The 288,358-nt window shown below is 40.0% G+C and overlaps 1 protein-coding gene across 1 annotated transcript; it reads right to left on the minus strand.

Annotated features, from left to right (window-relative positions):
* Positions 1-63,823: 63,823 nt before the first annotated feature.
* On the minus strand, positions 63,824-236,069 carry NLGN3 (neuroligin 3). The gene is made up of 5 exons (XM_053699085.1): positions 235,670-236,069; positions 74,165-74,314; positions 67,225-67,410; positions 65,145-65,934; positions 63,824-64,755 (listed from the first exon to the last, which is right to left on the minus strand). The coding sequence occupies exons 1-5, from the start codon at positions 235,773-235,775 to the stop codon at positions 63,909-63,911; spliced, it is 2,079 nt and encodes a 692-aa protein (XP_053555060.1). The 5' UTR covers positions 235,776-236,069; the 3' UTR covers positions 63,824-63,908.
* Between the last annotated feature and the right edge of the window lie 52,289 nt (positions 236,070-288,358).

Here is a 288,358-nt window from a genome sequence, read left to right on the forward strand (position 1 = left end):
CATGATTCAGAGACCATTCCCCTGGGTGAACAGACTGGCGACTGAGAAAGTCTGTCTCCGAATTGTTCACACCCGGAATGTGGATGTCAGAAATCCTGCAATGATGATGTTCGGGCTAACTTATGATGTATGACACTTTCCTCATTGCTAAGGAACTGCGAGTTCCTCCTTGATTGACATACGCCACTGCTGTGACATTGTCTGTGATCTCAGAAAAGATTAATGTCTGAGGTCGGGCCAACTCTGGAGAGCCCTGAAGATTGCATGGAGTTCCAGAATATTTATTGGTAACCTCGCCTCTTGAGGAGACCAAATTCCCTGTGCTCTCCAAGGTTCCCAGACTTCCCCCTAAAATAACAGGCTGGCATCTGTGGAGACTACTACCGATTTTGGCAGAAGAAATAAAGCTCCCTGAACCAAGGATTGGCTAGTCTGCCACCAAGTCAGAAACTGCCGTGTCCTGTGATCTAACAGAATCCTCTGAGACAGATTCACGTGGTCCCCATTCCATTGATACAGCATATAAAACTGGAGAACCCGAAGATGAAATCTGCAAAATGGAACTGCATCTGACCACCATGAGATCCACAACTTTCACGCACTGAGCAACAGAAGTAAAAGGATTCATCTGCAGAAGGGCACAAGCCTGTTGCAGCTTCAGTCTGCTGTGGTCTGTCAAAGACAAATGAATAGTCACAGAATCTATTATGAACCCCAGAAAAGACACATAATTCTAAGGAGTATATGAGCTTTTCAGAAAAATTATTTTTCAACCATGACTCTGAAGCAAGTGAAGTACCATCTGAGTGTGAGACAAAGCCAAATGAAAACAGGGATCCTGAACTAAAATGTTGTCCAAGTAAGGAACTATAGACAATACTTGAGCTCAAGCTATGAACACAGGTCTACCAATACTTTTCTAAACACTTTGAAAGCTGTAGTCAGACCGAAATGGTGGGCGATAAAACTGATGATGCTTGTCTAGAAAAGCAAATCTCAGGAACTGGACATGATCCCTGTGAATAGGATATGAAAATAAGTTTCCTTTATGTCTATGGTATACATAAACTGACCCTCAAGCACTAAAGGAAGTAAAATGCTAATTGTCTTCATCTTGAAATGAGGAACTTTCAGGTATTTGTTCAACATTTTGAGATCAAAAATAGGCAAAAAGGACCTTTTTTCTTTAGTACTATAAATATATTTTAATAAAACCTCTGGTTTCATTCAGGAGTTGGAACTGGAGCAACCACTCCCGTTAATTCCCACTAGCCAATAAAGCTTGGGCCTTAGGAGCTGGGATAGACTTCTTAGACTGTTTGCTTTTGGAAAAAGAAGAGTTGGCCTTGCAGGAAGATTTGGAGTAGCTAGAACTCTAGGCAGAGGGGAAAACTTTATGAGCCTTAGATTGCTGGAAAAAATAAAAACACCCTGCAGATCTAAGCTTATCCTTAGATTTCTTATTCTGCATCAGAAAATCTGCCTTACCCCCAGTGACTGTGGCAATAATAGCATCCAGTCCAGAATCAAACAGAGATTTACCCTTAGGATCCTTAGAAGAGGAACTGTCCTCTAAAAAAATAGTAATATGCCTGGCCAAAGTTAAAATATCTGCTTCAACCTTAGGAACAATTTCCCAAATCTCTGTATTAACAGAAAGGAGGGGAAACATAGATTTAAACTTGGTAGATGGCACAAAAGGAATACCTGGCTTGCCCCATCGTTTGCCAATTTGTATGTAGCATGGTGGGAACTCTCCTATATATACAGCTCAGCGAATCCATGGTGTGAAGACATTGTTTTTTATTCACGATATATAGATGACTTGCTTTTTATAGTCAAAAAAACATTAGACGACTCTTTACACCATGAATTCATGAATTATCTAAACGACAATCATATGGGAATTAAATTTATGGGCACTTTTAGTAGAACTGAAGTAAATTTATTAGCTTTAACCTTACAAACACACAATAACCAAATATGTACAAAAACATATAGAAAACCCACCGCGGGGAACACTATTCTGCATGCCAGGTCACAACATCCTAAGCACTTGGTTCAGGCCATACCAAAAGGACAGTTTATTAGACTAAGGAGAAATAACAAATCAGATGAAGTCTATGACCAACAGGACACTAAGCTTGAAAATAGACTCATCAACAGAGGCTATAATAAAAACAATCTATACAAAATGTCACCAATTAGTGAAAAGATTTGACACCAATACAACAAGTAGACAATACAAAGATTCAAATACCAGTGATTTCACTGATTCAATCGTTTTTACAACTGAGTACACTATGCAATACAATCAAATTGTAAAAATACTCAAAAAACATATGCATCTCTTGTTAGGAGATTTTAAAACCAATTGTCAGAAATTGTAAATTTGTTCCAAAAACCCTCAGAACTTTAGCAGTGCCTATCTCCCAGTTTGGTAAATAATAAAATTCCTTCAATTGAATCCACATGGCTAAAACACAAGGGCAACTTTAGATGTGGCAGTAAAAACTGTAACACCTGTACCATGGTCTTGAGAGGCGACTCTTTTAAATCAAGTATCACAAATCAAATATTTGAAATTCAGTTTTATGCCAATTGTGGTACCCAGTGGGTGGTGTACATGCTAACCTGCAATTTTTGTAACAGCCAATACATAGGACAAACTTCCAGAGAACTAAGAAAAAGAGTCGGTGAACATGTTAAAGATGTCCAAAATTTTGTAAAAGAATCAGCTATAGCAAGCCATTTCAATGGCATACATTTCACTAATAAAGCAAATATATCAGTTCAAGCTATAGATTTAGCTAGAGTCCCTTTAAGAAGTGGCAACAAAAATAAAATCCTTGATAAGAAGGAATTATTTTGGATTTTAAAATGAAAAACTAGAATACCCCTAGGTATGAATAGGGAGTGTAACATCAGTTATTTTATAGATAATGAATGCCTGTTAGGAATTGTATCTCACATGTCATATTCTCATATAATGTCCTGCATTTGGTTTATTGTGTCCCTAATATGCCCTACAGCCATGTATTAGACTATCAAAATTAACAATGGTGTCTTGGTTCTAAGTATGAATTTTACAAATAGTATTTACTATATCAAGACAAGGTGTTTATTTCCAATGTTAGGCCTATGTTGTTTAGTAATTAGTTCTTCTCCATGCCAAATATGAGAAAATACAATTTGGTGTTGCTTAATTTATTATACAGCACACCATAAAAATAGCCAAAGTATTTAATATTTAAAATGTAAACCAATTATTTGCTTTTTTCATCTATAAATATTTGTGCAACAAGTGTATGGTTTCACCCCAGCACTGTGATTATAATTCTGCTTTACCGTTTGTTTTTATCACCCATATTGGTATGTGTTTTAATCTCAGTTGGAGTAGCAAGAGTTAATCAGTTTGTACTTTTAGTATAAATTGCCCATCTCTGCTACACCTCACTAGTCTATGATTAAGCGCCACTAGGGGGCGCGCAATGCATAAGACTGGCCTTGTATGCATGTCTGCCCTCTGTTTGGGAACACGCTATGTTTTCTATGTGTCATAATAAAGGTATGGTTTAATCTTTTTTTTACTAACTGAGTAGTGCCTGCTTTTTTCTCTCTTTTTGGACTACACACAGCTTGATCCGCCGTTTACTACGGCACTCCAGGTATTGGTAGTAGCAGAGTTTATTCATAGTTTGGAGATCGATTTCTCCTTTTGCACTGACCGGTAGTCAGTCCGTGTTCTGGATACCCCTCTCGCTTGCTTGCACAAAAGGAATACCTGGCTTCTGCCATTCCTTACAAATAAGTTCAGAAACTGAATCAGGCACAGGAAAAAAGGAAGACTGTCTGTTTGGGAGCTGCCTTAAAAAAAATAAGATCAATCCTCCTAAAATGTTGCTTGAATGTAGCAGGACAATCATCTATCTCTAAAGCAATTAAAACTCATCGCAATTGTCACGTCCGTGCCCAGGATTGAACCTGGGTCCTCAGCCTGTTGCTCTGTCTCTGTGCCACTGGAGGGTTCTGGCCCAGGTAAAGAATGTATTTGTGTTGCTACCTGCACTGGCTAGCTCACTGGCTCCACCTGCTTGCCAGCTGCAGGTAGTTTCTCGATCAGCAGTGCTATTTAAAGCAGCCTCACAGACAACTTCCTGCCCTGATGTGGTTTACACTCTGTTTGTGTCTGTATTCAAGATATTCTGGTGTATCTTCTAGCTCCTGTACCCGACTTGTCTTCTGACCTCTCTTTTGGATGTCCCCTGTGTTTAGAAGGATTTTCTAGTAAACTGAACTTGGCTTGTATTCCGACTACTCTTCCGGATACTCCTTATGTTTGGTGACTGATTGGACTGCTTTCTGGTATCTGACTCTCTGCTTGTCTTTAGGCTATTCTCTTGTTATCTGCTAGTCTCTTTTACCAGTGTATACAGTATTCTGTACTCTGGTGTCCTGTTCATGTACCAAAGTCCAGCAGAGGGCATCTGTCAAGCACTGGTATCTTGTTTCATTACCCTAGCCCTGCAGAGGGCACCAGCCAGCCACTGGTATTCTGTTCCAGTACCCTAGCCCTGCAGAGGGCATCTGTAAAGCACTGGTATATTGCTTCAAAGGATGCCATCCAAGCACCGGTATTCTGTTCTAGTACCCTAGCCCAGCAGAGCGCGTCTGTCAAGCACCGGTATACTACTTCCGTAACCCAAGCCCTACAGATGTCGTCTACCAAGCACTGGTATCATTTTCCAGTCTCGGCCTTCAAGTGGGAACTCCTGTCTTTGGCCCACGAGACGGCATACTAGTCCTTGGCCCTAAAGTCGGTACTCCTTTTTCCTGGCCCTAGAGTGGGAACTACTTCTGACTCCAGCTCTGGTGGGGGCGTTATTACTGCCTAATCCTGTTTCCTGTACAATAAAACCTGCATTGTCTGGTCGTTATTGCAACCATGCCTAAAAGGGGTAGTACTGTAAAGAAACTCATACAACTGGCCCCTTTTAGTGCTCATGATGGTACTTAATCTTACACCTCTACAAATGAGCTCCAAACCCCTGAACCTGCTCTGCAGAGCGTGACAGCCATAAAGTATGAATATGCTCAGCAGGGTTCTGAGAATTAGGACCTAATGATCAAAGGTCCTCCTGCTTGGAGAAAAATTGTAGTGCAGACTTCACGGGGGGCTGAACTCACTGAATGATGAAGAGAAAAAAAAGGCCAGAACTCTCTAGCATTTTGATATCTCTCTCATTTTTGTATGTGAAGGAGATAAAAGCCCAGTGCAATACAGCCCTGAATGAAATGAGTTTTGTTACACTTACACTTTGTGCATTGCATTTTATATTAATTTACACTTAAGATCAGGGTCATTTCAGTATTATTATTAAATTCAAGTTTTATAATTTAGATTTAGCAGTGTGCTTACAAATTCTGATTATGTTTTGAAAGTTTCTGTGTTACTTTAACAAATTAGGATCATACGTTGTATATTTTTGTGTATTGTTTACAACTTTTATTGCACTTCATATTGTCTATATTGTAAAATAAAACACAGCTTCAGAAAGTTGGAGGAATAGGGGTGTTCCCTGAGCTGAACAGGGGTGTTTCCAGGGTATATCTGAAGTTCTATCATACATTTTGTAAAATGCTATAAGCATTTTAAACAAACTGAAATCACTAATTTATTTTGCCTGCTGTATGCAGGTGAAGTTAGCTTAAAATTCACAATACACTTATCAGCCCCAGGTGTTTTCCAGTTACATTCTACTCCCCTGTGAAATTCAGTATCCCAGAGAGCTCCACTACTTTCTAACTGCTAGATTACGAGTTCTGCGTTAGCCTTAAAAAGCAGCGTTAAGGGGTCCTAACGCTGCTTTTTAACGTCCGCTGGTATTGCGAGTATGGCAGGTACAGGTGTACCGCTCACTTTTCTTCCGTGACTTTTGGCTACCGCAAATCCCCTTACGTCAATTGCGTATCCTATCTTTTTAATGGGATTTGCCTAACGCTGGTATTACAAGTCTTGGAAGAAGTGAGCGGTACAGCCTCTACCTCCAAGACTCCTACCGCATTTAAAAGTCAGTAGTTAAGAGTTTTATGGGCTAACGCGCTTAACTAAAGTGCTACAAAGTACACTAACACCCATAAACTACCTATGAACCCCTAAACCGAGGCCCCCCACATCGCAAACACTATAATAAAATTATTTAACCCCTAATCTGCTGCCCCTAACATCGCCGACACCTACATTATATTTATTAATTGTATATACAGTATATACGTCTATTTGGGTGAAGGAGTTAAAAGACAGATTTTGCTATACTTTTCCAAGGGGCTTTCCCTGCATTTCTGTATATGAAGAATAGACAAGTCCAGTGCAATATAACTTGACATGACAGTTTTGCTGCATTTACATTTTGTTTTGTATTTTATATTACGTTACACTTCAGATTAAGTTTTTATACATTTAAACTTTGCACTTCCTATTTTGTATTTTATTTTGTATACAGCAGTGTATTTAAGATTTGGATTTTACAAATTCTGATTAGGCTTTGACAGTTGCTGTGTAACTTTAACAAATTAGGCTCATACTTTGAATTGTATATGAATGTGTATATTTTACAAATTACATTGCACTTTGTATTTCTTCTTTAAAAAGTAAAACTGAAATACTGACAGCTTTAGTTTCCCAGAGAGCTTCATTATTTCTATAGGCCCAATAAAAAAATATTCTCGGGGGGCGGAGCTAACCGCCATTCAGGACAGTCGCATGTCTGTGGAGCTCTGCTAAGAAGTACACAAAATACTGTGACATTTGCCCCTAAAACGGACTTAATTCACTTTTGCTGACTAAAATTTGTGCTCCTGCATAAAAGTGACCTCTCAGAGACTCCACAGCGGTGTTTTAGCAGCACCTCTCACTTACTCTTGGGCCTCGCAACTTGTGACGGAGATCTACCATACACAGCACCCGCTATTCCACACCCAAGCTTTTGTACTCCGGAGGGTCGGGGCTCCGCTCCGAGGACCAGATACCCGAGGGCACACACTTTGGCCGACAATAACTTACCTCAGTTCTCAGAAGCCTGAGACCGAATTGCCGTGGAACCTGCTCCGGACGTGCAGGGAGTACGCCTCGCATATCCTCCTATCAAGCAGGCCAGCCACACACCACTGCTGCACCGGAGGGTCGGGGCTCCGCTCCGGTACAGCCGCATCACCCAAACTGCCAGACCGAGACCTGTGTGAGGCCCTGCTCGTAATTGCGCCAGTGCGCCCACGTGGCCCTTAGCCTCTCCGGACCTGCTAAAGATAAAGACCAGCACGGAAGCCTTGCAGAGCTTGTCTCTATTGTGTCAGAGGGCCGTCAGGAAGCCCACACCAAGCCCGGCTACCTCTATACCTGCCGCTCTGTCTGGGAACATCGCCTACAGCCCTACAAGGCGCGAACGGCCGCCATCTTGCCTCATTGGCCTACCGGTCTCACAGTACCTCACAGCCTCCGCATGATAACCCAGGAGGCCGCATCCCTGTGCTACCTTAGGTGAGACCCCTTACTTCTTACACACTGCCCTCCCTCAGCCTCCCCCACCTCTACAACTCTCCTTCATACACTGCAGGGGGTCACTAGAACTACAATCCGGATCTGCCCCATCAGATTAACCTCTTAGGCTCCGGATCCCTGTTTATGCCATTTGGGGGTGAAAAACACTGAGTAACTGCGACCAGTAGCCTTTTCTGAGAAGCATAGAGGTCCCCCTTTCCTACCAGGGCTGTCTCTGGGAGACACACAGTGGTATCAATCTGCCCGGGAACTGGGATATACCCTTCCCTATACAAACTGACTCCCTAAGGTGCCCCAGGCACTAGAATTTTTTCCTCAGCCCCTCGGCAAGTTTATGTTCAGGCCTACATAAATACTCATCTAAACCAAGGGACACCAATTCATTTTGGCCGCTATCAACTAACTAACCCAAGATTTACAATCTCAAAATATATGTAAGCATAAGCAGACCGCAGATTGAAGTCAGAACTGCTCAGTTTATCATACTTCTGGGCCTAACCTTTATTGTTCTGGTGCTAACTGCTTATACCCCTCATGAACACTGGGAACAAAAAAGGATTAATAAGAACTCTACCAGCATACCCCATATATAAGACATTAAAGCACTCTGAGGATTCTATCTCATAGGGAGTTATTCTATCAGGAGCTATATCGGATTGGTATTTACCGTATATTTAGATAGTCTGCCTATCTGACCCTGCTGCCATTGTTTGTTTGTTTCTCAGCAGATACTTTTAAACAACATATCCTCAGTGAGACTTCAGTATCCATCCTGCTGTAACAACCTGTCCCACTATTGTGCAAAACTACTGCTGCTGCGCCAGCCTGTGTGCCTTTGGGCTTTTAGCTCAAAGTGGAGTGTTATTCTATTTAACTGTCTGTTTAACCACTACTATTTCCTATAGGTCCTACCTACAGCAGTAAACCTGCTATCTGCAATTTACAGGTTAGAAATTTTACTATCTGATTTTATTTGTCTCTGCATAAAACGTTGTGCTGCCACTGTACTGTTATTAGTTGATTAGATTTATAACCACTGACTTAGACACACTGATACAGGGGGGGCAGGGGATAGGGTCTGTTTCTTCTGGCTCCCCTATCGCACCTCACCCGCTCCGATCCAGCTTGTCTGGATTGGTCATTTCCCATACCCCTCTCCCTTCCTTTTGGTCGTATCCCACTCCCTGAGGTGCGTGGGGGGATCCTGGGGCCTTCCCCCTCCCCCCCCCTCTTCATCCCCTCTGGGAGGCTACTGAACTAATCTATTCTAAACAGCTGGCTTAGACAGCAACTGTCATGTATTAAGTGTAAATAACTCCTATGGGTTGTACCTGGCCCCGCTCTCTCTATCTCACCTATGTATTACAGTATTGAAACACTAATCCTTAGTGATTGTAACTCTTCCTAGTCAGTTCCTATGTGTTAGCAACTTTTCTCTCAGGTCCCACAGTGGTCAAGGTGGTCTATCATTCAAATCAACAACTGCCCCCCAAAGAAACACTAGCCATGCCTCACGCATCTAAAAGAAACCCTAGAACTCCCGCTGCACTCAAGAACACGGTGCTCGACCATTTCTCTCAACCCCATAAAGACTCTCTCCCTTTGCGGAAGGAAGTGAGTGACCCAGAATCACAAGAAGAGGACTCCCAGTCAAGCTCCCACTCTGGAGCCCACTTAAATCACTACATTACAGAGAGCACACTACAAAAGATGCTAGCAGCCCAAACCAAATCCATCACAGCTGAAATTCAGAGGAGCTCAGCTGAACTCAGGAAGGATATCGGGGAGATGGGTGACAGGATCGACACCTTAGAGAGACAACATGATGACCTAGCCACAGACAATTCCAACATCCTCGCGTACGCTGAAAACCTTGCAGAACAGATCTCCCAACTCGAATTAAAGCTGGCAGATGTAGAAGATAGGGCCAGAAGAAATAATATACGATTCAGAGGTATACCCGAGTCAGTCCTGCCGGGGAACCTACAGGAGTTTCTCATGGGCCTCTTCACTGCTTTGCTTGGCCCCCTGGAGGGTGATAGTCACAACATGGAGCGAGCACACAGGGCCCTGAGGCCGAGATCAATGTCTTCTGACAAACCGAGAGATGTGGTGGTCAGCTTTCATAACTTCAAATTCAAAGATCGCTTGATGCAGGCATCTTATAGCAAACCCAGCCTACCCGATGACTTCAAAGATATTCAACTCCTTCCTGATCTCTCATCGCATACGCTACAACAGCGCAAATTGTATGCTCCTATCACTACACAACTTAGGAAGGCCAACATTAAATATAGATGGGGATTCCCCACTAAATTAATAGTGACAAAGGACAATCAATCTCATGTTGTCTCCTCTCCTTCGTTAGGCAGTGCACTTCTAGCTAACTGGGGACTACAACCTGCGGCTGAACCTCAGACAGCTACCCAATCCAAGCTTCGTGTCTCAGCCCCAATTTGGTCTGTTAAAGAGCAGAGACCCAAACGCCAAAAACCTAATCCACCTGACCACATCCCGAGGCCTCAAGCCTCACCTACCTGATACCCCACTGGACTCATGCTCATATGCTAATCAGTTTTTGCTAACACTTATTATCTATATACAAATGTTTGTGTTAACTTGTTCAGAACAATGCGGGTTGGCTGGCCTCTGGTTAGGCCGCCAGATTTGAAATTGACCAGCGCCCACATGGAAAACTTCCATGCATGTTGTGGCGGTCTGGGCAGATGACTAGCCTCCCTGCATTCTCTTAGAGAGCGGGGCTATACGTTTAATAGCCCATTCTGTTGATTTGGTTTAGCTCCCCCCCCAGACTTTGGAACCCACGCTTGGGTCCCACTTAGGTGGACTACTTCCACCAGTCCCCTTTCTTTTACCTTCCCTTTCATACTCCTTATCTCCTTTACCGATTCCCCCATCTACCCTATCTTTACGAGTTTAGAGTGCACAAATGACACCCCTCAGGTTTCTGACACTGAATGTTAGGGGTCTAAACACTTTTGGTAAACGCAGTTTGCTTGTTAGGACACTAAAATTTCATAAGGCGGATGTAGCCTTTCTTCAGGAAACACACCTTTTAGGAGATGTCTCCCCCGGCCCGTCATTTCGGGATTATCCCATAGTAAAAACAGCCTCTTACTCTAAGAAAGCCAGAGGTGTCGCTATCCTCATTAACAAAAGAGTGGCCTTCGAACCGATTTATGAATTCAGAGATCCACAAGCAAGATTCCTTATCCTGATATGCAACCTTGACCATGTCACTTACACCTTAGTATCTGTATATTTACCTAATACCCTCCAGCCCAGATATCTGAAGAAAATCTTGCATAAAGTTGACCTAGTGAGACAGGGCAGAGTGATAGTGGCGGGTGACCTGAACATGGTGTGGGATGGCGGCCTTGACAGACAAACAAAACCATCTAAAAAAAGTCCCTCTTGCCCAGAGACCGTTAGTCGCAGATTCCGAGAGCTCATGTCACAATTTAATTTTTTTGATGTTTGGAGATCTCTGCATCCTCTGGACAGAGATTATACTCACTATTCTATACCCCACTCCACACACTCTAGATTAGATTACATGTTTTGTCACCCATACTCCTTAGACATTATTTTTCGCACAATGATCTGTGCGTGCCCATGGTCAGACCATGACATGGTTTTAATGGACATAGAGTCACAGAACACCATTAGGTCCAGACCCAACTGGAGACTACCCCACACCCTTCTTTCCGACATCCCCCTTAGAGAGGAGCTTAGGAAAGAGATAAACTTCACCCTGCGAACTAACGACACGCCCGGAATCCGGGAAGATACTCTGTGGGGAGCCTTTAAGGCCACAACTAGAGGCTTCTTTATTCAAAAACAAGCCCATTTGAGGAAACAGGCAGGCCTTTCTATGTCTCAAGCCCATCGTAAACTTAGGGATCTTGAATCCCAAAGTCATACAGCAGATAACATACAAATCATGGAGGAGATCAGAAATGTAAGGAGACATATATGCAAGCTAGAATATACCAAAACCCAAAATAATTTGCTCAAACTGAAACAGCTTTTCTACACTAAAGGTAATAAAGCTGACACAATCTTAGCGAATAAATTAAGACACCGCACTAGCAACTCTCGCATTCATGAAATTAAACAAGACGCTCAATCCTACAAACTTCCATCACAGATAGGCCAGCAGTTTAACAAGTATTACTCAACACTATATAACATCCAAAAGGATACCTCATTCCACCCAGCCCCATCAGAGGCTATAGGCCCTTTCCTGTGCTCCCTAGGATTACCTACACTAGATGAAGCTTCCGTTGATAGCTTAGATGGCCCGGTCACGTCCCAAGAGATTAAATTCGTTATTAAAAATCTGAAGTCCCTGAAAGCCCCTGGACCAGACGGCTTTACCGCAATATTTTATAAAACATACCTCCGGGAGGTTGTCCCCGTCCTGACCAGATTCTTCAACCTGGCTAGAGACGAAGGACAATTTAAAAAAGAGTTCCTAGAGGCCTCCATCACCACAATTCTCAAGCCCAACAAAGACCCAACACTCTGCACTAGCTATAGGCCCATATCTTTGATTAATACCGATGTTAAAATATATGCAAAAATCTTCACGAATAGACTCGCAAGACTCCTCCCCTCACTTATTAACCCTGACCAGGTTGGCTTCATCCCTGGAAGAGAAGGTCCCGACAATACGAGAAGGCTCCTTAATATTCTTCTAGAAGCCAAAAGACTCAACAAACCAATTGCAGTGCTTTCTCTCGATGCTGAGAAAGCATTTGACCGGGTCAGATGGGACTTCCTGTGGGAAGTTCTAAAGATCTTTCGCTTCCCGACCTCCATCATTCAAGCAATACAAGCTTTGTACTCGGCCCCTACGGCCTCAGTTAAGGGCCTAGGATTCCATTCCTCCTCTTTTCCTATTTCAAATGGCACCCGGCAGGGTTGCCCCCTATCGCCCATCCTGTTTGCACTGGCCATTGAACCGCTCGCTGCTGCCATTAGAACTGACAAAGAGATATCTGGAGTTATCTTGCACGGAACGGTCCACAAAGTGGCTCTGTTCGCAGATGACACCACCATACTCTCCGCAAACCCCCTCAGTGAGATTCCTAAACTTTTATCTACACTAGAAGCATTCAGTAGCCTGTCCTTTTATAGGCTAAATCAATCCAAAACCGAACTTTACACTCAGGGTTTCCCGGAATCTGTCACTAATTCACTACGAGACACATACAAATTTGTTATCAACAATACGTATGTCTCCCACTTAGGAGTTAAACTCTCCAACTCCATCCCCAACCTCATCTTAAATAATTATAAGCCCCTTTTAACCGAATTACACACTCTGTCCAATCAATGGAATTTCCGTTCCATATCTTGGCTAGGTCGGATAACAGCCCTTAAAATGAGCTTTCTTCCAAAATGAACATACATCATGCGCTGCCTCCCTATTAGAGTACCTAGAGCCCTGCTCACTCAGTTTCAGGGCGCCTGTACCAAGTATATATGGCAAAACAAACCCCCACTGGTGGCCCACAGACTCCTGCAATACCCCAGAATGCATGGAGGAGTGGCCTCCCCGTCCATACTCAGATACTATGAGGCCGCCATGCTCACACACATTACCCAATGGGGTATAAAAGATTCTGATAGCAAATGGAGGTCAATTGAACAGGCTTCCCTACCCTTCGACCTTACCCTGAGGGACCTGATCTGGACCCCTCCACATTGCCGAAAAACCTTAGGCATAGAGAATCAGGTGGTCCGAGAATGCCTAGCCTCTTGGGAACTCCTGAGACATTATTCCCAGGTGGCCCCCCACCACATCCCCTATTACTTCATTAACTGGCCTATTATCTGGTCTCCCAGACTCCCATCCCTCAACATGGCTGAGACTTGGTGTTGCGAAGGTGGCTGACCTATGGTCCTCATCTTCCCGAGATTCGTTTATATCCTTTGCCCACATTGGCGGTTCAGCACCCCCCCCCCGCGCTATATGCGTTTCGAATATATAAGAGTCCTCAGCTTTCTGACTAGCTGGGGCTTTAAATCATCTTTCTCTAGACCACTAACCATCTGGGAAGCCAGATGGCAACAGGGATTGAGACTGGGTAAGCCACTATCTTTCCACTATTCCATTATGGAGGGCGCATCCCCTACAGACAAAGCTACTCATGTCACTAAATGGGAACAGAAACTCGAGTTCTGTGCCCCCACCAAAGAGTGGCACCGTACATTACTCCTCACAAACAAAACTCTCCACTGTGTCACTATGCATGAGAACTATATCAAACTCCTCACACAGTGGTACTTTGTGCCTGCTAGACTAGCCACAATTTTCCCTGGTGCATCTCCTGTCTGTTGGAGAGAGTGCGGTAGAGTAGGAGACATGACACACATTTGGTGGACTTGCTCCAAATTGAGGCCCATTTGGAATAAGTGTTTCTCAACTCTTAGGACTATGGGCATCTCCCTTCCCAATACACCAGAAGTCGCCTTACTCCACATAGGTACCTGCAAACTCCCTAGACACTATGCTTCCTTGAGCATATATTTATTTTCAGCTATCAAACTCAATATAGCTAAAGCTTGGAAAAGAGCTAGCCCCCCATCCTGGTCTGACATCACCCAAACCATGGCCTACATCTACGCCATGGAAAAACCTATCTATTATTCCAAGGGTAAAGTTGACTTTTTCGAACTGATTTGGGCAGAATGGAAAGATAGATTTGACACGACTTGGCTCCCTAGCTTTAAGACTTAGCCTATTATACCCTCACTCAATAATGTCGGTACAACATCCCACACCTATCTAGGTGTATTTGGTGACCATGACAGGTCTGTTCCCTTGGCCTTAGACCCTATCCTTCCCCCTCCCCCTCCCCTCTCTCATGGATGACTCCCCCCCCTCCACCCCCTCTCTCCTCTTTTAAGGATGATCCCCCCCCTTCCCCTCCACCCCCCCCTTCTTTCTCTCTCTTCTTTTTTCCTTCTCCCATTCTCCCTTTCTTCAGTTACTTCTGACATAAGTGAACAATTGTGTAATACCCTTACTTTAGATACTGAGGTTACAGATGTTTAGTTGATCTATTAATGTATATACTGTGTTTTCTTATGTATCCATTTCTTTTGTCATTATTACTGAAATAGTACGCTTCGGTCGTACTAATGTTGTACCTCTTTATCTCATATGAAAAATCTAATAAAAATTACTTTAAAAAAAAATAAATAAATAAATATTCTCTAGCTTGGAGAGAAATTATAGTACAGACTTCACAGGGACTGAACTTACTGAATTCTAGTGAACCTGGAAGTCCCAGAGAGATGAGTTATGCCTTTCTTACGCCTAGAGTACAAGTTTTGTTGGTAAAAACTTGCGGGGCTAACGAGCCTTTTTTTTCCCAGCGCTTACTTTAAACAACGCTGGTATTACAAGTTTTCGGAATGGCTGCGTTAGCCTCAGAAAAGTGAGTGTTGAGCAAATTTAGCTCCACTTCTACCTGTAACGGTTACGGTAGCGGTAAGCTGGCAAAACATGCTCATGCACGATTTCCCCATAGGAATTGGGCTGAGCTGGCAGAAAAAAAAACAACCTAACACCTGCAAAAAAACAGCGTTCAGCTCCTAACGCAGCCCCATTGTTTCCTATGGGGAACCCCTAATCTGCTGCCCCTAACATCGCCGGCACCCATATTATATTTATTAACCCCTAATCCTCCGCCCCAACGTCGCCGCCACCTACCTACACTTATTAACCCCTAATCTGCCGACCAGACATCGCCGCCACTATAATAAATGTATTAACCCCTAAACCGCCGCACTCCCGCCTTGCAAACAATTGCATTAACCCCTAATTTGCCCTCCCTAACATCGCCACCACCTACCTACAATTATTAACCCCTAATCTGCCGCCCCCAACGTCGCCGCTACTATAATAAAGTTATTAACCCCTAAACCTAAGTCTAACCCTAACTCTAACACCCCCCTAAGTTAAATCTATTTTTAATACATTTAAATAAAATTTCTAAAATTAAATAAATTAATCCTATTTAAAACTAAATACTTACCTATAAAATAAACCCTGATATAGCTACAATATAACTCATAGTTACATGGTAGCTAGCTTAGGATTTATATTTATTTTACAGGCAACTTTGTATTTATTTTAACTAAGTACAATAGCTATTAAATAGTTAATAACTATTTAATAGCTACCTAGTTAAAATAATTACAAAATTACCTGTAAAATAAATCCTAACCTAAGTTACAAATTCACCTAACACTACACTATCAACAAATTAATTAAATAAATTAACTACAATTATCTAACATAAAATACAATTAAATAAACTAAACTATATTACAAAAACAAACAAAAACTAAATTACAAAAAATAAAAAAATATTACAAGAATTTTAAACTAATTACACCTAATCTAAGCCCCCTAATAAAATAAAAAAGCCCCCCAAAATAATAAAATTCCCTATCCTAAACTAAATTACAAAGTAATCGGCTCTTTTACCAGCCCTTAAAAGGGCTTTTTGCGGGGCATTGCATCAAAGTAAACAGCTCTTTTACCTGTAAAAAAACAAATACAATACCCCCCCAACATTACAACCCACCACCCACACACCCCTACTCTAAAACCCGAAATTAAGGTAAGAAAAATCTGATTGGTTGATTTAATCAGCCAATCGGATTAAAGTTCAATCCGATTGGCTGATTGGATGAGCCAATAGAATTGACCTCGCATTCTATTGGCTCATCCAATCAGCCAATCGGATTGAACTTCAATCCGATTGGCTGATTAAATCAACCAGTCAGACTTTTCCTACCTTAATTCCGATTGGCTGATAGAATCAGCCAATCAGAATTTGAGGGACGCCATCTTGGATGATGTCATTTAAAGGAACCTTCATTCTGCGTTAGGACATCGGAAGAAGATGGCTCCGCATCGGCTGGATAGAAGATGGCTCCGCTCCGCTCTGGAAGGATGAAGATAGAAGATGCCGCCTAGATGAAGATGTCTGCCGGTCCGGATGTCCTCTTCTGCCCGGATAGGATGAAGACTTCTGCCGGTCCGGATGTCCTCTTCTGGCCAATCAGTGCCCACGGCTCAAGGTAGGGTGATCTTCAATGGGGTAGAGTTAGGTTTTTTTTAAGGGGGGATCAGGTGGGTTTTAGAGTAGGGGTGTGTGGGTTGTAATGTTGGGGGGGTATTGTATTTGTTTTTTTTACAGGTAAAAGAGCAGATTACTTTGGGGCAATGCCCCACAAAAAGCCCTTTTAAGGGATAGTAAAAGAGCTGATTACTTGTAATTTAGTTTAGGGTAGGGAATTTTATTATTTTGGGGGGCTTTTTTATTTTATTAGGGGGCTTAGATTAGGTGCAATTAGTTTAAAATTATTGTAATTTTTTTTATTTTTTGTAATTTAGTGTTTTTTTTTGTAATATAGTTTAGTTTATTTAATTGTATTTTATTTTAGATAATTGTAGTTAATTTATTTAATTAATTTATTGATAGTGTAGTGTTAGGTGTATTTGTAACTTAGGTTAGGATTTATTTTACAGGTAATTTTGTAATTATTTTAACTAGGTAGCTATTAAATAGTTATTAACTATTTAATAGCTATTGTACCTAGTTAAATTAAATACAAAGTTGCCTGTAAAATAAATATAAATCCTAAAATAGCTACCATGTAACTATTAGTTATATTGTAGCTATATTAGGGTTTATTTTATAGGTAATTATTTAGTTTTAAATAGGATTAATTTATTTAATTATAGTCATTTTATTTAGATGTATTTAAAATAGATTTAACTTAGGGGGGTGTTAGGGTTAGACTTAGGTTTAGGGGTTAATAACTTTATTATAGTAGCGGCGACGTTGGGGGCGGCAGATTAGGGGTTAATAATTGTAGGTAGGTGACGGCGATGTTAGGGAGGGCAGATTAGGGGTTAATACAATTTATTATAGTGTTTGTGAGGCGGGAGTGCGGCGGTTTAGGGGTTAATACATTTATTATAGTGGCGGCGATGTCCGGTCGGCAGATTAGGGGTTAATAAGTGTAGGTAGGTGGCGGCTACGTTGGGGGTGGAAGATTAGGGGTTAATAAATATAATATAGGTGTCGGCGATGTTAGGGGCAGCAGATTAGGGGTTCATAGGGATAATGTAGGTGGCGGCGGTGTCCGGAGCGGCAGATTAGGGGTTAATAGTATAATGCAGGTGGCGATGATGTTAGGGGCAGCAGATTAGAGGTTAATAAGTGTAAGGTTAGGGGTGTTTAGACTCGGGGTTCATGTTAGGGTGTTAGGTGTAGACTTAGAAAGTGTTTCCCCATAGGAAACAATGGGGTTGCGTTAGGAGCTGAACGCTGCTTTTTTGCAGGTGTTAGTTTTTTTTTTCCAGCCAGCTCAGCCCAATTGTTTCCTATGGGGAAATCGTGCACAAGCACGTTTTGCCAGCTTACCGCTACCATAATCGTTACTGGTAGAACTGGAGCTAATTTTGCTCAACGCTCACTTTTCTGAGGCTAACGCAGCCATTCAGAAAACTTGTAATACCAGCGTTGTTTAAAGTAAGCGCTGGAAAAAAAAGGTTTGTTAGCCCCGCAAGTTTTTACCAACAAAACTTGTACTCTAGGCGTAAGAAAGGCATAACTCATCTCTCTGGGACTTCCAGGTTCACTAGAATTCAGTAAGTTCAGTCCCTGTGAAGTCTGTACTATAATTTCTCTCCAAGCTAGAGAATATTTTTTTATTGGGCCAATAGAAATAATGAAGCTCTCTGGGAAACTAAAGCTGTCAGTATTTAAGTTTTACTTTTTAAAGAAGAAATACAAAGTGCAATGTAATTTGTAAAATATACACATTCATATACAATTCAAAGTATGAGCCTAATTTGTTAAAGTTACACAGCTACTGTCAAAGCCTAATTAGAATTTATAAAATCCAAATCTTAAATACACTGCTGTATACAAAATAAAATACAAAATAGGAAGTGCAAAGTTTAAATGTATAAAAACTTAATCTGAAGTGTAACGTAATATAAAATACAAAACAAAATGTAAATGCAGCAGAACTGTTATGTCATGCTATATTGCACTGGACTTGTCTATCCTTCATATACAGAAATGCAGGGAAAGCCCCTTGGAAAAGTATAGCAAAATCTGTCTTTTAACTCCTTCACCCAAATAGACGTATATACTGTATATATATAAATATGTTGTGAGGTACTTTGCCTATCGTACTGCACAACTTATATATAAGTCTGAGCTTCAGTAAGCTCCAGCAGTCTCGGGTGTTAAGTTCCAGCCAAGAGCTGGAGTTCCAGAGCTCCAGGCATCTTCATGCATATGGAACCGGAGTACGATTGGTGCTCAGGTTCCATATGAGGGCAGATGCCAGATCGTTACACACAGTGACATGTCACTTTGTGTAACGATCATCTGCTGGTGCCAGTGGGAGGGAATCTGGGAAGGAGTTGGTTGGTCAGCAGCAGAGGGGAGAGGGAAGGCCCTACGCTACAGAAAATAAAAATAAAGGGACACGGAGGAATGGGGTAGCTACACTACAGAAAAAGGGGGGTAGGGGATCCCTAACTGAGGATTGCGGAAGAAAGGGAGATGGGGGGACCACTACACTACAGGCTGCCAGTACCTAAGATGGTGGATAAAAGTTAGGGGGAGGGTTAGAGAGCTGTTTGGGAGGGATAATGGAGGTTGGAGGGTAAGGGGGATCCCACATTGCAGCAAATAAAAAAAATGTCTTAAGTCTTCATACTGGAAGACTGTCTGCTTTACCTAAAATAGTGGTGACCAGTGGGGGTTAGGGAGGGAAGAGAGCTGTTTAGGAGGGATCAGGAGGTGGGAAGTATCCGATGGGGGGGGCAATCTCTACACTAACGCTAAAATTAACTTTACAAGCTGCCTAATTAACCCCTTCACTGTCAGGAATAATAGAAGTGTGGTGCGCAGCTACAATTAGCGGCCTTCTAATTACCAAAAAGCAATGGCAAAGCCAAATATGTCTGCTATTTCGGAACAAAGGGGATCCCAGAGAAGCTTTTACAGCCATGATTGCACAAGCAGTATGTAAATAACATTTTTCTTTTAATTTGATCGCATTTGTTCAGTTAAATGGGCACAGATCAATACTTTGGGTTGTCTACTTAAACATATATATATATTGTTTTGACAGGTAAATAAAAAAGGCTCTATTTCTGTTGAAATGGACTGATAAAAAAAATCCAAAAAATTCTCTGGTATTTTCTCTCTAAAAGTCTCGGGAGTGAAGGGGTTAAGAACTTCACTAGGGATCTTGCAATGCTGGAGAACCATTTGGCTGATTGGATCAGCCAATAGGATTGAACTTCAATCCTATTGGCTGATTGGATCAGCCAATAGGATTTTTTTCAACCTTAATTCCGATTGGCTGATAGAATTCTACCAGCCAATCGGAATTGAAGGGACACCATCTTGGATGACGTCATTTAAAGGAACCTTCATTCAGTGTTAGCCGTCGGATGAAGAGGATGCTCTGCGTCGGATGTCTTGAAGATGTACCCGCTCTGCGTCGGATGGATGAAGATAGAAGATGCCGTATGGATGAAGACTTCTGACCGTCTGGAGGACCACTTCGCCCGGCTTGAATGAAGACTTCTCCCGGTAAGGTGATCTTCAAGGGGTTAGTGTTAGGTTTTTTAAGGGGGTATTGGGTGGGTTTTAGGGTTGGTTGTGTGGGTGGTGGGTTTTAATGTTGGGGGGGATTTGTAATTTTTTTTACAGGTAAAAGTGCTGATTGCTTTGGGGCAATGCCCCGCAAAAGGCCCTTTTAAGGGCTATTTGTAATTTAGTGTAGGGTAGAGCTTTTTTTTATTTTGGGGGGCTTTTTTTGTTAGGGGGATTAGATTAGGTGTAATTAGTTTAAAAATATTGTAATGTGGGGCGTTGTCTTCATTATAATATTCAGCCGTAGTAGAGATTTGATTATTTGAGTCTAAATCCTAGTAAACCATTCTAGGAGAATAACTGTATTTGCTCCCTAACACTATAAATTAAGCCTCATACACGGCACAATTCAATCACGCCGCATCTACGATCTCATGTTACTTGCTCTTGAATTAATTTATATGCAGGTATCTGCTAAAAAGATGGAATTTTTCTGCGGTGACGATGCGCTGCAATTAAATCTGTATCCCAGTGCTATAACCATATTCTATTAACTACTAGCAACTTTATTAGGACACTTACAATAGGAGAGTGATTTAACACTTTCTATAACACCTAACGTTGCAACATAAATAACTTTGGTAGTATGCTCTTGTATTTCCATCCAGACTGGTCAACGAATTAAGGGGTGAATTAAAATCTCAAGAGTATTACAATTACGGTAGTACAATAGTAAAGATTGTACCTTCCATTTAATACCGATCCGCAAAGTTAAAAACATAATTGTTTTGAGTGGATTATCTTTCTAAATACAGTGAACTAACTCAATTACCAGCAGGCATATATAAGTCTGTCTGATGAACGTTACTTACATATGTATTTAGTTCAGTTTTATCACCTTATTCATAAGCAACACTATTTAATAATATAGTGACTTTTAGGTTGGATCGATGAAGTATCACACATAGATACCGTAAATTCATTGATAACTTATCACGTAATATCTCTTGCTACCCTTTTATATTAATTTGTAATTTACCCCTGCGCTAAGCTATATCTACTTGGTGTACCAGTAGCATTATTCACGGGAGTCACAATCCTCCATCTCCTAGATTTACAAGTGAACTAATATTGATTAATATATATGCTATATGCTCTGTTAGCTAACATATCTCAACAATCTGACTTACTGTATAACCCTTAGCTTTGATCTTGCACATTAGGGAATTACAATAGATATACAGCTACCCACTCACGCTTTCATTCATAACTGTACCACATTTGAAAAGTGAGTTATCACTTTCATGATAAACCTTGCAGTTAATTGGGGATATCCTTGCAGAGTGACATTAACTTTAAATGACATTATAAATTATACAGCTGCCATATCATATTATTATACTACAGTCGATACTTAAGTGTGTTTTTAAATGTCTTTCCTATTTTAACGTTTGACCCCAATAAAAGTAAATTTTTAATTACATTTAATTTTTCCTTTTTCCCAATCCATCCTTGGATTATTCAAGTGACTATTATCTGCGATATTTGTTTCGCAAATTGGATCAGGGAGTGCTTTTTGTGTGTATGCTTTCTTCTTCTCGTATAATAAGTTTCTGCCCATACACATAGCACCCACACCTAGCCTTATATAGTGGGCTTAATCTAGATTATAATTCTGGTCCTCTACATTTAGGTAGTGCCATTGGTATCTTTTCTCTCGCATAGTTTAGGGTTTATTTTATAGGTAAGTATTTAGTAAGTATGTAGATGTCGGCGATGTTGGGGGTGGCAGATTAGGGGTTAATAAATGTAGGTAGGTGTTGCGATGTTAGGGAACGGCAGATTAGGGGTTAATAATATTTAACTAATGTTTGCGAGGCGGGAGTGCGGCGGTTTAGGGGTTAATATATTTATTATAGTGGTGGCGATGTCCAGTACAGCAGATTAGGGGTTAAACATTTTCTTTTAGTGTTTGCAATGCGGGAGGGCTTCGGTTTAGGTGTTAATAGGTAGTTTATAAGTGTTAATGTACTTTTTAGCACTTTAGTTAAGAGTTTTATGCTACGGCTTTGTAGTGTAAAACTCTTAACTACTGACTTTAAAATGCGGTACCAGTCTTGACAGGAGAGGGTCTACCGCTCACTTTTTGGCAGACTCGTAATACCGGCGCTATGCAAGTCCCATTGAAAAAAAGAGGATACGCAATTACGTAAGTGGATTTGCGGTATTGTCAAGTCTGGCCAAAAAAGTGAGCGGTTACACCTGTACCTGCAAGACTCGTAATACCAGCAGGCGTTAAAAAGCAGCGTTAGGACCGGCCAACGCTGCTTTTTAAGACTAACGCAAAACTCGTAATCTAGGTGTTTATTTGAAAAAGAAGGCATCTAGGCTTCTTTTTTGGTTCAGTACTTTGGACAGCACTTTTTATTGGTGGATGAATTTATTCACCAATCAGCAAGAACAACCCAGGTTTTTCACCAAAAATGGGCCGGCATCTAAACGTACATTATTGCATTTCAAATAAAGATACCAAGAGAATGAAGAAAATTTGATAATAGGAGTAAATTAGAAAATTGCTTAAAATGTCTATCTGAATCATGAAAGAAAAAAATTTGGGTTCAGTGTCCCTTTAAACTCTGATGATCAGAGTGCCTTACCACTTCCACCGGTCCCAAGAGGCTTCCTACACACTAAGAAGGTTCCAGCAACACAGGAACATGAAAGGATGAAATCACTGACAAGATGTGCTAAAACAGTTAACCCTTAGTGCACCTGCACTACCTGTGAGTGCTAAAGTTAAAAAAAACAAAACGTGAAGGCAACAAGAAGGTATTTAGCGCAGGTGAAGAAAAACTGTGTATAGCTATACTGTGCAGAAGTAACTTATCATCACTCTAAGCAGATAGCACTAAATTTAAAGTTTTTTTTTTTTTTTTTTTTATAAAAAAAAAAAAGCTTTATTGGTTGAATGTGCTCATGAATACATAAACAAAAAACATTAGGTCATACAGCCATTTCAAAAACAATTAGTATCGCCAAGTCTGTTGTAAATTTAAAGTTTTTAATAAGTGCCCAAAAGTGCTCTATACTGCTAGTAAAAGGTGTATGGTGTATCCAGACTATGTGAAGCATGTTCATACTAATAATTTATTTCATGTTCCAGCGTAGATGCTGGACAGGATGCTACCTAAAGGGATATGAAAACCATTTTTTTTTTCTTTCATGATTCTGATAGAGCATTCCATTTTAAGCAACTTTCTAATTTACTCCTATTATCAATTTTTCTTCATTCTCTTGGTATCTTTATTTTAAAAACAGGAATGTAAGCTTAGGAGCCAGACCATTTTCGGTTCAGCACCTGGGAAGCCCTTGCTGATTGGTGGCTAAATTTAGCATTTCTAATATTGGACAAATGCTCTCCAAATCTGGTACAAAGTGCTCTGGTGAACATGTCAACATACTTCAAATTACAAGTAAATTCCAAACAAAACATTATATTCTTTATTCTGGATGTGGAAAAAGTCAAAATATACGTTTTACCTTTAGGATATATATCCATAAAACCCCCATTTTTAATAAAACCATAAGTGACAGATGAACTACAAGGATATGTTCCCCTCAAACCATCAACACGTGGTATAGATAATTTTGTTTTCTACTGAAGTGACTACTCACCAACTCCTCATGTAATTTTGATGATCAACATTAACTGATCTGAATCCTTTTTCCAAGGGCTTTAGCCAAAGTCTCATCCATCTTCAAAATATGGCTGTTTATTAAGAGTTTCAAATATGTTTGTGTTGCTTGTTAAAAGTGCTTATAAATCGGACACAATGGGGCATATTTATCAAGGTCTGGCGGACCTGATACCACACTGCGGAACAGGTCTGCCAGGCCTCGCTGAATACGGCTAGCAATCCGCTCGCCGTATTCAGCATTGCACCAGCAGCTCACAAGAGCTACTGGTGCAACGCCGCCCCCTGCAGACTTGTGGCCAATAGGCTGCCAGCAGGGGGGTGTCAATCAACCCGATCGTACTCAATCGGGTTGATTTCTGGCGGTCTGTCCACCTGCTCAGAGCAGGTGGACAGGTTATGGGGCAGCGATCTTTGTGACCGCTGCTTCATAGCTTGTGTTTCTGGCGAGTCTGAAGACTCGCCAGAAACACGGCCCTTCAAGCTCCGTACGGAGCTTGATAAATATGGGCCATTGTGTGTTAACATGCTACAAAAAGAAAATGTACGTCAGCTCCAAGCTCACCAGCTCAAAGAACCTGGTGATGACGTTATTCACCGATAGTATGTTCTCACAGGCACGGTCCAAGTCGCAAAGGCAGTGAACTAAACTGCAGCATCACAGTGTAAAATGAAGATATTGGCTGCACATCAGGGGATATTTAATAATAAAAAGTGTTATTGAAACATACTAAAAAAGGAAATTTATGCTTACCTGATAAATTAATTTCTTCTATGATACGACGAGTCCAAGGATTCATCCTTTACTTGTGGGATATTATCCTCCTGCTAACAGGAAGTGGCAAAGAGCACCACAGCAGAGCTGTCTATATAGCTCCTCCCTTGACTCCACCCCCCAGTCATTCGACCGAAGGTATATGAAGAAAAAGGAGAAACTAAAAGGTGCAGAGGTGACTGAAGTTTTAAACCAAAAAATATAATCTGTCTTAAATTGACAGGGCGGGCCGTGGACTTGTCGTATCATAGAAGAAATCAATTTATCAGGTAAGCATAAATTTCCTTTTCTTCTATAAGATACGCAGAGTCCACGGATTCATCCTTTACTTGTGGGATACAATACCAAAGCTACAGGACACGGATGAACAGGAGGGACAAGACAGATACCTAAACAGAAGGCACCACTGCTTGAAGAACTTTTCTCCCAAAAATAGCCTCCAAAGAAGCAAAAGAAGCAAATTTGGAAAATTTGGAAAAGGTATGAAGGGAAGACCAAGTCAGAGCCTTACAAATCTGTTCAACAGAAGCATCGTTTTTAAAAGCCCATGTGGAAGTCACCGCTCTAGTGGAATGCGCTGTAATTCTTTCAGGAGGCTGCTGTCCAGCAGTCTCGTATGCCAAACGGATGATGCTTTTCAGCCAAAAAGAAAGAGAGCTAGCCGTAGCTTTTTGATCTCTACGTTTACCAGAATAGACAACAGAGAAGATGTTTGACGGAAGTCCTTGGTGGCTTGCAAGTAAAACTTCAAGGCACGAACCACGTCCAAATTATGTAACAGACGCTCCTTCTTAGAAGAAGGGTTAGGACACAGAGAAGGAACAACAATTTCCTGATTAATATTCTTATTTGAAACAACCTTAGGAAGGAATCCAGGTTTAGTACGCAAAACCACCTTATCAGAATGGAATATAAGATAACGCGAGTCGCATTGTAACGCAGATAGCTCAGAAACTCTTCAAGCAGAAGAGATAGCTACTAAAAACAGAACTTTTGAAGATAGAAGTTTAATATCTATGGAATGCATTGGTTCAAACGGAACCCCTTGAAGAACATTTAAAACTAAATTCAAACTCCATGGCGGAGCAACAGGTTTAAACACAGGCTTAATTCTAATCAAAGCCTGACAAAACGACTGAATATCTGGGACAACTGCCAGACGCTTGTGTAGTAAGATTGACAAAGCAGAAATCTGTCCCTTTAAGGAACTAGCTGATAACCCCTTCTCCAATCCTTCTTGGAGAAAGGACAAAATCTTAGGAATCCTGATCTTACTCCATGAGTAGCCTTTGGATTCGCACCAATAAAGATATTTATGCCATATCTTATGATAAATTTTCCTAGTGACAGGCTTTCGAGCCTGAATCAAGGTATCAATGACCGACTCAGAGAATCCCCGCTTAGATAAAATCAAGTGTTCAATCTCCAGGCAGTCAGCCGTAGAGAAACTAGATTTGGATGTTGGAACGGACCCTGAATGAGAAGGTCCTGTCTCAGTGGCAGTTTCCATGGTGGTAGAGATGGCTTTTTTTCATTTCCACCAGATCTGCATACCAAGTCCTGCGTGGCCACACAAAGGCACTATCAAGATTACTGAAGCCCTCTCCTGTTTGATTCTGGCAATCAGACGAGGTAGGAGAGGAAATGGAGGAAACACATAAGCCAGGTTGAACGACCACGGTACTGCTAGAGCATCTATCAGTACTGCTTGAGGATCCCTTGATCTGGACCCGTAACAAGGAAGTTTGGCATTTTTTTTGTTTTTTTGTTTTCAAATGCTTTATTAAGAATTTTCCAAGGTATACATAGATAAAACAGAAGGAAAACGTTCAAATCAACATCTTTTGTTACAAGAAAAGATAAAAATAAAGCTTTGTTACAATCATACGTTTACATTTGCAATAGTTATTTACGCGCTAGTATAGCTCGAGATCAGTAATTATGAGTGGATTAGGTCTGGAGCACCAATCTGTCAATGCCTGAGAGTAGGGGATGGCTAGAAGTAGAATGGCACTAGCGCCCTATTTTCTGTTGTGAGCTGACCCTGCTATACATGTTTATTACGTAGGATGAGCATATGGGTATCTGGGGTGTAGTTCTCGTTGTGTAGTCTAAAAGTGTGTAGGAGGGGTACGGAAGGGGAGGGGGTAGATTTCTATGGGCTGTTTACATATTCTTCCCATAAGAAGGTTATATTTTGGAATTCTTCTGCTCGTTTGGTGCAGATATAGTGGTATTTCTCTAGCTGGAGGTAGTGGGTGACTTTGGTTTTCCATACGGCTAGGGGTGGTAGATCTATTTTTTTCCAGTTGAGTGGGATGAGATTTTTTCCAGGATTTATCATGACAGTGAGGAGTGCTTGTTTTAATTTGCAGGGGATTTTAGGAAATTTGTTGAAAAGAAAGACCCAAGGTGTGAGTGGGAGAGGGGTGCCTAGAGCTTTTTCAATTTCTGGTTTGAGAGAGCCCCAGAAAGAGGTTACTTTCGGGCATGTCCACCATATATGTGCGAAAGTTGCTATTTCCCCGCATTCCCTCCAGCATGTGGTTGTTGTGCCGGGAAATAAGTGGTGCAATCTAACAGGTGTGTAGTACCATCGGCTCAATAGTTTGATGTTCATCTCTAGGGTCGAGATGGACGAGGAAGCTTTCGTGATCTGTTGATAAATTATGGCCCATTCAGATGGGTCTAGGGTAGTTTCTAAATCTGTCTCCCATCTAGCTACATATGTGGGGGGTGTCAGGTGAGCTACCTGTGATAGTATTCTGTATGTTAATGATATTCCCTTTTGTGGGTGGGGATAGAAGCATATTGCCTCAAATTGAGAAAGGGGCCTTTGTAGCTGGGATTTGAAGGGGTGTGTGGTTAGGTAGTGTTTCAGTTGTATATAGGTGTATCAGTTTTGGAAGTGTGTACCCAGGGTGTCGCAAATTACCTGTTGTGGTTGGATCCCTCTGTCTTTATATAAAAGGTGGTGCGGGATTGAGCTTTGTAAAGGGGGAGTGAGTTGGGTTGCGGCCACTATATTTATTTTGGACGAGAATGGTGTATTTTTGCTGACTGGTGTCAAGGGAGAGCATGGAGTGGAGATTTTGGGGTGTTTCTGGAGTATTTTGTCCCATTGCTTAAAGGTTTCATGTAGTAATCTGGGAGTTGTGCATAGTAGTGTCCGCTGGGCTTTGGGGATCCAGCAGTTCCCACATAGATAATGTGTGTCCGAAAGTATCTGTTCTAATTGAATCCATTCTTTGTTCGCGCTGTGTTTGCACCAGTCGACGACTCGTGTAAGGAAGGTTGCCTGTCTGTATCGCATTAGATTTGGGGCTCCTATCCCTCCCAGTTCCCTTGGGCGATATAGAGTGGAAGTGTCAATACGGGGTCTTTTGTGTGACCAAATAAAACAATTGATTTGTTTTTGCAGGGAGAATAGGAGATGTTCTGGGATAGGGACTGGGAGACTTTGTAGGAAGTATAATATTTTTGGCGGGATTATCATTTTTACTGCATTGATCTTCCCTAGCCAGGAAAGAGGTTTGTGGCTCCACGCCCTAAGAGTGGTTTGGATTGTCGAATTAAGAGTTTTATAGTTTAAGGATATTATGGTTTCCAGGGATGGTGGGATGTGAACTCCTAGGTAATTGATTGCCTTTGGTTGTATATGGAAATGGTAACGTTGTTCTGTGTTGTTTATTACCTCTGGGTGTGCGTGAATAGCTAATAATTCGGACTTTGTGTTGTTTATTTTGAAGTTGGAATATACACCATATGTGTGCAATGTTTCTATCAAAGGGGGTAGCGACGTCTCGATATCTGTTAACGTTAAGAAGATATCGTCTGCATATAAGGTTATTTTGTATGTTTCGGGTCCAATTTCTATTCCGTGAATGTCAGTATTGTGTCTAACATGTATGGCCAACACCTCCATCGCCAATATAAATAGGAGAGGTGAGAGCGGGCAGCCTTGTCTGGTACCATTATTGATTTTAAAAGGAGGTGAAATAGAGTCATTTAATTTAATTTTGGCCTGTGGGTTGTTGTAAAGGGTGAATATTTTGCCGACAATTTCCTGGGGAAAGCCAAATGTGTACAGGGTTTATTTTAGAAAAGACCAGTCAAGCCTGTCAAAGGCTTTTTCTGCGTCCATGGCAAGGAATATTGACAGGATTTTTTGGGTGGAAGTGTATTCCATAAGGTCTAATATTTTGGTGGTGTTATCTCTGGCTTCTCTGGAAGGTGTAAAGCCTGCTTGATTAGTGTGTAGGATAGATGGTAAGATTAGATTTATCCTTGTGGCTATGATTTTTGCAAAGAGCTTTATATCAAAATTTAGGAGGGAAATGGGGCGGAAATTTGCAGGTTTATCTGGGGTTTTTCCTGGTTTCGGGATTACTACTACTAGGGCTTCTAGCATGGAGGGAGGAAAGGGATTATTGTCAGCCACTTCATTGAACATTGTGGTGAGGTGGGGTATTAGTGTAGGTTAGAAGGTCTTATAGTATTTGGCTGTAAAGCCATCCGGCCCGGGGCTCTTCCTGATTTTCAGGGATTTAATGGCTAATTGGACTTCCCGTGAGGATATTGGCTGGTTAATTTGATTCTTTTGGTCGTTTGTCAATTCCGGTGTTGGGTATTTTGTAATGTAATCTAAGAGTGTGGTAGGGTAGTCCGTGGTGGAAGTATCTTTTTGTAGGTTATATAGTGAGGTGTAGTATTCGTGAAAGGCCTGGAGGATCTCTGGGGTAGATTGGTATGGGTTCCCTTTTGGGTTTTGTAGCTCGTGAATGTGCGACTTGAACCTTTTTTTCTTCAGTGGTCTGGCTAGTAGTTTGCCTGCTCTATTGTTCTTGAAATGGAACATGCTGTTGGTTTTTCTGCGCTGTGATTGGTATTCCAAATCTAAAAAGTTATCTAGTTCGTCTCTAGTTGTTTGGATTTCGGTTAGAATCTCAGCGTTTGCCGGAGATTTCTTATGTGCGTGTTCAACTTGTGCGTACTTTGTTGTGAGTGCATGGTATCTTTTGCGGTGAGTCTGTGTATAATGGGCTCTGATTTTGATGAATTCTCCCCGAATTAAACATTTGTGTGCCTCCCAAATTGCAAAATTGTTATCAATTGAGTGGGAATTAATGGCGAAGTATTCCTCGATAGTTTTAGTGAGTTTAGGGATTAGGTCCGGATATTCCAGAAGGCTATCGTCTAGTTTCCACTGGTAAGGGGTGAGGGGAGTGTTGGGCCAAGTAAATTTAAGTTGGATTGATGAGTGGTCTGACCAAAAGGTGGGGATAATGTTGCATCTGGTTATGTGGGAGAGGCCATTCTGGTTAGTGAAGATGTAGTCCAATCTGCTGTAGGACTTGTTGGGGTGGGAGAAGGTGTAATCCCTTCTCTCTCTGTGCATGAACCTCCAAGTGTCATAAAGGGTCATATCTTTCATTCCCTGCCAGATGGCTCTGGACAGTTTCTTGGGGATTTGAATGTTTGTGTTGGTGCTATCTATAGTGGGCTGTATAGGTACATTGAAGTCGCCTGATAGAAATATTGGGCCCTTGGATAGGTCTAGAATCCTTGTGAACATAGTGCGAAAAAAGGGAAGCTGTTGAGTATTTGGAGCATATATATTGATGAGAGTTATAGGTCTCCCGTACAGGAGGCCCATCAGACCTAGGAAACGGCCCTCTTGATCTGCAACTTTTTTGATAATAGTGAAGGGGGTGGATTTGTGTATTAGAATGCTCACTCCATTTTTTTTTGTAGGACCTGTACTGTGGAAATGTGTGGTAAAGTGCTTTCCGAAATACTTAGGTATGTGTTGTGCCTTAAAGTGTGTCTCTTGAAGGAAAAGAATATCTATGTGTCTCTTTGTTAAATCGGATAAAGCTTTGGATCTCTTTATTGGTGAGTTAAACCCTTTTACATTCTGGGTCAGGAGGGTCAGTTGAGGGGCTGGGCTACTTGTTGGGGTTTGCATTGCACTGCTGTGGGTGCTTGTGATGTGTTTGAGTGATGAGGCATAGATTGGTGCTGGACTCGAAAGTGATCTGTATGATTGTAGTTATTGTAACTAGCGGTGAGGATGTAAAGAGGTACATATGAGTTTCGTAACAATGAAACATTTCTGTCTGAGAACAGAGCATAGCAAACATATTACACATAATGAACAAAATAAACAAACATTCGGCTCTCTGCCTAATATAGGTTGTCTTTGAGAGCATTCATAAAGGGGTGAACTGTTGGCTAATCCTAGAGGATGTACCCTTGATTATCCATTCCATGGTTTGTAATGACATAATAGATTTTATAGATTTTGAAGCCCAGGGTGCTTATTGGCTTCTTTGTTTAGCGAGGCCTGAAGATATTGAAACATGGTTTAATCATATAAGTCAGGAAGTAATTTCCTCTTTGTATGAGGCATGTGCCTTTAAGCGCTGGTAGATGCTCTCTGAGTTTATGGTTCAGGGGTTTTCTATTCTAGCTGTGAGATTACGTTGTGGGGTCTGTAAGTTCTATGGATGCGGTAAATGGGGGTAGTGATGAGGTGAGGTCTGTACATCCTCTCAGTAAGTGCAGCGTAGGTTTGCACTTACAGATAACGAACACTAGTGGGTTGGGGCTATCCGCATCTACAGATTATGTAGGTCAAGGGTTAGTTCACCGTTAGCCTGTAAGGGCGACTGGTGGCAAAATGTAGGGTAATCTGATAACAACAACAACACTGATAAACATGGGTGCTATTAAAGAACAATATATAACGACAATCAACATAAAGCAAGCATAAAGGTAATCACTGTATACTTATCTCAACTTCAGTCCATATAGTGAGACGTTTAAAAGTTCAGTGGGTTGAGTCTCTATAGGTATCATGGCCCTGTTTTGGGGTAGGTAGTAATACTGTGTGGGCATGAGGGGACTGTGGCTGGGAGTAGTTTTTACTCTGTCTGCCTGAGGCAATCCTCTCTGGTGTGGGCGAGTCCCTGTTGTCTCTGGATGTTGAGGGTCCCGACTTGTTCCGTGTAGTAGTGTCATCGAGTGGAAGGTCTATCCCCAATTGTTTACAAAAAGAGTCCGATTCTTCTGGGGATCGACATGTCAGTCTGGTGTTGTTTCTCAGTACCCAGACCTGCGTGGGGAAGCCCCATCTATATGGAATTTTTTTGTTGCGAAGGAGGGTGGTCAATGGACTAAACTCTTTTCTTCTCTGTAGTGTTTGTGAGGCCAGGTCTTGGTAGAACTGGAGAACATTGCCACGGAATCTAATTGGTTGTAGCTTCCTGGATTGGTTTAAGAGCATCTCCTTTTCTAGGAAGTTTTTAAAGCGGATTATGATGTCTCTTGGAGGTGCAGTGTCCGGGGGCTTAGGTCTGAGGGATCTGTGAGCTCGCACCCACTGAATTTCCGTGGTGCAGGCAGACTCCTTTATCTGTTGAAAGAGGGACTGTAGATAGACCGGATAGTCACGTGGGAGGACACTCTCAGGAACACCTCTAATCCGTATATTTTTTCTGCGACTCCTGTTCTCCAGGTCTTCAAGTTTCTCTTGGAGTAAGGTGATTGTTTCTTGATGAGAGGTTACTTGATCAGTGAGGGACTGGACATCTTCCTTCATCTCATCTTGATTAGTTTCAAGGGCGTCTACCTGGAGACCGATAGTATGGATGTCTTGTTTCATACCCGCTAGCTCTTCACGAATACACATGCGGACAATGTCTGCAATGTCTTGCTTAGAGGGTAGGCCTTGAAGAATTAGGGAGGTGGGGTTAGTGCCTTCATCTTGTGATGTGGGTATGTTTGGGGTCTGTTGGTCTGTGGAGAGTCTTTTGTCCCTTGTTTCAGATGCCTCAGTTGTTTGCATATAAGAGATGGTAGCTGTTTTTAATGCAGATGTTTTCAGGGGTTTATCGTGTTTTAGCCTTCTCGATGCCATGATGGTGGACTGAGTAGAGGAAAGGATGTAGAAGATTTCTTGAGGTCAGGCCCTGTTGTACTGCTTCTGGAAGATGATCAGTGTTAGTTCAGATTTGAATGTCTGAAATTGCCTATCCTAGGTTTTCTTTATTTGAGAAGATAGTAAAGGCAAGGTGAAAGGCTCAGCTAGTATGGTTACTTTAATCCTTCTTGTTTTGTGGCTATCAATCTGTATGTCTGACCATGCAGATGGTATCTTTCTGTTGTAACAGCAATATTTCAGGTGTACTCTTGAGTATATAGGGGTGGATTGTTTGGTTTCAAAACAGAATAGGCCTCTTCCTTTGTTACATTTAAGTCTTGCTGAGTGATCAGAAATTGGTCTTAGCTGCTTGTTTCTAACTGTCAGGGCTTAGCAGCTTCATTATGGTTCAATTATGAGTGAGTAACTTGCAGTACTATTCATGTGTCGCCGCTGTTCAGTGTATTTCTGCTATGGGAGCGCCTCTGACCAGTGTGGCGCAATTCAATGCAGAAGTTGTTATGGCGGCCAGCACGCTTCTTTGAGGATGCCCCCCCTCCCGCTGTTGCTCGAGCTCTGTGGTCTGCTGCTAGGAACGATGTTCTAACTATTAGTCTCACTGAGTAAGTGACCGGGGGGTTAGTGTACAGGCTGGGGCAGCGATAAGGGTAATTGTGTGGAATATGTGGTGCGTACCTTTAGCCGTTGATGTGTTGCAGCGGTGATGGCGGAAGCGGCGCTTCTGAGGGAGTGTTTGGCCCCGGTATGGTGGTTGGTCTGCAGTTTACCAGTACCGTCCGGTATAGTCTGATGTCAGGGGACCACTTGTCGCGCTCTGCTGAGAGGTCGGTACACTTCGGTCTATGGCGGAAGGAGATCCGCTCAGTTATAGTGCCTGGTGAGATGTAGCAGCTGGTTTGCGCTTCAATTTTTGCCTGTATTTTCAAATTTCGATGATGTCCATCAGCTCTGTTTCTTCATCGATCTTAGTGGGCACTGCTAAGTTAGTTTGGGCATATATGTGATGGAATAAATGAAGTTTTGTGGATAGCCAGCACGGAGCTCCGAATTTACGCTGCACTCATAGCAGCAGCCAGGAAGTTTGGCATTCTGACGAGATGCCATCAGATCCAATTCTGGTGTGCCCCATTGATGAATCAATTGTGCAAACACCTCCGGATGGAGCTCCCACTCCCCCGGATGAAAAGTCTGACGACTTAGAAAATTCGCTTCCCAGTTCTCCACTCCTGGGATATAGATTGCTGATAGATGGCAAGAGTGAGTCTCTGCCCATCAAATTATTTTGGAAACCTCCATCATCGCTAGAGAACTCTTTGTTCCCCCTTGATGATTGATATATGCTACAGTCGTGATAATGTCCAACTGGAATCTTATGAATTTGGCCGAAGCCAGCTGAGGCCACGCCTGAAGCGCGTTGAATATCGCACTCAGTTCTAGAATATTTATTGGAAGCAGGGCCTCCTCCTGAGTCCACACACCCTGAGCCTTCATGGAATTCCAGACTGCACCCCAGCCCAAGAGGCTGGCGTCTGCCGTCACTATGACCCATGCTGGCCTGCGGAAACACATTCCCTGGGACAGATGATCCTGTGACAACCACCAAAGAAGAGAGTCTCTGGTCTCTAGATCCAGATATATCCGCAGAGATAAATCCGCATAATCCCCATTCCACTGTCTGAGCATGCACAGTTGCAGTGGTCTGAGATGCAAGTGAGCAAACGGAACTAGTTCCATTGCCGCTACCATTAGTCCAATTACCTCCATACACTGAGCCACTGACGGCAGAGGAGTGGAATGAAGTGCTCGGAAAGCAGTTAAGATCTTTGATTTTCTGACTTCCGTCAGAAAAATTTTCATGTCTACCGAGTCTATCAGAGTTCCTAGGAATGGAACTCTTGTTAGAGGAACAAGTGATCTCTTTTTTATGTTCACCTTCACCCATGAGATATTAGAAAAGCCAACACGATGTCTGTGTGATATTTGGCTAGATGGTAAGTTGACGCCTGAATGAAAATATTGTGCAGATAGGACGCCACTGCTATGCCCCGCGGCCTTAGAACCGCCAGAAGGGACCCTAGAACCTTTGTGAAAATTCTGGGAGCTGTGGCCAACTCGAAAGGAAGGGCCACAAACCGGTAATGTTTGTCCAGGAAGGCGAACCTGAGAAACTGGTGATGATCTTTGTGGATAGGAATGTGAAGATACGCATCCTTCAAATCCACGGTGGTCATATATTGACCCTCCTGGATCATTGGTAAAATTGTCCGAATGGTCTCCATCTTGAAGGATGGGACTCTGAGAAATTTGTTTAGAGTTTTGAGAGCTAAAATCGGTCTGAAGGTTCCCTCTTTTTTGGGAACCACAAACAGATTGGAGTAAAACCCCTGCCCCTGTTCTACTTTTGGAACTGGGCAGATTACACCCATGGTATATAGGTCTTCTACACAGCGTAAGAACGCCTCTCTTTTTGTCTGGTTTACAGACAAACGTGAAAGATGAAATCTACCCCTTGGGAGAGAATCTTTGAATTCTAGACGATACCCCTGGGTCACGATTTCTAAAGCCCGGGAATCCTGAACGTCTCTTGCCCAAGCCTGAGCGAAGAGAGAAAGTCTGCCTCCTACTAGATCCGGTCCTGGATCGGGGGCTGCCCCTTCATGCTGTCTTGGTAGCGGGTTTTTTGTCCTGTTTACCTTTATTCCAGGTCTGGTTAGGTCTCCAGACTGACTTAGATTGAGCAAAATTCCCCTCCTGCTTTGTGGCAGAGGAGGAAGTAGAGGGTCCACCTTTAAAGTTTCGAAAGGAACGAAAATTATTTTGTTTGGCCCTCATTTTATTCTTATGGTCCTGAGGAAGGGCATGGCCTTTACCTCCAGTAATGTCGGAAATGATCTCCTTCAGTTCAGGCCTGAATAGGGTCTTACCTTTGAAAGGAATAGCTAACAGCTTAGATTTTGATGACACATCAGCAGACCAGGATTTAAGCCATAACACTCTATGCGCTAAAATGGCAAAACCTGCATTTTTTGCAGCTAATTTAGCCATTTTAAAAGCGGCATCTGTAAAAGAAGAATTAGCTAGCTTGAGAGCCTTAATTCTATCCAAAATATCATCTAATCGGGTCTCAACCTTAAGAGACTCCTCTAGAGCCTCAAACCAAAAAGCAGCTGCAGTAGTTAGAGAAACAATGCACGCTATAGGTTGTAGAAGAAAACCCTGATGAATAAACAATTTCTTTAGAAGACCCTCTAATTTTTTATCCATAGGATCTTTGAAAGCACAACTGTCCTCAATAAGTATAGTTGTACACTTAGCCAGGGTAGAAATAGCTCCCTCCACCTTAGGGACCGTCTGCCACGAATCCCGAATGGTGTCAGATATGGGAAACATTTTCTTAAAAGTAGGAGGGGGAGAGAACGGAATGCCTGGTCTATCCCATTCCTTATTAACAATGTCCGAAATCCTCTTAGGGACTGGAAAAACATTAGTGTAAGTAGGGACCTCTAGATATCTATCCATTTTACACAATTTCTCTGGTGGTATTACAATAGGGTCATAATCATCCAGAGTCGCTAAAACCTCCCTGAGTAACAAGCGGAGGTGTTCAAGCTTAAACTTAAAGGCCGTCATATCTGAGTCTGTTTGAGGGAACATCTTTCCTGAATCAGAAAGCTCTCCCTCAGACAGCAATTCCCCCACGCCTAAATCAGAACACTGTAAGGGTACATCGGAGATGGCAAATAAAGCATCAGAGGGCTCAGCATTTACTCTAATACCGGACCTACTGCGCTTACCCTGTAAACCAGGCAGTTTAGATAATACCTCTGTAAGGGTAGTAGACATAACTCCAGCCATATCTTGCAGGGTGAAAGAATTAGACGCACTAGAAGGACTTGGCGTCGCTTGGGCGGGCGTTAAAGGTTGTGACACTTGGGGAGAAGTAGATGGCATAACCTGATTCTCTTCTGACTGAGAATCATCCTGAGACATACTTTTATCAGCTAAAATATGTTCTTTGCAATGTAAGGCCCTTTCAGTACATGAGGGACACATTTTAAGTGGGGGTTCCACAATGGCTTCTAAACACATGGAACATTGGCTTTCCTGAATGTCAGACATGTTAAACAGGCTGGTAATGACCACAAACAGACTTGAAAACACTTTATTTTGTGAAAAAATAACAATCTGAAAAAACGGTACTGCGCCTTTAAGAGAAAAAAAGCATACAATTTTTCCAAAACTGCTTGAAAACGATAAAATTATTACAATTTTATGATAAATGCATCCCAACTTGTCAGCTAAGTTTGCCCCACAAGGAAAGGAATACTTAACCCTTAAGACCAAAACATGTTGTGCTAAAAAACGTTAAATTCAAAGAAAAACACCCCCTGCACCTCGCCACAGCCCTGCTGTGGTGCCTACCTACCCTCAGGGGTCTGCAAAATCGGATTAACCCTTCTATTAGGCCCAAACTGTCTCTGAAAGGTCCACCGGAGTTGGAGCTTGCTGCTTGTCTGGGAAAAACAACTGCGCAACTGAGGCGCGAAAATAGGCCCCGCCCATCTCACTCGATGTCTCACAGCCTACAATAACCGCACCAGAGCGTTCTAAAACCTAGCCATGTGGGTTCATATACGCATTTAGTGAAGCCATGTGTACCCTCCATTCATAAAGTAAAGTAAAATCGTTTGTCATAAAAAACGTTATCTTTAACTCCCAACATATAAACGTTTGCCCACAAACATCATATCATCAGTGTCAACCATTTTTTTTTATAGCCCAATATACAGGTCCAGTAATACCCCTCTCTATGCATTAGGATTACTGCTTATCCTTTCCCTCATGTGGATACTGTCAGCCAATTCTGAAATAACACAGTCTCTCCATAAAAAAATGACTGAACATACCTCAATGCTTGTAGCATGAAAATCGTTTCTCACACTGAAGTTTCTTAAGTACTCCTCAGCCATTCTGTGGGAACTACTCTGGATCTTAGTAACAACTGCTAAGATCATCAGTCTCCAGGCAGAAGTATTCATCCATCTGCTGCCTGGGAAAAAATAGCACTCACCGGTACCATTTAAAATAAAAAAGTCTTGCTTGAAGAAAATAAAAACTAACATTTTATCACCTCTTTCACTTTACTCTTCCTATTACTTAGAGTAGGCAAAGAGAATGACTGGGGGTGGAGTCAAGGGAGGAGCTATATAGACAGCTCTGCTGTGGTGCTCTTTGCCACTTCCTGTTAGCAGGAGGATAATATCCCACAAGTAAAGGATGAATCCGTGGACTCGTCGTATCTTATAGAAGAAATATGAACAGGCATGGAGCACTGTAAGACTGATGCATTTGGCACCCCCTAGTTAAGCTTAATCTATGGGGGATATTTATCAAGCCGTTAACCGCAAATATGGCAGAATTCTGCAGCGTAATTGTGGCAAGCTTGATCCGACCTAGTTATTAAAGCCTACAGATCGCCAAAAGTTGAGATTTGTGACGTAACATACAATCCGCCGGTCTCAATCCAACGCAGATCACTGCTTACGTCATTACAGATGTTCCGAATACTCATTCAGCTCTATTTGACAACTTTTCCAAGTTATCAAATTTCTAACAGGTAGGCTTGCGTCTTTTCCGACCCAGCGTACCTGGTTTTCAATCCGCCACCCTAAAGGCCGCGGATGCCATAGAAATCAATGGAAGTCTGAAAGCACCGAAAGCTTATGTTCGATGCTGCCAGATAACCCATTGATTTATATGTTGAAAACAAGTTCTGTTTACACCTAACACATACCCCGAGTCTAAACACCCCTAATCTGTCGCCCCCGACATCGCTGCCACCTACATTATGTTATTAACCCTATCCCGCCACTCCAGGACCCCGCCGTCACCTACATACAGCTATTAACCCCTATCCCGCTGCTCCTGGACCCCGCCGCAACTTTAATAAAGTTATTAACCCCTATCCCTCCGCTCCCAGACCCTGCCGCCACTAAATAAAGTTATTAACCCCTTTCCCGGCGCTCCTGGACCCCGCCACCACCTAAAGAAACATATTAACCCCTAAACCTCTGGCCTCCCACATCATTACCATTAACTAAACCTATTAACCCCTAAACCGCCAGCCCCCCACATCGCCATAAACTAAATTAAGCTATTAACCACAAAACCTAACAACCCGCTAAGTTTAAATTAAAATTACAACATTTCTATCTTCAAATAAATTAAAACTTACCTGAAGAATTAAAATAAACTATTTTTAAACTATTAACCTACCCTAACTATTATACTACAATTACATTAAATTAAACTAGCAATTAAATTAACTAAATTACATATAAAAAACCCTAACCCTACTCAAATTATTTAAATCTACTATTAAAAAATTACTAAATTACAAAAAAAATAAACGCTGTTACAAAAAAATAAAAAACAATAAATTACGAAAAAAAACCCCACATTATCAAAAATAAAAAAGAATTACACCTAATCTAATAGCCCTATCAAAATAAAAAAGCCCTCCCAAAAAAAAAACAAAAAAACTAGCCTACAATAAACTACCAATGGCCCTTAAAAATGGCCTTTTGTGGGGCATTGCCCCCCAAAAATCAGCTCTTTTACCTTTAAAAAAAAATACAAACACCCCCCAACAGTAAAATCCAACACCCACCCAACCAACCCCCCCAAATAAAAACCTTATCTAAAATAACCTAAGCTCCCCTTTGCCCTGAAAAGGGCATTTGTATGGGCATTGCCCAGACCCTACTCTAAAAATAAAACCCACCCAAAAAACCCTTAAATAAACCTAACACTAAGCCCTAACGATCCACTTACAGTTATTGAAGTCCCGCTTGAGGGATCCATCCAGCCGGCAAGAAGTCTTCATCCGGACGGCCTCTTCCATCTTCATCCAGCCGGCGAAGTCTTGATCCATGCGGCCTCTTCTATCTTCATCCATCCGGCGCGCTCTTCAATACGGTCTCCGCCGTAAATTGGATCTTCAATGCAAGTGACGTCATCCAAGATGGCGTCCCTTGCATTCCTATTGGCTGAAAGGTTCCAATCAGCCAATAGGATTAGAGCTGCTAAAATCCTATTGGCTGTTCCAATCAGCCAATAGGATTTCAGCAGCTCTCATCCTATTAGCTGTTCCAATCAGCCAATAGGATGAGAGAAGCTCAAATCCTATTGGCTGATTGGAACAGCCAATAGGATGAGAGCTGCTCAAATCCTATTGACTGATTGGAACAGCCAATAGGATTTTAGCAGCTCTAATCCTATTGGGTGATTGCAACCTTTCAGCCAATAGGAATGCAAGGGACGCCATCTTGGATGACGTCACTTGCATTGAAGATCCAATTTACGGCGGAGACCGTATTGAAGAGCACGCCGGATGTAATTTAGTTAATTTAATTGCTAGTTTAATGTAATTGTAGTATAATAGTTCGGGTAGGTTAATTGTTTCAAAATAGTTATTTTAATTCTACAGGTAAGATTTAATTTATTTGAAGATAGGGATGTTATAATTTCAATGTAAACTTAGCGGGTTGTTAGGTTTAGGGGTTAATTTAGTTTATGGCGATGTGGGGGTTGGCGGTTTACGGGTTAATAGGTTTAGTTAATAGTAGTGATGTGGGAGGCCAGAGGTTTAGGGGTTAATAACTTTATTTAGTTGCGGCGAGGTCCGGGAGCGGCGGGGCATAGGGATTAATAACTTTATTTAGTTGTGACGGGGTCCGGGAGCAGCGGGATAGGAGTTAAAAACTTTATATAGGTTGTGGTGGGGTCCGGGAGTGGTGGAATATGGGTTAAAAACTTTATATAGGTTGCGGCAGGGTCCGGGAGTGGCGGGAATAGGGGTTAAATATTTTAGTGACAGGGTATAAATAAAGTTGGTAAAAAGCCGAATAGACGCGAGATTGATGACTGCTAATTAACAACAGTCCGATGCTCATCGCCCCATACTTGGTGCACATCTTTTTGCCGGCTTTTTTTATAATTATGGAGATCGTATTCAGGTCCACGGCCGCGATGTTAGGCGAGCGTATTGGTGCCATCAAATGCAACACAGTTGATGGCTTGATAAATATCCCCCATAGACTCTATGATTAAGCTCCACTAGGGGCGCGTGAAATGCGTCAGTCTTTCAGTGCTACATGCCTGTTCATATTTTTTGTATGTTTCAATAAAACTTTGTTTTTAATCATCCAGTGATGTGCAGTCGATATCTTTATTTTACACTGTGTTAACATTGTGCCTTTGTGTAGTAGTCATTAAATAATTTCTGGTGGTATGTAGTGCTCTTTGAAAAGCTTTCCTAATAATTTTTCATTGATAACCACAATTTTTTTAACCGTTCTCTTGCCTGGCCCTTATCTTCTATTATCATAACAGTTTTTTCTAAATTCTCAAAAATTCCCCCGTGGGTATTGATATTTTACTACAGAAATTATGAGCATTCTAATTAGTTGCAGTATTTTTTTGGTATAAGTCAGTCTGAATAGTACCCTGAAAAACATAATTTATGTAAGAACTTACCTGATAAATTAATTTCTTTCATATTAGCAACAGTCCATGAGCTAGTGACGTATGGGATATATATTCCTACCAGGAGGGGCAAAGTTTCCCAAACCTCAAAATGCCTATAAATACACCCCTCACCACACCCACAAATCAGTTTAACGTATAGCCAAGAAGTGGGGTGATAAGAAAAAAGTGCGAAAGCATAAAAAATAAGGAATTGGAATAATTGTGCTTTATACAAAAAATCATAACCACCACAAAAAAAGGGTGGGCCTCATGGACTCTAGCTAATATGAAAGAAATGAATTTATCAGGTAAGTTCTTACATAAATTATGTTTTCTTTCATGTAATTAGCAAGAGTCCATGAGCTAGTGACGTATGGGATAATGACTACCCAAGATGTGGATCTTCCACGCAAGTCACTAGAGAGGGAGGGATAAAATAAAGACAGCCAATTCCGCTGAAAAAAATCCACACCCAAAACAAAGTTTAAATCTTATAATGAAAAAACTGAAATTATAAGCAGAAGAATCAAACTGAAACAGCTGCCTGAAGTACTTTTCTACCAAAAAGTGCTTCAGAAGAAGAAAACACATCAAAATGGTAGAATTTAGTAAAAGTATGCAAGAAGACCAAGTGGCTGCTTTGCAAATCTGATCAACTGAAGTTTCATTCCTAAACGCCCAGGAAGTAGAAACTGACCTAGTAGAATGAGCTATAATCCTTTGAGGCAGAGTTTTACCCGACTCGACATAAGCATGATGAATCAAATATTTTAACCAAGATGCCAAAGAAATGGCAGAAGCCTTCTGACCTTTCCTAGAACCGGAAAATATAACAAATAGACTAGAAGTCTTTCGGAAATCCTTAGTAGCTTCAACATAATATTTCAAAGCTCTAACTACATCCAAAGAATGCAACGACTTTTCCTTAGAATTCTTAGGATTAGGACACAATGAAGGAACCACAATTTCTCTACTAATGTTGTTAGAATTCACAACCTTAGGAAAAATTTAAAAGAAGTTCGCAACACCGCCTTATCCTGATGAAAAATCAGAAAAGGAGACTCACAAGAAAGAGCAGATAATTCAGAAACTCTTCTAGCAGAAGAGATGGCCAAAAGAAACAAAACTTTCCAAGAAAGTAATTTAATGTCCAGCGAATGCATAGGTTCAAACGGAGGAGCTTGAAGAGCCCCCAGAACTAAATTTAAACTCCAAGGAGGAGAGATTGACTTAATGACAGGTTTTATACAAACCAAAACTTGTACAAAACAATGAATATCAGGAAGACTAGCAATCTTTCTGTGAAAAAGAACAGAAAGAGCAGAGATTTGTCCTTTCAAGGAACTTGCAGACAAACCTTTATCCAAACCATCCTGAAGAAACTGTAAAATTCTAGGAATTCTAAAAGAATGCCAAGAAAAATGATCAGAAAAACACCAAGAAATGTAAATCTTCCAGACTCGATAATATATCTTCCTAGATACAGATTTACGAGCCTGTAACATAGTATTAATCACAGAGTCAGAGAAACCTCTATGACTGAGAATCAAGCGTTCAATCTCCATACCTTCAAATTTAAGGATTTGAGATCCTGATGGAAAAAAGGACCTTGCGATAGAAGGTGTGGTCTTAACGGAAGAGTCCACGGTTGGCAAGTGGCCATCCGGACAAGATCCGCATACCAAAACCTGTGAGGCCATGCTGGAGCCACCAGCAGAACAAACGAGCACTCCTTTAGAATCTTGGAAATCACTCTTGGAAGAAGAACTAGAGGCGGAAAGATATAGGCAGGATGATACTTCCAAGGAAGTGACAATGCATCCACTGCCTCCGCTTGAGGATCCCTGGATCTGGACAGATACCTGGGAAGCTTCTTGTTTAGATGAGAAGCCATCAGATCTATTTCTGGAAGTCCCCACATTTGAACAATCTGAAGAGACCATTCGCCCGGATGTAACGTTTGGCGACTGAGATAATCCGCTTCCCAATTGTTTATACCTGGGATATGAACCGCAGAAATTAGACAGGAGCTGGATTCCGCCCATACCAGTATTCGAGATACTTCTTTCATAGCCAGAGGACTGTGAGTCCCTCCTTGATGATTGACATATGCCACGGTTGTGACATTGTCCGTCTGAAAACAAATGAACGACTCTCTCTTTAGAAGAGGCCATGACTGAAGAGCTCTGAAAATTGCACGGAGTTCCAAAATGTTGATTGGTAATCTCACCTCCTGAGATTCCCAAACCCCTTGTGCTGTCAGAGACCCCCAAACGGCTCCCCAACCTGTCAGACTTGCATCTGTTGAAATCACAGTCCAGGTCGGAAGAACAAAAGAAGCCCCCTGAACTAAACGATGGTGGTCTGTCCACCACGTCAGAGATTGTCGTACAATCGGTTTTAAAGATATTAATTGAGATATCTTTGTATAATCCCTGCACCACTGGTTCAGCATACAGAGCTGAAGAGGTCGCATTTGAAAACGAGCAAAGGGGATCGCGTCCGATGCAGCAGTCATAAGACCTAGAATTTCCATGCATAAGGCTACCGAAGGGAATGATTGAGACTGAAGGTTTCGACAAGCTGAAACCAATTTTAGACGTCTCTTGTCTGTCAGAGACAGAGTCATGGACACTGAATCTATCTGGAAACCTAAAAAGGTTACCCTTGTCTGAGGAATCAATGAACTTTTTGGTAAATTGATCCTCCAACCATGTTCTCGAAGAAACAATACAAGTCGATTCGTATGAGGTTCTGCTAAATGTGAAGACTAAGCAAGTACCAAGATATCGTCCAAATAAGGAAATACCACTCTGATTATAGAGAGAAGGGCACCGAGAACCTTTGTAAAAATCCTTGGAGCTGTTGCTAGGCCAAACGGCAGAGCCACAAACTGGTAATGCTTGTCTAGGAAAGAGAATCTCAGAAACTGATAGTGATCTGGATGAATCGGAATATTCAGATATGCATCCTGTAAATCTATTGTGGACATATAATGCCCTTGCTGAACAAAAGGCAGAATAGTCCTTATAGTTACCATCTTGAATGTTGGTATCCTTACATAATGATTCAAGATTTTAAATCCAGAACTGGTCTGAAGGAATTCTCCTTCTTTGGTACAATGAAAAGATTTGAGTAAAACCCCAGCCCGTTCCAGAACTGGAACTGGCATAATTACTCCAGCCAACTCTAGATCTGAAACACATTTCAGAAATGCTTGAGCCTTCACTGGATTTACTGGGACACAGGAAAGAAAAAATCTTCTTGCAGGAGGCCTTATCTTGAAGCCTATTCTGTACCCTTGTGAAACAATGTTCTGAATCCAAAGATTGTGAATCGAATTGATCCAAATTTCTTTGAAAAATCGTAATCTGCCCCCTACCAGCTGAGCTGGAATGAGGGCCGCACCTTCATGTTGACTTGGGAGCTGGCTTTGGCTTTCTAAAAGGCTTGGATTTATTCCAGACTGGAGATGGTTTCCAAACTGATACTGCTCCTGTAGGGGAAGGATCAGGCTTTTGTTCCTTATTGTGACGAAAGGAACGAAAACGATTAGTAGACCTAAATTTACCTTTAGATTTTTTATCCTGTGGTAAAAAAGTTCCTTTCCCTCCAGTAACAGTTGAAATAATAGAATCCAACTGTGAACCAAATAATTTATTACCCTGGAAAGAAAGGGAAAGCAAAGTTGACTTAGAAGACATATCAGCATTCCAAGTTTTAAGCCATAAAGCTCTTCTAGCTAAAATAGCTAGAGACATATACCTGACATCAACCCTGATGATATCAAAGATGGCATCACAAATAAAATAATTAGCATGTTGAAGAAGATTAACAATGATATGAGAATTATGATCTGATACTTGTTGCGCTAAAGCTTCCAACCAAAAAGTTGAAGCTGCAGCAACATCCGCTAAAGATATAGCAGGTCTAAGAAGATTACCTGAACATAAGTAAGCTTTTCTTAGAAAGGATTCAATTTTCCTATCTAAAGGATCCTTAAAGGAAGTACTATCTGCCGTAGGAATAGTAGTACGTTTAGCAAGAGTAGAGATAGCCTCATCAACCTTAGGGATTTTGTCCCAAAACTCTAATCTGTCAGATGGCACAGGATATAATTGCTTAAAACATTTAGAAGGAGTGAATGAATTACCCAAATTATTCAATTCCCTGGAAATTACTTCAGAAATAGCATCAGGGACAGGAAAAACTTCTGGAATAACTACAGGAGATTTAAAAACCTTATTTAAACGTTTAGATTTAGTATCAAGAGGACCAGATTCCTCTATCTCTAATGCAATTAAGACTTCTTTAAGTAAGGAACGAATAAATTCCATTTTGAATAAATATGAAGATTTATCAGCATCAACCTCTGAAACTGAATCTTCTGAACCAGAGGAAACATTATCAGAATCAGAATGATGATGTTCATTTAAAAATTCATCTGAAAAATGAGAAGATTTAAAAGACCTTTTCCGTTTACAGAAGGAGGAATAACAGACATAGCCTTCTTAATGGATTTAGAAACAAAATCTCTTATGTTAACAGGAACACTGAGTATTAGATGTTGATGGAACAGCAACAGGTAATGTAACATTACTAAAGGAAATATTATCTGCATTAACAAGTTTGTCATCACATTCATTACAAACAACAGCTGGAGGAACAGATACCACAAGTTTACAGCAAATACACTTAACTTTGGTAGATCCAACATCAGGCTGCGATTTTCCAGAAGTATCTTCTGATTCAGGGTCAATCTGAGACATCTTGCAATATGTAATAGAAAAAACAACATATAAAGCAAAATTGATCAAATTCCTTAAATGACAGTTTCAGGAATGGGAAAAAATGCCAGTGAACAAGTTTCTAGCAACCAGAAGCAAATAAACAATGAGACTTAAATAATGTGGAGACAATAATGACTCCCATATTTTTTAGCGCCAAAAAAGACGCCCACATTATTTGGCGCCTAAATGCTTTTAGCGCCAAAAATGATGCCACATCCGGTAACGCCGACACTTTTGGCGCAAAAACGTCAAAAAATGACGCAACTTCCGGTGACAAGAACGACGCTGGAAATAACAAATAATTTTTTGTGCCAAAAAAGTCTGCGCCAAGAATGACGCAATAAAATTAAGCATTTTCAGCCCCCGCGAGCCTAACAGCCCACAGGGAAAAAAGTCAAATTTTAAGGTAAGAAAAAAATTGATTATTCAAATGCATTCTCCCAAATAATGAAACTGACTTTCTAAAATAAGGAATGTTGAACATCCTGAATCAAGGCAAATAAATATTTAAACACAATTATTTAGAACTTTATATAAAAGTGCCCAACCAAAGCTTAGAGTGTCACAAAAATAAGACTTACTTACCCCAGGACACTCATCTACATGTAGTAGAAAGCCAAACCAGTACTGAAACGAGAATCAGTAGAGGTAATGGTATATAAGAGTATATCGTCGATCTGAAAAGGGAGGTAAGAGATGAATCTCTACGACCGATAACAGAGAACCTATGAAATAGACCCCGTAGAAGGAGATCATTGAATTCAAATAGGCAATACTCTCTTCACATCCCTCTGACATTCACTGCACGCTGAGAGGAAAACCGGGCTCCAACCTGCTGCGGAACGCATATCAACGTAGAATCTAGCACAAACTTACTTCACCACCTCCACAGGAGGCAAAGTTTGTAAAACTGATTTGTGGGTGTGGTGAGGGGTGTATTTATAGACATTTTGAGGTTTGGGAAACTTTGCCCCTCCTGGTAGGAATGTATATCCCATACGTCAGTAGCTCATGGACTCTTGCTAATTACATGAAAGAAAAGGAAATTTATGCTTACCTGATAAATGGATTTCTTTTACGATATGATGAGTCCACGGATTTCATCCTTACTTGTGGGATTACGCCTCCTGGTCAGCAGGAAGTGGCAAAGAGCACCACAGCAGAGCTGTATATATAGCTCCTCCACTCCCTCCCACTCCAGTCATTCGACCGAAGTTTGGAAGAGAAAGGAAAAGCTAAGGTGTAGAGGTGACTGAAGTTTAACCAAAATAAAAACCTGTCTGAAAAATTGAGACGGCGGGCCGTGGATTCGTCATATCGTAAAAGAAATAAATTTATCAGGTAAGCATACATTTCCTTTTCTTTTACAAGATATGACGAGTCCACGGATTTCATCCTTACTTGTGGGATACAATACCAAAGCTACAGGACACGGATGAAAGGGAGGGACAAGACAGGAACCTAAATGGAAGGCACCACTGCTTGAAGAACCTTTCTCCCAAAAACAGCCTCTGACGAGGCAAAGGTAACGAATTTGTAAAATTTTGAAAAAGTAGGAGGAGACGAAGTTGCAGCCTTGCAAATCTGTTCAACAGAAGCATCGTTCTTAAATGCCCATGAGGAAGCCACAGCCCTAGTAGAATGAGCCGTAATTCTTTCAGGAGGCTGCTGTCTAGCAGTCTCAAATGCAAGACGGATGATACTTTTCAGCCAAAAAGAGAGGTAGCCGTAGCTATCTGGCCCCTACGCTTTCCAGAAAAAAACGACAAATAATGAAGATGATTGATGGAAATCCTTAGTCGCCTGCAAGTAAAACTTTAGGGCACGAACCACGTCCAAGTTATGTAACAACCACTCCTTCTTACAAGGATTAGGACACAAAGAAGGAACAACAATTTCCTGTTTAATATTCTTATTAGAAACAACCTTAGGAAGAAAACCAGGTTTGGTACGCAACACCACCTTATCAGAATGTAAAATAAGATAAGGAGAATCACATTGTAAAGCTGAAAGCTCAGAAACTCTGCGAGCAGAAGAAATAGCAACCAAAAATAAAACTTTCCAAGATAACAACTTAATATCTATGGAATGCATAGGTTCAAACGAAACCCCTTGAAGAACATTAAGAACTAAATTCAAACTCCAAGGAGGAGCAATTGGTCTAAACACAGGACTGATTGTAGTTAGAGCCTGACAAAAATATTGAACATCTGACAGACGTTTGTGTAACAGAATAGACAAAGCAGAAATCTGTCCCTTTAAGGAACTTGCTGACAACCCTTTCTCCAATCCTTCTTGGAGAAAAGCTAAAATCCTGGGAATCCTAACCCTACTCCATGAGTAGCCCTTGGATTCGCACCAACAAAGATATTTATGCCATATCTTATGGTAAATCTTTCTAGTAACAGGCTTTTCGTGGCAGAGAGGACATGTCGACCAGATCCGCATACCAAGTCTTGCGCGGCCATGCAGGAGCGAATAGAATTACTAAAGCCCTCTCCTGTTTGATCCGAGCAATTACCCGGGGAAGGAGAGCAAACGGCAGAAACACATAAGCTAGGCTGAACGACCAAGGCACTGCCAAGGCGTCTATCAATTTGGCCTGAGGATCCCTTGATCTGGATCCGTATCTTGGGAGCTTGGCATTCTGACGATATGCCATCAGATCCAATTCCGGTCTGCCCCACCTGAGAATCAGAGCGGCATAGACCTCCGGATGAAGTTCCCATTCCCCCAGATGAAACGTATGTCTGCTCAAAAAGTCTGCATCCCAGTTGTCCACTCCTGGGATGTATATTGCTGACAGATAACAAGAGTGAGCCTCCGTCCACCGAATTATCTTGGAAACCTCTGTCATCGCTAAGGAACTCCTTGTTCCTTCCTGATGATTGATGTAAGCCACAGTCGTGATGTTTTCCGACTGGAACCAGATGAATTTGGCCGAAGCCAACTGAGGCCAAGCCTGAAGCGCATTGAATATTGCTCTTAATTCCAGAATATTGATTGGAAGTAGAGACTCCGACCGAGTCCACACACCCTGAGCCTTCAGGGAATTCCAGACTGCACCCCAACCTAGTAGACTGGCGTCCGTTGTCACTATCACCCATGAGGGTCTGCGGAAGCACGTCCCTTGGGACAGATGATCCTGCGACAACCACCAAAGAAGAGAGTCTCGTTTCCTGATCCAGCTCTATCTGAGGAGACAAATTTGCATAATCTACATTCCACTGTCTGAGCATGCTCAGTTGTAGAGGTCTGAGATGAAAATGAGCAAATGGAATGATGTCCATTGCCGCCACCATCAATCCAATTACCTCCATGCACTGAGCCACTGATGGCCGAGGATTGGACTGAAGGGCTTGGCATGTATTCAGAATCTTTAGCATTGTGACCTCCGTCAAGAAGATTTTCATAGATACAGAATCTATTAGAGTTCCCAGGAAAGGAACCCTTGTCTGTGGAGTTAGTGAACTCTTATCTAGATTCACCTTCCACCCGTGAGTCCTTAGAAAGGACAGAACCATGTCGGTATGAGACTTCGTCAGTTGATAAGACAACGCCTGGATCAGAATATCGTCCAGATACGGTGCCACTGCAATGCCCCGCGGTCTGAGAACCGCCAGCAGAGACCCCAGAACCTTTGTGAAGATCCTGGGTGCCATGGCCAACCCGAAGGGCAGAGCCACGACCTGAAAATGTTTGTCCAGAAAGGCAAATCTTAGAAACTGGTGATGATCTTTGTGGATAGGAATGTGAAGGTATGCATCCTTTAAATCCACGGTAGTCATATATTGACCCTCCTGGATCAATGGAAGAATTGTCCGAATAGTTTCCATCTTGAAGGATGGGACTCTGAGAAACTTGTTTAGACTCTTGAGATCTAAAATGGGTCAGAACATTCCCTCTTTTATGGGAACCACGAAAAGATTTGAGTAAAACCCCTGCCCCTGTCCCAGAATTGGAACGGGACAAATCACTCCCATAGTGGAGAGGTCTTTTACACAGCGTAAGAACGCCTCTCTTTTTATCTGGTCTACAGACAATCATGAAAGAAGGAACCTTCCACTTGGTAAGGAATTTTTTAACTCCAGCTGATACCCTTGAGGCACGATTTCCAGTGTCCAAGGATCCTGAACGTCTCTTATCCAAGCCTGGACAAAGAGAGAAAGTCTGCCGCCTACTAGATCCGGTCCCAGATCGGGGGTCGCCCCTTCATGATGTCTTGGGAGCAGCAGCGGGCTTCTTGGGTTGTTTACCCTTGTTCCAAGCCTGGTTAGGTCTCCAGACGGACTTGGCTTGTGCAAAATTCCCTTCCTGTTTAGCGGCAGAGTGGACTCCCTTGAAATTTCTAAAGGAACGAAAATTACTCTGTCTACCACTCTGCTTAGAATTCTTATCCTGAGGTAGGAGATGACCCTTACCTCCCGTAATGTCAGAAATGATCTCTTTCAAGTCAGGCCCGAATAGGGTTTTACCCTTGAAAGGAATAGCCAAAAGCTTGGATTTAGAGGACACATCCGCAGACCAAGATTTTAACCATAAGGCTCTGTGTGCTAAAATGGAAAATCCGGCATTTTTAGCTGCCAATTTGGCGATCTGGAAAGCGGCATCTGTAACAAAAGAATTTGCCAGCTTAAGGGCCTTAATTATATCCAATATTTCCTCTAAAGAAGTCTCAGTCTTAAGAGATTCTTCTAAGGCATCAAACCAGAATGCGGCTGCAGTTGTAACCGGGACAATGAAGGCCGTCGGTTGTAATAGAAACCCTTGATGAATAAATAGCTTTTTTAGAAGACCCTCCAATTTTTTGTCCATAGGGTCTTTGAAAGCACAACTGTCCTCAATAGGAATAGTTGTATGCTTAGCCAGGGTAGATATAGCTCCTTCCACCTTAGGGACCGTCTGCCAAGAATCCTGAATGGCGTCAGCTATAGGGTACATTTTCTTAAAGGTAGGGGATGGTGAAAACGGAAAACCCAGTCTTTCCCATTCCCATGTAATAATATCAGAGATTCTCTTAGGAACCGGAAAAACATCAGAATAAGAAGGAACTTCTAAGTATTTGTCCATCTTACACAATTTCTCTGGTGGCACCACAATAGAGTCACAATCCTTCAGAGTCAGCAAAACCTCCCGCAACAACAGACGGAGGTGTTCAAGCTTAAATCTGAAGTACATTACGTCCAAATCTGTCTGGGGTAATGCACTACCTGAATCAGACAATTCCCCTCCAGACAGAAGATCGCCAACAAGGGTCAGAAGTTGCCTGGACCACCTGGTCTGCTCTTCTACTACTTTTGCCTTGTAACACTGGCAACCTAGACAAAACTTCTGTAAAAGTAGATGACATAACTGCCGCCATATCCTGCAGAGTAAATGAGGTGGACACAGTTGATGGCGCCTGAGCAGGTGTTAAAGGCTGTGACGCTTGGGGAGAAATTTGTGGCATATCCTGAGTCTCATCAAGCTGAGAAGCATCCTTAGAGTTATTTGCATTAAAGAAAATTTGTTCTTTAAATTGTAAAGTCCTCTCAGTACAGGAGGGACAAATTGTAAGAGGGGGTTCCACATTGGCAGCTAAGCACATAGAACAAGTCTGTTCCAATAATTCAGTCATGATAAAAAGAAACAAGCAAAAATTGGTTGTGTCAGATATAAGAATATAACAAAAAATACTGTGTCTTTAAATTTGCAAAAACGGTAATGTACCTTTAAATTTTAAAATGAAATGAATTTGTACTGCAATTGGAAACTATATAGTTTTTAACTGCAAAAAAGGTAACAAGCAAGCAATAAGCAGTTGCTATACCCAATATATATGATCTTAGGTTAATATAGTCTCCTTTATAATACAACTAGATTAACTAAATTTAACCCCTGCACCAAGCCACAGCTCTGCTGTGGCGCCTACCTCACACCAACCAGATGCCTCAAGTAACCACTACCTAAGTCTGCTTGCTGATCCAGCTCTTTTAAGCTAAACCAAGCAAACCTAGGAAGCATCCGGAGCCCTCCGTGTACAGGATCAGAATAACAAGTGCGCATAAAGCGCGCAAATGTAGCCCCACCCTTCGTGGGCGGTATACATACATAAAAAGGCGCCGTAAGAAGAAAATCAGTGTCGGGTAAACCCGATCTCCACAGTTTACTCGTATAAGCCATATGATCCCCATTAAGCTATGCCGTATATAAATAAAGGATTAACAACCCTCTTTTACATCTCCAGCGTCAGCCTGCATATGTAAACACCACTGTTACAGTCATCGTTCTCAAAACCCTGTCAGTGCAAACGGGTCACATACACCAACCCACTGACTTTACACACCCACTGTTTTTACACAGATCTTGTTATAAGGGAAAACAGGTAGGGAATTAACAGATTTTGTTATAAGGGAAAAAAGGTAGGGAATTAACACATAGTTTACCAGTTAGTTACCCCACTTAAACTGCAGCAGCTAAGGTCCAGTCTGTTCTGAGCCATGCGTTCCCCAGAAAACAAAAACACTGTACATACCGTAGTGCTGATCTGTACCTGTCCCCCACGATAAGAGGACTCTTTACATCACCTCCTGTAGATCCGTGGGGACAAGTAGGGCCTTATGTGTCATCGTATAAGACCATCAGCAGGGCAACACCAGCATGGGGAGTGAGTGATAATGTAGAACAAAAACTCCTCAGTTCCCATTGCTGAAACATCTGATGCTCCACCCTGAGAAAAATCACTGGCACCTTTTAAAAATAATAAACACTTGATTGAAGAATCTTTAACTAACACCTCACTTTACCTCTTCCTATCACTAACACAGGCAAAGAGAATGACTGGGGTGGGAGGGAGGGGAGGAGCTATATATACAGCTCTGCTGTGGTGCTCTTTGCCACTTCCTGCTGACGAGGAGGCGTAATCCCACAAGTAAGGATGAAATCCGTGGACTCGTCATATCTTGTAAAAGAAACCACTATGAATCTTAATATTCAAAAAACATAATTTATGTAAGAACTTACCTGATAAATTCATTTCTTTCATATTAGCAAGAGCCCATGAGCTAGTGACGTATGGGATATACATTCCTACCAGGAAGGGCAAAGTTTCCCAAACCTCAAAATGCCTATAAATACACCCCTCACCACACCCACAAATCAGTTTAACGAATAGCCAAGAAGTGGGGTGATAAGAAAAAAGTGCGAAAGCATAAAAAATAAGGAATTGGAATAATTGTGCTTTATACAAAAAAATCATAACCACCACAAAAAAGGGGTGGGCCTCATGGACTCTTGCTAATATGAAAGAAATGAATTTATCAGGTAAGTTCTTACATAAATTATGTTTTCTTTCATGTAATTAGCAAGAGTCCATGAGCTAGTGACGTATGGGATAATGACTACCCAAGATGTGGATCTTTCCACGCAAGAGTCACTAGAGAGGGAGGGATAAAATAAAGACAGCCAATTCCGCTGAAAAATAATCCACACCCAAAATAAAGTTTAAATGAAAAAAACTGAAAATATAAGCAGAAGATTCAAACTGAAACAGCTGCCTGAAGTACTTTTCTACCAAAAACAGCTTCAGAAGAAGAAAACACATCAAAATGGTAGAATTTAGTAAAAGTATGCAAAGAAGACCAAGTTGCTGCTTTGAAAATCTGATCAACCGAAGCTTCATTCCTAAACGCCCAGGAAGTAGAAACTGACCTAGTAGAATGAGCTGTAATCCTTTGAGGCGGAGTTTTACCCGACTCGACATAAGCATGATGAATTAAAGATTTCAACCAAGATGCCAAAGAAATGGCAGAGGCCTTCTGACCTTTCCTAGAACCGGAAAAGATAACAAATAGACTAGAAGTCTTTCGGAAATTCTTAGTAGCTTCAACATAATATTTCAAAGCTCTAACTACATCCAAAGAATGCAATGATCTCTCCTTAGAATTCTTAGGATTAGGACACAATGAAGGAACCACAATTTCTCTACTAATGTTGTTAGAATTCACAACCTTAGGTAAAATTTAAAAGAAGTTCGCAACACCGCCTTATCCTGATGAAAAATCAGAAAAGGAGACTCACAAGAAAGAGCAGATAATTCAGAAACTCGTCTGGCAGAAGAGATGGCCAAAAGGAACAAAACTTTCCAAGAAAGTAATTTGATGTCCAACGAATGCATAGGTTCAAACGGAGGAGCTTGAAGAGCCCCCAGAACCAAATTCAAACTCCAAGGAGGAGAAATTGACTTAATGACAGGTTTTATACGAACCAAAGCTTGTACAAAACAATGAATATCAGGAAGATTAGCAATCTTTCTGTGAAAAAGAACAGAAAGAGCAGAGATTTGTCCTTTCAAGGAACTTGCAGACAAACCTTTATCCAAACCATCCTGAAGAAACTGTAAAATTCTCGGAATTCTAAAAGAATGCCAGGAAAAATGATGAGAAAGACACCAAGAAATATAAGTCTTCCAGACTCTATAATATATCTCCCTAGATACAGATTTACGAGCCTGTAACATAGTATTAATCACAGAGTCAGAGAAACCTCTTTGACTAAGAATCAAGCGTTCAATCTCCATACCTTTAAATTTAAGGATTTGAGATCCTGATGGAAAAAAAGGACCTTGCTACAAAAGGTCTGGTCTTAACGGAAGAGTCCACGGTTGGCAAGAGGCCATCCGGACAAGATCCGCATACCAAAACCTGTGAGGCCATGCTGGAGCTACCAGCAGAACAAACGAGCATTCCTTCAGAATCTTGGAGATTACTCTTGGAAGAAGAACTAGAGGCGGAAAGATATAGGCAGGATGATACTTCCAAGGAAGTGACAATGCATCCACTGCTTCCGCTTGAGGATCCCTGGATCTGGACAGATACCTGGGAAGTTTCTTGTTTAGATGAGAGGCCATCAGATCTATTTCTGGAAGTCCCCACATTTGAACAATCTGAAGAAATACCTCTGGGTGAAGAGACCATTCGCCCGGATGTAACGTTTGGCGGCTGAGATAATCCGCTTCCCAATTGTCTATACCTGGGATATGAACCGCAGAAACTAGACAGGAGCTGGATTCCGCCCATACCAGAATTCGAGATACTTCCTTCATAGCCAGAGGACTGTGAGTCCCTCCTTGATGATCGATGTATGCCACAGTTGTGACATTGTCTGTCTGAAAACAAATGAACGATTCTCTCTTTAGAAGAGGCCATGACTGAAGAGCTCTGAAAATTGCACGGAGATCCAAAATATTGATCGGTAATCTCACCTCCTGAGATTCCCAAACCCCTTGTGCTGTCAGAGACCCCCAAACAGCTCCCCAACCTGTCAGACTTGCATCTGTTGAAATTACAGTCCAGGTCGGAAGAACAAAAGAAGCCCCCTGAACTAAACGATGGTGATCTGTCCACCACATCAGAGAGTGTCGTACAATCGGTGTTAAAGATATTAATTGAGATATCTTTGTGTAATCCCTGCACTACTGGTTCAGCATACAGAGCTGAAGAGGTCACATGTGAAAACGAGCAAAGGGGATCGCATCCGATGCTGCAGTCATAAGACCTAGAATTTCCATGCATAAAGCTACCGAAGGGAATGATTGTGACTGAAGGTTTCGACAAGCTGATATCAATTTTAGACGTCTCTTGTCCATTAGTGACAGAGTCATGGACACTGAATCTATCTGGAAACCTAAAAAGGTTACCCTTGTCTGAGGAATCAATGAACTTTTTGGTAAATTGATCCTCCAACCATGATCTTGAAGAAACAACACAAGACGATTCGTATGAGATTCTGCTAAATGTGAAGACTGAGCAAGTACCAAGATATCGTCCAAATAAGGAAAAACCACAATACCCTGTTCTCTGATTACAGACAGAAGGGCACCGAGAACCTTTGTAAAAATTCTTGGAGCTGTAGCTAGGCCAAACGGTAGAGCCACAAACTGGTAATGCTTGTCTAGGAAAGAGAATCTCAGAAACTGATAGTGATCTGGATGAATCGGAATATGCAGATATGCATCCTGTAAATCTATTGTGGACACATAATGCTCTTGCTGAACAAAAGGCAGGATAGTCCTTACAGTTACCATTTTGAATGTTGGTATCCTTACAAAACGATTCAATATTTTTAGATCCAGAACTGGTCTGAAGGAATTCTCCTTCTTTGGTAAAATGAAGAGATTTGAATAAAACCCCAGCCCCTGTTCCAGAACTGGAACTGGCATAATTACTCCAGCCAACTCTAGATCTGAAACACATTTCAGAAATGCTTGAGCCTTCGCTAGGTTTACTGGGACACGGGAAAGAAAAAAATCTCTTTGCAGGAGGCCTTATCTTGAAGCCAATTCTGTACCCTTCTGAAACAATGTTCTGAATCCAGAGATTGTGAACGGAATTGAACCAAATTTCTTTGAAAAAACGTAATCTGCCCCATACCAGCTGAGCTGGAATGAGGGCCGCACCTTCATGTGGACTTGGGAGCTGGCTTTGGTTTTCTAAAAGGCTTGGATTTATTCCAGACTGGAGATGGTTTCCAAACTGATACCGCTCCTGAGGATGAAGGATCAGGCTTTTGTTCCTTGTTGTGACGAAAGGAACGAAAACGATTATTATTAGACCTAAATTTACCTTTAGATTTTTTATCCTGTGGTAAAAAAGTTCCTTTCCCTCCAGTAACAGTTGAGATAATAGAATCCAACTGAGAACCAAATAATTTATTACCCTGGAAAGAAAGAGAAAGCAGAGTAGACTTAGAAGACATATCAGCATTCCAAGTTTTAAGACATAAAGCTCTTCTAGCTAAAATAGCTAGAGACATATACCTGACATCAACTCTAATGATATCAAAGATGGCATCACAAATAAAATTATTAGCATGTTGTAGAAGAATAATAATGCTATGAGAATTATGATCTGTTACTTGTTGCGCTAAAGCTTCTAACCAAAAAGTTGAAGCTGCAGCAACATCCGCTAAAGATATAGCAGGTCTAAGAAGATTACCTGAACACAAGTAAGCTTTTCTTAGAAAGGATTCGATTTTCCTATCTAAAGGATCCTTAAAGGAAGTACCATCTGCCGTAGGAATAGTAGTACGCTTAGCAAGAGTAGAGACAGCCCCATCAACCTTAGGGATTTTGTCCCAAAATTCTAATCTGTCAGATGGCACAGGATATAATTGCTTAAAACGTTTTAGAAGGAATAAAAGAATTACCCAAATTATTCCATTCCCTGGAAATTACTTCAGAAATAGCACCAGGGACAGGAAACACTTCTGGAATAACTACAGGAGATTTAAAAACCTTATCTAAACGTTTAGATTTAGTATCAAGAGGACTAGAATCCTCAATTTCTAATGCAATTAGGACTTCTTTAAGTTTAAATAAATATGAAGATTTATCAGCATCAACCTCTGAGACAGACTCCTCTGAATCAGAAGAACCAATATCAGTATCAGAATGATGATGTTCATTTAAAAATTCATCTGAAAAATGAGAAGTTTTAAAAGACTTTTTATGTTTACTAGAAGGAGGAATAACAGACATAGCCTTCTTAATGGATTTAGAAACAAAATCTCTTATGTTATCAGGAACACTCTGAGTATTAGATGTTGACGGAACAGCAACAGGTAATGTAACAGTACTAAAGGAAATATTATCTGCATTAGCAAGTTTGTCATGACAAAAAGTACAAACAACAGCTGGAGGAACAGATACCAAAAGTTTACAGCAGATACACTTAGCTTTGGTAGCTCCAGCACCAGGCAGCGATTTTCCAGAAGTATCTTCTGACTCAGCTTCAACGTGGGACATCTTGCAATATGTAATAGAAAAAACAACATATAAAGCAAAATTGATCAAATTCCTTAAATGACAGTTTCAGGAATGGAAAAAAAAATGCCAGTGAATAAGCTTCTAGCAACCAGAAGCACAAAATAATGAGACTTAAATAATGTGGAGACAATAGTGACGCCACATCCGGAACGCCGACACCTTTGGCGCAAAAAACGTCAAAAATGACGCAACTTCCGGTGACACGTATGACGCCGGAAACAGAAAAAAAAATTTGCGCCAAAAAAGTCAGCGCCAAGAATGACGCAATAAAATGAAGCATTTTCAGCCCCCGCGAGCCTAACAGCCCACAGGGAAAAGTCAAATTTTTAAGGTAAGAAAAAAATGATTTATTCATATGCATTATCCCAAATATGAAACTGACTGTCTGAAATAAGGAACGTTGAACATCCTGAGTCAAGGCAAATAAATGTTTGAATACATATATTTAGAACTTTATATAAAAGTGCCCAACCATAGCTTAGAGTGTCACAGAAAATAAGACTTACTTACCCCAGGACACTCATCTACATGTAGTAGAAAGCCAAACCAGTACTGAAACGAGAATCAGTAGAGGAAATGGTATATATAAGAGTATATCGTCGATCTGAAAAGGGAGGTAAGAGATGAATCTCTACGACCGATAACAGAGAACCTATGAAATAGACCCCGTAGAAGGAGATCACTGCATTCAAATAGGCAATACTCTCCTCACATCCCTCTGACATTCACTGCACGCTGAGAGGAAAACCGGGCTCCAACCTGCTGCGGAGCGCATATCAACGTAGAATCTAGCACAAACTTACTTCACCACCTCCATAGGAGGCAAAGTTTGTAAAACTGATTTGTGGGTGTGGTGAGGGGTGTATTTATAGGCATTTTGAGGTTTGGGAAACTTTGCCCCTCCTGGTAGGAATGTATATCCCATACGTCACTAGCTCATGGACTCTTGCTAATTACATGAAAGAAAAATAAAGTTTTAGGTATTTAATTTAGTAATGCATTTTCTGAACAAATCTTTATTACCCTTCTAAAAAATCAACAGATCATCAATATATCTGACTTATGCCTGCTACCCCTCCTGGGGTATTGGCCATTAACCAGGACTCTCTAACCATCTCTTTCTTGGACTTTTTTTTAGATCTGATTCCAGGTGTAGCCCATCTCCTTGCAGTCAGCCTTGAGATCTCAGCTCCGGGGGTTTCTTTGCCTTCCTCTTTTTCCTTGAGGGTTCCAGGTAAGGGCTTGTCTGGTGATGTTTGATGTGGGCTTGATGTGACCAATCCAGCTGCAGCATCTTTTCATGATTTCTTCATTGACAGGGAATTGGAAAGTCTGCTGCCATAGGTCTTTGTTGCTGATGGCCAGCAAATTTGGAGGATTTTTCTCAGACAGGTGTTGATAAATGTCTGGAGTTTGTTGGTGGTGGTTACTGTTGTCCTCCAAGTTTCTGCTCCATACAGAAGGGCCAATTTTACATTGGTGTTAAAAAGCCTGATCTTGGTTTGCAGCATTAGCTGGATGAAGGCAGCCCTTGCTTTGCCGATTCTTCCCTTGACATCGACATCTGTGCTGCCCTGCCTTTCTGTGACACTGCCCAGGTAGGTGAAGGCCTCAAGCTCTTCCAGTACAGTACATCTCCTGCAAGAGTGACTGCAGCTGTACCAGCTGTGTTAACCTTTAGGATCTTTGTTTTTCCCCTATGAATGTGGAGACCAAGTTGTGCTGATGTGGCTGCCACATTGTTGGTCTTCTCTTGCATCTGCTGATAGGTATGGGAGAGTAGGGCCAAGTCCTCTACAAAGTCAGGGTCATTAAGGTGTGTACAAAAAGTCCACTGGATCCAATTTCTTCTCAATATATCTGATTCACAATAAAATGTGCTCATTGTATTTAGAGAGATAATCTCAGAACACAGTTTCCCTCTCCCACCATCAAAAGGAATATGTTCTCATATGTTGGAACATAAGTAGATCACATTGCTGTGTCTCTAATTTGTACATAAAACCCTTTATCAAATGTAAAATAATTGTGGGTGAGGACAACACGTAATAATGTTAACAAAAAGTCTTGTCCTCTGTCTTGATACCATTCATGCTCAAGCAAGGTATACAAGGAGTTTAATTGTATAGTTTTTAGCTCTTGATGCTCCCAATTAACATATACTTATCAAAAACACTGTGCAGGGAAAATGGCCATGGCATTGCTTGTTTAATATAATGTTCAACCCTTTTTTATGTCTCAAACCTAACTTTAACACTAACATAATTTCTATATTTAAGGTTAATAATAACAATTAACACACCATGTAAAAATATGAGTTTCTTTATTTGGAATACATTTTCCTATTCTCCTGTGATACAGTATAAATACATTCTATAAATACTGACCCCAGGTATCTCTCTGTGTCACAAAACTTACTTGACCCCATGGTGTTCTTCTTTGTCACAAAACCCATGTCCAAAAATTTGTGGAAAATGGTAGAAAAGCTGAAAGGCATCAGGGCTTCAGGTGGAGAGGAAGGGGGGGAGCAAACATGTATGTGAGTAACCATAAGTACAAATGGTTGTTAGTGTATATGTATAAATCTACACAGAAATAGGAAGATGGTGGAGCTTGGTGTAGTATGTAAATATAATGTGGTTGACCATGTCCATGTTTTTCTATGTGTACAGGTACGTAAATATGCATGCACAGCATATACAGGCCTGGAAAAATAAAATTATTGAAAATGTCCAGCCCTGTATACGTATGTATGCGTGCATGTGCATGCATATACATATATCAAGGATTGACAAATTTATATGAAAGATAGGAACTATAAAGAACATTTCTTAGGAGCTAGGAAAGGGTCTTTGTATATAGATACATGTATAATAAGATTAGAAAGAAAAAAAAAATAGGAGTTAGGGGTCAAATTTGACAAGTATTGTCTCTTTTGCTCCATGGATTTGTCAAGTCCTTGATGCATGCACACACACACACACACACACACACATAAATATACCAAACTCTAAGAAAAATTAAAGAAATATTGAGAGTAAGACTGTTCAGAGCGGTTAATGCATACAGCCACAATTTTTTACCCATTCATAGTTGTGTTGGCACAGTAACTGCTCAACAAGTATGGAAGTAAAACATTTCACATTCTCCTGGTTGTGCTTCAGTGGAGCAGTTTCAACCCCTTGACAAGCTGAGGGACATGTAGACCTACACTAGCTTTTCCCAGTCTTCAGGGATATGAATCTACAAAAGAAGCCTATATATATATATATATATATATATATATATATTAAACAAATTTTATTTTGAAACTCTTTTTGTTAATTGTCAATGTGGTCTATTCCAATCCATTAGAAGAACCATAGTAAGTATCTTGTATGGCTTTTCCCAGTGTTTACAGATCTGAAGCCATTCCAATTAAATAATTAAATTTCAGTGACCTCAGAATCTGTTTTACTTGTAATGGGAGGATTAGACAGTGATATTCCAAACCATCAGAACACCCTTTTTGAGCAGCTTTCTTGTATGATTTTTGGACTTTTTCTAATTCATAAGCCATAACCTTTTGAAAACCCATTTAGCCTGTTTTAAACAGCATAAATTAGCTGTTGGCACTGTCTTTAATCAGTGTTAGTTTCTGTGCATGCTAAGTTCACTTGTTAATAAAAACTATTGTTTCCTGGTTTAATAAAAAGTTAAAATATAGCTTAAATCACACTTTAGACTATTAAACTTGTACACAACTAAAATAACCATTATCAGAATGTTCATTTATGTAAGTGTTGGATGGTTAAAAAAGTTAATTACAAAATTTCCATGATATGAAACTGTTAATTGCACGTTATGAATTGATATTATTGGCTGAGTGAAAAAAAACCCTGCATTCAAACACAATAAGGTGATTCTGCATCAATTAACCATCATAGCTTACTTTCACACTGGCTGAGTATGTTTTGCTTCTGTTATGGTCTGTGAAAATTCAGGCTAAAATCCCTTTGAAGCACTTTTTTGTGTTTAGTCACATTTTAAGGTTTTAACAAATTCAAACAGCAGCTATTTAAATGGGTTTGAGTGGCTTAGAAAATGCCAAAAATCAATCAAGCTGCATAAAATATTTTCACAAACATTTACAGATTGGAGTGGGGGAGGGTATTCTTCTTTAATAGCCATGAATAAACCTGGGTTGTGTGCTATGGGACTCCTAATAATTAATTATTGCAAAGCACATCAGGAGAAAAAAGCACGCTATCACTAATACTAGGCTAATGCATCTGGTAGGTTGCACCAGTCAACACCGCCACCTTATTTATCGATTTGGCGTAGAAGGCTCTCTGTGCAAACAAGGCTCATACAGACAAAAGTTTAACATAAAAAATATATATAACTGTGTTACACTCCTGTAATAATCCACTTTTCAAATCCCATGTTCATTAATCAAATTAGGGTATGCTTGTAAGCCCGGTGCACATACTGAAGAAGTGTGTACTACTGACATCACTTTTTGTTTCTTTAGTATGAAATGGATACCTTCTCTGTTTTTATCTGTTACTGGCCACCTTGGACCGGTATTGGCACATTATTTTAAGCCACATGATCATAAAAAATAATGGTAACATGACAAACTAAAGAGTAGACACTATGACGTGTTCCTTTAAAAAAAAAAAAAAATCTTTATTTGACAGAGATGAGATGATGAATTCCAATGAATGCTAATGATTGTTTTGTTGATGATTACTATGAAATGGAGATAACCAGGTAGCTACAATGGCAACTGGGGACAAAAAATTAATACATGGAGGAGTGAAAACACAGGGCTTTACAGACAAATGGAAAAAAATGAAAGAGGAAAGAGGAAGATGAAACACAGGGGAGAAGGGGTATGCATTATATGTCTATGCAGATTATGAGCACATGCTCATTACTGTTTTTCATTGCACCTTTATCCACAAGGAAATAACCAATCTGCTGAACATCCATGATCTTCTAGCTGTCAGTGCAGGATACAAAAAATTGCTGCAAGCTGATGACATTATATATAAAGTTGAAATAGTCACACTGTTCTAGTCACACATAGTGTGTCAAATGATTACACAATTTGTCCCTCTTCACAGTAATGCACATACTCATTGAAATGGAGCATCAGAAACTGAAAGACACTGACAACCAAATATACACCTTCTCCTTCACTAGCCAGGCCCATTAATGGGAAATCCCAACTACTTGATAAAACTAATTAAACTAACTGGTTTCCTCTAGCGGACACTGTTGGTATGTGAATTTGGCACATTTATGGTTGAAGATGACGTTTAGCACTGGTTAAAAATCTCCCCTAATAATTAAGGCCAACTGAACCTCTCTGCTGCCTAAGACTCTCACTCCTCCCCTCGCTTTCTGTTGGCTGGTTTCAGGTATTTGGCACAGGATTGTGGATTTTAGAGCTAGTCAACAGCCTCTTTTAATAGTAACTTTTTAAACCCACTTCTTTATCGCTGGTGTTTGAATTTGGCACAAGTGTGGGATACTGGAGAGTAGTATGCTTGCTGGATTAAACAACAAGAAAGCCCTCTTCTGAAATTTAAGCCCTAAACTCTTAAACAAAAACCTACTGGCAGATTTTGACAAACCATTTCCTGATGACTTTGGAAACAAAAATAATTAATTCTCCCCAACACCACATGTCTCATTTAAAATTCTGAACATCATTGGCCCACATAAATTTTCTAAAGACCAGCCATGAAAACCCACAAAGTTCATGAAAGAGATGATGTATGTGGGTGCAGTAGATTACTGGGATGGGAAAGGCCAATATTTGTGGCTTGCTGTATATATTCACACTCAGTCTCTGTTATAGGAAATCCAGAGACCTTCACTTAGCAAAACCAACCCTCCCTCCCATAGACAAGCATCCCCCACACTCTGCGTGCCTCCACATGGGTAAAAGCACTTTAGGAAACAAGAGCACAGAACAAGTATGTTCATGGTGGGTCCTGACTGAACAGTCCTCTTTCCTCATAGAAGAAAAGACCTCCACCTGCCCGCCCTTTCTTCATGGGGGGTATGGAATGTGTCAATATCCCTCCCACTCGACTTTAGATACCTTGTAGAGGCAAAGGGGAGAGGCAACAAAGGAGAGGCGCTATACTCTAGTGGTCGAGTGTGAGTGAGGGAGGCTTGTGTTGTTGAAGCCAGCAGAGAAGGTATTGTATGGGTGAAGGCTCTGAAGTCCCACTAGAGAATTAGGGATCATAGTGATGGTGTTAGGCGTCATGAGTGGAATGTCATCAGGTGAACGTCGCAAAGTAAGAGTATAATCAGGGAGCGTGGCCAGACGCAGGTTATCATGGCTGGAAATACCCACTCCCTCACACTCAGTGTGACCTGCATTTATCTGCAGAGAGTTCAGCTCTTCAGGAGGGACAGGACTGTGGGCTGGGTCCCTAGTAGCAGTTGTACGTTGTGGGCTTGGCTGTCGCTGAGTATCTTGGCGTCGTTTATCATTGCGGTAGTAGAGTGCAGCAAAGGCTAGCACATTGAGAAAGAGAAGAGATGCTCCAACAGCAATAGTGACACTCAATTCTGTTGAATAATCTCGTGGGTCCTGGATCACCACTGGGTCCACTATATCAATGTCTGGGTTCCACTTGGATGCAGGACCATTAAAAGTAGGTGAAGCACCTGGACGCTTGGTTTCCCAAATCTTGGGTCGGCGGGTAATTTGGGAGTTCTGCGAGGTATCTGATGGTGGGACCTTGGTGGTGGTGGAGGTGTAATGGAACATATCATTTAGATTGTACAGATGTGGCACCAAGTGCTTCCAGAACGCAACCTTGGTGGCTCTGTAGTGATCACGTACACGTGGCTTTAGTCCAATGTGCAGGTACAGCTGATCTAAAGGCTTGTACTTGGACCATGCTACCTCTTCAAATCGATTTGCCTTAGTGTGGATAAATTTGGTGTCCTGAGGAACTGGTTTGTTAGGGTCGCTGAAAAGACAAAGTCTTATGTTAGTTCATGGCAAAAAAACAAAACAGATGTCACATTTATATAAGATACTGCCTAAAAAATCCTGAGATAAAACATCCTAATTCTGCATCTTAATTTCTTATTTCTATGTTCCTTTTCTCACAGATGAAGGTTGCACACACTCTCACCTTAAATGACTGCATAATGTTACTTATTTTATAGACCATATCGTCAAGGGGACTAACCTTCAAATAATCAAATACATGTTAACAAACTACTATATATATTATATAATGCATTTATTTATTTTGCTCTCATGCTTTCCACTAGCTTTTGCTTTTTTAGATTTTATGACCAATTTTTTCTCAAACTTGTCCCCATGAATACACAAATAGGCATTATGTCTCACCCAGTTTTGGCAAAGTTGGTCCAATAGGTCATGACAACAGCACTCAGCATTACATCATTTTTGGAGAAGTTGCAGGGAAACAGATCTGTAGGGCCCACCATAGGAACCCCAAACACATATGGTACTTCATCACCATGGGCTGCATCAGACCATGCTGGCTTCATAAGACTCTGACAGTGGTGATAAAAAGCATAAAAGTAGGTTGGTGAGCCATAGCGGGCATGAAGATCAGCTGTCACAACTGATGGTTCCACCCATTGGTGGTCTGTGAAAAGAGCAACCAGAGTCTTACGTCGAGTCTCAGGGTTGTCTCGGTCGGCCCAGTCTGTGTACATAAACTTGATGGTTTCTCGCAATGTGTCCTTACCCTCAGGGTATCCATACAAATTGTCTACAAAATTGGACACTGAATAGTCAAAGTCACTTCCAGAAACACCATCCTCTGCATCTACTACGTTCTCAACAAATTTAAGTCCCTCACCCTGATTTACCCCCAACATTATGTCATAGTTGAGGAATTCTCCCTGTTCCATAAGAATCTCAGGGTCATCTGGAATTACATCCCCATCAATTACTGGACCAAACGCTACATGATAACGAGCTGGCTGAATGTCCTGCTCTACTAGCTCCTTGGCACTTTTCTGCCGTAGACAATCAACCATGTCCACAGTGTCCAAGACATTGCAGCCCACTTTTTCTGCTAGCATTCGTGTATACTTCACAGGCTGGTAATTGACCGCCCAGCTGGAAAGAGCAGAACCACTCTGGATGATAGCTCTTTGGAAGAGACCTGCCATGGAAGAGATGGTAATACCAAATATTAGACATTGGTGCAGTCTTGTGTGTCACAAATATTTTTCTTTCACTGATACACTAACCATGTGTTAATCTGCAAGCCCACATGTACAGTAAACAAAACATCTGTGCAGTAGAAGTGTTAAATTCTAGCATTAACTACTATGAGACTGAAAAGAAAGACACAAATACAGAGGGACCAGCAGCTTAGCTTTGTTCCAGATGGTCTTTGTGTGTGAGTAAAGAAGAAACAGCACAAGAAAATATTTCTAAGGTAAACAAGTAAGAACAATGAAGTAGGAAATAGATGGACAAATAATACAGGGGAAATAAAAGAAGAAGAGGAATAAAGGAGTCAGAGATGGTTACAAAGTTGGAGCAATAGGAATAAGTTGTTTATATACATATACTGTGTGTGTGTGTGTGTGTATATATATATATATATATATATATATATATATATATAAAAATAAATACAGGCGTACCTCAGAGATATTGCAGGTTTGGTTCCAGACCACCACAATAAAGCAAACACAGCAATAAAGTGAGACAAACTCATTTTTTTTGTTTCCCAGTGCATGTAAAAGTAATATTTACACTATACTGTAGTCTATTACATGTGCAATAGTATTATGTCTAAAAAAAACAATGTACATACCTTAATTGAAAAATACTGTATTGCTAAAAAATGCTGTCACCTGAGCCTTCAGTGAGTCATAATCTTTTTGCTGGTGGTGTGTATATATAGGTGTAAATATATATTTATCCATGTTTATATATGTGTATTCATGTGTTTATGTGTTGGAAAAATTGTATATATGTTTAACAGTAAAATACAGAAAGAAAAAATTATCCAGAACACAATGTCTTCAAGTATGTGGGTATGGTATGTAGTTTTGTACCTTTTCAGCCAGCCATAGACACAGACATCAGATGATGGGATCATGGGTTAATGTCAGGTGATCCATAAACCTTCAATGTGGTGGAACAGACACACAGACATGAGGGCATGGCACACGGTTGTAAGGTTACAGAGTAATGAAATCACTATATACAGTGATGAAAACATAGTTTATGGAGAAGTCTTGGATTACATGGGTTGAACAGGTATGCATTAAAATTAATTTAGAAATTATGTAAAGTCATGTTCTAAAGCAGTATTTTTACATCAAAAAAGTAAGAAAGCCTTAAAATGAACCACTTGTAGCACACTGTGACTATTTATAAAGGTGGTGGACATAAGACATGCCAGTGATGTAACCTCAACGTTATGTAGTCTGTGTACCTTCCGAGTGGTGGGACAGGGTAAGAAGGCTGACGCAGGATGCCCCAATCCCAGAGCCAAACACAGTGATCCTGTGGGGATCACCCCCAAAGAATGCCACGTTCTCGCTCACCCAGCGCAGAGCCTGGATCTGATCCAAAAGTCCATAATTTCCCTTTGCAGCCTGATCACCGGTACTTAGGAACCCTACAAAGAAAAACTCTCATCATAGAGATATTTACAAACAAAATTAACAGAAAAAAAAACTTTGATTTGATAATATTCTACTTTGCTCAAGTCTAGTTATTTAAAATATAAAGGCAACATAATATTATAACTCGTGTCCCTCTTTCCCTTCCTCAGTTTCTAGGTACAAGGAATTCGTGCTGAGACATCAAACAGATGCACCAAATTAAGGTGTGTATATACTCACAGTATATATTGCAGATTACCGGCTCCTTCCCAATGCTCAAAACGACGATATCACAGGTACTATGATAAAAATTAGCTAAAATAAAGATACATTTTTATCATAGTACCTGTGATATCGTCTTTTTGAGCAATGGGAAGGAGCCGGTAATCTGCAATATATACTGTGAGTATATACACACCTTAATTTGGTGCATCTGTTTGATATCTCAGCACAAATTCCTTGTACCTAGAAACTGAGGAAGGGAAAGAGGGACACAAGTTACCTAACAAGTGAACCAGCGCCTCCGTTTAGCATACCCGATCAATTCACACAGATTCCTGGAGAGACTGTGGGACGGCTGCAGTTTGAAACATTTAAAGGGAAAGTATCAATCCATATTGTACATTTTGTTGTAAGATAATATTATAGTTGCTAACACAATAACTAGTAGTAAACAATAAAAAAAAATTGTGTTACTACCAGTTGTAATGTTTAAAACTGGAATGTGATCTAGCACCAAATATGTAAGAAGAAATGGGTAGAAATGAAATTATGAATTCAGTTAAAAAAAAACCCATAATTTATACTTACCAGATAAATTCCTTTCCTTCCGGATAGTGAGAGTCCACGGCTTAATTCCTTACTGTTGGGAAATAGAACACCTGGCCACCAGGAGGAGGCAAAGACACCCCAGCCAAAGGCTTAAATATTCCTCCCACTTCCTCACTACCCCAGTCATTTTGGTGAGGGAACAAGGAAAAGAAGGAGAAACATTAGGGTATAAATGGTGCCAGAAGAATAAAATAAATAATATGGACTTTCCCTATCCGGAAGGAAAGGAATTTATCTGGTAAGTATAAATGATGTTTTCCTTCCTAAGATAGGGGGAGTCCACGGCTTCATTCCTTACTGTTAAGAAAACTGAATGAATAACGGGAGGGAACAAAAAGGAAGAGGCGGACCCTATTCTGAGGGCACCACAGCCTGCAAAAAGTTTCTCCCGAAAGCTGCTTTAATCGAAGCAAAAACATCAAACTTGTAAAATAGGTAAGGAGGACCAGGTAGCCGCCTTACAAATCTGATCCATAGAGGCCCAAGAGGAAGCCACTGTTTTAGTGGAATGAGCTGTTATTCTGTCAGGAGGAACATGTCCCTCTGTCTTGTAAGATAAGCAGATGACACTCCTTAAAGGGACAGTCAAGTAAAAAAAAAAACCCTCATGATTTAAATAGGGCATGTAATTTTAAATAACTTTCCAATTTACTTTTATTACCAATTTTGCTTTGTTCTCTTGGTATTCTTAGTTGAAAGTTAAACCTAGGAGGTTCATATGCTAATTTCTTAGACCTTTAAGGCCGCCTCTAATCTGAAAGAATTTTGACAGTTTTTCACCACTAGAGGGCGTTAGTTCATGTGTTTCACATAGATAACATTAAGCTCAGGCACGTGAAGCTCCTAGGAGTCAGCACTGATTGGCTAAAAATACAAGTCTGTCAAAAGAACTGAAATAAGGGGGCAGTTTGCAAAGGCTTAGATACAAGATAATCACAGAGGTAAAAAGTATATTATTATAACTGTGTTGGTTATGCAAAACTGGGGAATGGGTAATACAGGGATTATCTAAATTTTTAAACAACAACAATTCTGGTGTTTACTGACCCTTTAACCAAAAAGATAGGGAAGTCGAAGTAGCCTTCTGCCCTTTACGCTTCCCCGAATAGACAACAAAGAGGAAGATTTTTTTAACTCCTTAGTAGCCTGAAGATAGAACTTCAAGGCGCGAACCACATACAAATTGTGAAGTAAGCGTTCCTTCGATGAAGAAGGATTAGGACACAAGGAAGGAACCACAATCTCCTGATTGATGTTGCGATCTGACACAACCTTAGGAAGAAAATCTAATGTAGTATGTAAAACTGTCTTATCTGCATGACAAATCAGATAAGGGGGCTCACATTGCAAAGCAGAGATCCACAGAGGCAATATCCAATAAAAAAGAGAACCTTCCAAGATAACAATTTAATGTCAACAGAATGCAGAGGCTCAAACGAAACCTGTTGCAAAACCCAAGGAACAAGATTTAGGCTCCAAGGAGGAGCCCCAGATCTAAACACAGGTCTGATTATAATCAGAGCCTTAACAAAGGACTGCAATATAACCGACAGGGCCGAAATCTGTCCCCTGCAGGGAACTAGCAGAAAGGCCTTTCTCCAGCCCATCCTGGAGAAAAGATAAGATCCTGGCAATCTTAACTCTGTTCCAGGAAAAAACACGCTCTTCCCACCAGAATAAGTAGGTTCTCCACACGTTGTGGTAGATACGCCGAGTAACTGGTTTACGAGCTTGAATAAGAGTATCAATGACACTCTCAGAGAAACCTCTCTTGGCTAAGACTAAGCGTTCAATCTCTAAGCAGTCAGCCTCAGAGAATCTCGATTTTGATGAACAAATGGACCTTGTATCATCAGGTCTCTGCGACAAGGTAACTTCCACAGAAGAGATGAGGACATCCCCACTAGATCCGCGAACCACGTACTTCGCAGCCAAGATGGAGCAATCAGGATTACTGATACCCGCTCCTGCTTGATGCGGGCCACCACTCAAGGAAGAAGCGGTAATGAAGGAAAAATATATGAGTTTGAACCTCCAGGGCTCTGCTTGTGCATCTATTAGATCCGCTTGGGGATCCCTCAACCCGTACCTGTGTAGCTTGGTATTGAGACGGGATGCCATGAGATCTATCTCCGGTGTCCCCCACTTGCTGCATATCTCTGCAAACGCCTCGGGATGGAGAGACAATTTTCCTGGATGGAAGGATTGCCTGCTGAGAAAATCCACCTCCCAGTTGTCCACACCCGGAATGTGGATCGCTGACAGCGAACAGCTGTGGGCCTCCATCCACTCCAGAATCTGAGATACTTCCTTCATCGCCAAGGAACGTCTTGTTCCCCTCTGATGGTTGATGTAAGCCACCGAGGTTATATTGCCTGATTGGAGTCTGATAAACTGGGACAAACCCAAAAGTGGCCAAGCCTTCAAGACCTTGAAGATTGCCCGTATTTCCAAAATATTGATAGGGAGGGAGGACTCCTCCTGAGTCCACAACCCCTGTGCCTTCTTGGCACCCCAAACAGATATCTGGATAGGCTTGCGTCCATAGTCACAATCTCCCAGGATGGTCTTAAGAAGCATGTACCTTGGGACAGATGATCTGGACAGAGGCACCAAAAGAGTGATTCTCTCAACCGGCTGTCTAATACAATCTGTTGAGACAGATCTGAATGATCGCCATTCCACTGCCTCAGCATGCACAGTTGTAAAGGTCTGAGACGGAACCTGTCAAAAGGAATGATGTCCATGCAGGACACCATGAGACCAATCACCTCCATACACTGAGCCACAGAGAGACTCAAGGAGGTCCAGAGGGCAAGACATGCCAAAGTTAGCTTGCAATGTCTCTGTTCTCATGGATGTGGAGTCTATTATAGTACCCAGGAATTCCACCCTAGTACTTGGGATAAGAGAACTCTTTTCCAAGTTTATCTTCCATCCATGTGATCAAAAAAGACTGAGAAGGGACTCCGAGATTCTACCGCAAGACAAAAGGATGGTGCTTGCACCAGAATATCATCCAAGTATGGGGCTACTGAAGTACCATGAGTTCTGGCAACTGCTAGATGAGCCGCCAGAACCTTCGTAAAGATTCTTGGAGCAGTAGCTAGGCCAAATGGAAGGACAATGAACTGGATTGCGGGTCCAGGAATGCAAACCTCAGGAACTGAAAGTGTTCCCTGTGGATTGGAACATGAAGGTAAGCGTCCTTCAGATCTATAGTGGTCATAAACTGGCCCTCCTGAATTAAAGAAAGGATGGACCTTATTGTCTCCATCTTGAAGGAAGGGACACTGAGAAATTTGTTTAAGCACTTTAGGTCCAGAATTTGGTGGAAAGTTCCCTCCTTCTTTGGAACCACGAAAAGGTTTGAATAAAACCCCAGACCTTTTTCTACGATAGGCCCCCTACACAATCCGATCCCAGGTCGGGGGCCGCCCCTTCATGCCAATTTGTTTTTGGCAGGCTTCTTATTCTGCTTGGATTTATTCCAGGACTGAGCCAGATTCCAAGTACTCTTGGGTTGCTCGGGCTTGGAGGAGGATTGTTGTCATTGGGATTTGTCAGAACAAAAATTAGAAGATTATCGTCCCTTAGACTTGTTCTTCTTATCTTGCCGTAGGAAGGCACCCTTGCCTCTCGTAACCGTAGAAATAATGGAGTCCAGGCCTGGACCAAATAAAATCTTTCCCTTGAAAGGAAGAGAAAGGAGTCTGGACTTAGAAGTCATATCTGCAGACCAAGACTTCAACCAGAGCGCCTGGAGGCATTTGCATTTAGGCGAATAATGTGCATGTTCGCATCACAGATAAAAGAATTAGCAATTCTCAGAGCTTTAATTCTGTCTTCAATATCCTCGAGGGGAGACTCCACCTCAATGAGTTCCGACAAAGAGTCGCAGCGGTAGGTAGCTGCTCGGGAAACCGCAGCAACTGCAGCCGCTGGTTGAAACAAAAATCCTGTATGTTGAAACATCTTTCTCAGAAAGGTTTCCATTTTCTTATCCATCGGCTTTCTGAATGAAGAACTATCCTCAAGAGGTATAGTAGTACGTCTAGCGGAGTCCCACAAATCCAGTTGAGAGTCCGGGACCAGGAACAACTTTTTAAAAGTAGACGAGGGGGAAAAGGAAGAACCAATTCTTTCCCGTTCATTCTTAATAATGTTCGCCATCTTAACTGGCACAGGAAAAGTCAAAGGAACTTTCTGTCTTTGAATACTCTGTCTAATTTAGGTATCATAGGTTCTTAAGGCAGCGTGGCCTCTGGAACCTCTAACGTAGACAGAACTTCCTTTAATAAAAAACGCAAGTGCTCAATTTTAAATCTAAAGGATGGTTCCTCCGCAGCAGGAGGCTGCACCCTCTGAAGCTACAGAGGTTAACTCATCATCAGATAACTGGGACATATTAGCTAATTCCGATAAATATTTACATGACTCCGGGTCAGGAGAGCTGTGTTTAACTTTCTCTTGCATTTTTTAGATTCAGGTAATGCAATGAGGGCCGCAGACACCGCCGTTTGTAACTGTGCGGCAAAGTCAGCAGGAAGAAGGCCCCTCCGGATGGAGGATTAGATGTGCTATGGGGAACTGCATGTGGAGTGGTGTAGCAAGGGTAGTAATATCACGGGACGCTGAGTCCTGAGAGGTAGACAGCTCAGAGGGACTAAGAACCTTAGCAGGCTTGTCTCCCTTCTTAGACTTTATAACGGTGTTAAGGCATGTGGAAGAACATAACTGAGTGGGCGTGAAAACCACGGCCTCCTCACAATATAAACAGGTATGATTTAGTACAGAAGGAGTACCTTCTAACATGTCAGAGTCCTCCATAGCTCAGGTTATACCCACAGAAGGACACAAATAAAAATGTTTTTTATTATAGAAAACTGCACCTTTATACTTCCAATGGCTGGGGCACTCACCTCCTAGACCCAGACAGTTAACAGACAAAACACTCTCCTCAGGTTCAAGTCTCAGCCGGAATGGAGGAAATGAACATAGACCACACCCGTTCACTCTGAGTGCAAGGCAGTACTTTCCCAGTTATTACAAGTACAGCAAGTAATAGGAGCTGTGCAACACTTTCAAAAACGAAAGTAAAACCTGTTTGTTCCAGCCAAAAACACACAGTCTATCAGCCCAGGAAAAAAATCACACAAAGCAGCATGCAAATAATTAATACACTAATTAATTAACCCCCACTGTTCAATAAACCCCCTTCAGAGGATATTAACCCTGGATCCTATCAAGGTATAAAGGAGCCACACTATGACCCTGTTATAGCGTTTTATATGTAAAAATGTAAATGATCTTACCTCCAGGATCCATGCTGTGGAACAGAACACAGCCTCTCAAGTCTTATAGCAGAGCTTCTGACATGGACTTGAGTGAGAGAAAGCATGCAGTGAAACTTGTCAACACTGATTGCTTAGGAGCTGTTAGCAGTAGTCTGGATGGTTTCGCAGAAAAACTTTGCCTGCATCTCCAGACTCTAACTTTCATTAATACTCTCACTGAGAGGTTGACATGACTACTTAAAACTCCAGTCCTATCTCGAAGGGCAGATACCCTTTTTTTAGGACTCTCTGAATCTTCTGACACTTCTCTTATTCTTTGCCTCCTCCTGGTGGCCAGGTGTTGTATTTCCCAACAGTAAGGAATGAAGCCGTGGACTCTCCCTACCTTAGGAAGGAAAAGGTATAAAGAAAGACAAATCCAGTGATAACCTCTGCTTCTTTTTTGCATTCTTCAGGGACTCATTAACTGTAACAGCTACCCTGGATACAATTTAGTTTTTTAAATATTTAATCATTGGTCAATAACTGAAGAACAATTTATAGCTAGAGAAGGAAGAGAAAAGTGAAAAGCAGAAGAAGAAAGGAATTAAACAAAAATTGTAAAGTGAGAAATTCATGCAGAAATTTAAGAGCTACTGACCAAGAACTCCAACTCTATAGTTTAAGGTGATGACTATGACATTCCCATAGCTGGCCAAAACGCTGCCATCAAGCATATTCCCGCTTCCTTCCATGTATGACCCTCCATGGATATAAACCATAACTGGCTTAGCTCCTGTATCACGGATATCTGTAGAGAAAAAACAGTGTAACGCAGCTTGGCAAAGGTGTGGTGACAGCCTCCATTCAAAGTATAAAAATAAAAAAATTATTGGAGCAAGTTCCACAGACATAATGGGGCTCAACAGGATAAACAAACAAGTCCACTACTTACACAGTACATGGGACAAGACATTGTACACACCATGGAATTAGCTCACAGGTGATTACATATCAAAGAAAGTGTCTGTATTTACAACACTAAGATTACTAAACAAACCCCATAACCAAACCAAACCCACTGAAAGAATAAGGAATCACTCATCTTAGGACCATGGATTGTTCCCCTTCACAAGCAAAGAGTGTAGCAGCACACATGCATATCATGCCATAGGAAATGCAGCATCTCAGGACTGTGGATTCCCCTCTAGACTCTCTGGGTTCTATTTATGAAGCTGCAAACTTAAGACCTTTCCTTCTTAACCTGTCCCCCACCTCAGAGGTATCAGAGTTAAATGACTCTAGACTCATTTGCCAGGGATAATTAACAAGCCCTGATCTAGGCACAACTGGCTGCACAAAATAGGGGATGGGCTGAATATAGCAATTGCTTGTGCAACCCTATTATAACTGATAATTTATGACTGCATCCAGGGGTACTTGCACAGTCCTGTCAATGTGCATTATAAGGGTCAAAGATGTAAAATGAAAGGCTCAATAACAGACACACAGGGCAGCTATTCTACATGGAGCAACATAGAGACAAATGAAAATAATGTAATGAATTTTGGTTTGTAAGGGGAATCAAATATTTCAGTATTCCAGATCCCACACAGCCATGAAAGAGTTAAAGAAAGGACCCATCTAGATTCACAATAAGATAAAAGTGTAAAGGGAAAAAAACATTGTAATTGCAGAATTTATTTTCAATCCCCCAACCAAGGTTAAGTATTAATATTATCAATATGTGCAGAACAAAAGTGGTGACATTAGAAAAACTAGAAAACAATACAAATGCTAATAAAAGCTATTAGAGACAAGTTGTCCCTGCTTTGTCTTGTATAGTTTCTTTTTACCTCAACACATGTTCAATAGCATCCAAAGAGCACACAGGTGAGGCATATATATGTATCTTATCACACACAAGAATATAATACTCAACCTCAGTATAATAAACTTCCTCCACTGATAAAACCCTGCTCCTCTTGTTGTCTCCATGTATACTTAGACAAAGGTCAGTAACACAAGTTTTACAAAAACAATATACTTGTGTGTATTATGTCATGCCACCCTGCAGACTTCTGATTATGAGATGAGCAATATCTCAAATAAGCTATTATAGAATCTTATTAGCCACCATATTCTAATATAGAGGGAAAGAAAGATGGGTGTGTACAGCAGGAAAAATGGAGGGGGTGATAGATGGAGGAAGTGATTGATGAGTATGGATTCCATGCATAAGCCTCAGCCAGACAATACCTCCTTCCTCGTCTTCGTCATTATCCGATAACTCTTCCCCCTGTTTCTTAGCACTGGGTCCTGAGCACAGCAGGAGACCGAGCCGGGTAAACAGAAACAGACAAGAAAATTCAAGAGATAACAGGACTGTAGTGCACAGGACATGGCACTGATCCTGGGGTGAGAGGGTTTCATATAAAAGGGTTTTTTTCACAAAGGGAAGTCAGGCCTTCATAGTGAAAAATGTATGTGGGCACACTATGCATATATAGCTTAACAGGGGATGCCACTTGTACTAGTATACCAAAGTGTATGTGAGCTATAGAATGCATATATAAATGAGAAACAGGATGTTCACAGGAAAGTGCTTGTGTGAAAGGACTGTGTGTGATATGTAGTATAGGGATGCATGTCTGAAAATTCTTATGTTCATATTGGTGTTTTATAGTGAGTGTGTAATACTTTTGTGCTTGAGAGGTATGATGTGTGTTGCTATGTAAAATATAAGAAATTAGGTCGGTATCATGACGTGATAAATCCACAGTACCAGGAAACCTCAGAATTGGCCCTGGTACCAAGATTTATTATCTCTATTTTGCCTCTATTTGTCCACTGGTATAATGACCTGTCAAATATTTTAAATGGACATGTAACCCAAAATGTTTCTTTCATGACTCAGATAGAGCAACACATTTTAAACAACATTCCAATTTACTTCTATTATCAAAGTTGCTTCATTCTCTTGGTATCCTTTGGTGAAGCAAAAGCAATGCACTACTGGGAACAAGCTGAACACATTGGGTAAACCAATGACAAGAGGCATAAATGTTCAGCCACCAATCAGCACAGTGCTCTGACCTAATCCGCTGCTAGCATCTCACATTGCATGATGGAAATTGTAGTACAAATGCTTGCATTTGAATTACATGTTTTAACACGTATGTAATTTATATTCTTTGTAGGGAGCCATAGGAAGCAAATGCTCAACTTAAAGAGACAATAAAGTTAAAATTAAACTTTTATTATTCAGAAAGAGCATTGCATTTTAAACAACTTTCCAATTTACTCCTATTATATAATTTGCTTAGTTGAAGGAGCAGCAAAGCACTACTGGGAGCTAGCTATAGTTTGGTGGCTGTAGATATATGCCTTTTGTTATTGGTTCATGCAATGTGTCCAGCTAGCAACCAGTATACTGCTGCTCTTTCAACAAAGGATACCATGGAGTTTATTTATCATGAGGCAAATACCCTGATTGGTTGCAGGTTTGCTCATTTGTGTCTGCAACTGATATTTATGAGGCAGCCATTTAAACTTCCTAAATACTCTAAGTTGATGGATGAAAATAACCATGGACTTATTTGACCGGGGTGACTGACAAGGCCTTCTCTAGCGCAGTTGGTTGCATGAGAGCAGGGGGTGGCACTGCACAAGCATTCACTTGTGCAAATCTAAATATGGGGAACAAATGTGTCTTACAATTTGCAATGCAATGCAGACAGGTTCACAACATGTAAACCTTGTCCGTCTGCAAATTGATAAATCTTGCCCTAAGAAAATAAAGAATTAAATTGCAAAGCTGTTTACCTCTGTATGATATATCTGAATCATAAATGAATAACATATTTGGGTTTAATGAACCTCTAGGTGTGTGTCTAGCAATTCATTCCTTGTCCTTGTTTTCTCTCTGTCTATCTCTCTATTTTTTATTAATTATATAGTAGACGTGTTGAGAGAAAATAAATATACAATATGGCAGTGGTGTAGTTATGTGCGAGTATCTTTGGGTTTGTAATGTAGTGTGTGTGCATGAACAAGGTGCTTTAATAGTTTTGTGCACTTAAGTGAAGAGATGTATGAAGTGTGTGGGGATGAGAGAGATGTGTCATGAAAACTTGTGTATGAAAGGGCCTGTATGAATTACAAATGTGGGAGTCTTTTTCAACCCACTAGAAGGACCATATGCAGTGTTTCCACATGGGTTTCAGATTTTACATTGTTACAACAAAAAACATTGTTTAAAGGGACACTGAACCCAGCAACTTTCTAATTTACTCCTATTATCAATTTTTCTTCGTTCTCTTGCTATTTTTATTTTAAAAGCAGGAATGTAAATCTTAGCAGCCAGCCCATTTTAGGTTCAGCACCATGGATAGCTCTTGTTTATTGGAGGCTTATATTTACCCACCAATAAGCAAGCATAACGCAGGTTCTCAACCAAAAATGGGCCGGCCCCTATGCATCACATTCCTGCTTTTTAAATAAAGATAGCAAGAGAACAAAGAAAAAATAATAGGAGTAAATAAGAAAGTTGCTTAAAATTGCACACTCTATCTGAATCATTAAAGAAAAAAATTGGGTTTAGTGTCCCTTCAAGTACCACTACCACTCGCAATGAGAGACCCCAGCAGCAACATTCCAATCCATTAAAACACGAAGCCTATTATAAAACCCATTTTCACCTATTCAAATGGCATATCATGGCTTTCCCACATGTTCAATTGACATTAATCATTTCCTTGACTGTTGAATTTATAGCATCTATTACACGTTTCAACTATGATTTATACACAACTTATATATGTCCAGCAGAATATTAATTATGTCCAGCAGAATGTTAATTAATGCAATTAAGTGTTAATTATTATATGAAAATCCAACACATCATGAATTGATAGAAATGGTGCAGGGGAAAAATGCTTTTAAACACATTTGGCAGCAAATCAACAATACTAATTAATTTAGCCTCAAAGTTTTAATTTGAGTCTATGTAGGTCTGCAGAAAACACCACGTACACCCAGTAAAAAAGCCTGAACACTTCTCTCTTACATGTGTTACCCAGTCTGAATTTGAAAAAAACATATATTCTTTATAAAAAGTTTTGCAGTTTGAACCTCCTACCTGGAATTTAAAAACCTTCTCTTTTTGTGTAAAAACAATTGTGCTTTGCCCTATGCTACCTAGAAAGGCCAAAAAGCTAAATCTGTAACCTAACACCCAGATTACAAGTCTTGCATTAGGGTTAAAAAGCAGCGTTGAGAGGTCCCAACGCTGCTTTTAAATGCCCGCTGGTATTACGAGTCTTGAAGGTACAGGTGTACCGCTCACTTTTTTGGCCAGACTTGGAAATACCGCAAATCCACTTACGTCAATTGCGTATCCTATATTTTCAATGGGACTTGCATAGCGCCGGTATTACGAGTCTGACCAAAAGTGAGCGGTAGACCCTCTCCTGTCAAGCCTGGTACCGCATTTAAAAGTCAGTAGTTAAGAGTTTTACACTACAACGCCGTAGAATAAAACTCTTAACTAAAGTGCTAAAAAGTACACTAACACCCATAAACTACCTATTAACCCCTAAATCAAGGCCCTCCCACATCACAAACACTAAAATACATTTTTTAACCCCTAATCTGCTGAACCGGACATCGCCACCACTATAATAAATATATTAACCCCTAAACCGCCGCACTCCCGCATCGCAAACACTAATTAAATATTATTAACCTCTAATCTGCCGGCCCTAACATCACCGCCACCTACCTACATTTATTGACCCCTAATCTGTCGACCCCAACGTTGCCGCCACTATAATAAAGTTGTTAACCCCTAAACCTAAGTCTAACCCTAACCACCCCTAACTTAAATATAATTTAAATAAATCTAAATAAAATTACTACAATTAAAGTGATGGTAAATCCTAGCGTTTGGGAAACACTAGGATTTACAATCGTAACAAATAAAGGGGACTTTCATTCATGAAGTATAAAATACTTCATTCTGAAAGCCCCTTTGTTTGTTAGCAGCGTTTGCTGCGCTGAGCTGCTAAAGGCAGCCCACGGCAGAACGCTATTTGGCTGAGAGGTGACGTTTCCACCTCTTAGCCAATAGCAGTGCGGGAAATACATTTTATACTTCATGAATGAAAGTCCCTTTTATTTGTTACAATTGTAAATCCTAGCGTTTCCCAAACGCTAGGATTTACCATCACTTTAACTAAATAATTCCTATTTAAAACTAAATACTTACCTATAAAATAAACCCTAAGATAGCTACAATATAACTAATAGTTACATTGTAGCTAGTTTAGGGTTTATTTTTAGTTTACAGGCAACTTTGTATTTATTTTAACTAGGTACAATAGTTACTAAATAGTTATTAAATATTTAATAACTACCTAGCTAAAATAAATACAAATTTACCTGTAAAATAAAACCTAACCCAAGTTACAATTACACCTAACAGTACACTATAATTAAATAAATTAACTAAATTAAATACAATTAATTACAATTAAATAAAATTATCTAAAGTACGAAAAAAAACATAATTTATGCTTACCTGATAAATTCCTTTCTTCTGTTGTGTGATCAGTCCACGGGTCATCATTACTTCTGGGATATAACTCCTCCCCAACAGGAAATGCAAGAGGATTCACCCAGCAGAGCTGCATATAGCTCCTCCCCTCTACGTCACTCCCAGTCATTCGACCAAGAATCAACGAGAAAGGAGAAACCAAGGGTGAAGTGGTGACTGGAGTATAATTTAAAAGATATTTACCTGCCTTAAAAGACAGGGCGGGCCGTGGACTGATCACACAACAGAAGAAAGGAATTTATCAGGTAAGCATAAATTATGTTTTCTTCTGTTATGTGTGATCAGTCCACGGGTCATCATTACTTCTGGGATACCAATACCAAAGCAAAAGTACACGGATGACGGGAGGGATAGGCAGGCTCATTATACAGAAGGAACCACTGCCTGAAGAACCTTTCTCCCAAAAATAGCCTCCGAAGAAGCAAAAGTGTCAAATTTGTAAAATTTGGAAAAAGTATGAAGCGAAGACCAAGTTGCAGCCTTGCAAATCTGTTCAACAGAGGCCTCATTCTTAAAGGCCCAAGTGGAAGCCACAGCTCTAGTAGAATGAGCTGTAATTCTTTCAGGAGGCTGCTGCCCAGCAGTCTCATAGGCTAAACGAATTATGCTACGAAGCCAGAAGGAGAGAGAGGTAGCCGAAGCCTTATGACCTCTCCTCTGACCAGAGTACACGACAAACAGGGAAGACGTTTGTCGAAAATCCTTAGTTGCCTGCAAGTAGAACTTGAGGGCACGAACTACATCCAGATTGTGTAGAAGACGTTCCTTCTTTGAAGAAGGATTCGGGCACAGGGAAGGCACCACGATCTCTTGATTGATGTTCCTGTTAGTGACTACCTTAGGTAAGAACCCAGGTTTTGTACGCAGAACTACCTTATCTGAATGAAAAATCAAATAAGGAGAATCACAATGTAAAGCTGATAACTCAGAGACTCTCCGAGCCGAAGAAATAGCCATTAAAAATAACACTTTCCAAGATAACAACTTTATATCAATGGAATGAAGGGGTTCAAACGGAACTCCTTGTAGAACGTTAAGAACAAGGTTTAAACTCCATGGCGGAGCAACAGTTTTAAACACAGGCTTGATCCTAGCTAAAGCCTGACAAAAGGCCTGGACGTCTGGATTTTCTGACAGACGCCTGTGTAACAAGATGGACAGAGCTGAGATCTGTCCCTTTAATGAGCTAGCCGATAAACCCTTTTCTAAACCTTCTTGTAGAAAGGACAATATCCTAGGAATCCTAACCTTACTCCAGGAGTAACCTTTGGATTCGCACCAGTATAGGTATTTACGCCATATCTTATGGTAAATCCTTCTGGTAACAGGCTTCCTAGCCTGTATCAGGGTATCAATAACCGACTCAGAAAACCCACGTTTTGATAAAATCAAGCGTTCAATTTCCAAGCAGTCAGCTTCAGAGAAGTTAGATTTTGATGTTCGAATGGACCCTGTATCAGAAGGTCCTGTCTTAGAGGTAGAGACCAAGGCGGACAGGATGACATGTCCACTAGATCTGCATACCAAGTCCTGCGTGGCCATGCAGGCGCTATTAGAATCACTGATGCTCTTTCCTGTTTGATTTTGGCAATCAATCGAGGAAGCAGCGGGAAGGGTGGAAACACATAAGCCATCCCGAAGTTCCAAGGTGCTGTCAAAGCATCTATCAGAACCGCTCCCGGATCCCTGGATCTGGACCCGTAGCGAGGAAGTTTGGCGTTCTGGCGAGACGCCATGAGATCTATCTCTGGTTTGCCCCAACGTCGAAGTATTTGGGCAAAGACCTCCGGATGAAGTTCCCACTCCCCTGGATGAAAGGTCTGGCGACTCAAGAAATCCGCCTCCCAGTTCTCCACTCCCGGGATGTGGATTGCTGACAGGTGGCAAGAGTGAGACTCTGCCCAGCGAATTATCTTTGATACTTCCATCATTGCTAGGGAGCTTCTTGTCCCTCCCTGATGGTTGATGTAAGCTACAGTCGTGATGTTGTCCGACTGAAACCTGATGAACCCCCGAGTTTTTAACTGGGGCCAAGCCAGAAGGGCATTGAGAACTGCTCTCAATTCCAGAATGTTTATTGGCAGGAGACTTACCTCCTGACTCCATTGTCCCTGAACCTTCAGAGAATTCCAGACAGCGCCCCAACCTAGTAGGCTGGCGTCTGTTGTTACAATTGTCCAGTCCGGCCTGCTGAATGGCATCCCCCTGGACAGATGTGGCCGAGAAAGCCACCATAGAAGAGAGTTTCTGGTCTCTCGATCCAGATTCAGAGTAGGGGACAAGTCTGAGTAATCCCCATTCCACTGACTCAGCATGCACAATTGCAGCGGTCTGAGATGTAGACGTGCAAAGGGTACTATGTCCATTGCTGCTACCATTAAGCCGATCACCTCCATGCATTGAGCTACTGACGGGAGTTGAATGGAATGAAGGACACGGCATGCATTTAGAAGCTTTGTTAATCTGTCTTCTGTCAGATAAATCTTCATTTCTACAGAATCTATAAGAGTCCCCAAGAATGGAACTCTTGTGAGAGGAAAGAGAGAACTCTTCTTTTCGTTCACTTTCCATCCATGCGACCTTAGAAATGCCAGAACTAACTCTGTATGAGATTTGGCAGTTTGAAAGCTTGAAGCTTGTATCAGAATGTCGTCTAGGTACGGAGCTACCGAAATTCCTCGCGGTCTTAGTACCGCCAGAAGGGCACCCAGAACCTTTGTGAAGATTCTTGGAGCCGTAGCCAATCCGAATGGAAGAGCTACAAACTGGTAATAGAAACATAGAAACATAGAAACATAGATATTGACGGCAGATAAGAGCCATAGGCCCAGCAAGTCTGCCCCACCTTACCTAACAGTATAAACTTATCTAGTTCGTAGGATAGCCCTATGCTTGTCCCATGCATTTTTAAAGTCCCCCACAGTGTTTGTTGCTACTACCTCTTGAGGAAGTTTATTCCATAAATCAATCACTCTTTCTGTAAAGAAGTGCTTCCTCAAATTACTCCTGAATCTACTACCCTTTAGCTTGAGCTCATGACCCCTTGTTCTTGAATTTTCCATTTTATGTAAAATACCCACAGCCTCAGTTTTACTAAACCCTTTAATGTACTTGAAAGTTGCTATCATATCACCTCTTTCCCTTCTCTCCTCTAAGCTATACATATTTAGGTCATTGAGCCTATCCTGGTAAGTTTTATTTTTTAGACCATGTACCATTTTGGTAGCCCTCCTTTGCACAGATTCAAGTTTGTTAATATCCTTCTGAAGATATGGCCTCCAGAACTGCACACAATACTCAAGATGAGGCCTAACTAATGATCTATAAAGTGGCATAAGAACCTTACTATTTCTGCTGCAAATACCTCTACCAATACATCCAAGCATTCTGCTAGCCTTACTCGCTGCCTTACTACATTGTTTACTAAGTTTTAAATCATCTGAAATAATAATTCCCAAGTCCTGTTCCTCGTCTGTAACAGTCAGTAAAGTGTCATTGAGTCTGTAATTAACATTTGGATTTTTCTTCCCTAAATGCATTATTTTACACTTTGCTGTGTTAAACTTTAGATCCCAGTCGTTTGTCCAATCCTCCAATTGTTGTATATCACTTCTCATTTTGTCTACCCCCCCTGGAACATCCACTCTGTTGCAAATTTTTGTATCATCTGCAAAGAGACATACTTTCCCCTGTAGCCCTTTGCTGATATCGCAGATAAATATGTTAAACAAAACAGGCCCCAGAACTGACCCCTGAGGAACACCACTAGTAACAGCCCCCTCTGCTGAATGAACTCCATTTACTAAGACACTTTGTTTTCTGTCCTTAAGCCAGCATTCCACCCAGTTCACAATTTTTGAATCTAGACCAAGGAGATATAGTTTGTGAATAAGTTTATTGTGTGGGACGGTGTCAAATGCTTTGCTGAAATCTAGATATGCTACATCAACTGCTCCTCCCTTGTCTAATACTTTTGTTACATAATCAAAGAAGTCAATTAGATTAGTCTGACATGATCTCCCTGAAGTAAAACCATGCTGATTTTGGTCCTCTAAATTGTTTGTCTTTATGTAAGTCATAATTCTTTCCTTTAAGAGGCTTTCCATTAATTTCCCTACTACTGAAGTTAAACTAACTGGCCTGTAGTTGCCAGATTCTTCTCTACTGCCCTTTTTATGAAGAGGTATTACATTTGCTATTCTCCAATCATCTGGGACAGCTCCTGTTAATAGTGACTGATTAAACAGATCAGTTAATGGGACAGTTAGCACTGAACGAAGTTCTTTTAAAACCCTTGGATGAATATTATCAGGACCCACTGCCTTTGTAACATTTATTTGCCTGTCTAAGAAGGCAAACCTTAGATACCGGTAATGATCTTTGTGAATCGGTATGTGAAGGTAAGCATCCTTTAAATCCACTGTGGTCATGTACTGACCCTTTTGGATCATGGGTAAGATTGTCCGAATAGTTTCCATTTTGAACGATGGAACTCTTAGGAATTTGTTTAGGATCTTTAAATCCAAGATTGGCCTGAAAGTTCCCTCTTTTTTGGGAACCACAAACAGGTTTGAGTAAAACCCTTGTCCTTGTTCCGACCGCGGAACCGGATGGATCACTCCCATTAATAACAGATCTTGTACACAGCGTAGAAACGCTTCTTTCTTTATCTGGTTTGTTGACAACCTTGACAGATGAAATCTCCCTCTTGGGGGAGAGAATTTGAAGTCTAGAAGGTATCCCTGGGATATGATCTCTAGCGCCCAGGGATCCTGAACATCTCTTGCCCAAGCCTGGGCGAAGAGAGAGAGTCTGCCCCCCACTAGATCCGGTCCCGGATCGGGGGCCCTCGGTTCATGCTGTCTTTGGGGCAGCAGCAGGTTTCCTGGCCTGCTTGCCCTTGTTCCAGGACTGGGTAGGTTTCCAGCCTTGTCTGTAACGAGCAACAGCTCCTTCCTGTTTTGGTGCAGTGGAAGTTGGTGCTGCTCCTGCTTTGAAATTCCGAAAGGGACGAAAATTAGACTGTCTAGCCTTAGCTTTGGCTTTGTCTTGAGGCAGGGCGTGGCCCTTACCTCCTGTAATGTCAGCGATAATTTCTTTCAAACCGGGCCCAAATAAAGTTTGCCCCTTGAAAGGTATATTAAGTAATTTGGACTTAGAAGTTACATCAGCTGACCAGGATTTTAGCCACAGCGCCCTACGTGCCTGAATGGCGAATCCTGAGTTCTTAGCCGTAAGTTTGGTTAAATGTACTACGGCCTCCGAAATGAATGAATTAGCTAGTTTAAGGACTCTAAGCCTGTCCGTAATGTCGTCCAGCGTAGCTGAACTAAGGTTCTCTTCCAGAGACTCAATCCAAAATGCTGCCGCAGCCGTAATCGGCGCGATGCATGCAAGGGGTTGCAATATAAAACCTTGTTGAACAAACATTTTCTTAAGGTAACCCTCTAATTTTTTATCCATTGGATCTGAAAAAGCACAGCTATCCTCCACCGGGATAGTGGTACGCTTAGCTAAAGTAGAAACTGCTCCCTCCACCTTAGGGACCGTTTGCCATAAGTCCCGTGTGGTGGCGTCTATTGGAAACATCTTTCTAAATATTGGAGGGGGTGAGAACGGCACACCGGGTCTATCCCACTCCTTAGTAACAATTTCAGTTAGTCTCTTAGGTATAGGAAAAACATCAGTACTCGCCGGTACCGCAAAGTATTTATCCAACCTACACAATTTCTCTGGTATTGCAACAGTGTTACAATCATTAAGAGCCGCTAAAACCTCCCCTAGTAATACACGGAGGTTCTCCAATTTAAATTTAAAATTTGAAATATCTGAATCCAATCTGTTTGGATCAGAACCGTCACCCACAGAATGAAGCTCTCCGTCCTCATGCTCTGCAAGCTGTGACGCAGTATCAGACATGGCCCTAGTATTATCAGCGCACTCTGTTCTCACCCCAGAGTGATCACGCTTGCCTCTTAGTTCTGGTAATTTAGCCAAAACTTCGGTCATAACAGTAGCCATATCTTGTAATGTTATCTGTAATGGCCGCCCAGATGTACTAGGCGCCACAATATCACGCACCTCCCGGGCGGGAGATGCAGGTACTGACACGTGAGGCGAGTTAGTCGGCATAACTCTCCCCTCGCTGTTTGGTGAAATTTGTTCAATTTGTACAGATTGGCTTTTATTTAAAGTAGCATCAATACAGTTAGTACATAAATTTCTATTGGGCTCCACCTTGGCATTGGAACAAATGACACAGGTATCTTCCTCTGAATCAGACATGTTTAACACACTAGCAATAAACTTGCAACTTGGTTACAATCTTATTTAACAAAAACGTACTGTGCCTCAAAGAAGCACTAAACGATTAAATGACAGTTGAAATAATGAACTGAAAAAACAGTTATAGCATCAATCCTTAAAAACAACACAACTTTTAGCAAAGGTTTGTTCCCATTAGTAAAGTAACAATAATTAAATTTGAAGCATAAAAATTACAGATTAACGTTTTTAATCACAGTCAATATATAAGTCTCACAGCTCTGCTGAGAGAATCTACCTCCCTCCAAAGAAGTTTGAAGACCCCTGAGTTCTGTTAGAGATGAACCGGATCATGCAGGAAATACAAGAGTAACTGACTGGAAATTTTTGATGCGTAGCAAAGAGCGCCAAAAACGGCCCCTCCCCCTCACACACAGCAGTGAGAGAGAAACGAAACTGTCACAATTAAAACAAGCAACTGCCAAGTGGAAAAATAATGCCCAAACATTTATTCACTCAGTACCTCAGAAAATGCAAACGATTCTACATTCCAGCAAAAAACGTTTAACATAATAAATACCTATTAAAAGGTTTAATGTACTTTTAAAAGAGTAATTCCAGTGAAATACCATCCCCAGAATACTGAAGTGTAGAGTATACATACATGTCATTATAACGGTATGGCAGGATTTTCTCATCAATTCCATTCAGAAAATAAAAACTGCTACATACCTCAATGCAGATTCATCTGCCCGCTGTCCCCTGATCTGAAGCTTTTACCTCCCTCAGATGGCCGAGAAACAGCAATATGATCTTAACTACTCCGGTTAAAATCATAGTAAAAACTCTGGTAGATTCTTCTTCAAACTCTGCCAGAGAGGCAATAACACGCTCCGGTGCTATTGTAAAATAACAAACTTTTGATTGAAGTTATAAAAACTAAGTATAATCACCATAGTCCTCTCACACATCCTATCTAGTCGTTGGGTGCAAGAGAATGACTGGGAGTGACGTAGAGGGGAGGAGCTATATGCAGCTCTGCTGGGTGAATCCTCTTGCATTTCCTGTTGGGGAGGAGTTATATCCCAGAAGTAATGATGACCCGTGGACTGATCACACATAACAGAAGAAACACTAAATTACAGAAAATAATAAAATAATTACAAGATTTTTAAACTAATTACACCTAATCTAATCCCCCTAACAAAATAAAAAAAAAACCAAAATAAAAAAAGCCCTACCCTACAGTAAATTACAAATAGCCCTTAAAAGGGCCTTTTGCAGGGCATTGCCGCAAAGTAATCAGCTCTTTTACCTGTACAATAAAAGTACAAATACCCCCCAACATTAAAACCCACCACCCACACAACCAACCCTACTCTAAAACGCACCCAATCCCCCCTTAAGAAAACCTAACACTAACCCCCTGAAGATCACCCTACCGTGAGACATCTTCACCCAACCGGGCAGAAGTGGTCCTCCAGATGGGCAGAAGTCTTCATCCAAGCCGGGCAGAAGAGGTCCTCCAGACGGGCAGAAGTCTTCATCCAGATGGCATCTTCTATCTTCATCCATCCGGCGCGGAGCAGGTCCATCTTCAAGACATCCGACGCGGAGCATCCTCTTCTTTCTTCATCCGATGACTGAATGAAGGTTCCTTTAAATGACGTCATCCAAGATGGCGTCCCTTCAATTCTGATTGACTGATAGAATTCTATCAGCCAATTGGAATTAAGGTAGAAAAAATCCTATTGGCTGATGCAATCAGCCAATAGGATTGAAGTTCAATCCAATTGGCTGATCCAATCAGCCAATAGGATTGAGCTGGCATTCTATTGGCTTTTCCAATCAGCCAATAGAATGTGAGCTCAATTCTATTGGCTGATTGCATTAGCCAATAGGATTTTTTCTACCTTAATTTATTTCTACCTTAATTTATTTAATTATAGTGTAGTGTTAGGTGTAATTGTAACTTAGGTTAGGTTTTATTTTACAGGTAAATTTGTATTTATTTTAGTTAGATAGTTATTAAATAGTTAATAACTATTTAATAACTATTGTACCTAGCTAAAATAAATACTAAGTTGCATGTAAAATAAAAATATACCCTAAGCTAGCTACAATGTAACTATTAGTTATATTGTAGCTAGCTTAGGGTTTATTTTAAAGGTAAGTATTTAGTTTTAAATAGGAATTATTTAGGTAATTGTATTAATTTTATTTAGATTTATTTAAATTATATTTAAGTTGGGGGGTTAGGGTTAGACTGTTAGGTTTAGGGGTTAATATGTTTATTATAGTGGTGGCGACATTGGGGGCGGCAGATTAGGGGTTAATAAATGTAGTTAGGTTGCGGCGACATTGGGTCCGGCAGATTAGGGGTTAATAAATATAATGTAGGGTTCGGCGATGTTGGGGGCAGCAGATTAGGGGTTCATATGTATAATGTAGGTGGCGGCGGTGTCCGGAGCGGCAGATAAGGGGTTAATAATATAATGTAGGTGTCGGCGATGTCGGGGTCATCAGATTAGGGGTTAATAAATGTAAGATTAGGGGTGTTTAGACTCGGGGTTCATGTTAGGGTGATAGGTGTAGACATAAAATGTTTTTCGCCATAGGAATCAATGGGGCTGCATTAGAAGCTGAACGCTGCTTTTTTGCAGGTGTTAGGTTTTTTCAGCCGGCTCTCCCCGAATGATTCCTATGGGGAAATCGTGCACAAGCACGTTTTAGCAGCTCACTGCTAACGTAAGTAGCGCTGGTATTGAGGTGAGATGTGGAACTAAATTTTGCTCTTCGCTCACTTTTTTGCAGTTAACGCTGGGTTTGTAAAAACCCGTAATACCGGCGTTGTCTGCAAGTGAGCGGTGATCTTAAACTGCTCGTTAGCACCGCACCCCTCCTAACGCAAAACTCGTAATCTAGGTGAATGTTTTTTTAAGTGTTGCAAAATGCCAAAACCACATATTTGATCTTAAGCATTTCCAGGTTACAGATTTTTTTGTTGTTGTTGTTTTGTCTGTTTTTTTGTTTCCTAGTGAGTGTGAGGCAAATGGAGCCATAGAAAAGGAAGAAAAAACATCCCAGTTGAATTCCACATTTTTGCACAGCAAACTATTATATTAGAATGGAAGTCTATGTACGTACATATAAAAGTGGAGGTCTGAAATGTGCGGAGAAGGCATGAGAGGAGTGTGATATAAATTGTTGATGTGTTTCCTTATATAAAAGAGAGTCCTCAATCAAGTAAGGAAACTCCTTGTTATAGAGATCTCTTTTCATAAAAGTACAATAACATAATTTATGTAAGAACTTACCTGATAAATTCATTTCTTTCATATTAGCAAGAGTCCATGAGCTAGTGACGTATGGGATATACATTCCTACCAGGAGGGGCAAAGTTTCCCAAACCTCAAAATGCCTATAAATACACCCCTCACCACACCCACAATTCAGTTTAACGAATAGCCAAGAAGTGGGGTGATAAAAAGGAGCGAAAGCATCAAAAATAAGGAATTGGAATAATTGTGCTTTATACAAAAAAAAACATAACCACCAGAAAAAGGGTGGGCCTCATGGACTCTTGCTAATATGAAATAAATGAATTTATCAGGTAAGTTCTTACATAAATTATGTTTTCTTTCATGTAATAGCAAGAGTCCATGAGCTAGTGACGTATGGGATAGCAGATACCCAAGATGTGGAACTTCCACGCAAGAGTCACTAGAGAGGGAGGGATAAAATAAAGACAGCCAATTCCGCTGAAAAATTAATCCACTACCCAAATCAAAAGTTGCAATTTTTATAATGAAAAAAACTGAAATTATAAGCAGAAAAATCAAACTGAAACAGCTGCCTGAAGTACCATTCTACCAAAACTGCTTCTAAAGAAGAGAAAACATAAAAATGGTAGAATTTAGTAAAAGTATGCAAAGAAGACCAAGTCATTGCTTTGCAAATCTGATCAACAGAAGCTTCATTCTTAAAAAAGCCCAGGAAGTAGAAACTTACCTAGTAGAATGAACCGTAATCCTCTGAGGTGGGAATCAACCCGACTCCAAATAAGCAAGATGAATCAAAAGTTTAACCAAGATGCCAAAGAAATGGCAGAAGCCTTTTGACCTTCCTAAAACCAGAAAAGATAACAAATAGACTAGAAGTCTGTCTGAAATCTGAATAGCTTCAACATAGAATTTAAAAAACGCTTACCATATCCAAAGAATTTAAGAATCTTACCAAAGAAGTCTTAGGATTAGGACACAAGGAAAAGACAATAATTCCTCCCTAATGTTGTTAGAATTCACAACTTTAGGTAAAAATTGAAATGAGGACAGCAAAAACCACCTTATCCTGATGAAAAATCAGAAAAAGGAGATACACAAGAAAGAACAGATAATTCAAAAACTGTTCTAGCTGAAGAGATGTCTAAAAAGAACAATACTTTCCATGAAAGTAATTAATGTCCAGAGAAAGCATATGCTTAAACAGAAGAGCCTGTAAAGCCTTCAGAACCAAATTAAGACTCCAAGGAGGAGAAATTGGCTTAATGAAAGGTTTGATACGAACCAAAGCCTGAACAAAATAATTAATATCAGGAAGATTAGCAATCTTTCTGTGAAAAAGAACAGAAAGAGCAGATATTTGTCCTTTCAAAGAACTTGCAGACAAACCCTTATCCAAACCATCCTGAAGAAATTGTAAAATTCTAGGAATTCTAAAAGAATGCCAAGAGAATTTATGAGAAGAACACCAAGAAATGTAAGTCTTACAAACTCGATAATAAATCTTTCTAGAGACAGATTTACGAGCCTGTAACATAGTATTAATCACAGAGTCAGAGAAACCTCTATGACTAAGAATCAAGCGTTCAATCTCCATACCTTCAAATTTAATGATTTGAGATCCTGATGGAAAAATGGGCCTTGAGATAGAAGGTCTGGTCTTAACGGAAGTGTCCAAGGTTGGCAACTGGCCATCCGAATGAGATCCACATACCAAAACCTGTGAGGCCATGCTGGAGCCACCAGCAGTACAAACGAACGCTCCATTAGAATTTTGGAAATCACTTTTGGAAGAAGAACTAGAGGCGGAAAGATATAGGCAGAATGAAAATTCCAAGGAAGTATCAATGCATACACTACTTCCGCCTGAGGATCCCCGGACCTGAATAGGCCCCTGGTAAGTTCTTTGTTTAGATGAGATGCCAACAGAACTATTTCTGGAAGCCCTCACATCTGAAAAATTTAAAAACATATCTGGGTAAAGAGACCATTCTCCCGGATGTAAAGCTTGATTAACAGAGATAATCCGCTTCCCAAATGTCTATACCTGGGAAAAAGACCACAGAATTTAGATAGGAGCTGGATTTAGCCCAAGCAAATATCCGAGATACTTCTGTCACAGCCTAAGGACTGATAGTCCCACCCTGATAATTGACATACGCCACAGTTGTGACATTGTCTGAAAAAAACAATAAACGTCTCTTCTTCAAAAAGAAACCAAATTGAAGAACTCTGAGAATGCACAGAGTTCCAAAATATCAAATGGTAATCTCGCCTCCTGAGATTTCCAAACCCCTTGTGCTGACAGAGATCCTCAGACAGCTTCCCAACCTAAAAGACTCGCATCTGTAGAGATCATGGTCCAGGTTGAAAGAATCGAAGAGACCTGTAGAACTAAATGATGGTGATCTTAACCACAGAATCAAAGATAGTTAAACATTAGGATTCGAAGATATAAAAAGTGATATCCTAGAATCCCTGCACCATTATTCAGCATAAAAAACTGAAACATATAAAAGTGGAGGTCTGAAATGTGCGGAGAAGGCATGAGAGGAGTGTGATATAAATTGTTGATGTGTTTCCTTATATAAAAGAGAGTCCTCAATCAAGTAAGGAAACTCCTTGTTATAGAGATCTCTTTTCATAAAAGTACAATAACATAATTTATGTAAGAACTTACCTGATAAATTCATTTCTTTCATATTAGCAAGAGTCCATGAGCTAGTGACGTATGGGATATACATTCCTACCAGGAGGGGCAAAGTTTCCCAAACCTCAAAATGCCTATAAATACACCCCTCACCACACCCACAATTCAGTTTAACGAATAGCCAAGAAGTGGGGTGATAAAAAGGAGCGAAAGCATCAAAAATAAGGAATTGGAATAATTGTGCTTTATACAAAAAAAAACATAACCACCAGAAAAAGGGTGGGCCTCATGGACTCTTGCTAATATGAAATAAATGAATTTATCAGGTAAGTTCTTACATAAATTATGTTTTCTTTCATGTAATAGCAAGAGTCCATGAGCTAGTGACGTATGGGATAGCAGATACCCAAGATGTGGAACTTCCACGCAAGAGTCACTAGAGAGGGAGGGATAAAATAAAGACAGCCAATTCCGCTGAAAAATTAATCCACTACCCAAATCAAAAGTTGCAATTTTTATAATGAAAAAAACTGAAATTATAAGCAGAAAAATCAAACTGAAACAGCTGCCTGAAGTACCATTCTACCAAAACTGCTTCTAAAGAAGAGAAAACATAAAAATGGTAGAATTTAGTAAAAGTATGCAAAGAAGACCAAGTCATTGCTTTGCAAATCTGATCAACAGAAGCTTCATTCTTAAAAAAGCCCAGGAAGTAGAAACTTACCTAGTAGAATGAACCGTAATCCTCTGAGGTGGGAATCAACCCGACTCCAAATAAGCAAGATGAATCAAAAGTTTAACCAAGATGCCAAAGAAATGGCAGAAGCCTTTTGACCTTCCTAAAACCAGAAAAGATAACAAATAGACTAGAAGTCTGTCTGAAATCTGAATAGCTTCAACATAGAATTTAAAAAACGCTTACCATATCCAAAGAATTTAAGAATCTTACCAAAGAAGTCTTAGGATTAGGACACAAGGAAAAGACAATAATTCCTCCCTAATGTTGTTAGAATTCACAACTTTAGGTAAAAATTGAAATGAGGACAGCAAAAACCACCTTATCCTGATGAAAAATCAGAAAAAGGAGATACACAAGAAAGAACAGATAATTCAAAAACTGTTCTAGCTGAAGAGATGTCTAAAAAGAACAATACTTTCCATGAAAGTAATTAATGTCCAGAGAAAGCATATGCTTAAACAGAAGAGCCTGTAAAGCCTTCAGAACCAAATTAAGACTCCAAGGAGGAGAAATTGGCTTAATGAAAGGTTTGATACGAACCAAAGCCTGAACAAAATAATGAATATCAGGAAGATTAGCAATCTTTCTGTGAAAAAGAACAGAAAGAGCAGATATTTGTCCTTTCAAAGAACTTGCAGACAAACCCTTATCCAAACCATCCTGAAGAAATTGTAAAATTCTAGGAATTCTAAAAGAATGCCAAGAGAATTTATGAGAAGAACACCAAGAAATGTAAGTCTTACAAACTCGATAATAAATCTTTCTAGAGACAGATTTACGAGCCTGTAACATAGTATTAATCACAGAGTCAGAGAAACCTCTATGACTAAGAATCAAGCGTTCAATCTCCATACCTTCAAATTTAATGATTTGAGATCCTGATGGAAAAATGGGCCTTGAGATAGAAGGTCTGGTCTTAACGGAAGTGTCCAAGGTTGGCAACTGGCCATCCGAATGAGATCCACATACCAAAACCTGTGAGGCCATGCTGGAGCCACCAGCAGTACAAACGAACGCTCCATTAGAATTTTGGAAATCACTTTTGGAAGAAGAACTAGAGGCGGAAAGATATAGGCAGAATGAAAATTCCAAGGAAGTATCAATGCATACACTACTTCCGCCTGAGGATCCCCGGACCTGAATAGGCCCCTGGTAAGTTCTTTGTTTAGATGAGATGCCAACAGAACTATTTCTGGAAGCCCTCACATCTGAAAAATTTAAAAACATATCTGGGTAAAGAGACCATTCTCCCGGATGTAAAGCTTGATTAACAGAGATAATCCGCTTCCCAAATGTCTATACCTGGGAAAAAGACCACAGAATTTAGATAGGAGCTGGATTTAGCCCAAGCAAATATCCGAGATACTTCTGTCACAGCCTAAGGACTGATAGTCCCACCCTGATAATTGACATACGCCACAGTTGTGACATTGTCTGAAAAAAACAATAAACGTCTCTTCTTCAAAAAGAAACCAAATTGAAGAACTCTGAGAATGCACAGAGTTCCAAAATATCAAATGGTAATCTCGCCTCCTGAGATTTCCAAACCCCTTGTGCTGACAGAGATCCTCAGACAGCTTCCCAACCTAAAAGACTCGCATCTGTAGAGATCATGGTCCAGGTTGAAAGAATCGAAGAGACCTGTAGAACTAAATGATGGTGATCTTAACCACAGAATCAAAGATAGTTAAACATTAGGATTCGAAGATATAAAAAGTGATATCCTAGAATCCCTGCACCATTATTCAGCATAAAAAACTGAAAAGGTTTTCTATGAAAATGAGCAAAGGGAATCGAATCCAATGCTGCAGCCATGAGACCTAAAACTTCCATGCATATATAGCAACTGAAGGAAATAATAGAGACTGAAGGTTCCGACAGACGGAACCCAATAAAATTGTCACTTGTCTGTTAGAGACAAAGACATTGACACAAACTATCTGGAAACCTAAAAAAGGTGACCCTTGTGTGAGGAATCAAGAGCTTTTGATAAAAAGATCCTCTAACCATGTCTTGAAAAAACAAAGTTGAATCGTATGAGATTCCGCAGAACGAAAAGACTGAGCCAGTACCACGAGACTGTCCAAATAAGAAACACTGAGAACCTTGAAAAGATTCTTAGTACTGTCGCTAGACCAGAAGGAAAAGCAACAAATTGGTAATGCTTGTCAACAAAAGAGAATCTCAAAAAATAAAAATAATCTGAATGAAAACAGAAAATGAAGATATGCATCTATTGTATCTAATGTAAACAAATAATGCTATCACTGACCAAAAAAGGCAGAACAGACCATATAAACACCAATCTAAAAGATGGTACATTTATATGACAATTCAAAAGAAAATCTTTGGAACAATGAATAGTTTTGAATAAAACCCCAAAACCCAGTTCCTAAAAATGGAACTGGAATAAATACCCCAGAAGATTCCAGGTCTGAGCAGTGCTTGAGCCCCAACGGGTGATCAGCCGCGCTTCAACACTACCCAAAATATATAGGACTGAAACACACTTAAGGAAAGTGTTAGCCTTACTGGAATAGCTGGAATATAATAGAGAAAAAAAGACTTCTCACAGACGGTTTTACTCTGAATCTTATTCTGTACCCAAAATCTAAGAAATTTGGACCGAATAGAACCAAACAAATTTCAGAAAAATCTTAACCTGCCCCTTACCAGCCAAGCTGGAATATGGCACATACATGCAAATTTAGGGAGCTGATTTTGAACTAAAAAACTTCCAATTAAAAACATGATACTTGGGTAAGAATTTAGGATTTTGTTCCTTAGTAAGAACAACCAAACTAATATAAACTTAAAGTTTAGTCTTAGAACTCAATCTTGAAGCCCAGAGTAACAGTTAAGAATTGAATCCAATTATGAACCAAATAATTGATTATCTTGGAGAAAAAGAAATATGGATTTTTTTAGAAATCACAAAATTCTTCTAGCTAAAACAGCTAAAGACATAGACAAAGATTAAATTTAATTTGCGAAAATATTCAATAAAATGAAGACACAAATGAAATTATTAGCATGTTAATCAAGTTAAAGGACCAGTCAACATACTGGACTTGCATAATCAACAAATGCAAGACAACAAGACAATGCAACAGCACCTAGTCTGAACTTCAAATGAGCAGTAGATTTTGTCCCTTTAACATTGCTAAATAAATCATAATCTGATACTTAATCTTAAAGTAAACAGAAAAAAGAAGCAAATCCAAATAAATCACAGGTCCAAGAAAAGTACCTGAAAATAAATAATTTTCCTTAAATAAGATACAACCATCTAAAGGAAAATAAATACTATTTTGCTATAGAAACAATAGCATATTTAGCAGGAGTAGAGATAGCCCCATTAAATTGGAGAACCCTCAAAATTGAAATTAACTGTCGGCAAAGAATATAATTTAAAACCCTTGAAGAAGGAATAAAAGAAAATTCTCAGCCTATTCCATTCCCTAGTATCAGGAACTGGAAAAAAACCTCTGAAAACACAGAAGATTAAATAAGCAGAAATAAAATGTTAGCTAGTCTTGAAAAAGAACTAGTTACCTCAATAGCCAAAATAATCAACACCTTTTCAACAAAGAACAAATGTACTCTAAAAAATATAAAAGTAGATTTGTTAGTGTCAATATCTGATGAAGAAAATTCTGAATGAGAAAAAACATCATCAGAGAAGGATAATTCAGTATGTTGTTGGTCATTTGAAACTTCATCAATTAAAAAAGAAGTTTGAAAAAGACCTAAAAATTTTATTAGAAGGCGCAATGTCAGACAAAGCCTTTAACATAGAATCAGAAAAATATTCTTATAAATTTTCTAAGTATATCTTGTACATAATATGTAAAAAGAATAGCAATACATAAAGCATAAATACTAATGGATTCTGCATGTAAAAGTTTATCATGATAACTTATTACAAACCATAGCTAAAGATAAACATTCATAACATTTAAAATAAATAAACTTAGCTTTGGTAGGACTGAACTCAGTCAAAAGGAATCCTTCAGCATGTTTTGAAACAGGAACAGTGTACGAAAAATCTTGTAATATGTAATAGAAAAAAACAACATATAAAGCAAAATTAGGAAAGGGAAAAAATGCAAAATAACAAGCTTCTAGTAACCAGAAGCAATGAAAAAGTAAGACTTAAATAATGTGAGAAAAAAGTGGAACAAAAAAGACGCCCACATTTTTGGCGCCAAATATGACGCCCACATTATTGGTGCCAAGTACAACGCCCATATTTTTTGGCGCCAAGTATGACACCACATCCTCTGACGCCGAAACCGACGCCCACATTTTTTGGAGCAAAAAATCGTCTGAATACACATGCGTCAAAAAAATTACTTTTAACTGAATACAACTTCTGGCGTCAACTACGGCGCCAGAAATGACAAAATTTTGCGTCAAAAAAAGTTTGCGCCAAGAATGACGCAATAAAATGAATCATTTTCTGCCCCCGCGAGCCTAACAGCCCGCAGGGAAAAATAGTCAATTGAAAATTTTCAAGGTAAGAAAAAATATTCATTCATATGCATTATCCCAAATAATGAAACTGACTGTCTGAATTTAAGGAATACTGATTATCCTGAATCATGGCAAATATAAGTTTAAAGACATATATTTAGAACTTTACATATAAAGTGCCCAACCATAGCTTAGAGTGTCACAAAAAATAAGACTCATCTACATATAGTAGATAGCCAAACCAGTACTGAAACGAGAATCAGTAGAGGTAATGGTATATAAGAGTATATCGTCGATCTGAAAAGGGAGGTAGGAGAAGAAATCTCTACGACCGATAACAGAGAACCTATGAAATAGATCCCCTAGAGGAAGACCATTGTATTCAAATAGGCAATACTCCCTTCACATCCCTCTGACATTCACTGCACTCTGAGAGGAAAACCGTGCTTCAACCTGCTGCGAAGCGCATATCAACGTAGAATCTAGCACAAACTTACTTCACCACCTCCATGGGAGGCAAAGTTTGTAAAACTGAATTGTGGGTGTGGTGAGGGGTGTATTTATAGGCATTTTGAGGTTTGGGAAACTTTGCCCCTCCTGGTAGGAATGTATATCCCATACGTCACTAGCTCATGGACTCTTGCTAATTACATGAAAGAAACATAAACTCTGCTTTCCCCCAATATACTGCATGCAATCACGATAATGACAGTTCTTCCTCACACAGGAGCTCTTAAAAGGCCAGAGTACTGTAAAATTGGATTTCCCTAATGTATTTTCAATGACTTGTTATACCAATTGCAAAGTATAAATCTATATATATGAAATAGCTGTTTTGCGCTTTGAAAACCACTGCCTATTAAAATAGGCTGAACTTGTAGGGAGATCAGACCTTATTTTATCCCTTTTTACACATAGAAATGCTTCCTTATACAGAAGCCCAATATTTAGATAGAACAATTATGGATCATTTGGGAATAAAATAAAGGAGAAAAATCTTACAGTACATTGTCCCTTTAATTTATCAACAGAAAGTTCAAATTATATGGAATGTTTGTAGCACTGGTTTTGTTTGGATCTCCATTTAGAGACAGGTTTAAAATCAAATTTAGAATTTCTCAGCTTGTTTTGTATTTGGGTGAAAACTCAAACTCTGGCATTAATAAAATATTTTTCTGAAACTTAAAGGGATTATATAACATTATTTAAGCGGTTACTTCAAAAACGTAAAAGTATTTTCAGATTTTGCAGTGAACGTTGGACTCCGCTCCAGGATCTACTGAGCAGGTCTTGGATATTCAAAGCGCTTCACGGGCTTGCTGGCTAGTCACAGCACGCCCGGTTGCGCTATTGGAATAAATGTAGCTCGCTCCCGCTCTGGTCTAGTAGCGGTAGCGAGCTACATTTATTCCAATAGCGCGACCAGGCATGCTGTGACTAGCTAGCAAGCCCGCAAAGCGCTTTTGATATCCAAGACCCGCTCAGTAGATCCTGGAGCGGAGTCCAACGTTCACTGCAAAATCTGAAAATACTTTTACATTTTTGAAGTTACCGCTTAAATAATGTTATATAATCCTGCACTGTGTGCAGAATTATATAACATTATTCTGAACCTTTACTGTCCCTTTAAAGGGAAACAAAACCCACATTTCTTTTCTTTCATGGTTCAGATAGAGCATGTAATTTTAAGCAACTTTCTAATTTACTCCTATTATCAATTTTTATTTATTTGAAAAAGCAGGAATGCAAGCATAGGAAAGGGCTTTGTTTTGGTAAAGCACCTTGGTAGCCCTTGCTGATTGGTGGCTACATTTAGACACCAATCAGCAAGCACTACCCAGGTGCTGAATAAAAAATGTACCAGCTACTAAGCTTACATTCCTGCTTTTTCAAATAAAGATAGCAAGAGAAAAAAGAAAATATTATAATAGGAGTATATTAGAAAGTTGCTGAAAATTGAATGCTCTATCTGAATTATGAAAGAAAAAAATGGGGTTGTGTCCCTTTAGTTTTCATATTTAAAAAAGAAACATAAAAAAAACATATACTACACTTTTAAATGTATTAAACTATTTTTTAACCCCTTAACGACTGAGGACGTGCAGGGTACGTCCTCAGAAAAAAGGCAGTTAACGCCTGAGAACGTACCCTGCACGTCCTCAGTGTGGAAAGCAGCTGGAAGCGATCCTGCTAGCTTCCAGATGCTTTCCGGTTATTGCAGTGATGCCTCGATATGGAGGCATCCTGCAATAACCTTTGTAAGCCATCCGGTGCAGAGAGAGCCACTCTGTGGCCCTCTCTGCACCGGAGATCGGTGGCTTACTGCGTTGGTGGGTGGGAGCCGGACCGGGAGGCGGGTGGCGGCCATCGATGGCCCTGGTTGTGTGAAGGGGGGCGGGATCGTGGGCAGGGGTGGCTGGGGGCGCGCACGGGAGGGTGGGGGCGGGCGCGTGCACGGGGAGGGAGCGGGTGGGAACCGCTACACTACAGAAAATGCTGAAATAAAAAATGGAAAAAAATATATAAATAATGTAAAAAAAAAAAACAATCAGCAAGGTGGTGGGGGTTTGTCTGTGTGTGTGTGTGGGGGGGGGGGAAGCTACAAAGCTACACTACAGAAAAAAACAAAAAACAAAAAAAAAGCACTTTTTATTGCAAACTGGGTACTGGCAGACAGCTGCCAGTACCCAAGATGGCCCCCAATAAGGCAGAGGGGAGGTTTAGAGAGCGGTTTTGGGGGGGATCAGGGAGGTTGGGGGCTAAGGGGGGGATCCTACACAGTAGCATATGTAAATATGCTAAAAAAATGTATTTATTTTTTTAAAACCCTTTTATTTTAGTACTGGCAGACTTTCTGCCAGTACTTAAGATGGCGGGGACAATTGTGGGGTGGGGGAGGGAAGGGAGCTGTTTGGGAGGGATCAGGGGGTGGGATGTGTCAGATGGGAGGCTGATCTCTACACTAAAGCTAAAATTAACCCTGCAAGCTCCCTACAAACTCCCTAATTAACCCCTTCACTGCTAGCCATAATACACGTGTGAGGCGCAGCAGGATTTAGCGACCTTCTAATTACCAGAAAGCAACGCCAAAGTCATATATGTCTGCTATTTCTGAACAAAGGGGATCCCAGACAAGCATTTACAACCATTTGTGCCATAATTGCACAAGCTGTTTGTAAATGATTTCAGTGAGAAACCTAAAATTGTGAAAAAATTTACGTTTTTTTTAATTTGATCGCATTTGGCGGTGAAATGGTGGCATGAAATATACCAAAATGTGCCTAGATCAATACTTGGGGTTGTCTACTACACTACACTAAAGCTAAAATTAACCCTACAAGCTCCCTAAAAGCTCCCTAATTAACCCCTTAACTGTTGGGCATAATACACTTGTGGTGCGCAGTGGCATTTAGCGGCCTTCTAATTACCAAAAAGCAACGCCAAAGCCATATATGTCTGCTATTTCTGAACAAAGGGGATCCCAGAGAAGAATTTACAACCATTTATGCCATAATTGCACAAGTTGTTTGTAAATAATTTCAGTGAGAAACCGAAAGTTTGTGAAAAAGTGAACGATTTTTTGTATTTGATCGCATTTGGCGGTGAAATGGTGGTATGAAATATACCAAAATGGGCCTAGATCAATACTTTGGGATGTCTACTAAAATAAAATATATACATGTCAAGGGATATTCAGGGATTCCTGAAAGATATTAGTGTTCTAATGTAACTAGCGCTAATTTTGGAAAAAAAATGTTTTTTAAATAGCAAAGTGCTACTTGTATTTATGGCCCTATAACTTGCAAAAAAAGCAAAGAACATGTAAACATTGGGTATTTCTAAACTCAGGACAAAATTTAGAAACTATTTAGCATGGGTGTTTTTTGGTGGTTGTAGATATGTAACAGATTTTGGGGCTCAAAGTTAGAAAAAGTGTGTTTTTTTCCATTTTTCCTCATATTTTATCATTTCTGTGTTCCATAGAAAATAGATTATTTTAAATGTTTTACTGGGCTTTGATGTTTTGAAAGATAGTTGTTTACCTGATAAATAAACCATCTATTTCTGTGGGAGTTGTCATTAACAGCCAATGAACAATAGATCTAGGTATCAGTTGTACACAAACATAATGTCCCTTCTAGGTTTTTGAAACTCAAAAAACTTTCTATATATGAGCCACACACACAAAAACTGTTTCCTACAAGAACTTTTGCTTCCGGGTGTCAGACTCTTTTCTTATGGAGGTCTGAATTGTCCATTGACTTAAGAATGGAAGGCCCAATGTATACAATTATATACATTGGGCCCTCCATTCCTACGCCAATGGACAATTCGGCCCTCCATAAGAAATGAGTTTGACACCCCTGCAACAACAGTTAAAAAAATATTTATTTATGAAGTGCGTTTTCAACCTGTGAATTTTAGCTTTGGAACTAGGTATCTCCTGAACTATCTGGTCTCTTTATAAGTGCTTTAGCAGTTTTACATTTTGACATCACTTACAAAAAGTATAAAAGGAGGCCATCACAGACACAGATTAATGTGTTTACAAGCAAATTCTATATGTAAATTATTTTCATCATCCTTAAACCCCGCATAATAATCTGTGAAACTCATTTTTAGGTTTATGACATTTCAGCCTGAGGGATGTTACATTATTATGAAAATGGAAAATACAAAGCCTTAAGGGAACATACAGTATATACCTGTGAAGTTCACGTCAGCAGCAAACTGTATGTATATATATATATATATATATATATATATATATACACATATATATATAGATATATATAACAAATTGCACCTTTCTGTTTTATAATAACATCATGTAGATTTTCAGTCTATTATAGACACAGATGATATGTAAGAAACAACCTTGCTATGCAAAGTATGTTGAATGGAAATGTGTTAGTGCTTAAAACATGCAAAAATCTATTTTAATTTTCAGTTTGCTCATCTAATTCTCAAACTCAAAGCTCATATAGATTTATTATTTATGTTTCACTAACGTATTGGGTTTTGGTTCAAACATGCAAATTGTATTGTCATTTAATATGTCTAAATGGATCATTTATATTACACCCTCACTGAAGATGGTAATGCTGCTTTTCACATTCCTCCAGTGTCAGAGAACACCTGCCTCGCACAGTGAAGTGTAATAAAATGTCTCTTGGAGAAGCTGCCTTTTAACAGTGATTTCATCCCTTTAGAATAATACACCTTCAATCTCGATCGCAATGTAGATACCTTTATAACATAGAAATATTCTGACACTGCTTACAGTACTAGGCCCTTAGGGCCCGATGATCTACAGGTCTCTAAGATGGCGAGATTATTAAAGAATGCTCGACAGTCCTTCTATTTCCCTGGTGGAATTCCCTAAATTTACTTTTAATCCTGAATCAGGGTGTATTGATAAGGAGCGTATACTGCATTTTCGTATGAGAAGATGCATACATTACAAAAGTACAAAATAAAATTTGATAAAGATGCAGGAAAAAAACACAATTTATGCTTCACTGATAAATTTATTTCTCTTGAGGTGTATCCAGTCCACGGATCATCCATTACTTGTGGTATATTTTAATTCCCAACAGGAAGTTGCAAGATTACACCCACAGCAGAGCTGTTATATAGCTCCTCCCCTAACTGCCATATCCAGTCATTCGACCGAAAACAAGCCGAGAAAGGAGAAACCATAGGGTGCAGTGGTGACTGTAGTTTAAATTTAAAAATTACCTGCCTTAAAATGACAGGGCGGGCCGTGGACTGGATACACCACAAGAGAAATAAATTTATCAGGTAAGCAAAAATTGTGTTTTCTCTTGTAAGGTGTATCCAGTCCACGGATCATCCATTACTTGTGGGATACCAATACCAAAGCTAAAGTACACGGATGAAGGGAGGGACAAGGCAGGTACTTAAACGGAAGGTACCACTGCCTGTAAAACCTTTCTCCCAAAAATAGCCTCCGAAGAAGCAAAAGTATCAAATTTGTAGAATTTTGAAAAGGTATGAAGCGAAGACCAAGTCGCCGCCTGCAAATCTGTTCAACAGAAGCCTCATTTTTAAAGGCCCAAGTGGAAGCCACAGCTCTAGTAGAATGAGCTGTAATCCTTTCAGGGGGCTGCTGTCCAGCAGTCTCATAGGCTAAGCGGATTATGCTTCTTAGCCAAAAGAGAGGTTCCAAAGCCTTTTAACCTCTCCTCTGTCCAGAGTAGACAACAAACAAAGCAGATGTTTGACGGAAATCTTTAGTAGCTTGTAAGTAAAACTTTAAAGCACGAACCACGTCCAGATTGTGTAATAGACGTTCCTTCTTTGAAGAAGGATTAGGACACAAGGATGGAACAACAATCTCTTGATTGATATTCTTGTTAGATACCACCTTAGGTAAAAACCTAGGTTTGGTACGCAGGACTACCTTATCCGTATGGAAAATCAGATAAGGAGAATCACATTGTAAGGCAGATAACTCGGAGACTCTACGAGCCGAGGAAATAGCTACCAAAAAAAGAACTTTCCAAGATAAAAGTTTGATATCTATGGAATGAAGAGGTTCAAACGGAACTCCTTGAAGAACCTTAAGAACCAAATTTAAGCTCCATGGCGGAGCAACAGGTTTAAACACAGGCTTGATTCTAACTAAAGCCTGACAAAATGCCTGAACGTCTGGAACATCTGCCAGACGCTTGTGCAAAAGAATACACAGAGCAGAAATCTGTCCCTTTAAGGAACTAGCTGACAATCCTTTTTCCAAACCTTCTTGGAGAAAGGATAATATCCTGGGAATCCTGACCTTACTCCATGAGTAACCCTTGGATTCACACCAATAAAGATATTTACGCCATATCTTATGATAAATTTTCCTGGTGACAGGCTTTCGTGCCTGTATTAAGGTATCCTTGACTGACTCGGAGAAGCCACGCTTTGCGTTCAATCTCCATGCAGTCAGTCTCAGAGAAATTAGATTTGGATGGTGGAAAGGACCCTGAAGTAGAAGGTCCTGTTTCAGAGGCAGAGACCATGGTGGAAAGGATGACATGTCCACTAGATCTACATACCAGGTCCTGCGTGGCCACGCAGGTGCTATCAAAATCACCAATGGTCTCTCCTGCTTGATCTTGGCAATCAGTTGAGGGAGCAGAGGAAACGGTGGAAACACACAAGCTAGGTTGAAAGACCAGGGCGATGCTAGAGCATCTATCAGCGTCGCCTTGGGGTCCCTGAACCTGGATCCGTAACAAGGAAGCTTGGCGTTCTGGCGAGACGCCATGAGATCCAGTTCCGGTTTGCCCCAAAGATGAATCAATTGTGCAAACACCTCCGGATGGAGTTCCCACTCCCCCGGATGAAAAGTCTGACGACTTAGAAAATCCGCCTCCCAGTTCTCTACACCTGGGATATAGATAGCTGATAGGTGGCAAGAGTGAATCTCTGCCCAGCGAATTATCTTTGAGACTTCTAACATCGCTAGGGAACTCCTTGCTCCCCCTTGATGGTTGATGTAAGCCACAGTCGTGATGTTGTCCGACTGAAATCTGATGAACCTCATTGTCGCTAGCTGAGGCCAAGCCTGAAGAGCATTGAATATCGATCTCAGTTCCAGAATATTTATTGGAAGTAGTGTCTCCTCCTGAGTCCACGATCCCTGAGCCTTCAGGGAGTTCCAGACTGCACCCCAACCTAGAAGGCTGGCATCTGTTGTTACAATTGTCCAATCTGGCCTGCGAAAGGTCATACCTTTGGACAGATGGACCCGAGATAGCCACCAGAGAAGAGAATCCCTGGTCTCTTGATCCAGATTTAGTAGAGGGGACAAATCTGTGTAATCCCCGTTCCACTGACTAAGCATGCATAGTTGCAGCGGTCTGAGATGTAAGCGTGCTAACGGCACTATGTCCATTGCCGCTACCATTAAGCCGATTACTTCCATACACCGAGCGGAATGGAATGAAGAACACGGCAGGAATTTAGAAGCTTTGATAACCTGGACTCCGTCAGGTAAATTTTCATTTCTACAGAGTCTATCAGAGTCCCTAGGAAGGAAACTCTTGTGAGTGGGGATAGAGAACTCTTTTCCTCGTTCACTTTCCACCCATGCGACCTCAGAAATGCCAGTACTACGTCCGTATGAGACTTGGCAATTTGGAAGTTTGACACCTGTATCAGGATGTCGTCTAAATAAGGGGCCACTGCTATGCCCCGTGGCCTTAGGACCGCCAGAAGCGACCCTAGAACCTTCGTAAAGATTCTTGGGGCTGTAGCTAATCCAAAGGGAAGAGCTACAAACTAGTAATGTCTGTCTAGAAAGGCAAACCTGAGAAACTGATGATGATCTTTGTGTATCGGAATGTGAAGATAAGCATCCTTTAGATCCACTGTAGTCATATATTGACCCTCCTGGATCATATGTAGGATGGTACGAATAGTTTCCATCTTGAATGATGGAACTCTGAGGAATTTGTTTAAGATCTTTAGATCCAAAATTGGTCTGAAGGTTCCCTCTTTTTTGGGAACAACAAACAGATTTGAGTAAAAACCCTGTCCCTGTTCCTCCTTTGGAACTGGATGGATCACTCCCATAACTAGGAGGTCTCGTACACAGTGCACAGTGTAAGAATGCCTCTCTCTTTATCTGGTTTGCAGATAATTGTGAAAGATGAAATCTCCCTTTTGGGGGGGAAGCTTTGAAGTCCAGAAGATATCCCTGGGATATAATTTCCAACGCCCAGGGATCCTGGACATCTCTTGCCCACGCCTGGGCAAAGAGTGAAAGTCTGCCCCCCACTAGATCCGTTACCGGATAGGGGGCCGTTCCTTCTTGCTGTCTTAGAGGCAGCAGCAGGCTTTTTTGATGTTTACCTTTGTTCCAGGTCTGGTTTCGTCTCCAGACCGTCTTGGACTGAGCATTAGAGGAAGTTGATGCGGCACCTGCCTTGAAGTTTCGAAAGGCACGAAAATTAGACTGTTTGGCCCTTGATTTGGACCTGTCCTGAGGAAGGGCATGACCTTTTCCTCCAGTGATATCAGCAATAATCTCCTTCAAACCAGGCCCGAATAGGGTCTGCCCCTTGAAGGGAATGTTAAGCAGCTTAGATTTTGAAGTCACGTCAGCTGACCATGATTTAAGCCATAGCGCCCTGCGCGCCTGTATAGCAAAACCAGAATTCTTAGCCGTTAGTTTAGTCAAATGAACAATGGCATCAGAAACAAAAGAAACAAAAGAATTGGCTAGCTTAAGTGCTCTAAGTTTGCCAAGTATGTCATCCAATGGAGTCGCTACCTGTAAAGCCTCTTCCAGAGACTCAAACCAGAACGCAGCAGCAGTGACAGGAGCAATGCATGCAAGGGGCTGCAGAATAAAACCTTGTTGAATAAACATTTTCTTAAGGTAACCCTCTAATTTTTTATCCATTGGATCTGAAAAAGCACAACTGTCCTCGACAGGGATAGTAGTACGCTTTGCTAGAGTAGAAACTGCTCCCTCCACCTTAGGGACTGTCTGCCATAAGTCCCGTGTGGTGGCGTCTATTGGAAACATTTTTCTAAAAATAAGAGGGGGAGAGAACGGCACACCTGGTCTATCCCATGCCTTAGTAATAATTTCTGTAAACCTTTTAGGTATTGGAAAAACATCAGTACACACCGGCACTGCATAGTATTTATCCAGTCTACACAATTTCTCTGGCACTGCAATTGTATCACAGTCATTCAGAGCAGCTAAAACCTCCCTGAGCAATACGAGGAGGTGTTCAAGCTTAAATTTAAATGTAGAAATATCAGAATCAGGTATCTTTCCTGAGTCAGAAACATCACCCACAGACTGAAGCTCTCCTTCCTCAACTTCTGCATATTGTGAGGCAGTATCAGACATGGTTCTTAAAGCGTCAGTATGCTCTGCATTTCGTCTATCTCGCTTACTTCTAAATTCAGGTAGTCTGGCTAATACCGCTGACAGTGTATTATCCATGACTGCCGCCATGTCTTGTAAAGTAATCGCTATGGGCGCCCTAGATGTACTTGCCGCCATTTGAGCGTGAGTCCCTTGAGCGGGAGTGAAAGGATCTGACACGTGGGGAGAGTTAGTCGGCATAACTTCCCCCTCGTCAGATTCCTCTGGTGATAAATTTTTTAAAGACAGAATATGATCTTTATTGCTTAAAGTGAAATCAGTACATTTGGTACACATTCTAAGAGGGGGTTCCACCATGGCTTTTAAACATAATGAACAAGGAGTTTCCTCTATGTCAGACATGTTTGTACAGACTAGCAATGAGACTAGCAAGCTTGGAAAACACTTTAAATCAAGTTAACAAGCAAATATAAAAAACGGTACTGTGCCTTTAAGAGAAACAAATTTTGTCAAAATTTGAAAAACAGTGAAAAAAGGCAGTAAATCAAACGAAATTTTTACAGTGTATGTAATAAGCTAACAGAGCATTGCACCCACTTGCAAATGGATGATTAACCCCTTAGTTCAAAAACGGATAAAAAAAACGATATAGACATTTTTTAACAGTCACAACAAACTGCCACAGCTCTGCTGTGGCCCTATTTTCCCCAATAAACGACTTTGAGCCCTTTAGAGATGTCCTATAGCATTCAGGGGACTTCTGAGGAAAGCTGGATGTCTCAGTCTGCAAAAAAGCGCTAAAATAGGCCCCTCCCACTCATACTACAACAGTGGAAAGCCTCAGGAAACTGTTTCTAGGCAAAAATAAAGCCAGCCATGTGGAAAAAACTAGGCCCCAATAAAGTTTTATCACCAAAGCATATATAAAAACTATTAAACATGCCAGCAAACGTTTTATATTGCATTTTTATAAGGGTATTACCCCTGAGAGTAAGCATGATACCAGTCGCTATTAAATCACTGTATTCAGGCTTAACTTACATTAATCCGGTATCAGCAGCATTTTCTAGCATTTACAATTCTAGAAAAAATTGTAACTGCACATACCTTGTAGCAGAGTAAACTGCACGCCATTCTCCCGCTGAAGTTACCTCTCTCCTCATATGTGAGAACAGCAATGGATCTTAGTTACAACCTGCTAAGATCATAGAAAACTCAGGCAGATTCTTCTTCTATTTACTGCCTGAGATAAAATAGTACAACTCCGGTAACATTTAAAAATAACAAACTTTTGCAACGGACGCGGAGAAGGCCTTCGACAGAGTCCGATGGTCTTTCCTGCGCAGGACAATGTTGGAAATGGGCATCCCATCGCCCTTTCTAAACATGTCCATGGCCTTATATTCCTCCCCAAATGCAAAAATCAGAATCAACGGTACTCTTTCGGAACCTTTCAAAATTAATAATGGAACTAGACAGGGCTGCCCATTGTCCCCGTTACTCTTTGCTATGACCATGTAGGTTCTTGCCCAAAAAGTTAGGAAAAACAAAGATATAACTGGATTGGTGGTGGGAGAGGTTGAACACAAACAAGATCTTTATGCTGATGATGCTCTTTTCTCACTGACAAATGCTGAGACATCTATTCCTGCACTTTTAGAGGAAATGAATAAATATAGCAAGGTTTCAAATTTCCAACTCATTATTTCTAAGTCTGAACTCCTTAACATCAACGCAAACCCAAATCATACACAACACTTATGCAATAAATTTTATATCCCCATTGCCCAACATAAACTAAAATATTTAGGGATTTATCTAGCCACTTCCTCTCAGGATTTATATAAGCTTAATTATCTCAACATAAAAAACGAGATAACCAGAGATTTATCGTTATGGAAAAACAAAAAACTATTGTGGCTCGGCAGGATTGGAGTTCTGAAGATTAATGTCCTCCCCGCATTTTGTATTTGTTCCAAACACTTCCTATATCACTCCCTGAGGGATATCTAACCCAGTTACAAAAGGCTTTTGAACAGTACATATGGGATGGAGCTAGACCTAGAATCCCAAGAAAAACCATGTATTTACCTAGAGATAGTGGGGGTCTGGGGGTCCCATGCTTACAATCTTACAAACAAGCAATAGCGTTACAGCACATAGTGGAATGGGCACATAATACTAATGACAGAGCTTGGATTCACATAGATAGGCATATTTTTAAAATAAATAATATGGCAACAGTGGCCTGGAGACCGCGTCAAAAGAGACCCACATTAATTGATAATTATCATGTCACGGCAGGTATACTCTTAGAATGGGACAAAATCTTGTCCACTAGCATGCACATTTCCTCATGTTCTGCTCCACTTACACCCATTCTCGAGCACTCTGATCTTCCATACTCTCGGTTAGGTTTTACTACACTTCAACCATATAGCCTTAGGACAGGCTCTGTGCACTTTATTTCCGTTGAGGGCAGACTGAAGACTCATTCGGAACTAGAGGAAGCACACGGGGGGATTTTCTCCTTGTGGCTTCATTATCACCAACTGATTCACTTTGTTTCCCACCACAAAAACAGAGAAGATCTTGGTAGGAAGCTCACACCCTTCGAATCCCTATGCATTTCACCTACCGCTCCTGTACATCTCATCTCTAAGCTTTTCAAAATAATATCAGGTAGCGATTTATTAAATCTTCCTTCCTATACATATTTTAGGTGTGTGTGAAACACACACCAAAGCAGCGCAATGATCTGGAAATAACCGATAGAATACTCTATATTATAAATAAATTGCAATATCTGGCAAATATATGTATATATAGTTGTATATATAGTTGTGCAAAATTAAAAAGCAACAACACAAAGTCCAAAAAGTTGTTTTAGATATAAGGACAGTTCTTGATACTTGATACTTATTCCAAAAATATATTGATAAATGGAATGAAGCAAAGGATCCAGCAGCTCCTCTGGAACAGGTGATTCCACAGACCTTGGTTGCAAACACGTTTTTCTCTAAAAATAGAGAAGAGAAGAGCGCGGACTCAAATGCAGAGTAACATCAATTTAATAATACACACGACAAATGGCCACTTACAAAATAAAAATATAAAATCAGCATATATATGAAATAAAACCATAGACTTATCGTCTCATGCCAGCATTCATCTGTGTTCCTATACATAATCATGGAAAAAGACCTAGGTTGTGAGATTGATGAGAACGCTTGGCACCGCGCCTTCCGTTTAATTAAAACAATCTTCTGTATCGGCAACAATTCAGGAAATTCATATAAAACTCTTGTGTAGATGGTACTTAACACCTTCACGCCTCCACAAAATCTTTCCTACACTTAACAATACATGCTGGAGAGGGTGCGGGGAGGAAGGTTCTCTCCTTCACATCTGGTGGTCGTGCCCCAGTTTGGGGGGATTTTGGCCAGCCATCTTGTTGGAGATATCTGAAATCCTGGGATCTGAGATTCACCACAGCCCAAACACAATTCTGTTTCTTGATCTCCCCAAATTGGCTGGGATGGGTAAACAACCACTACTTTTAATCATGCTTAATGCGGCTAAAAAACTCATACCAAAACATTGGAAATCTCAAACAATTCCCTCCAAGGATGAGTGGACAGTAACGGTCTCTCACCTCCTTTCTCTTGAGAGATATCATTATCTAAAAACGCATACACTAGAGGTACATGAAATGATGCTGGCACTCTGGTCAAAAACAATATAATTCCAAAAATCTCACTCAGGTCAATTGTTTCCTAAAACGCATATAGGTGGAGAGGGGGGGACTTTTTAGTTATACATTTTTTTTTTTTATTTTTTTTTTTTCTCTCTTCCTTGGTTCTCTCAAACCCCTGCTTTCCTCTTTTCTTTTCTTTCCTCAAGTTTGCAAATTTCTTCAAAAGGTTGAATTTATCCTAGTTAAATATATGGAAAAATGTAAAATACACTTAGCTTCTTGAGAAAGTCCACTACCGAATATAATGCTGACTTATTGTTCATATTTTCTCTTGTATTTACAAGTATTGTTAGAATGATTAACTTTGGATTCTCATGTATACATGTGGAGAACTGAGATCTTCAGCCTCATATTATAATGTGCAAAGTTATATCACATGTTTATTCTATATGTGTGTCTAATTATGTTACCTTGTTATCATTCTCAATATCTTAATAAAGATTTAATATAAAAATAACAAACTTTTGATTGAAGAAAGAAAACAAACTATTTTTCACCACTCTCTCTTACTACCTCCATGCTTGTTGAGAGTTGCAAGAGAATGACTGCATATGGCAGTTAGGGGAGGAGATATATAACAGCTCTGCTGTGGATGTCCTCTTGCAACTTCCTGTTGGGAATGAGAATATCCCACAAGTAATGGATGATCCGTGGACTGGATACACCTTACAAGAGAAATTGTATTGGTAAGGTGCATCAAAAATCGTAACACATTTGTTAGCTGAAAATCGTATATTATCAAAAATGTAAAATTTATATGCAAATTACACAGTAATAAATCATATTAAATATACACAGCGTAAATTGTAATTTAAGTACGCTGGGTGTGCAAAAAAACACCCAGAAAAGGTTATTTAGTGATTTGCACTATATGAATATGAAGGTCAGCAAGCTTATATAGGAGGCATCTCGCCACTCGCAGGGACTGCCGCTTTGTTATGAAAATTCCAGAAGTGTCAGCGTGAAAAATCACAGGCCCTTAGTGAGAAAACTGCATACTGGAACTCTAAAAATCATTAGAATTGCAACTGCATTGAGCTAGGAAGCTTAGTTGTATATGAAACCAGGAAAAAGATATCCCTTCTATAGAGCCAGCGATCAAACCTACAAGCCCATGACATCTCATAAACAGAGAAAAACTTGAACTTGAGATCCCTGGTTCTAATCTGTATTGGAGACCTTTGTTTCAGGAAAACAAAAATAAACCATAAGCCAGAAAAGGAAAAATGAGGTGCACCAGCAGACAGCGTTGTCAAGTTGAAAACATTTATTGCAGATAAAAACTTTCATCCCAAAAAGGGAAACAAATCTTGGATCTCAAGTGGCGATGTGAGTGGTATGGGCTCCACTCAGGGACTGACTGCTGACATGTTTCGGCTCAGAAAGTCGTAATCGTAGCATAAACCATGTCTAGGATAGCAGCCAGAAAAAAAATGATTTTGTTTTTTTTATAAAACAAGATAGCTTTTGGCTGGATTGGATCTGACAAAACCGAACACCAGAGAAGAAGAATAAATAGGCTGTTATCTCTAATGACAAACACTTTACCAGCATATTGTTTAGACATTGGAATTCTGAGGCCTCCTGTGATTTGTGCTTTGCTTAAGGACCAGCATGGACCCTGGCAAGGAACCTTGCATCAGTGTCTACATAGGGAATGCTTGAAAGGAGGATCAATTGTCTTCAGAAACTAAAATAACATTTGGACATTAGTGTAAAGAACACTCTTAAATGAAACAAAAAAGGTCATTTAGTGATTTGCATTATATTAATAGGAAGGGCAGCACTCTTCAGATCACAGGTGGAAGAATAACAGTAAAGCAAATGAATTGAATTTAATAAGGCAACCTCAAAAATCAATTTGGAATAATGAAAAGTTTGGGATAGAACCCCTTCCTTTGTATGTGAACAATAACCATCAACTACCCATGCTCTAAAAGATTTTGAATGACAAACGAAAAAACCTTATTACTTAACTGGGTCCCATGTGACCGAGGCCAGGAAGAAACTTAAAGGAGGTGGCTTGGTAGAGTCTACCTTGTACCCCAGTAAATCTATGTTGATTAATATTTACAAGACTAAAAACTTAAAAACCTATACTCCATGACATAGTTTCAACCTGCCTGTTTGAGGAAGATAGGAAGATGTATAATGGCAACTGTCTGAACATTAGGTGCTCTTAGGAGTATTTAAGTTTAGTATTCCAAAAGACCATGAGCTTCCTCTTAACATTAAAAGGATAATTTACCCAAAAATGTTCTATCCTTTAATTTATTCCCAGTGATCAATTTTTCCTGCTGGAGTGTATTAAATTGTTTGCAAGTAGCTCTTTTACCCTTTCAGCGTTTGAAGTAGCTGATTTAGCCTGTGGTATCTTCGCCTTTACTGAAAATGTCTGGACTTACATCCAGGCTATTGACAGGCTATGCAAAAACAGCTAGCAGACAAAATTAGAGATAACTAATAAAATTATAAATTTCCATTGTTCTCTCTACGTATTGGACAAACAGATATACGATAAGGAAGCAAGTGTGTGTACACAAAATGATAACATAATGACATCTAATTTTACCTGCAAGCTCATATAGAGAATGGTATATTTTTTCTTTCTCTTTACATAATTGAATTATTGTACTATTTTAACTATTGTTATCGATTTTTAGGATGAGATTACTTTTAATAAATATGAATTTATTTAATTCAGATGTATAGATATCAGTATAGATATCACTATAGTGTATAGATATTATTCTAGTGTTTGTATATATTTATTATCAATTGTATATATTTATTATTATTTATTGTTTTTAATATGATGTATTCCTTTATGTATTTTTTTTATGCACTTCACTATGTATTTTATTATTATTTTATATGTATATTTTGAATATCATTGTTATGCAACTTGAATCAAATTTGTTCTTTTATTACTATCATGATTTTGCAATACGGTAAATATTTACAATGTATGTGAGCCCAATTGCATAGACCGTATGTGTTTTACTAAAATAATGTTTGTTGTGATATGGGTGTGTAAGGATAGTTAGCCTTGCATTGGTTAATATACAGACCAATGAGAGCTACCATCTGCTAGAAATAATGACACACACTCCTACTGAAACATTCTGCTCTTGAAAAAGCCCGGGCGTACTCCGGGGGAAACGCGTTTAGCTCTACCAGTCAAGTCTGCTGTCAGAGAAGGTGCCCTGCTGCTGGAGGCTGAATTCGGGAGGAGAACATCCCATGTCAGAACTATCCGTTAGCTGTGGTGACCTGTATTGGCGGACTGAGACCCCATATGTTCACAACATAATTTGTGAAATGCCTGAATGCACTTAGTAGTAAGTGTACTTGTATTGTACTGTTATACCTGTTAATAAAACTGCCTTGAATCGTGTCCCTTTGCGCTGCTCTCTTTTACTCAGATCGATTACCTGTAAGCTCAACCCATTTCAATAGGCTGTGGTTTCAAAGCACAAAACCAGCAATTTCACATACACAAATAAACCTAAAAAATGAAATTTCTCATACATTCTATACTTTGCAGCAGGTATAATAAGTCATTGGAAATACATTAAGGGAAACACAAATTTACAGTATACTGTCCCTTTAAGCAAGAAACATTTCTCACTACTTATAACCTCTTTAACAATAAAGACAGGGAAGTCAAAATTAAACTTAAATGGATTGGCTAGAGCATGCCATTTTAAAAACCTTTCCAATTTACATCTGTTATCAATATTGGTTAGCTCTCTTGGGGCGCAATCACATATATGGCGCAGGTTTCGGTGCAAGCGTGGGAGCCTGCGCCGGCCGTAATTTCACCTTGCACATCGGAGTATTACATATACTGCGCCGTTAGATGCTAAACTGGCGTAAGTAGGACAAACTGGCGATCTTCTGAAATGTGCGCAAATACACATTTCAGTCGTCGTAACTTTTACGCCAGTATTTTGTCCACGGAAAGTGTCAATAAAGAGTAGTTTTATGCAAATTAGGTTAACACTCATAAAAATGAACCGCGATTTCAAATATAAATGCGACACGTAATTACGCTATTCAAAATTCATATATAAACCCATGTGTTTTAAGGCTGCAGGTGAGAGGTTGTGTTGTCTGTGATTGGTTTGACACAATTGCAAAGAGGCAGCCTTCAAGAAGGTCTTAGAAATTATCATATGAGCCATCCTAGGTTTAGCTTTCAACTAAGAATACCAAGAAAACAAAGCAAGTGTTAGAATTAAATCTGAAAGTAGTTTCAAATAACAAGCCCTATTTAAAACAAGAAGGTTTTCTGTGGACTTGACTGTCCCTTTATATATTTTGGCATCAATGCCAAGTTGTGTTAACATTAGAATAAATTACACTCCAGTGGGTTCTAAAGAGATGAAGGTAATACAATTATGATGTCCCATTGTTCTCTCCTCCAAGTATTGTTGATTGTTTTGAGAACAAATTTAAAGTAAATAAGCAAGTATATGCCGACAATGTGATAAAGTACCTACAAGCTCAATCCATTTGATTATGTTGTGGCTTCAAACTATTTCAAATACACAAATAAACCTTAAAAACCAATATCATAGTATACTGTCCCTTTAACCTTGAGATGCTGCTTAAATGTATGTGTTTGTTAAGGCTTCCAGGGAGTTACGTTGCTTTTTTAGTCAGTGCAAGGGTTGCTGCGCCTACAATATGTGGCGAGATGAGAATGGAGTAGATTTTCTGAATTCTGCACACGTAAGTCCTTACGCTGCATATTGGATACCAAATTGCGCGGCTGTTCTATGTTAGTCTATGGGGATAAAAATTACGGCCGAAGGGAGAAATATACGCGCGTAACTTGTATGCTACGCCGTATATGCAATACCAAAATTGCGTAAAATCCGGCGGCGGAGGATTTTGCGGGCGAAGCTGCATATGTAATGGAGGCCCCGGTATCCTTTGTTAAAGATTAAGTCTCGTTGGGTTCAAGGGCATGTACTTATCTTTAGACATCAGGCAGCAGTGTTTGCAACAATATTTAGAGCAATGTTATACATAGTTGCAAACACAGTTGCCATAGAAAGCTGCAGAACTGTATGACAGCAGAGTTTGCAACTATGCATAACATTGTTTTAAACATTCTTTCAAACAATGTTGCCAGATGGCTACGTACATGTGAACAATTCTGGACTCACCTAGAATTACTCTTTAATATAGGATACAAAGAGAACTAAATAAAATTGATAAAAGAAGTAAAATGGAAAGTTGTTTAAAATTGCATGCTCTACCAGAATTATGAACATTTCATTTTGACTTTACTCCCTTTAAATACAAAGAGAACTTGTATAATTTAGTTGTAACAGACAGGCAGTTGATTTCTTTGATCATAACTTAAAGGGACATAATACTCATATGCTAAACCACTTGAAACTGATGAAGTATAACTGTAAAAAGCTGACAGTAAAATATCACCTGAGCATCTCTATCTAAAAAAGAAGATATTTTACCTCACAACTTCCTCAGCTCAGCAGAGTAAGTTCTGTATACAAAAAATATGCTTCAGCTGTTGCTCAGCTGAGGGTAAAAAATAAATAAATGAAGAAATGAACAGCAGCCAATCAGCATCAGCAGTTTGAGGTCCTGAACTCTTTTACTGTGATCTCATGAGATTTGACTTAACTCTCATGAGATTTCATGGTAAACTTACTTAAACTGAATAGGGAAATAACATGAGAGTGCACGAAACTCAATCCCTTAGCTGTCCCGAGACAGACATACTGATTTGCTGCTTAGAAGTCCTTTACAATGGTATGTGGCAACTGAGGAATTTTTTAGGTAAAATATATTTCTTTTTTACATAGAGATGTTCAGGTAATATTTTCTAGTCAGCTTTTTACAGCTATGCTGCATCACTTTCAAGTGTTTCAACATTTGGGTATCGTGGCCCTTTAAGTCATACCAATGGATACCTGAGCTAATTGGGTAACCAAGTCTTAGGTAATTGTTAAGGTTAAATACTATATTTATTAGTTTTTTTTTTTTTAATGGGTCAATACTTTAGGCTTGAATAATTAATTTCATAATTAATATTCAAAAAAATCCTTATACACATCCTACCTCCTGAGACAATGATATTAGTTTCAATATGACTTTTTTTCTTAATCTCTGGTTTTGTTTTTAAAAGTTATATGCAATAAATGTTTTATTGTAATCTCTCTACTGATATACTTGACAGAATACACACTGCATACTATCAGGAAGGGAAAGGATAAATATATATATATATATATTAGGGTTGCACCGATACCACTTTTTTAAGACTGAGTACAAGTACCGATACTTTTTTCAAATATTCACCGATACCAATTATTGATCCTTTTTTTTTATGTCATGACAGTTTACCAAGCACAATACAGACTAATGATTTAAGATCGCTTCTTTATAATTATGAACTGTAACTCAAAAGACATTTTGAAATAATAAAACAGTTGTATGTGCTTGTTGTCACAAAGTTCACAGAAAATGTTTATAAATAAAAAATATTAGAACAACATATATTAATAATAACAACAATAAATAACAGCTGGGGCTGGGAAGCTACAATTTAAAGGGGTGATTACTGGATGCAATTGGGTTGTAGGGTGCCTATATAACTCATCAATCTGACATTTGTACTTAATAAAAAGTTATATAATTTAATTCTGAAAATAATATTGGGGAAGGAGTACCCAGTAATCCCCTTTGAGAAAAATGGGGCATTTGCATTCTACTGACTAAACAGAAAATAGGGCTGGTCTTCATATTTTTCCAGGGCTGCTTTTTATTCCCAGTCTAGCCCTGGCTAAGGATGTTCCTCAGAGTACAGTATGTTTTGAGCACAATTGTTTAGGATGAGAACTAGCAGTATAACAGGCAATCTATCAATTAGAATCATTTTTCAAAAGTTAGTGGCAAGTTCTTATTAAGGAACAGAAGCATCTCTTCATGTTCAGCTATAAGTCTGTTTCAGTTATCAGTAAGGACTTTTGACGCTAAGCTGAACATTCTTTCACTTTTCACACTACTACATGGGTCAGAAAGATATTTTTGGGCCATTAAATCTAAGTTAATTAACTGCCCAGTACTTCAGGGGTTTGTCTGAATAAGGTACAGTGATCTCTCCCAGGTTGGCTTCCAGCTGTAAAGTAGCAGCTTTTGGAGAACTGCTGACGTACAATAATACAAATAACAACAATTTGTATTGGCAGAACAGAAGTGAACAATTTTAAGTTAAGTCTCCACTCCAGCTTAAAATGAAATGGGAAAATGCAGTTTGAAAAACGCCACAAGATGGGGTATGGCTAGGAATTGGAGGTATCGGTTTAAGTATCGGTGCATTTGCACGAGTACAAGTACTCATGCAAATACTTGGTATCGGCACCGATACCGATACTAGTATCGGTGCAACCCTAATATATATACTTTATATATAACACTACAAACACACTAATGCCTAAATATCACGCTATATAAGCGTAAGAAATACAAAACAGAAGGTCTGAAGCAAATAAAATTCACATTTCACGCTTGATTTGTCAAATAATTTATGGATGCCCCTTAGCAAAGCATAATAAAACATTTTAAGGGATAATAATCTCAAAATTAAACATTCATAATTTAGATAGAGCAGGCCCGGATTGAGCCCATTTTTGGTTCAGACCCTGGGTAGCACTTGCTGATTTGTGGTTACATTTAGTCACCAATCAGCAAGTGCTACCCAGGTGCTGAACCAAAAATAGTCCGCTCCTAAGTTTACATTCCTGTTTAAAAAAAAAATAAAGATACAAAGAACGGAAAAAAAATTGATAATAGGACAAAATTAGAAAGTTGCTTAAAATTGCATGAATCATGAAAGAAAAAAAACTAAATATATGCTTACCTGATAAATGTATTTCTTCAAGATGTGGTGAGTTCACGGGTTCATCTTAATTACTGTTGGGAATACCACTTTTTGCCAGCAGGAGGAAGCAAAGAGCTCCACATTAAAAACTGTTAAGTATCACTTCCCTACCCATAAATCTAGTCATTCGACCGAAAGTAAATGGAGAAAGGAAAGTAACACCGGGTGCGGAGGTGTCTGAGGTTTAGTCAAAATCCACAAAACAAAAAGGGTAGGTACGTGGACTCACCACATCTTGAAGAAACAAATTTATCAGGTAAGCATACATTTTGTTTTCTTCTAAAGACATGGTGAGTCCACAGGTTCATCTTAATTACTTTTTGGAACCAATACCCAAGCTAGAGGACATAGATGAATAGTGAGGGATAAAAACCAGCATACCTAAACGGAAGGCACCACCGCTTGAAGAACCTTTCTCCCAAAAGCTGCCTCAGTCGAGGCAAAAATATCAAATCTGTAAAATTTTGAAAAGGTATGTAAGGAAGACCAAGTTGCAGCCTTGCACCTTTCAAGGTGCTAACAGACAAACCCTTCTCCAAGCCCTCCTGGAGAAAAGATAAAATTATTGGGATCCTAACCTTACTCCAAGAATATCCCTTGTCTTCACACCAGAAGAAATATTTCCTCCAAATCTTACGGTAAATCTTCCTGGTAACAGGCTTATGAGCCTGAACCATAGTCTCAATTACTGACTCTTAAAACCCCTGCTTGGATAGGATCAAGCATTCAATCTCCAAGCAGTCAGCTTTACAGAAACGAGATTTGGATAAAGGTCCCTGAAGAAGAAGGTCCTTCCTCAGGGTAGGCCTCCACGGAGGTAGAGATGACATCTACACCAGATCTGCATACCAAATTCTTCGAGGCCAAGCTGGGGCAATCAGGATCACTGATGCCCTTTCCTGTCTTATGCGAGCAATCACCCGAAGCAGAAAAGCAAACAGTGGAAACAGATAGGCCATGTTGAAGTTCCAAGGGGCCACCAGTGCGTCTATCAGACACGCTTGAGGATCCCTCAAACTGGACCTGTAGTTTGGAAGCTTGGCATTTTGTTGAGACGCCATGAGGTCCAGGTCCGGAATCCCCCATCTGGATATCAATCTATAGAATATATCCGGATGAAGTTCCCATTTCCCTGGATGAAAAGTCTGTCTGCTTAGGAAGTCCGCTTCCCAGTTGTCTATTCCCGGGATATGAATGCCTGACACCTCCATCATACCTAGAGAACTCAGAGTTCCCCCCTGGTGGTTGATCTATGCCACTGAAGTTATGTTGTCCGACTGGAACCTAATGAACTGGCTCAAGTCTAACTGAGGCCAGGCCAACAGCGTATTGTAAACTGCTCTCAGCTCTAAGATGTTGATTGGCAGCTCGGACTGCTCTAGAGTCCAAAGACCCTGAGCCTTTAGTGAATTCCAGACTGTGCCCCAGCCCACTAGACTGGCATCTGTCATTACTATCACCCAAAAAGGTCTCCGAAAACAGGTGCCTTAGGTCAGGTGATCCCGAGATAGCCACCACTTGAGAGAATCCTTTGTTTTCTGGTCTAGAGTTAACTTCAGAGATAGATCCATAAAATCTACATTCCACTGCCTGAGCATGCACAACAGCAGAGCTCTCAGATGAAATCGGGCAAATGGTACTATGTCCATAGCAGCCACCATTAGACCAATTACTTCCATACATTGGCCAACTGAGGGAAGAGACGTCTCCTGCAGAGATCGACAAGACAATAGGAGCTTGTCCGTTTTGGTCTTCGACAGGAAAATCTTCATCTGGACAGAGTCTATGATTGTCCCTAGGAACACTACTCTTGTAGCTGGAATGAGAGAACTCTTCTCCAGATTCACCTTCCACCCTTGAGACTGGAGGAAGGCCAGTAACCTCTCTGTGTGAGATTCTGCCTGAGGAAAGGAAGGGGCCTGAATCAGAATGTCGTCCAGATTGGCAGCCGCTGCTATCCCCCTGGATTGAACCACCGCTAATAGGGCTCCTAAAACCTTTGAGAATATCCTGGGAGCCGTAGCCAGACCGAAGGGTAAGGCCACAAACTGAAAGTGAAGATCTAGAAATGCAAACCTCAGGAAATTGTGATGATCCCTGTGAATGGGAACGTGCAAGTATGCATTCTTTAGATCTATGGTCGTCATATATTTACCCTCTTGGATCAAGGGAAGAATTGTCCGAATGGTTTCCATTTTGAAGGACGGAACCCTGAGGAATTTGTTGAGATATTTTAAGTCTAGAATCGGGCAGAAAGTCTCTTCTTTTTTGGGAACTACAAACAGGTTTGAGTAGAATCCCAGACCCTGTTCCAATCTTGGAACGGGTACAATCACTCCCAGGGCCGAAAGATCTTCTACACATTTTAAGAATGCCTCTCTCTTTATCTGGTTTACAAATACCCTGGAAAGGTGAAACCTGCCTGTGGGAGGACAACCCTTGAATTCTAACCTGTAGCCCTGAGAGACAATTTCCAACACCCACGGGTCTCAACCAAACCTGGTTGAATTGAGAAAGTCTGCCCCCTAATTGATCCAAGCCTGGATCAAGGGCAACCCTTTCATGCAGATTTAGAGTCAGCCGCAGGCTTCTTGGTCTGCTTTCCCTTACCCCAGGATTGGTTCGGTTTCTAGGATTGCTTGATATTATCCTGTTTGGACGAGGATGACTTTCCTCTAAATTTATGAAAGGAACGAAAATTACTCTGACGGCCCTTTGGTTTGCCCCTTATAAGGAAGAGCCATCAGGTTAACCTTAGACAAAACGTTGGCTGACCAAGGCTTTAACCATAAAGCCCGTCTGTCAAAAATGGCAAAACTGGAGGCCTTAGCACCCAATCTAAGGACCTGCAGGACCACGTCAGCGATATAGAAATTGGCGATTTTGAGAGCTCTTATCCCGTCCTGGATCTCATCTAGAGGTGTCTCCTCCTGTAGAAAATCTGTCAATGCCTCAAACCAGTATAAGGCTGAACTAGTTACCGTGCCAATACATACCACTGGTTACCATTGAAGACCAAGATGTATATAAATCTTTTTTAAATAGGCCTCCATCTTCTTATCCATTGGATCTTTCAAGGAGCAACTATCCTCAATAGGTATAGTAGTTCTCATGGCCAAAGTATAAATGGCACCCTCTACCTTGGGCACCACAGTCCAAGATTCCTTAATCGATGACTCTACTGGAAACATTTTCCTAAACACCGGAGATGGTGTAAAAGCCACTCCTGGGCTATGATCTCCGGTACCGGAAAAACCTCAGAAGAGGAAGCAACATCAAAAAAACTATTACGTTTATTGTACTTCTTAGGCGTGACTACTGCCGGAGTCTACAAGTCATCCAAAGTAGCTAAAAACTCCCTTAATAGCAATCTGAAGTGTTCCAGCTTAAACCTGAAGGAAGATCCTTCACCATCAGAGAAAGGCATTGCACTGTCCGAATCTGAAATTTCACCCTCCGAGTGAGAGTGCTCCTCTTAGGAACCTGAGGTTCAGAATTAGTAACAGATACAATAGTCTCTGAACTTTTAGATTTCCTCTTGCGCTTCCCTGAATATCTGTGAAACTCGTCCAGAGCTGCAGATACGGCTGAGGATACATGTGCAGCAATCTCTGCCTTTAAAAATGCTCCATTTGGAGTAAGAGAGGAACTGCAGGACACAGTGTTAGACGCTAAAGAGGCTTGGGACAAAATAGGGGGAGGCCCTGGTAACACCTGGACAGCATCCTCCTGAGAGACATTAGGCTCCACATTAAAAAATGTATCTTTACCCTGTAATGTCTGTTTAACACAGGAAGAACAGAGCTGCATACGGGCTGCAATTTGTGCATCTAAACACAATAAACAAGGATTAAATTGAGCGGACTCCTGATCCATATCAGACATGTCTGGTTATTACCCCAGCCAACCGAAAACGGTTAGCGCTATTCAACTAAAAATTATAAAGTCAAACTAAGTTAGATTGAAAAAGAAACAATTTAAATAATTTTATTGACTGAAAATTTAACCTCCCTCCACACCTCAGTACATCGAAGTGCCCTTACCACCACCTTAAGCAGAACTCACCACACATCCGTATATGCTAACAGCCTCCGCAGCGAACAGAGCTAGGACAGCAGGCCCGATGACGTAAGCAGACATCTGGAAGGCGCGAAAACCTCCCGCGGATGCTGAGGAGGGGGCGTAGTTAAAACTTAAACCGCCAGTCGGAACAGAGATGAAAAACTAAACATCAGTGCAGCTCTTACACAAAACGAGCCCTCAGTTAAACACAAAGTGTCCCATACTGTCTCTCCCAAACACTCTGTGTCTGCAAACATGTCAAAGCAAACCATGACTCCAGGAGTGAGCTAATGTCGTCCTTAGTATATCCCCGCAGAGAATCTTAAGTGCCCCTCTCCCACTAGGAAGATCCGCAATTACCTGCTCAGCTGTCCGACATGAAAGTATGAGAGGAGACCTCTTCCTCACAGAGACTAGGTCCAGTGCAGATAGCACAGTAACTAACTTAGATATCTGAGGGCAGGGCAGCATAAGTGAAGAAAACACAGCAAGCACCACTTTGCAAGTTCTCCGCTGCTTTAAAGCCACAGCAGCTCGACCGCAAAGATTAACGCAAAGATAGGTTTTTGTTATAAATGGGCGCATTGGTCTTATATAAATAAGTCAGATATGTGTCGTTGCGAACTTTCCAAAATATAACTTCTATTGGTCTATATTATTCTGAGTACAGCATAATGCCAAGAAACGTAACGTCATTTCCGGTTTACGGACTTGACATTAATGAATGAAGTTGTAATTTATAATTGGGCATTGCTGTTTTACTTAGACTACTATCTTAGAGTGGATCACAGTAACTTGTCATACCCCAACGGCGGAGCTAATGTCAACAGACTGTGACCAGAGTTCTTATGCATAAGGAGGTTAATAGATATGATATCCAAAGTGTTTGATTGGTCGTGACATCAAGTTCGCAACAACACATATCTGACTTACTTATATAAGACCAATACGCCCATTTATAACAAAAACCTATCTTTCGTGCACCGGAAGTGACGTCACAATTTTGGGCACTGTATTAGAGCAAAATACAGATCAATATAAGTCAGGACAATTCTTGTAATGATACATATAGGATTCACATATAGAAAACTAATATGGTGTTTAACACACAATGTGACAATCTTCAAGATATATATATATATATATGTACAATTTTATAGTGTTTACGAAACCGGAAGTAGAATTTTTTAAGTCACATCCGGTCACTTAAGTGATATCCCTATTTAAAGACGCTCAGCTTACCAGTGTATCAGTCTTGATAAAGGTCCACTGAGGACCGAAACACGTAGACCCATTGGTAAGCATTTTTTCACTAGTTAGATTGTTTGTAGAATGTGTTACGCTATGTTCTAATTTTGGTTACAGGAAGACACTAGGACATTGAAGGAGTAGCTGATCGTCTTCAGGAATTGCCTGGGAACTTCCATCACTAGGCTTCAAGGTTTCTTCATGTGCACTTTTTGATGATTTTTTTTGTTGTATTAACTTATTTGGATTACAAAGGGAGACTTTTTTCTATTCTTCACTAACATTTGTTGAACATCATTTTTTGCATCTTCATTTTTTCATTTTTGCATTACTGTCTTCATTTTTATTTTTCATCATTCACATTATTCACTTATTGTGATATCACATTGACTTACAAAGGATTTTTTTGTCCACCTTTTCCTTTTCAATTTTTCATTTTTTCACTTTATATATGCTAAGCAAGTTTTTTTTTTTGCGCTGCAGTGCTACACACAAACAAAAAAGTTTTTTTGTATCACATTTTTCTATCTGTGTATTGTTCACTTAGGGCGCGATCCAATATAGATCGCAGTTTGCGGCGCAACTCGAGCTATCCAATATGCGGCGCCGTCACTTGCTAAAGTGGCGCAAGTCTCACAAACCAGCGATGTCCAGAAATCTGCGTAAGTACAGATTTTTGGAGTCGCCAGTGACTTGCGCCACGTTAGAAACTGCCGGCGCCTATAAAACCTGACTAAAGTCTAAATCACCCGCACTGTCTAACACGCCTCCTAAACATAGCCCGACACGTCTAACCCTCTATCCGCTATCCCCCCTCACTAGCCTAACAATAAAAAAAGTTATTAACCCCTAAACCGCCGCTCTCGTACCCCGCCGCCAGCTATATTAAATCTATAACCCCCTAAAGTGAGCCCCTAACACGGCCTCCATCTCTATTAAAATTATTAACCCCTAATGTAAGCCCCTTACACCGCCCCCATCTCTATTAAAATTATTAACCCCTAATGTAAGCCCCTTACAGCGCCGCCATCTCTATTGAATCAGCCAATCAGATTCAAGTTCAGCCAATCGGATTGAACTTGAATCTGATTGGCTGATTCAATCAGCCAATCAGATTTTTCTAACTTAATCCCGATTGGCTGATAGAATCCTATCAGCCAATCGGAATTCGGCGGACGCCATCTTGGATGACGTCATTTAAAGGTACCTCATTCGTCGTTCAGTCGTCGGCCGGGATGGATGCTCCGCGGTGGCGGAGCGAAGAAAGAAGATTGAAGATGCCGCTTCATGGAAGATGCTGCCGGAAGGAAGAAGACTTTGCTGCCGCTTGGAGGAAGACGTCGCCGGGAGGAAGAATTCTTCTTTGCCGCTTGGAGGAAGACATCGCCGGAGGAAGAATTCTTCTTTGCCGCTTGGAGCAAGACATCGCCCGGATCGGATGAGGAGTTCGGCCCGGTGTGGTGAAGACAAGGTAGGGAGATCTTCAGGGTGGTAGTGTTAGGCTTTTTTAAGGGGGGTTTGGGTGGGTTTAGAATAGGGGTATGTGGGTGGTGGGTTGTAATGGGGGGGGTATTGTATATGTTTTTAAATGCAAAAGAGCTGAATTCTTTGGGGCATGCCCCACAAAAGGCCCTTTTAAGGGCTGGTAAGGTAAAGAGCTTTGAACTTTTTTTTAATTTAGAATAGGGCAGGGAATTTTTTTTATTTTGGGGGGCTTTATTATTTTATTAGGGGGCTTAGAATAGGTGTAATTAGCTTAAAAATCTTGTAATCTTTTTTTATTTTTTGTAATTTAGTGTTTGTTTTTTTTTGTAATTTAGTTTAGTTAATTTAATTGTATTTTTAGATAGATATTTGTAGTTTATTTAATTTATTGATAGTGTAGGTGTATTTGTAACTTAGGTTAGGATTTATTTTACAGGTAATTGGGTAATTATTTTAACTAGGTAGATATTAAATAGTTAATAACTATTTAATAGCTATTATACCTAGTTAAAATAATTAACAATTTACCTGTAAAATAAATATTAACCCTAACATAGCTACAATGTAATTATTAATTATATTGTAGCTATCTTAGGGTTTATTTTATAGGTAAGTATTTAGATTTAAATAGGAATATTTTAGTTTATAATATGAATTAGATTAATTTAATATAAATTTAGTTAGGGGTGTTAGGGTTAGATAGAGTTAATATAGTTAATATAAATACTATAGTAACTATATTAACTATATTAGCCCTAATATAATTAGGGTTAATATAGTTAATATATATAATGTAATAACTATATTAACTATAATATACTTAGGGTTAATATAGATAATATAGCTGGCGGCGAGGTAGGTAGATTAAATTAGGGGTTAATAATTTTAATAGAGATGGCACGGTGTAAGGGGCTTACATTAGGGGTTAGTAATATTAATAAAGCTGGCGGCGGTATAGGGGGATTAGATTAGGGGTTAATAATTTTTATATAGGTGGCGGCGGTGTAAGGGGTCAGATTAGGGGATAGATGAGGTAGATGGCGGCGGTTTTAGGGGCTCACAGTAGGGGGTTAGTTTATGTAGATGGCGGCGGGGTCCGGGAGCGGCGGTTTAGGGGTTAATAACTTTATTAGGGATTTCGGGGGGGGGGGGGGGATCGCGGTTGACAGGTAGATAGACATTGCGCATGCGTTAGGTGTTAGGTTTTATTTAGCAGATCGCGGGTGACAGGTAGATAGACATTGCGCATGCGTTAGGTGTTAGGTTTATTTTCTAGCTAGTTTAGGGAGTTACGGGGCTCCAATAGTCAGCGTAAGGCTTCTTACGGCTGCTTTTTGTGGCGAGGTGAAAATGGAGTAAGATTTCTCCATTTTCGCCACGTAAGTCCTTACGCTGCATATTGGATACCAAACTGCGCTGGTTTGGTATACCTGCCTATGGCCCAAAAAACTACGAGCGACGGCAGAAATATACGGGCGTAACTTCTAGGTTACGCCGTATATGTGATACCAAACCAGCGTAAATATTGGCGTCGCCGGCTTTTGCGGGCGACGATTTTTATCGGATCGACCCCTTAGTGTTTAACCTTTGATTATCTGGTTTAGCACATTGCACACCACACTCATTCCACTTGTAGCATTGCTTATTTCCATATGAGTATTTTACCATGGATCCATAACTGATAGCTGTTTTACAAGTGCCGCTACTAAGTGTTTTTTATTCCAATAGCTGCTAACACCAGCCTTTTATTATTTTTTGTTGCTTATATTTTTTATTGTATGCTTATTTTTATTGTATGCTTACACTTTATCTTCACTGTAGGGAACATCTGTTTATGTATGTTTGAATGTTACTCTCCTAATAGGGAATAGCTGCTTAACACCATCAGCGTAGATTATTAAATGTTATTAGTAAAAAGTTTGAATCTATTTATTTATTGTTTTTAATGTATTAAATTTTATTCAGTGGACTTCTTTGTAGTGTGTATATATATCCCTTGCCCTTTCTGCCGCTGTACTCACCACTTTCCACTGTTAATCTTTTCTTGGGGGTTGGTTAGACCCTCTATTTCGTTTACATCTTAGGGATTATCCTAGCGCTGGGTCACCACACCTATCTTTCATTGACTTGTTTTTTTCTAACTGGTACCCTAGCAGCTTTGAATATACTCACGACTATAACTATGGACTCTTTTAACTCAATTAGACAAGAAATTGAATTTGACACGTTATACCTAGATAAAGAAGGAGATGACTGTCTAGATGTTCAAACCATCTTCAAAAATCTAGAGAAATTATTAGTGTCAGAGGTTAAGTATAAGGCCGACATATGATTTCTTAGAAAATGTATCAAACTTAACATTATACTTAAGGGCTTATTGGTCACTAAAGAATGTGCTTTCCCTATATGCAAATCCAAATATTCTAAGAGATGGACAGAGGCTTTATCTACTGCTTCTGTTACCTTGATGAATATTATTATAGACTATAGGGAAGAACTACTGCACAAAACTGACAGTGAAATTAAGGAGGATGAGCAGATTTTGATGAATTTAGAAAGCTCAGGTATTGATATCTCTGACAAAAAATCAAACTTAGTAAAAAAAAGTTACAAAAATCAGAGAAGATGTGATCACAAAGAAAACCAAAAAATTAAAAAGAGAACTTGATGAGAAAAAAGCCAGTGATAAGGAAATAATTGATTCCACACCTAATGGTGATAGCACGGGGGGGGGGGGGGAGGGGGACATATCAGAACAACCTAAAGCAAGTATGAAGGTCAATCAGAAGTGGCAAATCAGAAAACACAACGACCTAGGCAAAACAAATTTCGCCCACAAAGACCACATGTGAACAGATTCCAGAGGGACAGGCTATATCCAGAATACAGTCCCAATAGACATGAATGGAATGGAGTTGACAACCATAGAGACCAATATAATTACAGAAGGGAGGACAGAAATTATCGGGGATCACAACATTACAGATCAGAACCGCATTATGGACAGTATGACAGTCCTTTAAGGCCATGGGAGAGGGCCCCCTATCAGAGATTCTATAGGAACAACTATAGAGATAGAGAAAACTATGGTCAAACAAACTATCCACCATGGAACCACAGAAGGGCCCAGAGACGTCACTATAGAGAAGATAGAGGAAACTACTCCCAAAACTACTTCGGTAACCAGAACTATATAGAATATCAAAATAACGACCACTATACCTCTAGACTGAGGCATATGAATCAGGACAATACTGAGGTGTCAAGGAGGGATATGACACATGAAGATTATGAAAGAAGAACTTATAAATCATAAGACAAGACAGGATTCAACAAACCCGATATGGTTGGTAAACAGAATGAATATCCTAACAGAATGACATTAAACGTCGATACAAATTCAGGTACGACCCTAAATCAAATTGCTTCATCATCACATTTTTTAAAAATGAATCCACCAACAGTAAAGGACAAGAAATGACTGAAGAAACATTAGGACCAATAATAAGAAATAAGAAGAAAACCAGAGGCAATTGTGGAGGCATTAAAATAAAAAAGAAATCAAAGGTACTAAAGACAAGTGACCAAGAAAAGATAGAGATTGATGTAAAGGATTCTATCCAGACACCTACATCATCTAATCGAGGGATTGGAATTTATGGCCCTGATAATAAAACCACTGGAGATGGTATTTTTAATCTCAGTACGTATGAGATAAAAAAAGAGAAGAGAGAAGTTTTAAAGTACAGTCTCTCGTTTGCTCCGGCAAGAAGCCTGGATAAATTTCAAACATTTATCAATACCAAGGATTTTATTAGGAAATTAACCCTGAAGAGGTACTTCCTAAAATCCCCTTTGGATTCAAAAGTTATACTTCAGCAGATGTTAGAAATCCATACATCCACACGGGCCTCAAACCAAAGTCTAGTTTCTATCCCACTCATGCCAAAGGAAATGCTATTGATGCATTTGAAATTATGGTCACTAAAGATATCAGAGATGTCAAGCATAAGAGATTGAAAAAGATAAAACAGAATTTATCTAAACAACACATAGAGACGATCAGAAAACTTGAGGTAAACAACCAACTGACGATTAAGCCAGCTGACAAAGGCGGGGGCATCGTCATCCACGATAGGGAGAAATATAATGCAGAGAACCAACGCTTACTAAATGACCAAACAACATATCTGAAGCTCAGGCATAATCCTGTGGATCAACTCCAAAAAGAACTTAAGGAATTTCTAAAAAAAGCCAAAACATCAGGCATATTGGACGAAAAGGAGTATAGATATTTGGACATCAGCTATCCCATAACACCTATAATATACCATCTGCCAAAGATACATAAAACCCTGAAAGACCCTCCGGGCCGCCCAATCATCTCCGGGATTGGATCACTTACAAGTAACTTGTCAGAATACGTCGACCAACACCTTCAGAAATATGTAAAGGCTCTTCCGTCATATTTAAGAGATTCCACACAAGTTCTAAACATTTTAGAAGATATCCCGTGGGAAGAAGGCTACATCATAGCAACTTGCGACGTAGCAGCTTTATATACCAGCATACCACACAAGGAGGGACTTGAGGCAATAAAATGGTTTTTGGACAAAGATCCATCAATGCTAGAAGATCAGGCCAAATTCATATTGGATAGTATCCAATATATTTTGCAACACAACTACTTTTGCAATGAGGGGGTGTATTACCAACAGATCTGCGGTACAGCTATGGGGACCAGGTTCGCGCCCAGCTATGCTAACTTGTACATGGGAAGATGGGAGAGCATCTTCTGGGACTCATGTCCAGCGAGCGCGGACCTGGTCCTCTACCGCAGATACATTGATGATGTTCTGATTATCTGGAAAGGTCCAATACAAGATCTTATATATACGATCGAGATCATGAATCAGAACATCTTAAATCTAAAGTTCACTCACACTTGGAGCCAAAAGGAAATTGTCTTTTTAGACCTAAAAATAGAAGCTACAAATGGCAAATCAGTTGACAGCAACAACTATATACATTATGAGAGCTGCCACCACGAAAAGTGGAAAAATAACATCCCCAAAAGTCAATTCCTAAGGGTCCGAAAAAACTGTTCAAACATTGAAACATGGGAAAAGCAAGTGATACGATTAAAAGAAAAATTTGTGGAAAGCGGCTATAAGGAGGAAGATCTCAACCTCAAGATAGATGAAGTATGACAGGTGGAGAGAAAAGAATTAACAAAATACAAAGAAAGAAAAAAATATGGAACAGAAGGAATACTCAATATACCAATGATTACAGAGTATAGTAGCAATTGGCATATTATAGAAAAAATATTTAAGAAACATTGGCACCTGTTGAAAAATGACGATATTATTGGAGATAAACTCCCCGACCGACCAAATTTCGTATAAAGGAAAACAGGGAATCTTAAAAACAAATTAGCTCCAAGTCTGCTACGGAAGAATAAATCAAAAACACATGATGTACAGGGGTGTGGTATACCTTTAACTCTAACCCCTCCTATGTGGTCTCCTCCCTATTTAAGGACTACCTGTAACATTCATTCACTGCCTGATTATTGAAGTCATACCTACTCTGTTGTAGCTATTCTTATTTCAGGTCTCCTATCACTTGAATCCTGAGCAAAGTAACAACACTAATATTGACTTTTGCTACCTTTGAATCTCTTATGATCTTGTCGCAACTTTGTTATTATTGAGCTTGGATCATTGAACGGCCGGATCTACTTTTTTACCGCTACCCGGAAGTAAGCCGCATTCACACACGCTGCCAGTCCCAGACACGGATCTCCCAGTGCGGTAACGGAACACTCTCGGTCCTCAAGGGGGTAACGTACTCAAACAAAACTAAAGCTTTTAAGCTTCTTACCTGCCTGTTTGTTATCACCAGTCTGCATTATTGGGCAAATCCTGTTATCCGCAATATCAGTTACAAACAAACAATGTGTGTCTGCGGAGTGTCTGTACTTGTATATATTTTAGGATGTGTGTGAATGCGTGAAGTAAAAGGAGATCATTCTGTCTCATTCCTGTTACTACCATTGCTGATTAAGACCGTGTCAGTATTTCTACTCCATCTGTGGCTCTTATTTAGATATATATTGAACATATGATATATATCTTATTTATAAATCTTTATCATTATTAACACCTAAGTCTGTAGTTAATACCTAAATTCATCATATATCAAATGCCTCATGTTGTCTAATCAGGATACATAGAAGTTGTTTTCTGATTAGTTCAAAAAAGAGCAACAAGCTCTAATTTTAGGGCAAATCTTTATATAAAGTGCACAAATACTTGTTTTCTGAATTGTAAACCTCAACATACCACATAATAATCAGGCCCAAAAAAGACAATCAAAATTCTTTTGATTCAATTCATTTACCGTTATGGATCCTAATGAAATAAAAAAGGAGTTTAATAATGTCTATCTCAAACTTGATTATTTAGCAAGAGCAGTGACTGAAGTACAGACTGAAAATGCAGCACTTAAAACAATAGTTAAAGATTATGTCTCACAAAAGCCTCAAGATCCACCTGAACCTCATATTAATTATCCACAACCTTTCAAAGGGAAACGTTCTGAGTTCAGGGAATTTAAGAATGCCTGTAACTTATTATTTTCCCTTAGACCTAAGACTTATCACACTGAGCGGATTAAAGTATGTACTACAATATCTTTCCTACAAGGTAAACCAAGGACTTGGGCCAATAGGTTTTTTGAAAACAATAACCCTATCCTAGATTCATTACAGGATTTTTTTTCTGCTTTGACTAGTCTCTATCAAGACTCAAATACTCAAATAAATGCTGAAATGAGATTGAGGTCTTTAAAACAAGGTAAGAGAAATGTGGAAGATTATACCACTGAGTTTCAGATGTGGGCTGAGGACTCTCAGTGGAATGAAATCAGTTTAAAGAATCAATATCGCCTGGGTTTGTCTGAATCACTCAAAGATGAACTTTCCCGTTTTGAGATCCCATATACCCTTGAGGGTCTTATCATATTAATCACTTCTTTGGATCGACGTTTGAGAGAAAGGAGAGCAGAGAGGGCCTCTTATGATAACCCATCCAGGAAACCTTATCAAGTCACAACAAGTCATGATAGAGCACATGGCAGTGCTACCCCTATGGAGATTGGAGTTCTTAGAGGACCTCTGCCACCAGAGGAAAAAATTAGAAGGAGGTTGGAAAATCTCTGTTTATACTGTGCTCAAAAGGAACATGCAGTATCCACTTGTCCTTTGTTGAAGAAACAAAAGAATGGTAAGGCAATAACCAATGACTTTATTTACAGCATTGCAAATGATACACACATGACTTTGTCCTTTTTTTTACAGTGGGACCAGAAAAACATCCAAACCAAGGCATTAATTGATTCGGGCGCTTCCGGCAATTATATTGATTCCACCTATGTAAATAAAAATAAAATACCAGTTATTTGCAAACAAAACCCTGTGTCCATTAAGATAATAGATGGTTCATTCATAGAACAAGGGCCAATTACACATCATACTGTTCCCCTGCTTGTAACATCATCTCAGGGACACACCGAATATTTATCTTTCGATCTTATATCCATACATCAGCATACACTCATTCTAGGGTACCCTTGGTTGAAGAAACACAACCCAACCATAAATTGGGTTTCAAATAAGGTAACATTAGATTCTACCTTTTGCTCAAACACTTGTTACCCACATCAAACCATAGCGTCACTTGATAATGGTTTACCCTCATGTTATCAGGATTTGGCAGAGGTATTTAATTTAAAAGAGGCAGAAAACCTTCCACCCCATAGGGAATTTGACTGCCCTATCGATATAATACCTGGTTCCAAAATCCCACATGGTAAGATCTATCCTCTCTCTCAAGAGGAACTTCAATATATTAGAAATTACTTAGACGAAAATTTACGTAAGGGATTTATTTCTCATTCCACATCCCCTGCAGCTGCAGGAATGTTTCTAGTAAGAAACAAGGATGGTACCATAAGACCTATTATTGATTATCGGGCATTGAATAACATCACAATAAAAAACAGGTACCCCTTACCTCTAATACCTGAACTTTTGGAACGTCTAACTGGTGCAACTATTTACACCAAATTAGACTTAAAGGAAGCTTATAATTTGATTAGAATCAAGGAAGGTCATAAATGGAAAACGGCATTCAGAACCAGATATGGCCTTTTTCAATATAACGTAATGCCTTTAGGTCTCAGTAATGCCCCAGCAACTTTTCAGTTTTTTATAAACGAGATATTTCGTGACCTTATTGACGTTTGTGTCATAATATACTTAGATGACATCCTAATTTATTCTAGAACACCACAGGAACATGAAAAGCATGTACGCTGGGTACTAACTCGTTTAAAAGAACACAAATGATATGCTAAACTGGAAAAATGTTCTTTTCATGTCAAACAAATAAAATTCTTGGGTTATATCATCAGTCCCAACAAAATACAGATGGATCCGGAGAAGGTTTCAGCAATTTTGAATTGGCCTACTCCAACTTCAACAAAATCTGTACAACGATTCATTGGTTTTGCGAATTTCTATAGAAAGTTTATTAAGAATTTCTCTTCAATCGTTAAACCTTTAACAGCACTTACTAGTGAAAAACAAAGATTTAAGTGGACAGAATCCGCAACTCATGCTTTTAACAAGTTGAAAGAATATTTTACAACAGCTCCCATCCTAGCTATGCCAGACTTTGATTTAGAATTTATCCTTGAAGTCGATGCATCCAACTCAGGTATCGGTGCAGTATTATCACAACAAGATAAGAACAAGACTGAGATTCATCCTATTGCTTTCTATTCGAAAATGTTGACTAGCGCTGAGAAAAACTATAGCATAGGAGATAAAGAACTTCTAGCTATAAAACGTGCCCTAGACCACTGGAGGCATTTATTGGAAGGTTCCAAACTGCCTTTTAAGATTTATACAGATCATAAAAATCTTGAATTCTTAAAAACAAGTAAGACCTTGTCTGCACGGCAAGCAAGATGGTCAATATTCTTTGATCGTTTTAATTTTCTCTTAACATACAGACCGGGACACTTGAATACCAAAGCCGATGCTCTCTCTAGACTACATGGTCAAAACACTCAAGATCAAATCAACCAAATCATTCCAAAAGAAAAAATTATAGGTTTACTTACACCTTTAGAAGAAGAGGTATTAAAAGAATTAAAGCAAGAACCACCACATGGAATAGACTGTCAGAAAGATTCCAATACTGGTCTTTTTTACCATAAATCTAAACTCTATATCCCCCAACAAATGAGATCTTCCATTCTTAAACAAACCCATGATGGGACCCTAGCGGGTCATCCAGGTATTTCTAAAACTATTGACCTAACTAGGAGAAATTATTGGTGGCCCCTCATGGATACTTATATAACAAATTACGTAAAACATTGTGATACCTGCGCCAGAAATAAGTTAGTACACAAAAGACCATCAGGTCTTTTATCTCCTCTGCCTATTCCTGACAAACCCTGGAGTACCATATCAATGGACTTTATTGTCGAGTTACCTTAATCCCACCATTACAATACTATCTTAGTTGTCATTGACCATCTAACAAGACTGGCTCATTACATTCCCCTAAAAGGTCTCCCAACAGCTTTCACACAGCTCACGTTTTCCTAGACAATATAGTTCGCTTACATGGACTGCCTAAAGTTATTATAACTGACTGTGGTACTCAGTTTACCTCTAATTTTTGGAGATCTTTATGCAAGTTAATCAAGATTGATTCAAGATACTCGACTGCATTTCACCCCCAGACAAATGGTCTTACGGAGAGACTTAACCAAACTCTTGAGCAATACCTTCGTTGCTACATAACTCATCTCCAGGATGATTGGTCATCTTATTTACCTTTGGCGGAGTTCTGTTACAACAATACTACTTCTTCATCAACTAAACTATCCCCATTCTTCGCTACTTACGGATATCATCCTACCAATATCTCTTTATCCTCTCAACAGGTGAACTCACCCTCTGCATTGGATTTTGCAACTACTTTGCAAGAAAGGCTGGACGTCTTGAAAAAACATCTCTCGGAAGCTAAAGATTATCAGAAAAGGTTGTATGATTCCCATCACACAGCCGGTCCTTCATATCAAATTGGAGATTTAGTTCTACTCTCGTCAAAAAATCTTAAGCTTTCCGTTCCTAGTAAAAAGCTTGCAAATCAGTACTTGGGTCCTTTTAAGGTGTCTAAAATAATCAACCTCAATGCTGTGAGATTGGAGCTCCCTCAGGATTTTAAAATTCACCCCTCTTTCCATGTCTCTTTGTTGAAGCCATATCTTCCATCACCTCAGTCCCTCTCCTTGTCTCGACCACCTCCGATCCTCATTGATGATCGAGAGGAGTATGAAGTCGAAGCTGTGTTGGATTCTAGGATCCATAGGCAGAGGTTGGAGTACCTTGTGAAATGGAAGGGTTATGGTTCGGAGGATAACTCTTGGCAACTCCATTCTGATCTTCGCACTCCTCGTCTTTTGCGAAATTTTCATCGCCGCTACCCTGAGAAACCAAGCTTGGAATCCCCTGGGGTGCTTCCTTGAAGGGGGGGAGATGTGGTATACCTTTAACTCTAACCCCTCCTATGTGGTCTCCTCCCTATTTAAGGACTACCTGTAACATTCATTCACTGCCTGATTATTGAAGTCATACCTACTCTGTTGTAGCTATTCTTATTTCAGGTCTCCTATCACTTGAATCCTGAGCAAAGTAACAACACCAATATTTACTTTTGCTACCTTTGAATCTCTTATGATTTTGTCGCAACTTTGTTATTATCGAGCTTGGATCATTGAATGGCCGGATCTACTTTTTTACCGCTACCCGGAAGTAAGCCGCATTCACACACGCTGCCAGTCCCAGACACGGATCTCCCAGTGCGGTAACGGAACACTCTCGGTCCTCAAGGGGGTAACGTACTCAAACAAAACTAAAGCTTTTAAGCTTCTTACCTGCCTGTTTGTTATCACCAGTCTGCATTATTGGGCAAATCCTGTTATCCGCAATATCAGTTACAAACAAACAATGTGTGTCTGCGGAGTGTCTGAACTTGTATATATTTTAGGATGTGTGTGAATGCGTGAAGTAAAAGGAGATCATTCTGTCTCATTCCTGTTACTACCATTGCTGATTAAGACCGTGTCAGTATTTCTACTCCATCTGTGGCTCTTATTTAGATATATATTGAACATATGATATATATCTTATTTATAAATCTTTATCATTATTAACACCTAAGTCTGTAGTTAATACCTAAATTCATCATATATCAAATGCCTCATGTTGTCTAATCAGGATACATAGAAGTTGTTTTCTGATTAGTTCAAAAAAGAGCAACAAGCTCTAATTTTAGGGCTAATCTTTATATAAAGTGCACAAATACTTGTTTTTTGAATTGTAAACCTCAACATACCACAAGTGGAAATCAATTAAAGGATTCTACCCATGCCCCACCTGCAAAGCATGCAGAAGAGGGATTAAGACCAAAAAATTCCAATCAACTCAGACTGGAGAAGAATTTGCTATCAAAGATCGTATCAGATGCCAAGACACAGGAATTATTTATCTTATGGAATGCTCCTGTGGCCTTCAGTACATTGGCCAGACCTCAAGAAGCCTCAGAGACAGGCTAAGGGAGCATATATTGCTGATTGAAAAACAAAATAAAGATACAATACTATACAAGCACTTTGCAAATAAACATAACGGCAAAGTACAAGATATTAAATTTATGGGCATACAAAAAGTAATTAGAAATTGGAGAGGAGGGGACTTCAAAAAACCCCTAAATGGATCTTTTTATTGGATTGTCTACATCCGAAAGGTCTAAACAACAGAGAGGATCTTACCCACCTCTTCAATTGAAAAATCTGTAATAATCTTTATGCCCATTTATGATTTACATTTCCAGCTAGACTCTCCACCAATAGAACCTATCCCCTTCCACAAATTATTAATCTTTTCAGATCTTCAGTTATTAATAACCATTTGAGACCTATAGTTACATCTATTCCCCCTTAGGCGTTTTGTAAAATCCTGATCTAGACATATAAGTACAAATTGCCATACCATCCCGGTATTATATCGACGTATAAATGATCTATATATATTTTTGGCCTGTAGAAACGTCTCTGGTTTATTTTAGTTGTTTATTTCAGCAGTTCATCCATTTCTGCTCAGAAACGTCCTTGTCCTCTTAGACATATCTAATTTGACATTATGCCTTTATATAAATTGGCATTGATCCATAACAGACCAGCTAATCAGCCAAAAAATGAGCTATTCTATATATATATTCTTCTCTTTTACTAGCTCTCTTCATGAGGCTCAAACCAAATATGGAGTATATGATCATTTTGTTTTCACCTAGGTCATAATAGATATGACCTATATGGGGACTAATTACATTAGTCTTCAGTAGTGCATTTTCATAAGATTCAAAGATTTAAATGATTAACACTTTATATGATCTATTTATTACACACAGTTAGGAATCTCAGGAATGTATTTCTCCTAATATAAGTTAAGATGAATCACCCTAAGTTAAGATGAATCACCCTATTGTCTGGAGCCTATATAGAGTTTTTTTTCTTTTGATAGAATAGTGCCTCAGCTTTGGTTTTCCACATTAGTATTAATGTAGAGATCTAGATGCGCCCTCCACCAAGATGTCTGAGAACTGATTTCATCTCTCAGACTCCTTTTTAAATTTAAGGTATAGATCACTCTTAATACCGTTCACAATATATTAAGATTTTATACAGACTACAGTCTGTTTAACATATGATCTTAATTTTAATGATGTCATCCTAATTTTAATGATATCGTTTTGCATGAAAATAACTGCTGTATGATCATTTTTCAATCGCTGTCAGAGAAGCTATAGAACTCTTTCAGATATTATATATTTTTTTGTTATTGTAATTTATTTCATGTCCCACTTTTATTGTTGGCCGTTTTTTATACTTGTATTATCTATCATATATATCGTAATTTGGTAAGCTCACTGCATACCGGAATATTTCCTTTGTCGCCCCTTATTATATTGGTCATCTTTTGGCATCTTATATACATAAATCTGACAATAATGTCACATGCATTTTCTATCATTTACATAGTAACCTGGTAAGATTATTTCACTTTGTATTATTTGCCTTGCAAGACATCTCAGACTCTGATTCATAGTGTAAATATTAGACATCCAATCATGATAGGCATCACCTACACACCCCTCTTTTATTACCAATAGGAATTTCCTAAATGGGTCGTGATGTCACGACCAATAAAACACTTTGGATATCGTATCTATTAACCTCCTTATGCATAAGCACACTGGTCTTATGTCACAGTCTGTTGACATTAGCTCCGCATTTGGGGTATGACAAGTTACTGTGATCCACTCTAAGATAGTAGTCTAAGTAACACAGCAAAAACCGGAAATGACGTTATGTTTCTTGGCATTATGCTGTACTCAGAATAATATAGACCAATAGAAGTTATATTTTGGAAAGTTTGCAACAACACATATCTTACTTATTTATATAAGACCAATACGCCCATTTATAACAAAAACCTATCTTTCGTGCACCGGAAGTGACGTCACATTTTTGGGCACTGTATTAGAGCAAAATACAGATCAATATAAGTCAGGACAATTTTTGTAATGATACATATAGGATTCACATATAGAAAACTAATATGGTGTTTAACACACAATGTGACCATCTTCAAGATATATATATATATATATATATATATATATATATGTACCATTTTATAGTGTTTACAAAACCGGAAGTAGAATTTTTTTAAGTCACATCCGGTCACTTAAGTGATATCCCTATTTAAAGACGCTCAGCTTACCAGTGTATCAGTCTTGATAAAGGTCCACTGAGGACGAAACGCGTAGACCCACTGGTAAGCATTTTTTCACTAGTTAGATTGTTTGCAGAATGTGTTACGCTATGTTCTAATTTCAGTTACAGGAAGACACTAGGACATTGAAGGAGCAGCTGATCGTCGTCAGGAATTGCCTGGGAACTTCCATCACTAGGATCCAAGGTTTCTTCATGTGCACTTTTTGATAAATTTTTTTTTGTATTAACTTATTAACGGATTACAAAGGGAGACTTTTTTCTATTCTTCACTAACATTTGTTGAACATCATTTTTTTGCATCTTCATTTTTTCATTTTTGCATTATTGTCTTCATTCTCATTGTTTGTTTTTTTATTTTTCATCATTCACATTATTCACTTATTGTGATATCACATTGACTTACACAGGATTTTTTTGTCCACAAACATTCAAGTTTTTTTTTGTATCACGTTTTTCTATCTGTGTATTGTTCACTTAGTGTTTAACCTTTGATTATCTGGTTTAGCACATTGCACACCACACTCATTCCACTTGTAGCATTCCTTATTTCCATATGAGTATTTTACCATGGATCCATAACTGATAGCTGTTTTACAAGTGCCGCTACTAAGTGTTTTTTATTCCAATAGCTGCTAACACCAGCCTTTTATTATTTTTTGTTGCTTATATTTTTTATTGTATGCTTATTTTTATTGTATGCTTACACTTTATCTTCACTGTAGTGAACATCTGTTTATGTATGTTTGTATGTTACTCTCCTAATAGGGAATAGCTGCTTAACACCATCAGCATAGATTATTAATTGGTATTAGTATAAAGTATGAATCTATTTATTTATTGTTTTTAATGTATTAAATTTTATTCAGTGGACTTCTTTGTAGTGTGTATATATATCCCTTGGCCTTTCTGGCGCTGTACTCACCACTTTCCACTGTTAATCTTTTCTTGGGGGTTGGTTAGACCCTCTATTTTGTTACAGCTTAGCGCTGGGTCACCACACCTATCTTTCATACACGGTATGACTTGTAGGGACGTGCAGTCATAGGAGGCAGGTGAGGCAGTGCCGCACCTGCCATTTGGGGCATTTTTAAATTAAAATAAAATTTTAATATAAAATTTCCCCACATTTCCCCCCTCCATATTGCGCAATAGCGAGAGGCAGCATAGGGTTCGTCTTTCTCTCTATTGCGCAATCTTGTAGCATACTCTTCTATCAGTAGCCGCTCTACTGTGCCACCCGGTGGTGGTTTGTAGCTGCAGCTAAAAACCTACTTATAGAGGCATCTCTAATGCAGCCTCTTAGTTTGCGGGGAGCCAATGAGCGCCCTGCGCAGTGTGCATGCGCAAACCAACGATCCCTCCACGACGGTGCTGCACCCCACCTAGTCTGACTCTACCGGTAATACATGTGTGGGGTGAACTGTTAAATGGCTGTGTCAGTGTTTGAGCCGTTGGAGCCTGCTCAATTACTCAAGCTAGACATTGATCCTGGCTGGAAGGCTCATAGCCTGTTTACAGATAACCGGCTGAAGAATGAACCATCTCTGCAGCTCAGCCTTTTGGAAGCAGGCTGAGCTGCCGCATTGAGTGTGTTGGGTAACAGCGTAGCCGTAATCTAATGTCCCTTTGGAATAAGGTAGAAGAACCATGTTCATGATATTTTAATTTGCAAATGTTTCTCAGAACCCTTAAAGGGATATTTAACCCTATTATACATTTTTCATTGTTTTCTTGGTATCTTTATTTGAAAAGCAGGAATGTAAGTTTAGTAAGCAGCCCATTTTTGGGTCAGAACCTGGGTAGCACTTGGTGATTGGTGGCTAAATTTAGCGGCCGATCAGCAAACGCTACCCAAAAAATGGGCCTGCTCCTAAGCTTACATTCCTGATTTTCAAATAAAGATCCCAATAGAATGAAGAAAAAACATAATTTATGTAAGAACTTACCTGATAAATTCATTTCTTTCATATTAGCAAGAGTCCACGAGCTAGTGACGTATGGGATATACATTCCTACCAGGAGGGGCAAAGTTTCCCAAACCTCAAAATGCCTATAAATACACCCCTCACCACACCCACAAATCAGTTTAACGAATAGCCAAGAAGTGGGGTGATAAGAAAAAAGTGTGAAAGCATAAAAAACAAGGAATTGGAATAATTGTGCTTTATACAAAAAAATCATAACCACCACAAAAAGGGTGGGCCTCATGGACTCTTGCTAATATGAAAGAAATGAATTTATCAGGTAAGTTCTTACATAAATTATGTTTTCTTTCATGTAATTAGCAAGAGTCCATGAGCTAGTGACGTATGGGATAATGAATACCCAAGATGTGGATCTTCCACGCAAGAGTCACTAGAGAGGGAGGGATAAAATAAAGACAGCCAATTCCGCTGAAAAATAATCCACACCCCAAACAAAGTTTAAGTCTTATAATGAAAAAAACTGAAATTATAAGCAGAAGAATCAAACTGAAACAGCTGCCTGAAGTACTTTTCTACCAAAGACTGCTTCAGAAGAAGAAAACACATCAAAGTGGTAGAATTTAGTAAAAGTATGCAAAGAAGACCAAGTTGCTGCTTTGCAAATCTGATCAACTGAAGCTTCATTCCTAAATGCCCAGGAAGTAGAAACTGACCTAGTCGAATGAGCTGTAATCCTTTGAGGCGGAGTTCTACCCGACTCAACATAAGCATGATGAATCAAAGACTTTAACCAAGACGCCAAAGAAATGGCAGAGGCCTTCTGACCTTTCCTAGAACCAGAAAAGATAACAAATAGACTAGAAGTCTTTCGGAAATCTTTAGTAGCTTCAACATAATATTTAAAAGCTCTAACTACATCCAAAGAATGCAACAATCTTTCCTTAGAGTTCTTAGGATTAGGACACAATGAAGGAACCACAATTTCTCTACTAATGTTGTTAGAATTCACAACCTTAGGTAAAAATTTAAATGAAGTTCGCAAAACCGCCTTATCCTGATGAAAAATCAGAAAAGGAGACTCACAAGAAAGAGCAGATAATTCAGAAACTCTTCTAGCAGAAGAGATGGCCAAAAGAAACAAAACTTTCCAAGAAAGAAATTTAATATCCAGCGAATGCATAGGTTCAAACGGAGGAGCTTGAAGAGCCCCTAGAACCAAATTCAAACTCCAAGGAGGAGAAATTGACTTAATGACAGGTTTTATACGAACCAAAGCCTGTACAAAACAATGAATATCAGGAAGATTAGCAATCTTTCTGTGAAAAAGAACAGAAAGAGCAGAGATTTGTCCTTTCAAGGAACTTGCAGACAAACCTTTATCCAAACCATCCTGAAGAAACTGTAAAATTCTAGGAATTCTAAAAGAATGCCAAGAAAAATGATGAGAAGAACACCAAGAAATGCAAGTCTTCCAGCCTCGATAATATATCTTCCTAGACACAGATTTACGAGCCTGTAACATAGTATTAATTACGGAGTCAGAGAAACCTCTATGACTGAGAATCAAGCGTTCAATCTCCATACCTTCAAATTTAAGGATTTGAGATCCTGATGGAAAAAAGGACCTTGCGATAGAAGGTCTGGTCTTAACGGAAGAGTCCACGGTTGGCAAGTAGCCATCCGAACAAGATCAGCATACCAAAACCTGAGAGGCCATGCTGGAGCCACCAGCAGAACAAACGAACGCTCCTTTAGAATCTTGGAAATGACTCTTGGAAGAAGAACTAGAGGCGGAAAGATATAGGCAGGATGATACTTCCAAGGAAGTGACAATGCATCCACTGCTTCCGCCTGAGGATCCCTGGATCTGGACAGATACCTGGGAAGCTTCTTGTTTAGATGAGAAGCCATCAGATCTATTTCTGGAAGTCCCCAGATTTGAACAATCTGAAGAAATACCTCTGGGTGAAGAGACCATTCGCCTGGATGTAATGTTTGACGACTGAGATAATCCGCTTCCCAATTGTCTATACCTGGGATGTGAACCGCAGAAATTAGACAGGAGCTGGATTCCGCCCATACAAGTATTCGAGATACTTCTTTCATAGCCAGAGGACTGTGAGTCCCTCCTTGATGATTGACATATGCCACGGTTGTAACATTGTCCATCTGAAAACAAATTAACGACTCTCTCTTTAGAAGAGGCCACAACTGAAGAGCTCTGAAAATCGCACAGAGTTCCAAAATGTTGATTGGTAATCTCGCCTCCTGAGATTCCCAAACCCCCTGCGCTGTCAGAGACCCCCATACCACTCCCCAACCTGTCAGACTTGCATCTGTTGAGATCACAGTCCAGGTCGGAAGAACAAAAGAAGCCCCCTGAACTAAACGATGGTGGTCTGTCCACCACGTCAGAGAGTGTCGTACATTCGGTTTTAAAGATATTAATTGTGATATCTTTGTATAATCCCTGCACCACTGGTTCAGCATACAGAGCTGAAGAGATCGCATGTGAAAACGAGCAAAGGGGATCGCGTCCGATGCAGCAGTCATAAGACCTAGAATTTCCATGCATAAGGCTACCGAAGGGAATGATTGAGACTGAAGGTTTCCACAAGCTGAAACCAATTTCAGAAGTCTCTTGTCCGTTAATGACAGAGTCATGGACACTGAATCTATCTGGAAACCTAAAAAGGTTACCCTTGTCTGAGGAATCAACGAACTCTTTGGTAAATTGATCCTCCAACCTTGTTCTTGAAGAAACGATACAAGTCGATTCGTATGAGATTCTGCTAAATGTGAAGACTGAGCAAGTACCAAGATATCGTCCAAATAAGGAAAAACCACAATACCCTGTTCTCTGATTACAGATAGTAGGGCACCGAGAACCTTTGTAAAAATCCTTGGAGCTGTTGCTAGGCCAAACGGCAGAGCCACAAACTGGTAATGCTTGTCTAGAAAAGAGAATCTCAGAAACTGATAGTGATCTGGATGAATCGGAATATGCAGATATGCATCCTGTAAATCTATTGTGGACATATAATGCCCTTGCTGAACAAAAGGCAGAATAGTCCTTATAGTTACCATTTTGAATGTTGGTATTCTTACATAACGATTCAATATTTTTAAATCCAGAACTGGTCTGAAGGAATCCTCCTTCTTTGGTACAATGAATAGATTTGAGTAAAACCCCAGACCCTGTTCCAGAACTGGAACTGGCACAATTACTCCAGCCAACTCTAGATCTGAAACACATTTCAGAAACGCTTGAGCCTTCATTGGATTTATTGGAACACGAGAAAGAAAAAATCTTCTTGCAGGAGGCCTTTTCTTGAAGCCTATTCTGTACCCTTGTGAAACAATGTTCTGAATCCAAAGATTGTGAATCGAATTGATCCAAATTTCTTTGAAAAATCATAATCTGCCCCCTACCAGCTGAGCTGGAATGAGGGCCGCACCTTCATGTGGACTTGGGAGCTGGCTTTGGCTTTCTAAAAGGCTTGGATTTATTCCAGACTGGAGATGGTTTCCAAACTGAAACCGTTCCTGTAGGGGAAGGATCAGGCTTTTGTTCCTTATTGTGACGAAAGGAACGAAAACGATTAGCAGCCCTATATTTACCTTTAGATTTTTTATCCTGTGGTAAAAAAGTTCCTTTCCCCCCAGTAACAGTTGAAATAATAGAATCCAACTGTGAACCAAACAATTTATTACCTTGGAAAGAAAGTGAAAGCAAAGTTGACTTAGAAGACATATCAGCATTCCAAGTTTTAAGCCATAAAGCTCTTCTAGCTAAAATAGCTAAAGACATATACCTGACATCAACCCTAATGATATCAAAAATGGCATCACAAATAAAGTTATTAGCATGTTGAAGAAGATTAACAATGCTATGAGTATTATGATCTGTTACTTGTTGTGCTAAAGCCTCCAACCAGAAAGTTGAAGCTGCAGCAACATCTGCCAAAGATATAGCAGGCCTAAGAAGATTACCTGAACATAAGTAAGCTTTTCTTAGAAAGGATTCAATTTTCCTATCTAAAGGATCCTTAAAGGAAGTACTATCTGCCGTAGGAATAGTAGTATGTTTAGCAAGAGTAGAGATAGCCCCATCAACTTTAGGGATTTTGTCCCAAAACTCTAATCTGTCAGATGACACAGGATATAATTTCTTAAACCGTTTAGAAGGAGTAAATGAATTACCCAAATTATTCCATTCCCTGGAAATTACTTCAGAAATAGCATCAGGAACGGGAAAAACCTCTGGAATAACTACAGGAGGTTTAAAAACCGTATTTAAACGTTTAGATTTAGTATCAAGAGGACCAGATTCCTCTATTTCTAATGCAATTAAGACTTCTTTAAGTAAAGAACGAATAAATTCCATTTTAAATAAATATGAAGATTTATCAGTATCAATCTCTGAAACAGAATCCTCTGAACCAGAAAAATCATTATCAGAAACAGAATCAGAATGATGATGTTCATTTAAAAATTCATCTGGAAAATGAGAAGTTTTAAAAGACCTTTTATGTTTACTGGAAGGAGGAATAACAGACATAGCCTTCCTAATAGATTTAGAAACAAAATCTCTTATGTTAACAGGAACACCCTGAGTATTAGATGTTGATGGAACATCAACAGGTAATGGAACATTACTAAAGGAAATATTATCTGCATTAGCAAGTATGTCATGACATTCATCACAAACAACAGCCGGAAGAACAGTTACCACAAGTTTACAACAAATACACCTAACTTTGGTAGATCCAGCATCAGGCAGCGATTTTCCAGAAGTAGCTTCTGATTCAGGGTCTATCTGAGACATCTTGCAATATGTAATAGAAAAAACAACATATAAAGCAAAATTGATCAAATTCCTTAAATGACAGTTTCAGGAATGGGAAAAAATGCCAATGAACAAGCTTCTAGCAACCAGAAGCAAATAAACAACGAGACTTAAATAATGTGGAGACAATAATGACGCTCATATTTTTTAGCGCCAAAAAAGACGCCCACATTATTTGGCACCTAAATGCTTTTGGCGCCAAAAATGACGCCACATCCGGTGACGCCGACATTTTTGGCGCAAAAACGTCAAAAAAATGACGCAACTTCCGGCGACAAGTATGACGCCGGAAATGACAAAGAAAATTTTTGCTCCAAAAAAGTCTGCGCCAAGAATGACGCAATAAAATGAAGCATTTTCAGCCCCCGCGAGCCTAACAGCCCACAGGAAAAAAAAGTCAAATTTTTAAGGTAAGAAAAATTGGTTATTCATATGCATTATCCCAAATAATGAAACTGACTGTCTGAAATAAGGAATATCGAACATCCTGAATCAAGGCAAATAAATGTTTAAACACATATATTTAGAACTTTATATAAAAGTGCCCAACCATAGCATAGAGTGTCACAAAAAATAAGACTTACTTACCCCAGGACACTCATCTACATGTAGTAGAAAGCCAAACCAGTACTGAAACGAGAATCAGTAGAGGTAATGGTATATGTAAGAGTATATCGTCGATCTGAAAAGGGAGGTAAGAGATGAATCTCTACGACCGATAACAGAGAAACTATGAAATAGACCCCGTAGAAGGAGATCATTGAATTCAAATAGGCAATACTGTCTTCACATCCCTCTGACATTCACTGCACACTGAGAGGAAAACCGGGCTCCAGCCTGCTGCGAAGCGCATATCAACGAAGAATCTAGCACAAACTTACTTCACCACCTCCACGGGAGGCAAAGTTTGTAAAAACAGAATTTATGATTACCTGATAAATTACTTTCTCCAACGGTGTGTCCGGTCCACGGCGTCATCCTTACTTGTGGGATATTCTCTTCCCCAACAGGAAATGGCAAAGAGCCCAGCAAAGCTGGTCACATGATCCCTCCTAGGCTCCGCCTACCCCAGTCATTCGACCGACGTAAAGGAGGAATATTTGCATAGGAGAAACCATATGATACCGTGGTGACTGTAGTTAAAGAAAATAAATTATCAGACCTGATTAAAAAACCAGGGCGGGCCGTGGACCGGACACACCGTTGGAGAAAGTAATTTATCAGGTAAACATAAATTCTGTTTTCTCCAACATCGGTGTGTCCGGTCCACGGCGTCATCCTTACTTGTGGGAACCAATACCAAAGCTTTAGGACACGGATGAAGGGAGGGAGCAAATCAGGTCACCTAAATGGAAGGCACCACGGCTTGCAAAACCTTTCTCCCAAAAATAGCCTCAGAAGAAGCAAAAGTATCAAACTTGTAAAATTTGGTAAAAGTGTGCAGTGAAGACCAAGTCGCTGCCCTACATATCTGATCAACAGAAGCCTCGTTCTTGAAGGCCCATGTGGAAGCCACAGCCCTAGTGGAATGAGCTGTGATTCTTTCAGGAGGCTGCCGTCCGGCAGTCTCATAAGCCAATCTGATGATGCTTTTAATCCAAAAAGAGAGAGAGGTAGAAGTTGCTTTTTGACCTCTCCTTTTACCAGAATAAACAACAAACAAGGAAGATGTTTGTCTAAAATCCTTTGTAGCATCTAAATAGAATTTTAGAGCGCGAACAACATCCAAATTGTGCAACAAACGTTCCTTCTTTGAAACTGGTTTCGGACACAAAGAAGGCACGACTATCTCCTGGTTAATGTTTTTGTTAGAAACAACTTTCGGAAGAAAACCATGTTTAGTACGTAAAACCACCTTATCTGCATGGAACACCAGATAAGGAGGAGAACACTGCAGAGCAGATAATTCTGAAACTCTTCTAGCAGAAGAAATTGCAACCAAAAACAAAACTTTCCAAGATAATAACTTAATATCAATGGAATGTAAGGGTTCAAACGGAACCCCCTGAAGAACTGAAAGAACTAAGTTGAGACTCCAAGGAGGAGTCAAAGGTTTGTAAACAGGCTTGATTCTAACCAGAGCCTGAACAAAGGCTTGAACATCTGGCACAGCTGCCAGCTTTTTGTGAAGTAACACAGACAAGGCAGAAATCTGTCCCTTCAAGGAACTTGCAGATAATCCTTTCTCCAATCCTTCTTGAAGAAAGGATAGAATCTTAGGAATTTTTACCTTGTCCCAAGGGAATCCTTTAGATTCACACCAACAGATATATTTTTTCCATATTTTGTGGTAAATTTTTCTAGTTACAGGCTTTCTGGCCTGAACAAGAGTATCAATAACAGAATCTGAGAACCCTCGTTTTGATAAGATCAAGCGTTCAATCTCCAAGCAGTCAGCTGGAGTGAGACCAGATTCGGATGTTCGAACGGACCTTGAACAAGAAGGTCTCGTCTCAAAGGTAGCTTCCATGGTGGAGCCGATGACATATTCACCAGATCTGCATACCAAGTCCTGCGTGGCCACGCAGGAGCTATCAAGATCACCGACGCCCTCTCCTGATTGATCCTGGCTACCAGCCTGGGGATGAGAGGAAACGGCGGGAATACATAAGCTAGTTTGAAGGTCCAAGGTGCTACTAGTGCATCTACTAGAGTCGCCTTGGGATCCCTGGATCTGGACCCGTAGCAAGGAACCTTGTAGTTCTGACGAGAGGCCATCAGATCCATGTCTGGAATGCCCCACAGTTGAGTAATTTGGGCAAAGATTTCCGGAAAACAAGTGCGCAATACCGGCGCGAAAATGAGGCTCTGCCTATGATTAGGGAAAGCCCCTAGAGAATAAGGTGTCCAAAACAGTGCCTGCCGATATTATTTTACAAAATACCCAGATTAAATGATTCCTCAAGACTAAATATGTTTATATATGAATCGATTTAGCCCAGAAAATGTCTACAGTTTTAACAAGCCCATGTGAAGCCCTTATTTACTGTGTAATAAAAATGGCTTACCGGATCCCATAGGGAAAATGACAGCTTCCAGCATTACATCGTCTTGTTAGAATGTGTCATACCTCAAGCAGCAAAAGTCTGCTCACTGTTCCCCCAACTGAAGTTAATTCCTCTCAACAGTCCTGTGTGGAACAGCCATCGATTTTAGTAACGGTTGCTAAAATCATTTTCCTCTTACAAACAGAAATCTTCATCTCTTTTCTGTTTCAGAGTAAATAGTACATACCAGCACTATTTTAAAATAACAAACTCTTGATTGAATAATAAAAACTACAGTTAAACACTAAAAAACTCTAAGCCATCTCCGTGGAGATGTTGCCTGTACAACGGCAAAGAGAATGACTGGGGTAGGCGGAGCCTAGGAGGGATCATGTGACCAGCTTTGCTGGGCTCTTTGCCATTTCCTGTTGGGGAAGAGAATATCCCACAAGTAAGGATGACGCCGTGGACCGGACACACCTATGTTGGAGAAAACTGATTTGTGGGTGTGGTGAGGGGTGTATTTATAGGCATTTTGAGGTTTGGGAAACTTTGCCCCTCCTGGTAGGAATGTATATCCCATACGTCACTAGCTCATAGACTCTTGCTAATTACATGAAAGAAATTGATAATAAGAGTAAATTAGAAAATTGCTTAAAAATGCATACTTTATCTGAATCATGAAAGAAAAAAATGTGTCAAGTGCCTCACCAGCCTCTGATCTCACCGCACATAACTGTACAGTATGAGTGCATGTGTTACTGTGTGATGACATACACTGTATGAGTTCATGTGTTACCGTGTGATGACATACACTGTATGAGTGCATGTGTTACTGTGCGATGACATAAACTGTATGAGTGCATGTGTTATTGTGTGATGACATACACTGTATGAGTGCATGTGTTACTGTGTGATAACATACACTGTATGAGTGCATGTGTTACTGTGTGATGACACACACTGTATGAGTGCATGTGTTACTGTGTGATGACATACATTGTATGAGTGCATGTGTTACTGTGTGATGACTTACACTGTATGAGTGTATGTGTCACTGTGTGATGATATACACTGTATGAGTGCATGTGTTACTGTGTAATGACATACATTGTGTGAGTGTATGTGTCACTGTGTGATGACTTACACTGTATGAGTGTATGTGTCACTGTGTGATGACATACACTGTAGGATTGCATGTGTTACTGTGTGATGACACACTGTATGAGTGCATGTGTTACTGTGTGATGACACACACTGTATGAGTGCATGTGTTACTGTGTGATTGCATACACTGTATGAGTGCATGTGTTACTGTGTGATGACTTACACTGTATGAGTGTATGTGTCACTGTGTGATGATATACACTGTATGAGTGCATGTGTTACTGTGTAATGACATACATTGTGTGAGTGCATGTGTTACTGTGTGTTGACATACACTGTATGAGTGCATGTGTTACTGTGTGATGACATACACTGTATGAGTGCATGTGTTACTGTGTGATGACTTACACTGTATGAGTGCATGTGTTACTGTGTGATGACTCACACTGTATGAGTGTATGTGTCACTGTGTGATGATATACACTGTATGAGTGCATGTGTTACTGTGTAATTACATACATTGTGAGAGTGCATGTGTTATTGTGTGATGACATACACTGTATGAGTGCATGTGTTACTGTGTAATGACATACACTGTATGAGTGCATGTGTTACTGTGTGATGACTTACACTGTATGATTGCATGTGTTACTGTGTGATGACTTACACTATATGAGTGTATGTGTCACTGTGTGATGATATACACTGTATGAGTGCATGTGTTACTGTGTAATGACATACATTATGTGAGTGCATGTGTTACTGTGTGTTGACATACACTGTATGAGTGCATGTGTTACTGTGTAATGACTTACACTGTATGAGTGCATGTGTTACTGTGTAATGACATACATTGTGTGAGTGCATGTGTTACTGTGTGTTGACATACACTGTATGAGTGCATGTGTTACTGTGTAATGACTTACACTGTATGAGTGCATGTGTTACTGTGTAATGACATACACTGTATGAGTGCATGTGTTACTGTGTGATGACATACACTGTATGAGTGCATGTGTTACTGTGTGTTGACATACACTGTATGAGTGCATGTGTTACTGTGTAATGACTTACACTGTATGAGTGCATGTGTTACTGTGTAATGACATACATTGATAAATAGAACTTAAAACCAAAGCGCCTACAAGGCTGGGTCTGTGCGAATGAGTAACTTTAAAATGTTAAAAAATTACACTTTAATTTCTTACAAACATGGATCCATGTTACAAACAGACATACATGATATAAAAACAATCTAAAAAACAGTATATAAATCTTCAAACACTATGAAAATCTTCAAACCATATAAAATCTGTGTCATGAGCGCTTCCGTTCATCGCCGTGTCGCCGCGGCTCCCGGAACTCCTCTGTGTCTCTGACGTCATGTTGCTTAGCAACATGACGCTTTCTCTCACACCCCTCTGATGACGGTTACGCTCTGCCCTTTAAATCTCGGCGGGAGATCTGAATCTGGGCCCGTTTGTTGTTTCCCTGGATTGTGAGTACCTTATCAGTTTTGTTCTTCTGTGTACCGACTTCTGCCTGCCTGACCAAGCCTCTTGCCTAATCCCTACTTGCTGATATTTGGACATTGACTTCTGCCTGCCTGACCTTGCCTGTAGCTATTACCCTTTTGCTGATACTTTGATGCCGACTTCTGCTTGCCTGACCCTGTCTTTTGCCAATACCTTTTGCTGATATTTTGATGCCGACTTCTGCCTGCCTGACCTTGCTTTGGCCTTTTACCTTTAAACCTATTCTTTGTTAATCAACACCTGCTTAAAAGGGACATTTACTTTTACAAGCTGCAAAAGAGAACTTTGCCTTTCTGTTTGTTATACACCTGCTTAAAAGGGACATTTACTTTTACAAGCTGCAAAAGAGAACTTTGCCTTTCTGTTTGTTATACACCTGCTTAAAAGGGACATTTACTTTTACAAGCTGCAAAAGAGAACTTTGCCTTTCTGTTTGTTATACACCTGCTTAAAAGGGACATTTACTTTTACAAGCTGCAAAAGAGAATTTTGCCTTTCTGTTTGTTATACACCTGCTTAAAAGGGACATTTACTTTTACAAGCTGCAAAAGAGAACTTTGCCTTTGTTTTACAAGCCTGCTAAAGAGGACCTTTTTCAGAAGCTTCAAGTTAGAGCATTTCCTTTTTGTTCTTTGAACTATTTAAAGGGACGTTTTATCCTTTGTGGCTTTCCTGCATTCTGGAACAATATTCATTTTTGTTATCTTCTAATCTGCTTCCTGAGTGGGTCACGTCCTGGATATTTCTCAGTGTGCTAGCGTGTGCTTTCAATTCACGCTAGCAGTTGGGTTACATCCCGGATTGATTCCTGAGCGGCTGACATTACAAACGGGCCATAAAAATGGACCCCACTGAATTATCTATGGCCGTGGCTCACCAGGGACAGCTCTTGGGTTCTCATGCCACTCACTTGCAGTCTCTGGACACTAAACTTGATCAAATTACTGCTCTATTACAAAATTTGGTTGCTACCGCACCTCCCAATCCTAATCCCAATCCAAATCCGATTGAGGCATTACCTCCTCCGATTCCTAACAATCAGTCTCAGGTACAACTAAGTCCCAGGATTCCTCTTCCGGATAAATATGATGGGAATCCTGAAGAATGTAGAGGCTTTTTGAATCAATGCCGTCTTCATTTCCGAAATAGCCCTACTCTCTTTGCTACTGCCTCTTCTAGAATCACGTTTCTTATTTCCTTAATGAAAGGAAAAGCCTTGGCTTGGGTGTCACCTTTGCTAGAAAAGAATGATCCTATACTGTTGGATGTTGATACATTTCTATCTACATTCTCAAACGTATTCGATAAACCTGGAAGGTCATCCGCTGCTGAAGCAACTCTCCTGGATTTACGTCAAGGAAATCAACCAGTCTCTCAATATGCAATTGAGTTCCGCACCCTTGCTTCTGAAACCACTTGGAATCAGGGAGCACTCAGAGCCGCTTTCCGTAAAGGACTTTCTGAGCGTCTCAAGGATGAATTGGTGTATCGTGAACTTCCAGAGTCCTTAGAAGCCTTAATAAATCTCTGTATCAGTCTCGACGCCAGGTTTCGTGAACGCCAACAAGAAAAGGATAGAACACAGAGGACTTCCACTCGAACTCCTTTTCGTTTAGCTCCTCGTTTTTCTAATCCAGTCACTCCAGCCTCTCCTACTACTGATCAGGCTGAACCCATGGAAGTAGGAAGTATAAAATTAACTGAGACTGAACGCTTAAGAAGACGGACTCTTGGCTTATGTCTGTACTGTGGCCTTAAAGGACATTTATTAAGGGATTGTCCTACTAGGCCAGTAAAAGCCAGGGCTTAACTCTAGTCCAGGGAACTGAGTTAAGCCAAAATAGTGGTCATTCCCTATACAAGAAACTCTTTGTTCCAGTAACTCTTCTAATTGGACATAAGAAGATCTATACCCAAGCTCTAATTGATTCTGGTGCTGGAGGTGTGTTCATTGACTCTACATTTGTTTCTACTCATTCTATACCCTTACTAAAGAAGGAGTATTCCATTTCAGTCTCTACGGTCAGTGGAGATCCTTTGGGTTCTGGATACATTCAGTTTTCTACTCAACCCTTAATCCTCACCGTAGGAATACTTCATTCTGAGACAATTTGTTTCGATGTCATTCCCACTCCGCAATTTCCCATTATCTTGGGATTACCCTGGCTCCAGATTCACAATCCCATTTTTTCTTGGACTTTCGGTGAACTCACTTCCTGGGGATCTACCTGCCAGACTAAATGTCTTCAAAAGATTACTAAGTTACCACTCACTATTGCTTTCACAGTTGAAACTCCGGAATCCTTACCTATGCATTACCATGACTTTGTGGATGTCTTCTCCAAAAAAGAAGCGGAACGTCTTCCTCCTCATCGCCCTTTTGATTGTCCCATTGACCTCCTTCCTGGGGCTGCCTATCCTCGAGGCAAGACATATCCACTTTCTAAACCAGAAAACATGGCTCTGGAAGAATATATAAAAGACAATCTGGCTAGAGGATTTATTCGACCCTCCTCTTCCCCTGTAGGGGCTGGTTTCTTTTTTGTGGGAAAAAAGGATGGCGGATTAAGACCCTGTATTGATTATCGTGGATTGAATCAGATTACCATCAAGAACAGTTATCCTCTGCCCCTTATTCCTGAACTTTTTACTTATCTTCAGGGAGCCACCATTTTCACCAAACTCGACCTACGTGGTGCATACAACTTGATCCGTATACGCAAAGGAGATGAGTGGAAGACTGCCTTTAACACTCGATTTGGGCATTATGAATATTTGGTCATGCCCTTCGGGCTATGCAATGCTCCGGCGGTTTTCCAGCATTTTGTAAATGAGATCTTTCGTGATTTTTTGAATATTTTTGTTATCATATATCTGGACGACATCTTAATTTTTTCTCAGAACCACCAAGATCATGTGCACCACGTCAAGAAAGTACTTCAACGTCTAAGAGAATTCCATCTGTTTGCTAAACTGGAGAAATGTTCTTTCCATCAAAAATCCATACCCTTTCTGGGTTATGTAATATCGGCATCTGGATTCGAAATGGACCCTACTAAACTTTCTGCCATTTTGGATTGGCCTAGACCTGATTCTTTGAAGGCTTTACAACGTTTCCTAGGCTTCGCCAATTATTACAGAAAGTTCATCAAGAATTTTGCTACTATTACTTCTCCTCTTACTTCTCTCACAAGAAAAGGACAAAACTGTAAAGTATGGCCGTCTGAGGCTATAGAAGCTTTTGAATCTCTCAAAGAAGCTTTTTCCTCAGCTCCTATCCTTCGTCATCCAAATCCTGAGTTTCAATTTATTCTGGAGGTGGATGCTTCCTCTGTTGCTGCTGGAGCGGTTCTGTCTCAACGAATACCAGAGACTGGAAGGATTCATCCTGTTGCTTTTTTCTCTAAAAAATTCACTCCTTCCGAATTTAACTATGACGTAGGGAATAAAGAGTTGCTTGCCATCAAGATGGCATTGGATGAATGGAGACATTGGCTGGAAGGTACTTCTTTGCCATTTACTATACTTACTGATCATAAGAACCTTCTGTATCTCCAAACAGCCAAACGACTAAATTCCAGGCAAGCACGCTGGTCCTTATTCTTCTCTCGGTTTCATTATAATTTGTCTTACATACCTGGATCAAAAAATATTAAAGCAGACGCACTTTCCAGACAATTTCAAGATACCCCAGTTCCTGAGTCTGGTACCATTCTCCAACCTCATGAAGTCATTGCCCAGTTAACAACTTCTTGGTTACAAGAATTACAGTCCGCTCAAGAGCATCTTCCTTTGTCCTGTAAACCTCCCAATGGTTTACTCTTTGTTCCTGAACGCCTTCGTTCCAAGATTTTATTTTGGGCTCATGATAGTCCCCTTTCTGGACATCCTGGCATCAGTATTATCACTCGAAACCTCAAACAACATGTCTGGTGGCCTACACTCTCTCAAGATGTGAAGGATTACGTCTCAGTATGCACACAATGTGCCATGAACAAAACTCCACGCCAACTTCCTTCAGGATTACTCCAACCATTGCCTATACCTCACCAGCCTTGGACACACGTATCCATGGACTTTATTACCGATCTTCCCTTGTCCACTGGGAACAATACTATCTGGGTGGTGGTCGACAGGTTCACTAAGACGGCTCATTTTGTACCCTTGCCAGGATTACCATCTGCCAAAAGACTCTCTGAACTTTTTATTCTACATATTGTAAGAATCCATGGATTTCCTCTAGATATTGTTTCAGATAGAGGGGTACAATTCGTTTCTCGATTTTGGAGGTCACTTTGTAAACATTTTGGTACTACTATATCTCTCTCTACTTCTCACCACCCACAATCGAATGGTCAGACTGAAAGAGTAAACCAGTGTCTTGAAACATATCTTAGACATTATGTGGATCATTATCATTCAAACTGGACTTCTTACCTTCCTTTGGCTGAATTGGCCCATAATGCCCGGTACAATTCCTCCCTTCAGACTTCTCCTTTTCATGCAGCTTACGGATATCAGCCTAGGACATTCCCTTTGCATACTTCCTCCACAGTGAATCCTGCTTCTGATCTTACAGCCCGAAGATTAACTCGACATTGGCAGAAGATACATCGTATTCTTTCTGTAACTTCTAGACGTTACAAGTTCTTTTCGGATCTTCGACGGAAAAAGGCTCCCAAATATCGCCCTGGTGACAAAGTTTGGATTTCCTCTCGATTTCTTCGCCTGAAACAACCTTCTAACAAATTGGGACCACGATATGTGGGTCCTTTCCGAATACTGGGTCAGGTATGTTCCACTGCTTATCGGGTAACTTTACCCAAGTCTCTCAAAGTCCATCCGGTATTTCATGTTTCTCTTTTAAAACCTGTGATGTTTAACAGGTATTCTAAGCCTTTTTCTAAACCTCCACCGTTATTGGTGCATGGACATCCTGAGTTTGAGATCAGCCATATTCTAGATTCCAAATTGCGGGGCAAGAAATTGTATTATCTCATTCATTGGAAGGGTTATCCAGTCACGGAACGTTCTTGGGAACCTGCTCATCAAGTAAATGCTCCTATATTGGTCAAGTCCTTCCACAAGACTCATCCTGATAGACCTGGTCCTGTCCCCCGGAGGGGTCCTTGAGGAGGGGGTGCTGTCATGAGCGCTTCCGTTCATCGCCGTGTCGCCGCGGCTCCCGGAACTCCTCTGTGTCTCTGACGTCATGTTGCTTAGCAACATGACGCTTTCTCTCACACCCCTCTGATGACGGTTACGCTCTGCCCTTTAAATCTCGGCGGGAGATCTGAATCTGGGCCCGTTTGTTGTTTCCCTGGATTGTGAGTACCTTATCAGTTTTGTTCTTCTGTGTACCGACTTCTGCCTGCCTGACCAAGCCTCTTGCCTAATCCCTACTTGCTGATATTTGGACATTGACTTCTGCCTGCCTGACCTTGCCTGTAGCTATTACCCTTTTGCTGATACTTTGATGCCGACTTCTGCTTGCCTGACCCTGTCTTTTGCCAATACCTTTTGCTGATATTTTGATGCCGACTTCTGCCTGCCTGACCTTGCTTTGGCCTTTTACCTTTAAACCTATTCTTTGTTAATCAACACCTGCTTAAAAGGGACATTTACTTTTACAAGCTGCAAAAGAGAACTTTGCCTTTCTGTTTGTTATACACCTGCTTAAAAGGGACATTTACTTTTACAAGCTGCAAAAGAGAACTTTGCCTTTCTGTTTGTTATACACCTGCTTAAAAGGGACATTTACTTTTACAAGCTGCAAAAGAGAACTTTGCCTTTCTGTTTGTTATACACCTGCTTAAAAGGGACATTTACTTTTACAAGCTGCAAAAGAGAATTTTGCCTTTCTGTTTGTTATACACCTGCTTAAAAGGGACATTTACTTTTACAAGCTGCAAAAGAGAACTTTGCCTTTGTTTTACAAGCCTGCTAAAGAGGACCTTTTTCAGAAGCTTCAAGTTAGAGCATTTCCTTTTTGTTCTTTGAACTATTTAAAGGGACGTTTTATCCTTTGTGGCTTTCCTGCATTCTGGAACAATATTCATTTTTGTTATCTTCTAATCTGCTTCCTGAGTGGGTCACGTCCTGGATATTTCTCAGTGTGCTAGCGTGTGCTTTCAATTCACGCTAGCAGTTGGGTTACATCCCGGATTGATTCCTGAGCGGCTGACAATCTGCAGCTGATAGAATAAACTCCTTTCTAAATGGAATTAGCGTAGATGACTAAAACTGGCGTTAGCTCTCTAAATCCTTGCTAAAGATGAATAGAAGAAAGGAAAGCAATTTCTTCTGTGTACCCTACCAAATAAAAGGTCTAGTAGTGATGTCAAAAAGGTGTATAAATCAATATTTGATAAACAAAACTTCTATCAGATGATAATAGTGTAAATTCAGTAAATGCTAGATAATGCAAAATTGTGAAACAAAAATTGTGAGTATTCAAACATGAAAATAAAAATGTCAAAAAATGTCACTATGAACAAACAACAGTCCTCCAAAAATTAGTGGTGATCCAAATGGCAGTGTACAATCCATACAAAAAAAGGAAAAAACAATTTGGAAAAATCTGAAAAAATCAGTGGCCACTGTGATAAACAACAAATAAAAATAAGTGTAAATTGTTCCTAATAGATCCTGTGAAGAGAAATTATCTGCAACCTCAGCAGTACCGGAAAGTGGTGGTGTATCAAATTTTCGTCAGGGGCCCGGCCGACCCAAATCTTACCTAAAGTAAAAAAACAAACACACAATAGTGCAGAGCGTATTGTATCAAGTTCAATAGAAGGAGGAAGACTCACCAGTCGACGAGTTTCGGTCTGTACTAGACCTTTTTCAAGACTCGAGTCTTGAAAAAGGTCTAGTACAGACCGAAACGCGTCGACTGGTGAGTCTTCCTCCTTCTATTGAACTTGAGACAATACGCTCTGCACTATTGTGTGTTTGTTTTTTTACTTTAGGTAAGATTTGGGTCGGCCGGGCCCCTGACGAAAATTTGATACACCACCACTTTCCAATACTGCTGAGGTTGCAGATAATTTCTCTTCACAGGATCTATTAGGAACAATTTACACTTATTTTTATTTGTTGTTTATCACAGTGCCCACTGATTTTTTCAGATTTTTCCAAATTGTTTTTTCCTTTTTTGTATGGATTGTACACTGCCATTTGGATCACCACTAATTTTTGGAGGACTGTTGTTTGTTCATAGTGGCATTTTTTGACATTTTTATTTTCATGTTTGAATACTCACAATTTTTGTTTCACAATTTTGCATTATCTAGCATTTACTGAATTTACACTATTATCATCTGATAGAAGTTTTGTTTATCAAATATTGATTTATACACCTTTTTTGACATCACTACTAGACCTTTTATTTGGTAGGGTACACAGAAGAAATTGCTTTCCTTTCTTCTATTCATCTTTAGCAAGGATTTAGAGAGCTAACGCCAGTTTTAGTCGTCTAGGCTAATTTCATTTAGAAAGGAGTTTATTCTATCAGCTGCAGATTTTATATGGTTTGAAGATTTTCATAGTGTTTGAAGATTTATATACTGTTTTTTAGATTGTTTTTATATCATGTATGTCTGTTTGTAACATGGATCCATGTTTGTAAGAAATTAAAGTGTAATTATTTAACATTTTAAAGTTACTCATTCGCACAGACCCAGCCTTGTAGGCGCTTTGGTTTTAAGTTCTATTTATCTATTTATTTTATTGACTACTAGGAGTCAATATCCTGAGCCAGGGTCTTTTTGAGGCAGGCGCTTAGTGTACCATCCACTGATACTTAATTACATACATTGTGTGAGTGCCGGTGTTACTGTGTGTTGATGTATAATGTACAAGACAATGTGTATTACTGTGTTAGGGGTTAGCTGTAAAGAATTGTGTTACTATGTAGGGAGGTAGAATATGGGGCAGTATGTTATAATGGCAGTCAGTGCGTGCTATTGCGTGGGGAGGTATGCCATACAATAGTGTGTTTTCAATGTACTGAGTATACTGGATGGCATGTGAATTACTAGGTGAGGATGTATTCTGTATGCCACTAGGCAAGTCTGTATAAAATATCTATATGACCTGGTCATATGAGCAGCTACAAAAGAAGATCTAGTGCATGACCTAGATGTACTGAATGACTAATGCAGGACAAAGATCCCACAGGTAAACAAAGAAAGACTAAAATCATAGAAAATAAATTTAAATGTTTTCAATGGTAAAGTATACATGCACACCACAAATTATTATGCTAAGAATTAGAGCATCTGGAAACTTTAAACTGGCTATAATAACACATTACAAAGCACTCTGTGTATTCTACTCCATAAAGAAATAACTAGTGTTAGTCAGCCACAGAAACTCTAATTCTAAAATATTTTGACAGCATCAGTTTACCATTTGTGCTTTATGTAAGTGAACCATAGAGGCCTAACAATAAGAAAGGAAATATTCAACTTGAGACAAAGCGGCAATAGAAATCATGCCCTTCTAGTAATGCACACAAATACATTGTGCACACTGCACAGAGGCCTGAATCATTGCTGGCAGCATATTAACCAAGGTGACCCAAATGCCCTTAACTACTATGTACTGCAAACCAATGCAGATGTTCATTAGACTCCTAAATCACACAACTTCCATCCCATGTGTCAGACTCACAGCACTAAAACCCACACCTAGAACAATATATCTCACAGGAACCTAAAAAGAGATATAGATAGCCAGAACTGTTACTGTACGACACATGTCATAATAAATTAGACATTAATACACTTAAGCAAAGCATTGCATTTGCAGAATACCTGGTTATGGTAAAAAATGTAACCCAGAGGCAGACAATAAGTAAACATATAAAATAGACACAATTAATAGTGCATGAGACATAAATCAATCAAAAGTGTAGGATTGCTCAGTTCTGGCAATTCCGCCTCAATCCTAATTTCCTAAAGCAAAGAGGATTACAGAAAAAAAGAAATGAGAGGATGGAAAACAACAAGTATACCTAAGATCTGTGAGTAAGTTAACTGAGACAAAACCTTGTTTTTTGTCTATGAATATATACAGAGCTTGAACTAGGATTAGAGCAGGCCAAATAGTCTTGGCCACATAGGTTTAATAATGTTGGGTAGATGTTAAATGTGGTTTGATATAAATGGGTTTGTTAAATGGTGGGGGCTGTTAAGGGGTCTAGTCAATAGACAGTTTACTTTTGGCACTTGGTATAGGGTTAATAAGAGATTGTTGGATCTTGGTAATTGGGTTTTGGGATTAATTGTTAGATGGCCAAGTGTTCATCAATGTTAGAAACTGTGGTTAATTGGGGTTAGGGGGTGGTGTAATAGGGGTTAATGAAATCATGGAGGTCAAAGATAAGATTAACTTGCAGTGGGGGGTTAGAAAGGTAGGATGTTTATTTAATGCGGTTCTAGTGCAGCAGAGTTTAATTTTATGGGGAGAAGTCATCATCAGTGTTATCTTGCAGTACAGGGGTCTTGGGCAGTATTGGATTAGGGTTAATGGTGGCGATGGATTTGGTACAGTATTAGTTAATGCTGGAAAGGGAGGATGTGGTTAAGGTAGTTTGGGGCCCAGTGAGCTAACATTGTTACCTTTCTATAAAATATTCCTGAAGCTGCTGTCAAATTGACTCTACAGGTGGTCATTATGTAACCACAGCTGTTAAAGCTGTAAAGATGCATTATTATTGCTCCCCGTTAATTTTATGGGGAGAAGTCATTACCAGTGTTATCTTGCAGTACAGGGGTGCCGTAGTGAATTAGGGTTAATGGTGGAGAGGGATTTGGTACAGTATTGGTTAAAGGGACAGTCTAGGCCAAAATAAACTTAGTTAATGCTGGAAAGGGAGGATGTGGTTAAGGTAGTTTGGGGCCCAGTGAGCTAACATTGTTACCTTTCTAAAAAATATTCCTGAAGCTGGTGTCAAATTAACCCTACAGGTGCTGATTATGTAAACTCAGCTGTTAAAACTGTAAAGATGCATTATTATCGCTCCCTTATTAAGGCACCCTTACAAAAATAAGTATCTAATGTAATGAATCACAAACATGGAACCATTACATATAACCAGCACATTCTAAACCTATTTGCACCAGCTATTGTAATATAGGTCTGAGCAGCTACTGGTTGCAAATGTAAACAGGCAGGCACAGATCTAAACACTAAATTATACTAAGGGCAGCTCCTGTTATATTGTACCCACGTAAAACCGCAGCCACAACACACAATGCATGCAGCGCATTACCTGTCCAGACTTGGGGACTGAACTGGTCGATATGTTATCTTTATCATTCCTGCAATTTGTGAATGATGTACAGCAGAAGGTGTTACTGTGAACAGCAGCGTATGTAACTGTGTATGGTATATTAAATGACACTCTGGGGGGTAGTTATCAAGCCGTCAACCTCAAATACGCTGCGTATTCCGCAGCGTATTTGTGGCGAGGCTGATACGCCTTAGTTATCAAAGGCTCGAGACCGGCAAAAGTAGAATTTTGTGACGTCAGCTTCGATCCGCCGGACTCAGTCCGACACAGATCGATTCTTACGTCACTCCAGATGTTCCGCACACAAGTGCGGCACATTCTCACTACTTTTGCTAGCTATCAAAAAACTAGCAGGTACGCTCGGCACTTTTACGGCCCAGCGTACCTGGTTTTCAAAGTGCCAGCCTGGAGGTGGCGGATCCCATAGGAATCAATGGGAGTCTGACCATAGCGAAAGTACAAGTTCGCTGCTGACAGACATCCCATTGATTTCTATGGGAGCTGTCTACACCTAACACCCTAACATGTACCCCGAGTCTAAACACCACTAATCTGACCCCCCCTACACCGCCGCAACTAAATAAAGTTATTACCCCCTAAACCGCCGCTCCCGGAGCCCACCGCAAGCTACTCTATACATATTAACCCCTAAACCGCCGCTCCCGGAGCCCACCGCAACTATAATAAATGTATTAACCCCTAACCCGCCGCTCCCTGAACCCGCCGCAACCTATATTAAATGTATTAACCCCTATCCTGCCCCCCCTACACCGTCGCCACCTATAATACATTTATTAACCCCTAATCTGCCCCCCCTACACCGTCGCCACCTATAATAAATTTATTAACCCCTATCCTGCCCCCCACTACGCCGCCGCCACTGTAATAAAATGATTAACCCCTAAACCTAACCCTAACCCTAACGCCCCCTAACTTAAATATTAATTAAATAAATCTAAATAAATTAACTCTTATTAACTAAATGAATCCTATTTAAAACTAAATACTTACCTTTAAAATAAACCCTAATATAGCTACAATATAAATAATAATTATATTCTAGCTATCTTAGGATTTATTTTTATTTTACAGGTACCTTTCAATTTATTTTAACCATGTACAATAACTATTAAATAGTTATTAACTATTTAATAGCTTATCTAGCTAAAATAAAGAGAAATGTACCTGTGAAATAAATCCTAACCTAAGTTACAATTACACCTAACACTACACTATACTTTAATAAATTATTCCTATTTAAAAATAAATACTTACCTGTAAAATAAACCCTAAGATAGCTACAATGTAATTAATAATTATATTATAGCTATCTTAGGATTTATATTTATTTTACAGGTAACTTTGTATTTATTTTAGCTAGTTAGAATAGTTATTAAATAGTTATTAACTATTTAATAACTACCTAGCTAAAAGAAATACAAAATTACCTGTAAAATAAATCCTAACTTAAGTTACAATTAAACCTAATACTACACTATCATTAAATTAACTAAATAAACTACCTACAAAGAACTACAATGAAATACAATTACATAAACTAACTAAAGTACAAAAAATAAAAAAAGCTAAGTTACAAAAAATAAAAAATTAAGTTACAAACATGTTAAAAATATTACAACAATTTTAAGCTACTTACACCTAATCTAAGCCCCCTAATAAAATAACAAACCCCCCCAAAATAAAAAAAATCCCTACCCTATTCTAAATTACATAAATTTCAAAGCTCTTTTACCTTACCAGCCCTTAAAAGGGCCATTTGTGGGGGCATGCCCCAAAAAGTTCAGCTCTTTTGCCTGTAAAATAAAAATACAACCCCCCCCAACATTAAAACCCACCACCCACATACCCCTAATATAACCCAAACCCCCCTTACAAAAACCTAACACTAATCCCCTGAAGATCATCCTACCTTGAGTCGTCTTCACTCAGCCGAGCCACCGATGGAACTGAAGAGGACATCCGGAGCGGAAGAAGTTAATCCTCCAAGCGGTGCTGAAGAAATCTTCCATCCGATGAAGTCATCATCCAGGCGGCGCTGAAGAAGTCTTCGATCCGGCCGATGTCATCTTCAAAGAGGCGCTGAAGAGGTCTTCTATCCGGGCGAAGTCATCTTCCAAGCCGGGTCTTGAATCTTCCTTCCGCCAACGCGGAACCACCTTCTTCACCGACGGACTACGACGAATGACGGCTCCTTTAAGGGACGTCATCCAAGATGGCGTCCCCTCAATTCCGATTGGCTGATAGGATTCTATCAGCCAATCGGAATTAAGGTAGGAAAATCTGATTGGCTGATGGAATCAGCCAATCAGATTCAAGTTCAATCCGATTGGCTGATCCAATCAGCCAATCAGATTGAGCTCGCATTCTATTGGCTGATCGGAACAGCCAATAGAATGCGAGCTCAATCTGATTGGCTGATTGGATCAGCCAATCGGATTGAACTTGAATCTGATTGGCTGATTCCATCAGCCAATCAGATTTTCCTACCTTAATTCCGATTGGCTGATAGAATCCTATCAGCCAATCGGAATTGAGGGGACGCCATCTTGGATGACGTCCCTTAAAGGAGCCGTCATTCGTCGTAGTCCGTCGGTGAAGAAGGTGGTTCCGCGTCGGCGGAAGGAAGATTCAAGACCCGGCTTGGAAGATGACTTCGCCTGGATAGAAGACCTCTTCAGCGCCTCTTTGAAGATGACATCGGCCGGATCGAAGACTTCTTCAGCGCCGCCTGGATGATGACTTCATCGGATGGAAGATTTCTTCAGCGCCGCTTGGAGGATTAACTTCTTCCGCTCCGGATGTCCTCTTCAGTTCCATCGGTGGCTCGGCTGAGTGAAGACGACTCAAGGTAGGATGATCTTCAGGGGATTAGTGTTAGGTTTTTGTAAGGGGGGTTTGGGTTAGATTAGGGGTATGTGGGTGGTGGGTTTTAATGTTGGGGGGGGTTGTATTTTTATTTTACAGGCAAAAGAGCTGAACTTTTTGGGGCATGCCCCCACAAATGGCCCTTTTAAGGGCTGGTAAGGTAAAAGAGCTTTGAAATTTATGTAATTTAGAATAGGGTAGGGATTTTTTTTATTTTGGGGGGGTTTGTTATTTTATTAGGGGGCTTAGATTAGGTGTAAGTAGCTTAAAATTGTTGTAATATTTTTAACATGTTTGTAACTTAATTTTTTATTTTTTGTAACTTAGCTTTTTTTATTTTTTGTACTTTAGTTAGTTTATGTAATTGTATTTCATTGTAGTTCTTTGTAGGTAGTTTATTTAGTTAATTTAATGATAGTGTAGTATTAGGTTTAATTGTAACTTAAGTTAGGATTTATTTTACAGGTAATTTTGTATTTCTTTTAGCTAGGTAGTTATTAAATAGTTAATAACTATTTAATAACTATTCTAACTAGCTAAAATAAATACAAAGTTACCTGTAAAATAAATATAAATCCTAAGATAGCTATAATATAATTATTAATTACATTGTAGCTATCTTAGGGTTTATTTTACAGGTAAGTATTTATTTTTAAATAGGAATAATTTATTAAAGTATAGTGTAGTGTTAGGTGTAATTGTAACTTAGGTTAGGATTTATTTCACAGGTACATTTCTCTTTATTTTAGCTAGGTAAGCTATTAAATAGTTAATAACTATTTAATAGTTATTGTACATGGTTAAAATAAATTGAAAGGTACCTGTAAAATAAAAATAAATCCTAAGATAGCTAGAATATAATTATTATTTATATTGTAGCTATATTAGGGTTTATTTTAAAGGTAAGTATTTAGTTTTAAATAGGATTCATTTAGTTAATAAGAGTTAATTTATTTAGATTTATTTAATTAATATTTAAGTTAGGGGGGCGTTATGGTTAGGGTTAGACTTAGGTTTAGGGGTTAATCATTTTATTACAGTGGCGGCGGCGTAGTGGGGGGCAGGATAGGGGTTAATAAATTTATTATAGGTTGCGGCGGGTTCATGGAGCGGCGGTTTAGGGGTTAAACTATTTATTTAGTTGCGGAGAGGTGCGGGATCAGCAGGATAGGGGTTAATAATTTTATAATAGAGGGCGACGGTATAGGGGGGGCAGGATAGGGGTTACTAGGTATAATGTAGGTGGCAGCGGTGTCCGGGAGCGGCGGTTTAGGGGTTAATACATTTATAAGAGTTGCGGCAGGGTCTAGGAGCGGCAGTTTAGGGGTTAATACATTTATAAGAGTTGCGGCAGGGTCTAGGAGCGGCGGTTTAGGGGTTAATACATTTATAAGAGTTGCGGCGGGGTCTAGGAGCGGCGGTTTAGGGGTTAGTAACTTTATTTAGTTGCGGGGGGCTCCGGGGGCGCCGGTATAGGGGGCAGAACAGTGCAGTTTAGTGTGAGTGCTTAGTGACAGGCTAGCAATAAAGCTGGGAAAAAGCCGAAGGGCAGCGAGATCGGATGAGTGATAACTGTCACAGTCCGCTGCTCATCGCCCCGCGGCTTTTTGACAGCTTTATTTGATAACTTAGGCGAACGTATTCAAGGTCCGCGGCGGCGAAGGTAGGCGAGCTTAGGCGGACGTATTGGGCCGGCGAAGCCAGAAAAGTAGACGGCTTGATAACTAGCCCCCTCTGTGAGAAAATATACAATACAGCAGTGCACTAGCATTTTAAATGTTTTTTTTTGAGTTTAGAAACTTTTATTGATGCAAATGTAACAATCTGATATAATAATCAGTATGAACAGAAGTATACGGGACATGCAGGCCCCTTAAACTCAAGCATGTAAACAATATCACCTATGTGTATATATGTTGTACATAACGATAATAACTGAATATATAATGGTATGGGGAGGGAAGAGTAAGGAAGGGAAGGGAGAAGGGGTGGAATGGGGGGGGGGGGGAAGAGAGGTCAGCCTTACTAGCGATATTAAAAGACAATCCCAAATTTGACCGTCATGGTTGAGTCGTGACGTTTGGTGTCCATGTAGTGTCATAGCGTGCGCCCCAGTTTGCCCAGATAAGTTCAAATAAGTCTGCTTTATTTAGGGTGTAGAATATATTTTTTTCCATCGTGTAGATGTACGCCATCAGATTTAGTATCATGGGCCAGCTTGGAGGGGTCGTACTTTTCCAAGACCTGGCTATTGCCGCTTTGGTTGCCGTTAAAAGGTATATACATAAATATCAGTGCACTAGCATTTTTAAAGGGACATGGATGCGATGGGATAACTTTCAGTGGTTGCAGCACTTCATAAAGCATTTATTCCTATTTTATAAAAGGATGAATTGAGTTTGCATATTTTATAATTAATCTTGTTCTTTCTCTGCTCTGGATCTTTTTTTATTTTTAAATCAGAGGTTTATAAAGATACAGTGAATGTGTGATAGCAATTTCTTATCCCCCCAGCAATGAGCAAGGTAACTAATCCATGGAAGCATGTGACCTTTAGCATTATGGCTCAGGAATATGGCCTTGTATTGACTGTTTTACCACTAGCCTCAGATTTAAAAAGACCCAGATCTAATTAAAGTATGTTTAATTTTAAAATATGCAAAATTAATACAGGCATTTTACAAAATGTAATACTTTGCAGCACGCTGCAAGGACTATAAGTTATGAGTTAAAGTTACCTATATTTCAGTAGATAGATCCTACGCAAGATTCTATTGGCTGTAACAGCCCTGTTACTAGCACTGGATCATCTGGAAATTGAACAGCTAAAGCACTATGGCAGCTCACTCACAAGTAATACCAACAATCTAGGAGCTGCAAGGACATAATGGCCTAGATTACCAGTGGTACTATTACTACTAATAGTACAGGGTGTGTTATTAATATCGCTGGATCGCGCCAGCATTAGGAAACAAACTGGTATTACAAGACCATGGTAAAGAAGAATTACTAGAGAATGTTTAGCACAGCAGATATCCCTTTTAGGGCATCCTATACCTTCAATGGATATTGTGACAGAACAAAACGTTGCTCACATTACCAGTTGAAAGTTATGTGTTACGCTCAAGCACAACACATAAAAGCTCTAAAAAATTTAGCACGACTTAAGACCTGAAGTACAGTGTAAGGGCTAGAATAAAAGTATCACAAAACATAAAAATATTAGTATTACACTTATATATTATATACGGTATATATATTTAAATATTAATAGTTTATTATTAAAATAAATATATAAAAAGGGTTTAAAATGGATATGGTGTATGTCAAGGAGTTTTACTGAGAAGGGCTCAGAATTTTTAAATATGTATGTATATATGTGTTTATATGTGTACATATGTATGTGCACACATACTTAAATATATATATATATATATATATATATATATATATATATATATATATATATATATATATATATATATACATATATACACACACGTTTGAGCCATTCCCAGTCAAACACCTCATATGAAATATCAATGTTAAACAAAATGAATTTGTCTTTTTAATAGAAATACCTTTGTTCTTCACTTAAGAAAATGTTTTAATTATATATATATATATTAGAGCTGCAACAACTAATTGGCATAATCGTTAATAATCGATTATGAAAATAGTTGTCAACGAATCAATCTCATAATCGATTAGTTGGTTTGCAATTAATTGGTCTGTGCACAGCACCTGCTGCTTTACAAAACAATGAGCTCCTGCACATGGTATTGTGTTTTATGGTTATGCCCTTAGCCTAAAAAGGACGTCTACAGACATTTTACTTTTCACTTTTTAGGACACTATAAGTATATTTTTAAGTTTACAACTACTCCTGGCTTATGTGCAACCCAGAAATAAAATAGGAGTCATAATTTGGATTGTTTATATAAAATCAGGTGATTTGGGACTATGCTTTGCATGATATAGTGCCAAGCTTGTTATTTACACCTAGGCTAGATTGATGGCATTTGTTATATGAATTGATGTCAATATTACCTGTTTGCACAATTTTTAGAGGATCGCTTGCTATTGCTGATATATGTACTCTATAGATAAATGTGTAAGGCTGTGTTCTTTTACTGATATATAGTCTTTAACCCTTTTGCCTTTTTTCTCTATTTTTAATTAATTGAAATATGTACCAAATTCAACCACTGTAAGTATATATCTGTTATTTTAAGAGTGGACTAGATATTTTTCCCCCTAACCTTATAGATGGTTATTTACCACTGCATATAGATATTCAAGATATTTTTATGTTAAAATGAAGGCCCCTTGCAATGGTGGAGAACTAAAAAACATAATTTATGTAAGAACTTACCTGATAAATTCATTTCTTTCATATTAGCAAGAGTCCATGAGCTAGTGACGTATGGGATATACATTCCTACCAGGAGGGGCAAAGTTTCCCAAACCTCAAAATGCCTATAAATACACCCCTCACCACACCCACAAATCAGTTTAACGAATAGCCAAGAAGTGGGGTGATAAGAAAAAAGTGTGAAGCATAAATATAAGGAATTGGAATAATTGTGCTTTATACAAAAAAATCATAACCACCACAAAAAAAGGGTGGGCCTCATGGACTCTTGCTAATATGAAAGAAATTAATTTATCAGGTAAGTTCTTACATAAATTATGTTTTCTTTCATGTAATTAGCAAGAGTTCATGAGCTAGTGACGTATGGGATAATGACTACCCAAGATGTGGATCTTCCACGCAAGAGTCACTAGAGAGGGAGGGATAAAATAAAGACAGCCAATTACGCTGAAAAAAATACACACCCAAAAATAAAGTTTAAATCTTATAAAGAAAAAAACTGAAAATATAAGCAGAAGATTCAAACTGAAAGAGCTGCCTGAAGTACTTTTCTACCAAAGACAGCTTCAGAAGAAGAAAACACATCAAAATGGTAGAATTTAGTAAAAGTATGCAAAGAAGACCAAGTTGCTGCTTTGCAAATCTGATCAACCGAAGCTTCATTCCTAAACGCCCAGGAAGTAGAAACTGACCTAGTAGAATGAGCTGTAATCCTTTGAGGCGGAGTTTTACCCGACTCGACATAAGCATGATGAATTAAAGATTTCAACCAAGATGCCAAAGAAATGGCAGAGGCCTTCTGACCTTTCCTAGAACCGGAAAAGATAACAAATAGACTAGAAGTCTTTCGGAAATTCTTAGTAGCTTCAACATAATATTTCAAAGCTCTAACTACATCCAAAGAATGCAATGATTTCTCCTTAGAATTCTTAGGATTAGGACATAATGAAGGAACCACAATTTCTCTACTAATGTTGTTGGAATTCACAACCTTAGGTAAAAATTTAAAAGAAGTTCGCAACACCGCCTTATCCTGGTGAAAAATCAGAAAAGAAGACTCACAAGAAAGAGCAGATAATTCAGAAACTCTTCTGGCAGAAGAGATGGCCAAAAGGAACAAAACTTTCCAAGAAAGTAATTTAATGTCCAATGAATGCATAGGTTCAAACGGAGGAGCTTGAAGAGCCCTCAGAACCAAATTCAAACTCCAAGGAGGAGAAATTTACTTAATGACAGGTTTTATACGAACCAAAGCTTGTACAAAACAATGAATATCAGGAAGATTAGCAATCTTTCTGTGAAAAAGAACAGAAAGAGCAGAGATTTGTCCTTTCAATGAACTTGCAGACAAACCTTTATCCAAACCATCCTGAAGAAACTGTAAAATTCTCGGAATTCTAAAAGAATGCCAGGAAAAATGATGAGAAAGACACCAAGAAATATAAGTCTTCCAGACTCTATAATATATCTCCCTAGATACAGATTTACGAGCCTGTAACATAGTATTAATCACAGAGTCAGAGAAACCTCTTTGACTAAGAATCAAGCGTTCAATCTCCATACCTTTAAATTTAAGGATTTGAGATCTTGATGGAAAAAAGGACCTTGCGACAGAAGGTCTGGCCTTAACGGAAGAGTCCACGGTTGGCAAGAGGCCGTCCGGACAAGATCCGCATACCAAAACCTGTGAGGCCATGCTGGAGCTACCAGCAGAACAAACGAGCATTCCTTCAGAATCTTGGAGATTACTCTTGGAAGAAGAACTAGAGGCGGAAAGAAATAGGCAGGATGATACTTCCAAGGAAGTGACAATGCATCCACTGCTACCGCTTGAGGATCCCTGGATCTGGACAGATACCTGGGAAGTTTCTTGTTTAGATGAGAGGCCATCAAATCTATTTCTGGAAGTCCCCACATTTGAACAATCTGAAGAAATACCTCTGGGTGAAGAGACCATTCGCCCGGATGTAACGTTTGGCGACTGAGATAATCCGCTTCCCAATTGTCTATACCTGGGATATGAACCGCAGAAACTAGACAGGAGCTGGATTCCGCCCATACTTATTTCATAGCCAGAGGACTGTGAGTCCCTCCTTGATGATTGATGTATGCCACAGTTGTGACATTGTCTGTCTGAAAACAAATGAACAATTCTCTCTTTAGAAGAGGCCAAGACTGAAGAGCTCTGAAAATTGCACGGAGTTCCAAAATATTGATCGGTAATCTCACCTCCTGAGATTCCCAAACCCCTTGTGCTGTCAGAGACCCCCACACAGCTCCCCAACCTGTAAGACTTGCATCTGTTGAAATTACAGTCCAGGTCGGAAGAACAAAAGAAGCCCCCTGAACTAAACGACCACGTCAGAGAGTGTCGTACAAACGGTTTTAAAGATATTAATTGAGATATCTTTGTGTAATCCCTGCACCACTGGTTCAGCATACAGAGCTGAAGAGGCCGCATGTGAAAACGAGCAAAGGGGATCGCGTCCGATGCAGCAGTCATAAGACCTAGAATTTCCATGCATAAGGCTACCGAAGGGAATGATTGTGACTGAAGGTTTCGACAAGCTGATATCAATTTTAGACGTCTCTTGTCTGTCAAAGATAGAGTCATGGACACTGAATCTATCTGGAAACCTAAAAAGGTTACCTGTGTCTGAGGAATCAATTAACTTTTTGGTAAATTGATCCTCCAACCATGATGTTGAAGAAACAACACAAGTCGATTCGTATGAGATTCTGCTAAATGTGAAGACTGAGCAAGTACCAAGATATCGTCCAAATAAGGAAATACCACAATACCCTGTTCTCTGATTACAGACAGAAGGGCACCGAGAACCTTCGTAAAAATTCTTGGAGCTGTAGCTAGGCCAAACGGCAGAGCCACAAACTGGTAATGCATGTCTAGGAAAGAGAATCTCAGAAACTGATAGTGATCTGGATGAATCGGAATATGCAGATATGCATCCTGTAAATCTATTGTAGACATATAATGCCCTTGCTGAACAAAAGGCAGGATAGTCCTTACAGTTACCATTTTGAATGTTGGTATCCTTACATAACGATTGAATATTTTTAGATCCAGAACTGGTCTGAAGGAATTCTCCTTCTTTGGTACAATGAAGAGATTTGAATAAAACCCCAGTCCCTGTTCCAGAACTGGAACTGGCATAATTACTCCAGCCAACTCTAGATCTGAAACACATTTCAGAAATGCTTGAGCCTTCGCTGGGATTACTGGGACACGGGAAAGAAAAAATCTCTTTGCAGGAGGCCTTATCTTGAAGACAATTCTGTACCCTTCTGAAACAATGTTCTGAATCCAAAGATTGTGAACGGAATTGATCCAAATTTCTTTGAAAAAACGTAATCTGCCCCCTACCAGCTGAGCTGGAATGAGGGCCGCACCTTCATGTGGATTTAGGAGCTGGCTTTGATTTTCTAAAAGGCTTGGATTTATTCCAGACTGGAGATGGTTTCCAAACTGATACCGCTCCTGAGGATGAAGGATCAGGTTTTTGTTCCTGGTTGTGACGAAAGGAACGAAAACGATTATTAGACCTAAATTTACCTTTAGATTTTTTATCCTGTGGTAAAAAAGTTCCTTTCCCTCCAGTAACAGTTGAGATAATAGAATCCAACTGAGAACCAAACAATTTATTACCCTGGAAAGAAATGGAAAGCAGAGTAGACTTAGAAGACATATCAGCATTCCAAGTTTTAAGCCATAAAGCTCTTCTAGCTAAAATAGCTAGAGACATATACCTGACATCAACTCTAATGATATCAAAGATGGCATCACAAATAAAATTATTAGCATGTTGAAGAAGAATAATAATGCTATGAGAATTATGATCCGTTACTTGTTGCGCTAAAGCTTCTAACCAAAAAGTTGAAGCTGCAGCAACATCCGCTAAAGATATAGCAGGTCTAAGAAGATTACCTGAACACAAGTAAGCTTTTCTTAGAAAGGATTCAATTTTCCTATCTAAAGGATCCTTAAAGGAAGTACCATCTGCCCTAGGAATAGTAGTACGCTTAGCAAGAGTAGAGACAGCCCCATCAACCTTAGGGATTTTGTCCCAAAACTCTAATCTGTCAGATGGCACAGGATATAATTGCTTAAAACGTTTAGAAGGAGTAAATGAATTACCCAAATTATTCCATTCCCTGGAAATTACTTCAGAAATAGCACCAGGGACAGGAAAAACTTCTGGAATAACTACAGGAGATTTAAAAACCTTATCTAAACGTTTAGATTTAGTATCAAGAGGACCAGAATCCTCAATTTCTAATGCAATTAGGACTTCTTTAAGTAAAGAACGAATAAATTCCATTTTAAATAAATATGAAGATTTATCAGCATCAACCTCTGAGACAGAATCCTCTGAACCAGAAGAACCATTATCAGAATCAGAATGATGATGTTCATTTAAAAATTCATCTGAAAAATGAGAAGTTTTAAAAGACTTTTTACGTTTACTAGAAGGAGGAATAACAGACATAGCCTTCTTAATGGATTTAGAAACAAAATCTCTTATGTTATCAGGAACACTCTGAGTATTAGATGTTGACGGAACAGCAACAGGTAATGTAACAGTACTAAAGGAAATATTATCTGCATTAACAAGTTTGTCATGACAAACAGTACAAACAACAGCTGGAGGAACAGATACCATAAGTTTACAGCAGATACACTTAGCTTTGGTAGCTCCAGCACCAGGCAGCGATTTTCCAGAAGTATCTTCTGACTCAGTTTCAACGTGGGACATCTTGCAATATGTAATAGAAAAAACAACATATAAAGCAAAATTGATCAAATTCCTTAAATGACAGTTTCAGGAATGGGAAAAAATGCCAGTGAACAAGCTTCTAGCAACCAGAAGCAATAAATAATGAGACTTAAATAATGTGGAGACAATAATGACGCCACATCCGGAACGCCGACACTTTTGGCGCAAAAGAACGTAAAAAATGACGCAACTTCCGGCGACACGTATGACGCCGGAAACAGAAAAAAAAATTTGCGCCAAAAAAGTCCGCACCAAGAATGACGCAATAAAATGAAGCATTTTCAGCCCCCGCGAGCCTAACAGCCCACAGGGAAAAAGTCAAATTTTAAGGTAAGAAAAAAATTGATTTATTCATATGCATTATCCCAAATATGAAACTGACTGTCTGAAATAAGGAATGTTGAACATCCTGAGTCAAGGCAAATAAATGTTTGAATACATATATTTAGAACTTTATAAAAAAGTGTCCAACCATAGCTTAGAGTGTCACAGAAAATAAGACTTACTTACCCCAGGACACTCATCTACATGTTGTAGAAAGCCAAACCAGTACTGAAACGAAAATCAGCAGAGGTAATGGTATATAAATAAGAGTATATCGTTGATCTGAAAAGGGAGGTAAGAGATGAATCTCTACGACCGATAACAGAGAACCTATGAAATAGACCCCGTAGAAGGAGATCATTGAATTCAAATAGGCAATACTCTCCTCACATCCCTCTGACATTCACTGCACACTGAGAGGAAAACCGGGCTCCAACCTGCTGCGGAGCGCATATCAACGTAGAATCTAGCACAAACTTACTTCACCACCTCCATAGGAGGCAAAGTTTGTAAAACTGATTTGTGGGTGTGGTGAGGGGTGTATTTATAGGCATTTTGAGGTTTGGGAAACTTTGCCCCTCCTGGTAGGAATGTATATCCCATACGTCACTAGCTCATGGACTCTTGCTAATTACATGAAAGAAAAGATAAATATCCCACCTTGGTGAAATTGGCAAAAACCCTACTTATGCATCTCAAGCACCTCAACACCATCTGAGTGCCTCTTCTCTGCTGCAGGCAAAATAGCTGCAATAAGAGAGCCAGCCTCAGCCAGGAACATGTGGTCATGTTGACATTTTTGCATTTCAATGCAAAGTTTCTGAAAGTGAATACCAGAATGTTATAAACAGTGATAGTCTCCCTCTTTCTACTTCTACCTCTTTACAAACAGTTTGTGGTTTTGCTTTGCTTAATTATAAAAATGTGTTCTGCTGCTTAAAAAAATTGGACCAACAGTTGTTTTAATGTAAAGTTTTAGTCAGAAGTTGATATTTGTAACACTCAGTATGTGGATTTTATTTTAAATATAGGAAAAAAATTATTTATTTTTCATCCCATTAGTTGATTAATCGAAAAAATAATCGGCCAATTAATCGATTATGAAAATAATCTTTAGTTGCAGCCCTAATATATATATATATATATATATATATAGAGAGAGAGAGAGAGAGAGAGAGAGAGAGAGAGAGAGAGAGAGAGATAGCTATAGATAACATAAATTATGCTTACCAGATAATTTCATTTCCTTCTGTATAATGAGAGTCCACGGCATCATTCCTTACTGTTGGGAAATACTGAGGCAAAGACACCCCAGCCAAAGGCTTAAATACCTCTCCCACTTCCCCCATTCCCCAGTCATTCTGCTGAGGGAACAAGGAACAGTAGGAGAAATATCAGGGTATAAACGGTGCCAGAAGAAAAATATAATTTAGAGGGCCGCTCATTGGAGAACACAGGCGGAGACCGTGGGCTCTCCTTATACAGAAGGAAATTAAATGATCTGGTAAGCATAATTTATGTTTTCCTTCTTAATATAAGGAGAGTCCACGGCATCATTCCTTACTGTTGGAAAACTTATACCCAAGATCTAGAGGACACTGAATGATAACGGGAGTGACAAAAAGAGAGGCGGACCCGAAAGCTGCTTCAGCCGAAGCAAAAACATCAAACATGTAAAATTAAGAAAAAGTATGTAAGGAGGACCAGGTAGCCACTTTACAAATTTGATCCATAGAGGCCTTGTTCTTAAACGCCCAAGAGGAAGCCACTGCTCTAGTAAAATGAGCCGTAATCCTCTGAGGAGGTTTATGTCCCGCTGTCTCATAAGCAAAGTGGATAACACTCCTGAACCAAAAAGAAAAGGACGTCAACCTTTTGACCCTTACGCTTCCCAGAATAGACAACAAACAAGGAAGAAGTTTGTCTAAAATCTTTAGTAGCCTGAAGATAGAACTTCAAGGCTCGAACCACGTCCAAATTATGAAGCAAACGTTCCTTCGAAGAAGAAGGATTTGGACACAAGGAAGGAACCACAATCTCTTGATTGATATTGGGGTCTGACACGACCTTAGGAAGAAAACTTAACTTAGTACGTAGGACAGTCTTATCTGAATGGAACACCAGATAAGGAGGCTCACATTGCAAGGTAGTAATCTTAGACACTGCGTGCAGAAGCAATAGCCAGTAGAAAAAGAACCTTCCAGGACAACAATTTAATGCCAATTTCATGCATAGGCTCAAACGAAGCCCGTTGCAAAATCTTAAGAACAAGATTTAGACACCAAGGAAGAGCCTTAGATCTAAAAACAGGTCTGATCTTAATCAGAGCCTTAACAAATGACTGTACTTCTGGAAGCTCCGAGAGCCTCTTGTGCAGTAAAACAGACAGGGCCGAAATCTGTCCCCTCCGGGAACTGGCAGAAAGGCACTTCTCCAGTCCATCCTGGAGAAACGACAGAATCCTGGCAACCATAACTTTATGCCAGGAAAATCCACACTCTTCACACCAGAATAAGTAGGTTCTCCACACCTTATGATAGATGCGACGAGTAACCAGCTTACGAGCTTGAATGAGAGTATCAATAACTCTCTCAGAAAAATCTCTCTTGGCTAGAACTAAGCATTCAATCTCCACGCAGTCAGCCTCAGAGAATCTAGATTTTGATGAACAAAAGGAACTTGTTCCAGCAGATCCCTGCGACAAGGTAATTTCCACGGAGGAGAGGATGACATCCCCACCAGATCCGCAAACCACATCCTTCGCGGCCACGATGGAGCAATCAGTATCACTGATGCCTGCTCCTGCTTGATGCGAGCCACTACACGAGGAAGGAGTGGTAACGGTGAGAAAAGGTAAATTAGACTGAACCTCCAAGGCACTGCTAATGCATCTATTAGCTCCGCCTGAGGATCCCTGGACCTCGACCCATATCTGGGTAGCTTGGTATTGAGACGGAACTCCATGAGATCTATCTCCAGTGTCCCCCACTTGTTGCATATCTGCACAAACACTTTGGGATGGAGAGACCATTCCCCGGGATGAAAAGATTGTCTGCTGAGAAAATCCGCTTCCCAGTTGTCCACACCCAGAATGTGGATCGCTGACAGCGAAAAGCTGTGAGCCTCTGCCCACTCCAGAATCTGAGATACTTCCCTCATAGCTAGGGAGCTTCTTGTTCCACCCTGATAGTTGATGTAAGCCACCAAGGTTATATTGTCTGATTGGAATCTGATAAACTGGGACGAACCCAGAAGGGGCCAAGCCTTCAGAGCATTGAAGATTGCCCAAAGTTCCAGAATGTTGATCGGGAGGGAGTATTCCTCCTGAGTCCACAGGCCCTGTGCCTTATTGGCACCCCAAACAGCTCCCCATTTTGATAGACTTGCGTCACAATCTCCCAGGATGGTCTTAAGAAGGATGTCCCTCGGGACAGATGATCTGGACAGAGCCACCAAGAGAGCGATTCTCTCGACCAGTTGTCCAGAGAAATCTTGTCAGAGTGCCAGGAATCAGACTGAGACGAGAAGTGCAAAAATAATCACACCTTTATTAATAGCAAAAAATAATAAAAAGTCCACAAGTCAAATAACAATCCAGGGATCAAAAACCAGAGCTGGTAGTCAGAGGAGCTGAGTCAGGAGCCAAAGCGAGTAGTCAGACGAGCCGGAATCAGGAACAAGGAAAACAGCAGAGTCAGGAACAAGCCAGGGATCAGGAACCAGGAGGGACGTCAGATAGCCAGGTAATATACAGGAGCTCTCAAAAACAGGTCTGAGACAACGCAAAGGCAAAGCATACTGAACAGAGGCCCTATAAATAATAAGTGATGACATCACAATTCTGAGACTGAATCCTGTCTCACATGGATGATGCACACCAGTCTGGCCATAAAAGGAAGTGCAGGAAGTGAGCAGCTTCCCCGACAATGCACCATAGTCTGCAAGAGAGGAGAGTAAAATGGCTGCCAGCAGCATATGGCAAACAAAACAGGTAAAAACCCTGACAGTACCCTCCCCTCAACGACCCCTCCCCCGCGGGAGGACAAAAGGCTTATTGGGGAAACGGGCATTGAAGGCACGGAGGAGGACGGGAGCATGAACATCAGAAGAGGGAACCGATGAACGCTCCTCCGGACCGTAGCCCCTCCAGTGTACCAAATACTGTACACGGCCCCTGGACATACGAGAGTCAATAATGCTGCTGACCTCATACTCCTCATGGTTGTCAACAAAGATAGGACGGGGACGAGGCAACACAGTGGTAAACCAATTACAAACCAATGGTTTCAAGAGGGAGACATGAAAAACATTGGAGATGTGCATTGCAGGAGGAAGTTCAAGAGCGTAAGCCACAGGATTGACCCGTCGGAGTATTCGAAAAGGACCAACATAACGGGGAGCCAGTTTATTGGAAGGCACACGAAGGTTCAACTTACGGGAGGATAGCCAAACTCCTCACCAACCTGGTAGGAAGGCACGGGCAGATGCCTACGATAAGCCTGGAACTTTTGGCGCTGCATAGAACGATGAAGGCAATCCTGAATCTGCACCCACGTGGAACGGAGTTGCCGGAGATGGTCCTCCAAAGCCGGAATACCCTGAGACTTGAATGAATCGGGCAACAAGGATGGTTGAAACCCATAATTTGCCATGAATGGGGATAACTTGGAGGAAGCATTAATAGCACTATTACGAGCAAACTCAGCCCAAGGTAATAGTTCAGACTAATTATTGTGGTGATCTGAGACATAGCAACGGAGGAACTGTTCCAGAGCTTGATTAGACCGTTCCGCAGCCCCATTGGATTGAGGGTGATATGCCGAGGAGAAGGAAAGCTGGATCCCATTTGAGCACAAAAGGAAAGCCAAAATCTGGAGACAAACTGGCTACCCCGGTCTGACACTATCTCCTTGGGTAACCCATGTAAACGGAAGACCTCCCGGGCAAAAATTGAAGCAAGCTCCTGAGCGGTAGGCAACTTCTTCAAGGGAATGCAATGTGACATTTTAGAAAAACGGTCAACCACCATAAGGATAACAGTATTGCCATTGGAAACAGGGAGCGCGACAATGAAGTCCATGGAAAGATGTGACCAAGGATGCTCACCATTAGCAATAGGTTGAAGAAGACCCACAGGAAGACGTTGAGGAGTCTTATTCTGTGCAAAAACTGAGCAGGAGGCAACATACACAGCAACATCAGAACGAAGACCTGGCCACCAGAATTGTGGAGTGACAGACCAAATCATTTGGGTCTTGCCTGGGTGACCTGCGGCTTTAGGATAGTGATAAGTGTGCAAAACTTTAGTTCGAAGATTCTCAGGAACAAAACACTTACCACTAGGTTTCTCAAGAGGTGCATTGGTTTGTGCAGTCAGGATCTCCTCCCCCAAGGGAGAAGTCAAATTAGTATGTATGGTAGCCAAAATATGGTCAGGAGGTATAACTGGAGTAGGTACAGACTACTCCTTGGACAGAGGCGAAAATTGTCGAGAGAGGGCAACAGCCCTAGCATTCTTACTACCAGGCAGGTAGGAGACCACAAAATTAAACCAAAACAAAAATAGTGCCCATCTGGCCTGTCGGGGTGACAAACGTTTTGCTTCAGAAAGATAAGTTAAATTCTTGTGGTCAGTAAGAATGAGCACTGGCACGCTAGTACCCTCGAGAAGATGCCTCCATTCCTTGAGTGCCAAAATTATATCCAGCAATTTCCTGTTGCCAATTTCATAATTGCTCTCCGCTGGAGACAATTTCTTAGAGAAGAAACCACACGGATGCAAGGAACCGTCAGGCGTAGGACGTTAAGACAAGAGGGCACCTACTCCAGTCTCAGACGCATCAACCTCAAGAATGAAAGGCAGGACAGGGTTAGGATGAGCCAGAACTGGAGCAGCAGCAAAGGCAGTCTTAAGACTATTAAAGGCCTTAATAGCAGTAGGTGACCAATGGATTGGAACATTCTCTTTACGGGTCATGTCTGTGATTTGACCAAGGAAGAAAAGTTTTTAATAAACTTTCTATAGTAATTGGCAAACCCCCAAAAATATTGAATAGACCGAAGACCAACTGGGCGAGGCCACTGCAGAACTGCAGATAACTTGTCAGGATCCATGGAGAACCCTGCAACGGAGATAACATAACCTAGGAAGGTTACTTGAGTCTGATGGAACTCACACTTCTCGAGTTTACAAAACAGGCCATTCTCACGTAGTCTCTGAAGAACCTGTGTAACATCAGAATGATGAGCCTCAAGTGTGGGAGAGTGTATGAGGATGTCGTCTAAGTACACCACAACACACTGTTGCAACATATCTCATAGAACATCATTTATAAATTCCTGGAAAACAGCAGGAGCATTACATAGGCCAAAGGGCATTACAAGATACTCATAATGCCAGCTCCTGGTGTTAAATGCTGTTTTCCATTCGTGGCCCTCCTTGATCCTAACGAGATTGTACGCTCCTCTCAAATCAAGTTTAGTAAAGACCATAGCTCCCTTTAGACGGTCAAAGAGTTCCGTAATGAGCGGAATAGGGTAAGCATTCTTAATGGTAAGATGTTTAAGACCCCTATAATCGATGCATGGTCTTAACTCGCCACCCTTTTTCTTCAGAAAGAAGAAGCCAGCCCCTGCAGGAGAGCAGGATTTGCGGATGATCCCCCGCGACAGAGCATCGGCAACATACTCCTCCATAGCACAATTCTCCACAACAGACAGAGGGTAAACCCGGCCCGAGGAGGAATTGCTCCGGGTTGCAGGTCTATAGCACAATTGTAAGACCGGTGAGGAGTCAACGTACCAGCACGCACCTTGTCAAAAACGTCTAGGAACTCCTGATACTCTGGCAATTGAGATACAGAAGAAGTGCACAAGACTTTAACTTGTTTCCGAAGACAAGTGGAAATACATTGCGGAGACCATGACAAAATTTCAGACCTGCACCAATTGAGACTGGGATTTTGCTTTTGGAGCCAGGGAAAACCCAGAACAACTGGAAAATGCGGAGAGTTTATCACCTGGAACTGGAGGGTTTCAAAATGGAGAGCCCCAACAGCCATGTATAACGGAGCAGTTTCATGAGTAACGAGTGCGGGCTGAAGGGGCCTGCCATCAATGGCCTCAATAGCAAGCGGAATGGACTGAGGCAAAACAGGAATGGAGTGTTTTGATATAAAAGCACTGTCAATGAAATAGCCCACAGCACCAGAGTCAACAAGAGCCTGGGTGACTATGGAGGAGTCTACCCAGGAAAGGACAACCGTGACCAAAGGTTTCTCCTTTAGCGGTTCCGGGGACTAGGATAAACCACCCAAGGTCTGCCCCGACAGGACCTTAGGTGTGAGCGTTTCCCGGCCATGTAGGACAAGACTTCAAAAGGTGGCCCTGTAACCCACAATAGAGGCAGAGCCCCTCCCTCCTCCTAAAGGCCCTCTTTGCCACGGAGAGACGCGTGAATCCCAACTGCAGCAGTACCTGGTGACTCGGGACCAGGAGGCAAGTGAGGAGAGGGAGCCAGGGGTGGGAACGAACATGTAGGAGACAACGGAACAGGAGGCATCCGCAAGCGCTCCTTGAAAGAGGGCCTCTCACTTAGTCTGATGTCAATTAGGATCAAAAAAGACACCAATGCCTCAAGATCCTCTGGTAAATCTCTGGCAGCAACTTCGTCTTTAATCGCATCAGAGAGCCCATGAAAGAAGGCGGCAACAAGGGCTTCATTGTTCCAACCTACCTCTGTGGCAAGTGTACGGAACTCAATGGCATACTGAGCAACAGATTTTGTACCTTGCTGAATGGACATGAGTCATTTAGCAGCAGAGGAGGAGTGAGCCGGAACATCAAATACCCTTCGAAAGGAGGCCACAAATTCAGGGTAATTTGAAATCACAGGTTTATTAGTCTCCCACAAGGGATTAGCCCAGGCAAGAGCTGTGTCAGAGACCAACGAGATGAGAAATGCCACCTTAGCTCTGTCAGAGGGAAACGCCTGAGGTAACATCTCAAAGTAAATGCCCACCTGGTTCAAAAACCCTATGCACTGATTAGGATCGCCCACATATTGCTGAGGTAGAGGTGCAGAACCGGACATGCTCCTGGTAGGACTAGGTGCAGCAGCGGAAACAGGAGCAGCCATAACTTGCGGGACATTTTGGTCCAAATGTGCAGTGCGAGTCAGCATGGTTTGCAGGGCTAGTGCAAATTGATCCCAGCGGTGATCCTGTTCATCCATCCTGGAAATTATGGCAGGTAAAGGTGGATTATCAGAACCATCAGGATTCATGGCCTTTGTGTAATGTCAGGGTGCCAGGAATCAGACTGAGACGAGAAGTGCAAAAATAATCACACCTTTATTAATAGCAAAAAATAATAAAAAGTCTACAAGTCAAATAAAAATCCAGGAATCAAAAACCAGAGCTGGTAGTCAGAGGAGCCGAGTCAGGAGCCAAAGCGAGTAGTCAGACGAGCTGGAATCAGGAACAAGGAAAATAGCAGAGTCAGGAACAAGCCAGGGATCAGGAACCAGGAGGGACGTCAGATAGCCAGGTAATATACAGGAGCTCTCACAAACAGGTCTGAGACAACGCAAAGGCAAAGCATACTGAACAGAGGCCCTTTAAATAATAAGTGATGGCATCACAATTCTGAGACTGCATCCTATCTCACATGGATGATGTACACCAGTCTGGCCATAAAAGGAAGTGCAGGAAGTGAGCAGCTTCCCCCACAATTCACCATAGTCTGCAAGATAGGTGAGTAAAATGGCTGCCAGCAGCACATGGCAAACAAAACAGGTAATAAAACCCTGACAAATCTGTTGAGACAGATCTGAATGATCGCCGTTCAACTGCCTCAGCATGCACGGTTGCAACGGTCTGAGACGGAACCTGGCAAAGGGAATGATGTCCATGCTAGACACCATGGGACCAATCACCTCCATACACTGAGCCACAGAGGGCCTTAAGGATGTCCAGAGGGCAAGACATGCCGAAGCTAGCTTGCACCGTCTCTGGTCTGTTAAAAATATCCAAATGGATATGGAGTCTATTATGCTTGGAATAAAAGAACTCTTTTTTTAGGTTTATCTTCCATACATGAGATCAAAGAAGAGAGAGAAGAAATTCTGAATGGCCCTCTGCCAGACAAAAAGATGGTGCTTGTACCAGAATATCGTCCAAGTAGGAAGCTACTGCTATACCCCGGGTTCTGGCAATGGCTAGAAGAGCCCCTAGAACCTTCTTAAAAATCCTTGGAGCAGTAGCTAGACCAAACGGAAGTGCAATGAACTGGAAGTGCTGGTCCAGAAACGCAAACCTTAGGAACTGGAAGTGATCCTTGTAGATTGGAATGTGAAGGTAAGCATCCTTCAGATTTATAGTGGTCATGAACTGTCCTTCCTGAACTAAGGGAAGGATGGACCTTATTGTCTCCATCTTGAACGAGGGGACATTTAGAAATTTGTTTAAGCACTTTAGGTCCAGAATCAGGCGAAAAGTTTCCTCTTTCTTTGGGACCACGAAAAGGTTTGAATAGTATCCTTTCTGTGATAGGTACCGGGACAATAACCCATAAGGAGGACAGATCACGAATGCACCCCAGAAAGGCTTCCCTCTTTTCTGGTCTGGAAGACAGACTTGAGAGGAGAAATCTGCCCTTGGGTGGATGAGACTTGAAACCTATCTTGTATCCCTGAGCTATGACTTCCAGGACCCATGGATCCTCCATGTCCCTGAATCAAGTGTCTGAAAAGAGCGTCAGTCTGCCCCCTACATGATCCAGAGCCGGATCGGGGGCCGCCCCTTCATGCAGATTTAGTCTCGGCAGGCTTCTTGCTCTGCTTGGATTTATTCCATGACTGCGCCGGCTTCCAAGTATTTTTGTCTTAGCAGAGGGTTGCTGTCGTTGGGATTTATCAGAAGGAAAGGAACGAAAATTAGAAAATTTTCCCTTCAACTTTTTCTTTATATCTTGCGGTAGGAAGGCACCCTTGCCCCCTGTAACCGTGGAGATAAGGGAGTCCAGGCCTGGACTAAATAAGTTCTTTCCCTTAAAGGGGAGGGAAAGAAGTCTGGACTTAGAAGTCATACCCTCAGACCAGGACTTCAGCCAGAGTGCCCGACGGGCCTGAACTGAAAAGCCTTAGCATTTAGGCGAATAATCTGCATGTTTGCATCACAGATAAAAGAATTAGCAATTCTCAAGGCTCTAATTCTTTCCTGGATAACGTCGAGGGGACCCTCCACCTTGATCAAATCTGATAAGGAGTCGCACCAGTAGGTAGCTGCTCCAGCAACCACGGCAACGGCCGCTACCAGTTGAAATAAATATCCCGTATGTTGAAACATCTTTCTTAGAAGTTTCCATCTTCATATCCATTGGCTCTTTGAAAGACGAGCTATCCTCAAGCGGGATAGAAGTAAGTTTGGCTAGCGTGGAGATAGCGCCATTCACCTTAGGGATGGAATCCCACAACTCCAATTGAGATTCCAGGACCGGGAATAATTTTTTAAAGGAAGACGATGGGGAAAAGGAAGATCCAATTCTGTCCCATTCATTCTTAATAATGTTCACCATCTTTACAGGCACAGGAAAAGTTAAAAGTACTATCCTGTTCTCGTAAACTCTGTCTAATTTAGGAATTAAACGTTCATCAGGCAGCTTGGCCTCTGGAACCTCTAATGTAGACAGGACTTCATTTAGAAGAAAACGTAAGTGTTCAATCTTTAATCTAAAGGCTGGTTCCTCCGCAGCAGGAGGCTTAGAGGCAGCAGACTCCGTCCCAAAAAGTTCACCCTCTGAAGCTTCAGAGTGTGACTCATCCTTGGATAACTGAGACAGAGCGGAAAAATCCAATAAATTACATGATGACCCCGGGGCAGGAGAGCTATGTTTAACCTTTCGCTTGCATTTAGCAGGGCGAGGTAAAGCACTGATGGCCTCAGACACCGCCGGGTTTAACTGCGCTGTAAAATCTGATGGTAAAAGGCCCCTTCCAGATGCAGGATTAAGCGTGTTACGGGAAGCTGCGTGTGTAGAAGGAGATGAATGTTGGGTATGCACCTCACGAGGCAGCGAGTCCTCAGAGGTGGACAGGATTAACCTTCTTTGACCGAATAACGTTGTCAAGGCATGTGGAACATAGTTGAGAGGGCGGGCATACCAAGGTAGTACCCTCTAATATCGCAGAATCCTGCATAGCTTAAGCTAATGACAGCAGGACACAGAAAATAAACGATCTTTATTTCGCAATAAACAGCACCTTTATACTCCCAATGGCTGGGGCACTCACCACCTCCTAGATCCAGACAGTATAGAGAAATATTGTCTTCTCCGACAGCCAGCTTGGTCAGGAAAGAGGAAATGAAAGCGAGACCACTCCTGGCCACATGGTGTGCAAGCAGGACCGCCCCTGTTATGAGAAAAAGCGCGCCAAGCTACAAGCTATGCAGCACTCAAAGTGAAAGTAAAAACCTATGCATTCCAGCCACATAACAAACAGTCTATGAGCCCAATAAAATCTCACACATAAAGCAGCATAAAATCAAAGGATCACATATGATTAATACCCACTGTTCAATAATCCCCCTCAGGAGATATTAACCCATTCTATTAAGATAAAAGGAGCCACACTGTGACCCTGTCTTCTAGACTTTTCAACATATGTAAAAATTGAAACGATCTTATCAGAATCCATGCTGAGGAACAGAAACACAGCCTCTCAAGTGTGATAGTCTTGTAGAATCGCTCCTGACATGGACTTGAGTGAGAAAAACAAGCAGGCAGTGAAACTCATCAACACTGATTAATTAGGAGCTGTTAGCAGGCAGTCTGGATGGGTTTGCAGAAAGACTCTCCCTGCATCTCCAGACTCTAACTTTCGTCAATGCTCTCACTGAGAGGCTAACAAGACTACTTAAAACTCCAGTCCCATATCGAAGGGCAGATACCCTTCCTAAGAAACTACTCCGAAATCTTCTGACACTTCTCTGCCATCCTCCTGTGATGAAAGGCAAAGAATGACTGGGGGATGGGGAAGTGGGAGAGGTATTTAAGCCATTGGCCCCTATTTATCAAAGGTCTTGCGCACCTGATCTGACAGTGCGGATCAGGTCCGCAAGACCTTGCTAAATGCGGAGAGCAATACGCTCTCCGCATTTAACATTGCACCAGCAGCTCACAAGAGCTGCTGGTACAACGCCGCCCCCTGTTGACTCCAGCAGGAAGGTGTCAATCAACCTGATCGTACTCAATCGGGTTGATTTCCAGCGATTCCTGTCCGCCTGCTCAGAGCAGGCAGACAGGGTTATGAAGCAGCGGGCTTTAGACCGCTGCTTCATAACTTGTGTTTCTGGCGAGTCTGAAGACTCACCAGAAACACGGCCCTTCAAGCTCCATATGGAGCTTGATAAATATGGGCCTTTGGCTGGGGTATATTTGCATCCTCCTGGTAGCCAGGTTCAGTATTTCCCAACAGTAAGGAATGATGCAGTGGACTCTCCTTATATTAAGAAGGAAATATACATTAATATATAGATATATATATACATTTAAAAATAAAAAATAACATTTTCTTCTAAGTGAAGAACAAAGCTATTTTAAGTATTTTTTATTGCACCTTTAGCGCAGTTGTTCTAGCGCACCTTTGGGTTAGTGGGTGAGAGAAAGCCAGAAGAGGCTTTCATAGTGTCCATATGAGTCTAAGAGAGTTAGCGAATCTGTGGTGTCCTCCAGATGTTAGTGCGCCTGAGGCTTTTGTTCGCATGCTTACATTTTACTGATTTAACGCGGATGTGTTAGGATAGCTTAGAAAAGGAAGCTAGACAGATTTAACTTGAGTGCAGTTACAGTTCAATAGTGCTAATATTTGTGCTCTGCTTGTAATCTAGCCCAATACTGGCAGCATCCTATGAATTCCACTATTATATGCAGTAACCTGCACTGTGGGAGCAGAACACAATGCAGAGGAGCAAAAATATTATAAATCACATAGACTTAAAGGGACATAAAACCCAAAACTTTTCTTTTCATGATTTAGGTAGAACATATAATTTTAAACAACAACAACAGATCACTATTCCACTGAAATAAACTCTATACCCCTTATCAACCAATGAACTTCCCACTCCCCCCCTACTGCAAACACACAATAGATTATCCCACCAACACAAACAACCAACCTCCTGAAATTAAATCTTCCTCAAAGGGACATGAAACTCAATTTTTTTTCTTTCATGATTTAGAAAGAGTATGCAAATATAAACAGCTTTCTAATTTACTTCTATTATCTAATTTGCTTCATTATCTTGATATCCTTAGCTGAAAAGCATATCTAGATAGGCTCAATAACTGCTGATTGGTGGCTGCCCATAGATGCCTCGTGTGATTGGTTCACCCACGATATTGATATTTCTTCAGCAAAGGATATCTAAAGAATGAAGCAAATTAGATAATAGAAGTAAATGAGAACGTTGTTTAAAATTGTATTATCAATCTGAATCATGAAAGAAAAATTTTGGGTTTAAAGGGGCACTGAACCCAAATTTTTTCTTTCGTGATTCAGATAGAGCATGCAATTTTAAGCAACTTTCTAATTTACTCCTATTATCAAATTTTCTTCATTCTCTTTATTTGAAATGCAAGAATGCAAGTTTAGATGCCGGCCCACAACCTGGAAGAGGAAGCAAAAGACAGCAAAGGTCAAAAAGAAGATGACTTGTTGCTGCTGGCTGGAAAATTCTTTAACTGGGAATTAATTCATTTTTTCATCACTTTAGGATTTTTAAAATTATATTTTTTTAATTTGGGGAATTAAGTAAATGGGGTATTTGTGACGAGTAAGGGGCGGCATACCAGGGAAACATTTTGCAGGAAGTATTTGTGATGGAGAGAATCATGTTTGGAGGCTTACCATTGAGGGACCAGTTTTGTGGTAAGGGTTAAGAGGTTTTGGTTAGGGTTCATGTGCCATAAGATTGGTATATATGCATTACAGAAGTACCCTCAACATATCACAGATACTGGCTGGGACAGTGAGACTGGATGATGAGTAAGGAAAATCTGGTAGTGTAGTCCGGACACAGGGAGGATTATAATCAAAGATGTTCTGTGGATGTAAATGGGTGTGGTTACGACAGCTTGTGGGTGTGGCTAGACAACTAATGGGAGGCACAGCAGGAGAGAGGTCCTAAACTGTAACTATCCCCCAAAAATGGTTGGAAACACTGATATTGCGTTATAGTGGCTACCTGGCTGTCGGTCAATAGATGCCATTATTTATTCAACCACAATCGCAAACCCACTTGATTTTCCATAGCAGCTTCATATAGTGCCTTGCATAGCATCTACTCCTTTATACTATGAGAATGACGGTTAAAAAGGGGCTATTTTATATGGTAAAGTGTGCTAATGTATAAAGGCATATATTGTGCGCTAGTGGTCATGCCGTGAGAGATAATAGGTATACTCTGTGCCATGCAGTCATCTCATTGGACTTCTGAAGACCTATGTAGAAGTGAAGTTTGGCCACTAAGGAACTCAATATTGAAAGGACATTGTACACTAGATTTTTCTTTGCATAAATGTTTTATATAGCCCATCTGGGAGTGTTTTTGTAACAATGTATAGTTTTAGACTCCTAACCAAGCCCCAATGTTTTAGATGTATACTAATGTCTACAGACTCCTGGTTGTGTAAAGGGTATTTTCCCCAGCACCATTCAATGGGGTTCCCAGCCTAACATCATCATCAGTGCTAAACTAGGAGCTCCTAAGTAAAACCTAGATTACAAGTTTTGCGCTAAACAGGGTGCGAAACTAACGGCGAAAAAGTTGCGTTATCTCACTCTCCATAGTCCTGCCATTACTATTTACTGAAAAGCCTCCTTGTGTGTACAATATGGTGGCGTTAAGCTCCATACCGCACAAAATCCAAGGGCTGCTTTGACGTGCTCGTGCACGCTTTCCCCCATTGACATCAATGGAGAGAGAGTGTTAGAAGTGCGGAATGAAAAATCTCCATAATGCAACCCCATTGATGTCTATGGGGGAAAAAAATTATGTTTAAACCTAACACCCTAACATAAACCCCAAGTCTAAACACCCCTAATCCGCCACCCCCTACATCGCCGACAACTAAATAAATTTATTAACCCCTAATCTGTCGCTCCCGACATCGCCAACACTAATAAAAGTTCAATCCTGTAAATCCAAAAATATAAAAGATCAGCTTTTTTTAACTAAGTAAAATTAAACATGATGCACACAAAGTAAGAAAGGGGTTTTACGCATTTCGGCGTTAGCCGTACTCATAAACCTAAGGAAGGCCCAGTTGAGTGCCATTTAAAAAGCAATTGCTAAGCAGGTCATTGGTTTATGTGAAAACACACCCCTATTGACCTGTTACTAACCAAATCAACACAGATTTAACTAAGAGGGTATGGACAATCAAATTAATACATATTTGATACACATTGATGGAAGTACATTTTAGTAAAATTAAGCTAATAGGAAATCACAAGAATAAAATATACAGTACAATATATTACAAGGCGTGAAGAAAATCATTAAGGCAATACGAGATTAGACAGTTCATGCATAAAAATGATAGAATTAATACATATGGAAGATATGGTCTCAAGGAACAATACATTAATTAATTCAATCGTAGGAAAAACGGTTCCCGGATGTAATGCAGGTAAGTAAACTAAATATATAAAAACAATATGTATAAAAATAAACCTGTCAAATTGCAGGATAAATATATATTGTACATATTAGAATAAACCACAAAACATGCTCAATATATTGGATACCCATAATTCCATAATAAATTTAAAGAATAACGAAATAAAGAGAATTTCAAACACAAAGTACACTCACAGTCCCTTATATGAAGCATGATTTATGAAGGCCACATATTCATAGAATTTAATAGAAAAAAGGGATAAAGATGTATATATGTGCTTAAATGGGACATAATGAGCCAATGATGCTCAACATTCTAAATATTATAAATACCCACATAGGGATCCTGTCCTCAAACATATTGTAAAATAGGAAACAAGTATATGCCTGAGATAACAAATCTATTACCCAATGTAAATTTAATAGACCAATATGGGAAAACATTGCGTTATTTCACTTTCCATGGTGCTGCCATTACTAATTACTGAAAAGCCTCCTTGTGTGTGCAATCTGGTGGCGTTAAGCTCCATACCGCACAAAATCCAAGGGCTGCATTGAAGTGCTCGTGCACGCTTTCCCCCATAGACATCAATGGGGAGAGAGTGTTAGAAGTGCGTAATGAAAAATCTCCGTAATGCAACCACATTGATGTCTACGGGGAAAAAAAAGTTAAGTTTAAACCTAACACCCTAACATAAACCCCAAGTCTAAACACCCTTAATCCGCCGCACCCAGCATCGCCGACAACTAAATAAAGTTATTAACCCCTAATCTGCCTACACTAATAAAAGTTCAATCCCGTAAATCCAAAAATATAAAAGATCAGCTTTTTTTATCCAAGTAAAATTAGACATGATGCACACAAAGTAAGAAAGGGGTTTTACGCGTTTCTGTGTTAGCCGAACTCATAAACCTAAGGAAGGCACAGGTGAGTGCCATTTAAAAAGCAATTGCTAAGCAGGTCATTGATTGATGTGAAAACACACTCCTATTGACCTGTTACTAACCGGATCAACACAGATTTAACTAAGAGGGTATGGACAATCAAATTAGTACATATTTGATACACATTGATGGAAGTAAATTTTACTGAAATTAAGCTAATAGAAAATCACAAGAATAAAATTTACAGTACAATATATTACAGAGAGTGAAGAAAATCATTAAGGCAATAAGAGATTAGACAGTTCATGCATAAAAATGATAGAAATAATACATATGGAAGATATGGTCTCAAGGAACAATACATTAATTAATTCAATTGTAGGAAATACGTTTCCCGGATGTAATGCAGGTAACTAAACTAAATATATAAAAACAATATGTATAAAAATAAACCTGTCAAATTGCAGGATAAATACATATTGTACATATTAGAATAAACCACAAAACATGCTCAATATATTGGATACCCATAATTCCATAATAAATTCAAAGAATAATGAAATAAAGCGAATTTCAAACACACAAGTACACTCACAGTCCCTTATATGTAGCATGATTTATGAAGGCCACATATTCATAGAATTTAATAGAAAAAAGGGATACATGCGTATATATGTGGATGAATGGGACATAATGAGCCAACGTTCTAAATATTCTAAATACCCACATAGGGATCCTGCCCTCAAACATATTGTAAAATAGGAAACTCAGGTATATGCCTGAGATAACAAATATATTAACCAATGTAAATTTAATAGACCAATATGGGAAAAATCACTTTATTAGGTCAGGATGCAGGGGAAGATGTATATATGATGGAGTGGTGTTGTGGCAAGGCAAGGAAGTCACTGAAGATGATATGAAAGAGCAATAGAATAATAAACATTATAAAATAGTTAATCATTTCCAATGGTTAATAATGACAAATTACAAATTAAAGCCATAGGGAATTTGTGTACGCAATTTCATAATCCAGTACATTTCCTGCCTTGACAACAATTGATCTCTATTACCTCCCCTAAGGGGTAGTCTTACAGTCTCTATCGCCCGCCACTTAAAAGACCTTGTGTCTTTGTTGTGCACCTCCAGAAACTGTCTCGACAAAGCCGAACATGGTTTTTCATTATTTATATAGCCGAGATGCTCACGGATGTGAGTCCTGACATCTCTACTTATCATGCCCACATACTGTTTTAGATATTCAACACATTCTATGAGCTACCCAACGTAAGTGGTAGAGCAATTTATGCACCCCTTAGTTTGAAAATTTTGTGAAGTGTCCCATGAGTAAAATTCCTTGCCCTCAGTAATCGCATGCCTTGCACCTATGGCTCCCACATTTGTAGGTGCTATTAACATGTAACTATGATCTGGCATGTTTCTTTTGTGGTAATTGACTGGGGGCAAGAATATTTCCCAATGTGAGATTTTTTTGAATAGACACATTTGAAGCCCTTCTCTACTTTTGATTTCAGATGAGTGTCTCCAAGAAGAATGGGGAAATACTTTTTGACAATGTCACAGACTGATGAAAATCAGATGAGTATTGTGTTATAAAGGTCAAAGACCTGTCGTCAATATTTTCTTTTTGTTTAGCTTGTGTCTGTAACGGTTGTCTACCATCTGTTAGTGTCTTTCTAGCTAGATGGTCAAGCATTCTAGGGGAGTAACCTCTCTTTTTGAGTCTCTGTTTAATATTGTTACTTTCCTCAATAAAGTCCTTCTCCTGGCTGCATATTCTCCTCGCCCTCAGGAATTGAATTTTGGCTATTCGCTTAAAAACATGCGAGGGATGTGCACTTTTATTGTGTAAGATAGTATTCACTGAGATGGGTTTTCTGTACAATTTCGAGTGGATTTTATGTTCTGAGATATCACCAGTCAGGGTGATATTCAGAAAGTTAACACAATGTTTGTGACATTCATGTGTGAAATGTAATCCATCCATCAAATATTCAACAAATTGGGCGGCTTGTGTCTCTGTAGACGACCAGATAAAAATAAGGTTGTCTATAAATCGACGATAGAACACTACTTCTGATCTGAAGGGGTTGTCCACACTATAAACAAAGCTTTGTTCTAGCCAGCCCATGAACAAGTTTGCATAAGATGGGGCGAATTTTGCCCCCATGGCTTTACCTTGTCGCTGTAAGTAGAACACCCCTTCAAAGCAGAAGTAGTTATGTTCTAGTAAAAACAGGGTGATGCGCAGGAGATAGAGTATGGTCTCAGTGGTCATTTCTGAACTCATGGTGAGAAAATATTTGATGGCTTCCAACCCCATATCGTGTGGTATGCTGGAGTACAAAGAAACCCCATCAATGGTAAGCCAACTGTACTTGTCCAGCCATACTATATCCTCCAGCATACCCAACACATGTGGGGTGTCCCTAATATGGCTTAGTAAAGAAAGAACAAAGGGTTGGAATATCCTGTCCAACCAGTCACTGGGAGGTTTTAATAAAGAACCTATCCCTGACACGATAAGACGACCCTTTATGTTAGTAAGGCTTTTTGTGAACTTTTGTGAGCAGATGATGGAAGATGGGGATGACAGGGTGGTCAACATAAAGGGTGGTCGCAGTCTGCTGGTCCAAAATGCCCAGGCAAACTCCATCATCCAAAATCTGCCCAAGTTCATGTTGAAATCTAGAGGTGGGATTCCCATTAAGGGTGAAATAAGTGTTCCAATCATTTAATTGGCGCAAGGCCTCTTCCACATAATCAATACGGTTCATCACGACGACACTTCCTCCCTTATCAGATTGTCGTATGACAATGGAGTCATTATTTTGCAGTGAAGCAATAGCTACATTTTCTGATACTGAGAGGTTGTGCGTGGTGTGAGTAGTGGTTTGATTCAACTTATGCAAGTCCTCCACAACTCTTTTGTGGAACACTTCCAAGGTTTTACCTCTATTGTGAATGGGATAAAAGTTAGAACTCGGACTCAGTTTAGGAAATTTCATGGCAGTGGATTCTATCTCAAATGTAGATTCAGCCAGCAAGGTTTCAAGTGTAGCAATGCTACAAGCCTCTTGAAATGTCAAGGGCTGTGAATGCAATGAGTTAATATTATTTGTAGGAGGTCCTATGTTTGGAGGGTTCAATGACCCATCTGACTCAATGGACTTACAAAAGTATTTATTGACAGTAATCTTTCTGACAAAACGGTTTAAGTCAATGATAGTTTGAAAAAGATTAAACTTTCTATTAGGACAAAAACATAAGCCATATTCAAGAACTTTGGTTTCTGTTTTAGTAAGTACATGTGAGGATACGTTAATTACACTGTTTTGTCTTGGCGTGTCACTATTTTTGAATCTCTCAGAGTGTATCTGTGTTGGGGAACCTGCTTTTGTTTCCTGCCCCCTCCCGTGTGTTTCTGAAAAACGTGAAAAACCTGAGTTGGTATTTCATCTTGTTTATTACCGGGGTTGGAGACATTAGAGGATGAATGTGAGAATGAATAATGTCAGTAACAGGTTTAGTTTTATTTACTGTTGCTGCTATTTGGACTTTAGGTCTAGCCCCTAAGCTGGCAGTATTTTCACTGATTGCATTCACATCCTGCAATGGGGGTAAGACTCCAGTGCCATTAGATGGTACATCAAATTCTGAGTCATTGCCTGAACCCTCATCGCAGGAGGTAGACGCCCCCTGTGAAGATAGATCAACATCAGTAGTCTCTGGATCAGAAAAAGTGACTCGTTTTTTAGACTTGTTCTTTTTCTTTCTAAAATGTGGAATAGATAATTCTCCTGTCGGTATAAGTGCTAATTGGCCTTGGTTCCTATTATTTTTGTTATTCTGATTGTTGTTGTTGCCACCTTGCTTGTTGTTTGCAAAATTTCTTCTAAATCTCCTATTTTTCTGCCAAATAAAAACCTGTACGTCAGTGTAATCTTTTTGGTCCCCTAAAAATGTTGTATGTTTAGTTTGAATAAGGTCTTGTTTTGAGGATTCTACAACATATTTAAGCATTAAATCAAACCTCACATATTCCTCACTGTTTCTAAAGTTATTAAGATCAGCCTGTAATTTAACAATGTTATTTCTAACATTAAAAGTTGTTCAGGTTTATACTTAATTAACATAGTCATGAGCCTCAAAGAACATTCGGAGAGGATATCATTCCAATCACAAATGAATTCAGGATCTGCAATATAAATGTTAGGAATTTTTTTGGACTCTCAGTCCTCTTGGTATCATCTGCAATACTAGATGTTTATTTAGAATCCAGGAGTCTAGTTTCAATCATGTTTCTTTGAGTCTCAAAATTTCCAATAGGATTTCAGTAGCTCTTATTCTATTGACTGTTTTGAACAGCCAATAGGATTTCAGAAGCTCTCATCCTATTGGCTGATTTGAATTTGAAGAATCGGATACCTTGCATTCAACTTCAGTCTATGGCGGTGACCGTATGAAGAGGACGCTCCCCGCAGGATGGGATCGGCTTCCAGGATGGCTCCGCACCGCCGAGATGAAGATAGAAGACGTCCCCGAGATGGATGAAGGTGTCGCCGCCTGGATGAAGACTTCTCGCCGCCTGGATGGAGATGGATGTCTGGACTTCAGGAACCAAGAGTAGATATTCTGGGTTTAGTGTTAGGTTTTTTTTCTTCATTTTTTGGGGTGTTTTTTTTTTTTTAGATTAGGGCTTTTGTAAAAGAGCTGGTGGTGGGTTTTACTGTTGGGGGGACTTTGTATTTTTTACAGGTAAAAGAGCTGATTAACTTAGGGCAATGTCCTACAAAAGGCCCTTTAAAGGGCTATTGGTAGTTTATTGTAGGCTAGGCAGTGTTTTTATTTTGGGGGGCTTTTTTATTTTTATAGGGGTATTAGATTAGGTGTAATTGTTTTTATTTTTGATAATTTTGTTTATTATTTTTTGTAGAGAAAGGAAACCCAAAAGGGAACCATAAGAGGCGCGCTAATACAGGTTCATGTAATATCCAAATGTTACAAATTTGTTGTTTATAACCAAAGTTTCTATAAGTCCCAATGTAGGATCCTAGATCTTAGATGGTGTCTCCAAAGTGTGTGAGAGGGCAGCTCCCCTTGAACCCGGTGTGCAGGGCAATCTAGATGAATGGCTTTTATTTGTCGGAAGAAACGACCAATGTTGTTCGAGAAACGCGTTGCTCTGCAACAATAAAGCATTTTAATTTTTTATGTATTATTGAAAGTTGTCCTCCTATTCTTTCCACCTGACGGTTTGACACAAAAGCTGTTTGTATCTTCACTGGAAGCTGCACAGTGCTGAAAGTATACAGCTGAAAATCCAACAGGGAGACCCCATTCAGTGTACTAGCCACTGTTTTGAGTGCTAGCCTGCCCTATTGCACCGGTCATAGTACGGTGCCTATAAGTCTGGTAAGCAGATTCATTACCTATATATACCATATTATATGAGACGGATTACACTATGAGGCGCCCTCTTTCTGTTTTTACATTCATATTATTTTTTTGTAAGCTTAGTGTTTTTTATTTTTAGTAATTTAGTGTTTATTTTTTTTGTAATTTTAGATTTTATTATTTTTTCGTAGTGTTAGGTTTTTTTAAATTTGTAATTTAGATTTTTTAATTGGTAGTATTTTTTATTTTATTAGAATAGTTATACTAGGTTAATTTATAGTTTAATGTTAGGTTTATTTTTATTTCACAGGTAAGTCTTTATTTATTTAAATATAGTTATATTGTAATTTTAATTTAAAGCTAGGGGGGTGTTGGGTTTAGGGGTTAATAGGTTTATTTAATGGCGGCGATGTGGGAGGCCGGAGGTTTAGGGGTTATTAACTTTATTATAGTTACAGCGATGTCGGGGAGTGGCGGATTAGGGGTTAATATATTTAAATAGTGTTAGCGATGTGGGTGGGCAGCAGATTAGAGGTTATTAGGTTTATTTAATAGTCGCAATGTGGGTGGGCGGCACATTAGGGGTTAATACATTATTATAGTGTTTGCGATGCAGGAGGGCGGCGGTTTAGGGGTCAATAGGTAGTTTATGGGTGTAAATGTACTTTGTAATAGTTTAGTTATGAGTTTTGTGAAACATTTTTGTTTTGCAAAATCCATAACTACTGCTCTCAGATGGCGGTATGGATCATGTCGGTATAGGCTGTAACGCAAGCATTTTAGCCAGACCGCACAACCTGTAATACCGGTGCTATGAAAATCTCACACAAAAACGTAATTTTTTGGAGTGCGGAATGGACGTTCCGTTACAGGCTAAAATGCTTGCAGTATAGCTATACTGACATGACTCGTAATATGCGTTCCTGGCCATTACGCTTGAATGGCCATTTTTTCAGAGTTAAAAGCCGTACCGCAACACTTGTAATCTAGCTGTAAGTTTTTAAAAGGTTTTATATTGGATTATGATATCCGTATCTGTTGATATATTATACTAGTGTCTATTACATGCAGTTATATAAACATTGGTGTATACTGTCCCTTTAATCATTCACTGCTTATGTGTTACAATGCAGTTTTTTTTTACTTCAATTACAATATCAATTTGTGACATTTCCCCTTTCTTATAATTTTACATTTGTATAAAACAATAAAACAAAATGTAAACTGAGCATGCTCAAGAGTGCTAGTTAAAAAAATAATATAAAATGAGCATGCTGTGCAAAAAGCATTAATTTACAGTACGACACAGGACAAGATAAGGTCTCCCAGACATTCCCAAAAATAAGCAAAAACTAATGTGAAAAGTGTTATCTGATGGACTTCATCAGAAACCATTAAGAGAAAACTGTTCCTAGAGCAAATCTAACAAATATTTTAAACTCCATGGTTTCTTAAAAATACATTAAACACCTCTTGCTTTTGTGAAAATATTGCTTTGTCCTACATCCCCTAGAGAGGCCTAAAACTCTGTAACCTGCAAACACTGCAAATCAAATAGCTAGTTTAGACAATTTGAAACCTTTTAGAAACCTAGGTTACATGATTTTTGGCCACTCTAGGGAAACAATTTTACACAAAAACAAAAAAAAGTGTTTAATGTCTCTTTAAGCTTAAAGGGACATTCCAGTTAAAATATAAATGCACATAGATTTATTGCATCTTTGAATTGTATTGGCAAAAATGCTTCTATTAAGAGTTATCACTGTTTTAGTGTTAACATTTTTCTCTGCACGTACATGTGAAGCATAGCTAGATATTTTCACTGTATACACATTTTAAATAACGCAGCTGCTCAGATCATCAGTGGGGCTTCTATTATGTCAGCAATTAACTAATTGAGTCATTACCAGATGGTACAAGCACCTTAGGCTCTCCGAACAAGTGTTGTGTTTAAAATGCTGTTGCACAGTGCATAATTAAATACACTTTTGAAACAGCTATAGCTTTTATTAGAAGCATTTTTGCTAATGCATGTATATTACAAAAACATAATTTATGTAAGAACTTACCGGATAAATTCATTTCTTTCATATTAGCAAGAGTCCATGAGCTAGTGACGTATGGGATATACATTCCTACCAGGAGGGGCAAAGTTTCCCAAACCTTAAAATGCCTATAAATACACCCCTCACCACACCCACAATTCAGTTTAACGAATAGCCAAGAAGTGGGGTGATAAGAAAGGAGCGAAAGCATAAAAAAAAAAAAAGAAATCGGAATAATTGTGCTTTATACAAAAAAATCATAACCACTACAAAAAAGGGTGGGCCTCATGGACTCTTGCTAATATGAAAGAAATGAATTTATCAGGTAAGTTCTTACATAAATTATGTTTTCTTTCATGTAATTAGCAAGAGTCCATGAGCTAGTGACGTATGGGATAATGAATACCCAAGATGTGGATCTTCCACGCAAGAGTCACTAGAGAGGGAGGGATAAAATAAAGACAGCCAATTCCGCTGAAAATAATCCACACCCAAAACAAAGTTTAAATCTTATAATGAAAAAAACTGAAATTATAAGCAGAAGAATCAAACTGAAACAGCTGCCTGAAGTACTTTTCTACCAAAAACTGCTTCAGAAGAAGAAAACACATCAAAATGGTAGAATTTAGTAAAAGTATGCAAAGAAGACCAAGTTGCTGCTTTGCAAATCTGAACTAAACGATGGTGGTCTGTCCACTACGTCAGATAGTGTCGTACAATCGGTTTTAAAGATATTAATTGAGATATCTTTGTATAATCCCTGCACCACTGGTTCAGCATACAGAGCTGAAGAGGTCGCATGTGAAAACGAGCAAAGGGGATCGTGTCCGATGCAGCAGTCATAAGACCTAGAATTTCCATGCATAAGGCTACCGAAGGGAATGATTGAGACTGAAGGTTTCGACAAGCTGAAACCAATTTTAGACGTCTCTTGTCTGTCAGAGACAGAGTCATGGACACTGAATCTATCTGGAAACCTAAAAAGGTTACCCTTGTCTGAGGAATCAATTAACTTTTTGGTAAATTGATCCTCCAACCATGTTCTCGAAGAAACAATACAAGTCGATTCGTATGAGATTCTGCTAAATGTGAAGACTGAACGAGTACTAAGATATCGTCCAAATAAGGAAATACCACAATACCCTGTTCTCTGATTACAGACAGAAGGGCACCGAGAACCTTTGTAAAAATCCTTGGAGCTGTTGCTAGGCCAAACAGCAGAGCCACAAACTGGTAATGCTTGTCTAGGAAAGAGAATCTCAGAAACTGATAGTGATCTGGATGAATCGGAATATGCAGATATGCATCCTGTAAATCTATTGTGGACATATAATGCCCTTGCTGAACAAAAGGCAGAATAGTCCTTATAGTTACCATTTTGAATGTTGGTATCCTTACATAATGAATGAATTTATCAGGTAAGTTCATACATAAATTATGTTTTCTTTCATGTAATTAGCAAGAGTCCATGAGCTAGTGACGTATGGGATAATAAATACCCAAGATGTGGAACTTCCACGCAAGAGTCACTAGAGAGGGAGGGATAAAATAAAGACAGCCAATTCCGCTGAAAAATTAATCCACTACCCAAATCAAAAAAGTTTCAATTTTTATAATGAAAAAAACTGAAATTATAAGCAGAAGAATCAAACTGAGACAGCTGCCTGAAGTATCATTCTACCAAAACTGCTTCTAAAGAAGAGAAAACATCAAAATGGTAGAACATAGTAGAAGTATGCAAAGAAGACCAAGTCATTGCTTTGCAAATCTGATCAACAGAAGCTTCATTCTTAAAAAGCCCAGGAAGTAGAAACTTACCTAGTAGAATGAGCCGTAATCCTCAGAGGCGGGAATCCACCCGACTCCAAATAAGCATGATGAATCAAAAGTTTAAGCAAGATGCCAAATAAATGGCAGAAGCTTTTTGACCTTCCTAAAACCAGAAAAGATAAAAAACATAATTTATGTAAGAACTTACCTGATAAATTCATTTCTTTCATATTAGCAAGAGTCCATGAGCTAGTGACGTATGGGATATACATTCCTATCAGGAGGGGCAAAGTTTCCCAAACCTCAAAATGCCTATAAATACACCCCTCACCACACCCACAAATCAGTTTAACGCATAGCCAAGAAGTGGGGTGATAAGACAAAAGTGTGAAAGCATAAAAAATAAGGAATTGGAATAATTGTGCTTTATACAAAAAAATCATAACCACCACAAAAAAGGGTGGGCCTCATGGACTCTTGCTAATATGAAAGAAATTTATCAGGTAACTTCTTACATAAATTATGTTTTCTTTCATGTAATTAGCAAGAGTCCATGAGCTAGTGATGTATGGGATAATGACTACCCAAGATGTGGATCTTCCACGCAAGAGTCACTAGAGAGGGAGGGATAAAATAAAGACAGCCAATTCCGCTGAAAATAATCCACACCCAAAATAAAGTTTAAATCTTATAATGAAAAAAACTGAAATTATAAGCAGAAGAATCAAACTGAAACAGCTGCCTGAAGTACTTTTCTACCAAAAACTGCTTCAGAAGAAGAAAACACATCAAAAATGGTAGAATTTAGTAAAAGTATGCAAAGACCAAGTTGCTGCTTTGCAAATCTGATCAACCGAAGCTTCATTCCTAAACGCCCAGGAAGTAGAAACTGACCTAGTAGAATGAGTTGTAATCCTTTGAGGCGGAGTTTTACCCGACTCGACATAAGCATGATGAATCAAAGACTTTAACCAAGACGCCAAAGAAATGGCAGAGGCCTTCTGACCTTTCCTAGAACCGGAAAAGATAACAAATAGACTAGAAGTCTTTCGGAAATTTGTAGTAGCTTCAACATAATATTTCAAAGCTCTAACTACATCCAAAGAATGCAACGATCTTTCCTTAGAATTCTTAGGATTAGGACACAATGAAGGAACCACAATTTCTCTACTAATGTTGTTAGAATTCACAACCTTAGGTAAAAATTAAAAGAAGTTCGCAACACTGCCTTATCCTGATGAAAAATCAGAAAAGGAGACTCACAAGAAAGAGCAGATACATCAGAAATTCTTCTAGCAGAAGAGATGGCCAAAAGAAACAAAAAGAAACAAAACTTTCCAAGAAAGTAATGTCCAGCGAATGCATAGGTTCAAACGGAGGAGCTTGAAGAGCCCCCAGAACCAAATTCAAACTTCAAGGAGGAGAAATTGACTTAATAACAGGTTTTATACGAACCAAAGCTTGTACAAAACAATGAATATCAGGAAGACTAGCAATCTTTCTGTGAAAAAGAACAGAAAGAGCAGAGATTTGTCCTTTCAAGGAACTTGCAGACAAACCTTTATCCAAACCATCCTGAAGAAACTGTAAAATTCTAGGAATTCTAAAAGAATGCCAAGAAAAATGATCAGAAAAACACCAAGAAATGTAAATCTTCCAGACTCGATCATATGTCTTCCTAGATACAGATTTACGAGCCTGTAACATAGTATTAATCAGAGAGTCAGAGAAACCTCTATGACTGAGAATCAAGCGTTCAATCTCCATACCTTCAAATTTAAGGATTTGAGATCCTGATGGAAAAAAGGACCTTGTGATAGAAGGTCTGGTCTTAACGGAAGAGTCCATGGTTGGCAAGTGGCCATCCGGACAAGATTCGCATACCAAAACCTGTGAGGCCATGCTGGAGCCACCAGCAGAACAAACGAGCACTCCTTGTGAATCTTGGAAATTACTCTTGGAAGAAGAACTAGAGGTGGAAAGATACAGGCAGGATGATACTTCCAAGGAAGTGACAATGCATCCACTGCCTCCGCCTGAGGATCCCTGGATCTGGACAGATACCTGGGAAGCTTCTTGTTTAGATGAGAAGCCATCAGATCTATTTCTGGAAGTCCCCACATTTGAACAATCTGAAGAAATACCTCTGGGTGAAGAGACCATTCGCCCGGATGTAACGTTTGGCGACTGAGATAATCCGCTTCCCAATTGTCTATACCTGGGATATGAACCGCAGAAATTAGACAGGAGCTGGATTCCGCCCATACCAGAATTCGAGATACTTATTTCATAGCCAGAGGACTGTGAGTCCCTCCTTGATGATTGACATATGCCACAGTTGTGACATTGTCCGTCTGAAAACAAATGAACGACTCTCTCTTTAAAAGAGGCCATGACTGAAGAGCTCTGAAAATTGCACGGAGTTCCAAAATATTGATTGGTAATCTCACCTCCTGAGATTCCCAAACCCCTTGTGCTGTCAGAGACCCCCAAACAGCTCCCCCACCTGTCAGACTTGCATCTGTTGAAATCATAGTCCAGGTTGGAAGAACAAAAGAAGCCCCCTGAACTAAACGATGGTGGTCTGTCCACCACGTCAGAGAGTGTCGTACAATCGGTTTCAAAGATATTAATTGAGATATCTTTGTATAATTCCTGCACCACTGGTTCAGCATACAGAGCTGAAGAAGTCGCATGTGAAAACGAGCAAAGGGGACCGCATCCAATGCAGCAGTCATAAGACCTAGAATTTCCATGCATAAGACTACCGAAGGGAAAGATTGAGACTGAAGGTTTCGACAAGCTGAAACCAATTTCAGACGTCTCTTGTCTGTCAGAGACAGAGTCAAGGACACTGAATCTATCAGGAAACCTAAAAAGGTTACCCTTGTCTGAGGAATCAACAAAATTTTTGGTAAATTGATCCTCCAACCATGTTCTAGAAGAAACAACACTCATAAAAGACTTGAAAGGTTCTTTCTAGTGAAAATGAGCAAAGGGAATTGAATCCAATGCTGTGGCCATAAGACCTAAAACTTCTGTGCATATATAGCAACTGAAGGAAATAATAGAGACTAAAGGTACCGACAGACGGAACCCAATAGAATTATCCCTTGTCTGATAGAGACAAAGACAGTGACACAAAATATCTGGAAACCTAAAAAAGGTGACCCTTTTTTGAGGAATCAAGAGCTTTTGAAAAAAAAAGATCCTCTAACTATGTCCTGAAGAGCAAGTGAATCATATGAGATTCCGCATCCTCAGAAAATAATCTGAATGAAAACAGAAAAATGAAAATATGCATTTATTGTATCTAAGGAAAACAAATAATGCTATCAATGACCATAAAAAGGCAAAATAGTTTGAATAAAACTCCAAACCCGGTTCCTAAATATGGAACTGGAAGAAATACCCCAAAAGATTCCAGGTCTGAGCAGCGCTTGAACCCCATGGGTGCCCAGCCATGCTTCAACAGTATCCAAAATATATATGACAGAAACACACTTAAAGAAAGTGTTAGCCTTACTGGAATAAAATCAAAGAAATTTGGACAAAATAGAACCAAATAAATTTCAAAGAAGTCTTAACCTGCCCCTTACCAGCCAAGCTGGAATACGGCACGTACATCGCAATATTAGGGAGCTGATTTCGAACCCCAATTAAAAACATGTTACTTGGGAAAGAACTCAGGAATTTGTTCCTTAATAAGAACAACCAAACTAGTATAAGCTTAAAGTTTTAGTCTTAGAAATCAATCTTGAAGCCCAGAGTAACAGTTAAGAATTGAATCCAATTATAAAACAAATAATTGATTATCTTAGAACAAAAGAAATATGGATTTTTTTTTTTTTTTTTTTAAATCACAAAATTCTTCTAGCTAAAATAGCTAAAGACATAGATTAACCCTCATTTGCAAAAATATTCAATAAAATGAAGACACAAATGAAATTATTAGCATGATAGTCTAGTTTAAAGGACTAGTTAATACAGTGGACTTGCATAATCAATAAATGCAAAATAACAAGACAAATGCAATAGCACCTAGTCTAGTAAATGTTGTCCCTTAACAATGCTAAAATAAATCATAATCTGATACTTGATCTTAAAGTAAACAGAATAAAATGAAGCAATTGCAATATCCAAATAAATCACAGGACCAAGAAAAGTACCTGAAACTAAATAATTTTCTATAAATAAGATACAACTATCTAAAGGAAAAATAAATACTATTTTGCTATAGAAACAATAGCATAATTAGTAGAAGTAGAGATAGCCCCAAATTGAATTTAACTGCTGGCAAAGAATATAGTTTAAAACCTTTGAAGAAGGAATAAAAGAAAATTCTCAGCCTATTCCATTCCCTAGAATGGGGAATTGGAAAGAAAACCTCTGAAAACACAGAAGAAATAAATAGGCATAAATAGTGTCAGCTAGTCTTAAAGAACTAGTTACCTTAATATCCAAAATAATCAACACCTTTTCAACAAAGAACAAATGTACTTTAATAATAGAAAAATAATAAAAAAGTAGATTTGTTAGTGTCAATATCTGATGAAGAAAATTTCTGAAAGAGAAAAAACATCATCAGAGAAGGATAAATCAGTATGTTGTTGGTCATTTGAAACTTCAATAATTAAAAAAGAAGTGAAAAAGACCTAAAAATTTTATTAGAAGGCACGAAGTCAGACAAAGCCTTTAAAAAAGAATCAGAAAAATATTTCTTATAAATCTTCTAAATATTTCTTGTACATAAGATGTAAGAATGGAAATATATAAAGCATAAACACTAATGGATTCTGCATGTAAAAGTATATCATAATAACTTATTACAAACCATAGCTAAAGATAAACATTTATAACATTTATAACATTTAAAATAAATGAACTTAGCTTTGGTAGAACTGAAACTCAGTTAAGCGTTTTTCCAGAAGTGGCTTCTGATTCAGGGTCAATCTGAGACATCTTGCAATATGTAATAGAAAAAACAACATATAAAGAGGTAATGGTATATATAAGAGTATATCGTCGATCTGAAAAGGGAGGTAAGAGATGAATCTCTACGACCGATAACAGAGAACCTATGAAATAGACCCCGTAGAAGGAGATCATTGAATTCAAATAGGCAATACTCTCTTCACATCCCTCTGACATTCACTGCACGCTGAGAGGAAAACCGGGCTCCAACCTGTTGCAGAGCGCATATCAACGTAGAATCTAGCACAAACTTACTTCACCACCTCCACAGGAGGCAAAGTTTGTAAAAACTGATTTGTGGGTGTGGTGAGGGGTGTATTTATAGGCATTTTGAGGTTTGGGAAACTTTGCCCCTCCTGGTAGGAATAAATATTCCATACGTCACTAGCTCATGGACTCTTGCTAATTACATGAAAGAAATAGAATAGAAGTATATCTGAAATCTGAATAGCTTCAACATAGAATTTCAAAAACTCTTACCATATCTAAAGAAAGTAAGAATCTTACCAAAGAAGTCTTAGGAAAACAATAATTCCTCCCTAATGTTTGTTAGAAATTACAACTTTAGGTAAGAATTGAAATGAGGACAGCAAAAACCACCTTATCCTGATGAAAAAAATCAGAAAAAAAGAGATTCACAAGAAAGAACAGATAATTCAAAAACTGTTCTAGCTGAAGAGATGTCCAAAAAGAACAATACTTTCCATGAAAGTAATTAATGTCCAGAGCAAGCATATGCTCAAATTGAAGAGCCTGAAAAACCTTCAGAACCCAATTAAGACTCCAAGGAGGAGAAATTGGCTTAATGACAGGTTTGATACGAATCAAAACCTGAACAAAATGATGAATATCAGGAAGTAACACTGCCTTATCCTGATGAAAAATCAGAAAAGGATATTCACAAAAAAGAGCAGATAACTCAAAAACTCTTCTAGCAGAAAAAATAACCAAAAGGAACAATACTTTTCCAAGAAAGTAATTTAATGTTCAGAAAATGCATAGTTTCAAACGGAGGAGCCTGTAAAGCCCTCAGCACCAAATTGAGACTCCAAAGAGGAGAGATTGAATTAATGACAGGCTTGATACGGACCAAAGCCTGTACAAAACAATGAATATCAGGATTATTAGCAATCTTTCTGTGAAAAAAGAACAGAAAGAGTAGAGATTTGTCCTAACAAAGAACTGAAGACAAAACCTTATCCAAACCAACCTGAAACATAATGAAATTCTATGAATTTTAAAAGAATGCCAAGAAAAGTAGGTCTTCCAGACTCAATAATAAATCTTTCTAGAGACAGATTTACGAGCCTGAAACATAGTATTAATCAATGAGTCAGAAAAACCTCTATGACTAAAAACCAAGCGTTCAATCTCCATCCCTTCAAATTTAATGATTTGAGATCCTGATGGAAAAAATGGGCCTTGAGAAAGAAGATCTGGTTTAAACGGAAGTGTCCAAGGTTGGCAACTGGCCATCCGAATGAGATCCGCATACCAAAACCTGAGAGGCCATGCTGGAGCCACCAGCATAACAATCAAATACTCCATAAGAATTTTGGAAATCACTTTGGAAGAAGAACTAGAGGCGGAAAGAAATAGGCAAAAAGATAATTCCAAAGAAATGTCAATGCATACACTACTTCCGCCTGAAGATCCCCGGATCTAAATAGGCCCCTGGGAAGTTCTTTATTCAGATGAGATGCCAACAGATCTATTTCTAAAAATGCTCACATCTGAAAAATTGAAAAACATATCTGGGTAAGAGAGACCATTCTCCCGGAAGTAAAGCTTGATTAACAGAGATAATCCGCTTCCCAAATATCTATACCTGGGGGAAAAAAACACAGAATTTAGATAGGAGCTGGATTTAGCCCAAGCTAATATCCGAGACACTTCTGTCACAGCCTAAGGACTGATAGTCCTACCCTGATGATTGACATACACCATAGTTGTGATATTGTCTGAAAAACAATAAACGTCTCTTCTTCAAAAAGAAACTAACTGAAAAACTCTGAGAAAGCACGGAGTTCTAAAATATCAAATGGTAATCTCGCCTCCTGAGATTTCCAAACCCCTTGTGCTGACAGAGATCATCAGACAGCCTCCCAACCAAAAAGACTCACATCTGTAGAGATCATGGTCCAGGTTGAAAGAAACGAAGAGACCTGTAGAACTAAATGATGGTGATCTTAACCACCAAATCAAGAGAGATAAATATTAGGATTCAAAGATTTAAAATGCGAAATCCTAGAATCCCTGCACCATAAAAGACTGGAAAGGTTCTTTCTATTGAAAATGAGCAAATGGAATTGAATCCAATGCTGTGGCCATAAGACCTAAAACTTCTATGCATATATAGCAACTGAAGGAAATTATAGAGACTAAAGGTACCAACAGACGGAACACAATAAAATTGTCCCTTGTCTGATAGAGACAAAAACAGTGACACAAACTATCTGGAAACCTAAAAAAGGTGACCCTTGTGTGAGGAATCAAGAGCTTTTGAAAAAAAAAGATCCTCTAACTATGTCCTGGAAGAACAAAGTGAATCATATGAGATTCCGCAAAATAATCTGAATGAAAACAGAAAAATGAAAATATGCATTTATTGAATCTAATGAAAACAAATAATGCTATCACTGACCAAAAAAAGGCAGAATAGTTTGAATAAAACTCCAAAACCCAGTTCCTAAAAATGGAACTGGAAGAAATACCCCAGAAGATTCCAGGTCTGAGCAGCGCTTGAACCCCACGGGTGATCATCCATGCTTCAACAGTACCCAAAATATATAGGACCGAAACACACTTAAAGAAAGTGTTAGCCTTACTGGAATAAAATCAAAGAAATTTGGACCGAATAGAACCAAATCAATTTCAAAAAAGTCTTAACCTGCCCCTTGCCAGCCAAGCTGGAATACGGCACGTACATCACAATTTTAGGGAGCTGATTTCGAACTGAAAAATTTCCAATTAAAAACATGTTACTTGGGAAAGAATTCAGGAATTCGTTCCTTAATAAGAACAACCAAACTAGTATAAGCTTTTAGTCTTAGAACTCAATCTTGAAGCCCAGAGTAACAGTTAAGAATTGAATCCAATTATAAAACAAATAATTGATTATCTTAGAACAAAAGAAATATGGATTTTTAGAAATCACAAAATTCTTCTAGCTAAAACAGCTAAAGACATAGATTAAACCTCATTTGCGAAAATATTCAATAAAATGAAGACACAAATGAAATTATTAGCATGATAGTCCAGTTAAAGGACCAGTCAATACAGTGGACTTGCATAATCAATAAATGCAAAACAACAAGACAAATGCAACAGCACCTAGTCTAGTAAATTTTGTCCCTTTAACAATGCTAAAATAAATCATAATCTGATACTTGATCTTAAAGTAAACAGAAAAAATGAAGCAATTGCAACATCCAAAAAAATCACAGGTCCAAGAAAAGTACCTGAAACTAAATAATTTTCCATAAATAAGATACAACCATCTAAAGGAAAATAAATACTATTTTGCTATAGAAACAATAGCATAATTAGTAGGAGTAGAGATAGCACCAATAAATTGGAGAACCCTCCAAATTGAATTTAACTGCCGGCAAAGAATATAGTTTAAAACCTTTGAACAAGGAATAAAAGAAAATTCTCAGCCTGGGGGGGCGGAGCCAACTGCCAATTCAACAAGACGTGCCGTTGCAGAGCTCCTGAAGCTAGATCATTAAACTATCATTTTATGACGGACAAAGAGCTTATTTATCTTTATGTTTTGACCCTAACATATAATAGGACATAGAATTTGTAACCTGGGGCTCAGATAAAACATAATTGCTACAGAGAGGGCACAGAGGCCCGCTAGCCAGTTGAGGCCGTGACAGGCAGTACAACATTAAGGCCGAAGTGACAGATATTCCCTTGGCGGACCAGATTGCCCCCTGATTTATCATCTTCCCTGATAACCAAACCCCTGCAGTGATATCAAGATGGAAGAGTTTTCTGTGCACCTTGCTCTTTTGGTGGAAGGGCTATGCAGTAAAGCTGACAGACAGTTTCACAATCTGCGGTCTCTCTTCTCTGAACTGCGCAGCCAAGATGGCGCCTCTTATCTAAACGGCTCTGACACCTACATGCTAAGCCCGATAGAAGATTTGCAGTTGCCTACCTTGCTCCTTCATGAACGAGCACAAGTAAAGCAGCCTGGGCAGGACTCGCCTAGCATCTTGTCTGAGGCAGTAAGTCATGTCTTGTCGCAACCACACGCAGCTGACCTGTTACACTTAACCGCTGTCACACCAGGACCCACAAGAGACGCCCCGACCTCTATCAGGCAATATCCCCAACTATCTCTGTCTCCCTACCGGCGATCCCGAGTGGACCCAAGACCTAGTGCTCTCAAGACTCCAGAAAATACAGGCAGCTACTGTGGGCAATTAGCAGAAAATCCCTGCACTCTATGTAAGGTACTTATTGCATGGGGGAGAGGAGACCAGGCAGCGGTCCTGTCGTTTGTCCAGGACAATCCTAAACGACTCAAAGCTCCAGCTCGACTGAACAGACACTGTGGGCGCCAGCACACTAAACCCTTCTCACACTTTCATAGCTACGAGCTAATCCCCATAAACATACACCATAAGATAAGCCGGGCTGACATATGGGATCCTGGAGGCTATAACTTTAATATGACAGTGGAGAAGCAGGACACGCAGCACTGGTTTCACTGTGTCCCAGCGAGAGATGTTCTCTTGAGAGCGTCCCCTCACTATGTGCCTTGGCCCTTATCTAAAGTTCATTAGCGGTCTTAAACTGCTTGAGATGAATCACAGTTTGCAGACCTGCTGGAGCTGGAAAATCGATGTTGGCTGAACATTATTACTCATAACTGGGGACATTCACACATGTTGCAGTGGATCCTAACCCTGTATGTTAATAAAGTTGGACCTTATGCTTCCAAATATTACCCAGCTCTTAGACAAGTTAAGTTGTTATAATGCCATATTAGTACTTTAAATATTATCTTTTCCTGTTGGGGTTAATAGCTATATTAGATGACCATGCAGCTTTGGCCCTATCACAGTAGCTCGCTCTGGATTCCACATAAGTCTGTTTTATAGCACTAGCGCATATATGTCTACCTGATGTATCTTATCTTTCCATATGTACCTGCTGGGAAATTGATAAGAGTGACACTGTCTATATAAACCCACACCAGAAATGCAGTTTGAGACAGGCTTAGATGTGTACATGTTTGTGTCTCAGAGACAGTGGTCTAAGTGCTGACTATTACCTTGCATGTGTGCGTGTGTGTATATTTGTACCTGCATACGTGTGTATGTATATGTCTACTCTAATTGGATCAGCACTAATGCATTTAAATATAAGGTAGACTGTGAATATTCAAATTATATGCTACCGATCGCATGTAACACTGATTCCTATTATCTTAGACAGTTATTGTATAAAAAATAATCTTTTCTGTTTGAACTTATGATTGTCTGCCGTTAAACTGTTGTAGCATTACTGGTGTGGGGTATGTTGTGTGGCCCCTTTTTACAGTACTCCTATATCTTCATGAACCTCTAACAATAACTTCTCTGCTAGTGTATACATACAACTTAGATAAGGTCTCAGATATTCCTGTCAATTATACATGTCTTTAATGATATTACAGAAACGGGTTATTGCTGGCTTGCTCAATTTTATTGTATATTTTACACTCTGTGGACTTAGCTGAGTAGTATTTGAGTTATGTAGGGCACGACTACTTGGCACATTAGGGACCATCCCTTCACCGTCTTTATGTCCACAAGAAAAGTTTTGATACTTTTATTAGTATTATCCTAGAGGGGCTAATTATGTAACTTCGCTAGCACATGGTATGGCTGTCTGGCTGTCTGCGGACGGGACAGACTGGACAGTTTTAACTACTATATATTGCACATCTTTAGCTGTGACAGAGACTGTGCTGGTCTCTTAGACACCCTTATGATCACTGCCCTCATGATGATTTTCGATCTCAGTACTACATGTATCCAGTTCTACGCTAGTCATAGCCTTTTGTAAGCATTACTTATGAGGAATATCACCTATTTTCTATAACTACTCCCTCTTCGTATATACTAGGAAGCTCCCTCATAGCGCTACTATAGTATCTGCATTATTAGAACCCTTAGTTAGGGAATATTAGTGATAACTGCTCATATTGTTTAAGCTGTAGTGCATAACATACATGTCCTGGTGTACAAAGGTTACTGTGCCATCCCAAGTTCCCCATCACCTAACCCAACTAAGGGCTAACTCTGCCATAGGTCAAAATTTTCCTTTATATCTATAAGATTTTACTCCATGTTTGTTCTGCCTCAGGTTGGTTTGTTCCAATACGCTCTATTTAGAACGTTTCCCAAATTGTGTATACCAACACTAGCAAACCTACCATTTTTGGCAACTTTGTTATACTATACAGCTATTTGTAAAGGCTCCGCCCCCCCCCTTATTATCCCCCCCTTATATTGAGCGGCTCTTGCCCGCTGAATTTCCCCCTTATATACTCTGACCCAAGAGAGGCCAGACAAAAGCCAACTCCCTACACCATACCATTATTAGTTTCTAGAGTACCTTTTACATCAGGGTAGGGACCATTAGATATATTATATAAAAACTGAGGTTTTCTCGCTATGTGTTCCAGACACTCTTGTTTACCATAAACTACCTTGTACTTTATGTTGATGGTTTCAGGAATAATGTTCTAACTCATGTAAGTAGCTAGTTTCGGTTTATTGAACCTGATATATCATTTAATAACAGCTCTCATCTACATACATGTGCCACTGCTTTTGTCTGAATATAGTGACATTAACAATTGTAATCCTGGTACTTTAATGCTTTAGTTTCAGCTTAATTCCTATATGAGAAATGTATAATTATTATTCTTGTTTATGATCCGTGCCTGGACACATTTTCTGTTTTGTGATTATTTTACATTACCTCAATAAAAAATATTTAAAAAAAAAAAAAAAAAAAATTCTCAGCCTATTCCATTCCCTAGTATGAGGAATTGGAAAAAAACCTCTGAAAACACAGAAGAATAAATAAGCAGAAATAGTGTTAGCTAGTCTTGAAAAATAACTAGTTACCTTAATATCCAAAATAATCAACACCTTTTCAACAAAGAACAAATGTACTTTAATAAAAAAAAAAAGTAGATTTGTTAGTGTCAATATCTGATGAAGAAAATTCTGAATGAGAAAAAACATCATCAGAGAAGGATTAATCAGTATGTTGTTGGTCATTTGAAACTTCAATAAAAAAGAAGTTTGAAAAAGACCTAAAAATTTTATTAGAAGGCACGACGTCAGACAAAGCCTTTAAAATAGAATCAGAAAAAAAATTCTTATAAATCTTCTAAATATTTCTTGTACATAAGATGTAAAAAGAATGGCAATATATAAAGCATAAATACTAATGGATTCTGCATGTAAAAGTTTATCATGATAACTTATTACAAACCATTCCATCAGCCAATCAGAATTTTCCTACCTTAATTCCGATTGGCTGATAGAATCCTATCAGCCAATCGGAATTCGAGGAACACCATCTTGGATGACGTCCCTTAAAGGAACCTTCATTCGTCTGGAAGTCGTCGGTGAAGATGGATGTTCCGCATCGGCGGGATGAACATGGATCCGGAAGAAAGAAGATTGAAGATGCCGTTGATAGAAGACTTCAGCCGGATCATGGACCTCTTCAGCTCCCGCTTGGATGAAGACTTCAGCCGGATCATGGACCTCTTCAGCTCCCGCTTGGATGAAGACTTCAGCCGGATCATGGACATCTTCAGCCCCCCGCTTGGGCTTGGATCAAGACATCGGAGGAGCTCTTCTGGATCGATCGGCGAACCTGGTATGGTGAAGATAAGGTAGGAAGATCTTCAGGGGCTTAGTGTTAGGTTTATTTAAGGGGGGTTTGGGTTAGATTAGGGGTATGTGGGTGGTGGGTTGTAATGTTGGGGGGGGGGGGGGTATTGTATGTGTTTTTTTTACAGGCAAAAGAGCTGAATTCTTTGGGGCATGCCCCGCAAAGGGCCCTGTTCAGGGCTGGTAAGGTAAAAGAACTTTGAACTTTTGTAATTTAGAATAGGGTAGGGCATTTTTTTTATTTTGGGGGTCTTTGTTATTTTATTAGGGGGCTTAGAGTAGGTGTAATTAGTTTAAAATTGTTGTAATATTTTTCTGATGTTTGTAAATATTTTTTTATTTTTTGTAACTTAGTTCTTTTTTATTTTTTGTACTTTAGTTAGTTTATTTCATTGTATTTATTTGTAGATATTGTATTTAATTAATTTATTGATAGTGTAGTGTTAGGTTTAATTGTAACTTAGGTTAGGATTTATTTTACAGGTAAATTTGTAATTATTTTAACTATTTTAGCTATTAAATAGTTCTTAACTATTTAATAGCTATTGTACCTGGTTAAAATAAATACAAAGTTACCTGTAAAATAAATATAAATCCTAAAATAGCTATAATATAATTATAATTTATATTGTAGCTATATTAGGGTTTATTTTACAGGTAAGTATTTAGCTTTCAATAGGAATAATTTATTTCGTTAGATTTAAATTATATTTAACTTAGGGGGGTGTTAGTGTTAGGGTTAGACTTAGCTTTAGGGGTTAATACATTTATTAGAATAGTGGTGAGCTCCAGTCGGCAGATTAGGGGTTAATGTTTGAAGTTAGGTGTCGGTTATGTTAGGGAGGGCAGATTAGGGGTTAATACTATTTATTATAGGGTTATTGAGGCGGGAGTGAGGCGGATTAGGGGTTAATAACTTTATTATAATAGCGGTGCGGTCCGCTCGGCAGATTAGGGGTTAATAAGTGTAGGCAGGTGGAGGCGACGTTGGGGGAGGCAGATTAGGGGTTAATAAATATAATATAGGGGTCGGCGATGTTAGGGCAGCAGATTAGGGGTACATAGGGATAATGTAAGTAGCAGCGGTTTACGGAGTGGCAGATTAGGGGTTAAAAAAAATATGCAGGTGTCAGCGATAGCGGGGGCGGCAGATTAGGGGTTAATAAGTGTAAGGTTAGGGGTGTTTAGACTCGGGGTACATGTTAGGGTGTTAGGTGCAGACGTAGGAAGTGTTTCCCCATAGCAAACAATGGGGCTGCGTTAGGAGCTGAACGCGGCTTTTTTGCAGGTGTTAGGTTTTTTTTCAGCTCAAACAGCCCCATTGTTTTCTATGGGGGAATCGTGCACAATCACGTTTTTGAAGCTGGCCGCGTCCGTAAGCACCGCTGGTATCGAGAGTTGAAGTTGCGGTAAATATGCTATACGCTCCTTTTTTGGAGCCTAACGCAGCCATTCTGTGAACTCTCAATACCAGCGGTATTTAAAAGGTGCGGCAAGAAAAAAGTATGCGTAGCTAACGTACCCCTTTGGCCGCAGAACTCTAAATCTAGGCGTTAGTGACCAGACCATTTTTCAAATTTCTTACCGTTAAAGGGACACTAAACCCAAACATTTTCTTTCATGATTTAAGTAGAGAATACAATTTTAAACAACATTCCAATTTACTTCTATTATCTAATTTGCTTCATTCTTTAGCTATCCTTTACTGAAGAAACAGCAATGCCCATGGGTGAACCAATCATACAAGGCATCTATGTGCAGCAACCAATCAGCAGCTACTGAGCCTATCTAGATATGCTTTTCAGCAAAGTATATCTAGAGAATGAAGAAAATTAAATAATAGAAGTAAATTCGAAAGTTGTTTAAAATTGCATGCTCTTTCTAAATCATTAAAGAAAATGTTTGGGTTTCATGTCCCTTTAAGGACCAGGGCATTACATTTCAGCGGTGTTTAAGTTTAGCTGTAATTTTTCTCTTACTCATTTACTGTATCCACACATATTGTATACCGTTTTTTCTTGCCATTAAATGGACATTCTAAAGATACAATTATTTTCATATCTTATAATTTACTATAAAAAATATATAAAATATGATAAATAAAAATTGAAAAAACATAATTTATGTAAGAACTTACCTGATAAATTCATTTCTTTCATATTGGCAAGAGTCCATGAGCTAGTGACATATGGGATATACAATCCTACCAGGAGGGGCAAAGTTTCCCAAACCTCAAAATGCCTATAAATACACCCCTCACCACACCCACAATTCAGTTTAACGAATAGCCAAGCAGTGGGGTGATAAAGAAAGGAGTAGAAAGCATCAACAAAGGAAATTTGGAAATAATTGTGCTTTATACAAAAAATCATAACCACCATAAAAAGTGTGAGCCTCATGGACTCTTGCCAATATGAAAGAAATTAATTTATCAGGTAAGTTCTTACATAAATTATGTTTTCTTTCATGTAATTGGCAAGAGTCCATGAGCTAGTGACATATGGGATATCAATACCCAAGATGTGGAGTCTTCCACTCAAGAGTCACTAGAGAGGGAGGGAATAAAAATAAAAACAGCCATATTTCGCGAAAAAAATTAATCCACAACCCAAAAAAATGAGTTTATTTTCATTTTTGAAAGAAAAAAACTTAAATCAAAAAGCAGAAGAATCAAACTGAAACAGCTGCCTGAAGAACTTTTCTACCAAAAACTGCTTCCGAAGAAGGAAATACATCAAAACGGTAGAATTTAGTATATGTATGCAAAGAGGACCAAGTCGCCGCTTTGCAAATCTGATCAACTGAAGCTTCATTCTTAAAAGCCCACGAAGTGGAGACTGATCTAGTAGAATGAGCTGTAATTCTCTGAGGCGGGACCTGACCCGACTCCAAATAAGCTTGATTAATCAAAAGTTTCAACCAAGAAGCCAAGGAAATAGCAGAAGCCTTCTGACCTTTCCTAGGACCAGAAAATAAAACAAATAGACTGGAAGTCTTCCTGAAATCTTTAGTAGCTTCCTCATAATATTTCAAAGCTCTTACCACATCCAATGAATGTAAGGGAATCTCTCCAAAGAATTCTTAGGATTAGGACACAAGGAAGGGACAACAATTTCTCTACTTAATGTTGTTAGAATTCACAACCTTAGGAAAACAATTGAAAAGAAGTCCGCAAAACTGCCTTATCTTGATGAAAATTCAGAAAAGGAGACTCACAAGAAAGAGCAGATAGCTCAGAAACTCTTCTAGCAGAAGAAATAGCCAAAAGGAACAACACTTTCCAAGAAAGTAGTTTAATGTCCAAAGAATGCATAGGCTCAAATGGAGGAGCCTGTAAAGCCTTCAGAACCAAATTAAGACTCCAAGGAGGAGAAATTGATTTAATGACAGGCTTAATATGAACTAAAGCCTGTACAAAACAGTGAATATCAGGAAGTATAGCAATCTTTCTGTGAAATAAAACAGAAAGAGCAGAGATTTGTCCTTTCAAGGAACTTGCAGACAAACCCTTATCCAAACAAACCATCCTGAAGGAACTGTAAAATTCTAGGAATTCTAAAAGAATGCCAGGAGAATTTATGAGAAGAACACCATGAAATGTAAGTCTTCCAAACTCTATAATAAATCTTTCTAGAGACAGATTTACGAGCTTGTAACATAGTATTAATCACTGAGTCAGAGAAACCTCTATGACTTAGAACTAAGCGTTCAGTTTCCATACCTTCAAATTTAATGATTTGAGATCCTGATGGAAAAACGGACCTTGATATAGTAGGTCCGGCCGTAACGGAAGTGGCCAAGGCAGGCAACTGGATATCGGAACCAGATCCGCATACCAAAATCTGTGTGTCCATGCTGGAGCCACCAGCAACACAAACGACTGTTCCATGATGATTTTGGAGATCACTCTTGGAAGGAGAACTAGAGGCGGGAAGATGTAAGCAGGTTGATAACACCAACGAAGTGTCAGCGCATCCACTGCTTCCGCCTGAACATCCCTGGACCTGGACAGGTATCTGGGAAGTTTCTTGTTTAGATGAGAGGCCATGAGATCTATCTCTGGAAGCCCCCACATCTGAACAATCTGAGAAAACACATCTGGATGGAGAGACCACTCCCCTGGATGTAAAGTCTGGCGGCTGAGATAATCCGCCTCCCAATTGTCTACACCTGGGATATGCACCGCAGAGATTAGAGAGGAGCTGGATTCTGCCCAGGCAAGTATCTGAGATACTTCTTTCAAAGCTTGGGGACTGTGAGTCCCACCCTGATGATTGACATAAGCCACAGTTGTGATATTGTCTGTCTGAAAACAAATGAACGGTTCTCTCTTTAGCAGAGGCCAGAACTGAATAGCCCTGAGAATTGCACGGAGTTCTAAAATATTTATTGGTAATCTCGCCTCTTGAGATTTCCAAACCCCTTGTGCTGTCAGAGATCCCCAAACAGCTCCCCAACATGAAAGACTTGCATCTGTTGTGATCACAGTCCAGGTTGGGCGAACAAAAGAAGCCCCTTGAACCAAACGATGGTGATCTATCCACCATGTCAGAGAGTGTTGTACATTGGGATTCAATGATATTAATTGTGATATCTTTGTATAATCCCTGCACCATTGATTCAGCATACAAAGCTGTAGAGGTCTCATGTGAAAACGAGCAAAGGGGATCGTGTCCAATGCTGCAGTCATGAGACCTAAAACTTCCATGCACATAGCCACTGAAGGGAATGACTGAGACTGAAGGAGCCGGCATGCTGCGACCAATTTTAAACGTCTCTTGTCTGTTAGAGTCAGAGTCATGGACACTGAATCTATCTGGAAGCCTAAAAAGGTGACCCTTGTCTGAGGAATCAAGAAACTTTTGGTAAATTGATCCTCCAACCATGTTTCCGAAGAAACAACACTAGTTGATTTGTGTGAGATTCTGCAGTATGTAAAGACTGAGCTAGTACCAAGATATCGTCCAAATAAGGAAACACCGCAATACCCTGTTCTCTGATTACAGATAGTAGGGCACCCAGAACCTTTGAAAAGATTCTTGGAGCTGTTGCTAGGCCAAATGGAAGAGCAACAAATTGGTAATGCTTGTCTAGAAAAGAGAATCTCAGAAACTGAAAGTGTTCTGGATGAATCGGAATATGAAGGTATGCATCCTGCAAGTCTATTGTGGACATATAATGTCCTCGCTGAACAAAAGGCAGAATAGTCCTTATAGTCACCATCTTGAAAGTTGGTACTCTTACATAACGATTCAAAATTTTTAGATCCAGAATTGGTACAATGAATAGGTTTGAATAAAACCCCAAACCTTGTTCCTGAGGAGGAACTGGCATGATTACCCCTGAAGACTCCAGGTCTGAAACACACTTCAGAAAAGCCTGATCTTTTACTGGATTTACAGGGATTCGTGAGAAAAAATCTTCTCACAGGAGGTCTTACTTTGAATCCTATTCAATACCCTTGAGAGACAATGCTCTGAATCCAATGATTTTGGACAGATTTTATCCAAAAATCCTTGAAAAACCTTAATCTGCCCCCTACCAGCTGAGCTGGCATGAGGGCCGCACCTTCATGCGGATTTAGGGGCTGACTTTGGTTTCCTAAATGGCTTGGATTTATTCCAATTTGAGGAAGGCTTCCAATTGGAAGCAGATTCCTTGGGGGAAGGATTGAGTTTTTGTTCCTTATTCTGACGAAAGGAACGAAAACGGTTAGAAGCCTTAGATTTACCCTTAGGTTTTTTATCGTGAGGCAAAAAAACTCCTTTTCCCCCAGCGATAGTTGAAATAATAGAATCCAACTGAGAACCAAATAAATTATTACCTTGGAAAGAAAGAGATAGTAATATAGATTTAGATGTCATATCAGCATTCCAAGATTTAAGCCACAAAGCTCTTCTAGCTAAAACAGCTAAAGACATGGATCTAACATCAATTTTGATAATATCAAAAATGGCATCACAAATAAAATGATTAGCATGTTGCAGTAAGCGAACAACGCTAGATATGTCAGAATCCAATTCGTGTTGCGCTAAATTTTCCAACCAGAAAGTTGATGCAGCCGCAACATCAGCCAAAGAAATAGCAGGTCTGAGAAGATGACCTGAATATAAATAGGCCTTGCTTAGATAAGATTCAAGCTTCCTATCTAAAGGATGCTTAAAAGAAGTGCTATCTTCCATAAGAATAGTGAAAAAAGTTTGGCGCCAAGTATGACGCACAACGTAACGTAAACTCTTCTTTGGAGCCAAAAATGACCGGAAATGACACACTTGCGTCACTAATGATGCCGCCGTGTGAAAGGTCTCGGCGTCACGTATGACGCCGGAAACGACGAAGTTGCGTCATAAACGTAGCCAAAAAACTTTTCCCGCCATGAATGACGCAATAAAGTTTAGCTAATGACGCACCCGCGGGCCTAATACCCGCAATTGCAAGAAGTAGTCAATTGAAAAAAGACTAAGGTAAGAAATAAATTTCTTAAAAATGTTTACATTCCCAAATATGAAACTGACAGTCTGCAGAAGGAAATACATGAACCTGACTCATGGCAAATATAAGTACAATACATATATTTAGAACTTTATATAAATGCATAAAGTGACAAACCATAGCTGAGAGTGTCTTAAGTAATGAAAACATACTTACCAAAAGACACCCATCCACATATAGCAGATAGCCAAACCAGTACTAAAACAGTTATTAGTAGAGGTAATGGTAAATTGAGAGTAAATTGAGAGTATATCATCAATCTGAAAAGGGAGGTAGGAGATGAATCTCTACGACCGATAACAGAGAACCTATGAAATAGACCCCCGTTAGGGAAATCATCGTATTCAAATAAGTGATACTCCCTTCACGTCCCTCTGACATTCGCTGTACTCTGAGAGGAATCGGGCTTCAACAATGCCGAGAAGAGCATATCAACGTAGAAATCTTAGCACAAACATACTTCACCACCTCCATAGGAGGCAAAGTTTGTAAAACTGAATTGTGGGTGTGGTGAGGGGTGTATTTATAGGCATTTTGAGGTTTGGGAAACTTTGCCCCTCCTGGTAGGATTGTATATCCCATATGTCACTAGCTCATAGACTCTTGCCAATTACATGAAAGAAAAAAACACTTTTTTCTAACTTTGACCCCCAAAATCTGTTACACATCTACAACCACCAAAAAACACCCATGCTAAATAGTTTCTAAATTTTGTCCTGAGTTTAGAAATACCCTATGCTTACATGTGCTTTGCTTTTTCCATACCTTCAAATTTAATGATTTGAGATCCTGATGGAAAAACGGCTCTTGAGACAGAAGGTTTGATCTTAAAGGAAGTGGCCAAGGCTGGCAACTGGACATCTGAACAAGATCTGCATACCAAAACCTGTGAGGAAACGCTGGTGCTACCAGAAACACAAATGATTTTTCCGCGATGATCTTGGAGATCACTCTTGGAAGAAGAACTAGAGGCAGAAAGATATAAGCAGGTTGGTAAAACCAGAGAACTGCTAAAGCAACCACCGTCTCCGCCTGAGGATCCCTGGACCTGGACAGGAACTTAGGAAGTTTCTTGTTTAGAAGGGAAGCCATCAAATCTATTTCTGGAAGACCCCACATCTGAACAATCTGACAAAACACATCTGGATGGAGAGACCACTCCCCCGGATGTAAGGTCTGATGGCTGAGATAATCCGCTTCCCAATTGTCTACACCTGGGATATTTACTGCAGAAATTAGACAAGAGCTGGATTCAGCCTAAGAATGTATTTGAGATACTTCTTTCATAGCTTGGGGACTGTGAGTCCCACCCTGATGATTGACATATGCCACAGTTGTGATATTGTCTGTCTGAAAGCAAATGAACGGTTCTCTCTTTAACAGAGGCCAAACCTGAAGAGCCCTGAAACCAGAGTCTTCGGAACAGCCAATAGAATGCGAGCTCAATCTGATTGGCTGATCCAATCAGCCAATCGGATTGAACTTGAATCTGATTGGCTGATTCCATCAGCCAATCAGAATTTTCCTACCTTAATTCCGATTGGCTGATAGAATCCTATCAGCCAATCGGAATTCGAGGGACGCCATCTTGGATGACGTCCCTTAAAGGAACCTTAATTCTTCAGTTGGACGTCGGAAGAAGAAGATGGATCCGCGCTGGAGGTCTTCAAGATGGAGCCGTTTGTCATCGGATGAAGATAGAAGATGCCGCTTGGATCAAGATGGTTGCCGGTCCGGATCTCCTCTTCTTCCCAGATAGGATGAAGACTTTGGAGCCTCTTCTGGACCTCTTCAGCCGCCGCTTGATAGAAGACTTCAGCCAGATTATGGATCGCCAGCCCCCGCTTGGGCTTGGATGAAGACTTCGGAGGCTTGGATCAAGACTTCGGAGGACGGATCGGTGAACCTGGCATGGTGAAGATAAGGTAGGAAGATCTTCAGGGGCTTAGTGTTAGGTTTATTTAAGGGGGTTTGGGTTAGACTAGGGGGTATTGTATGTTTTTTTTACAGGCAAAAGAGCTGAATTATTTGGGGCATGCCCCGCAAATGGCCCTTTTCAGGGCTGGTAAGGTAAAAGAGCTTTGAACTTTTTTCATTTAGAATAGGGTAGGGCATTTTTTTATTTTGGGGGTCTTTGTTATTTTATTAGGGGGCTTAGAGTAGGAGTAATTAGTTTAAAATTGTTGTAATATTTTTCTAATGTTTGTAAATATTTTTTTATTTTTTGTAACTTAGTTCTTTTTTAATTTTTGTACTTTAGTTAGTTTATTTAATTGTAGTTATTTGTAGGTATTGTATTTAATTAATTTATTGATAGTGTAGTGTTAGGTTTAATTGTAACTTAGGTTAGGATTTATTTTACAGGTAATTTTGTAATTATTTTAACTATTTTAGCTATTAAATAGTTCTTAACTATTTAATAGCTATTGTACCTGGTTAAAATAATTACAAAGTTGCCTGTAAAATAAATATTAATCCTAAAATAGCTACAATATAATTATAATTTATATTGTAGCTATATTAGGGTTTATTTTACAGGTAAGTATTTAGCTTTAAATAGGAATAATTTATTTAATAAGAGTTCATTTATTTCGTTAGATTTAAATTATATTTAAGTTAGGGGGTGTTAGTGTTAGGGTTAGACTTAGCTTTAGAGGTTAATACATTTATTATAGTAGCGGTGTGGTCCGGTCGGCAGATTAGGGGTTAATAATTGTAGGTAGTTGGGGCGGCAGATTAGGGGTTAATAAATATAATATAGGGGTCGGCTGTGTTAGGGGCAGCAGATTAGGGGTACATAGGTATAATGTAGGTTGCGGCGGTGTACGGAGCGGCAGATTAGGGGTTAAAAAAAATATGCAGGTGTCAGCGATAGCGGGGGCAGCAGATTAGGGGTTAATAAATATTATATAGGGGTCGGCGGTATTAGGGGCAGCAGATTAGGGGTACATAGGGATAACGTAGGTGGCGGCGGTGTACGGAGCGGCAGATTAGGGGTTAAAAAAATTTAATAGAGTGGCGGCGATGTGGGGGGACCTCGGTTTAGGGGTACATAGGTAGTTTATGGGTGTTAGTGTACTTTAGAGCACAGTAGTTAAGAGCTTTATAAAATGGCGTTAGCCCAGAAAGCTCTTAACTACTGACTTTTTTCTGCGGCTGGAGTTTTGTCGTTAGATTTCTAACGCTCACTTCAGCCAAGACTCTAAATACCAGCGTTAGAAAGATCCCATTGAAAAGATAGGATACGCAAATGGCGTAGGGGGATCTGCGGTATGGAAAAGTTGCGGCTGCAAAGTGAGCGTTAGACCCTTTCCTGACTGACTCCAAATACCAGCGGTAGCCTCTAATGCTGGTTTTCACGGCTACCGCCAAACTCTAAATCTAGGCCATAGATTTAACATCAATTTTGATGATATCAAAAATAGCATCACAGATAAAATGATTAGCATGTTGTAGCAAACGAACAATGCTAGACAAATCAGGATCTATTTCTTGTTGCGCTAGGCTATCCAACCAGAAAGTTGATGCAGCCGCAACATCAGCCATAAAGATAGCAGGCCTGAGAATATAGCCAGAAAATAAATAAGCTTTCGTTAGATAAGATTCAAGTTTCCTATCTAAAGGATTCTTAAAAGAAGTAATATCTTCCATAGGGATAGTAGTACGTTTGGCAAGAGTAGAAATAGCCCCATCAACTTTGGGGACTTTTTCCCAAAACTCTAATCTAGTTGCTCGCAAAGGATACAAACTTTTAAACCTAGAAGAAGGAATAAAATAAGTACCAGGCTTAATCCATTCATTTGCCATCATCAGAAATAGCATCAGGAACTGGAAAAACCTCAGGAGTAACCACAGGAGGTTTATAAACAGAATTTAAACGTTTACTAGTTTTAATATCAGGAGGACTAGATTCCTCAATATCCAAAGTAACCAACACTTCTTTTAACAAGGAACGAATACACTCAATCTTAAAAAGATAAGTAGATTTGTCAGTGTCAAAGTCTGAGGTAGGATCTTCTGAATAAGAGAGATCCTCATCATCAGAGGATAATTCAGTATGTTGCCGGTCATTAGAAATTTCATCAAATTTATGGGAAGTTTTAAAAGACCTTTTATGTTTATTAGAAGGCATAATAGCAGACAAAGCCTTCTGGATTGCATCATTAATGAATTTTTTCATATCAACAGGGATATCATGTACATGAGATGTTGAAGGAACAACAGATACTGTACTAGTACTGATGGAGACATTTTCTGCATGCAAAAGCTTATCATGACAACTGTTGCATACTACAGCTGGAGATATAATCTCCGCTAATTTACAACAGATACACTTAGCTTTGGTAGAACTGTGATCAGGCAGCAGGGTTCCAACAGTTGTTGCTGAGACAGGATCAGATTGAGACATCTTGCAAATGTAAAAGAAAAAACAACATTTAAAGCAAAAATATCAATTTCCTTATATGGCAGTTTCAGGAATGGGGGGAAAATGCAAACAGCATAGCCCTCTGAACATATAGAAGGCAAGAGGCATATCGGAAGTAGGGTTTAAATAAACTAAATTTTTTGGCGCTAGCAACCCGCGTCATAACAGATGCAACCATGTGCAAGGAAACCTGGTGTCAACTAAGACGTCGGAAATGACGGACTTGCATCACCGAAGACGTACCTTTGCGCCAAAAAAATTCTCGCGCCAAGAATGACGCAATAAATAACAGCATTTTGTGACCTTGCAAGCCTAATTTACCCGTGAAAATTAATGAAAAACAATTAATTTGAAGAAAGGACTATACCCCAGGTAAGAAAATAACTTAGTAAAACATGCTTCCTAAATATGAAACTGACAGTTTGCAAAAGGAAATATACATAAACCTTACTCATGGCAAATATAAGTACAATACATATATTTAGAACTTTATATTAAAACATAAAGCGCCAAACCATAGCTGAGAGTCTCTTAAATAATAAAAACATACTTACCGAAAGACACTCATCCAAATATAGCAGATAGCCAAACCAGTACTGAAAAGTATCAGTAGAGGTAATGGAATATTAGAGTACTGTATATAGTCGATCTGAAAAGGGAGGTTAGAGATGAATCTCTACGACCGATAACAGAGAACCTTTGAAAAGATTTCCCACGAGGAAAACCATAGAAGCAATAGGTGATACTCCCTTCACATCCCTCTGACATTCACTGTACTCTGAGAGGAATCAGGCTTCAAAATACTGAGAAGCGCATGTCAACGTAGAAATCTTAGCACAAACTTACTTTACCACCTCCATAGGGAGGCAAAGTTTGTAAAACTGAATTGTGGGTGTGGTGAGGAGTGTATTTATAGGCATTTTGAGGTTTGGTAAACTTTGCCTCTCCTGTTAGGATTGAATATCCCATACGTCAATAGTTCATGGACTTTTGCCAATTACATGAAAGAAAATAGATAATCCCTTTATTACACATTCCCCAGTTTTGCATTACTAACACAGTTATAATAATATACTTTTTACTCCTGTGATTACCTTGTCTATAAGCATCTGCAAACTGCCCCCTTATTTCAGTTCTTTTGACAGACTTCCATTTTAGCCAATCAGTGCTGACTCCTAGGTAACTTCACGAGCGTGAGCTCAACATTATCTATATGACACACATGAACTAACGCCCTCTAGTGGTCAAAATGCATTCACATAAGAGGTAGCCATCAAAGTCTAAGAAATTAGCATATGAGCCTACCTAGGTTTAGCTTTTAACTAAGAATACCAAAAGAATAAAGCAAAATTGGTGATAAAAGTAAAATGGAAAGCTGTTTATAATTACATGCCCTATTTGAATCGTGAAAGTTTATTTTGGACTTGACTGTCCCTTAAAAAATAACAGTTATACTCATACATATCTAATAAAATAATTCACAGAAATATTAAAAAAGTTATAAGAGTTAAAAGGTATATGGTATATGACAAGGTATATTAATGTAAAGGGCTATAATATATATATATATATATATATATATATATATATATATATATATATATATATATATATATATATATATATATATATATATATATATATACACATATATACACATATACAGTATACATACAGTATGTATGTATACTTTGGAGCCTTTTTCACTCAAGTACCTGAAAACATGAAATATAGTTTTTAATAATAATATTTTGTGTTTTAAAGTGTTTTTACTGTAAATATTTTACATTCCAATGTTCTTCACATAGGGGAACATCTATGTATTTTTAAATAGATAGTCATATATATATATATATATATATATATATATATATATATATATATATATATATATATATATATAAATTTAAACAGCAGGAGAGCACTCTCACTTCCAAATTCAATCTGCCAGGGTGAATGCAAGAGATGAATAATAGCAATGAACAGATGGCTGCACTCACTGGTCCTTTAAATAAATATCTTTATTTGTGTGACGTTTCGGGGACCGTATCCCCTTCCTCAGACCTGAGGAAGGGGATACGGTCCCCGAAACGTCACACAAATAAAGATATTTATTTAAAGGACCAGTGAGTGCAGCCATCTGTTCATTGCTATATATATATATATATATATATATATATATATATATATATATATATATATATATATATATATATATATATATATATATATATATCTGTATATACCTATATATATATATATATATATATATATATATATATATAGTGACAGGGTGAGAGGAGTGTATATTAGTAGGAGATTAGAAAGGTCACCTTTTCCCTTCTAACAAAGTGTTAATTTGTTAGCAGCTCACCACAGCTGATTCTTGTTAAATAAATTTGATCCTTTTAACTATATTTCATGTTGAAGTGACTATACCTGAAAGGGCTTTGCCACAATATATATATATATATATATATATATATATTCCAAAGAATACATCAGATATATAGAAGTATATATTTAAATATAAATAAAACTTTTTATCCTATGTGTAGGACATTGGATAGTAAAATATTCATAAATCCCTTCGGATTAGCGCTGTTTAACTTTTGTCGGTTTAGCTCTTGAGCGATAAGTGTTAGGTTTTATTTCTAGTTTGCTCTCTCCATTGAAGTCTATTGGGAGAAGTTAGTGCAGTCGCTATATACAAAGTCATAAAGTTAGTGCGTAGCCTTTGTACGAACACAAGCATTTTAATTTTAACTTGTAATAAAAGTTCACTTCTGTCTGTGTTTCTGCACGAGCGAAAGCGCTAAATAGCGTGACACTTTATGTATACCTCAGTGCTGTCTGGCTTTCTTTTCTATGCCTCCTTTCACAGCATGAATAAAAACAAAAATATTACAAAAACATGCAAGTGTTCTAATGGATTGGAACTGTCTTAATTTGGAACTGTCTTAATTTGAAAACACTTTAGATACCCTGTGTGAATTATGTCACATTCGGCTAGATTACGAGTTTTTCGTTTTGAGCTGTGCGGGTCTAACGAGCAGTTTTCTCTCACTGCTCACTTACCTACAGCGCTGGTATTACGGGTTTTTACAAACACAGCGTTAAAAGGCAAGAAGTGAGCATTGAGCAAAATTTTGCTCCTTACCGCACTCCAATACCAGCGCTGCTTAAGTCAGCGGTGAGCTGGTCGTACGTGCTTGTGCATGATTTCCCCATAGGAATCAACGGGGAGAGAAAAAGTCTAACACCTGCAAAAAAGCAGAGTAAAACTCAGTAACGCAGCCCCATTGATTCCTATGGTGAAACACATTTTATATTTACACCTAACACCCTAACATGAACCCCGAGTCTAAACACCCCTAATCATACACTTATAAACCCCTAATCTGCCGCCCCCGACATCTGCATTATATTTTTTAACCCCTAATCTGCTGCCCCCAACATTGCCGCCACCTACATTATATTTATTAACCCCTAATCTGCCACCCCCAATGTCGCCGCAACCTAAATACACTTATTAACCCCTAATCTTCCGCCCCCAACGTCGCCGCCACTATACTAAATGTATTAACCCCTAAACCGAAGCCTAACCCTAACCCGAACACCCCCTAACTTAAATATAATTTAAATACATCTAAATAAAATTACTATATTTAACTAAATTATTCCTATTTAAAACTAAATACTTACCTATAAAATAAACCCTAAGCTAGCTACAATATAACTAATAGTTACATTGTAACTAGCTTAGGGTTTATTTTTATTTTACAGGCAAGTTTGTATTTATTTTAACTAGGTAGAATAGTTATTAAATAGTTATTAACTATTTAATAACTACCTAGCTAAAATAAATACAAAAGTACCTGTAAAATAAAACCTAACCTAAGTTACAATAACACCTAACATTACACTACAATTAAATAAATTAACTAAATTAAATACAATTACCTAAATTAAATAAAATTTGCTAAAGTACAAAAACCCCCCACTAAATTACAGAAAATAATAAACAAATTACAGATATTTAAACTAATTACACCTAATCTAATAGCCCTATCAAAATAAAAAAGCCCCCCAAAATAAAAAAAAAACCCTAGCCTAAACTAAACTACCAATAGCCCTTGAAAGGGCCTTTTGCGGGGCATTGCCCCAAAGAAATCAGCTCTTTTACCTGTAAAAAAAAATACAAACAACCCCCCCAACAGTAAAACCCACCACCCACACAACCAACCCCCAAATAAAATACTATCTAAAAAACATAAGCTCCCCATTGCCCTGAAAAGGGCATTTGGATGGGCATTGCCCTTAAAAGGGCAGTTAGCTCTTTTGCGGCCCAAACCCTAATCTAAAAAATAAAACCCACCCAATACACCCTTAAAAAACCTAACACTAACCCCCTGAAGATCGACTTACAGTTCTGAAGACCCGACATCCATCCTCAAGGAAGCGGCAGAAGTCTTCACCCAACCGGGCCGAAGTCCTCAACGAAGCCGGGAGAAGTGTTCATCCAAGTCGGGCGAAGTGGTCCTCCAGACGGGCAGAAGTATTCATCCAGACGGCATCTTCTATCTTCAACCATCCAACGCGGAGCGGCTCCATCTTCAAGACATCCGGTGCGGAGCATCCTCTTCAAACGACGGCTTCTTACTGAATGACGGTTCCTTTAAGTGACGTCATGCAAGATGGCGTCCCTTAGATTCCGATTGGCTGATAGAATTCAGCCAATCGGAATTAAGGTAGAAAAAAATCCTATTAGCTGATGCAATCAGCCAATAGGATTGAAGTTCAATCCTATTGGCTGATCCAATCAGCCAATAGGATTGAGCTCGCATTCTATTGGCTGTTGCAATCAGCCAATAGAATGCAAGCTCAATCCTATTGGCTGATTGCATCAGCCAATAGGATTTTTTCTACCTTAATTCCAATTGGCTGATTTTTTTTCAGCCAATCGGAATCTAAGGGACGCCATCTTGGATGATGTCACTTAAAGGTACCTTCATTCAGTAAGAAGCCGTCGTTTGAAGAGGATGCTCCGCGCCGGATGTCTTGAAGATGGAGCCGCTCTGCGTCGGATGGATGAAGATAGAAGATGCCGTCTGGATGAAGACTTCTGCCCGTCTGGAGGACCACTTCGCCCGGCTTGGATGAAGACTTCTTCCGGCTTTGTTGAGGACTTCTGCCCGGTTGGATGAAGACTTCTGCCGCTTCCTTGAGGATGGATGTCCGGTCTTCAGAACTGTAAGTCGATCTTCAGGGGGTTAGTCTTAGGGTTTTTTTAAGGGTGTATTGGGTGGGTTTTATTTTTTAGATTAGGGTTTGAGCCGCAAAAGAGCTAACTGCCCTTTTAAGGGCAATGCCCATCCAAATGCCCTTTTCAGGGCAATGGGAGCTTAGGTTTTTTAGATAGTATTTTATTTGGGGGTTGGTTGTGTGGGTGGTGGGTGGGTTTTACTGTTGGGGGCGTTGTTTGTATTTTTTTTTACAGGTAAAAGAGCTGATTTCTTTGGGGCAATGCCCCGCAAAAGGCCCTTTTAAGGGCTATTGGTAGTTTAGTTTAGGCTAGGGTTTTTTTTTAATTTTGGGGGGCTTTTTTATTTTGATAGGGCTATTAGATTAGGTGTAATTAGTTTAAATATCTGTAATTTGTTTATTATTTTCTGTAATTTAGTGGGGGGGGTTGTACTTTAGCTAATTTAATTTAATTTAGGTAATTGTATTTAATTTAGTTAATTTATTTAATTATAGTGTAGTGTTAGGTGTTATTGTAACTTAGGTTAGGTTTTATTTTACAGGTACTTTTGTATTTATTTTAGCTAGGTAGTTATTAAATAGTTAATAACTATTTAATAACTATTCTACCTAGTTAAAATAAATACAAACTTGCCTGTAAAATAAAAATAAACCCTAAGCTAGATACAATGTAAGTATTAGTTATATTGTAGCTAGCTTAGGGTTTATTTTATAGGTAAGTATTTAGTTTTAAATAGGAATAATTTAGTTAATTATAGTAATTTAGATGTATTTAAATTATATTTAAGTTAGGGGGTGTTAGGGTTAGACTTAGATTTAAGGGTTAATACATTTAATATAGTGGCGGCGACATTGGGGGCGGCAGATTAGGGGTTAATAATATTTAACTAATGTTTGCGAGGTGGGAGTGCAACGGTTTAGAGGTTAATATGTTTATTATAGTTGTGGCGATGTCCGGAGCGGCAGATTAGGGGTTAAAAAATGTATTATAGTGTTTGCGATGCGGGAGGGCCTCCGTTTAGGGGTTAATAGGTAGTTTATGGGTGTTAGTGTACTTTTTAGCACTTATTACTTAGTTATGAGTTTTATGTTACGGCATTGTACCATAAAACTCTTAACTACTGATTTCTAAATGCGTTAGTACAAGCTCGTAATACCGGCGCTATGGAAGTCCCATTGAAAATAGACTTTACGAAGTTTACGTAAGTCGGTTTGCGGTAAGGCTAAAAAAGTGTGCGGTGACCCTAAACTTCAAGACTCGTAATAGCAGCGGGCGTAAAAAAGCAGCGTTAGGACCTGTTAACGCTGCTTTTTTTACCCTAACGCACAACTCGTAATCTAGCCGATTGTTTTTCTAATGGATTAGAATGTTTTGTATGGCAGGCTTTCACTTTTGATTCTTTAGCACTAATATGTTGGTTTTAGTACCTTTGGAGTTAACTATTGCTGGAGTTAACTCTCACAAACACACATATTACCCTCATTCACAAAAGCAAAGACACTGTCACACATGCACACACACTGTCACACATGCACACACACTGATACATAGGCACAAACACACTCACGCACACACACTTTCATACATGCCAGACACACTATCATACATGCCAGACAAACACACTGTCACACAAGCACACACACACACCAGGCACACATACTGTCACACAGGCACACTCATTTTCACACATGCACACACACAGTCATACATACAAACATACACACTCATTCAAGTGAGTCATACAAGAATGAAAAATATCACGCAAGTACACATACTGTAAAACATGCACACACTGTCATACATGAACACACACACTGTCAGACAAGCACACACACACACAGTATTACACAAGCACACGCACTGTCACACAATTATGCACTATCATACAGTCACACACACTATCACACATAAAGCTATAAACTAAGGTCAAAAGGTACAATTAATAATCCCATTTATCCTATCAATCAGGCTGCATAAAATAACAGAGGATGTTGCCTTATTCAGTTCAGAATGAAAAAGGCAATAAGCTTTGAAAAGGATTTACTGCTAAGAATATCCTTTGGGACTGCCTGATAAACACACAGGGTTCCAATCATCTGCACAAAACCATTAACACTGCTACTAAAAAGTGTGAATATTACCTAGTAATTGCCTCTATTTGTGCAACAGAGCTAGTTAAGTTGCACACATTGTAACATAACAAAGACATATTTCCCACAAGTTTAATAATTGTGGAGGAATTGTTGTTCAAATACAAATCGTAAGCTTGTTGTTATCATACTGAATTATATTCCTATTCCTGATGAGTAACACACATGGGATTTATAGGCAGTTGGCCCACTAAATGATGTTTAAATTATGTTTCTATTGCTTAGAGGTTAACTAGATAGGCACATTTTTGGAAAAAAGATGGATTACTATGAGGGACTATTTTATCTTTTTCATGCATGTTTATACTGTGTGAGCTCTAGAAGAAGATACATTGAGTAGCTGAGAATTAAAGGTATTAGTACTGTGACTTGGACCAGTACACCCCTCCCCCTCAGTAACGTCCAAATGTCTGTTCTTGCAAGCAAACATGTCCTTCCTTCAATCTGGATAACACATTCTTTTTTATTTTCCCCTAGCGCTGCATCTGTCCTTCCCCATATCTTTTGATTTCAGGTTTGCCTACTTCCCTGTTCTTTTGTCAGTCCCCATTTCATTTTTAATGGAGGATCATTTCTGTCCATTATCTGGTCGGGAGTCAGTACTTCAGTTATATTTGAAAGCAAATTTGTCCAGCCCACTCCCTCTTTTCTGGTATTCTGTTGCCCAGGCTCTCTTTTGAGGAGGGTCAGTTCTGTTCCCCCTACCATGGCGTTACATACCTCCTTTCCTACATATTTTCTTGTTGGGTTTTCGGACACATTCCTTGGAAATCCGCTTTACTGTAAAATGAATAAAAGACTCCAAAATAACAGGAGGTTCCACCCTTGGGAGGAAGGATTGGGTCATGCAAGCCTGATGTGGCTGTGCTCCCCCTCACTAATCTGAGGGGGGGGGAAGCCTTCAAGTGCCAGGAGACCTTGGGAGGTCGGTGTCCCATTAAGCCCCTCTAATATTCTGAAAGGGGAAGAAGATACCTCACTGAACAGGGTGTGGGGGGCTTCAATAGGGGGTGATGCAATACTGAGCATTTCTCTAGCCCCACGTTGCAATTGAGAGATGCTAAGTGGCAATCAGAGGGACAAAACTTACTATTTTTTTTAGCTTCCCCTTTAAGCACATGCTGGTTGTCTGGGAGATATGTGACTCAAAAACCCCACAAAGGTAAGGACATCCCCCCAAAGCCTCTCCAGAACCAATGTATGAAGCCTGTGGTAGGGGAGAGGTTAGAGCTGAGACAGACCCTTCTCAAAACAGAGGAGAGGCCAAAGTACAAGTGGAGGAGGGAGATAATGAGGCAGAAATGAAGGGCAGAGAGAAGAGTGGGGTCAGACAAGAGGATAGGGGAGGAGAGTGAGTCTGGGTTTAGGAAATCAAAGCCAAGACTGGAGTCTTACGTTTTGAGCATAATGAGATAAATGGGAGCACAAGGGACAAAGACGTTCTTATCTGAGATGAGTAGAAAAATGGTGAGGATGGGGGGATTGAAAAAAGAAGAGTCACAAAACTGAGGACACATAGTGGAAAATAAACAAATACACCAACAAGAGAGAAGAGAGGAGACATTAGAAATAATGTGGGTATGCAAAAGGAATTGAAGAGACTTAAAATAAATGGTAAACGTAAAAAGGCCAGAGACCTTTACAAGCAGCCAAAACAATAGGGTGCGCTCAGTCAGAAAATGAGGGATAAAGGGAAAATAGAATTTTAGATAATTGAAAAAGAGGGACCAAATAATAAGAAAAAATAAAATAATATTTGGAATTCAGATGGTCTAACACAATAATAAAATTGGATGATCAAACAACAGTATAGGAGAGTTGAAGACGTTAAGAGATGAGGATGATATCCTGAATATTAGAAGACATGGCAAAATATCAAAAACAATGTGATAAAAGGGCAGATCAGTAAAAGAAGTGAAATGCTTGGCATAAATATTAGAAATTGAAGGGAGGAAGTGGAGGGAAAGTGACCAAAGCAAATGCAGGAGAAGATGCATGGAATAGAGGGGGATCTAGAAAGGGAGGGAAGGCAAAACCTTGGAAGAAATTAGAAATATAGAGTGTTTAGGATGTGGTGGGATCTTGGCATAATAAAAACAAAACAGAAGACATTACAGTGCAACAGAAGGGAAAATTAAAAACAAAAAAACAAACCTAAAACATGATTGGAACAAAGAATACAAAAAAAACTAAAACATAAATGGAACAAATGCTACGGTTACAGAGAAAGGATTGAAGAATTAGAAAATAATTGCAGATTGAGCTGGTATAAAGAGGGGAAGAAAATTATTAAAAGGGCACGAAACCCACATTTTTTTCCTTCATAATTCAGACAGAGTTTACAATTTTAAATAATTTAAAAAATCTTTGCTAATCTTCTATTAGCAAATTTGCTTCATTCTTTTTGTATCATTTGTTGAAGGAGCAGCAATGCACTACTGCCAGCCAGCTGAACACATTGGGTGAGCCAATGACAATAGCCATATGTGTGCAGCCACCAATCAGCTGCTAGCTCCCAGTAGCACATTGCTGCTCCTGAGAATCAAAAGGATACCAAGAGAATTAAGCAATTTAGATAAGAAGTACATTGGAAATTGTTTAAAATTGTATGTTCTATGTAAATCATGAAAGAAAAAAATTGACTTTCATGTCCCTTTAAGCAAGTGATGGAAACACCTGTGAAAAAAATTTAGGAAACATGGGAGCAGCGAGAACACTGGACATGGAGGCTGACTACAAAAGACAACTAAGTGTGCAAAAAGAGGAAATAGAGACTTTATGACAAAAAAGGAAAAATGTAAAAAATTATTGTGAGAGGATGACAGCAATGAGACTTTATATAGGATCAGCAAAACATGGAGGGTCAGAGGAGTGGGTCAGCTGCATTATATATCTAGAAAATAAAAGTGGCTGTAAATAAAGGTCAAAATCTTATGGGGACGGATAAACACAAATCTAAGCAGCATTGTGTATCAACTTAAAGAGAAGGGTTACGGAGGAACAGAATAACAAGCTGAAAGTTGTGAGACAAAGTAATAAAGGTAGACTATAGAAAACGGGAATTTCACTAAACTGGATGAGTTTTAAATGGAAGTAGCAGAAAGCAACCAAAGTGGAAGAGGGATGAGCAAACAAATCAAAGGCTGGTGAAGGAAAGTGAGTGATCAAAAAGGAGTCATTTAGAAATAAAGAAAAAGAATGTTCGGGTAAATACAAAAAATAGGCGTTGCATTGTCCAATGGAAGAAATTGTGGATGAGCATAAAAGTCCATTTAAATAGATCAGTAAAAACAATGGGTGGCAGAAGACAAACTGAAACATATTTTAAAAAAAAAAGGATTTAACACAGAATGCTGAAAATCAAAACTGATTCATTGACCAAGGTGAGCAGAGAAGAGAGTAAGCAGTAAAACACAAGGTGGATGAAAAACACGAGATAAGAAAGTAAAACTGGTAGAATGCAGACACAAAGCCTGAGAGTATGAGTGTAAATAAAAATCTATGAACAAGCTAGAAATAAAAACTGTGAAGAAAAAAAGATAGAAAGACAGTGATGGTTAATGATATGTATATAAGGGTGGGAGAGACAGTGTTGGAGGTTAGCAAGAGGCACTCATAAATGCTGACACACAAACATGCAGCAGGCTCACACCTCCCCGTCCATGCTGTGGAGATCATAACACAGGAGGATAAAAAGGAAACCCAGATAGGGTGTCGGGTTTTGGGGAGGGGGTCTTACCGCACCCCTCAGCACTTACCATCCTCTGTTGGCACATAGATATTGAGGTACAGACAGTCTTCACTCTGCTCCTGAAGATAACCGGTCACAGTATCTAGATTTGCGGTGAACCAAATTGGCATCATGATATCTGGTACTGCATTCTGTATGTTCTGTGGGCAGACAGGTGAGAAGTGTGTGGCATTCCTTATGCCAGACCAAGATGGAGGTGGTTCTGGTGGGAGGAATCTTTTCTCCCCCACAGGGGGTGCAGCATATGGTACACCAAGGTACTGATCCACAGGGCCCAGGATCTCGTTGGGGAGAGGCACTCGAGTGCCACGAAGCTTGCCATAGTGTGTATTGACAGTCTGAGAATACACCTGTGCATGAGTGCAGAGGACACGGGAAGCAACAGTCAGAACCCACAGGGTCAGACTCAGCTTCCCAGGGTCCACACTGAGCCCAACCACATGCATGGTATGTGTTGTACAACTCTAGCATCCAGACAACAAGCAAAGGGTTTTACAGGAATACAGTATCCTCCACACTTGGAGGGTCAGTCATTTCATGTATCATAAAAACTTGTTTATGAGAAGTCAAACATCACAAAAAGCAGTCCAGTGATTCTTCTCAGGACCTGCAAAAATAAGAAAAACATAATTTATGTAAGAACTTACCTGATAAATTCATTTCTTTCATATTAACAAGAGTCCATGAGCTAGTGACGTATGGGATATACATTCCTACCAGGAGGGGCAAAGTTTCCCAAACCTTAAAATGCCTATAAATACACCCCTCACCACACCCACAAATCAGTTTAACGAATAGCCAAGAAGTGGGGTGATAAGAAAAAAAGTGCGAAGCATATAAAATAAGGAATTGGAATAATTGTGCTTTATACAAAAAAATCATAACCACCACAAAAAAGGGTGGGCCTCATGGACTCTTGTTAATATGAAAGAAATGAATTTATCAGGTAAGTTCTTACATAAATTATGTTTTCTTTCATGTAATTAACAAGAGTCCATGAGCTAGTGACGTATGGGATAATGACTACCCAAGATGTGGATCTTTCCACACAAGAGTCACTAGAGAGGGAGGGATAAAATAAAGACAGCCAATTCCTGCTGAAAATAATCCACACCCAAAATAAAGTTTAACAAAAAACATAAGCAGAAGATTCAAACTGAAACCGCTGCCTGAAGAACTTTTCTACCAAAAACTGCTTCAGAAGAAGAAAATACATCAAAATGGTAGAATTTAGTAAAAGTATGCAAAGAGGACCAAGTTGCTGCTTTGCAGATCTGGTCAACCGAAGCTTCATTCCTAAACGCCCAGGAAGTAGAAACTGACCTAGTAGAATGAGCTGTAATTCTTTGAGGCGGAATTTTACCCGACTCAACATAGGCAAGATGAATTAAAGATTTCAACCAAGATGCCAAAGAAATGGCAGAAGCTTTCTGGCCTTTCCTAGAACCGGAAAAGATAACAAATAGACTAGAAGTCTTACGGAAAGATTTCGTAGCTTCAACATAATATTTCAAAGCTCTAACAACATCCAAAGAATGCAATGATTTCTCCTTAGAATTCTTAGGATTAGGACATAATGAAGGAACCACAATTTCTCTACTAATGTTGTTGGAATTCACAACTTTAGGTAAAAATTCAAAAGAAGTTCGCAACACCGCCTTATCCTGATGAAAAATCAGAAAAGGAGACTCACACGAAAGAGCAGATAATTCAGAAACTCTTCTAGCAGAAGAGATGGCCAAAAGGAACAAAACTTTCCAAGAAAGTAATTTAATGTCCAATGAATGCATAGGTTCAAACGGAGGAGCTTGAAGAGCTCCCAAAACCAAATTCAAACTCCATGGAGGAGAAATTGACTTAATGACAGGTTTTATACGAACCAAAGCTTGTACAAAACAATGAATATCAGGAAGAATAGCAATCTTTCTGTGAAAAAGAACAGAAAGAGCGGAGATTTGTCCTTTCAAAGAACTCGCGGACAAACCCTTATCTAAACCATCCTGAAGAAACTGTAAAATTCTCGGTATTCTAAAAGAATGCCAAGAAAAATGATGAGAAAGACACCAAGAAATATAAGTCTTCCAGACTCTATAATATATCTCTCGAGATACAGATTTACGAGCCTGTAACATAGTATTAATCACGGAGTCAGAGAAACCTCTATGACCAAGAATCAAGCGTTCAATCTCCATACCTTTAAATTTAAGGATTTCAGATCCGGATGGAAAAAAGGACCTTGAGACAGAAGGTCTGGTCTTAACGGAAGAGTCCATGGTTGGCAAGATGCCATCCGGACAAGATCCGCATACCAAAACCTGAGAGGCCATGCCGGAGTTATTAGCAGAACAAACGAGCATTCCCTCAGAATCTTGGAGATTACTCTTGGAAGAAGAACTAGAGGCGGAAAGATATAGGCAGGATGATACTTCCAAGGAAGTGATAATGCATCCACTGCCTCCGCCTGAGGATCCCGGGATCTGGACAGATACCTGGGAAGTTTCTTGTTTAGATGAGAGGCCATCAGATCTATCTCTGGGAGCCCCCACATTTGAACAATCTGAAGAAATACCTCTGGGTGAAGAGACCATTCGCCCGGATGCAACGTTTGGCGACTGAGATAATCCGCTTCCCAATTGTCTACACCTGGAATATGAACCGCAGAGATTAGACAGGAGCTGGATTCCGCCCAAACCAAAATTCGAGATACTTCTTTCATAGCCAGAGGACTGTGAGTCCCTCCTTGATGATTGATGTATGCCACAGTTGTGACATTGTCTGTCTGAAAACAAATGAACGATTCTCTCTTCAGAAGAGGCCAAAACTGAAGAGCTCTGAAAACTGCACGGAGTTCCAAGATATTGATCGGTAATCTCACCTCCTGAGATTCCCAAACTCCTTGTGCCGTCAGAGATCCCCACACAGCTCCCCAACCTGTGAGACTTGCATCTGTTGAAATTACAGTCCAGGTCGGAAGAACAAAAGAAGCCCCCTGAATTAAACGATGGTGATCTGTCCACCACGTCAGAGAGTGCCGAACAATCGGTTTTAAAGATATTAATTGATATATCTTCGTGTAATCCCTGCACCATTGGTTCAGCATACAGAGCTGAAGAAGTCGCATGTGAAAACGAGCAAAGGGGATCGCGTCCGATGCAGCAGTCATAAGACCTAGAATTTCCATGCATAAGGCTACCGAAGGGAATGATTGAGACTGAAGGTTTCGACAGGCTGTAATCAATTTTAGACGTCTCTTGTCTGTTAAAGACAAAGTCATGGACACTGAATCTATCTGGAAACCCAGAAAGGTTACCCTTGTTTGAGGAATCAAAGAACTTTTTGGTAAATTGATCCTCCAACCATGATCTTGAAGAAACAACACAAGTCGATTCGTATGAGACTCTGCTAAATGTAAAGACGGAGCAAGTACCAAGATATCGTCCAAATAAGGAAATACCACAATACCCTGTTCTCTGATTACAGACAGAAGGGCACCGAGAATCTTTGTGAAAATTCTTGGAGCTGTAGCAAGGCCAAACGGTAGAGCCACAAATTGGTAATGCTTGTCTAGAAAAGAGAATCTCAGGAACTGATAATGATCTGGATGAATCGGAATATGCAGATATGCATCCTGTAAATCTATTGTGGACATATAATTCCCTTGCTGAACAAAAGGCAATATAGTCCTTACAGTTACCATCTTGAACGTTGGTATCCTTACATAACGAATCAATAATTTTAGATCCAGAACTGGTCTGAAGGAATTCTCCTTCTTTGGTACAATGAAGAGATTTGAATAAAACCCCATCCCCTGTTCCGGAACTGGAACTGGCATAATTACTCCAGCCAACTCTAGATCTGAAACACAATTCAGAAATGCTTGAGCTTTCACTGGATTTACTGGGACATGGGAAAGAAAAAATCTCTTTGCAGGAGGTCTCATCTTGAAACCAATTCTGTACCCTTCTGAAACAATGTTCTGAATCCAAAGATTGTGAACAGAACTGATCCAAATTTCTTTGAAAAAACGTAACCTGCCCCCTACCAGCTGAACTGGAATGAGGGCCGTACCTTCATGTGAACTTAGAAGCAGGCTTTGCCTTTCTAGCAGGCTTGGATTTATTCCAGACTGGGGATGGTTTCCAAACTGAAACTGCTCCTGAGGACGAAGGATCAGGCTTTTGTTCTTTGTTGAAACGAAAGGAACGAAAACGATTGTTAGCCCTGTTTTTACCTTTAGACTTTTTATCCTGTGGTAAAAAAGTTCCTTTCCCACCAGTAACAGTTGAAATAATAGAATCCAACTGAGAACCAAATAATTTGTTTCCCTGGAAAGAAATTGAAAGTAGAGTTGATTTAGAAGCCATATCAGCATTCCAAGTCTTAAGCCATAAAGCTCTTCTGGCTAAGATAGCCAGAGACATAAATCTAACATCAACTCTAATAATATCAAAAATGGCATCACAGATGAAATTATTAGCATGCTGGAGAAGAATAATAATATCATGAGAATCACGATTTGTTACTTGTTGCGCTAGAGTTTCCAACCAAAAAGTTGAAGCTGCAGCAACATCAGCCAATGATATAGCAGGTCTAAGAAGATTACCTGAACATAGATAAGCTTTTCTTAGAAAAGATTCAATTTTTCTATCTAAAGGATCCTTAAACGAGGTACCATCTGATGTAGGAATGGTAGTACGTTTAGCAAGGGTAGAAATAGCCCCATCAACTTTAGGGATTTTGTCCCAAAATTCTAATCTGTCAGGCGGAACAGGATATAATTGCTTAAAACGTTTAGAAGGAGTAAATGAATTACCCAATCTATCCCATTCCTTAGCAATTACTGCAGAAATAGCATTAGGAACAGGAAAGACTTCTGGAAAAACCGCAGGAGCTTTAAAAACCTTATCCAAACGTATAGAATTAGTATCAAGAGGACTAGAATCCTCTATTTCTAAAGCAATTAGTACTTCTTTAAGTAAAGAGCGAATAAATTCCATCTTAAATAAATATGAAGATTTATCAGCATCAATCTCTGAGACAGAATCCTCTGAACCAGAAGAGTCCAAAGAATCAGAATGATGGTGTTCATTTAAAAATTCATCTGTAGAGAGAGAAGATTTAAAAGACTTTTTACGTTTACTAGAAGGAGAAATAACAGACAAAGCCTTCTTTATGGATTCAGAAACAAAATCTCTTATGTTATCAGGAACATTCTGCACCTTAGATGTTGAGGGAACTGCAACAGGCAATGGTACATCACTAAAGGAAATATTAACTGCATTAACAAGTTTGTCATGACATTTAATACAAACAACAGCTGGAGGAATAGCTACCAAAAGTTTACAGCAGATACACTTAGCTTTGGTAGATCCAGCAGGCAGAGGTTTTCCTGTAGTATCTTCTGGCTCAGATGCAACATGAGACATCTTGCAATATGTAAGAGAAAAAACAACATATAAAGCAAAATAGATCAAATTCCTTATAAGACAGTTTCAGGAATGGGAAAAAAATGCCAAACATCAAGCTTCTAGCAACCAGAAGCAAATAAAAAATGAGACTGAAATAATGTGGAGACAAAAGCGACGCCCATATTCTTTGGCGCCAAATAAGACGCCCACATTATTTGGCGCCTAAATGCTTTTGGCGCCAAAAATGACGCCACATCCGGAACGCCGACATTTTTGGCGCAAAATAACGTCAAAAAAATGACGCAACTTCCGGCGACACGTATGACGCCGGAAACGGAAATGAATTTTTGCGCCAAAAAAGTCCGCGCCAAGAATGACGCAATAAAATGAAGCATTTTCAGCCCCCGCGAGCCTAACAGCCCACAGGGAAAAAAGTCAAATTTTTGAGGTAAGAAAAATATGATAATTAAAGCATAATCCCAAATATGAAACTGACTGTCTGGAAATAAGGAAAGTTGAACATTCTGAGTCAAGGCAAATAAATGTTTGAATACATATATTTAGAACTTTATAAATAAAGTGCCCAACCATAGCTTAGAGTGTCACAGAAAATAAGACTTACTTACCCCAGGACACTCATCTACATGTTTGTAGAAAGCCAAACCAGTACTGAAACGAGAATCAGTAGAGGAAATGGTAAATATAAGAGTATATCGTCGATCTGAAAAGGGAGGTAAGAGATGAATCTCTACGACCGATAACAGAGAACCTTATGAAATAGACCCCGTAGAAGGAGATCACTGCATTCAATAGGCAATACTCTCCTCACATCCCTCTGACATTCACTGCACGCTGAGAGGAAAACCGGGCTCCAACTTGCTGCGGAGCGCATATCAACGTAGAATCTAGCACAAACTTACTTCACCACCTCCCTTGGAGGCAAAGTTTGTAAAACTGATTTGTGGGTGTGGTGAGGGGTGTATTTATAGGCATTTTAAGGTTTGGGAAACTTTGCCCCTCCTGGTAGGAATGTATATCCCATACGTCACTAGCTCATGGACTCTTGTTAATTACATGAAAGAAATATGCATTAATAACTTGCAGAATAGCAAAATGCATAGTAGTCTATACCAACACTACAGAACCTTTTTTTTACAACCATTTATATTTATTTTTACAACCATTTTTATTTGTTATGCATGAAAAGTTTGTCTGAAATTTGGTAGTGATTAGCAATCACTGTAAAACAAGTACACCTAAATTATTTTATCAAAGAGAAGTATTTTTGGGGAGAAGGGGACATGCAAATAGTTTATAACATTTTTTCAAGTCAGTCCTTGCAAACTGGAAAATTGTAATTTGTGTTTTGTTTTTATTGAGAAACAATTTTTTATTGAAGTTGTGAGTAGATAAAACATACAGATTTTGTCCGTAAATAACAATTGCATCAAATCAAGTACAACAATGAAATGAATAGGCATTGACTAAGACAAATTTTATGTCCTAATATGGTGTTAAAGAAGGTTCGGACTAATTAGAATGGAACTTCCTTTTTGTTATCTCCTGTGAATAATGTTCCCCACATTGATATAAAAGGTGTACTTTAGTCTAATGATGGTAAGATGTGGGGAGTTGGCTTTTGTGTCGGCCACTCTTGGACCGAGGTGTGTAGGGGGGGGGGGGAGTCAGCGGGCAAGAGCCGCTCAGTAAAGAGGGGAGAGATGGGGGGGCGGGCCCTATTAAGGGAGCTGTAAGGAATACAGAAGTGTCAGGAGATTTTAAGGGTGTAAATTAGTGTACTAAATTGTTTTAAGAAATTAGCTAAGTGGTATTTGAGTGATTTATTGAGCTTGTGGGGTGTATAAGTTGTAGAGTCTTGCCGTTAGGGTGCGGAGTTGATAGAAGTGGGTAAGATTAAAATTAAAGCAGATATTCTATCTTTAAGGAGGGACCCAACCACCATTCCTAAATAAACTTTGAATGAAGCATTCCAGCTTTAAATATCAGACATAGTAAGTTACAGAAGGAGATAAAGGTAACATAATAAAATTCAGAACAAACATCACATCTGAAGAGACCCATCTAACAAACAGAACCCTTCTAATAAGTGCCAATAATCTTCGATCACATGTATGGGATATGATCTTGTAAGAGTGTGTCTATAGACGGCTAGGAATAAAACATATAGTACTGAGAGTACACCGCTATCTAATACTCTCCCCGAGTGCAGTGATCAGGCATTACAATAATGTCATCATGTACAAATCTGAAGCCTACCAGTACCATAAAAAAACAATAGTTGACTAGACCTCACAAATACAGACATGGTAAAGAAACAATCCCATGATGTGACAGTTATTTTATACACAAATTAGTATGGGAGCCAGCATACTCTGGGATTTAAGAGGGAATTCCAGATGATCTGCTATATTAGTAATTATTCAATATAGGTTTGGGGGGATATTTATCAAAGGACTGGCGGACCTGATCCGACAGCGCGGATCAGGTCCGCCAGACCTCGCTGAATGCGGAAAGCAATACGCACTCCATATTCAGCATTGCACCAGCAGTGAGCTGCTGGTGCAACGCCGCCCCTGCAGATTCGCGGCCAATCGGCAGACAGCAGGGAGATGTCAATCAACTCGATCAGGTTAATTTTCGGCGATGTGTGTCCACCTGCTCAAAGCAGGCGGACAGGTTATGGAGCAGTGGTCTTTAGACCGCTGCTTAATAACTGGTGTTTCTGGCGAGCCTACAGGCTCGCCAGAAACACGGACCCTCAAGCTCCATCCAGAGCTTGATAAATGGGCCCCTTGGTGTACAGGTGAAAAGGGATTAGTAAGGATCCTTCTATTGTTTTGCCTAGTGTGATAAAGAGAGAATTAGCTGCTGGGGCCCCTCTCCATATATTTGTAGCACCCTGTAGTGTAAAGGAACCTAGGTAGCTCTAGGAAGTAATACTATTATGAGAAATTGCAGTATGAGTCTCAGTATATCACTCTGACCAGTGCATGAAGGTTATCCATACATTACTAAAGCATTATAAGCGTTATGGGAATTTAGGTACGTAGAGATCAGTAATAGCAATCCCTCAAATATAGTTATCAGTAGGCCCAGGTGCATATGTTATATGCTTTGATGCTTCTCTGGTAGCTATATATTAAGCTATATGTTAGTAAAGTATAGATAGGCGAACATGGCAAGAATAGAAAATCAAGCCTCTATAAAGGGATCTCTGAAAATGCCCATAGCACAGGTCATATATAAAGACCCTAGTTCTCAAATCTTTGTATTATAAGCTAACGTGTCCCCTATGTGGCTAGGTATGTAAAGTCATGCTATATTTTTACCAGAAACGTATCCACGCTGTCCCGGACGCTGACAGCATGGAGTTCTCTTGGACCCCAAATGGTTTACTATGGGAAGTGTATTGTGGTAAATAGGGGATATGTTGGAACCAATAGCTCAGCCAGCTAAGCTACAGGTCCCCTTTACCTTTAGCTATAAATAGGGAAAGAAAACCTAATGTATACCTTCAGCTTCAAAATGACTACAAATTTGAGTGATATGATTATAAGTTCTCCTGTGTTTGGGGTTATGTCAGCAGGACTAGTATAAACCTCCTAAAATATTATTCTATATCTATGTGTGAAACAGCCCTTAAATACTGGCTAGTTTTGTAAAACAACCATTAACAGTGGAATATATAAAACAGAAAATGTAAAACACAAGCATAGCAGGCATCACATAAAACAGTTGTTGCTAGAAACTAGGTCTTCGAACCTTAAAAAAGAAATGTTACGTGATAGCAGAGAGAGCACTTCCTTTTATTTGGGAGTAATCAAGACTTAAATACAGTCCAGTTTGTATCAGAATCTGTTTATGTATATGGGAGTTCACAGAGCTTCAGAGTCATAGCCGAGAAAAAAGTAATGAAAGGAACGCTAAACACTACCTTGTTCTACTTACTCATAAGTCTTTAGCCTACTCCAGCGTTATTTATTTTAAGTCCCAATTGTTGGCTGATACAGAGCTGCCCGAGTGGTGAGACCAGTCCCCCCAAAGATGTCCGTAGACTGATGTCCCCCTGAGGGTTGGATCTAGGCTGAGACGTGAGTGATGCCAGGGTTGACACTGCCTAAGGTTTTTGTTGGCTTTCTCCTGGTACCAATTTGCCGATCTGCGTGAGCTGACTGATCCCTTGTAAAGTAGCGAATGGATCTGTCTGTGTGCAAATCCTGGAAGAACCCAAGGCAGCTGTAGAAGCCATGTGTGCGACTGCGGGAGCTGAAACTGACACAGATAGGGTGAGGATATCGGGTTCCATTATGTGCATAGGCCACACTGTTGGACAAGCTCTCTCCCCCTGCAGTACATCTATAGGAGGTAGATTAATTTGCAGTGTCGTGGGAGGACCTCTGTTCTCTTCTGCAAACTCCAGCCTAGGAGCCGCCATTTTATCTGTGACCGTTGTGAGGTCTATGCTAGCGGCCATTACAGCAGTTGAGGTGATTTCCTCTGTGGGTTCAGCTCTGCAGGCAATAACGAGATCATCAAAGTCCCTTTGCATCTTCTCTCCAAGGTTATCAAGAAGTGCCTGTACCTTTAGATAGAAATCCTCCATACTTGGTGGTGTAGTAATGAGTGCTACTTATATCAGGCTGCTTCTGTGAGGCCAGTAATCAGTACCTCCACGTGTTCGTTACAACCTGCTTAGATCCATATAAAATCCCGTTAGGTTGCTCTAAACAGTAGCTGCTTCACTCATATGTGTATATAAATCAGAGGTATTGCGTTAAATTGCATTTAATCCCCCAAAACACTTCATCTTTCAGGAGCTCGGTAACTATGCGTCTTGTCTGTTCTGTAGTTGGCTCCCCCCCCCCCCCCGTAATTTGTGTTTTTTAATTATAGTAATAATAGAGCATTATTATAAATTAAAGTGTTGTGGTTTCTAAAATTAAGTAATTTAAGACATAATTAGGTAGTTTCATATTATAGTATATATATATTTTATTATAATGTTTTTAATATGAATGTTATAATAATAAAACATATTTTGGTTCAATATAACAAAAACATAATTTCTGCTTACTTGATAAATTTATTTCTTGCATGGTGGTAAGAGTCCACAAGATCATTACACTCCCTGTCCACTAGGAGGAGGCAAAACACCCCTAAATACCAGAGCTTCGAACTCTCCCACTCTCCCAGAATTCCTCGTTAATATATATGGCCAAGTAGATGGAAGGAAAGTAGAAAGCAGGTAAGTCAAGTGGGGCAAAAAAAAAGTGCAAAATAGGTTACTGATCAGGCACTGCAGCCAACAATACTTTCCTGAAAAAAGTTGCCCAGAAGAGACATACACATCAAAATAATAAAATTTGGTAAAAGTGTGAAGAGAGGACCAAGTAGCCACCTTGCAAATTTGGTCTATACAAGCTTCATGACAAAAAGCCCAAGTAGCTACTGCTCTAGTAAATGAGCAGTAATGCGTTCAGAGAAAGTTTTACCTGTGAAAAAATATGGCTTACAAATTAAAGCTTTGAGCCAAGCTGCTAAGGTAAGAGCTGTAGCTTTATGTCCCTTGTGAGGTCCTAAAAAAGGGACAGAGAAAGAGGAAGGAAGTCTAAACTTTTATGTGGCTTCAACATAAAATTTTAGTGCCCTCATGACATCAATTCCTTAGAATTCAAAGGAGCTGGGCATATAGAGTAAACCCCAATTTCTTGGTTTGTAGTATCTGTAGCTACTACCTTTCAAAGAAGAAAAAATAGTGAGCTTAAACAACTGCCCTGTACTGATAAAATTAATCAGAAAAGGAGGTTTACAGGATAAAGCTGAAAGTTAGGAAACTCTTCTAGCTGAAGAAATGGCCAAGAGAAAAATACATTTTCAAGATAAAAGTTGAAGGTCCAAACTATGCATAGATTAAAATGGAGGGGCTTGCATTAGATCCAAAATTAATGTAATAGAGGAAAAAAGGGTGCAATCAAGTCTCCTGGCCCTCTAACAATTGTACTATTACAAGGGTAATAGAGCCGATCGACTTCTAGCCCATAAGCTCCGAATCCGTACACAGCAACGTTGACTGTATAAGTCCCAAAAGACATAGCAAGCACATTTGCTAATTGCTACACCACACTATATAATTTGGACTCCTCCCCTGAGAACTCTTAATCCCCAAAATGGCAAATTAAGCAGTTCCTGTCTTCCCTTTACCTCCCAGTCCTATCGGTGGAAGATGCCCAGGCCTTTCCGGCCCATTGACCGCTGATGAACTGAAACAAGCAATCTCCTCGCTTCAGTTAAATAAGGCCCCAGGACCAGATGGGTTTACCACCTTATTCTATAAAACATATTCTTCGCAACTGATACCTCTCCTTACCAGATTTTCCAAAATTTACTTTAAATACAGACGGGCGCGGCACAGAATTTCTTGAGGCTTCCATCATCACTTTGCCTAAGGAGGGGAAGGATCATTCTCTATGCGAGAGTTACAGGCCAATCTCTCTCATTAACGTGGACATAAAGCTATACGCGAAAATACTGGCCACAAGACTAAACAGATTACTCCCGGAACTAGTAAGCCCAGACCAGGTCGGCTTCATACCGGGCAAACAGGGCCCAGATAACACACAGTGTCTCCTGAACATTTTCACTGAGGCTGCAGACATGGGGATTCCCCTTTTCGCCCTATCAATGGATGCCGAAAAAGCATTCGACAGGGTGAGATGGGACTACATGTTCTCAACACTATTAGCATTTGGCCTTCCGGAGTACTTTATTACTGCAGTGAGTCCCTTAAATTCTTGCCCCATGGCGAGGGTGAGAGGCCTGGACTTTTGCTCAGACAAGGTGCAGATCACTAACGGCATAAGACAGGGTTGCCCCCTGTCCCCCCCTGCTGTTTGCCTTAGCGATCGAACCGCTGGCTGTAACAATAAGGATCTCAACCCAAATCAGGGGTCTAGTTCTTCATGACACCCCCAAAAATTATCCCTCTATGCGGATGATCTGACCCTTTTCATCACAGAGCCGGAAGAATCCCTTCCTGCACTTTTCGATCTTCTAGATAGGTTTGGCAACATTTCTTACTACAAATTGAACTTAAGTAAAATAGAAGCATACCCCTTAAACCTACCCGACTCCGAGTTAAACTCCCTCAAGAAAAAATATTAATTCCAATAGTCTTTATCAGGCCTAAAACATCTTGGGTGTTCCTCTCTCATGATACCGGCATAGTTCTATCTAAGAACTTTCATACCTTTCTCTCCCAACTCTAAATAGACCTGTGCTCCAGAAGATATGATGAAATCTCCTGGTTTGGGAGAATAGCCACAGTTAAGATGATGCAGCTCCCCAAGCTTACTTACTTCTTTCGGTGCCTACCGATAAAAGTTCCACTCTCACTGCTTAACAAACACCAAGCTGTAATTAACCGGTACATATGGAACGGGAAGAGGCCTCGCATCGCAGCCTCCTTACTACCAGTTCTGGCTGGTGGTCTAGGTCTTCCGAATGTAAGGCTTTACTATGAGGCCGCCCTTTTATCTTATGTCTCAGAATGGAACACAAAAAAGGCAGTTCCCCACTAGCTAGAACTAGAGCAGGCTTCCATACCGGCCCACCTAACTTTGATGGACCATATCAGGATCCCTTCCCATTGCGCCTCGGATTTCCCGATTTACAACAAAATGGTCCTGCACTGTAGGAACTCCTGGTTACATCTAAGCCACCATAACTTGGTCTCTCTGCATCCCTCGTCCTGTCATTCAATGTCGGGCCTCTTGCTAGACCTCCCACTTGCTGGTCTTGCAGTGCATTGAGCTTTCTCTACTCTCAAAATTACGGACCTCTTCTCGGGAGGAAATCCAGTACCCCCCGATGACCTGACCCACAGCCATGATATTCAATCCAAGTTTAGATTTGACCTGCTAAGGCTTCTCTCCATACTGAAGTTGTGGGGATTCTTGGGCGCTCCTCCTAGACCGCAGACACCATGGGAGAGTCGGATATCTACAGACTCCCAACACATTTCCCCCTTATCCTCCCATTATCAAATTATTATTGATGCCTCAAAACTTACTAAAACCAGGCAAATGGGGGACTGGGAGAGGGAGTGGGGGGTGGAATTGTCGATTGAGGATTGGTCTGACGCAATTCAGCACACCAAATCATCAATTCATTGCATAACGCTGTATGAACTGTTCTACAAGCTGTTGACCAGGTGGCATTATGTACCCTCAAAGCTACACAAAATGTTCCCAGGCAGCTCCCCCTTCTGTTGGAGAGGCTGTCAGCAAGTGGGCGACCCCCAACGTGTTTGGTGGGCCTGCCCTATCATTGCCCCCTTGTGGAGCAAATTGGAGGTTTTCTGCTGCCGTCTGGGATTAGTAGCGTCCCTGTCCCCGGAAACGGTCCTGGTTCATGTCGGCCTCCGGCCCCTCTCTGCGCCCAGCTGCGCTCTTCAGATAACAATCACAATGGCGGCAAAACTACTAATCGCTAGAAACTGGAAGAAACCTAATACCCCCAAACGGCAGGCCCTGACCCAACTTATTTTCTACTTTCGGTCTATGGAGAGTTATGTACAGTATATAGGTCCCGCCAACAAACAGACCTGTATGCTATGATCTGGGAGCCCTGGGACTCACTGGGGGAAGGCACGATTCTCTCTATGTAAAAGGAAGGTAGCTGATTCCAACAGCAAAATGTACTAACCGGGAGGGGATTGTATCATTCCCCCCCCCCCTCCCTGTGACTGTTTTTTTTTATATATGTGTTTTTTGTTTGTTTTTTCTCTCTTTACCCCCCAACTACCCCCCTGTCCTGTTCCACAAACAGACCTCAATCTGCCCCCAGGTATGCAAACACATTCTGTTAAGCACATTGACTTAGTTTCTGAACTTTAACTTTCTTGTAATATTTATTTCTCCAATGTTGGTTAAATATACTTAAATTGTAAAAAATCTTTATCTTGATGATTATTCATTCAGGGCTGACCATTCCTGGTTTTGATTCCCGATCATTGTATGTACTGTGTCTAACCCGGAAGGTTGTCTTCCACCTTGCTTATGTTTTCATACATGTATTGGAATGTCTCTTGTACGTTAATATGTGATTTTGACATCAAAAAAATTATTTAGAAAAAAAAAATGGAGGGGCTTGAAAGACCTTGAAGATCATATTAAGGAGGAGTAACTGGATGAATAACTGATCTAATTCTTATTAAGGCCTGTACAAAAGGTCCAGGTATCAGGATTCATAATCTTGGCAATGTTCTTGTGGTATAAAACAAATAAAGCAAAAATCGTAAGCTGCAGAGGTCATAGATGAAACCTGGCAAACCGTATTGCATCTGAGGCAGTTACCATTAGACCCAACACTTCCATGCACTAAGCAACAGTAGAAAGTGATTTAAGCTGAATATTAGAGCAGGCTCTCTGTAGTTTGAGTCTGTGTTGCTCCATTAGAGATAGATGCATCAACATTGAGTTGATGATGTATTCCAGGCAGGAAACATGAGTTTGAGGAATTACAGAACTCTTAGTAGATTGATACTCTGTGACTGCCAAGCAGTGTGAAAACAACTTGAGTGTGAAGGAGCATGTACCAGAATGTCATCTAGATATGGATCTACAGATATTCCCTGAGCTTGCATCACCAACAAAAGGGTTTCTAGCTCTTTGGTAAATACTCTGGAAGCCATTTGTACAACAAATTGATCATGCCTGTTGAGGAAGGCAAATCTGAGGAATCTGACATGATTCCCTGTGAATAGGGATATGTAGATAGGCATCTTTTAAGTCTATCTTAGACATAGGCATAAATTAACCCTTAATTGATACTTAATGGAAGTATAGTGCAAATAGTTTCCATCTTGAAGGTGAGACCTTTTAGATATGTGTTGAGTCTTGAGATCTACGATAGGCCAAAAAGTTTCCTCTTTCTTTGGGACAATAAACATATTGGAATAAAATCCCTGGCACTATGACGCCCATCGATTCTAGATCCTCAACACAAGCTAGGAAGGCTTTGGTCTTTACTGGATCTTGAGAAACTCGAGAGAAAAGGAATCTCCTTCTCAGGGGCTTTGAACAAAAGCTTATCCAATACTCTTAAGTAATAATGTCCAATACCCAAGGATCCTGACAAGATTGTTTCCAAGCTTCCAGAAAAAGATTCAATCTGCGCCCTACCAGAATCTGATTTGGTCCGAGGACTGGACTTTCCTGCAGATTTTAGACGAGAAAGCATTGAAACGCCAAGAGGTTTTGTGAGAACCTGAACGCTGCGTAGAGTAAGAAGTCACTCTATGATTTTTTGACTGCTGAAAGGAATGAAAACGCACTGAAGGCATCTGTTTGCCTTAGATTTTTTTGTCTTGAGGTAGCAAGAATCATTTACTTCCTGTGATGGTGGCAATAATTGCATCTAGTCTTGGGCCAAAGAGCAATTTTCCTTGAAAAGGGAACAATACCAATCTAGTCTTGGAGACTATGGGCTCTATTTAACAAGCTCCGTATGAAGCTTGATGGCCCCTGTTTCTGGCGAGTCTTCAGACTCGCCAGAAACAGCAGTTATGAAGCAGCGGTCACAAAGACCGCTGCTCCATAACCTGTCCGCCTGCTCTGAGCAGGTGGACAGACATCGCCGGAATTCAACCCGATCGAGTATGATCGGGTTGATTGACACCTCCCTGCTGGCGGCCCATTGGCCGTGAGTCTGCAGGGGGCGGCGTTGCACCAGCAGCTCTTGTGAGCTACTGGTGCAATGCTGAATACGGCGAGCGTATTCCTCGCCTTATACAGCGAGGTCTGGCAGACCTGATCCGCATGGTCGGATAAGGTACGCCAGACCTTGATAAATAGGGGCCTATGTGTATAGTTTGGTAATTACAGTGCCTACACCTATAAAACCACAGGCTCCCAAAAAAAGTCCCTAAAACCTTTCAAAATATACAATAATCCAGGTGGAGGTAGTGCCAAAGAGGCTAAAGTGGTTAAAAATATGCAAATGTAAATAGAAACTTAAGTCTATAACAATTTATTATCTAAAACACTTAGACATCTAAATAAATAACAGTAAATAACAGTAGTGTACCCTATCAGTTAAAACATAATACATATAATAGTGAAAATGGAAGTTCAATATATAATGCCATTGAGTTAGCAATATGAGCTAATGTGCAAAAATGATTGTCCCTCATCACTATTGTTATATGTATTATGTTTTAACTGATAGGGTACCCTACTGTTATTTACTGTTATTTATTTTAGATGTCTAACGGCTAGATTACGAGTTGTGCGTTAGGGTTAAAAAGCAGCGTTGAGGTCCTAACGCTGTTTTTAACGCCCGCTGGTATTACCAGTCTTGCAGGTACAGGTGTACCGCTCACTTTTTTGGTCAGACTCGAAAACGCAGCAAATACACTTACGTCAATTGTGTATCCTATATTTTCAATGGGACTTGCATAACGCTGGTATTACGAGTCTAACCAAAAGTGAGCGGTACAGCCTCTCCTGTCAAGACTGATACCGCATTTAAAAGTCAGTAGTTAAGAGTTTTATGGGCTAACGCCGTAGTATAAAGCTCTTAACTAAAGTGCTAAAAAGTACACTAACACCCATAAACTACCTATTAACCCCTAAACCGAGCCCCCACATCGCAAACACTAAATAAAAATGTTTAACCCCTAATCTGCCGAACCGGACATCACCGCCACTATAAAAAATATATTAACCCCTAAACCGACGCCCTCCCGCATCGCAAACACTAGTTTATTTTTATTAACCCCTAATCTGCCGTCCCTAACATCACAAACACCTACCTACATTTATTAACCCCTAATCTGCTGCCCCCAATGTCGCCGCAACTATATTAAATGTATTAACCCCTAAATCTAAGTCTAACCCTAACTTAAATATAATTTAAATAAATCTAAATAAAATTAATACAATTCACTAAATTATTCCTATTTAAAACTATCTATCTATCTATCTATCTATCTATCTATCTATCTATCTATTGGGTACTTGTAAAGCGCAAAATAATCACCCGTGAGGGTCTCAAGGCGCTATGGGGGGGGGAAAGGGGGGATAAGGGAAGACAATTCAGTTGAAGAGCCAGGTCTTGAGGTCCTTCCTGAAGTTTGTAAGGGTAAATACTTACCTATAAAATAAACCCTAAGCTAGCTACAATATAACTAATAGTTACATTGTAGCTAGCTTAGGATTTATTTTTATTTTACAGGCAAGTTTGTATTTATTTTAACTAGGTACAATAGTTATTAACTATTTAATAACTACCTAGTTAAAATAAAGACAAATTTACCTGTAAAATAAATCCTAACCTAAGTTACAATTACACCTAACACTACACTATAATTAAATTAATTACCTAAATTAACTACAATTAAATACAATTTAAAAAAATTATCTAAAGAACGGAAAAAAACAAACACTAAATTACAGAAAATAATAAAATAATTACAAGTTTTTTTAAACTAATTACACCTAATCCCCCTAATAAAATAAAAAAGCCCCCCAAAATAATAAAAAGCCCTACCCTATACTAAATTACAAATAGCCCTTAAAAGGGCCTTTTGCGGGGCATTGCCCCAAAGTAATCTGCTCTTTTACCTGTAAAAAAAAGTACAATACCCCCCCAACATTAAAACCCACCACCCACACACCCAACCCTACTCTAAAAACCACCCAATATCCCCTTAATAAAACTTAACACTAACCCCTTGAAGATCACCCTACCTTGAGACGTCTTCACGCAGCCGGGCCGAAGTCATCAACGAAGCCGGGCGAAGTGGTCCTCCAGACGGGCAGAAGTCTTCATCGAAGCCGGGCAGAAGAGGTCCTCCAGACGGGCAGAAGTCTTCATCCAGGTGGCATCTTCTATCTTCATCCATCCGGCGCGGAGCGGCTCCATCTTCAAGACATCCGACGAGGAGCATCCTCTTCAAACGAAGTCCAACTGAAGAATGAAGGTTCCTTTAAATGACGTCATCCAAGATGGCGTCCCTTGAATTCCGATTGGCTGATCGAATTCTGTCAGCCAATCGGAATTAAGGTAGAAAAAATCCTATTGGCTGATTGCAGTTCAATCCTATTGGCTGATCAAATCAGCCAATAGGATTGAACTGGCATTCTATTGGCTGATTGGATCAGCCAATAGAATGCAAGCTCAACCCTATTGGCTGATTGCATCAGCCAATAGGATTTTTTCTACCTTAATTCCGATTGGCTGACAGAATTCGATCAGCCAATCGGAATTTAAGGGACGCTATCTTGGATGACGTCATTTAAAGGAACCTTCATTCTTCAGTTGGACTTCGTTGGAAGAGGATGCTCCGCGTCAGATGTCTTAAAGATCGAGCCACTCCGCTCCGGATGGATGAAGATAGAAGATGCCATCTGGATGAAGACTTCTGCCTGTCTGGAGGACCTCTTCTGGCCGGCTTGGATGAAGACTTCTGCTCGTCTGGAGGACCACTTCGCCCGACTTCGTGGAGGACTTCGGCCCGGCTGGGTGAAGACTTCTCAAGGTAGGGTGATCTTCAAGGGGTTAGTGTTAGGTTTTATTAAGGGGGTATTGGGTGGGTTTTAGAGTAGAGTTGGGTGTGTGGGTGGTGGGTTTTAATGTTGGGGGGGTATTGTACTTTTTTATACAGGTAAAAGAGCTGATTACTTTGGGGCAATGTCCCGCAAAAGGCCCTTTTAAGGGCTATTTGTAATTTAGTATAGGGTAGGGCTTTTTATTATTTTGGGGGGCTTTTTTATTTTATTAGGGGCATTAGATTAGGTGTAAATAGTTTTAAAAAAATTAAAATATTTTATTATTTTCTGTAATTTAGTGTTTTTTTTTGGTACTTTAGATAATTTTTTTTAAATTGTATTTAATTGTATTTAGTTTAGGTAATTAATTTAATAATAGTGTAGTGTTAGGTATAATTGTAACTTAGGTTAGGATTTATTTTACAGGTAAATTTGTCTTTATTTTAACTAGGTAGCTATTAAAAAGTTAATAACTATTTGATAACTATTGTACCTAGTTAAAATAAATACAAAGTTGCCTGTAAAATAAAAATAAATCCTAAGCTAGCTACAATGTAACTATTAGTTATATTGTAGCTATCTTATGGTTTATTTTATAGGTACGTATTTAGTTTAAATAGGAATAATTTAGTTAATGATAGTTATTTTATTAAAATTTATTTAAATTATATTTAAGTTAGGGGGGTGTTAGAGTTAGGGTTAGCTCACACCTACTGCAATATCTCTGAAAATTTGCACGCACTAAAATCCACTTGCACTTCTCGTCTCTGATTCCTGGCACCCTGACATTACGCAAAGGCCATGAATCCTGATGCTGCTAATTATCCACCTTTACCTGCCATCATTTCCAGGATGGATGTACAGGATCACCGCTTGGATCAATTTGCACTAGCCCTGCAAACCCTGCTGACTCGCACTGCACATTTGGACCAAAGTGTCCCGCATGTTATGGCTGCTCCTGTTTCCGCTGCTGCACCTTTGCCTACCAGGAGCATGTCCGGTTCTGCACCTTTACCTCAGCAATATGGAGGTGATCCTATTCAGTGCAGAGGGTTTTTGAACCAGGTGGGCATTTACTTTGAGATGTTACCTCAGGCGTTTCCCTCTGACAGAGCTAAGGTTTGATTTCTCATCTCGTTACTCTCTGACACAGCTCTTGCCTGGGCTAATCCCTTGTGGGAGACTAATAAACTTGTGATTTTAAATTACCCTAAATTTGTGGCCTCCTTTCAAAGGTATTTGATGTTCCGGCTCGCTACTCCTCTGCTGCTAAACGAATCATGTCCATTCAGCAAGGTACAAGATCTGTTGCTCAGTGAGTTCCGTACGCTTGCCGCAGAGGCAGGTTGGAACAATGATGCTCTTGTTGCCGCCTTCTTTCATGGTCTCTCTGATGTGATTAAAGACAAAGTTGCTGCCAGAGATTTACCAGAGGATCTCGAGGCATTGGTGTCTTTTTTGATCCTAATTGACATCAGACTCAGAGAGAGGCCCTCTTCCAAGGAGCGCTTGCGGAAGCCTCCTGTTCCGTTGTCTCCTACGTGTTCGTTCCCACCCATGCCTCCCTCTCCTCCCATGCCTCCTGGTCCCGAGTCACCAGGTACTGCTGAGCTGATGCAGTTGGGATTCACGCGTCTCTCTGTGGCGGAGAGGGCCTTTAGGAGGAGGGAGGGGCTCTGCCTCTATTGTGGGTTACAGGGCCACCTTTTGAAGTCTTGTCCTATACAGCCGGGAAGCGCTCACACCTAAGGTCCTGTCAGGGGCAAACCTTGGGTGGTTTATCCTTGTCCCCAGAACCGCTTAAGGAGAAACCTTTGGTCACGGTTGTCCTTTCCTGGGTGGACTCCTCCATAGTCACTCAGGCTCTTGTTGACTCCGGTTCTGCTGGCTATTTCGTTGACAGTGCTTTTGTATCAAAGCACTCCATTCCTGTTTTGCCTCGGTCCGTTCCGCTTGCTATTGAGGCCATTGATGGCAGGCCCCTTCAGCCCGCACTCGTTACTCACGAAACTGCTCCGTTGTCCATGGCTGTTGGGGCTCTCCATTTTGAAACCCTCCAGTTCCAGGTGATAAACTCTCTGCATTTTCTAGTTGTTCTGGGTTATCCCTGGCTCCAAAAGCACAATCCCAGTCTCGACTGGCGCAGGTCCGAAATTTTGTTGTGGTCCCCGCAATGTATTTCCACTTGTCTTCGGAAACCAGTTAAAGTCTTGTGCACTTCTTCGGTATCTCAATTGCCAGAGGAGTACCGAGAGTTCCGAGACATGTTTGAGAAGGTGCGTGCCGGTACGTTGCCTCCTCACCGGTCTTACTATTGTGCCATAGACCTGCAACCCGGAGCCATTCCTCCTCGGGGCCGGGTGTACCCTCTGTCTGTAGCAGAGAATTGTGCTATGGAGGAGTATGTTGCTGATGCTCTGTCGCGGGGGATCATCCACAAATCCTGCTCTCCTGCAGGGGCTGGCTTCTTATTTGTGAAGAAGAAGGGTGGCGAGTTAAGACCATGTATCGATTATAGGGGTCTCAATTGTCTTACCATTAAGAATGCTTACCCTATTCTGCTCATTACGGAACTCTATGACCGCCTCAAGGGAGCTACGGTCTTTACTAAACTTGATTTGAGAGGAGCGTACAATCTCGTAAGGATTAAGGAGGGTCACGAATGGAAAACAGCATTTAACACCAGGAGTGGGCATTATGAGTATTTTGTAATGCGCTTTGGCCTATGTAATGCTCCTGCTGTTTTTCAGGAATTTATTAATGATGTCCTACGAGATATGTTGCAACAGTGTGTTGTGGTGTACTTAGACGACATCCTCATACACTCACCCACACTTGAGGCTCATCGTTCTGATGTTACACAGGTTCTTCAGAGACTACATGAGAACGGCCTGTTTTGTAAACTTGAGAAATGTGAGTTCCATCAGACTCAAGTAACCTTCCTAGGTTATGTTATCTCCGTTGCAGGGTTCTCCATGGATCCTGACAAGTTATCTGCAGTTCTGCAGTGGCCTCGCCCAGTTGGTCTTCGGTCTATTCAACATTTTTTGGGGTTCGCCAAATACTATAGAAAGTTTTAGAAACTTTTCTTCCTTGGTCAAACCTATCACAGACATGACCCGTAAAGAGAATGATCCACTCCATTGGTCACCTACTGCCATTGAGGCCTTTGATAGTCTTAAGACTGCCTTTGCTGCCGCTCCAGTTCTGGCTCATCCTAACCCTGTCCTGCCTTTCGTTCTTGAGGTCGATGCATCTGAGACTGGAGTAGGTGCCCTCTTGTCTCAACGTCCTACGCCTGACGGTTCCTTGCATCCGTGTGGTTTCTAAGAATGTTAGGGCTGATGCCCTCTCTCGACAATTTTCGCCTCTGTCCAAGGAGGAATCTGTACCTACTCCTGTTATACCTCCTGACCATATTTTGGCTACCATACGTACTAATTTGACTTCTCCCTTGGGGGAGGAGATCCTGGCTGCACAAACCAATGCACCTCCTGAGAAACCTAGTGGTAAGTGTTTTGTTCCTGAGAATCTTCAAACTAAACTTTTGCACACTTACCACTATACTAAAGCCGCAGGTCACCCAGGCAAGAACCAAATGATTTGGTCTGTCACTCGACAATTCTGTTGGCCAGGTCTTCGTTCTGATGTTGCTGCGTATGTTGCCTTCTGCTCAGTTTGTGCACAGAATAAGACTCCTTGACGTCTTCCTGTGGGTCTTCTTCAACCTATTGTTAATGGTGAGCGTCCCTTGACACATCTTTCCATGGACTTCATTGTCGAGCTCCCTGTTTCCAATGGCAATACTGTTATCCTTATGGTGGTTGACCGTTTTTCTAAATGTGACATTGCATTCCCTTGATGAAGCTGCCTACCGCTCAGGAGCTTGCTTCAATTTTTGCCCGGGAGGTCTTCCGTTTACATGGGTTACCCAAGGATAGTGTCGGACCGGGGTAGCCAGTTTGTCTCCAGATTTTGGCGTTCCTTTTGTGCTCAAATGGGGATCCAGCTTTCCTTCTCCTCAGCATATCATCCTCAATCCAATGGGGCTGCGGAACGGTCTAATCAAGCTCTGGAACAGTTCCTCCATTGCTATGTCTCAGATCACCACAATAATTGGTCTGAACTGTTACCTTGGGCAGAATTTGCTCGCAATAGTGCTATTAATGCTTCCTCCAAGTTATCCCCGTTCATCGCGAATTATGGGTTTCAACCATCCTTGTTGCCCGATTCATTCATGTCTCAGGGTATTCCGGCTTTGGAGGAGCATCTCCGGCAACTCCGTTCCACGTGGGTGCAGATTCAGGATTGCCTTCATCGTTCTATGCAGCGCCAAAAGTTCCAGGCTGATTGTAGGTGTCTGCCCGCGCCTTCCTACCAGGTTGGTGAGAGAGTTTGGCTGTCCTCCCGCAACTTGAACCTTCGTGTGCCTTCCAATAAATTGGCTCCCCGTTATGTTGGTCCTTTTCGAATACTCCGACGGGTTAATCCTGTGGCCTGCGCTCTTGACCTTCCTCCTGCTATGCGCATCTCCAATGTTTTTCATGTCTCCCTCTTGAAACCATTGGTTTGTAATCGGTTTACCACTGTGTTGCCTCGTCCCCGTCCTATCTTTGTTGACAACCATGAGGAGTATGAGGTCAGCAGCATTATTGACTCTTGTATGTCCAGGGGCCATGTAGAGTATTTGGTTCACTGGAGGGGCTACGGTCCGGAGGAGCGTTCTTGGGTTCCCTCTTCTGATGTTCATGCTCCCGCCCTCCTCCGTGCCTTGCATGCCCGTTTCCCCAATAAGCCTTTTGTCCTCCCGCAGGGGAAGGGGTCGTTGAGGGGAGGGTACTGTCATGGTTTTTCCCTGTTGTGTTTGCCATGTGCTGCTGGCAGCCATTTTACTCACCTCTCTTCCTGACTTGGTGCATTGTGGGGTATGCTGCTCACTTCCTGCACTTCCTTTTATGGCCAGACTGTTGTGCATCATCCATGTGAGACATGATGCAGTCTCAGAATTGTGATGTCATCATTTATTATTTAAAGGGCCTCTGTTCAGTATGCTTTGCCTTTGCGTTGTCTGAGACCTGTTTGTGAGAGTTCCTGTGTATAACCTGGCTGCCTGACGTCCTTCCTGGTTCCTCTGACTATTCGCTTTGGCTCCTGACTCGGCTCGTCTGACTAACAGCTCTGGTTTTGACTCCTTGCTTGTTATTTGACTTGTGGACATTTTATAATTTTTTGCTATTTATAAAGGTGTGATTATTTTTGCACTTCTCGTCTCAGTCTGATTCCTGGCACCCTGACACTTGAGAGCCTTTCTACCTGCAGGACACTTTGTATTTAAAGTGAACTACTACTGATTGTGCTCAAGGGCAGGGCATTCCTTTTCTTTTTGTATAACTAATTATTGCACCTACAACTGTAATGTACTCCAATACTGTACTTGTTTGTTTGTGTATGTAATGCATCCTTGTAATGTTTTACTTTTACTTGTATAGCGCTGCGTAATCTGCTGGCGTTTTATAAATACCTGATAATAATAATAGACTTAGGTTTAGGGGTTAATAACTTTATTATAGTGGCGGCGAAGTTGGGGGCGGCAGATTAGGGGTTAATATGTGTAGGTAGATGGCGGCAACATTGGGGGTGGCAGATTAGGGGTTAATAAATAAAATGTAGGTTGCGGCGATGTTGGGGGCGGCAGATTAGGGGTTCATAAGTATAATGTAGGTGGCGGCAGTGTCCGGAGCGGCAGATTAGGGGTTAATAATATAATGCCGGTGTCGGTGATGTTGGGGGTGGTAGATTAGGGGTTAATAAGTGTAAGATTAGGGGTGTTTAGACTCGGGGTTCATGTTAGGGTGTTAGGTGTAGACATAAAATGTATTCCCCATAGAAATCAATGGGGCTGCGTTAAGAGCTGAACGCTGCTTTTTTGCAGGTGTTAGGTTTTTTTTCAGCCGGCTCTCCCCCATTGATTGCTATGGGGAAATCGTGCACAAGCACATTTTGCCAGCTCACCGCTGACTTAAGCAGTGCTGGTATTGAGGTGAGATGTAGGGCAAAATTTTGCTCTCCGCTCACTTTTCTACGGCTAACGCCGGGTTTCTAAAAACCCGTAATATCAGCGTTGTCTGTAGGTGAGAGATGAGGGAAAACTGCTCGTTAGCACCGCACCGCTGTTACCGCAAAACTTGTAATCTAGGTGAAAGTGTTTTAGATAATAAATTGTTATAGACTTAAGTTTCTATTTACATATGCCTATTTTTAGCCTCTTTGGCGCTCCCTCCACCTGAATTATAGTCTTGGAGACTACATTTACTGACCAAGACTTTTTCCATAAGGGACGTCTCACTACAAAAGGCCATACCAGCTTACTTAACATTAATGTGTATCATTTTAAATGCTTAGTCACATATAAAGATGTTTTGGTCCTTAGGTTAAAGTGATCTTGGATCTCTTTCAGGGATGCTTCACTACAAACTAGTTCAGAAAGGTTGTCATACCAGACCACTATAGCTGTGGCTACACAAGCTACACTGACTAATGGTTTCTGTAATTACCTATCAATTTTCTGTCCATGGGATCCTTGAAGGAGGTACTGTACCCCAAAGAATGGTAATCTAGCTGGTAAGAGTGGAAATTGTCTCAATCACTTTAGGAATTGTTTCCCAAATCTCCACTTTAATAGAAGGAGAGGAAACATTGTTTTGAATTTGGCAGATGGAATAAAGGGAACAGGGATGGTAGGAGTCTGCTTAGGAGTTGCTTTAAACAATTTATCAATTATTTTAACAGGCTTATTGTCATCCACACCGAAAATATATAAAACTTCCCTAAAAAGAGCATGAATATGTTCCAGTTTGAAATTGAAGGAAACCTCCTCTTCCATGGTTTCAGGGACAGGGTCTTGAGTTTCTGATAATCCATCCTCAGAGGAATTGTCGGACTAAAATTGTGTCAGAGGGGAAATTTAAAGAGAGACTACCCCAGAATATGTGCAAAATACAAAAGTGCACAAAATAAACCTAAACTCTAAATAAGGTTGTTGTGTGTGTGTAAATATATGTACCCAGGCTATGTGAATCATGTAAACATGTTCATGTGCATAGCTGGTGATCTATGAGGTGTTTTTGCACTTACCTGCCAGCCCCTGTTGTCTAGTGTGCTCACCTCAGTTCCAGAAGAAAATATATAGTATTTGAGCCCATCCATCGGTGCCAAGAACTTGATAATGCACAGCCACTTAAGCCAGGAGATTGGTAAATGAATCCACATTTCACCTGGGGGCACAGTGCCAGCATAGAAGGAGCAGCACTCTGTAGACCTGGGGTTTGGCAGGCATGCCAACATTTCACCTGGGAGACCTGTGACATCTTTGCAATGGATGAAGATTTTTTTACTGCCTGGCTGAAAACTCCTACCTACACCTCTGTCCTGTTTGTAGGCTCTCTGAAAAGGAAACAGTGTATCAAATAGGATAGATAATCAATTTTTATATCTTGTAGATCAGCACTTTAATATTTCACCTCACTCCATAAAGAAGACAAAAATATGACTGTAAGATTCTGGAGTTCAATGGTCTGGTATGCAGTGGTGTTTTGCCTCCTCCTAGTGGATAGGAAGTGTAATCCCACATGTGATGACTCTCACCATCTTCATAGAAAAGAAAATACATTTTCAAAGTTTGTTCGCTTACACAAAAGAGGAAATTATTGGCTTCAAATACAACCTTAAAGAAGTTCTTAACTTGAACAGTTCCATCCCCAATAAACATTTCAACCACAGTTTTAAACATCTAAGAAGTTTTTTTTAATAAGTTATGTTGCCTGATTTATGTATGTTATAAATCTGGAACATCTGGGTTTTTTTTTACAAATGCATAGTATACAAATGCTAAAACCTTTAAGAAAAAGGTTTTTGTGACAGTTCTAAAGAATTCCCCATGCCTACAGAAAACATAACCTAGATTACGAGTTTTGCTAACGCTGCTTTTTGACGCCCGCTGGTATTACGAGTCTTTTTTGGCCAGACTCGGAAATACCGCAAATCCACTTACGTCAATTCCGTATCCTATATTTTCAATGGGACTTGCATAGCGCCGGTATTATGAGTCTGCCAAAAAGTGAGCGGTAGACCCTCTCCTGTCAAGCCTAGTACCGCATTTTAAAGTCAGTAGTTAAGAGTTTTACACTACAATGCCGTAGCATAAAACTCTTAACTAAAGTGCTAAAAAGTAAACTACCTATTAACCCCTAAACCCCTAAGCCCTAAACCGAGGCCCCCCCACATTGTAAACACTAAAATTAAATTTTTAACCCCTAATCTGCCGAACCGGACATTGCCGCCACTATAATAAACATATTAACCCCTAAACCGCCGCACTTCCGCATCGCAAACACTATTTAAATATTATTAACCCCTAATCTGCCGGCCCTAACATCGCCGACACCTACCTACATTTATTAACCCCTAATGTCCCGCCCCCAACGTCGCTGCTACTATATTAAATGTATTAACCCATAAACCTAAGTCTAACCCTAAACCTAACACCCCCTAACTTAAATATAATTTAAATAAATCTAAATAAAATTAATACAATTTACTAAATTATGCCTATTTAAAACTAAATACTTACCTATAAAATAAACCCTAAGATAGCTACAATATAACTAATAGTTACATTGTATCTATCTTAGGGTTTATTTTTATTTTACAGGCAACTTTGTATTTATTTTAACTAGGTACAATAGTTATTAAATAGTTATTAGCTATTTAATAACTACCTAGTTAAAATAAAGACAAATTTACCTGTAAAATAAAACCTAACCTATGTTAGAATTGGTGCTCTGACAAAATGCAGAAGGACATTTGGCAGACGGACATTTGGCCGACAGACAGAAAGCTAAAGAATGTTCCGATTTCGGCCGAGGGCAGATACGTTCCAGAGTGCTCTGTTCTAATCAGAGCCTCGGGCGCCGCAACTGCCTCTGGGAACCTTACCATGGGTCCCACACCGCACGTCTTGTAATTCTCTGTCTGGGAAATTATCTATCTATCAAATCTATTTATCTATCAAATCTATCTATTGTATCTATCAAATGTATCTATTGCATCTATTGATCTATCTATCTAATCTATGTATCTATCTATCTATCAAATCTATCTATCTTGTGGCCGGACTGTTATCTGACAGCCACTTGTGTTTCGGCCAAATGTCCGTCGGCCAAATGTCCGTCTGCCAAATGTCCATCGGCTAAAAGTCCGGCCACAGTTAGAATTACACCTAACACTACATTATAATTAAATAAATTCCCTAAACTAAACACAATTAAACACAATTTAAATTTTTTTATCTAAAGTACGAAAACCCCCCCACTAAATTACAGAAAATAATAAAATAATTACAAGATTTTTAAACTAATTACATCTACTCTAATCCCCCTAACAAAATAAAAAAGCCCCCCAAAATAAAAAAGGCCCTACCCTACACTAAATTACAAATAGCCCTTAAAAGGGCCTTTTGCGGGGGTGGAGCTAGCCGGCGTCCAAGATGGTCGCTTGCAATTAGAGCTCTGAAGTGCGGTCGGCTAAATTACTATACCTGCTCTATAGTTATGTGAGTCAGGAGCCACAACACGCTACACTCAATTCCTAAAAGCCAGAGGAGAGCCCGGCGAGAAAAAGAAGAGCTCCGGTGCTGCGACCGGTTGGATAAAGCGCATTGCGGACTCCCGCGGTTCTCTTGGGGCTTACCACGAGTAACGCACCACACTCGCGCCGCTGATATCTGGCATGTACAGTTACATCTCCAGCCCGAAATAGAGGAGCAGATGTGCTGAGCTGGGGGGGGGGGGTCATTGTTACCAGGAGACATCACCATTCGGATACCGGGCAGTGGGTAAGCAGTGAACATAACGTGAGACGCAAAGGGGTCTATTAACCCCTCGCTGCCCCGCTGATACAGTAATACTGAGAGCAGGTGTCCTGCATAGGAAAGCACTCTTGTGGCGGCGATGTCTCAGCTCCCGCATACAGTACCCTGCAATTTATAAATGGGCATTAAGTTTCACCATCCTGCGTGGGGAAATAAAGATGGCGCTGCCTATAGACTAATGTAGGACTTATAACCTTAAATCACCAAGCGTGCAGGGTATTTGATATCCCGCTGTGAGGGCCTCACATGTTATCTTATGGTCGTGTCCCCCAATTCTTTTCAAGCACCCTCACATACCCTCTTCCATCTGATAAGGCATAATTAAAAGCAGTGTGTATATTTTCATTATGTCGGCAAGGAGAGTACCCAGAGTTGAAAAGTCTTGCAAAAGTGGCAATTTGACAGCTCCCACAGTACATAATTTCTTTAAAGCAGTTGAAGCAGCTAAAGTACCCCCATCAACATCAGAATCAGACACTGTGGGCACAATGGAAACAATGCTTACAAAAGCAGACCTGCAATCCTTGCCGTCTAAAGAAGACTTTAATAATTTTATTGCCCAAGTCAGCACTATGATAAAATCTAGCTTATCTGAAGTAAGAAAAGAGATAAGTGAAATAGGAAACAGAATTGCACAGTTGGAAGAAGATGCAGAAAACACAGATAAACTCCTAGATCTTCAATCTCAACAATCCTCACAGCACTCCACCTTAATCACTCAATTACAGGACCAGGTGGAAGACCTGGATAACAGGGGGAGGCGCCAGAACATCAATATCTGGGGGGTCAATGAGAACATTAAATCGTCAGAGCTTCTTCCCTATTTACAGACTCTATTTAACAAACTCATGGATAACACTGAGGCAGTGGAGTATCCACTTGACCGCTATCATAGGGCACTGAGACCACCTCCGAAGGATACAGCTCCCCCAAGGGACATAATAATAATAAAGTTCACAAGCTTCAGAGATAAAGAAAACATCCTCACAGCGGCACAGAAGAAATCACCCATATCATATAATGGCTGTGCCTTCCAATGCTATGCAGATCTCAGTCAACTGACACTAACTAAGATGGAAAACTAGATATCTTATCCTGCACCTCAGAGATCTCGGAATCCCCTACAGATGGGGTTTCCCCTTTTGCCTTAAGGTGTTCAGGGACAACACAACAGCAACATATAGATCAGCGGAGGACCTGGAAGACTTTTGCACTCTGTTAAAGATCCCGCAGCCCAGCCTCCCTTCCCTAAAGGAAACCTCTAAAGATCAGCGCACTCCAAGGCAGCAAAGACAAGAATGGATACCAGTCCACCACAGAAAGAAGAACAGGCCTTCCACGAAGACCCCTGAGAATCAGGGAGCAGTCACCTGAACCCAAGGACCATATTACGCTAAGTAACCCACACTTATTACTTTTTGCACTGCGCCACCATGTAGGGTGGCCATTTTAAAAGAAAGCAGGCCTTATCAGTAATTTTTTGTGGTCACGCTTCCTCCCCTATATACTATATAAAGCAGAATGTTCAACTTTTTATATATGCTACTTGACTAGGGGATGCTCAAATGTTAGAAAGTTTACCTTACATTATGTTGTTGTTCCAGGACTACACATTATAAAGTTTAATGCCCCATTGCTGATCTGCTACCATAAGTTGTAGCAGCTACTTTCACCCCCTTATTTATTCCTAGAAGCATATTATGTTTCATGTTCATGTTTTTAGGTTAAGTTTTATGTGTGTTATTATGTTAATACCTGCTTTTTACCTTTCCAGATATACTGTTTGTAAACAGTCTCCATCGAAACCCACCCTCCCCTTCTCCCACTCCTGGTCTGGTCGGACCTGCATGAGCCACATAATGTCCCATCCTCAGGTAACTATTACATCTGCTCCTAGACATAGCTACTTCAATACCCAACCCCTATGGGGACTATGCAGACCACACACTCAGTATTGCCTCCACTCCACTAGCACTGTAAAATGGCCCCTATAGGGACACAGAACTCCCCCCGCATGGGGATACGCACCATAAAAATTGTTTCCCAGAATGCAAGGGGTCTGAAGTCACCCACAAAAAGATCAGTCGCCCTCTCCATCTAAGGCGGACGTGGTCTTTGTGCAGGAGACTCAGTTTCCAAGAGACAAATCGCCTACATTTTCAAATAGGGACTTCCCCACTGCATATTTCGCGTCACACACCGGTAAACTTGTAGGGGTGGGAATCATGTTTCATAGATCACTACCGTTTTAATTATCCAACATGGAAGCAGACTCGGGGGGTAGATGGATCATCCTTAGGGGCCTCCTGTATAACCAACCTATTACTTTAGTCAATATTTACGCCCCAAATTCCAAACAAGCACAATTTTTCAGGAAGGTCACAAATAAGATACTTCAAGTTCAAAAAGGCTCCCTAGTGGTAGCAGGAGACTTGAATGTAGCACTTGAACCAGATATAAATTGCTCCCTAGGTCGAGGCAGCGTACCCCTTAAAGCCTTACAGGACATTAGAGTGTCTACTCATAAGCTTACTTTGATAGATGTGTGGCGAGCAAAACACCCATGTCATTGAAATTATACTTTTTTCTCTAACCCACATAAATGCTACTCGCACATTGATTATATTTTCATGGACCAAATCACATATAGCCTAGTAGGGGACGCTGACATAGAGCCCATTAGCTGGTCGGACCACGGCATGGTGTCATCCACCCTGAATTGGTCAGACAAACTTTTATCCCTCTACGTGTGGAGGCTCGATGAATCCTTATTAAAAAACCCTGTGTTTTCTGCGCGAGTGGGAAATATTAAAATAATACTTTGAATTTAACAACACGCCGGGCGTCTCGCCACACACCTTATGGGAGGCTCATAAATGTGTAGTCAGGGGCGAAATTATTAAATATAAAGCACGTTTAACAAAACAGTATCGCGAGTCCTACGAGTCCATACTGCAAAACATTCGTAATATAGAAATGCAAAACAAAACGTCCCCACAAGATAAAGTCTTAACAGACAAATTGTGACAGGCGAGAAATGAATTAAATAGATTAATATATAAGGAGGCACAAACAAAAGCACTCTACCTTAAAAACATGTACCTAGCCAATTTGAATAAAGTAGGACCTTCCCTAGCAAGGACCCTTAAAGAACAAAAGCTTAACTCCTACATACATTGTTTAATCGATTCCACAGGGCATCAGGCTATTAGCAGCCACCAAATTGTGGACCAATTTAGGTAATTCTATAGAAACCTATACAACTTACCGAACCCTCCGCTGGCAGCAACCCCTCGGGCGCGGGAACAATACATTGCAGAGGCTGGCTTGCCGGCCCTCTCTACAGAGGTATCTAAAACGTTAGAAGCTCCAATTACAACCCAAGAAGTACTCTTGGCAATAAAATTGCTCCCTCCACGCAAAAGCCCAGGACCCGATGGGTTTACCAATATTTATTACAAACAATATAGGCAACTATTAGCCCCACATCTAACCTCAATGTTTGCAACAATAGATAATACAGAATCATGGTCAAAGAGTACCTTGGAAGCCCATATCATAGTATTACCAAAGGCGGATAGAGACCCCCAAAAAGTAGAGAATTACAGACCCATCTCGTTGATCAACTCCGACATTAAATTATATGCCAAAATTTTAGCGATGCGCCTCAACACTATCCTACCCCAAATTATTAATGTAGATCAAACAGGGTTCATTCCGGGGAGGGAAGTGCGCGACAATACCATTAGGGTTATTCAATCAGTAGAACAGGACAGTCGGTCGAAAATACCATCGATTTTAATATCAAGAGACGCTGAAAAAGCTTTTGACCGGCTGGACTGGCAATTCCTTCACTCCTGTTTATCCGCCTTTGGTATAGGGGATATCATGATCTGTAGAATTCTTAGCCTATACACCCAACCTTTGGCAAGAGTTAAGGCCAATGGTACACTTTCAGATAGCTTTGAGATAGGAAATGGTACAAGGCAGAGATGCCCCTTACCTCCGCTCCTCTTCGCAATCTCAATGGAGGTCCTGGCCTCACACATTAGAAAGAACCCCAAAATTACGGGACTTGAACTAGGCCCCAACTCATACAAGGCAACACTCTATGCGGATGACATTCTAATTCTCCTAACCTTCCCAAACACTTCACTTACCTATTTACTAGAGGAGTTTGATAGATTTAGTGCCCACTCTAACTTTCTCATCAATGCACAAAAATCAGAGATTCTAAATATCAATATGAATAAGCAATAATTTGAAACCTTAAGTAACAGTTGCCAATATAGATTAAATTACGATTAACTCAAATATCTTGGAGTCTACCTTATCCCGACCAGTAGTAAATTATTCAAACATAATTACATACCCATAATGCACAAACTGAAAAGAGAGCTTGACACCTGGCAAGATAAACCGCTCTCCTGGTGGGGTCTCATACAAGCGGTTAAGATGACCGCCCTCCCGCGGATACTCTATGTAATGCAGACTGTTCCGATACCCCTACCAAATACATACATCCATCAAATACAATCGATGCTAAACTCATTCATCTGGGGTGGCATCAAACCACGTATTAGTAAAAAAGTTATGATGTCCCCACTGGGTGCAGGGGGACTAGGGGTGCCCTCAGTGATGCTGTATCATAGAGCGGTAGTAATGCAGAGGGTAATCGAGTGGCATGATAGGACAAATGCTAAGGCATGGGCGTCTATCGACTCTTTCCTCTTAAACTCACCCACTATAGGCCCCCTTAGCTGGATTAAACACTCAGACAGGCCACCCCTCGCAAAAACATCTCTACTATACGCCCACCTCTTTAAAACCTGGGACATAATTAGAGCTAAAACAAAGGGGATCTCTTCTCCTGTCTCCCCAATGTCACCAATCTCATACAATGCTGAGTTCTTGGGAGGTATATTAGCAGAGAAGTTGTATCCTAAGGGTATAGAAAACACAATACCATTCGCTAACCTGATCTCTAATCACACATTAAAAACACGCTCACAAATGTCGGAAGTTGCCGGGGGGAGTTTCTCCTCTTGGCTTAAGTACGCCCAACTGACACATTTGATAAAAATCTCACCCCATTAAGACAGTTTACTTAGGGACCTGTTTCGAGAAACTATGCTTATCGGGCACATAACCCCACGGTTCCCTATCATTAGCAAAAAAAATGTTAGATACTACCCTTACAACATCGTCCCCCTCCTATAGGTTACACTGGCAGGCGGAGATGGGGATGGAGATTCCTGAGGAGTGGTGGCAGAACGCCCTCCTTCAAACTTCCAAATCCTTGTCCCTACCTAGAATTCTAGAATTAAACCATAAGGTCCTATTCCGCTGGTACCTTACCCTCGAAAGAATAAAACAAATTTATCCAGGAGCGGGCACCACCTGTTGGAGGGGATGCAGGGCCGTAGGAACGATGCTACATATATGGTGGCACTGCCACCTGATACTCCCTTTCTGGAGGAGTGTGGAAGCAGCCCTCATGGAACTAATGGGTACAGCATTTAGGTTATAACACCTTACTGCACTCCTAAATTATAAACAGGATAAACTCTGTAAAATCAGATGGAAATTACTACAAATTAGTCTAAACAGTGCAAAGGCACTTATTGCCCGGAAATGGAAATCTGCAAGTATTCCCACGATACAGGAGTGCACCCTCTATACATCAAAACTTCTATCAATGGAGAAATATTCCTTTTATAGAAATGGCAATATGGCCTTCTTTCACGAAGTCCAGTTCTATTGGGAGTCCCTGTCCCACACCCCAAGGGATATGGTTAGCTCCGATCTACCCGAATAATTATCCCGGCCAGACCGCCCCCCGCCCCCCCCCCCCCCCATATGGAGACTCAAGTAGGATAGGCTAAAGAAAAGTATGGTACAAGTTGTATGCAATGCATTATCACACACTGTTATAATATTATGCACATCGGAATTGGAAATGTATAAATGTACTTATCTTCAGTTACGCAACTGGTAATATCTGGAAAGAACTTTTCAACCGGAAGAGAGAGGGGCCTCAGGCTACTTCTCTTGTTAAGCTTTATCCCATGGACCCTTTGGCCAATGCTTCCGTTTCTGGTTAAATCCAGTAACATTGCAACAGATCAAAACTATGGACCCTTTAATGGACAATCTCATCTGGAAGGACCGTGGGTAACTACATAATGTTGTTTCCATACAGTATGCTTTGTATTGTTTCCAATTTCCAAATAAAGTTGTTTTTTTTTACCTGTAAAAAAAAAAGTACAAATACCCCCCCAACATTAAAACCCACCACCCACACAACCAACCCTACTCTAAAACCCACCCAATCCCCCCCTTAAAAAAACTTAACACTAACCCCTTGAAGATCACCCTGCCTTGAGACGCCTTCACCTAACCGGGCAGAAGTGGTCCTCCAAACGGGCAGAAGTCTTCATCCAAGCCGGGCAGAAGAGGTCCTCCAGACAGGCAGAAGTCTTCATCCAGACGGCATGTTCTATCTTCATCCATCCGGCGCGGAGCGGGTCCATCTTCAAGACATCCGACGCTGAGCATCCTCTTCAAACGACGGTCGACTGAAGGTTCCTTTAAATTACATCATCCAAGATGGTGTCCCTTCAATTCCGATTGGCTGATAGAATTCTATCAGCCAATCGGAATTAAGGTAAAAGAAATCCTATTGGCTGATCCAATCAGCCAATAGGATTGAAGTTCAATCCTATTGGCTGATCCAATCAGCCAATAGGATTCAGCTGGCATTCTATTGGCTGATTGAGGCATCCTGCAATAACTGTTTTTAGCCATCCGATGCAGAGAGAGCCACTCTGTGGCCCACTCTGCATCGGCTATCGATGGCCGTTATCGTTGGTGGGTGGGAGCTCATCCAGGGAGGCGGGTGGGCAGTCATTGGTGGAGGAGGGGGGAGGGATCTAGTGCGGGTGCGTGCGCGTGCACGAGACCCGCACGTGCACGGGCGCGCGCGTGCACGTGAGGTCTATGAAAACAGCATCAATATGCTGTAGATCTGGAGGGTGGGAGAGAGGACTGGGGAGGGTGGGATTTTAAAATCAAGGCATCTGGGAGAGGGTGGGGGGTTGGATGTTGAGGGGGGGGCAGCTACACTACAGAAATAAATAAAATATTTAATAAAATAAAAAATACATTATTATTTTTCAAACTGGGTACTGGCAGACAGCTGCCAGTACCCAATATGGTGCCCAATAAAGGCAGAGGGGGGGGGGGGGGTTAAAGAGCTGTTTGGGGGGGGATCAGGGAGGCTGGGGGCTAAGGGGGGTCCTACACAGCAGAAGAATTATTATTATTTTTTTTTTTTTTAAAAAAAAGCTAAAACCCCCAAAAAACTTTTATTTTAGTACTGGCAGACTTTCTGCCAGTACTTAAGATGGCGGGGACAATTGTGGGGTGGGGGAGGGAAGGGAGCTGTTTGGGAGGGATCAGGGGGTGGGATGTGTCAGGTGGGAGGCTGATCTCTACACTAAAGCTAAAATTAACCCTGCAAGCTCCCTACAAGCTACCTAATTAACTCCTTCACTGCTAGACATAATATACGTGTGATGCGCAGCAGCATTTAGCGACCTTCTAACTACCAAAAAGCAACGCCAAAGCCATATATGTCTGCTATTTCTGAACAAAGGGGATCCCAGAGAATCATTTACAACAATTTGTGCCATAATTGCACAAGCTGTTTGTAAATAATTTCAGTGAGAAACCTAAAATTGTGAAATATTTAAAGTTTTTTTTAATTTGATCGCATTTGGCGGTGAAATGGTGGCATGAAATATACCAAAATGGGCCTAGATCAATACTTGGGGTTGTTTACTACACTACACTAAAGCTAAAATTAACCCTACAAGCTCCCTACATGCTCCCTAATTAACCCCTTCACTGCTGCGCATAATACACGTGTGGTGCGCAGTGGCATTTAGTGGCCTTCTAATTACCAAAAAGCAACGTAAAAGCCATATATGTCTGCTATTTCTGAAAAAAGGGGATCCCAGAGAAGCATTTAAAACCATTTGTGCAATAATTGCACAAGCTTTTTGTAAATAATTTCAGGGAGAAACCTAAAGTTTGTGAAAAAATTTGTGAAAAAGTGAACATTTTTTTTTATTTGATCGCATTTGGAGGTGAAATGGTGGCATGAAATATACCAAAATGGGCCTAGATCAATACTTTGGGATGTCTTCTAAAAATATATATATATATATATATACATGTTAAAGGATATTCAGGGATTCCTGACAGATATCAGTGTCCCAATGTAACTAGCGCTAATTTTGAAAAAAAGTGGTTTGGAAATAGCAAAGTGCTACTTTTATTTAGTGCCCTATAACTTGCAAAAAAAGCAAAGAACATGTAAGCATTGGGTATTTCTAAACTCAGGACAAAATTTAGAAACTATTTAGCATGGGTGTTTTTTGGTGGTTGTAGATGTGCAACAGATTTTGGGGGTCAAAGTTTGAAAAAATGTTTTTTTTTTCCATTTTTTCCTCATATTTTATAATTTTTTTAATAGTAAATTATAAGATATGATGAAAATAATGGTATCTTTAGAAAGTCCATTTAATGGCGAGAAAAACTGTATATAATATGTGTGGGTACAGTAAATGAGTAAGAGGAAAATTACAGCTAAACACAAACACCGCAGAAATTTAAAAATAGCCTTGGTCCCAAACTGTCAACAAATGGAAAAGTGCTCTGGTCACTAAGGGGTAAAAATATTATATTTATTTTATTACTTTCTGTAATTTAGTGGGTTTTTCGTACTTTAGATAATTTTTTTAAATTGTAATTAATTGTATTTAGTTTAGGGAATTTATTTAATTATAGTGTAGTGTTAGGTATTAGTGTAACTTAGGTTAGGTTTTATTTTACAGGTAAATTTGTCTTTATTTTAACTAGGTAGTTATTAAAAAGTTAATAACTATTTAATAACTATTGTACCTAGTTAAAATAAATACAAAGTTGCCTGTAAAATAAAAATAAACCCTAAGATAGCTACAATGTAACTATTAGTTATATTGTAGCTATCTTAGGGTTTATTTTATAGGTAAGTATTTAGTTTTAAATAGGAAATTTTTAGGTAATTGTAGTAATTTTATTTAGGTTTATTGTAATTATATTTAAGTTAGGGGGTGTTAGGGTTAGACTTAGGTTTAGAGGTTAATACGTTTAATATAGTGGTGGCGACGTTGTGGGCGGCAGATTAGGGGTTAATAAATATAGTTAGGTTGCGGCGACATTGAGGGCGGCAGATTAGGGGTTAATAAATATAATTTAGGATTCAGAGATGTTGGGGGCAGCAGATTAGGGGTTCATAAGTGTAAGTTTAGGGGTGTTTAGACTCGGGGTTCATGTTAGGGTGTTAGGTGTAGACATAAAAAGTATTTCCCCATAGGAATCAATGAGGCTGCTTTTTTGCAGGGGTTTTTTTCCAGCCGGCTCTCCCCCATTGATTCCTAAGGGGAAATCGTGCACGAACACATTTAGCCAGCTCACCGCTAACGTAAGCAGTGCTGATATTGAGGTGAGATGTGGAGCTAAATTTTGCTCTTCGCTCACTTTTTTGCGGTTAACGCCGGGTTTGTAAAAAAACGTAATACCAGCGCTGTCTGCAAGTGAGCGGTGAGGGAAAACTGCTCGTTAGCACCGCACCCCTCCTAACGCAAAACTTGTAATCTAGGTGATAGTGACTAAGCCCTAACTGAAGCATTTTTGCAAACACAAGTAAAATACCAAATTTTTCTAATAATAAGGTCTGTTCCAATCCATTAAAAGAGCTGTATATCTCAGAAATCATTTAATTTTTATTTTAAAATTCAAGGGTCATTGCAATCCCTTTGAAAACAATTGGAAAACCTGGTTATCATAAACCTGGTTATTATGTGTCTTCAATGGCTTGGTAATGCATGAATAACTCAAACGATATTTTGCATTGAGAGATTTTTAGTCCATGAGAAAACAGTAACTTTTAAGTAACTTTTCCCAGGAATTTTGGACTTATCTAATTTAGCAGCTAGGACCTCTTGAAGATTTAGGTTTGGCCTGTTTTGAGAGGCATTTGTTGGCTATTGCCAGTTTTTTTTCATTTATAATGTTTCTGTGCCTTCTTAGTTCACGTCAGTAAATAAATATATATATATATATATATATATATATATATATATATATATATATATATATATATATATATATATATATATATATATATATATATATATATATATATATATATATATATATATATATATATATAGTTAAAGAGACATTAAACCCAAACGTTTTCAGATAGAGCATACAACTTTAAACAACTTTCCAAAATTATTTATTTTATGAAATGTAATTCTCTTTCTTTAATTTGTTGAAGGAGCCAATAACAAGAGGCATATGTACAGTCACCAATTAACAGCTAGCATTGCTGATGCTGAGCCTACCTCTGTATGCTTCTCAATAAAGGGTACAAAGAGAACAAAGCCAATTAGATGCTAGAAGTAGATTGGAAAGTTGTTTAAAATTGTATGCTCTATCTAAATGTTTAATTTTGACCTTCAAAAATTTAGGAGACAGTACAAAAATGTAAGACCTAGAATTTTTATTCCACAAACATTTATAGGCAAAAAAGCATGACTGAGGCCTAGATTTAGAGTTGGGCGGTAGCCGTCAAAACCATTGTTAGAGGCTCCTAACGCTGGTTTTTACCGCCCTCTGGTATTTGGAGCCAGTCATTAAAGGGTCTAACGCTCACTTTCCAGCTGCGACTTTTCCATACCGCAGATCCCCTTACGTCAATTGCGTATCCTATCTTTTCAATGGGATCTTTCTAACGCTGGTATTTAGAGTCGTGGCTGAAGTGAGCGTTAGAAATCTAACGACAAAACTCCAGCCGCAGAAAAAGTCAGTAGTTAAGAGCTTTCTGGGCTAATGCCGGTTTATAAAGCTCTTAACTACTGTGCTCTAAAGTACACTAACACCCATAAACTACCTATGTACCCCTAAACCGAGGTCCCCCCACATCGTCGCCACTATATTTAAATTTTTTAACCCCTAATCTTCCGCTCCGTACACCACTGCCAACTACGTTATCCCTATGTACCCCTAATCTGCTGCCCCTAACACCGCCGACCCCTATATTATATTTATTAACCCCTAATCTGTCCCCCACAACGTCGCCGCCAGCTACCTACAATAATTAACCCCTAATCTGCCGACCGGAGCTCACCGCTAGTATAATAAATGTATTAACCCCTAATCCGCCTGACTCCCGCCTCAATAACCTTATAATAAAGAGTATTAACCCCTAATCTGCCCTCCCTAACATCGCCGACAGCTAACTTCAAGTATTAACAACTAATCTGCTGATCGGAGCTCACCGCTACTCTAATAAATGGATTAACCCCTAAAGCTAAGTCTAACCCTAACACTAACACCCCCCTAAGTTAAATATAATTTTTATCTAACGAAATAAATTAAGTCTTATTAAATAAATTATTCCTATTTAAATCTAAATACTTACCTGTAAAATAAATCCTAATATAGCTACAATATAAATTATAATTATATTTTAGCTATTTTAGGATTAATATTTATTTTACAGGCAACTTTGTAATTATTTTAACCAGGTACAATAGCTATTAAATAGTTAATAACTATTTAATAGCTACCTAGTTACAATAATTACAAAATTACCTGTAAAATAAATCCTAACCTAAGTTACAATTAAACCTAACACTACCAATAAATAAATTAAATAAACTACCTACAATTATCTACAATTAAACCTAACACTACACTATCAATAAATAAATTAAATACAATTCCTACAAATAAATACAATTAAATAAACTAACTAAAGTACAAAAAATAAAAAAGAACTAAGTTACAAAAAATAAAAAAATATTTACAAACATTAGAAAAAAATTACAACAATTTTAAACTAAATACACCTACTCTAAGCCCCCTAATAAAATAACAAAGACCCCCAAAATAAAATAATGCCCTACCCTATTCTAAATTACAAAAGTTCAAAGCTCTTTTACCTTACCAGCCCTTAAAAGGGCCCTTTGCGGGGCATGCCCCAAAGAATTAAGCTCTTTTGCCTGTAAAAAAAACATAATTTATGTAAGAACTTACCTGATAAATTCATTTCTTTCATATTAGCAAGAGTCCATGAGCTAGTGACGTATGGGATATACATTCCTACCAGGAGGGGCAAAGTTTCCCAAACCTCAAAATGCCTATAAATACACCCCTCACCACACCCACAAATCAGTTTAATGAATAGCCAAGAAGTGGGGTGATAAAAAAAAAGTGCGAAAGCATAAAAAACAAGGAATTGGAATAACCACCACAAAAAAGGGTGGGCCTCATGGACTCTTGCTCATATGAAAGAAATGAATTTATCAGGTAAGTTCTTACATAAATTATGTTTTCTTTCATGTAATTAGCAAGAGTCCATGAGCTAGTGACGTATGGGATAATGACTACCCAAGATGTGGATCTTCCACGCAAGAGTCACTAGAGAGGGAGGGATAAAATAAAGACAGCCAATTCCGCTGAAAAATAATCCACACCCAAAATAAAGTTTAAATCTTATAATGAAGAAAACTGAAATTATAAGCAGAAGAATCAAACTGAAACAGCTGCCTGAAGTATTTTTCTACCAAAAACTGCTTCAGAAGAAGAATACACATCAAAATGGTAGAATTTAGTAAAAGTATGCAAAGAAGACGAAGTTGCTGCTTTGCAAATCTGATCAATCGAAGCTTCATTCCTAAACGCCCAGGAAGTAGAAACTGACCTAGTAGAATGAGCTGTAATCCTTTGAGGCAGAGATTTACCCGACTCGACATAAGCATGATGAATTAAAGATTTCAACCAAGATGCCAAAGAAATGGCAGAGGCCTTCTGACCTTTCCTAGAACCGGAAAAGATAACAAATAGACTAGAAGTCTTTCGGAAATTCTTAGTAGCTTCAACATAATATTTCAAAGCTCTAACTACATCCAAAGAATGAAATGATCTCTCCTTAGAATTCTTAGGATTAGGACATAATGAAGGAACCACAATTTCTCTACTAATGTTGTTAGAATTCACAACCTTAGGTAAAAATTTAAAAGAAGTTCGCAACACCGCCTTATCCTGATGGAAAATCAGAAAAGGAGATTCACAAGAAAGAGCAGATAATTCAGAAACTCTTCTAGCAGAAGAGATGGCCAAAAGAAAACAAAACTTTCCAAGAAAGTAATTTAATGTCTAGCGAATGCATAGGTTCAAACGGAAGAGCTTGAAGAGCCCCCAGAACCAAATTCAAACTCCAAGGAGGAGAAATTGACTTAATAACAGGTTTTATACGAACCAAAGCTTGTACAAAACAATGAATATCAGGAAGAATAGCAATCCTTCTGTGAAAAAGAACAGAAAGAGCAGAGATTTGTCCTTTCAAGGAACTTGCAGACAAACCTTTATCCAAACCATCCTGAAGAAACTGAAATATGGATTTTTTTATTTTATTTTTTTTTTTAAAAATCACAGAATTCTTCTAGCTAAAATAGCTAAAGACATAGATTAACCCTCATTTGCGAATATATTCAATAAAATGAAGACACAAATGAAATCATTAGCATGATTGTCCAGTTTAAAGGACCAGTCAAAACAGAGGACTTGCAAAATGCAAAACAACAAGACAAATGCAACGGCACCTAGTCTAGTAAATGTTGTCCCTTAACAATGCTAAAATAAATCATGATCTGATACTTGATCTTAAAGTAAACAGAAAAAATGAAGCAATTGCAATATCACAGGACCAAGAAAAGTACCTGAAACTAAATAATTTTCCAAAAATAAGATACAACTACAGGGAGTGCAGAATTATTAGGCAAGTTGTATTTTTGAGGATTAATTTTATTATTGAACAACAACCATGTTCTCAATGAACCCAAAAAACTCATTAATATCAAAGCTGAATAGTTTTGGAAGTAGTCTTTAGTTTGTTTTTAGTTATAGCTATTTTAGGGGGATATCTGTGTGTGCAGGTGACTATTACTGTGCATAATTATTAGGCAACTTAACAAAAAACAAATATATACCCATTTCAATTATTTATTTTTACAAGTGAAACCAATATAACATCTCAACATTCACAAATATACATTTCTGACATTCAAAAATAAAACAAAAACAAATCAGTGACCAATATAGCCACCTTTCTTTGCAAGGACACTCAAAAACCTGCCATCCATGGATTCTGTCAGTGTTTTGATCTGTTCACCATCAACATTGCGTGCAGCAGCAACCACAGCCTCCCAGATACTGTTCAGAGAGGTGTACTGTTTTCCCTCCTTGTAAATCTCACATTTGATGATGGACCACAGGTTCTCAATGGGGTTCAGATCAGGTGAACAAGGAGGCCATGTCATTAGATTTTCATCTTTTATACCCTTTCTTGCCAGCCACGCTGTGGAGTACTTGGACGCGTGTGATGGAGCATTGTCCTGCATGAAAATCATGTTTTTCTTGAAGGGTGCAGACTTCTTCCTGTACCACTGCTTGAAGAAGGTGTCTTCCAGAAACTGGCAGTAGGACTGGGAGTTGAGCTTGACTCCATCCTCAACCCGAAAAGGCCCCACAAGCTCATCTTTGATGATACCAGCCCAAACCAGTACTCCACCTCCACCTTGCTGGCGTCTGAGTCGGACTGGAGCTCTCTGCCCTTTACCAATCCAGCCACGGGCCCATCCATCTGGCCCATCAAGACTCACTCTCATTTCATCAGTGCATAAAACCTTAGAAAAATCAGTCTTGAGATAGTTCTTGGCCCAGTCTTGATGTTTCAGCTTGTGTGTCTTGTTCAGTGGTGGTCGTCTTTCAGCCTTTCTTACCTTGGCCATGTCTCTGAGTATTGCACACCTTGTGCTTTTGGGCACTCCAGTGATGTTGCAGCTCTGAAATATGGCCAAACTGGTGGCAAGTGGCATCTTGGCAGCTGCACGCTTGACTTTTCTCAGTTCATGGGCAGTTATTTTGCGCCTTGGTTTTTCCACACGCTTCTTGCAACCCTGTCGACTATTTTGAATGAAACGCTTGATTGTTCGATGATCACGCTTCAGAAGCTTTGCAATTTTAAGAGTGCTGCATCCCTCTGCAAGATATCTCACTATTTTTGACTTTTCTGAGCCTGTCAAGTCCTTCTTTTGACCCATTTTGCCAAAGGAAAGGAAGTTGCCTAATAATTATGCACACCTGATATAGGGTTTTGATGTCATTAGACCACACCCCTTCTCATTACAGAGATGCACATCACCTAATATGCTTAATTGGTAGTAGGCTTTCGAGCCTATACAGCTTGGAGTAAGACAACATGCATAAAGAGGATGATGTGGTCAAAATACTCATTTGCCTAATAATTCTGCACTCCCTGTATATAAAGGAAAATAAATACTATTTTGCTGTAAAAAAAACAATAGCATAATTAGTAGGAGTAGAGATAGCTCAAATAAATTGGAGAACCCTCCAAATTGAATTTAACTGCTGACAAAGAATATAGTTTAAAAATAAAAGAAAATTCTCAGCCTATTCCATTCCCTAGTATGGGGAATTGGAAAGAAAACCTCTGAAATCACAGAAGAATAAAAAGGCAGAAATAGTGTCAGCTAGTCTTAAAGAACTAGTTACCTTAATATCCAAAATAATCAACACCTCTTCAACAAAGAACAAATGTACTTTAATAATAAAAAAATTATATAAAAAAGTAGATTTGTTAGTGTCAATATCTGATGAAGAGAATTTCTGAAAGAGAAAAAAACATCATCAGAGAAGGATAAATCAGTATGTTGTTGGTCATTTGAAACTTCAATAATTAAAAAAGTGAAAAAGACCTAAAAATCGTATTAGAAGGCACGAAGTCAGACATAGCCTTAATCAGAAAAAATATTTCTTATAAATCTTCTAAACATTTCTTGCACTTAAGAATGGAAATGTATAAAGCATAAATACTAATGGAATCTGCATGTAAAAGTATATCATAATAACTTATTACAAACCATAGCTAAAGATAAACATTTATAACATTTAAAATAAATGAACTTAGCTTTGGTAGAACTGAAACTCAGTTAAGCATTTTTCCAGAAGTGGCTTCTGACTCAGGGACAAACGGAGACATCTTGCAATATGTAATAGAAAAAACAACATATAAAACAAAATTGATCAAATTCCTTAAATGACAGTTTCAGGAATGGGAAAAAATTCCAGTGAACAAGCTTCTAGCAACCAGAAGCAATAAATAATGAGACTTAAATATTGTGGAGACAATAGTGACGCCCATATTTTTTAGCGCCAAAAAAGACGCCCACATTATTTGGCGCCTATGACGCCGGAAACAGAAAAAAAAATTTGCGCCAAAAAAGTCCGCGCCAAGAATGACGCAATAAAAACAGAATTTATGTTTACCTGATAAATTACTTTCTCCAACGGTGTGTCCGGTCCACGGCGTCATCCTTACTTGTGGGATATTCTCTTCCCCAACAGGAAATGGCAAAGAGCCCAGCAAAGCTGGTCACATGATCCCTCCTAGGCTCCGCCTACCCCAGTCATTCGACCGACGTTAAGGAGGAATATTTGCATAGGAGAAACCATATGTTACCGTGGTGACTGTAGTTAAAGAAAATAAATTATCAGACCTGATTAAAAAAACCAGGGCGGGCCGTGGACCGGACACACCGTTGGAGAAAGTAATTTATCAGGTAAACATAAATTCTGTTTTCTCCAACATAGGTGTGTCCGGTCCACGGCGTCATCCTTACTTGTGGGAACCAATACCAAAGCTTTAGGACACGGATGAAGGGAGGGAGCAAATCAGGTCACCTAAATGGAAGGCACCACGGCTTGCAAAACCTTTCTCCCAAAAATAGCCTCAGAAGAAGCAAAAGTATCAAATTTGTAAAATTTAGAAAAAGTGTGCAGTGAAGACCAAGTCGCTGCCTTACATATCTGATCAACAGAAGCCTCGTTCTTGAAGGCCCATGTGGAAGCCACAGCCCTAGTGGAGTGAGCTGTGATTCTTTCAGGAGGCTGCCGTCCGGCAGTCTCATAAGCCAATCGGATAATGCTTTTAATCCAGAAGGAGAGAGAGGTAGAAGTTGCTTTTTGACCTCTCCGTTTACCAGAATAAACAACAAACAAAGACAAAGTTTGTCTGAAATCCTTAGTAGCTGCTAAGTAAAATTTGAGAGCACGAACTACATCCAAGTTGTGCAACAAACGTTCCTTCTTTGAAACTGGATTAGGACACAAAGAAGGCACAACTATCTCCTGGTTAATGTTTTTGTTAGAAACAACTTTTGGAAGAAAACCAGGTTTAGTACGCAAAACCACCTTATCTGCATGGAACACCAGATAAGGAGAAGAACACTGCAGAGCAGATAATTCTGAAACTCTTCTAGCAGAAGAAATTGCAACCAAAAACAAAACTTTCCAAGATAATAACTTAATATCAACGGAATGTAAGGGTTCAAACGGAACCCCCTAAAGAACTGAAAGAACTAGGTTGAGACTCCAAGGAGGAGTCAAAATTTTGTAAACAGGCTTGATTCTAACCAGAGCCTGAACAAAGGCTAGAACATCTGGCACAGCTGCCAGCTTTTTGTGAAGTAACACAGACAAGGCAGAAATCTGTCCCATCAAGGAACTTGCAGATAATCCTTTTTCCAATCCTTCTCGAAGGAAGGATAGACTCTTAGGAATCTTAACCTTGTCCCAAGGGAATCCTGCAGATTCACACCAACAGATATACCAAATTATGTGGTAATTTTTCTGGTTACAGGCTTTCAGGCCTGAACAAGAGTATTAATAACAGAATCTGAGAACCCTCGCTTTGATAAGATCAAGCGTTCAATCTCCAAGCAGTCAGCTGGAGTGGTTCGAACGGACCTAGAACAAGAAGGTCTCGTCTCAAAGGTAGCTTCCATGGTGGAGCCGATGACATATTCACCAGATCTGCATACCAAGTCCTGCGTGGCCACGCAGGAGCTATCAAAATCACCGACGCCCTCTCCTGATTGATCCTGGCTACCAGCCTGGGGATGAGAGGAAACGGCGGGAACACATAAGCTAGTTTGAAGGTCCAAGGTGCTACTAGTGCATCCACTAGAGCCGCCTTGGGATCCCTGGATCTGTACCCGTAGTAAGGAACTCTGAAGTTCTGACGAGAGGCCATCAGATCCATGTCTGGAATGCCCCACGGTTGAGTGACTTGGGCAAAGATTTCCGGATGGAGTTCCCACTCCCCCGGATGCAATGTCTGACGACTCAGAAAATCCGCTTCCCAATTTTCCACTCCTGGGATGTGGATAGCAGACAGGTGGCAGGAGTGAGACTCCGCCCATATAATGATTTTGTTCACTTCTTCCATCGCTAGGGAACTCCTTGTTCCCCCCTGATGGTTGATGTATGAACTTGGCCCTCGCTAGCTGAGGCCAAGCTTTGAGAGCATTGAATATCGCTCTCAGTTCCAGAATATTTATCGGTAGAAGAGATTCTACCCGAGACCAAAGACCCTGAGCTTTCAGGGATCCCCAGACCGCGCCCCAGCCCATCAGACTGGCGTCGGTCGTGACAATGACCCACTCTGGTCTGCGGAAGGTCATCCCTTGTGACAGGTTGTCCAGGGACAGCCACCAACGGAATGAGTCTCTGGTCCTCTGATTTACTTGTATCTTCGGAGACAAGTCTGAATAGTCCCCATTCCACTGACTGAGCATGAACAGTTGTAATGGTCTTAGATGAATGCGCACAAAAGGAACTATGTCCATTGCCGCTACCATCAAACCTATCACTTCCATGCACTGCGCTATGGAAGGAAGAGGAACGGAATGAAGTATCCGACAAGAGTCTAGAAGTTTTGTTTTTCTGGCTTCTGTCAGAAAAATCCTCATTTCTAAGGAGTCTATTATAGTTCCCAAGAAGGGAACCCTCGTTGACGGAGATAGAGAACTCTTTTCCACGTTCACTTTCCATCCGTGAGATCTGAGAAAGGCCAGGACAATGTCCGTGTGAGCCTTTACTTGAGGAAGGGACGACGCTCGAATCAGAATGTCGTCCAAGTAAGGTACTACAGCAATGCCCCTTGGTCTTAGCACCGCCAGAAGGGACCCTAGTACCTATGAGAAAATCCTAGGAGCAGTGGCTAATCCGAAATAAAACGCCACGAACTGGAAATGCTTGTCCAGGAATTCAAACCTTAGGAACCGATGATGTTCCTTGTGGATAGGAATATGTAGATACGCATCCTTGAAATCCACCTTGGTCATGAATTGACCTTCCTGGATGGAAGGAAGGAGTGTTCGAATGGTTTCCATCTTGAACGATGGAACCTTGAGAAACTTGTTCAAGATCTTGAGATCTAAGATTGGTCTGAACGTTCCCTCTTTTTTGGGAACTATGAACAGATTGGAGTAGAACCCCATCCCTTGTTCTCCTAATGGAACAGGATGAATCACTCCCATTTTTAGCAGGTCTTCTACCCAATGTAAGAATGCCTGTCTTCTTATGTGGTCTGAAGACAACTGAGACCTGTGGAACCTCCCCCTTGGAGGAAGCCCCTTGAACTCCAGAGAATAACCTTGGGAGACTATTTCTAGCGCCCAAGGATCCAGAACATCTCTTGCCCCAGCCTGAGCGAAGAGAGAGAGTCTGCCCCCCACCAGATCCGGTCCCGGATCGGGGGCCCGCATTTCATGCTGTCTTGGTAGCAGTGGCAGGTTTCCTGGCCTGCTTTCCTTTGTTCCAGCCTTGCATAGGTCTCCAGGCTGGATTGGCTTGAGAAGTATTACCTTCCTGCTTAGAGGACGTAGCCCTTGGGGCTGATCCGTTTCTGCGAAAGGGACGAAACTTAGGTTTATTTTTGGTCTTGAAAAGACCTATCCTGAGGAAGGGCGTGGCCCTTGCCCCCAGTGATATCAGAGATAATCTCTTTCAAGTCAGGTCCAAAGAGTGTTTTCCCCTTGAAAGGAATGTCAAGCAATTTGTTCTTGGAAGACGCATCCGCTGCCCAAGATTTTAACCAAAGCGCTCTGCGCCACAATAGCAAACCCAGAATTTTTTCGCCGCTAACCTAGCCAATTGCAAGGTGGCGTCTAGGGTGAAAGAATTAGCCAATTTAAGAGCACGAATTCTGTCCATAATCTCCTCATAAGAAGAAGAATTACTAATAATCGCCTTTCCTAGCTCATCAAACTAGAAACACGCGGCTGCAGTGACAGGGACAATGCATGCAATTGGTTGTAGAAGGGAACCTTGCTGAACAAACATCTTTAGCAGACCTTCTAATTTTTTATCCATAGGATCTTGGAAAGCACAACTATCTTCTATGGGTATAGTGGCGCGCTTGTGTAGAGTAGAAACCGCCCCCTCGACCTTGGGGACTGTCTGCCATCAGTCCTTTCTGGGGTCGACTATAGGAAAACAATTTTATAAATATGGGGGGAGGTACTAAAGGTATACCGGGCCTGTCCCATTCTTTACTAACAATGTACGCCACCCGCTTGGATATAGGAAAAGCTTCGGGGGGCCCCGGGGCCTCTAAGAACTTTTCCATTTTACATAGTGGTTCTGGAATGACCAGATAATCACAATCATCCAAATTGGATAACACCTCCTTAAGCAGAGCGCGGAGATGTTCCAACTTAAATTTAAAAGTAATCACATCAGGTTCAGCTTGTTGAGAAATGTTTCCTGAATCTGAAATTTCTCCCTCAGACAAAACCTCCCTGGCCCCCTCAGACTGGTGTAGGGGCCCTTCAGAAACCATATCATCAGCGTTCTCATGCTCTACAGAATTTTCTAAAACAGAGCAGTTGCGCTTTCACTGATAAGTGGGCATATTGGCTAAAATGTTTTTGATAGAATTATCCATTACAGCCGTTAAATGTTGCATAGTAAGGAGTATTGGCGCACTAGATGTACTAGGGGCCTCCTGTATGGGCAAGACTAGTGTAGACGAAGGAGGGGATGATGCAGTACCATGCTTACTCCCCTCACTTGAGGAATCATCTTGGGCATCATTTTTACTAAATTTTTTTATGACATAAAATACATATAGTTAAATGAGAAGGAACCTTGGTTTCCCCACAGTCAGAACACAATCTATCTGGTAGTTCAGACATGTTAAACAGGCATAAACTTGATAACAAAGCACAAAAAACGTTTTAAAATAAAACCGTTACTGTCACTTTAAATTTTAAACTAAACACACTTTATTACTGCAATTGCGAAAAAGTATGAAGGAATTGTTCAAAATTCACCAAAATTTCACCACAGTGTCTTAAAGCCTTAAAAGTATTGCACACCAAATTTGGAAGCTTTAACCCTTAAAATAACGGAACCGGAGCCGTTTTTATATTTAACCCCTTTACAGTCCCTGGAATCTGCTTTGCTGAGACCCAACCAAGCCCAAAGGGGAATACGATACCAAATGATGCCTTCAGAAAGACTTTTCTATGTATCAGAGCTCCACACACATGCAGCTGCATGCCATGCTGTCCTCAAAAACAAGTGCGCCATACCGGCACGAAAATGAGGCTCTGACTATGATTAGGGAAAGCCCCTAAAGAATAAGGTGTCAAAAACAGTGCCTGCCGATATAATCATATCAAAATACCCAGAATAAATGATTCCTCAAGGCTAAATATGTGTTAATAATGAATCGATTTAGCCCAGAAAAAGTCTACAGTCTTAATAAGCCCTTGTGAAGCCCTTATTTACTATTTTAATAAACATGGCTTACCGGATCCCATAGGGAAAATGACAGCTTCCAGCATTACATCGTCTTGTTAGAATGTGTCATACCTCAAGCAGTAAGAGACTGCACACTGTTCCCCCAACTGAAGTTAATTGCTCTCAACAGTCCTGTGTGGAACAGCCATGGATTTTAGTTACGGTGCTAAAATCATTTTCCTCATACAAACAGAAATCTTCATCTCTTTTCTGTTTCTGAGTAAATAGTACATACCAGCACTATTTTAAAATAACAAACTCTTGATTGAATAATAAAAACTACAGTTAAACACTAAAAAACTCTAAGCCATCTCCGTGGAGATGTTGCCTGTACAACGGCAAAGAGAATGACTGGGGTAGGCGGAGCCTAGGAGGGATCATGTGACCAGCTTTGCTGGGCTCTTTGCCATTTCCTGTTGGGGAAGAGAATATCCCACAAGTAAGGATGACGCCGTGGACCGGACACACCTATGTTGGAGAAATGAAGCATTTTCAGCCCCCGCGAGCCTAATAGCCCACAGGGAAAAAGTCAAATTTTAAGGTAAGAAAAAAAACAGAATTTATGTTTACCTGATAAATTTCTTTCTCCAACGGTGTGTCCGGTCCACGGCGTCATCCTTACTTGTGGGATATTCTCTTCCCCAACAGGAAATGGCAAAGAGCCCAGCAAAGCTGGTCACATGATCCCTCCTAGGCTCCGCCTACCCCAGTCATTCGACCGACGTTAAGGAGGAATAATAGCATAGGAGAAACCATATGGTACCGTGGTGACTGTAGTTAAAGAAAATAAATTATCAGACCTGATTAAAAAACCAGGGCGGGCCGTGGACCGGACACACCGTTGGAGAAAGAAATTTATCAGGTAAACATAAATTCTGTTTTCTCCAACATAGGTGTGTCCGGTCCACGGCGTCATCCTTACTTGTGGGAACCAATACCAAAGCTTTAGGACACGGATGAAGGGAGGGAGCAAATCAGGTCACCTAAATGGAAGGCACCACGGCTTGCAAAACCTTTCTCCCAAAAATAGCCTCAGAAGAAGCAAAAGTATCAAACTTGTAAAATTTGGTAAAAGTGTGCAGTGAAGACCAAGTCGCTGCCCTACATATCTGATCAACAGAAGCCTCGTTCTTGAAGGCCCATGTGGAAGCCACAGCCCTAGTGGAATGAGCCGTGATTCTTTCGGGAGGCTGCCGTCCGGCAGTCTCGTAAGCCAATCTGATGATGCTTTTAATCCAAAAAGAGAGAGAGGTAGAAGTTGCTTTTTGACCTCTCCTTTTACCTGAATAAACAACAAACAGGGAAGATGTTTGTCTAAAATCCTTTGTAGCATCTAAATAGAATTTTAGAGCGCGAACAACATCCAAATTGTGCAACAAGCGTTCCTTCTTTGAAACTGGTTTCGGACACAGAGAAGGTACGATAATCTCCTGGTTAATGTTTTTGTTAGAAACAACTTTTGGAAGAAAACCAGGTTTAGTACGTAAAACCACCTTATCTGCATGGAACACCAGATAAGGAGGAGAACACTGCAGAGCAGATAATTCTGAAACTCTTCTAGCAGAAGAAATTGCAACTAAAAACAAAACTTTCCAAGATAATAACTTAATATCAACGGAATGTAAGGGTTCAAACGGAACCCCCTGAAGAACTGAAAGAACTAAATTGAGACTCCAAGGAGGAGTCAAAGGTTTGTAAACAGGCTTGATTCTAACCAGAGCCTGAACAAAGGCTTGAACATCTGGCACAGCTGCCAGTTTTTTGTGAAGTAACACCGACAAGGCAGAAATCTGTCCCTTCAGGGAACTCGCCGATAATCCTTTTTCCAATCCTTCTTGAAGGAAGGATAGAATCCTAGGAATCTTAACCTTGTCCCAAGGGAATCCTTTAGATTCACACCAACAGATATATTTTTTCCAAATTCTATGGTAAATCTTTCTAGTTACAGGCTTTCTGGCCTGAACAAGAGTATCGATAACAGAATCTGAGAAACCTCGCTT

This window comes from Bombina bombina, chromosome 1, assembly GCF_027579735.1.
Source record: "Bombina bombina isolate aBomBom1 chromosome 1, aBomBom1.pri, whole genome shotgun sequence".
NCBI classification, from domain to species: Eukaryota; Metazoa; Chordata; class Amphibia; order Anura; family Bombinatoridae; genus Bombina; species Bombina bombina.

Excerpts from the sequence above, each read along its gene's own strand:
- NLGN3 (XM_053699085.1), bottom strand. The coding sequence starts at position 235,775 with ATGATGCCAATTTGGTTCACCGCAAATCTAGATACTGTGACCGGTTAT. Across the intron at positions 65,935-67,224 it reads CCTGTCCCACCACTCGGAAG|GTCTCTTCCAAAGAGCTATC; the intron begins GTACACAGACTA and ends CTTCCATGGCAG. Across the intron at positions 64,756-65,144 it reads ACCAACTTTGCCAAAACTGG|CGACCCTAACAAACCAGTTC; the intron begins GTGAGACATAAT and ends TTGTCTTTTCAG.